Genomic DNA, 243,793 nt, shown 5'->3' with positions numbered 1-243,793 from the left:
TGGTTAATTGGAGATAAGAGTATCAGACTTTTTTCCCTGGGCTGGTTTTGAACTGTGATCTTCAGATCTCAGCTTCCTGAGTAGCTAGGATTACAGGTGTGAGTTACCAGTACCTTGCAGGATCACCTGTTATTGGATTCTGGGGTCTGACCTTAGCTTCTGAACAGGGATGATCAGACCATCCTGCCATTCTGACACCCTTTCCACACCATCCTGAGGAGAGGCCTCTGTGCTATCTGTACCTGTGGTGACCATTTACAGTTAGAACAGAGGTTGATTTTTAAAATATCTTGGGTCTTGGCTGTAGCTTAGTGGTAGAGCATATGCTAAGTATACATAAGGCCTTGGATGAAATCCTCATCATCAATACTAAACCCCCAAACACCTATATACACACACACATGCACACCCTTCACCTCAATGAAGGTCATACCCCAAAATGTGCAATTCTGGACTCCAAACAGAGAGCAACTATGGGCAGAAATTGCAGGGCAGGGCTTTCTTTAAAGTTCTCTCTTCTCCTTCCAAGTCAGCTCCTCAGCACAGATTCATTTTCTGTGAGTCCTTTCCCCAGAGAGCTCATCAATGGAGGTGTGAAGGTGTGATGTGTGTGGGGACTGATGCATGAACACACACACATGCACACACACACACACACGTGAAAGAAAGTCCAGAGCTGGTTTCTCTCTCCCTTTGAGAGTACCCATATCTCTTTGAGTGTGCTCCTGACTGCCTTCTTGTCTGTCTACTTGCCTGCTTGCTTACTCACTCCGTAAAGCTCTGCCAAGTTTTCTTACCATAAAAAAGAGAAAGTCCAGAGCTGATAATTGTACTAATTCTCAAATAATATTGAGGCCTAAATGCTGTCTTTCTATTAAGACTACATGTGGTGGCCACACCTGGCATTGGTTTTGAACTGGCAAATCTCCCACATTCAGATACCAGACAAGCACCTTGGCTTTGTCAGTTTCTGGCGAGGGTGACTAGCAGGATATCACTGCCCTAATCATCCTTGGATGATCAGATAGAATTTGGGTCTTTGGACTTTGAAATCTCAGGACTAAATCCCAGATTCCACACTCAACCTTTAATGTTCTCCCTTTTGCCCATCCTGACAGGAAAAGTCCTAGGAGAGAGACCGTGGAGCCCTGGGCAGTGTCGGCTCATCTTTGTCCTTACAGAGATGGTGATCAAGATGTTTAGTCACATAGACTTAATTGCCTTGGCCTCTGTGTGTGTGCAACTGTATGAACACAAGTAATTTATGGACATAGTTTGCTATTTGCATATGAAATAGGCTGTTTGTTCTTCACCAGGGAAGAAAATATCTCCTTTGGGTCACAATTAGCCTGTCTGGCAATTAGTCACAATTAGTCACAATGCTGGCAGTTAATTGTGCACACAAAGTTGTTTAGACCAAGTAAAACTGAATTTCCTGAGCAATATATTCAAAGCTGTGGCTTTCTATTGTGATACGGTTTCAAGTTTCTCACTCTTCAAAGAAATGATTTAAGTATCTCTGTTGACTGAAAGCTTATTGTTGGGCAGTGTATAGAACTAAGTGCACATCAAAAGTTATGGTGCAATGGGTCAATGAAAGGGCTTTGATTGTTAGCTAAACATGATTAAAGATTGAGGTTAAACTGTATAGCAGGTAAACAATATTACCCTAACAACAAGAAGCTTTGGAACAGAAGACAGGCCCCAGGCCAGAAGCTCCAGAAGGAAGCTGAGTGGCACAGGCAGAATTCTCAGATTCACTCTGTCAGCGTGGTGAGAAATACACTCAATGAGGAACAGAAAAAGAGTGACTTTCTAGCTTACAAGGGACTTGTGTGTGAGAGTCTATTGGCTGGTCAGTAGGTTTCCAGAAGTTAGAAGAACGTTCTGGAAGCATTGACGCTGGCCTGTCCATCAGCCGTGCAGCTTGCTGTGATGTTCAGGATTGGCAGGAGGCAGCTGTGGAAGCAGAGTGTCAGCCGGGTTTTAACGGTAAGCAGCTAGTGTCTGTTCTTGGACCACGCAGGTGCATTTCTGATTTGCATCCTTGGTATTTCTAATTTTGGGTGGGCAAAGGCCTAAAAATAAAATCAGAGTTACCCAGTGGTAAGTCTATAAAAACCAGGCTTACTTCCTAACTGTGTGGTATGTAAGCTTACATGTCTATATTGTGGGTAAAGACAGATTTGTAGCCTTTGGCTTTTCTGCACAGTGCTATCTAATTCACAATCACATGTAGAAATTCAAGCAGTATCTTTTTTTAAAGATCTTTAAGTCACTGTACAAAGGGTTTTTAGTTCAACATGTTAGTTTGTGGGTACAGTGCATCTGGATCAATGTCACCCCTTTCTTCATTCTCCTCCATTTCTCCCAATCCCACCATCCCCTCCCAATCCCACCATCCCCATTTTTGCACATATACATTGACTATTATGACTGTATTTGTCTCCCTTCCCCCTCCATTTGCCTGGCCCCTCCACTTGATTTCACCCTCCATCCCAACACATGTTCCTAAATGCCTCATGGCATTCAGTTTGTTAAATGGTAAGTTAGCTGTTCAAAGGAGTTGTACCACTGGATTCTTTTCTTGCATTATCTTTTGGAAAGATGCTTTCCTGAGGCTAAAAACACATTAATTATAGTCTGGCCAATATATTCTTTCAGATCTGTAAAGGATTGTTGGAAATTGGAAGTAGTTAAGGCAGAGTCTAGGCTGAAAAGTTTTTAGGGTCTTTGAACCTCTCATCCCTCATTCTGTATGTTGGGAAACAAGGTCATGGTTGGTTGAGAGGCAAGGCTATGCCTTTGGAGCCACCATTAAGAATGGAGTATGGGTCCAGGGCCACTTCAGCAGCCCTGTCTCCTACAAATGCAGAGAGAGAGCAGCACAACGTCTCCACTGCAAGTTAGAGATTTCGAGAGAAAATGGTCTTACTTTTTCACCCTAGCCCATAATTCCTTTTGAGCTTGACCAAAGATCTTGCTTTTGGTTTCAGAGAGGGGGGGGAGAGTGAGAGAGGGAGAGAGGGAGAGAGAGAGGGAGAGACAGAGACAGAGACAGAGAGACAGAGACAGAGACAGAGAGACAAAAACAGAAAGAGAGACAGAAACAGTGAGAGAGACAGAGAGAGAATGCTCCGTAATTTCTGAGCACTCCACCTCCTGCCTCCCTCATTTCTCCAAGCCCTGAGATGCTGATGTGTCCTCTTTAGGGAACATCTTCCAGCCAAGCCCTTGGTTCCTTTGCCAGCAACAATTCTTCATCCTTGAAGGCCAGGTGCAACTTCTGCCTCCTCTGAGAAGCTTCTTCTGCGACTTCAGAGGGAAGCAAGAGCTTCCTTCCTCGTACCCTCAGCACTTAGTCTGGCTTTGATGGAAGGAACCCTGCTGTTGCACACCTGCAGTGAAATGATATTTGTCTACAATTTCTTTCTCTCTAGCGCATCTGTTCTAGAGGGTAGGAATATATCTTCTCCATTTAAAACATTTTATTTTATTTTTTAGTAGTACTGGGGTTTGAACTCAGGATTGGAATTGTTTGTCTTAGTAGCTCAGTTGGCACTCTACTGCTTGAGCCATAACACCAGTCTGGGTTTTTGCTGACTGTTTGGAGATAGAGTCTTATGGACAGTTCTGCTAGAGCTGGCTTTTAACTTCAATCTTCCAGGGTTTAGCCACCTGAGTAGCTAGTGTTACAGGCATGAGCCACCAGTGTGTGGCTGACATTTAATTTCTAATTGACAGACAATTATATATATTTGCTGAGGTGAACATGATGTTCAGTATATGTGGATATTAAGGAAGGAGCAAATCAGTCTAATTTAGTGTGTTAATCCCATCATACACTCATCAGTTCTTTGCAACAATCTTTCTTCCTATGCAGCTTTCCTTTAACATAAAATACACATTAATATATATGCTTGTGGAATAAATGTCGTGAACTAAACTTTTCACATATCTGAAATTTTCCTTGCTTTTCATTACAGGGTGTAAAATAGCAATTGTAATTCTGAGGTATAATTAATAAATTAGATTCTTCTAATTTAAGCTACCTTTCAAGAATCAAGTTTTTGGAGGTTTCATTTATGTGTTTTGAATGCTAGTTCTAGTCACTCCACTGAGGCATGACAATAAAAGAATTACCTTGATAATGTTGCAGTATATTAAATTAATATTCATTTTCTAGTTAGTGCACTGACATATTATTGTTAAATAATAACTTGGTGACCTGAAATAAACGGGTTCTAAAGCTGCTCATAAAAACTACAATCCTGAGCTTACTGAAGTTTGATCTGGAACCATTACTACAATAATGCTATATTTTAATTATGTTACAGTAGTATAATAATTGGCTTTATCCACAAGTATTTATGCCAGTAACAGCCTAATTTACCATAAGCTCTATGAGTTTAAAAAAGGCAAGACATTCCTTTTTTGCCTTGTAAAACCAACCCAAATGTTTTTCAAGAAAAAAACAAAAAACACAAATGAAAGAATCCTGTATATATTTATTCACTTATTTACAAAATACAGTCCAGATCTGATGATTGCCTTCTTTCTGCATAGTCCTAGGTTACAATTAGAATGGGCCTGGTCTTCAGGCTTGATGATTCTCTCTTTCTTTTCCTTGCCTAATAGAGAGTTTATTCATTTGTCTTGGTTCCCTAACTTGAAACTGAAACACATTTTTGTTGAATTCAAGAAATAGGAACAACTTGAAAAATACACGATGTTCCTTTTGATTGTTAACTTCATCCGTTGGAGTCCAGATGGTTAATGCTGCTTGTGTTTATGCTGGAGAAGGTGGCTTGCTCCCAGGGGTCTATAAACAGTCCTTCTTATTTGGGGAGAGGCTGTGGGGGAGCAGAGCACCTCCCCCAGGCGGCACACCTCTTTCCCTGTGGACAGACACTGCGGGGGGCCAGCCCTTGTTTCCAGGAGGGTGTGCAGGGAGTCCACGACACAAAAGGCCTTTGCTCTCCGATGTCTTTTGAAAGCTGAAAGGCTGTCTGTTTTGTTATTCTCTGGCAGAATGGGTAAATCTGTTCCAGTATTCTCTGTTACTCAGGCCCAGACTTGTTTGGGCTGAGGAGTAAGCTATTTCCTCGGGGCTGCGGAAGACAAATGACTTTCAGGATTTAATTGGGAAGTGGGTAGGGGATGAACAAGTGGGTATCTTGACCCTGAACAAGTGAATGCCCAAAGCTCCTCACATTATAGTTGTGCAAAAGATAGACTATGGAGACTGTCTCTCAATGCAATATCAACCCGCTCCACAGCGATCCTGACCTGTGGTACTCACCAACACCTTCACACCCTGAGTCCTTTAAACAGGCCACCCATTAACGTGCCTGAGGGGGGGCCTGGGCCATGTCAGGATCCACCAAGTCTCACTTCAAGTTCAGAAATTCGAACTCTAAGTTAGAATTTGGATGATGGAAAGTGGGGAAAAGGGAGGTTGTGGTAATGGGGATCCCCTCCAACAGGTTTTGGGTTGGTTTGGGTGAAAAGTTTACACCTACTGAACAGTAAAGAGAGACTTTTATTTGTCTGGGAAGACAGACAGAGAAGGCAGTGAATAAATGAGATTAAGAGCGGCTTGAAAACCCCAGTGAAAACAGACAGGATTCCAAAGCTTGTTGGGCAGGAAATTGGCCCTTCTCTGTGTAAGTGTTTCTCTTGGTGATGGAGGGGGAGGGCGGCTCTGCTCAACAAAGGAGGGCATCGGCAGGCATCTGTAGGAGGAGATGAGCCAGTCTGCAGTCTCTTCTCTTCAGGTACCCACTTCACTGAAGAGCTCTTAATTCAGGAAGGAAGCTCAGCACTGCCTTAGCAGCTGTGGCCCTTTATCTGGAGAAAGGAGAGCAGAGTAAGAAAGGGCAAGATGAAAACTGCAGTTCAAGGTGCAGAGTTTCTCACCTATGGTCCTCCCAGCCAATCACAGAGCACATGATGAGTGAAGAGTCCTCCCAGCCAATCACAGAGCACATGATGAGTGAAGAGTCCTCCCAGCCAATCACAGAGCACATGAGGAGTGAAGAGTCCTCCCAGCCAATCATAGAACACATCAGGAATGAAGAGCCAATCACAGAGAACTTTCAGATGGGACAGGGAGCATCTTGGAGTGTTGCCAGAGGTCGTGTACCTTGTGGTTTAAAAGGAAAAAGCTAGAAGGCAAAGAGGGAGGTAGAAATGAGCAAGACAACCACTTCCCTCAGTGTCTATAATTTAAATGTGATGTCAGCTCAGCAGGGTAGTTATTATGCTGCAAATGTATGTGTGTGTGAGACAGATTGAGTTCCCCAAAGCATAGCAGAACTGAGGATCTATTGGCTGAATTCTGTTTCACAATTATGGATGCATATTGATCTGTGCTAATATATTTGGCTCTTATTTGGGTGTGCTTTGTAATGAATCACTTGGTTAATTTACCCATTGACTCTTTCCCATAGAGGTGAGAAGGTGGGGTGTCACACTCTAATTTCTCACCCCTGTGTCATCACCAGAAAATATGTCTATAACAAAAGACATGTTATTACTGGAAATTCAGTGCAGCCAATCAACCTGGATCCTTGCATGTGGATGAGAAGAATTCAGTGAAAGTGATAGAGAAAAGTTTTATTAGGAAAGTCATATGGCAGAGAAAGCGATCGTGCAGCATAATAGGTGAAGATGGCACGCTAGTTCATCTTCAGTCATCTTCTGAGTTCAGACACAAGCATGAAGGTTCAGTAGAGGAACAGCTAGGGGTAGGGAACAAAACTATGCACACTTAAGAGTCCTGATTACAGATTTTTTTTTTTTGAGAGAAGATCTTACTACATATCCCAGGGTGGTTTAACTCAAAGTCCTCCTGCTTCTGTTTCCTGAGTAATGGGCTCACGGTTGTATGGCACCACACTTGACATTGTTTGCCCTCTTTCGGCCTTCTGTCTCTGAGTGTTCACATGTTTCAAAGGCCAGTAGGAGAAGTCAACTTAAGATAACTGGTTTCCAGACTGTTTGCCAATGTCTCTGAGCACAAGGAAGCTGCATGGTGAAGCTTATAGACTAATATTTCACAGAGCTAACCACCATTTATTTGGATTTATTTACTTCTTTGTGTTAGTGAAAGGCAAACCCTCTCATGCTAGGACATCTTACTAAGTCATTGCAAGCTGAGACTAATTACTGATCAAGGCACCAGGCGTGACTTTGTGTGAATTGTCTTTAGGAGACTGAACAGTTCAAGAAAGAACATATTCAACTTCACATGCTTTTAAAAATAGCTTTTGAAACTTTTATTTAAAAAATGCTCATCATTCTTTTTTTGTATACATAAAATTGCTTTGGAAGATATTTTCCTCTGTGACAGTTAAGTAAAAAATAGAATAATTATTGTTCTGTTTTAGGGACCTATCTCTTTCTTCCTACATTACAATATATATATTTCTTCATCTGGAATCTCATAAAATCAGGTCATGGATTGTATGGAATGTATTGGATGGGAGAATCTTATTTAAGTTTCTTCTTTGGAAGCCTGTAGGTATTTTTTTCCCCATCTTGAATCTTCCACTTCTCTACTTCTTTTATTTATTTTCTGGCCACTGAGCCTTTGCTGCATGTTTTGTTTTGGGTTGACCTCTGTGGTCTGAAGCTGTTACAGACATTTGCTACAAACTCAGAGATATCACTTGAGAACAATGTTGTATGTCTCCCGGCCAGGAAGGTAGAAAACAGTTCAAAACAACAAGGCATCTTTCAGGTTTTAGTGACATTTGGAAATGAACTTCCATTTTCTTCTGTCTGACTTTATGGTGTGTGACTTAGTGTCAAGACCTTTTTAGAAAAATGGCAAGAATATTGGTAGAGTTTAGACTTTGTGTCAAGACCTTTTTAGAAAAATGGCAAGAATATTGGTATTTTTTTAAAAAAACCAAAACCTCGACCTCTTCCTCACCTAAACTGTCTCTCAGGTAGTTCTTCAAGTTCAGAGAACTAATTGTAAATTGAATAAGAATAGCAATGGTCTTTCTTTCTCTTCCTCCTTCCCTTTCCTTTGTCCCTTCTCCCTCTCCCTCTCCTTTCCTTCTTCCTCTCCTCTCCTCTCCTCTCCTCTCCTTCCTTCCTTCCTTCCTTCCTTCCTTCCTTCCTCCCTCTCTTTCTTTCTCTTTTGTTTTCTTCTTTCTTGCTTTCTTTCTTTCTTTCTGTCTTTCTTTCTTTCTTTCTTTCTTTCCCTTTCTTTTTTTCCTTCTTTCCTTCTTTCCCCTCCCTTCCCTTTCTCTACTTTCCCCTCCTCTTTCCAGGTTGTGCTCTGTGAATATTCACATTACGGTTTTTACATCAGCAGTACTGTTATGTGTTGCACATATGGCTATACTGTGTCATATCAGTGGCTCTTGATGGCATGTGATTTTATCCCTCAATGTTGGCAGTCTGGAGACACTTTCTGCTCTCATAGCTCACTGGTGGGGAGCTGTGGGCATCTATAAAGTAGATACCAAATGCTGTTGCCACGCCCAGGATGAGCCCTGCCCTCTAACATCAGTTGTGCTAGAATGAGAAGCTGAATGTCTACCTGTATTCAATGCATTTCTTCTTATTCGCCTGTGCTCTGCCCCTCTGTATCCAGAATATCCAAGAGCTCAGTGCATGAGTGCTGTTCCCAGTCCCTGGGAATGCTACTCCCATCCCCGGACTGCCTCCACTCTCTGTACAGCTGTCACGGAGGGGTTTTCCAGCACTGCACAGAGTTCAGCATCTGTCTCTCCTGATTTGAAACTCACCAGTGATTCTCTGGGGACTCCAGAGAATATTCATGATTTCTAATGTGTTCCTGCCCCAATCTTTTATAATCAGATTTTGTTCCCATTTCCCACAGTGATTTCCTAGTCTTTTCTTTCAGAGTGTCTTCTGCTATTTTCCCAGGCCTCTCACCTTTGTGCACAGATGTGCAGAAGTCCTGGAAGCATGGCCAACACTCTTCCAACTGTAGGCTTAAACCCCCTCTGCTGAAGGCTTTCTCTGTCTCCTTTGTGCCAGTCCTGGTCTCAAGGCCTGGGTGTTTTCCTTTAGTTTTTTTTGTTTTTGTTTTTGTTTTTGTTCAAAGCTAACCACTCTCACTTGAACTATAGCTCCACTTCCAGCTTTTTGCTGGTGAACTGGAGATAAGAGTCTCATGGACTTTCCTGCTTGGGCTGGTTTTAAAAACCAGTCCTCAGATCTCAGCCTGTGTGTTCTATTGGCACCTAGCTTGAAAGCTCTCCTCTTAGTCCTATTGCCACCTCTCTCCAATCATGGATGAGATGGGAGGTCCTCTCTTTCACTCCTTCTCTGAAGAGGAGGACTGGGGGCCAATATGTCTGATCCTCCTATGGCAACTTTTATGCCATCCTGTTGTTTTTACAGCTGTAAGCTTTTTTTTTTTTTAATGTTAGTGGGTTGTAGTTACCACAAACTCTGGCATATATTTAGGGTTCAATAAAAGTTTGTTTGTTAAGTATGTAACTGTAAATTATGATTTGAATGTGTTAGAATGTAAAATGTGTTAATTAGCTTGATTTTGGTAATAATTTTACTATATATAAAAACATTTTATACCATAAATAAATAGATAAAATTTCTTATTAATTATACCCCAGTGTTAATAGTTAATATTTTATTTATTTATTTACTTATTTTTTTATGCCAGTCCTGGGGCCTTGAACACAGAGCCTAGGTGTTGCTCTGAGCTTTTTGCTCAAGGCTAGCCTGGGCTGTGTTTGATCCTGATCCTCAGATCTCAGCCTTCTAAGTAGCTAGGATTTCAGGCATGAGCCAGTGGTGCTAAGCTTCTTTGTTAAACGAAAGTCACATCCTTTTGAGCACCTTATTGTCACCAAGAAGTAAACAGTCCTTATATTAATGGTTTGTAGCCATGGAGTCTGCACCAGTCAGCTGACGTCTCAGTCCTACACTTACCATCTTGTGGAGAGAAATTAACATCTATTTTCTTTCAAATTCCAAGAATCTAATCTCAGCATTTTAAACTATAATTATCATGGTATGCATGAAATCTTCCAAGGATCTAATGTGGGAAAGGGATGGAACGTGGGTGGCTTCAGAGTGGCGCACAGGATCAGTAAAAGAATGAAAGAGAGGAGACCAAGAGAGAGGGGACCGGTTTCTACCAATAGCTTCATGCACTTCCAGGAACTTGATGAAGATAAAAATCAAAGGCTAGATCATGAATGGCTCTATAGGTCAGGTTGGTGAATTTTAACTTTACTTATGAGCAGTGGCAAACCTTTGAAGGTATGCATCTCTTACTTTCCATAAATGATACAAATCCCAAAAATATAAACAAAGGTTCCTCATTCTCACGGGGGCAGAAGTCTAGAGGGAGATGATGGTGAGCTGCTAGGAACTCAAAAATAGCTATAAGAATCTAAATTTTGCCAGGTGCCTGTGGCTCACACCTGTAATCCTAGCTACTCAGGAGGCTGAGATCTGAGGATGGCGGTTCAAAGCCAGCCCGGGCAAGAAAATCATGAGACTATTATCTCCAATTAACCACTAGAAAAACTGGAAGTAGTGCTGTGGCTCAAGTGGTAGAGCACTAGCCTTGAGCTGAAGAGTTGAGGGACAGCGCACAGGCCCAGATTTCAAGCCCTACAACCAACAAAAACAAAACAAAACAAAACAACCTAGGTTTCTTTCTAGCTTTCTGTGTCCCCATTCTTAGTATTTAGTCTTTATTCTCTTTAATATAAGGTATTTGAGAAGGAGATGGATGGGGGAAAATGTTAGTTAGAAGAAGAGATATAGAGGGGCCTTCTCCCTGTAGGGTTTGTTGATGAGCATTAAAGGCAGTGTGCTTAAAGAAGCCGATTAGAACATAAATACAAATTGAAGGAAAAGCTGTTGAATAAACTGTGGTACCTCCATATTGAATATTTTATAGCGATTACTTAGGTTGAAGAAATCTGTATTAAAGTAGAAAGCAGCAGGATGCATTGTTAGGGGAGAGATACATAAGCAGATTTTATGATGTGATATAAATACAGATGTGTGCATGTGTTTGCAGATGTTTGTATGAACACAGAGCATGGAAAGATGTGTTTCAAACTGCCAACAATGGTTTCTGAACACATTTCATTACGTCCAACCACTGGTGGTGAAGAAGTGAGCAGTGACATTCAGCAATTAACTCCAAGACCAGATATAAAGCGGTAGACAAACAAGAAAGATAGGAGACAAGAGAGAAGGATATTACTTTAATGATGGAGCAAAGAAATGTTACCAAAACAATTATTACTGTGTATCAGTGAAATGCTTAGAGGTGCATAGAAGCAAGTCAGTGAAGATTTAGAACACATGTTAACACTAGCAATTTCTGGATGGCAGATGATTTTTATGTCTTGTTGCTTCTCTGTATTAGGCAATTTCAAAACAACAAGCATACCTTATTTCCATAAGAAACACAGTGGTATTTCTAAAAATAGAAGATTGTACATAAAAACTGATAGCATTAAGCTGTCTATTACCCAAATCCCTGAGGCAGGGGAAAAAACTCCACAATTGTATGAAATGTTTACAAAATGAATCTCTTTGAGAACAAGAGTTGCAATATGACATTTTAATTCCTTTCTTGTAGCAAAGACTGAAGGAAGAGAAGGAAGCCAAGCGGGCTCACCTGGATGGGAGGCATGACTACCTGCTGGCCATTGTAGCTTCCTGTGTGGACCTGGACAAAGCGGAAGTGGAAGATGCCATTCTTGAGGGGAATCAGGTGTGCTGCACTGGACTTCTTACTGACTTGATTGTGGAGGACACAAGCAGTCTATGGATGCCGTCTTTCAGTGGGATGTTGGGTGGTGCCGTAGAGGAAAAATGCTTGCTTTGAAGTGAACAAAGCTCATAACAGAGAGGGCAGAATGGATGTGGGGGCTTTCCACATCTCTGGGTTGAATAATGGTTCTTGCCATCATTGTCTGAGTCCCATGATTCTAACAGCAATCCTGTGTCTTGACAGCTGATGAAGCTGAGTTTTTATGTCTGTTTGGAACTTGTGGTTGAGGAGAAAAAGCTCCTCTCAAGCTGCTAACTACTACTGAGTAAATATGTATGTATGTATGTATGTATGTATGTATGTATGTATGTACGTACGTACATATGTATGTATTCATTCACTGATCCTATTTATCAGTCCACTAGACACTTAACCTCATGACAGGTGACTACTAAAGGGATTGTAGGTATCCATAGGTAGCCATATGTGTTCTCATAGTTGCTGCCTTTGAATAGCAATCATGTCAATGTGGTTTTTAACTGGGTTTCTGACTTGAGGTTAACTGAAAGTCATTTGTGTTTAAATCTAGGAAATTAGCAAAAATGAAAAAAACAGTTCTGTTTTCCCCCCAGTTTGCATATGTTGAAAATATTTCTATGGTTAATTAAATTGCTTCTTTGAATTAACTTTTCACTATAGGGAGACATTTTTCACTATAGGGAGACCCTTTTTTGTGGGGTGCATGGGATTTTGTACTCCTGTTTGAAGAAGACCCATGACAATAATGGTCCTTTTTTTTTTTTTTAAAAGGCCATCCATGTTGATTTAAATGCAGATTTTAATTCAAACAAAGTGATTATTTTGCCTTTGCCTTTTTCCAGATTGAAAGAATAGACCAACTTTTTGCTGTTGGGGGCCTCCAGCACCTCATGTTTTACTATCAAGATGTGGAGGTAGCAGAAACAGGTATTGGAATATGAGGAGGGGTTTGGAGGTGTGGCTCAGTTGGTAGAGCGCTAGTCAGTGAAAGCAGCAGGTACTGAGTCTTGGACCTAAGGAAAAAAAGAAATTAACTATAATGAGACATATCCCAGGAATGTCAGACTAATTGGTGAGTGACATGAAGAGGTAGGAGAGGTAAAACCACTGGGCAACTAGCCGGGTTTCTTACAGCTTGAGGGGCCCTGTGTGTGGTGGACATGGCTGAGCGAAGAGGCTGTTTTCACCTAGGAGAGAGGGAGGAGAGTGGGGTAGCACCTCTGTGTTCCCACTTGATGTCATTTGCCCTCTGTCTGGCGGTGCTAGCACTGGGGGAATAAGAATTTTACTTTCAGACTTCCTTCTCTCCTACATTAGTTCATTCTACGTGATTCTGTTCTAAAACTTCTAGTAGGCATCTGTTTTGCTGTTTAACACAGAAATGCTTGCCATAAGCAGAAAACCATTTTTTTCCCCACTGAACTCTCATTTTGTTTATTTTCTGCTGATTCTGATTTAAATATGTGGTATGAAATGACAGATTTAGTTGTTTTTCACTTAGGAAAATTTGCAAATCTTTTTTGTGGATTCAAATGGCATGTCCTGTTATATTTTAAGTAGATTTATATATATATGTATATATATATATATATTATATATTTTTGAGACAGGGTCTTGCTACATAACTAAGGACGGTGAGGAATTTATCATCTCCTGTCCTGTTCACCCCCTCTCCACCTCCTGGGATTAAAGGCATTACTACTATGCCTGACTCTTATCTGGGATTATAAGCATTACTACTATGCCTGGTTGGTTAATATAATTTTTATGGCCAAACAGGGGCATACTAAGTATACATTTATTCAAATATTATACATATCCTTTTATGACCCTGTTCAAAAAGATGGAAAATAGTTACTGACCTTGGCATATAATACAAATACACATTTTTAACAGCTAAAGAAATGATGCATATGCATCCTAAGTCATCTCCAGTTATCAGTGTTACATTTTGTGCCCAGAAAGTTCATTACATTTTGATTGAAAAATGAAAAGACATATGTTTTGATTTTTCCCTCAGATTGCAAAACATGAACTCACAGGGAACATGATTTTCTGTGAACCCGGTTAAGTCTTCTGTCCTGTGCAAATTTCACATGCAATAAGAAGGTTTCACAGGACATAAACACAGAAGCTAAAACATGCTCAGAGAGAGAAGAGAGAGGAGGGGAGAGGGAGGGAGAGAGATGGAGAGAGGGAGGGAGAGAAATGGAGAGAGGGAGAGGGAGAGAGAGAGAGCAGGGCGCACATGGAGAAGTGAGGAGGGCAGGGCAGCATGGAGAAGTGAGAGGCCTTGCTGGTTGTAAGAGGTGGCTTTTGACCTTGGCTTTCCTAAGGTCTGTGCAGCCTAGGATAGCACACTTTCTCATGGTGGTTGTGAGTTTTACTTATTATTTTTATTTGAAAATGCTAAAAACAGAGAGATTATAGTTACATAAGTCAGGCAAAGAGTACATCTCCTTTTGGACAATGTCAGGGACAATGTGAAGGGAAGAGGTGACATTGTCTAAAAGAGTGTGGGTTTTAATAATATAGACAGGGTACCTAGCAGAGATCCTGGAATACAGCATCTGTTTTCTCACTGTCCCCTGGAACAACAAGTTTAAAATGAACCTATGATCTGTGTGTGATCTGGAATCAGGCAGATTGTTTTTGAGGTCCTTTAGGGATCAGGCTAGAGATTACGCAAGTGGCGGATATGTCTGGAAAAACTTGGGCAAGCTGGTAATGATGACATTTTAACAAGGCAGCTTCATTCTGAGAGGTGACTGGTGGATAGAAAAACAAAATTTACGATCTTGACATTCTTTTGCATTTGCAGGTCAGCTTGGACCTGCGGCAGGGGTTGGTCTTGTTTCTGGAAAGATGAGGAAACCTAAGGTGTTCGTGACTGAGGGGAAAGATGCTGCTCTTACTGGGATGTGTGTGTTCTTCATCAGGTCTGACCCTTCCAAAGCCATCACAGCCGAGAACATCCACCGGGTAGGGGACAATTGTCTACTTTGAATCACCCCAATTTACATAAACTTCACATAAAGAATCCTTCATCATGGATGCCGTGGTGTTTGGTATGGGAGTCCAAAACTTCTTTCAAAGCACTGGAAAAAAGTAGGATTTTTGTTGTTGTTGTTGTTGTTGGTTGCAGGGCTTGAACTCAGGGCTCTGTCCCTGAGCTCTTTTGCTCAAAAACTTGTAGTTTTTGTGGTATTAATTGGAGGTAGGACTCTCATGGAGACTTCTCTGTCTGGATGGCTTTGAACTGTGATCCTCAGATCTTAGCCTCCTGAGTAGCTAGGATTATAGGCATAAGCCACCAGTGACTGGTGAAAAAAAAAGTAGTGTTGGTTGGGTGTTGGTGGTTCGTTCCTGTAATCCTAGCTACTCAGGATCATGGTTCAAAGCCAACCTGGGCACAAAAGTCTGTGAGACTCCTATCTCCAATAAACTGCTCAGGAAACAGGAAGTGGCACTGTGGCTCAAGTGGTAGAGCGCTAGCCCTGAGCTGAAGAGCTGAGGGACAGCGCCCAGGCCGAGTTCAAGCCCCATGACCGACAAAAAAAAAAAAAGTAATTTTGAAAGCATTTAAAACAAACCATTAATAAGATATATCCTTTAAATCTTTTGATAAAGAGGGTCCTAAATATCACATGATTTAGTATATTATCAAATTGAGCTAAAATTATTTCTATGGGAACAGTGAAAGTTTGCCTTTTGAAAAATATTTCCCATATATCATTTTCCCGAATGACAAGTTTCATGCACTTACAATAAGATTTCAAATAGTGGACCTCTAACTTTATTTTGTATACAAAATGCACAGTTCAAGCATCCCCTGTCCCCTAATGAGTGCATTCTTAGAGCAAATACACTAGACAGCCCCTTCGGTGATATGTGTTCTGTTTTATTTATTTCATCCTTTTATTTTGATGATTATAGTTTAGGATGGTATAAAGCTTATTTTCTCAACCAGTGTATGACAATAATTTGTTGGGTAAGTTCACTGGATATTTGATTTAATAACAACATTTGGAAATGACTATATGACTAAGTTGTCACTGAGGGTAGTTTTTACTCATAACATTCTCCCAATTGTCTCCCAGGAGGTGAGCTTCAATGTGTTAGATACAGCAGATGGTGGCCTGCTAAACACTGTGAGACGCTTGCTCTCTGATGTCTTCATTCCTGCACTCAGGGCCTCAAGCCATGGCTGGGGTGAGCTAGAGAGTCTTCAAGATGCATCAAGCATTCAACAGGACTTCCTGAGCTCTCTGGAAGGTTTTGTGGGCATCCTGTCAGGTGCACAGGAGAGTTTGAAAGAGAAGGTAAGAAAGGATGAGTAGTTCCTGTAAAATGACCAGATTGTCAATGAGTTAATATCTGAGTGGGTGATATTTCTTATACATGGTCTTCATTCCACCATGCTGGAAAATCTTCAACAATGTTGTAGGCAATGTTCTTGGCTCCCAGGATGTGATGGTTTACAATGATTAATGATTTCAGGGGCTCCATAGAAATGTTGGCAGTGCTGTTGGATTTTATGCATCAGAAGTTTGGCAGTGAAGACAGAAGTATGAAATACTGTGACACTGATGAATGAGTTTGGATTCAGAGTGGCATGTGCGTGAACACGTGTGTGTGTGTGTGTGTGTGTGTGTGTGTGTGTGTGTGTGTGTGTGTGTGTGTGTACATGAGATAGGAAGTGGGTAGAAAATAGAGTGGAGTGCTAGAAGAAGGAAAAAAGAACTGTTATGTCTGGAAAGGACAGGTTGGCTCCAGAGGTGCAGCCAATCCCTTTAAGAGTAAGCATGTTGAATGTGAGAATTATCTTCTGGATGGTGTGGGCTCACTGAGCACATCAATGCTTATGTGTGTGTCTGGAGGTGGTGAGGGAGAGAGAGAGGAGATGAGCCAACACCTGGAAGGTGAAAGGCCAGGTTAGGCATAGGTAGGGGAGGGGAGTGAATGGGGGGGGGTTTCTAGGGTAACCATGGCAATATAGCTGTTCCCTTCCTTTTTAGACAATGCTGATCCAATTAGAGTATCGAGAAGAGATAGTCTGCTTACCAAAACCTGAATAATAGGGGCAGGACAACTACAGCTAATGGTGCACTGTATTTATAGTTAACTGTACCATGAAAAACAAAATGGCATGTTGGACCAGATGAAACTGTTGACATTCCATCCCCCAAAGTAGTGGTAAGGCTTGCAAATGGTTCCACTTCATATAGTGGTAGGAGTATTCAAAAAGCTGGATGGTCTCCTCTTCTGCACCCCGTAGGAAGAGTCATTCTCTCTGGGCCAGAGGTGTCTGTGGGCTTCAGATCAGCTCCTGATGGCATGGTGTCATGTGGGAGTGCTGGAAAACCCTTCTAGCTGGAAGGCTGGGGGTAGGGCCAGCACCTACATGGGAATGGGTCCTGCACAAGAATGCAACACTGAGCAAGGGGGTTAGTCCCAGTGTCTAAGTTCCATCAGTGTGCACAGGACAGATGTACAGCCTGGCACTGAAGGTATGCAGAAGCAGCACATCTGGGCAGGAGTGGGCTTGGGAGTCAGGAGTTGGAACCATTAGAAGTCAGGACAGTTGGGGCTAAATACAAAGGCTTATGAAAGAAATGGGAAGCATTAAGGAAGACTTCCAATTAGGCATTCCTTGTGACAGACCCTGAGGGTGAGACCACTGTGGCTACCTTCCCATTTTCTATTCTGGTTTTCCAGAAGTAGGACCTGAGCTTCATGAAGTGACTCCATGGAGTTTGACACTGATAAATCACTGTAGTCTTTCCTGCTGATTCTGAACATGTTGAGATTCACATCCAAGCTGGACTGGGCCCTGAGCTGCATTCAGAGCCACATAAGTTGTCAGGATCACTTTTTCCCATAGGAAGATTGTTGAAATCAAAGAGAAGTCCATCTTGTGATTTGGTGTATTATATGTTTAAAAACATGATAGGTTTCTTTGTGAAGTCACAGTCTACCTTCCTACCCCATGCAAACCAATGTGCTTGTGAACTGTAAGAACACAGGGGTCTTTTTCTCTCACAGGTCTAAGAAAGAATAAGTTACAGATTGAGAACTATGTGCTTCCACCATGCTGTCCATCCCATTTGCTTTGGTTTTTATAGCTTGTTGAATAATTTCCAAGTTCTTACTAATTTCCTGGTCTTGTTGTCTTGTTATATCTTCTCTCTGCCCCTCTTTCTCTCCCTTTCTCTCTCTCTCTTTCTTTTTCTTTCCTTCTTTCTCTCTCTCATTCTCTTTAATTCTAGGCCCCAAATTTGACTTGAGAATTAGTCTTTTGTAGTACTATCTATTGGGCCTTGTGCTTCAAATAATCTTTGCAGAGGGAAAAGATAGCATAGAGCAGAGGATATCTGTGGACCTAAGCATTGATCAGAAATTGTGTGCTTTTAATAACAAAAAGCATCATATTAATATTATTCAGTCTTCACTTTAGGTGAACCTTCAAAAGTGTGATATATTTGAACTGAAAGCCCTGAAGGGACCTATGGACTACTTGGCTCTAGCGAGCAACCCGGAGACTTTGGAAAAAGTAGAGGGCTGTATGAAAGTGTGGATCAAGCAGACAGAGCAGGTAATTTCTGGAAACTTATTTCAGATATGACATTATAGAACCAGTCAGAGGAGGACATCTATTATGATGATCCCACTGACGACAATCTGACTGAGTGTACTTAAAAAGAAGAGAGGTTCAATATGGCTTTTGCCTGTGGTGAAGAAGGGTGAGAGGTTGGGAGGGACGAGGGCTGCATTGATCAAGATGCACTGTATTCATATATAGCTTGTTGAATGACAACACCTTTGTACAATTACTTAAAGATGAAGATACAATTAAAAAATAAATAAAAAAAGAAGTCTGAGAATCCCGAGATGAAATCAGATGGATTTACATACTTGAAAAACTGGAAGACTACACTTTGCACAACTTTTTGGAGAAATTCCCAGTCAAAACAGGAAGAGTTTTCTAATTCATTGTGTCGTCCAAATGAGAACTTGATCTTTAAACCTTTTGGAAAAGTCTTTTTTTTTAAAATTAATTAATTAATTAATTTTTTAAATTGTGAGAATACTGTACAGAGGGGTTACAATTACATGGGCAAGATAATGAGTACATTTCTTATCAAGCATTGTTGCCTCCTCCTTTGTTTCCCCTTCCCATCCCTTCCCATACTCCTCCCCTCCCTCCACCCGATCCTCCTCCCCCCCACCAAAGTTGTAAAGTTCGTTTTTCGACATAACGACTTGTACTTCTCATTGTTGCAATGGGTCCAACTGTATCCCTAGTTAAATGATTTGTTTTTTCCCTTCTCCTCCACAAATTATACCAACATCAAAATACAGTGAAAGCAGTTATACCGTGGGGGAGGGACATACAAAGCAACATAGAAATAATCTTATAAATATGTTAGAAACAAAGAAAAAAAAACAAAAAACATTTGAATACTTATCTTGGGGTTCATTTCCCTAACATCCGGAAAAGTCTTAAAGGAAGCTGATGTAAGGTTTTAGGTGAGAATAGACCACGCAGAGAGGAATAAAAAGATTGACAGGAAAGTTTATTGGGGTACGCTCCTGGGCAAACTCCCTGGTTGGGATCAGAGAGGTTGAGCTGAGTTTGGTTGTAGCAGAGCTTTTATAGGCGGGGTACAAGCAGAGCTTGTAGTGAGCGGGGACTTGTAGCACATAGCTTGTTTTGCCCATTTGATCGGTTTCAGGCCAGTGCACTTGAAGAATGGTTGACTCAGATGTTGTTTTTGATAGGACGTGGTCCTTCTGGCAGCAGCCTGTTTTCCCCCGTGACCTGATATTTTTCCCTGCTGCCTACTTCCTCCAGCGGTTTGACACTGACATTATAGAAAGAAGAAGGATCATTAAAATTAACCTGTTCAGTTATGGGATTTTCCAAGGTGTATTGCTCTAAAGTGATATAGCAAAATGAAAGGTGATGAAGGTTCCTGAATCCAGGCCTTCTAGAACCTCTGTCAAATGCATTTAATAAGCAGGGTTTAGTTAGTACAAGTGAATTCATCTTTTATTGAAGTTGTACAAATGGGTGCATGTAGACATGGAAAGAAGTCATCATTTGAAGCATGCAACTAACTCAATTTAAAAAACAAGTGTTGTGATTTTGGTAGTGTGATTTATCTCTATGGACTTTTTCACTCATGTCTAACTTTCTTTTTTTTTTTTTTTTTTTCTGGTCATGGGGCCTGAACTCTGGGCTTGGGCCCTGTCCCTGAGCTCTTCAGCTCAAGGCTAGCATTCTACCACTTGAGTCACAGTGCCACTTCTGGCTTTTTTCTGTTTATGTGGTGCTGAGGAATCGAACCCAGGGCCTCGAGCATGCAAGGCAAGCGCTCTAGCACTGAGCCACCTTCCCAGCCTCATGTCTTTCATTCCTCCCTCATGCAATTCTTCATGTTCTTCTTGTGCATTTGTAGGTCCTTGCAGAAAACAACCAGCTGCGGAAGGAAGCTGATGATGTTGGACCCCGGGCAGAGTTAGAGCACTGGAAAAAAAGACTTTCCAAATTCCACTACCTTTTGGATCAGCTGAAAGGTCCAGATGTGAAGGCTGTGCTGGCTGTGCTGGCTGCGGCCAAGTCGAAACTTCTCAAGGTTCTCGGCCATTTTATGCCTTATAACAGGAGAGGGAGACTTCTACGTCCATAATTGCATGGAGTAATTAGGGAGAGTATTGTTATATCAGTGTGAAAGGTCTTTCCAGATTGGGTAATATTGCCCTTATGTAAATTTGAATACTATGGAAATAATCTGTAGATTTTGGGGGCTTGTACATATGTGTTTGTGTATTATAGAGGCCATTATGTATAATTAAGCTACAATTATAATAAAATGACACCCACATGCACACACACATATAATGAATTCAGACCAGTGAGGTATAATAAAAATGAAAACGTAACTGTTATTTTTTTTGGTCCTGCTGTATTAGTTTATATGGTAAAACAAATTATTGCAAAACTTAACAACTGAAAACAGCAAATCTGTTTCCTTGTGTGTGTGTGTGGGCAAGCGAGTGATTCTCAACCTTTGGGTTCAGTTTTGTGCAGCTTGCACAAAACAAATGTAAAGTCTGATGTAAAGGACTTGCAGTGGCCCTTAGTTGGTCTTATGTTGGAGATTTTCTGTGAGGGGCAACATTAAGACTGCTTTCTTATATTGTGCTTAGACTTGGAGAGAGACGGATATTCGAATCACTGATGCAGCCAACGAGGCAAAAGACAATGTCAAGTATTTGTATACACTTGAAAAATGTTGTGATCCCTTGTACAACAGTGATCCTGTGAGTTTGTTTCTCCTCCTTTAGTCTACCAACAACCCTTTCCACACCAGCTAACTTAAATGCTGAGCTTTGGTTCCTAGATATTACCGTTGTGGGAAAAGTTTTAGAAAAATTTCATTTCAAGACCTTACATTCATCTATATTATGTCTGTCTCATCTATCTATCTATCCATCTATCCATCTATCCATCTCTCTCTCTCTCTCTCTCTCTCTCTCTCTCTCTCTCTCTAATATCTATCAACTATTGAAGCTTTAAAATGTCTTATATTAAAATTTTATTGCATATTAATTATATTTTTGTATTAAATGTTTTAGTTGACATTCTAGATTACACTTTATAATACTAGTTGGCATTTAAAAATTATCTTCTAATTCATAAAAAAGTGTCTGTTATTCTTTATCACAAAACCAATAGTTAACTTAACCTCCTTGTCATTATCAGCAAGTTCATGCTTCTTGTATGGAAATAGAACTTGATTATATATATGTATATATATATATATATACACACATATATGCAAACATATATACACATAAAATAATAAAAGTAAACTTTTTGTTAAATATATTCATATCAGGTATTAAGTACCTAGAATTAAGCTTCACTTAGGCTAAGAAGATGGAGTGATAAGGTTTTATAATTAGAATTTTGCTGAACTTGGTACTTTTTTCCTGAAAACTTTTGTGGTGCCTTCCAGATATCCATGATTGATGCTATTCCTATACTTATAAATGCTATTAAAATGATCTACAGTATCTCTCACTACTATAACACCTCTGAGAAGATCACATCTCTGTTTGTAAAGGTAAGCATGGAGTGGAGACTTAATGGATGGCCACATATTTGTCTGTCAACAGTCAATTAAAAATGACCATATCTTATGGATTGGGAAGGTGGCTCAGTGGTAGAGCGCTTGCCTTGCATGCCTGAGGCCCTGAGTTTGATTCCTCAGCACCACATAAGCAAAAAGAAAAAAGCCGGAAGGGGCGCTGTGGCTCAAGTGGTAGAGCGCTAGCCTTGAGCTGAAGAGCTGAGGGATAGCGCCCAGGCCCAGAGTTTAGGCCCCACGACCGGACCCCCCTCCCCAAAAAAATTACCATATCTTGGCCTAATCCAATGTCTATATATGTGGGTATGTGTATATATATATCATATATATCAGTATATATGACATATAATTACATATATTACATGTCATATATGTAATATATATTTATATATACATATATAATACACACACACATACACACATATATGGTGGTCATACTGGGTTTGAATTCATGGTCTCACACTTGTTAAACAAGCCCGCTATCATTTAAGCTACCGTACTAGCTTGCATCTTATAAATTAAGAAGAACTTAGTCCATCAGTAAAGATAGAATTAAATTTATGTGAGAAGTGAATTCTGGCACATAAAGCATTATTTCCCAAAGTAATTACTATAATAAATATTTTGTTATTTGTATCATAAAAGCAAAATAAGATTCTTTTGGGTATTTCTTGCCTTGTGTGATTTAGCATATCATTTTTTTCTTCTAGTGGACAAAATTTAATTAAGGAAAACTATATTTAATTGGCTCTCTCCTGTTTCATATTTTATATGCCACTGTTCCACATTTATCTGATGCCACAGTTGTTTACTTGGTGGTATGAGGAGAGTCATAAAAGCCACTTACAATGTTTCAGTAATCTATAAAGTGATCAGAATGGTTCTGCCCAAACCATAATGATGCTTAAACCTTACGTCCGAACGCGGAAGTGTCTATGGTGAGGTCTTTAGAACAGCCTCTAAGAAATCAGTGACTTCCCTTCATATTCAGGGCACACATGTTCATTTTTTTTAAGTTAATTTTTTTTGTAAGGGTGATGTCAGGGGTTACAGTTACATAATAAGGTAATGAATACATTTCTTGGACAGTCTCAATGCTATTTTAAAATAGAAGAACTTGTGACTTACCCATGCTTTACGTTCTCAGTGTGAGGCAGGAAGAGAGACTCTATTCCCTGGGAAGAGAGACTCAGGCCTGGGAGCCCCCGAAGTCCTCCTTGTGCTCTAGCGCAGGGAGCGGGGCAGGATTCTTTCTTTGCATCTTTGTACTTGACAGCTGTATGCTAGTGTCAGAGGGGTCAGCCTTTGGCTAAGAAAGCCCAAAGTCTGTCTACATTGTTGATCTAGATTGTGTGCATATTGTTTGCAAAGACTTCATTTTTAGAAAAAAAAAAATGGTCAGACTCCCCTTCTCCCCAGTCATTTGAATCAGAAGTTTCGTTCCAGTGGAAGATCCTGTTCAACTGTGCTCTCCCTCGTAATCCTGAACACCCACCCCCGTGTCACCCCACGCACCCCGTGAGGACATTGAGCTTGCATTTGTTTTATGAAAAGAGCAATCAAGAAGCTCTAAGTAGGATTTTTGTTTTGTTTTTTCAAGTTTGGAGGGTGGAATAGACTCTCGGTGTTTTCATGTGTTAGCTTTATTCACCCCTCTGGGATCATCTTGTGACATTTCACTGCACGCCATGGCTCCATGCTGTATCAGGTGGCCTGTACTTTGCATGGTGCTCGTCAACTGTATGCAGGTGTTAGAGCAGGTCAGCTGAGCGGATCAGGCAAACTCTCATTAGGGAAGCGAGTCCTCTGGCTGGCTAAAACTTCATTCTGCATAAACAAGGTGGCTCCACGGTTGGTTTTCCGGAGTGCTTCCAATCCTGATTTCAAAGGATTTACACAGTATTAAAGGGTTAGTGCTAGATCACAGTTGAGAGGGGAAAATAAACCCAAAGCTCAATCTCTGAGTAGTAGAGTTGGTGACTCAACTTTGATTTATAAGCCCCAGCTGTTATATGTACCTAACACTATTTTATTGGAAAATTTCAGGTGACAAATCAGATGATATCTGCATGCAAAGCCTATATCACCAACAGCGGAACCGCCTCCATCTGGAACCAGCCGCAGGATGTCCTGATGGAAAAAATATTATCTGCCATTAAACTTAAGCAGGTAATAGTTAGATTAGTAACATATTGAGATGTTTGTTATTTTTGAGGCCTTCTTATTGAGCAATTATATCATTGGTTGCTAAAAAAGAAGAATAAGTCATTACTGTGAAGAAAATGGAATGGTAAAAACTTCTCAGAAATGTATTTCACTTATTCTACTTTTGTTGGGACCCTCCTGTACCACACCAAGTTCTGGAGACACAGGATGACTAAGGGGAGATGGGTTTCTTCGAGCATCTTAGAGACCAATGGGGAGATAGACCCAGAGTGATGACCTTACAGCCTGTTTTGAGTAGTACCATTAGTAATACAGTGTCTAAAAGCTCAGAAGATGAGAAAAGATGTCATTTCGGGTGGGTAGATAAACATGAAGGCACAAAACTGAAGAGTTAGTTATCTTCGTCCTCACTTTGTATTTGTCTGCACTTTAGGAAATGCAGTGATTTTAGTAGCTTTAAGTTCCTTTCTGTTCTTGGTTGTGTGAGTTGAACCTAGGACGGTAAATATGCTAAGTCCTCTCTACCCAGCCATACTCCCAACATGGTATGTTTCCTTTCTCATTCTTGGCTTTTAATTTGTAGGAATATCAAAACTGCTTTCACCAGACAAAACAGAAGCTTAAACAAAATCCAAGTGAAAAGCAATTTGAATTTAGTGAGATGTATATTTTTGGAAAATTTGAAACTTTTCACCGACGTCTATCCAAGATAATGGACATCTTTAAAACCTTCAAGACATACTCTGTCCTTCAAGAGTCTAAAATCGAAGGGCTGGATGACTTGATAATTAAATTCCAGGTATTATGTGCTACTCTTGTCCATAACTAAACTGTAATATTTTATGTAAACTGGCATTTAGGATGATTCAAATAATCAGTCTACAATACAAAAGACAATCTCCTGGTCCTTTAGTAATAAGGAAATTATATTTACATAATAGTCTTAATATGTTATTTTCAGATATGTGGTTATAACAATAACGTACCAATAGTTTAAAATTAAATGCCACTAGGACAAGGCATTCTCATTATTAGCACAAGGAACCTATATAAATAGAGCTTATATTTCATTTATTCACACAAGAACTGTTAATGAAGAACATGTGTCATGCATTATTTGATGCCTACTTTTGTGTGACATTCAATTATCTGTGTGTTTAGTAATTTTGACACATTCTAAAAATATGAAGTAACAGATTTTATTGTAACTCTGAAAATTTCAATTATTTTAAGTATTTTTCTCTTTTGTCCTGTGAGGGCATCTGTGGAATGAATCTCAGCTTTAAAAGTGGATTCAATGAGCTAAAACCATTTTGAAGACCTTTTATTTCCTGGTCCTGGAGCTTGAACTCAGGGCCTGGGTACTGTCCCTGAGCTTTTATGTGCTTAAGGTTAGCATTATACCACGTTGAGCCACAGCACCGCTTCCGGCCTTTTTGGAGTAGTTTATTGGAGCTAAGAGTCTCAGAAACTTTCCTGCTCAGGGTGGCTTCCAGCTGTGATCTTCAGATCCCAGCCTTCTTCTTGGTTAAAATTACAAGCAGGATCTGCTGGCGCCTGGCTCATTTTGAAGATTTTGAAAGGATAAGTTTATAAACTGTGTTGGAGTTCTTTTTTTTAATTTAATTTAATTTTATTTGTGAACATACTGTACAGAGGAGTTACAATTACATGGGCAGGATAATGCGTACATTTCTTACCAAGCATTGCAGCCTCCTCCTTTGTTTACCCTTTACATCCCTTCCCAGCCTCCCCCTTTCCCCCCATCCCAATCCTTCTCCTTCCCCCCCTTCCCCCCCCCCGCACCGACATTGTAAAGCTCGTTTTGGACATGACAACTTGTACTTCTCATTGTTACAACAGGTCCACCTGTATCCTTAAACAACTGGTTTTTCCCCATCTCCTCCACAAGTTATACTGACATCAAATATAGTGAAAGCAGGGGTTATACTGTGGGGGAGGGACATACAAAGCAACAAAGAGATAATCTTATAAATGCATTAGAAACACATGCATGAAAGAAAAAACATTAAAATTGTGTTAGAGTTCTTAATATGGGTATTATCAATTTATTCTTGTTTAGGGACAGTAAGATGAATGGTTAAAAGATTCTTTTTCTTCTTGAATTTGAAAAATTTCTTACAATTTTGCCACCACGCATTACCTTTTTTTTTTTTTTTTTTTTTTTTACTGTAACAGTTTAGGCCAATGTAAGGGATCTTTAATTCCTTGACTATATCAGGTTTTGTGAAAGAGTTGTATTTACATAAAGTTTGTAGTTGTCATTTACAAGGTGAAGAATCTGCTTCAAAAGTGTTTTTAGACAAACTGAATGGATTTTTTTTCATTTTAGAATCATGAATTATTTTCTATTTTTCATGAAAAAAAGACTTGGAGCACATTTCAAAACACATTTTTGAGCGAAAAGTTGAATTGTACATCTAAACGCAGATAAAAAGTCTCTTCTAAACTGTTAAAAAAATACTGGAAAGCTGCCTTAAAAATTTAAAGTAAAATAATGATTAAAATGGATATACCAAATGGAGATAAGATGTAGCTGGTTTCTGAAAGCATGATGTGAAGATTTCATGTGTCAGTGCTAGTGTAAGAAAGTCAAAATGGCACCAGGGGAGCGAATCTTACATTGTTAGCTGCACCACTCCCTCCTTCTTCTTCCCTTTCCTCCTCCTCCTCCTTCCTTTCCCCACCTCCTCCCTCTCTCCTCTCTCCTCTCCTTCCTCTTCCCCATCCGAACTTCGAACTTTCGGTCCACTCCTCACTCCAGTCTGGGAAGTTCTGCCTCTAGATTACCATGTTGGTTTCCCCCCTTCTTTGGCCTATAGAAAACTCGAATCAGAAAGTTACACAGTTGTGCAGTTTTGTCAATTGAAAAAATTGAACTGATGTTCCAGTAGAAGTGACTTTAGAAAGGAGATAGTGGAAGGAGGCTCACTCTTCTTTTTACAAATTCTATGCATCTGTTAACGGGGCAGATACCTGATTGTGTGAAAGGCGTAGTACCCGGCTAGGAACGATCATAGAGCATTTCAGTTCATTATTGAGAGCAAACCAAACGTATGAGAGTAATGTCTTCAAGGAGATGAATTGCCTAATTTTTGCCTCTCTCCTCAGTGTATATTTGTCAGGACAACAGGAAGCAACTAATTCTAGAGAGTTTTGAAGTGGTAGATTATGCTTTGACATTTCATTAAAACATTTGAGGCTTAGAAGGGAGTATCTCATTTGTAGATATTATGATGTAATTATTTTCTTCCTGTGTTGGTTGGTGTTCTTTTAAAGCCTTATTTATTTTCTGAGATGATTTAAACTCTTCGGCAAAAAGTATCTTAATCAGTTCTACTCAAGGATTCTTTTTAAATGATTTCAGATGCGAAAAACTTTTGAGGGAAAAAACCTCTCCTAATACACAGATGTGGCCCTTATTATACATATATCTATTTTCAAAAATGCAAAGTATTTCCAAATGATTTGGATCTAGTATGTGATATTATACTGCCAAGAACATAATAAGGCAGAACAAAGTAAGAACTGAAAAAATAAGACTATTTATTTATCTTTTTGTTGTTGTTGTTGGTCGTGGGGCTTGAACTCTGGGCTTGGGTACTGTTCCTCAGCTCTTCAGCTCAAGGCCAGCACTCTACCACTTGAGCCACAGTGCCACTTCCAGTTTTCTGGTGGTTTATTGGAAATAAGCATTTCATGGACTTTCCTGCCCCTACTGGCTTTGAACCGCAATCCTCAGATCTCAGCCTATTGACTAGCTAGGATTACAGGTGTGAGCCACTGGCACCTGGTTATTTATCATTTTTATTTGAATTTTTATTTTATTTTTTTCTTTTTGGTCAGTCGTGGGGCTTGAACTCTGGGCCTGGACACTGTCCCTGAGCTCTTCAGCTCAAGGCTAGCACTCTACCACTTGAGCCACAGCACCACTTGCAGCTTTTTCTGTTAATGTGATGCTGAGGAATCGAACCCAGGGCCTCAGGCATGCTAGGCAAGCACTCTACACTGAGCCACCTTCCCAGCAAATTTTTATCTTTAAGTAGTTGTACAAAGGAGTTTCCATTCAACAAAATAGCATATGAATACAATACATCTTGATCAATGTCACCTATTTCATTTTAAGCTATTTGGGGGGGGGATGATGATATATTTTCTGTGTTTAAAGGTCAAGAATATTGAGATAATACCTTATTTCTTTCACCTTTCAGGACATTGTTGCAACCATAAAGAGAAAGGAATATAATTTCTTAGACCAGCGGAAAATGGATTTTGATCAGGATTATGAAGACTTTTGCAAGCAGATTAGTGACCTTCATGTAGGTTGTATAATGAAATTCTTGCGGACAATGGCATGTTTATTTTCTTTTCCTCTGTGTAATTCTTTCTACTAATGACATTGTTCAGAAGGGGAGTCATCTTTATTGCAGAGGTGACGGACCACAACTTGGATGCATTTTCTTTTTTCTTTTAAAATTATTTTTAGGTAGTTGTACAATGGAGTTGCCATTCATCAAAACAGTTTATGAATACAATACATCTTGAACAGCGTCACCCCTTTTAATATTCTCACCCACCCTTCCCCTCCCTATTCCGTTCCTCACTCCTCTTAATTTTATAGGATATACATTAGATTCTTTACTACATCTTCTGCCTCTTCTCCTTCTTCCTGGTGTTTTATTTTGCTGAGCTTTGAGTTTTGCCTTTCAAAGGATTTACACTATTTGAGATCTTCCTTGAATCTACTGTATTTCAGATGAGCACTGGAGGGCTATTTATTTATTTATCTTGTTGATCAGGGGGCTTGAACTCTGGGCCTGGACACCGTCCCTGAGCTCTTTTGCTAAAGGCTAGTGTTCTCCCACTTTGAGTGACAGTGCCTCTTTTGGTGTTCTGGTAGTTAATTGGAGATAAGAGTCTCATGGACTTTCCTGTCAAGTCTGGCTTTGAACTGTGATCCTCAGATCTCAGCTTCCTGAGTAGCTAGGATTACAGGCCTGAGCCACCAGCACCTGGCTATTTATTCATTTATTTATTCATTTTTTTCATGAATTAAAAGGCCAGGGATACAGCTTGGGTAATAATAATAATCTGTAATTATAGATGTCTGTATGTGGTCTATGGTCTATTTTAGTTTTTTTTTTTTTTTTTTTGCTAGTCATGGGGCTTGAACTCTGGTCCTGGACACTGTTCCTCAGCTCTTCAGCTCAAGGCTAATGCTCTACCACTTGAGCTACAGCACCACTTCCAGCTTTTTCTGCTTATGTGGCGCTAAGGAATCAAACCCAGGGCCTCCTGCATGCAAAGCAAGTATTCTACCATTGAGCCACCTTCACAGCCCTTATTTTAGTTCTTAAGAGAGTTAAGTTTCCTCTTTTGTTGAAACAGTTTCTGTTTGTTACTTCAGAGTTATGATTCCAACCAGAGGTTAGCCTGAGCAGACTACCAGGCAGTCTGACATCTAGATTCCAGAGACAGGGCTGCAGCTTGGAAACCTTAGGAACAGGGGATATCAGGACATCTTTTGGTTCTGATGTTCCTTTGTTCCAAGCTCACTGTAGCCCAGCCATCCTGAGCACTGTGAGCACTATCAACTCCTGAGATCAGAGAACAGAATGAACCCCAGCTCCAGCTCCCTGGGGAAGGGTTTGGGCTGGCTGGCTCTAATGTGGTGCATAGTCTGGAACTGACCATCTGCGGGATCTTAAGGAAATGTTTGTTATTAAGATGGGGAACCAGAGAACTTGATTTTTAAGCATTAACTACATAAGATGGGAAGTCAAGTTGACAGATGTGTTACAAAATTAATATGCAGAAGTCTTTTCATCTCAGAGAGGTGCAAATAGACATCGTTCAATTATGAGAGGAAAACAGGCATTCTATTACTACTGTCTCTGAATTTTTTGTGTGTGTGAGCTAAATAAGTACATATCAAGTCAAACTGAGTTGTAAGTTATCTCTGGAGGAGTGAGTGCAAAGCAGAAGGAATTCTAACAAAGATAGATACTTCTATGTTCCAGGCACGTAAGTGGAGGTTCTTATTACTCTTCTTTTACAGAGCAGTAACGAGGCACAATGAGAAGTCACCTGCCCAAAGTCACAGAGATGACAGGTGGTAGAGTTAGGGGCAAACACAGGCTGTGTGGCTTGAGAACGTCAGATCTGGACCACCACATCCCGTTCCACATCTCACTGATGGCAAGAGGCAGTGATTACAGAAGTGAAGGACTTACATACTCGGAGCAGGCAGTGGGTTCTGATCTCAAGCTGTTGAACATGGACACACAGTTGTAGCTCCACACTCTGTGTTCTACAGTCCATTTGTCAAATCTCTGTCAGCGTTACCTTAGGGTCTTCAGCTCATGGGAGGCATTGGTGGCTTGTATGTGGAATGTTGTTAGATGGCGAGCTCCTTGAGAACAGGAATTGTATTTTCTTATTTCCTAATATGAAGGTGAAGGTTTTATGGTTAAGTATATTTACTATTCAATAGTGCTGTGTTAGGATTCCTGGCTGTGGGTTATGGATACAGAACGATGTGTGCCCTTGAAGTCACTTTGCCCTTGAAGCTCATCATCAGATAGGAAATGGTGACCTGACTGAGGTGGGAGCAGTTGTTATTTGTAGCTGCTCTCGCACTACTAGGGTGGAGACAAACAATGGGGGAAGAGAACTGTCACTCAAAAAGCTCACAGTCTTTACTATTTGGTCCTTCATAGAGACCCTGTTGTAGGGTAGCTTCCCTGTCCCCATTTATGGCTGGGCAGGTGGCAAGCCTCATGAAGTTTTCCAGACTCTTGAACAGTCATCCAGTCCCCTTTGCAAACACTGAGCATCACTTCATGGAGGCCAGCCTTCTCCAAAATTTGCTGAGCGCATAAAGACCTCTCAGCGTTCTCCTGATGTCAGATGCAGAGGTCCCAGGCCTGCATCCATGACTAGATCTGATGCTATACAGATGGAGCCTGCCACACTGGCACTTCTACCACTCCTTGGCTTTCAAGTGCCATTTATTTCCTGCTTCAAGCATTTCTTTTTCTGTCAAGCTCATTAATGTTTGATGTTGTAGTTTTCTCGCCATTAGATATGTTCCTACAGAATGAAGAGCTCTTTCTTTTTATTACGGAGTAGAAAATTTCCAGTGTTTCCAGGCTTGTTGGTGCAGACCTGTAATTCCTGCACTTGGAAAGATCACGAGTTCAAAGCCACGTGGGTACAAACACGTGTCTCCAAACAAACAAACAAACAACAAAGCAACAAAAACAAGTGAACAGCGAAAACTCAAACAAAAAAGAGAATCGGAAATGTTAACTTGTTGCTCACAACCCGGTTTTATTCTGCTTCAGAATGAGTTACAGAAGTTCATGGATGTTACATTTGAAAAGATTCAAAACACCAATCAAGCTCTAAGCATGTTGAAGAAATTTGAAAGGTAAAAAAATTGAAATATTTCCCCAAGTTCCATTTTTAATATGGACATAGTCTACCTTTCCTTATCATTGCTGTTATTAGAATTTTGTACTCAAATGGAAAGAAAAGTCTCATTCTTAAATTTTTTAAAAGACTAAGGAGGATTAATTCTACAGAGGATTAAGGATTTGCTTTATTTTTGCAAATGGAGAATACTCTTAGCTTTGAAGTACTTTGTGGCTACCTACACTAATATTGTCTAATGTTTAAATAAATTGAAAAAAATTCCCACATTCTAAGGACAGATTTTATTTTGATTCTTTTTTTTTTTTTTTTCTATTGGTCATGGCCTTGAACTCATGGCCTGGGTGCTATCCCTTAGCTTTTTTGTTCAAGGCTAGCACTCTACCATTTTGGGCCACTGAGGTGGTTAATTGGAGTCAAGAGTCTCATGGACTTTCCTGCCCAGACTGGCTTTGAACCAGGATCCTCAGATCTCAACCTCCTGAGGTTCTACGATTATAGGTGTGAGGCACCAGTGACTGGCTTATTGTGATTCTTTTAATAAACTGTACAACAGTCACCTTTTTTTTCATTAACATATGTTTAAAAGTAAATGCTAATGAATTAGATTAGTGAATATCATACCATTAACCCAGGCCTTTTTACTTTGCTGTGTTTAATCAGCTTGAATATTCCTAACCTTGGAATTGATGACAAATACCGACTGATCCTGGAAAATTACGGGGCTGACATTGATATGATTGCAAAACTGTATACAAAGCATAAATATGACCCTCCTCTGGCTCGAGACCAGCCTCCCATTGCTGGGAAAATCTTGTGGGCCCGCCAGCTCTTCCGCAGGATGGAGCGCCCCATGCAGCTGTTCCAGCAGCATCCGTCCGTGCTGAGGACAGCCCAGGCCAAACCCATCATCCGCATGTACAACAGGACAGCCAAGATCCTCCTGGAGTTTGAAGTCCTGTACCACAGGGCCTGGCTTCAACAGGTGAATGGATTTTCTGGAGGTGCCCTGGTCCAAATAATGGGAACCCATTTGACAGCAAAATTCCTGTGGAAAGCTGGATTTATGAGTAGTTTTGTAAATCACTTTGAATTTAAGTAATCTAAGAGTTGTATTTCTTGAAGAAAATAATGATTAGTGTTGAGAAGCAATCATACACCTGGTGACAAACCTAGTTTTACTTAATTAATAAACCTCTCAGTACACCAGGTAGCTCACAAGTATAATCCTAGATACCCACGAGGCTGAGATCTGAGGATTGCAGTTGGAAGCCAGCTCAGGAAGGAAAGTCTGTTAGACTCTCATCTCCAATAAACTACCAAAAAGAACCAGAAGCAGAGCTGTGGCTCAGGTGGCAGAGCACTAGCCTTGAGCAAAAGAAGCTCAGGAACAGCTCCCAGACCCTGAGTTCAAGCCCCAGGACTGGCACATACACACAAACAAAACAAAACAAAACAAAACAAAATAGTAATAACTCCTAAGTGAAAAAAAAAATCTTTCATTGTTCTGGATCAGGTAATTTATGTCTGGAATCCTAGCTACTCAGGAGGTTGAGATTTTAGGATTGTGGTTCAAAACCAGCCCAGGAAGGAAAGTTCATGAGATTCTAATCTCCAAAATAATTAGCAAAAATCCAGAAGTGGAGCTGTAGCTCAGGCAGTAGAGTGCCAGCCTTGTGCAAAAGTGCTAAGGGACAGTACCCAGGTCCTGAGTTCTGATGTGTGTGCACATGTGTGTCCCCTTTCCCCATCCCTGCATACACACACATGCCTTGCATTCTTCATTTCTCCACCTTATTTGTTAGAATTTCTTTTTAAAATTTAGTAAGATCTTGAGCAAGGCTCAGTAGTAGAGTGCTAAGCTAACAAGCATTAATTAGGCTCTGGGTTTGAGCTCCAGAACTGGAAAAATAAATCAGTAAGATCCTGAATGCATTACTGAACACCAGTACTCTGTTAAACAAAATCATTTTCTTTGACTGAAGTAGCGCTTAATCAAATTATACTCCCTGATAGCCATATTTCTTTGTAGACTGCAAGAAATGATGTCCTTGTAGTTGTATACATTGCATTTCTAGATAAGTGAAAGCAGTCTGAGAAACTTTTATTAGGAAAAAATAATTGAGTATGCATAAAGGTATTATGGAGATTAAATGGATCTTAGGAGGTCATTGCTATGGCTGTGTCCATTTACCTTTCATGTGAAGGGCACAGGAATGAATTTTGGTTTTATGAATTGTCTGTGCAACATCACTATCAAAAACCTGAAAGCTATTTTCTGATCAGGAATTTAGAAAAAGAGTGAGCAAGCCAAGTAATAATAATAATTATTATTATGTTTTGGTGTTGCTGATTGAACCTAGGGTGTTGAGCATACCGAGTAAAGGTTCTGCCATTTAGCTACATTCCTGGCTTCCTGATTTTTCAGAAATGTCTGAGCCGTACACTGTGTCTTTATAAAATATCCTGATAGTAACACTGTTGATTCCTCCCGACAGATTGAAGAAATTCATATCGGTCTCGAGGCTTCTTTATTGGTGAGGGCGCCAGGCACAGGGGAATTGTTTGTCAACTTTGATCCTCAGATACTAATCTTATTTCGAGAAACAGAGTGCATGTTACAGATGGGGCTGCCAATCTCACCGCTGGCCGCCTCCCTCTTCCACAGGCGGGACACATACAAAAAGAACTTCAGTAACATGAAGGTATAGCACTTTCATCTTTTTCTCTTTCCCGATTAACCCTGGAGTTCATTTGAAAAGTTAGTGGTATATTGTATCAGCAGATCGAACGTGCTCAGCATGACTGGAGTGGAAAGGGTGAGGGGCCGGGCCAGGGACCAGGCTGCCCAGCTGATCTCACAGGCCAAGGTTTGAAAGTTGGGATTTAATCTTAGATTTCAGTGGAATTTAGTTTAATTGGAGGATGTTGTGCTAGCGAAAGACACATGACCTTGATGATAATAAAAGCCATCCCTGCTGCTCGGTGGGAAGTGGGTTTTAGGGGGAGGGTGAGTGGGAGGCCAGGTGGGGGACTGTTACACTGGTCCAGGATGGAGATGATGGTGGCTTGAGGAGAAGGGCTGCAGAGTTATCCATAGACTCAGAGTTATGCCAACAGGCAGGTCAAGAGGAAACTCAAGGAGCATTGAAGTGGAGCCACCTTGTATTGTGAAGGTTGATTTCTGAATGATCCATGGTAAGTAGGGGTCTTAGCTGTAACCTCTACTTGAGAAAATGGCCCAGGCTTGAACTAGTTTATTTTGGAAGTCAAGTGGGAAGCGGTAATATTGCACAACCCAGTTGAGATGCTATCCATGCAGTTTGATACGTGACTCTGCAGGTCAGTGGACCAGTCAAAGTCTGTGGAATGCAGTGATATTCATTGTTCTGGATGAAAATTCTTAGGGAGTGAAAATAGAGAGAAGTAGAGGCTGTTGGATTAAGCACATGGTTGCTCTAACATCAGAAGTATGAAAAACTCTAATATGCAAATAAAATTAATTATTGGACTTTGAGGTGAGATAGGCAAGAAAAGTATCACAAAGACTGGCTACTAGTGACAAATGCCACTGCACCAAGATGAAATCGATGGTACAAAGATGAGATCGGACATAGAGTCCTGGTATTAGACATCATTTAAACTCATAGTTTAAATCATCTGATAAGGTCATGTACTTGCTTTACATTTTTAAAAAAGTGTGACATATTTAATTTAATTTAATTTTAATTTTAATTTTATTGTCAAGGTGGTGTACAGAGAGGTCACAGTTACACAAGTAAGGTAGTGAGTGCATTTCTTGTTGAACTTATTACCCCCTCCCTCATTTTTCTCCTTCTTTCTCTCCCCCTTCACCCAAGTACACTGTTGGTGGGAGTGTAAACTTGTTGAACCACTTTGGAAATAAGCATGGAGGTTCCTCAAAAGACTCCACATAGAGCTCCCCTATAACCCAGCATTCCCACTTCTGGGCATTTACCCAAATGATCACAAATAAGGCCACACTAAAGCTACCAGCACAACTAGGTTCATTGCTTTACATTTTAAATCATTTTCATGTTAATTAATTCTGTGTTGGATAGATAGAGCTGAATATGATAATGTTTTTTTTTGGTCCGGTCGTGGGGCCTGAACTCTGGGCCTGGGCGCTGTCCCTCAGCTCTTCAGCTCAAGGCTAGCGCCCTACCACTTGAGCCACAGCACCACTTCTGGCCTTTTTCTTTTTGCTTATGTGGTGCTGAGGAATCGAACCCAGGGCCTCAGGCATGCAAGGCAAGCGCTCTACCACTGAGCCAACTTCCCAGCCCCTGATAATGTTATTTTATAGATGAGAAAACTGTGGCTTTAAGAATTTAGTTTAGGTCTCATACGTAAGTGGCAGAATTAGAACCAGCCCCAGACTTGCAGTCTATTGTCTTCTTATTACTTCTGTTGTTAAAAAGCTAATATTGGCAACAGACATTCCTCAAATGTGGACTCAGAAAGCAGTAGTCATTGTGTTGTGTGAATTGTTTTTGCATGTTAGGAAAATTGCTTAGTTGATCCACATTTTTACAAAGAAAAGTTTTTTTCTTAAGAAATCATATTTATACAACTATAAAACCAGTAATGATAATTTTTTCCACAAAGCTGTTATTTTAGTTCTCTGTTGCAGGAGACACACAGCTGCCAAATGTAGTGGCTTTTTTAGAAAACTAGGTGTTTTGATTAGAAGAGCTGGGAAAGTCTTAAGTGATGCACTTAACAGAGATTGTGGCTTGGAACATCTTACAAGAACTTACAGTGTGAAGGCCTCTGGCTGGTAGAATTCTTCAGGTGACCACTCAGGACTGAAGGTTCAGTGAACAAGGAGGCCACATGACCTTAATGGCAGCCGGGCATGTCCCAAAGAGTCCATTCTGTTGTATCCTGTCGGGCTTCATGAGCCCACCCAGATTCACGGGAGGATACACCCAGACTCATAAAAGGAGCGAAGCAAGGAATGTTTCAAATCCATCACAGCTGCAAATAGCAATTTGATTAAGCAGATTTTTATCTGGCTGACATCTTGAAAGAGTTAAAGGCTCCTGCTCAACACAGGCAGATGTGGAGAGCAGATGTACTGGCATGTTTTGGGGGAAGGGCATTTAAATTCCCCCAGAGTAGCAGGGTTTCCAGGCTTCTATCATTATTATGCTAACGTAGCTGAGAGTTTGTTTTCTGTAGCTCTTCCTTGGGAGACTGTGGAAACTAGAGAGACCAGTGGGCTAGGTGATGGCGAGGAGTATGGATTTCAAAACCAATTTTATGTGGAGTCAAAACCATTTCCTTGGGTAAATTACTTTGCCTCTAAGTTTCCGTTTCTCATTTGTGAAAAAGGATGAATAAAAGCTACTGGGGTTAAAGGATTAAAGGTGAGAAGTAGAAAGACTGCTGGAGGCCGACTCCATGAACCCTCTCTCAGATAGAATAAATGATGGATTTTGAGGAACAGGTGAGCAGGGGCTAAAAGCTTTTGGAAATGTATATATAGCTATCAATAGATTCACCAAATTTAGACTTTTCTAAAGGGGCTTTTATGGAAATGGAAAGGGCATTATAGAAATTGTAGAAAAGTATTATATGAAGAAAGGATTATGGAGCTCATTTCTGAAACATTAGGCTCCACGAAAGTCTCAAAATCTTTCTTAAATCTTTATGGCAGCTCTCTCAGGATCACCAGTATTAATTGTGACTGTCCAAGAGGGGAGATAATTGTCTATAGTATTGTTCAGAATTCTCCATCGAGGGATTTTTTTTTTATTATGGAATGTCTTGGACTTAGTACTTCAAAGAAAATATTCTGAGAAACACTGATCTAGTATCAAAAGTAGTGCCACTAATTACGTTGTAAATATAGGTTTAAAAATATTTGTACTTTCCAAACCTATTAGTGTTCCTTCAAAGGTAGGCTAAAAGTACCATTAGGCTTATTTAAAAAATTGTAACCTGTGGATGAAATAGTGACATAATTCAACATCAGATAGCAGGGAAATTTCAAAGGAAAACCCAAATCACAACTTTCAGTGCTCCTTTCTGATACCAGCTGATGTATGAGTCAGACAAATATGCTGATTATCTCTGTGTCCTATCTGTTCTTTCAAGGACACTGAACAAAACAGATGGAATTCTTGTCCTTGTGGAATTTATGTAGATACTCCTGGGTGGGGTTATGGGTTAGTTATCCCAGAATTTCTTTCTCATACCTGTGAAGCAAGACTGATAGGAACAACTTAGAAGACAGGAATGATTTTAGCTCATGATCTTAGATGTTTCAGGCACTGGGGCTGGCTCCATTGCTTCTGGAGCTGTGGTGAGGTAGGAAGTATGTGGAGAGAGCGGCTGTTTCGCTCATGATGGTAAGGAGGCAGGAACACCAACGCCAGAGAAGCTCCAGTGAAAATACAGCTCCAGCAGCTGACTTCTTCTGATTCAGCTCTACCTCACCACCTGACAATCTAATGAAATTTTGAATCCATCAATGAATTAAACTATTGATTAATTTAGAGCCCTTGTAACCTAATCCAATCAAATTGATAGTCAAAATGAGCCATCATGGTTTTATGTCTTAAACTCATTATAAGTTGAAAATATTTTCAGTTTAAAAATACATTTTATAGTCCAACTTGCTGAACATCATGGTTGAGCCTATATTACCTAAAATGTGCCTAGAACACTTTCACTAGGATTCCCTTGGACAAAATAATCTAACACTAAATCTATTTTAAAATAAAGCATTGAAATTCATGTAGTTAATTGGATGGTTTATATGTAGACAGAGAATATATATAAAATATATATTTAATGTATACTTATATAAACATATTTATATACTTATGAAATATATATTTATTTATATATTATATGTAATTTATTATATATTTTATATTATAATATATAATATTATATATATATATCTCCAAAAACCACTGGCAATTTAGTTCATGCAGTGCATTGGTTGTTTTCCCTCTTGATTGCCTGGCTGTCTAGGATTATGGCTCATTTGTCCCTCCTAGCATCTGAAAAACAATATTACAACACCTATTACTAGCCAAGAAAAAGATCAAAATTTAAAAATTTGAAGTACAGGGCACTGGAGATTTAACTCAGAGGAAGAACACTTGTCTGGCAAATGTAAGGTCCTGAGTCCCCAGCTCTGCAAAAATAAAACAAAATGAAACAACAAAAATCTTCAGAGTTCAGGTTGCTACTGAATGCCGTCTACACAATTATAAATTGAACTGTTGTAAGTCAGGCACTGTTTGAGTAATGTAGAAAATTATGGAATTGTAACTTTGTTGTATAACTACTTAATAATAAAAAAAGGAAAAGGCAGTGAGCATTGAGAAAAGGCAAATGATGTTTAGTGTGTTGGAATAAAGCCATAGGTTCTATAGAAAAAAACAAGATAGGGCTGGGAGTGTATGAGTGAGCTTTGGTGATGATTTATAATCTCAAATTATCAGGATACACCTAGTTGAGAAAGTAGTCCAGATAATTCTTTGAAAGAAATGTAAAGGCTGTAAGGCTGAGGATCAGCAAGGAAGATAGGGCAGGAGCGGGTAGGAAAGGGGAAGAGTAGTCAGAGATGAGATCAGAGACATAATGACTCACCGCACAATGAGCAGGTCTTTGTAGAGCAGGGACCTCTTGGAGTATAAAGACCTGTAGCCCTGAATTAGATGTAACCATGTGACCATGGAAGCAGAAGAGTAACTTGAAAGTCCCCTCTTGGAGCTAATTGAATCTCGATGTGGGAGGAAGCAGGGAGACAGTAGGCCCTTCCAGTAGTGAGGGTGAGTCATTGGAGGTGGTGGTAGTGGGAGTGGATGTGCTGTGCAGATCTGATATCCTGATGTATTGTGCTTGGAAGAAGAATCAGGGATGATTCTGTCTAGGTTTTGTCCAGTGGCCTGGAAGGATGGAGCTGCTGTGAGCTGAATTAGATAAGGCTGTGGGGAGGAACAAGCTTTGAGTTTGGCATTGTTAAGATTGAAGGCATCTGTTAGAATCCAGTGGAGACACTCCGTTGGCTGTTACTATGTGTGAATCTGGAGCTCAAGGGTGAGAGTTACACTGGAGAGGTAAAATTCTTTGTTTTTGGCATATGGACAATATTTAATGTCATTTAAAGGCACTTGTTGAAATCAGCACTGTCTTCTGACTCTCCCTGTGCGGTTGGGTCTTGTATCAAGACCAGCAATGGGCACTGGTGACCCAGAAACCATTCATGGTAAGTGTGGAGATGCTCAGAGGAGCAAAAGGTATGTTGCTTCAGCCTAGAGAATTGAATGAAGCTAGCAACACACCAGCTAAGGTACTGATACTGACTTCCCATGGTTCAGAAAAATTCCTTCAAGACTTTTCTCCCCTTTCAGGCTGAGTAGGGACAGGCAAACTCTGATTCTTACGTTGTTCTTCCTCAGTCATCATTTATTGAATTAGGTATTTGTCATTATAGATAGGCTTGTTGTCATCTGTTCTTATTTTATATTACTTCTAGAGAGAGAGCCCCACAGTTTGTCTCTAAACAAAAACAATCTTTTATGTAAACAGGATACTAGTTGATATAAAAAAAATGAGAGATTAGTTGAATTTTAACCTCATTTTCTTGTAGATGATGCTGGCCGAGTACCAGCGAGTGAAGTCCAAAGTGCCTCCCACCCTTGAGCAGCTGATGGCGCCACACTTGGCTAAGGTGAACGAAGTTCTTCAGCCCGGCCTGGCTGCCCTGACCTGGGCATCACTGAATATTGAGACGTACTTAGAAAACTCTTTTGCAAAGATCAGTGAGTCTGTCTAGATGTTTTATTTCATGGTCTTTAAAGTCTGTGTCCTTCATATGTATTGCATCATTTCTTATTAATATGGTGATATAAACAATGAACTGAAAAAAATATGATTCTTCAGCTGTTCCATAAGGAATGATAGACACCAGCCATGCAAATTTAGTAATTTCCTGGAAACTATACATGTTCACCTTTTAATTTTATCCTGTGAGGATAACCACATATTTTCAGTTATTCTTAAAGTTGGACATTAGAATTTGAAGAATCTTTAGTTATTCAACTTCCTGTACTGATTGCATTTGAAATTTCTCCTTCCCCTATTCTTCCTCCTCCTCCTCCCCCCTTCTTCCCCTGCTTCCTCCTATTCTTCCTCCTCATTCTGTTCCTTAATCCTCCTCTTTTTTCCTCCTCTCTTTGTAGGATAGAGATCACACATCTTAGGCCGGGTCTCTACCACTAAGTTTTACTGCCAAGTCCTATTAGTGCATTTTGGGGCCCCTAAGATTGTGCTAGAGTGTTGAACATCAGGACATTGTAAATGGGAACATTGTAATCATTATTTTTCCTTAGTGAGCGACACATTACTTCTTAAAGCATGTGTGAGGAGGTGTGTCCCCTATTTGATTTTCTGGAATGTGTACAGATAAACTGCAAAGGATTCTGGACTCAGATGTCTGAGAATACGTTAAGTAGTTAGATGTTAGCTTTCCAGGGGATGTTTTTAGAGCCTTTCATATGCTAGCATGCTACGGGTCTTTAAAAGAGCTCTTGCATGAAACATTTCCATAGTTCCTTGGCTGCCTTCTAGAATATGTTAACCCCTGACAGACCTTCTTTTGGTAGGCAAGGGTATGGGTTCACAGTGGTTTGGGTATGCAGGGGTATAAGTACACAGGGGTATGGGTACACAGGGGTATGGGTACACAGGAGTATGGGTACACAGGGTATGGGTACACAGGGGTATGAGGTACCTAGGGGTTTGGGTACACAGACATATGGGTACACAGGGGTATGGGGTACATAGGGATATGGATACATAGAAGTATGGGGTACACAGCGGGTATAGGGTTTACAGTTTGGTACATGATACTGATAGATTTTTCCCCCTTAAAAACTTAAGCATTTCCATTCACCTTTTGAACTCGATGTCACTTATCTTCTTTTCATGACCAAGCTCTGCCTACTTTTTATAGCCAGGGAAAATCCTCTGCTGTTACCCTATTCTCTCCACTCTACCTCATGTGACCACCTTTTCCTGTGGCTTCCATTGTGTTTACAGCTGGGACCAGAGGCGCTGTGTTTCAGATGCTTTCTAATGGTTTAGTCAAATTTCATCTTTCTCCCCAAATTGACTACGAAAGAATTAACAATTAGGATGTTTCTCATACTTCTTTCTCAATGAGTCTGATGTAGTAGATACTCATATACTTGTGGATTAACAAACCCCAGTCTAACTCCTCAGTGTCCTCACCTGCTTTCTGCTTCCTGGATCATCTAGATTCCTCCTAAGATATCTCCTTTTTATTCTCATTTATTTTCTCTGTCTCTTTCTTTTCTCTTTCTGTCTAGCGATTATGTGTGGAAATAGGACCTAGATTATTTGAAACCTTAATTGTCAAGAGCTTATCAGTACGTGTATTACTGCACCGTTTGAATAACTTAGGGCTCAGAACTATAGCTATTTAATATCCCAGTTGCTGTTGGCTCGAGATATGCAAAGTGCTGGGTTGAGGGTGGGGGGTAGAGTGAGGTATTATATAGTTGGATACTCCTTCCCTTTGTTCTCCTTGATAGATTGGAATCTAGATTCAAATACAAACTGCAATGGGCTTTGGATCTGGCCAAAGTGTATCATTCCACTATTACTACACTCTGAAGGTGCAATAACACAAAATGTATTATTAGGCAACCATAGGACCATAGTGCTATACAAAATTGTAGAAGCAATCTTAAGCAGGACCCTGAATTAAAAGGTTGCAAAGCTAAGATCCAGAGATGCTAAATGTCACATCTTGTCATACAGATACAAATAGCCAAGATGAGTTCAGTCCAGTTCCCTTGATTTTGCAGCCCATATTCTTTCCAAAGTACATCTCTCCAGGAGATAAAATAAGAGAAAATTGGCTAAAAGTCTCTAAGGAGGCATTTATAAGGTTCATAAAAGCTTCATAGTAAGAGTTATCACAATCAAATTAGAACAGGCTACCAAGGCAGTCTCCAGGAATATTCTCCCTAGAGAGTTATTAGGATTAGAGTGCTAGCAATTTGGATGTTTTATTAGAATGTTAGCTGGTGAACAAGAAGATAGTTACTAAAGAAACCTCTTCTTAGCTCTTGTACTCTATTGTGTTTTTCTTTTTGCAATTTAAATAAAGGAACTAAAGTAGAACAAAAATTAAGTTTCTTCAGGAGACAAATTATGTTAAATTTCAAGAACAGTTGGATTTCTTATTGGATTAGGTGTGCCAACTTTTTACAGCTGGTTATTTGTATAATATACTGAAACAAGTATTAGTATGCTTCAAAGTGATAAAAAATTTTCTATAGGCCTAACTTTGGACATTCTATGCATAAATATTTTTTTTAAATGCTGCCTCAACAAGTTGAGACAAACTAAATGGCTTACAGTAATACAGTTATGGAATCTTATGGGGCAAAATCATGGTGTTGTCAGGGATAGTTTCCTTAATTTTTTTCCAGCTGCTCATTGGCCTAGTAGGTGGCTAGTGGCTACCCCATCTTCAGAGCAACCAGTGTTCTTCAAGTCCCTTTTCACCCTGCTTTCATGGTCATCTGGCTACTCCATCTCTAATCTCCAGTCTCCAATCTCCATCTCTAGAGTTCCTTAGCACATCTGCAAAGTCCCTTCTTCTTTATGGGGTGATACTCCCAGGGCATTAGGGAATGGAAGTTTTTGGGGGAACATTTGCACAATTGTTACAAACGTCCTTGAAAATGCTTTGAAGAATCTGTCAGGTGGAAATAGCAAACGAAGTTTAATGTTGCTTCTCCTTTAGTTGAGAATCCTATAACTAGTTTTGTGTCTTGAGTGGCATTCTTAGTAATTAGGAATAATTGAAACTTGAAGGCATTAGGAAGTAAAGATATTGATTTAATGAAGGGCTACAGCTCTGATACATAATGTGGTTACAACACTGGCTTTTGCTGCTATGGTATCAGCCTCTTATGTGAGTGTCCATTAGCCATCATCCCTACTTGTGATATAGAATTATTGTTGACTTTCTTCAGAGTTGGCCTTTCCATCCATGGAACTCAATGTTCAATATTACCTCAACAAATCTGAACAGGTTTGCCTTATGATGGTAGTAGAACAGAAAAATGAGAGGAAGTTCACCTGAATCGTATTTGTGGAATGTGCCCTATGGAATAGGCAGTGGGGTACATCTGAAGATGTGAGGATGGAAAGGTGAATTCCCAATGAAGATGACACGGGAGTATAGGAAGAGGGAAGGATGTTCAGGGTATAGTAGTGGTGCAGGATGAGGATTTGTTCTGTTCGTGATCCACACACAGCTTCCTTAGAAAAGAGACCTAGCTAGGCAGGTGTGAGAGCTGGGGAGAAGTGAAAGGAGGCACAGCATGACACAAATGAGTGTGCAACAGCTGTAGGGCCCAGAGACATAAGAAATCTGAGAAAGATGAGTCTTGATTTAAGTACTGTTATTGAATGATATGTATGTATAGGAAAATGTTTACTTAATTTCATTAATTCATTTTTCCCCCAAAGAGGACCTAGAGCTGCTGCTTGACCGGATCAATGATTTGATTGAGTTCCGTATCGCTGCTGTTCTGGAAGAGATGAGCAACACCCCTCTTTGTGAGCTTCCTGGAGAGCAGCCCCTCACCTGCGATGAGTTCCTCCAGATGACCAAGGTTATTAGACTACTGGTACTTTTTATTTTGTTACGATTATTATTTGCTTTTGTTTTTGTGTTGGTCCTGGGACTTGAGCTGATGCCCTGGGCACTGTCCCCCAGCTATTTTTTGCTCAAGGTTAGTGCTCTACCGCGCAAGCCACAGCTATTTGGTGATAATTTGGAGGTCAGAGTCTTATAGACTTTCTTGCCTGGGCTGGCTTTGAACTGTGATCTTCAGAATTCAGCCTCCCAAGTAGCTAGGATTACAGACATGAGCCACCAGGATCTGGCTAAATTATTTTTGCAGTTTGCTTTTCTATAAAGTGCATTTTTTGGAAGCGTACATTAGTTTTATCCCTTGTACTTTGATCACTCTATGGTAGATGTGATCCAAATGAAGAACCTTCTGATAATAATTTGAAAAAAGAGCTGCATCTCAACAGACACTTAGATGTGTAACAATCTCTTTCTTTTAGATCAATAGGAAAGGAACACCTTTCTAATTTATCCAGATTTCATAGAGTAGAGCTATTCAGCTGAGGGGCAGATGGTGAGCTGGGGTTAACTGATGCATAGTTGTTTTGAACAGTTCCTGGATAAGATTCTGTCTTTAAGTGTTTCTGTGGCACAGTTTTGGAGTCATCTCTGAGATCCTTGGGAAAGACTGAACCTAAAGCTTTGTTGCATTTAAATATATTCAAATAGAATCTCATATCAGAGCTCCATTTAACTTTCCTTTTCAGCCATTCTCATGCTTTCTTTCTCCCCAAAGAGCTAATGAACAGACAATCAAAGTGCAGAAATGCATGTGCAGTTTCTGCCCAGTGAAGCCCGTTAACAAAGCCCAAAGTTTTAATTGGGTCTGGCCTTGTAGACATATTCTGCTGAGCGTGAAAAATCTCATATATGCACAAGAAAAGTAGGTGCTCACTTCAAACTGCATCATATACCCAAGGAGTCTAGGCACAGGGAACTACCCTCAGCAAGGAAGTAGGGAGAAACTTTCCCAGTCTAAGCTTTCTTGCATAGCCAAGGGCCAAACTAAGAACCAAAATCCTTTTTAAGGATTTCAATTTCAGGCCTTCTGTCTTTCTGAATGGATGGTAAGCTTCAGTTCACTTTAACTTGTTAATAGTTGAAATGTTGGTCTACCTTTTGTTGGCTTCTCCTGACACCCCAGTAGGTATTTCTGCTTTTTTTTTTTTTGACTGATAGGTTGTAGGGCTTGAGCTTAGGGCCTGGGTGCTGTCCCTGGGCTCTTTTGCTCAAGGATAGTGCTCTACTACTTTGAGCTACAGCTGTACTTCTGTTTATATTCTTTTATCTTGATTAGTTAATTGGAGATAAGAGTCTCCCAGGACTTTTCTGCCTGTGCTAGCTTGAACCACTATCATCAGATCTCAGCCTTCTAAGTAGCTAGGATTACTAGCTTGAGCCATTGACACCTGGACTATTTTTCCTTATTTTTAATGTTGCCTGTCTGTCTAAGAAATCTCTTGGTTTCATTATTGAACAGAAATGCACTTTTCAAAAATTTCAAGGTAAGTTTTAGAATAAGGTAAAAACAAAAAAGTTAACGTTTTCCATTCCAAAATTAAAACAATGGCTCTGAAATTACTGGGTCCCTATTATGCACATTAGCATAAATGTTTGCAAAATATTCCCTTATAATGTTCCAACTCTTGTTTCTGTCATGATGTTCCCATTCTTGTCTCTAATTTTATTTATTTGGGTGTGTTTTCTTCTTTTTTTTTTTTTGGTCAGGTATTCTAAGTGTTTGTCAATTTTGTTAGTTTTTTTTTTTTTTTCAAAGAACCAACTCTTTGTTTTGTTGATTCTATGTTTTTTTTTTTGTCTCTAGTTCATTTATTTATGATTTAATTTTGATTATTTGTTTCCATGTACTGGTTTGGGGTTTGGCTTGTTCCCTCTTTTTCAAGGAGCTTGAGGTACATCATTAAATTGGTGATTTGAGAGCTCTCCTATTTGCTGATGTAGGCACTCAGAGCTATAAATTCTCCTCTTGAGTACTGCTTTTGTTGTGTTCTAGAGCAGCTGGTATTTTGTGTGCTCATTAAAAAAAATTTATAAACATTTGAATTTCCATTATGATCTCTTCAGTGACCCACTGGTCATTCAACAATGTGTTGTTCAGTCTCCATGAGTTCGAGAATTTTCTGTGGTGGCTTTTGGTGTTGAATTCAAATATTATTCTGCTGTGGTCTGACAGGATGCAGGGAATAATTTTAGTATTTCTGAATTTGCACAGATTTTCTTTGTGACCTAAAATGTGATCTATTTTGGAGAATATTCCATAAACTACTGGGAAGAATGTATTCTGATGCTGCTGGGGGAAATATTCTGTAGGTGTCTGTGAAATCTAGTTGGTTAATACAATTATTTTGGTCTGAGATTCCTTTGTTGAGTTTTCACCATGATGATCTAGCCAAAGGCAACAGTGATGTGTTGAAGTCACCAACAATCAATGTGTTTGCATCTATGTGTGTTTTTAGATTAAGTAGTATTAGTTTGATGAAGTTAGGTGCTCCAGCATTTGGTGTATAGATATTTAGAACAGTTATATCCTACTGTAGTAGAGATCCTTTTATTAGTATGTAATGTCCTTCTTCATTTCTACTCATTAATTTTCATTTGAAGTCTATTTTATCTGATATTAGTACTGCTACGTTGGCCTGTTTGTAGGGGTCATTGGCTTGAAAGACTGCATTCTAGCCTTTCAGTTTCAGAATTTTTTTTTTCTGGGGGAGTGGTTGGTTGTGGGACTTGAACTCTGGGCCTGGACACTGTCCCTGAGTGCTTCAGCTCAAGGCTAGTGCTCTACCATTTGAGTCACAGCACCACTTTTGGTTTTCTGGTGGTTTACTGGAGATAAGAGTCTCATGGACTCTCCTGCCCATGCTGGTTTTGAACTGTGATCCTCAGATCTCAGCCTCCTGAGTAGCTAGGATTACAAGCATGAGCCACAGGTGCCTGGTGAATTTTTTTTTTTTCTGGCAAACTATGTCTCTTGAAGACAGCGGATGGATGGGTCTTGATTTTTGATGCAAGTAGTCAATCTATGTTGTTTAATTGGAGAGCTAACTCCATTAATATTGACAGTTAGAACTGAGAGATGTTTGGTAGTTCCTGACATGTTACCCACCTTCTTATGTTTTGTGCCTCATCTTTTTTTTAAAACTATATTTATCTAGTTCTCTGATAAGGCACCTTTTCTCTGCACTATCATGTTTTTGTTGGTTTTCCATATGTAGGGCATTTTTTTTCAGTATCTTCTGTAGTGCTGGTTTAGTGGAGATAAATTGTTTCAGTTTTTCCTTGTTCTAGAAAATTTTTATTTGTCCCTTAGTTATGAATGAGAGCATTGCTGGGTGCAATATTCTCGGTTGGTAGTTGTTTGCTTTTAAGGCATAGCATAATTAATTCCAGGCTTTCTTTGCTATACTGGCCTCAGCTGAGAAATGTAGTTTTTCTGACTGGTTTTCCTTTATAAGTAATTAACCTTTTCTCTCTGACAGCTTTAAGGAACCTTTCATTAGTCTTCATTGATCCTATGTGGATTAATGTGTCCATGAGATGTTCTTTTCTGGTCTGGTGTGTTTGGAGTTCTAAAGGCTTCTTGTATCTGAAAGGGTCAACATTTTGGATGTTGGAAAGTTCTTTGCTAGAATTCTGTCAAACATGTTTCTTATACCTTTAGTTCTTCTCCTTTCTCAATACCTATCAGTCTTTTTTTTTCATTTTGAACACTTTGTAAAATGTGTCTTTTTTATTGTGAAAATACTGTACAGAGGGGCTACAATTACATGGGCAAGATAATGAGTACATTTCTTATCAAACATTGTAGCCTCCTCCTTTGTTTCCCCTACCCATCCCTTCCCATTCTCTCCCTGTCTCCCCCACCCCATCAGTCTTATAGTAGGTCTTTCGTCTGATTGATACTTGAAGTTCAAGCTAAAGAGCTTGTTTCCTGGATTTATTCTGGATAATTGTCTCCTCTTTCTCAATAATATCTAATCTGTCTTTGATTCCTGAGACTCTGTCTTCTACATTATCTATTTTTGCTGTCAAGACTTTCTACTTTGTTTTTTTATTTTCCTGACTTATAATTGATCAGTTTTGATGGCTTCTATCACTTTGTGGAAGCTTTCTTTTAGGTCTTGCATGGATTCCTTTACTGTTTTAACTTGTTTATCTGTGTCTTCTCTCATATCCTTTAGCTGAGGGACTATTTTTTCATTGGTCTCTCATTCCTTTATTTGGAATTTATTTAGCTTTCTGTTGACTCCATGAATTTTTTAGAATAATCTTTGGGGTTCCGGGAAGATGGTGGAGAACAAGCTGGAAGCTAAACAAGCTCTCGCATAGAAAGCAGTTTTAGTGCTCCAGTGAACAGTCCTAAGCCAGAGAATCACATCAAGTGTGCCATCACGGTACAGAGTTAGGCCAGAGAGGGGAAATCCAGGCAAGGAGACAAATTTGAGCACTTGTCAGCAGTTGCAGCGGTGGCAGCGGCCATAGCCACCATACCTGCAACACAGAGAGTCTGGGACAAAGGCTCCAGAGTGGATTCTACTCAACACCAGCAACAACTGACAAAGAGCAGACATCTTCATCCTGCGGTTCACAGACCAGAGACAACCCAGGAACCAAGACTCGGCGTGAGTAGAAGCCTGACGTCCTCACTCCTTCTCAGGGAGCAGAGGAGAGAAGGCCACCTCTCCCCTCCCCACTACCTGAAATCTCCATCTTTGATATTGACAAAGGCCTGGCTGAGCAGCTAGCTCCAACTCAGGCCTTGAAAGAAAACAAGAGTCATTTAGCAGGTCACAGGAACCTAGCCTGACCTGCTAGGCTCAGCTCCACCCAGGGGAAAGTCACCCAGTCCCGGCTGGGCAAGCTCCACCAGCCCCAGGAGTGGCTTTTTTCGCTGGGTAAACAGAGCCAGAGGCTGCCCCTCCCTACAGCAGCCTTGACAATCAATTGAAATTCAGTAAACAGAAACCATGAGAATGGCTCCAAGCTGGGCTCTGTGAGTGTCTCAGAAGCTAGCCCCTCAGGGAAAAGCTACTGTTTGCTGAAAGGCCTCAACTCTACCCAGAACCTAGCCTCATCAAAGTGTCTCCAAACTAGAGGAAACAGATATCTCCTTCTTTTGTGATACTCAAAGCAGATCTCCCTCCCATTGAATTAGCCTGGGAGGAGGATCACAAAATCCTGGGTAAAGCAGAGCATTTTTCTGCCTGCTCAAACAAACTGACTTAAGAAACCAACCAAGCCACAGGAAAATCAAACACCACAGCAGACCAGAGACTCCAACAAGAGACTGATTACCGACACAAGGGAGATACAGGATCTTCCGATCCCTCCCCCCCCCAAAAAAAAAATCAAAGAAGTCTTTTTTTGTACCTTTTATAAAATTTTTTTTCTAAAACATTTTTATTTAACTTTTTAAAAAAATTTGTTTTTATTAACTTTTTTTTCTTCCTCTTATAATTTTTATTTTAGGGGCATATGTGTGTGCTTTTTTTTTTCTTTAAAAATTTTTTTTGTTTAGCTCTACTGACTTTTGATCCTTTTTTTCTTTCCTTCTCATTCTTTTCACTTTTTCTTCTCTTTCGTTCTTCTTTGCATGACTTAATTGCCGTTCTGCTCATCCTCAGATATACCCATAGTCGATTATTAGACCTTATCCCCCATTGTGTACACACTTAATCTAGAAATTTATTACTCAATTCAAAACCTCTTAGACTTAAATTCCTTAATAGCAGAACTACCTCTTTATACCTATATAATATTTTAAGCATTTTTATTTTTAAGTTGTTCTTGTCTCCTTTCTATCCCTCTCCTTCTCTTATCCTATCCATCTTCTCTGAATATTATGTTTTTAATTTACATAATTTTTAAGTGTTTCACTTTTTAATTTTTGTTTTTCTATTTTTTCTTGTCTCATTTTCTTGTTTCTCTTTCTTCATTTTTTTCTCTCTCTACTATCATTCTATCCAACCTATTTCCTGCTTTGAGATTAGGACTTAGTTAACTCTCCCTCTGCCTTTCCACATCCCTCTATTCCTATTTTTACCCACATCTTTCCCTAAACCTAATAATTTCTGGTTTGCCAAATTCTTCTTTGCGGCTTGTAGCCCATTAATACATAGTTGTTTGATGTTGAATAGATATATCTGTTGAACTAGATTGTATCTGCAGACTTTTGACTGTGGAACTACAGACTTTGGTTGATGTTTGCCTTAAGGTAGTGTTCTAGCACAAAACTGGTGTTACTTTCATCCCAAATGGGCAGAGCAAGCCAGAAAAACACAAGAAAAATGGCAAGTCTGGGTATCTCAACTCCCACTCATGATAATCAGGGGACAGAACAGATAATGAATAATCCAGAGGAGAGTTCCCAAATAGCTCTACAAACACTACTGGCAAACATGGTAAATGAAAAGATTGAAAACCTGGAAAGGCGGCTGGGCCTCGCTCCGCCGCGGGGGACGCGGGCCCCACGCGCTCGTCCTCCCTCGCCGGCTGTCCGCGCCATGCCGCGCGGCCATGGACGTCCTGAAGCAGATGGTCAACTTCGGGCCGGGGTCCGCCAAGCTTCGGCGCTCGGTGTTGTTAGAGATACAGAAAGAATTATTAGACTACAAAGGAGTTGGCATTAGCGTCCTTGGGTGGTCTCTCTGAGCTCTTTCACTCAAGGCTAGGGTTCTACCACTTTGAGCCACAGCACCACTTCTGGTTTTCTGGTGGTTAATTGGAGGTTGTTGGGCTTGAACTCCAGGGCTGGGGCGCTGTTACTGAGCCTCTTTGTGCTCAAGAAATGAGCCACAGGTCATCAGATTTCGCTAAAATCATTAACAACACAGAGAATCTTGTGCGAGAATTGTTAGCCGTTCCCGACAACTACAAGGTGATCTTTGTGCAGGGAGGCGGGTCTGGCCAGTTCAGTGCTGTCCCCTTAAACCTGATCGGCCTGAAAGCCGGACGGTGTGCCGACTACATGGTGACCGGAGCCTGGTCGGCCAAGGCCGCTGAGGAGGCCAAGAAGTTTGGGACTGTGAATATCGTCCACCCCAAACTTGGGAGTTACAGGAAAATTCCCGACCCGACTACCTGGAACCTTAACCCCTACGCGTCCTATGTCTATTTCTGCGCCAACGAGACGGTGCACGGCGTGGAATTCGACTTCATCCCTGACGTCAAGGGGGCAGTGCTGGTCTGCGACATGTCTTCTAACTTCCTGTCCAAACCAGTGGATGTTTCCAAGTTTGGTGTGATTTTTGCTGGTGCTCAGAAGAACGTTGGCTCGGCCGGGGTCACGGTGGTGATCATCCGGGATGACCTGCTGGGGTTCTCCCTCAAAGAGTGCCCCTCGGTCCTGGAGTACAAAGTGCAGGCTGGTAACAGCTCACTGTACAACACGCCTCCATGCTTCAGATGCTGGAAGTGAAGATGTGGCTCAGTGGTAGCATGCCAGCCTTGAGTGAAAAAGTTAAACAAGAGCCTGAGGTTCTGAGTTCAAGCCCTAGTTCTGGCAGAAAAAAGGAAGAAAGGAAGGAAGGAGAAAAATCGTTTTCAAGGGACGGGGATCCTGGTGCTCATTTGCTCTGATGCTTCTCGCACCCAGACCGACAGAGTTCTGAGTGATACAGGCTGGTGCCTGCGTGAAGTCTTTTGAGCTCAGCAGGGTTTGACAATGGTTCGGTGAAACCTGTCTCACGGGCAGGTGAACAAAGTCCTGTCCCTCCTCTGCGCTGGACTGTAAGGCCCGCAGGAACCCAGAGCCCTGCCTGTGTCCTGCACACCGAGCAGGGGAAGCCCCTCTCTGAAGAGACGCTGTGGTGTTCTTTTTCTCTTCTGTTCGGTTTGGTGTCTGGAAAGCTGCAGTCAGCATCTATGTCATGGGTGTGGTCCTGGAGTGGATTAAGAACAACGGCGGGCGGCCGCCATGGAGAAGCTGAGTGCCATCAAATCTCAAATGATCTACGAGATCATCGACAACTCTCAAGGCTTCTATGTATGTCCAGTGGAGCCTCGAAGTAGAAGCAAGATGAATATTCCTTTTCGTATTGGCAACGCCAAAGGAGATGACGCATTGGAGAAGCGGTTTCTGGATAAAGCACTTGAACTCAACATGATCTCCTTGAAAGGGCACAGGTCAGTGGGTGGCATCCGGGCTTCTCTGTATAACGCTGTGACGGTTGAAGATGTCGAGAAGCTGGCCACCTTCATGAAAAACTTCTTGGAGATGCATCAGCTATGAATACGCGGAATCAGCCTTTGACCAACGTACAGCGTTTAGAGTAATTTGGGAATGGCTACAGCAACTCTACTGACGCGGTGGTTTGTTTTTCTCTGAATGAACGTACTTGTGATAGAGTCTCCTTTTCAAAGAATAACAGCAAAATAACCAGCTCATGGGACCACTAGCCAATGACTACCTTCATTCTAACTTGAACTGGACGCATTTCAGAAAAAAGCCTTCTTGTTGCTTTTTTAACCAATTCCAGGCTGTTCTGTCTTTGCTGGCACGTCTTTTTCTAGCTAGATCTAGTCTTTGAACTTGCCCAAGCTAAACTCTGCCAGGTGCAGTTAGCTGCAGTTTGAGTCACACAAACTCACCACATGAAGGGTGGGGTTCTCAAGGTGCTGAACATAGAGACAGCGGTGGGTCTCCCCAACTATTGTGGGGGGAGAGAGCATCCCAGCTATTGGTTGAAGTTGGTGTTGACCATTTGTGAGTGTTTTAGGGTTCCAGACAAAGGGAAAAGGGTCGATCTTTTTACTGTTACACTCATAAAGAGATAAAAATGATTTGCTACATAAATGTTGATAGGGTGAGATCTTTTTAAAATCCCAGTTTATATGTCTCAGCCTTTGTATTTCTTATAAAGCCATTCTCAATGATGAACGTAGAGGCTTCTGAGTTTGTTATAGCCCTTTACATCAACATCATAGCTTCTACTAACATCGGATGTGTATGCCCCTCCCCCCATCTTCTCAGCTGCTTCATAGACAGTCCACAAGTTACACCTTCTCCTTTCAGTAGGTGGAAGAAATGGGTTTGTTCCTTGTTTTCCAGTTTTGCCTTGACACTGAACTGTGTTGGACCGACTGGTTTCTATGTAGAGTTTGACAGTTTTGCCATTCTACAGTCTTTCCCCCGTTGTGTATCTGGTGTTGGTATTTCATGTTGACTATGTGAAGAACATTAAAAGTTCTAAATCATTGAAAAAAAAACCTGGAAAGGACTCTGTATGAGCATGATAGGGAGAGAGAGGAGGCAAACCAAAGGTCAATACAAGAATATCATGAGCATGAGGAAGCTACTCAAAGATTGATACAGGAATTGCATGAGCAGCTTGAGAATACTCAAAGAGAAATAAATGAATGGAGTGGATGTGAGGAAGCTAATCAAAGAGTAATACAGGAATTGAGAGAGTAGGATGAGAATACACAAAGATCACTAAAGGCATTTATGGAATCCATAAACAGAGAGCTGAAAGAAGTAAGGGAGAACACAAAGGGAATGCTGAATGGAACTCAACAGAAGGAATGGGAGTCCAAGGAAACCATAACCAATCAACTAAGTGATTTGAGAATAAACACTGAACACTAAATTAAGGAAGTAAAGAAGTTCATACAAGATCTAAAACAAAGCTCCAACAAAGAATTTGAAGTCATCAAAGCAGACCAACTAGAAGGAAAAGAAATAAAAAACAAAGCAGAAAGTCTTGATAGTAGGTTAGACCATGCAGAAGATTGAATTTCGGGGATTGAAGACAGCCTAGATATTATAGAGAAAGAACATACAACCATCCAAGACAAATCCAAGAAATATGATAGATCTATTCAACACTTGGAAGACACCATCGGAAGGCCTAATCTGAGGATAATGGGTGTAGAGGAGCATCTAGAGACAGAAGTTAATGGTCTAGGAAATTTGTTTAGCAGTATCCTAGCAGAGAACTTCCCAAACATGCAAAAAGATAGGCCTATTCAGATACAAGAAGCTTTTAGAACTCCAAATAGACCAGACCAGAACAGGACATCCCACCGTCACATTATAATCCACACAGAATCAATTCAGACTAAGGAAAAGATCCTTAAAGCTGTCAAGGAGAAAAAAATCAACCAACTATAAAGGGAAACCAATTAGAATCACCTCAGATTTCTCAGCAGAGACAATCAAAGCAAGAAGAGCCTGGAATGATGTATGCCATGCCCTAAAGACAAACAACTATCAACCAAGAATACTGTACAAAAGCTAGACTCTCCTTCATAACCGAAGGTCAAATAAAAATCTTCCATAGCAAAGAAAAATTGAAACAATATATCTCCACCAAACCAGCCCTACAAAAGATTCTTAAAGATGTCCTACACATAGAAAACCAACAAGACCACAATAAAGGCCAAGAAACCGCACCCAAACTGAGAATCCAAGAACCATAGGAAGAACCCAGTTGCCTCAGCCCCCAAGAAGGTAGATAAAATGGCAGGAACTCCCAAATACCTCTCAGTCCTATCTCTCAACATTAATGGAGTTACCTCTCCAATTAAGTGACATAGACTGTCTAGTTGGATTAAAAAGCAAGATCCTTCTATCTGCTGCCTTCAGGAGTCACATCTTGCCATAAAAACAAACACATTTTGAATGTGAAAGGCTGGAACAAAATCTACCAAGCAAACGGCCCCCATAAACAGGCAGGAGTTGCAACATAGACTTCAAATTAAAATTAGTTAGAAGAGATAAAGAAGGTTGCTACACACTAATTAAGCGATCTCTCCTTCAGGAGGATATTACAATTCTAAATATCTATTCGTCAAAAACGGAACACCCCAATTTATCGAAGAAACACTACTTTCTCTCAAATCTCATATAGATCCAAAGACATTAATTGTTGGGGACTTTAACACACCACTATCCCCACTAGATAGATCAACTCGGCAAAAACTTAACAGAGAAACCGTAGATCTAAACAACTGCATAGATCAACTAGATTTAACAGACATCTACAGAATATTTCACCCAGCAGCATCAGAATACATGTTTTTCTCAGCAGCACATGGAACATTTTCCAAAATAGACCACATTTTAGGCCGCAAAGCAAACTTGTCTAAATTCAGAAACATTGAAGTTACACCTTGCATTCTCTCAGACCACAAGGAAATAAAATTAGAACTCAACACCAAAAGCCACCAAAGAAAGTCGTGTAACACGTGGAGGCTGAACAACAAACTGCTGAGTCACAAGTGGGTCATGGAAGAGATTAGAAAGGAAATTCAAATGTTCATGATAGTCAACAAAAATGAACACACAGCCTTTTGCCATTTATTTGCTCTCTAGTATTTTTTTCCAGCTCCTCAATGCTCATGAGACTTCTCCAGACTTCATCTAAGAAATCACACCACCAAGGGACAGCTGCTGCTCACTGCCTTCTCTGGGAGGGGACCAAATTCCAGCCTTTTAACCCTATTGTCAATGCCCCTTCTCAGCAGGAAGTAGCCAGAGAGAATCTGTGCCCTATTTCATGATTATTAAAAGGCTGGAAGGTCCACTCCTGGATGGTGAGCAGACTCCACTCTCCTCACAGCAAAGTCTCCACCCAGTACCTGCGTTACCTAGGCAACTGGGACACCTGGAAGAGGTCACATCTGCATCCGCTGAAGTCATCTGAATTTGATGTGGCCACACCTTTCTCCACCCGTACCCTAGATAAGGCATAGCCCAGGCCCATCGCCCTCTCTCTGCTCTCTTTCTGCTCTTTTCTAGCTCTTTCCTCTCTCTTTCCTCTCTTTCCCAGCTCTCTCTCATTCCCAGGCCTTTCCCAGCCACGTGGGGTACCAACCTTGCCTGGTCCCAGCAGGTCTACTGAATAAACCTACCCCTTACCTGAAAAAAAAAAATGAACACACAAATTGCCAGCTCTTCTGGGACACAGCAATGGAAGTACTCAGAGGCAAGTTTATAGCTCTGAGTTCCTACATCAACAAATTGGAGAGATCTGAAGCCAACAATTTAATGAGACATCTGAGCCTCCTTGAAAAAGAACAGCAAGGTAAACCCCAATCAAGTAGATGGAAAGAAATAATTAAAAGTAAACCATAATTAAATGAATTAGAATCCAAAAAACCATAGAAAGAATCAACAAAACAAAGAGTTGGTTCTTCAAAAACATTAACAAAATTGACAGACCCTTAGCAAATCTTATCAGAAAAAGAAGAGAACACACCCAAATAAATAAACTCAGAGATGAGAATGAAAACATCACCACAGAAACAACCAAGATTCACAACATTATAAGGGAACACTTCTCAAACCTTTATACTAATAACTTTGAGAACTTGGCAGAAATGGGCCTTTTCCTAGCAAATATTGACATGCCAAAACTAAACCAAGATGAGTTAAAACATCTTAACAGGCCCATATCAAGCATTGAAATAGAAACAGCAATGAGAAACTTCCCATCTAAGAAAAGCCCAGGACCAGATGGTTTTACAGCGGAATTCTACAAGGCCTTCAAAGCAGAGCTCACACCAATACTCCTCCAACTCTTAAATGAAATTGAAAGAAAGTTTAATACCGAACTCATTTTATGAAGCCATCATAACCCTTATCCCAAAACAGGCAGGGACTCATCAAAGAAAGAGAACTACAGACCCATTTCTTTGATGAACATTGATGCAAAACTTCTCAACAAAATTTTGGCCAATCAACTTCAACAATTCATCCAAAAAATCATACACTATGATCAAACAGGATTCATTTCAGGGATGCAAAGCTGGTTCAATATATGCAAATCATTAATATAATTCATCACATGAACAGGAGCAAGGATATGAACCACATGGTTATCTCAATAGATACAGAAAAAGCATTTGACAAGATCCAACACCCCTTTATGATGAGGGTTCTGGAAAAATTAGGAATCCATGGAACATTCCTCAATACAATAAAGGCTGTATATGACAAACCTACAGCCAGCATTATACTTAATGGTAAAAAACTAAGCCATTTCCTCTTAACTCAGGAATGAGACAAGGATGTCCACTCTCTTCACTTCTCTTCAATCCAGTATTAGAATGCTTAGCTACAGCCATAAGACAAGATATAAACCTAAAGGGGATCCCAATAGGGAAGGAAAAGGAAAACTCACCCTCTTTGCAGATGATATGTTATTGTACTTAAAGAATCTCACAGACTCCACTCCCAAATTTCTCAAGTTGATTCAAAACTTTGGCAAAGTAGCAGGGTATAAAATTAACCCTCAAAAGTCAATGGCTTTTCTATATGCCAACAATGAGAAAAGTGTGGCTGAAATTAGGAAAGCAACTCCATTCATAATAGCCCCACAAAAAATAAAATACCCAGGGATTAACTTAACCAAAGAAGTGGACCTCTATGATGAAAACTTTAAAAACTTGAAAAAGGAAATCAAAAGAGAACTTAGAAAGTGGCAAAACCTCCCATGTTCCTGGATTGGGAAGATCAACATTGTGAAAATGGCAATACTTCTCAAGGCTATCTACAAATTCAGTGTGATACCTATCAATATTCCAACCTCAATCTTCAAGGAAATAGAAGAGGCAATCCAAAAATTCATGTGGAACATTAATAGAAGACCCCAAATAGCACAAACGATCCTTAACAGTAAGAACAGTGCTGGAGGAATGTCAATACCAACTTTCAAGCTCTACTACAAAGCCATAGTAATCAAAACAGCTTGGTACTGGCACAAGAACAGACCTCAGGACCAATGGAATAGAATTGAAAACCCAGAAATGAACCTACAGACCTATAGCCATCTAATTTTCAATAAGGGAGCTAAAAAAATAGAATGGAAGAAAGACAGCCTCTTCAGTAAATGATGCTGGCAAAATTGGTTAACTACTTGCAGAAAACTAAAGCTAGATCCTTATATATCACCCTGCACCAGAATCAATTGCAAATGCATCAAAGACCTTGGAGTCAGAGCAGACACTGAAAACATTACAGGATGGAACAGGAGAAACCCTAGGTCTCCTTGGCACAGGCTGAAATTTTCTTAATAGATACCCAGATTAACAAGAAATCAAAGAAAGGTTGGACAAATGGGATTGCATGAAATTGCAGAGCTTCTGTATGGCAAAGGACATAGCTAGCAAGATCAATAGAAAGTCCACGGATTGGGAGAAGATCTTCACTAGCCATACAACAGACAAGGGTCTCATATCTAAAATATACCTGGAACTCAAATAATTCAGTCCCCCAACAACAAATCTTCAAAGAAACAACTGCCCAATAAATAAGTGGGCTAATGGCCAATAGACACATGAAGAAATGGTCAACCTCCCTAGCCATAAAAGAAATGCAAATCAAAACAACATTGAGATACCACCTTACCCCAGTTAGAATGGCTATAATCAATAACTCTAATAACAACAGATGCTGGAGGGGATGTGGACAGAAGGGAACCTTACTGCATTGTTGGTGGGAGTGTAAACTTGTTCAACCACTTTGGAAAGCAGTATGGAGGTTCCTCAAAAGACTCCACATAGAGCTCCCCTATGATCCAGCAATCCCACTTTGGGGAATTTACCCAAATGATCACAAACAAGGCCACACTAAAGCTACCAGCACGACTGTGTTTATTGCAGCCTTATTTACCATAGCTAAGATATGGAACCCACCCAGATCCCCTCAGTAGATGAATACATCAAGAAAGTGGTATATACACACAATGGAATTTTATGCCTCCATCAGAAAGAATGACATTTCCCCATTTGTTAGGAAATGGAAAGACTTGGAAAAAATTCTATTAAGTGAAGTAATCCAGGCCCAAAGAATCTTCGGTCTCGTGGTTTCCCTTATTTGCAATAACTAGTATATGTCTGAGTCAAGCAGAAAAGGTCAGATAAGTTGATATTAGGGAAATGAACCCTAAGATATGTATTCAAATGTTTTTTTTCTTTCATGCGATTATTTCTAACACATTTATAAGATTATTTCTTTGTTGCTTTGTATGTCACCCCACCATGATATAGCCCCCTGTTTTCACTGTATTTGATGTCTATATAATCTGTGGAGGGGAAGGGAAAAAACAAAGTGTTTAAATAGGGATACAGGTGGACCCATTGCAACATTGAGATGTACAAGTTATGTTGAAAACGAACTTTACAACTTTGGTGGGATGAGGGGGAGGGGGATTCAGTTGGGGGTTGGGGGGAGGATGGGAAGGGATGGGAAGGGGAAACAAAGGAGGAGGCTACAATGCTTGATAAGAAATGTACTCATTATCTTGCCCATGTAATTGTAACCCCTCTGTACAGTATTTTCATAATAATAAAAAAAAAGAAAACGGATTATAAAAAAATGTTTGGTTAGTCTCATCACACTCACAAATTGACTTGTGAAGGCTTTCTATCTTTTCACTAAACATTTATCAGCAGTGTTTTTTAAAACATTTTGAAAAATATCATCTAGTTCTTATTATCTGTTGTATTGCCTGGTTATTTTCTGTTGGAGTTGAGCTTCCTTGACTTGGCATTTTTCTTGTGTTTCTATGGTTGTTTGTTTGGCCTATTTGGAATAAAAATGCACTCAAATCTGAAATCACAGCAGGACATAATATAAAGTCAAAAACAAACACAGCCCTACAATTGCATCAATTTTAAATCAGAGGTTTTAAATCATAGATATGTATTCCGCTATGGAAATATGCTTTCACTTTTGTTTAAGGAGGGTTATTATGGTGCAGAAAAGGAGGTTATATGTATTTGTAGCCAGTGAGAAAATCTATTGTAAGCATCAGGATAAACCAAACAAAACCAATGAGATAACAGGATGAGTGAACTAGACAGAATCAAATGGAAACAAATGTAATCAAACAAATAGACAAACAACAAGAGATCAAAGGAATAAGGACAAGAACAAAAAGAAAGACCAGAAAAAGGAACAAGAATAAAAATAAAATGAAAATAGAAAGAAAAATAAGCAATAAAGAAAGGAAAAAAAGAATATGAGAATACAAAAAAGAAAGGAGAAGGGAAAAGCTAAAAACTTTAAAATAAAAGTAAAAATAAAACAATAAAAAGTTGAATATAGCCGGCATGAACTATGCACACAACACGAATAACTGTAGATGGTATATCTAAGACTAAACAAAACAATAAATACCAAAAGCCAGACACAAGGAAATAAAACAAAACAAGAGCCAAAACAAGCAAACCAAGTTCTCCAGTTTGTTTGGAGGCACCTTGTGTCTACTGATGTCTGATATGCAGTATCTTAGTGGAGTCTCTTGTGTTAGTTGCTGAGATCTGCAACTGTATCTTGTAGCCAAGATCTGGTCTGCACCAGGGGATGGAGCTCCTTATTTCACAGGTAGAAGGGGTCTCTGATGTTTGGAGGTTGGATATGTACTACTTAAGTGCAGGGGACTGGGGCATAATTGTATTCTGAAACCTTCTTGAGATAGTGATATGGTTGTTACCTAGATGTCTACTCTCAGTACAACTGGGAAATAGCTAGGTTTTAAAGGCCTGTCTTAGCTCTCCACTAAAACTATGTGTGTAGCCTGGGGCTGGGCCACCACGTGGCTGCCCCACCAAGAAACTCCTCGCTGGTTTCTTCTTAAGCAAGCAGTTCATAATCTTCTTTTTTGGTGTCTATCTCTGTATAATTATAGCTTACCTCGTGGATGTGGAATGCTTAATCCGACCCTAAAACTCTGCTTCTTGGGAGAAGGCTTAGCTTGTTCCTGTTTTCTTTCAGCCATCTTCAGTTGAGAATGATTCATCTGCACTTTTGATTACCACTATGAGTGAATGCTTCCTCTTAAAATTTCAGAATTTATTTATCTGTTGTGCAATTTTTGCTGGAGCATCTATGCTGACCCCAGTGCCCATAAACAAATAAAGCTCTAGTTACCCGCAAAACAAGCAAAAAAGCCAATGGGTAAACATGTCAGGTAGTGATACGTTAATGGAGAAAAAATTAAGAGGGTAATAGAGACACAATGCCTGATATGGCATTGTGATTTTATGATGGTGGTCAAGGATGACTTCTGTGACTCCATTTGACTAGAGGAAGTGACAGAACAAGCCATGTGGCTCTCATTTTTTTTGGGGGGGAGGTCTGGTCTTAGGGCTTGAACTCTGGGTTTGGGCACTGTCCCTAAGCTTTGCTTAACTCTCTACCACTTGAGCACTTGAGCCACTGCTCCACTTTCCTCTAATTGTGATTAATTGAAGATAAATGTCTCACAGACTCTTCTGCTTAGGCTGGCTTCCAACTGTGATTCTCGTATATAAACCTGATGAGTAGCTAAGCTTAGTCATCAGCCACTGGTGCCTGCCTGGCTTCCATGTGATACCTTTGGGGAAGAGCATTCCAGATAGAGGAATGGAAATGTCCAGAAGTGTTTTAATTTGTTATCTGGAAGAAGGTCTTGATTTGAAGTTTATGCCCAGACAAAATCAAATGGAGAGGAAAACAGGGGGCTGGAAGTCATGAAGTCTGGAGAAAGCAGGAGAGGCTGTGAATCAGAACTTAAGATGTGCATGTGTGTTTGAGTGGCAGGAACAATACTCACTGGAACAGAAAGAAGAAATGTTCATGACAAAGGCTGATTTCTCTTCTGGGAAAAGGTACAGGGCTGGTGGTTTGGATGAAGACTACACATCATGGTTCCATTTGCTTTCTGCTATAGAAATCAAGGCTATCCATTGTGTGTTGGGAGAGGATGGCCGAAGACTGGATGTCACAGCTATTGCAGAGCTAAATAGAGGAAAGCATCTCAGGACTATGGTAGCATTAGAACCTTGGTTGAGTTTGGGTCATGAATTCTTGTTACCTTTATTGCCAACACCTGTGTGTGAAAATGGGCAGGGGATCACCTTGACTCTGTGGCATGAGGAATCACAAGCTGATGTTTGATGTGGGAGTTTGATGTTGAGATTCTCTAGTCTGAGTAACCAACAAAGTCTATTATTTCTTAGCTTTATTTTCCTTCTGGGTGTAAATAACTGATTCTGCGTATATCACTTGTCTCTCAGAATATACTTGCCTGTCTAACCAACTACAAAATCCATCACAGTGATCCAAATTATATTAGTTTATAGTTATTCAGTTTCCTTTTTGAGAACTGCAAAATCTCATCAGAGGGAAAGGAATATAGGCGAAGTTAACTAGGAGATGAGTATGGCTTGTCAGCAAAGATGGAGAGGAAAACGTGCTGGCTAAGCAGATTTGTGATATTGGAAGGAAACTTCATGGGCAGAGAAGCTGCTGATGGCTTTCTGAGCTTTTCCTTCCTTGCTAGAGAAGTGGGGTTTTGGTCCATCCACCCGGCTCCCATTGACTACTGGATGGTTGTTTTCCAGGATGCCTGGGGGACTAGCACAAAGGTCCAACTTCACTAAAACCTCACCTGGAGGTTGACTGTGGCATTTCTATGGTTCCTTCTGGGTTCTGAAGAGCTAGATTAGATAAGCAAATATAACACCAGCCTCATCTTGGTTGTTGTTTTTTTGTTGTTGTTGTTTGATTTTTGTTTAGGACCTTTGTGTAAATGGTGCTCAGATACTGCATTTTAAAAGCTCTTTAGTGGAAGAGGCTGTCAATGAGCTAATAAACATGTTGCTGGATGTGGAGGTTCCAGCTAAAGAAGAAAGTGATAAAGCATGCAATCTGAGTAAGGTCGACTCAAAGAACGAAACTTCAGGTGAGACCCAAGGTAATAAAGGTCTTGTTTTTCTAGGGCATTTACTAAAAATATAAAATGTAATTTTCTAATAGTAATCACTTTTACACCTCTATAAACACTGGCTATTTTTTTGTTGTTGTTGTTGTTTTTGTTGGTCATGGGGCTTGACCTCTGGGCCTGGGCGCTGTCCCTCAGCTCTTCAGCTTGAGGCTAGCGCTCTACCATTTGAGCCACAGCGCTACTTCCGGTTTTCTGGTGGTTAATTGGAGATCAGAGTCTCACGGATTTTCCTCCCCTGGCTGGCTTTGAACTGAGATCCTCAGATGTCAGCCTCCTGGAGTAGCTAGGATTGCAGATGTGAGCCACTGGCGGCCGGCAACACTGGCCAATTTTATAATGATATGTATGAATCTGAAATTATGATTATGAGTTTATGTAATGAAGCTAAATGGTTATTTCCTTTTTTTTGGTGTTAGAATCTGCATTCATGTGCTGTACATTGTCCCTCTTTCATATTTGGCTCTCTGTTTGGTTTGTGTAGGTGTTGATGTTTTATTTACCTTATCTGTAAGTAAGATGGATTTTGGATTGAAGTTTTCTGTGAAGTATATGTAGATTAGGATAGACAGGTGAGAATACTGAGAAGTAGCAGAGAATTTATTCTTTCAAGGTGTGAGGGATGTTAACAGGAGACAAAGTTCTAGGCCCCAGGCTGCTGGGGCTCAGTGTAGCTTTTAACTGATAGCTTCTACGTCTTGCCTTGGTTATTTTTTCCTATTGAGGAGAGGCCTCCAACAATCCATCTGGTGTTCAGACTTCCTTTTCTTTCTTTAATGGCTTCACTTTCTAAGAAGCGTGACATTAAACTCATCTATAATTTATCTTAATTTTCTTTATCATGACACAAATCTATCTTTCTCTCTATTTCCCTGTCTATGTCTCTCACCTACTAACAGTGAAAAGAGAAGACGGAAATTCTGATGCCTTGGCCTCCTGCCTGAATGCTGGGACTGGCCCCTTGTCTTTAGCAACAGTCACAAGAAAGAAGAAACAAACTGAGGTGTTAGAGGAAGAAGCCTGTGAGCTGCTTTCTCATTTCAACCATCAAAACATGGATGCGCTTCTGAAAGTTACGAGGAATACGCTAGAGGCTATTCGCAAGCGCATTCAAGCGTCCCACTCAGTTAACTTCAGGGGTAAGGACTGATTAGGTGTAGTGTGTGTGTGTGTGTGTGTGTGTGTGTGTGTGTGTGTGTGTACCCATTCCTGTTAAATTTTCATAATTAAAAATCTACTATTGCCTCCTTGTTAAGGTTAAACATGCACTTTAGTCACCACAATTCTATACAGTGGATGCTCTCATTGCTCACATTAAAACCCAGAAAACGAACATGGTTTAGTTAACATGTTTACAGTTGAGGCAGAGGTAGGAAGATTGTGAGGTTGAGACCAGTCTGGAGCAAGTTAAGGAGATTATATCTTACAAAATAACAACAAAGCTCTCCCCAATCCCCCCCCCCATTAAAAAATAGAATAACAATAGAAACAAAAAGGCTGAACCCATGGTTCAGTTGGTAAGAGTGCTCGTGTAGCAGGCAAGATCCCCTGGCTTTAATCCTCAGTAAAATCGTGCAAACACACACACACACACACACACACACACACACACACACACACACTACAAACTCTACATCATTTTTAATCTTCTGTAGTGAGATAGAAATGTCTGAAACAATTACCTTAATTCATAAAAATGCTTTAAAAAGAAGATACACAGCTGGGCTCTGGTGGCTCACACCTATAATCCTAGTGACTCTGGAGGCTGAGCTCTGAGGATTGTGGTTCAAAGCTAGCTTGGGCAGGACAATCCATGAGATGCTTATCTCCAATTAACCACCTGAAAATCAGTGTGGTACTGTGGCTCAAGTGGTAGAGTGCTTGCCTTGAACTGAAGAGTTCATGGACAGGGCCCAGGCCCAGAGTTCAAGAATGACCAAAAAAAAGTTACACAACTTGGGGAGGGAGTGACTCATGTGGTAGAGTGACTGCCTACTGAGGTCCTGAGTTCAAACTCCAGTACCACCAAAAAGACGCATAGAAGATTGTGTCATTGCCCGATTACTAAGTTAGTAACCTGTCCCATTAAGTGGTGACAGTCATATCACTGTCACATTTTTCTTTTTTTAAAATTTTTATTGTGAAAATACTGTACAGAGGGGTTACAATTATGGGCAAGATAATGAGTACATTTCTTATCAAGCATTGTAGCTTCCTCCTTTGTTTCTCCTCCCCATCCCTTCCCATCCATCCTCCCTTCCCCCCTAATCCCCCCCCCACCACCAAAGTTGTAAAGTTCATTTTCAACATAACGACTTGTACTTCTCATTGTTGCAATGGGTCCACCTGTATCCCTATTTAATGATTTGTTTTTCCCCTTCCCCTCCACAAATTATACCAACATCAAATACAGTGAAAAAAGGGGTTATACTGTGGGGGGAGGGACATAATAAAGCAACAAAGAAATAATCTTATAAATGTGTTAGAAACAATCGCATGAAAGAAAAACACGTTTGAATACATTTTTCAAAGTAGCATCTACTGTGCTATTTGGGTGATATTTCAGCTGTCTTCTTCAGTCCTAATGTTCCATGCTTTCCAGCGGGGTGCAGAAATAATTGTGACACTTCCCAAGTATGCTTCAAAGCTCATGAAATATAGGCACATATTGAAGTTAAAATTTACATTAAAAAATAGTAAAAAAAACTAATTAATTAAAACTGAAAACTAAGAGGATAGAAAGTCTTAGTTATTTTGAATACTGTCATTTAAGGAAGTATCTTTATAAGGTTTAGTTAGAAGTAGATAAACAAACCTAAGAATTTTGGAAGGACATTCTGCTTGGTGGCATGAGTTTTTAAATGGGCCTTTATTAATTGTAAGAGGATCTGTACTGTGTACTTGCATACACGGTTCCCTGATCCAGTCCACCCTCTCTATCAGCATCCTTTTTTTCCCTTTTGGAAACAATGTCAGCAGGGCTCACTCTTTTGTTCTTACAGGTGTGTGCAACGTAGTCTGACCATATTCCTCCTCTTTGATGGCCCTCCTCAGCACTGCCAGTACCTATCCTCAAAAGAACCTATTTCACGTTCCTGTCACTCAGTTTTTTTTTTTTCAGTGTATATTAATTGTACAAAAGAATTTCACCATGGTATTTCACAGTGCACATATTTAAATGATTAGCCTCCTCTTTTACCTCCTTTTTCCCCATTCCCCTGTAGCACCCCTTAATTAACAGCATTCAGTGAGTTTCCTTACACCACCTTCATACATAAGATGTAATTGGATATTACACACCGCCATCATTCTCTTTTCCTTTCCCCCTTTCTCCTCTTCACAGAGTCCCATAATTACAACCGTATTCTGTGTGCACATATGTATGTATTTATCTATGTATTTGTCTATCTTTTAGATATAGATTCCAAATATGAGAGAAAACATTATCTCAAGGTTTTAAATTTTCATTTTACTTGAGACTAGAAGATGGTTCTTTTCATAGACACAGGGGAATTAATACAACTTACCAAATTTCATGCTAAGCATCAAATCACAGGTGCTTCCTAACTTTATATATTATTGGCATTTTTAACTATATAAGGTTATTTCCAGTGATGTTGGTATATTGGTATATTCACACATTTGTATGCATGTATCTTTATTATATACTTATATATCTATCTCCAGATTCAAAAGCCCTCTTGCTATATTTGGTGTTACATTGTAGGGTTGCTTTCTAGAGTGTATACCAACAAACTGTCTCCAGAGCATGACATGATCTTCACTGAACTGTGTTATGTTGAGTAAGACTAGAGCCTTCAATTGTTTTCATTCATTCATTCACTCAATAATATTATGATAGTGTTCAATAAATATTTACCTGATTACATACCTATTATGTGTTGCACTAGACACTTGATTTACATATATTTTGGTTAGAAATGAAGTAATTTCATTTTGAGTTACAAATCTGAATTCTCTCTGATTTCATATTAACTTAGACAGTCATAGTGCATGCAAGATGAAGCCGAATCATCTCCCCATTTTCCGGGCCAGCATCACCCTGGCCATCCCCAATGTGTCCATTGTCCCCACCCTGGAGGACATACAGCAGACACTGAACAAGGCTGTGGAGTGCATCACCAGCGTCCCCAAGGGGGTCAGACAGTGGAGCAGCGAGCTGCTGTCCCAGGTGCGGCTTGGATGGAAACCTTCTGTTTGGAAGCTGTTTCTCGTATGGATAGAGGGAGGCTGAAAATTATCTTTTATGTTGTAGAAAAAGGTGAATGAAAGAAAAATAGCTGCTTTGCGTAATCACGAAGACAGTGATTCTGAGACGGATGTGGGAGAAAATGAAGCTCAAGGTAAATGTTCTTTTAGTTTCTTTTATTTATTTATTTTATTGAAAAAACAGCAACAAAAAACCCTCTTGTTTTCATTTCTTGGAGTTCATTCTGATAAATATTATTTTATATGATCATAGTTTTCTTTTAAATAATGATGTCAAATCAACATTTATAGAGCTTAACTGTATTCCTCTATTTTCTGGTGCAATTCTCAAATCAAGTGGGATTGGAATAATAAGTAAAGAGCCACGTAAGCTGGCCAAGTGTGAAGGTGTGCATAGTTTGAGTTTTCTGCCACCATCACATCTGCATTTATTTTGTCCATCACAGCAGATGCAGCAGCGATTTGGGTCCAATCTGAAGATGAGACTGGGGGGGCTGGGTGGCTCACGCCTGTCATCCTAGCTGCTCAGGAGGCTGAGATCTAAGGATCACAGCTGCTTGTATCACTAGCTACTTAGGAGGCTGAGGTCTGAGGATCAAGTTAGAAGCCAGACAGGGCAGGAAAGACCATGAGATTTTTATCTCCAAGTGACCACCAATAATCCAGAAATGGAGCTGTGACATAAATGTTTAGAGAATCAGCCTTGAGTGAAAAAATTAAGGGACAACACCTAGGCCCTGAGTTTAAGTCCCAGGACCAGCAAAGATACTAGGACAGCCAGAAGGATTTCTATTTCATGGTTGAAAGAGCACAAGGTCATCACTGTGATGAGTGTTTCTTGACATGGAAGAGAGTCTTGACCCACCCCTGAGTGAAAGCCAGTACCTGTGGGGTCTCCCAGCACACCTGAGACTCTGTACATCTGTGTTTCTAGAGCCCCAGGAGAAGGTCTGGGCTGCTAATGCTTCCTCTGGACTGCTTTCTCCAGGATGTCTCTTTCTAATACTACTGCCTCAAGTAGCTTGAAGTTGTATTGTGTTGATGATTGTGAACTTTTATTTTGGCATATGACTTGAGTGATTTTTTCCCCTTTCCTTTTTCTGCCTTCTTCCTCTCCTCCCCTCTCTTTCCCTTTCTCTTTTCCTTTAGCTTTCACCTGTCTCTCTGTCTGTCTCTGTCTATCTCTTTTAGTGAATTTCTCCATCAGGGAAGCTAAAGATAATTTTCGTTGCAACTTTTCTGGAGAGCTTGCAGGTAGATTAATGGATGACAATCCCAAGGAACCCCCTGTCCCCCTCACTCCCAGAGGAGCCCCAAGCCCAGCCTGGCCTCCCTGGGATGGCTGGGGTGCTGGTCTTCATGGCTACAGAGGAGGCAAGACAGCTGGTCTTCAAGGCTGCTGTGGCCATCTAAGGCTAGAGGAGGTTACAGCACACAAACCCTCTGCTGATATGGAGATCTAGCGTGGTTCCGCTGAACAACCACTTCGTGGTTTATTGTAAGCTTTGCTTAATCCATCAATGTTGACGCTGTTCATTTTCCTGCCATTTTTATATGCTTTTATAGAGGAGAATATTTCCTGCATCCTTACTTTGCCATAGCCGAAATCTAATCTTTGCAAAATAACTTTCCATATACTGTTGATGTAAACTTCTTTTCTCTCTCTTTTGCTTAGATACCATTGAGATAGCATCTATAAATTTACCCATTCCAGTGCAAACCAAGAACTATTATAAGAATGTTTCTGACAACAAAGAGATTGTAAAATTAGTCTCTGTGCTTAGCACCGTCATCCACTCCACCAAAAAGGTAGGTGAAGATTCCTTTGGACAGGCACTTCCCTTCCCAGCAGGTGCTTGAGTGAACTTGTTCTGCCTGCAGCCCTCGCTTTCCCTGGTGCTTATAGCGAGCATGCCAGGCATCTTGTGTGTACTCAGCAAACACTTATGCACTGAGCCTCTCCATGGTAGAAGGCAACGGACAGAGGCATTATTCCATTTCCTACTGCAGTCTGTTTAATGTCTTAGATCTTCTCTTAATATAGATGAATCTAACTTTAAAAAATATGTTAAGTTTTAACCCACAAGTCAGACTGATTTTACAATTCTCCTGCAAAAAGTCAGATAGAACATGGCTTGCAGTCCATTGTTTATGTCTGTGTGGTCAGACAACTCAAATGGAAACATATTTTTCCTTGTGAAAGTCAGAGGGGAAAATATTATTACTGTGAAAACAAGCACTAGATATGGATGTAAATTCAGGTTAGTTTTTCTTCCAACATGGTTTTTGTTTTGCCTCAGTTTTTCTCTTTTGGTTTAGGCAAACTTGTTCTTGTAGTCAGAAAGACTTAAAATGCTGAAATCACTTTTTAATTACAAGGCTATGTTCACATTGCATTAAAGCTTGCCAACTCTAATTGTTTCTTAGTTTTGCGTGAATAGTTGTTGCTCAGCAAATACATAATTTCTGTTGCCTAGTTTTTCCAAAGGAAGCTAGATTTGTTTGAACGCACTCTGAATATCTACATATTCTATAACAGTGTGAAGAAATTGTATTTATTTTTAATGTGTTCCTGAGGGAACTGATGTCTTCGCCTTTATGTACATTTAATTTCCTTTTCTTACTATATGGAAGATGCTTGTATTTCACTTTGGCCTAAGGACAATGTTTATGAAATTTTGTAAATAATGACCCAGTCTCTTCCTTCTAGGCTCTAGAATGAATGATAGAATTAAGAAGAGTATCTTTAAATAAGTATCCATATATATTTTCAAGTACCTCAGTAATCATACAAAATACAAACAAAAATAAATCAGTGGTAAGATCTATTAATTCCTTTGAACATAGCCAGCTACTATTAGGGAGACCCAGTATGAAGGGAAGAAGTTGGACTAAATATACCGTGGCAATATAGGTAAGTACAGCTGTTAGTGAGGGGTTTTTCAGTGCTGTGCAGAGTTCAGCATCTGTCTTTCCTGACTTGAGACTCATCAGTGATTCTCTGGGGATTCCAGAGACTGTTCACAATTTCTAATGTGTTGCTGTCTCAATCTTTTATAATCAGACTTTGTTCCCATTTCCTGCTGTGATTTCCTAGTCCTTTCTTTCAGAGTGTCTTCTGCTGTTTTCCTAGGCCTCAAATCCTGGAAGCATGGCCAACATTCTTCTAACTGTAGGCTTAAACCCCTCTGCTGAAGGCTTTCTCTCTCTCTCTTGTGCCAGTACTGGGCTTGATCACAGGGTCTAGGTGCTTTCCCTTAGTATTTTTTTTTCCCTGTTGTTCAAAGCTAAGCCTCTATCACTTGAGCCACTGCTCCACTTCCAGCTTTTTGCTGGTTAATTGGAGATGAGTCTTTCAGATTGGTCTGCCTAGGCTGACACTGGAACTTGAGTCTCGGATTTCAGCCTTCTGAGTATCTAGCGGTTATAGGCATGAGCCAGCTAGTGCCCAGCCAGGATTTATACATTTTTATATGATTCCATGCAATGTCCCAATGGAGTTTGATTCTGGCTATGTTTGGCTGGCCCTTCCCCTCCAGATCCAAGCTCAACCCTTCTCCCTCTGTATAGGAGTCCCTAGATAACACACCACCAGGTTCCAACCGCAGTTTCCCGTGTGTTCAGCCAGTGAGAAAGCATGTGAGTGAAAAAGAGAAAAACACCTCAGTAGTGTTGATTGATGACATTTTATGGCACAATCTTGAGCTGTGCTTTTTGACCTGGGTCCAGCTCTGATCAAAAGGGCCTTGTCCACAAGGATGTTTAGGACTTTTTCTTCTAGTTTCTAAAAACTGTTCACTTCCTTTTTGGTGAGGGATAGGACTGTGACATGGATCCTGCCCCTGAGTTACTGTCCACACCATTGTATATAACCCAATTCGACATCATTCCCAACTCATGCTTAACCATGTCCAATAACGAACCATCTAAAGAACTCCAGGTCAACAACCAGCAGTGGGAAAAGGCTTCCTCGTATCATAATGTCATTTCGGATTTTTCTTTTTCTCCACAAATCTAATGTTATTTGGACTGTAGGAAGTTATTACATCCATGGATCACTTCAAATGCTATAATCACATCTGGCAAAAGGAGAAAGAAGAAGCCATCAGGACGTTTATCATGCAAAACCCTTTGCTTTCTGAATTTGAGTCCCAGATTCTTTATTTCCAAAACCTAGAGCAGGAAATTAATGCTGAGCCAGAGCGCATCTGCGTGGGTGCCATTGCTTTGTATACAGGTTGGTTTGTTGTCTTTTAGACAGTTATATAAATTCGGTGGCATGGTTGTGTCTCTTCCTAGATCAGTATTCCAGAGGGTACTAGCTGTCTTAAAGATTGACTCTTCTTTTATGAGCCTCAAGCTTTAAGACCAATTTGTAGAGTTGTTTTTATTCCCTTCTGTATAATTATTTATTCTGCACTATTTTGGAAACTTTGCTGTCAAACCTTGAAAATAAGGGCTCCAGAGAAAGGGGGATGAATCTGTTGTATTTACAATTAAGATTTACTCTTGGATTATTAGGTAACAACAAATATTTGAGGCTTAACTCTGAGGATTTTGAAATGTAGTTTTAAGCACTTTTAAAATAAATTTTAATTGTATAAAGTAGCTTCAGAAAATGAATTAGTATATAATGATTAGAAAAAGGTTCTTTTTTTCTAGTTTATATTTTATGATTTAGAGGAGTATAAGTGGAAATGCATTTACTTTGAGAGAACAGCACCATTGTCTTTTCATACTGATTCAAGTTTTCTAATGGAACCTGATTTTCACAGCTGACTTGAAATTTGCCCTCACTGCTGAGATAAGAAGTTGGATGATGGTTGTCGGTCGCCACTGTAACCAAAAGTACAGGAGTGAGATGGAAACCATATTTGCACTTGTTGAGGAGTTCAGTAAGAAACTGAATCGTCCAATCAAAGACCTAGATGATATACGGATTGCAATGGCTGCACTGAAAGAGATCAGGGAGCAGCAAATCCATGTTGACTTTCAAGTGGGGCCCATTGAGGTAAACCAGCACCTGCTGTTCATTATAGAGACAGTTCTGTACATTGGATGCCCTTGGCTGACATACTGACCAGATCTGTGCTGGAATTAGGACTGGATACTAAAGTTAAGAACAATAAATCCAATAATAACGATGCTTAGTCTTCACAGGCTGCCTTTCAGGGCCGGGTTCTCTTCCTTTCTAGGTTAGTTCAGGTCCCTAAGAAGAAGGCCTCAGGGGCTAGGAAGGTGGCTCAGTGGTAGAGTGCTTGCCTTGCATGCATGAGGCCCTGGGTTCGATTTCTCAGTACCACATAAGCAAAAAGAAAAAGGCCGGAAGTGGCGCTGTGGCTCAAGTGGTAGAGCGCTAGCCTTGAGCTGAAGAGCTTAGGGATAGCACTCAGGCCGAGTTCAGGGACCACGACCGGACCCAAAAAAAAAAAAAAAAAAAAGAAGAAGAAGGTCTCAGGACACATGAATTATTAAGGGCTGCTCACAAGGGGGTGATCAGGATGAGACTGGGAGGAGAAAGTGAAGTGAGGATGTGTTCTCAGCTGCAGACTGACTTCACCTTGATGCTGTGGGGGTTCCACAGCAGGACGTGTGCCACACAGGTGGTCCCACCTCCAGGCAGAGGAGACTCCCCTTTGTACCCCTAGCGCAGGAGTACAGTGCTGTCACGGTAAGAAGGGTCCATTCAGATGGAGACAGGTTTCCCAGGGAAAAACCAGTGGGGGAAGGGATCCCTCACTGGTAAACAGGACCTGGAAGGGCTGCTAAGATTCTTAATGCCCCTTCATGTCCCAACTCATCCTGTCTTCACTGCACCTCGCTTCCCACACAGGAATCAGGATACAATTTGGGGGCACAGGTATAAGTAGCTTCTATTTCTGTCATGTCTTATAATTTGGAAAATGTATCTAACGTTGCATTTTCTCAGGCACTCCCAAAGATCCCAGAAAACAGCTAGAGAGTTGTTCCATTTTGTAGAGGAAGAAACCAGAGCTGAATGGTTTCTTTACCCATTCAAGCTCTTGTAGTCAGGAAGTAGAAGGAGAGGTCAGGGTGACTTTGCTAGGATGGCAGCTTATTTCATCCTCAGGCCCAGCCCACACCGCCTGTGGATATATGTGTTTGACTTGCAGAAATTAAGTTTTCCCTCTTTTGTGCAGGAATCATATGCTCTACTTAACAAATATGGACTTCTGGTAGTAAAGGAAGAGATGGACAAAGTTGATGCTCTGCGTTATGCCTGGGAGAAGCTGCTTGCCCGGGCCAGTGAAGTCCAGAACGAATTAGTCTCCCTGCAGCCCACTTTCAGGAAGGAGTTGATTAGCACGGTGGAGGTCTTTCTACAGGACTGTCAACAGTTTTATGTGAACTATGACTTGGTATGACTCTGGCTTTCTCCATGTGTGTTTCCAGGGAAATGTGAACAGAAAACACTGTTTAGAATGCTGTGTCAAATTCCTGGGGAAATCTGTAGGCATGGACATTTTATTTTCACTCAGCAACTAGCTCATTCTGAATAATTTCAGGCCAATGTGAGCATGCTGTTCATACTGTATCACTGGTCTCTTACTGAAGTTGTTTAGTATCTTTTCAAATATGTGCAGCTAAGTATTATTCAAATATAAATAGTTTTGCTTTCTCCCATACCATTCCTTAGTTGTGCAAAGGATACATTGTCTGATATGTGTCAAGCAGTGTCCTTCATGCCCAAGAAAATGATGAGCAAAACAGATGACACTGGGCTCCCATTTGAACCATTTATAGGGGCTTTAGTGCAGTCTTCCAATGGAAGTGTGTTATATAATGAGCTTGGTTTCCAGCCAATTATAATATGCTAATTACAATAATGGAGGACAGGGCTCTTATGTCCATTGGTCACTCAGTCCAGTATCTTCAGCTTCTTGAAACAGGTTTTAAAACTATTACAAACATATCAAATCACAAAAGGAATAAAGCTAGAAGAGTCAGTCTGTATAATCACTTAATGGATGAAGGAATACAGAAACCATATATTTATGTTGTCATAATATAAGAAAACCGTGTTGAGATTGTGGTTAATTTTATAAATAGGTTTTATACTGGTGAAATCTATGAACTAATGGTGTTAATATTTTTCTTCAATATTATCAATATGTACTTTCTCCAGAAAAAAGACATCCACATACTATATCTGGTATATTCTGGTATCACCAAAGAGGTAGATAATCAGTATTTTAAATATTCAAGATTTCTTAAGTTATGGGGGCTGTAGTATTAATTTGACTTTATTAGACTGGAAGCATATGGCTAAGCAAATCAGTTTCTCAGTCCCTTCTGATTTTGTTTGTGGCATATTAATGCTAACTTTGATACATAAATCCTGTAAGTTACTGAAAATTTTTTTTTTTTTGTTGGTCATGGGGCTTGAACTCTGGGCCTGGGCACTGTCCCTTAGCAATTCAGCTCAAGGCAACCACAGCGCCACTTCCAGTTTTCTAGTGGTTTATTAGAGATAAGAGTCTCACGGGCTTTCCTGCCTGGGCTGGCTTTGAACCGCAATCCTCAGATCTCAGCCTTCTGAGTAGCTAGGATTACAGGCGTGAGCCACCAGCCCCTGGCTAAGTTACTGAAATTTATTCTTCATTTTGTTTTAAGTTTATTTAAATCTGTTTCAGAATGGCCCAATGGTTGGCAGCTTGAAACCTCAGGAAGCCAGTGATAGACTAACCATGTTTCAGGTAACTGTTTTTGTTCCTAAACAATGTAGATCTCTATTGTGTTTTCAACACCCCTGATTTAGCAAACAGACATAAAAGAATTTTGTAAGATAGCAGATACACTTTCATTGTAAAAATTATGATTCAGTGTAGTTATCATTAGAAGTAGTGTCTATGAATTACTTATACTTATTTCTTATTTAAATGTGATGGGAGTTCATGCTTACTTGTTTATTTGTGGGTCTTTTCTTTTTCTTCCATGTGTATTTATATATTAATTGCTCTGGTGTGTTTTTTATTAGAATCAGTTTGATAACATCTATCGCAAATACATCACCTACAGTGGAGGAGAAGAACTTTTTGGTCTGCCAGTTACTCAGTACCCTCAGCTTCTTGAGATAAAAAAACAGCTAAGTCTTCTACAGAAAATATACAGTTTGTACAACAGTGTCATAGAAACTGTCAATAGTTACCAAGATATTCTATGGTCAGAAGTGAATATTGAAAAAATCAACAACGAACTCTTAGAATTCCAGAACAGGTGAGAAGCCCAATGTTTAGCACATCCAGTGTTAGGGGATTTTTCTCCATGCTTTATCTTTGATAGGCTGCCAAGTTCTCTTTTTATCCCGGATTTTAGGCATGTCTTTGGAAAGCACTTGTCTGGAGAGCACGTCTTGCCACATGGTTGTTAGTTGACCTCACTCTGTATTTTATTTAACATGTCATTTAAACTGGGCCAATCTTGTCAGGCCTTTTGATTTGTGTCTCACCTATCAAACATTTGAAGTTTATGTTAGACAATGTCACAGAGTAAAAGTCAGAACCCTATGGTTAAGAAAAATACCGAAACACTTTCGACCTTATGATTTTCCAACATTGTCTGATAACCTGGATCTAGGGAAAATGAGACATTGTGTGTTTATTAACTGACAGTGTGCCACACAGTGTGCTTTGTCTTGGTAAGGTCTCAAAATGTGTATGTAGAGTTGAAATAAATGAAAAGGCATCTCTGGTCCTTTACAATAATGCTCCTAGGGCTGGAAACACGAAGCAAGTGGTGGAATAACTGCCTACTAAGTATCTTAGTACTGCCAAAACAAAATGAAATAAGACAACACCTTTTCCTAGGTAATTGTTATGAAGGACTGACTGAGCACATCTCTCCTGATTTGGAGGAACAATATCCTGTGACATATACAGTAAATCATATTAACAGATAGTCTCTATCTCATAAGATTTCAAAATGAGACCAGTGTTTGAAAAGACTGTTCTTGACAGAATGCCAGCTTACAATCGTAGGCCTGAGATGCCTGGACAGTCTTAGACCCCAGATACCCGGGCTCCTATCTGGCTGTCCTTTGTGGGTTCCTCTTCACAGGTGTCGGAAGCTGCCCCGGGCACTGAAGGACTGGCAGGCTTTCCTGGACCTGAAGAAGACCATCGATGACTTCAGCGAGTGCTGCCCTCTGCTGGAGTATATGGCCAGTAAGGCCATGATGGAGAGGCACTGGGAGAGAATCACGGCCCTCACTGGCCACCATCTAGATGTGGGGAGTGAAACCTTTAAATTAAGAAATATCATGGAGGCACCTCTTCTGAAATACAAAGAAGAAATCGAGGTAGAGTTGATGGAGTGTGATGTGGTGGGCGATGGGATGGTGACAGGAGATGGATTTTTATAGCATCCCTTTATTAGGGAGCAAACCATGCTTGGCAATCGAAGACTTTCTGTGGCAGTCATTCGTTCTTCAGCTGGTTTATCGAATGCTTGCTGTGGATAAATTCTCTTCTGGGAACAAAACAGATACATTTATGTGCTCACACATCATTGAATGATGAGTATAATTAATCATTGTAAATGAAAGTATAGTTTTGAGCTTGTAGCAGAGAACATTGAAGAAAAAGAATGCTGTGATAAAAGATTTTGTCTTATCTGGGGATGATTCAGGCGGAGACAGTTGGGGGTGCATGAGTAGGAAAGCTGGGGTGCATCTACAAGTCTGGCTAGGTTAGGGGAATATGGCTGCGGGGCACGGGGACAATGATTGACTTTGAGATGGCAGAGAACATTTCAGATGGAGAGCGTGCCATGTGTGAGGCATAGCATGTGTGCTGGAGTATGAAGGAGGGGAGGTGGGGGAGGCCGGGGAAGTGTAGTGCACTTAGTACGTATTACCAGTTTTGGTCTTGAGAGCAAAGACTAGCCATAAGCAAAGACACATTTAGGTTTGCGTTTGTAAAGATCACACTGGTAGGGATGTATGAGAAGAAGTGGGCGAGTACAAGAGGAGGATAATGAGACACCACAGGGCATCATCATGAGCAGTCTGAGAGATAATGGTTTGTTGGAAGAGGGGCGGGAATGAATGAATGAATGAAGATGAGGGGAAAAAGAGATCCAAGGAATGTTCAGGAGGTGAAAGGAGGCAGACTTTCTTGATGGAAGGAATGTGGAAAGCACAGGCAGGGGCTGAGAATGAAGCGTGAATTTCTTGGTGAGAAGTTGGAAGGCTGATTATACATTTTACAGACACCGGTGGTAGTGTCTGGGTCTCAGGGGGGATGGCAAGTTTCCCAGATTGTGGTCTTGATTTTGGGTAGGTGCTGAGCATTTTCCAGGTCTAAACATCCAAGAAGGGGCAATAGCTGAATGGAAGTGGATCTCGTCAGAATCCACTAGGATAAACTCACTCAGAAAGGGAACGAGGTGTGAGGAGCGAGGAGGCAAAGAAAGGGCTGGACTGATGGTCTGGGGAAAGAGGAAGCTCTGGAGGAGACTGAGAGTGACAAGGGATGGGAAGAAATCATCAGGTGTCTCCTGCTTTCTCTCTCTCATGCAGCATTCATTGACTAGAGGTAACAGGAGCAGTGACTTTTTGAGTAATTGAAGTTCAAGATTGAGAAGGTGGTTGTATCTTTTCTGTCCTCTTTTTGACGTAGTTGGGTGGAGACTTGTATACACAAATGCTCTGGGGAGTCATGTATATGTCCATGTATACACACACACACACACACACACACACACACACACACACACACACACACACACACACACACACTCATTGTACCTGGCAGCTGAAGTGTATGGAGCAAATAGTGAATACGGGATCTCTATCCAACTTAGACTCTTACTACCACTTTCATGGGGTACAATGAGAGCTTGCATGTTGACAGGACATCTGCATCAGCGCAGTGAAGGAAAGAGACATTGAACAGAAGCTGAAGCAAGTGGTCAGTGAATGGGACAACAAAACGTTCACGTTTGGCAGCTTTAAAACCCGTGGAGAACTGCTCCTGCGAGGGGACAGTACCGCGGAAGTCATCGCCAGCATGGAGGACAGCCTGATGCTGCTGGGCTCTCTCTTGAGCAACAGGTAAGCGAGCCGCGTGTCCCTTTTTCCTTACGTTTGAGAACCTTAGGAAACATTTCGAGGGAAGTGACTACAAATTCATTGCAGTGCTCCCTTCATCCTACTTGCTCAGAGTTGGCAGCCTTTGGCACAGCACGCTTCACCCTGGTTCTGTTTCACCATCCTCTCATTGGGGATGGGATGTGTCCTTGAGACCGTGGGAGCAGTCGCATTGCATGTAATCAGCCACTTGGATCTCACTGAACGTTGCAGCTTTGCTGCTGACCAGCCTTGCCATGGCCAGCAGCACAACTCCACGTTCCAGTGGGAGCAACGTTCTGCATTCCAGAATATTCCATTCCACTTGGGAAACCTTCTTGTCAGTTCTTTGTTGTGTCCACATTTCAGTGAGATGGCACATTGAACAGAGCTTTGAATGTAATTCCTACAGAGATGGATCGAGTCTCTCACATCTATCTGGCCATTTGATGGTAGTGTCAGCTAACCTGCTACATTTTGGACATGGAAATTATATTCATTAACTTGCACTTAAGCAATGGGATTCCCTCTGCTCTTTCCAAAAGTAGTTGCTGTTCATTAAAATTTCAAATATAGTAATTGTGTAACATGTGAATAACATTGAGATATCAATTCTGCCTTTAATCTACTTCATTCCTTTTAATATGCTTGCCCTTCCTCCCTCCCTCCCTCCCCCTTTCCTTCCTTCTCCTTCCTTCTTTCTTTTTCCTTTGTGACAGTATCACTGAGCCACACATTTAACTCTGTTTGACCTGGTTATTATTTTTTTTTCTTGGGTCCAGTCATGGGGCCTGAACTCTGGGCCTGGGCGCTGTCCCTCAGCTCTTCAGCTCAAGGCTAGCGCTCCACCACTTGAGCCACAGCGCAACTTCCGGCTTTTTTTCTTTTTGCTTATGTAGTGCTGAGGAATCGAACCCAGGGCCTCATGCATGCAAGGCAAGTGCTCTACCACTGAGCCACCTTTCCAGCCCCTGCCCTGGTTATTTTTGAAATGAAGTCTTACTTTCTGTCTGGGTGTGGACCATACTTGTCATCCACCTAATTTATGTTTCCTATTGTAACTGGGATTCCAGGCATGTGTCACCACATCCAGCTTACTCCACTGAGAAAAATGAACAATGGCAACACAAACTGCAGAAATGTGTGGAATATTAATGCAATTACATTAAGAAGACAGAAATTAAAAATTTTGTTCCTATGACTAATATTTGAGAAGACTTTGAGTAGATTTCCTATTCTATAGGGCTTGAGAGATCAGTAAAGGGGTAAGAAAGATGGGAGTCCGCTGCTGTGAGGCTGTGTTGTAGGTCTTTTGTATGGCTAGAGTCCAAAGAGATGCTGCTACATAGCGTTCAACACTACATTGCAGATGCTTGGTTCATTTTTGCTGCACACCACCCAACTTCAGCTCAAGACACTCCACCTTCAACAGATCTAAGCTCTTTACTTTCCTCACTTAAATTAATCATATACACTGTTGATTTGTCTTCCGGGCACCATTTGTTCCTTGGGAGGCGTGTGCTCACAAAATTGAGAGCAGAGGAACACTCATCAGGCCATACACTGATTTAAGCAGCACTGATGATAATGTCATACTAACTGATTGCTTCTCATCCACTGAGCCTGTATAATGTGCATGTAGGAATTGAACATTTTTGTCTTTTAAATCTCTACTGAGATTGAAAAAAAATGATGATTTCATGCTTGGTCAAAGTTACATGCAATACATCTACTAAACAAGGCAAGGTTTGCTGTACAATTATTTTGGAATAAAATTGTTCTTTAGCAACAGAAGCACTGCCTACAAAATTACTCCTAAAAGATAGACGTTTGTAACCTTCTGTTGTAAAAGAAGTCTCAAGGTAGGTGGTTCAAGTTTAAAGATGGGTTCCACTTTATGGTCAGGGGCCTAAGCTTTGACTCATTCTTCCGACCTCATTCTCTACATCACCACTTTTATCCAATACGGTTGCTCATACCTCAGGCTTGTCCACCTCACACACACCAGGTTCGCCTAGGGAACTTTTAGACATCTCCGTGCCTGGGTGGCCAGGGGAGCATCATTTGATTTGGATGCTTCCCAAATGGACAGTGAAAGGCTAGGAACTAATGGTGTGCAGCTCAGGCCTATGACTGCACATGGTAACACAGGGGGCGTGGAAATGCTGTATTTTAGTTGGGTCGCTAGGAGCCTACCGAGAAATGAGGCTTTGTATTAATCAAAAGCGAAAAATGACATTGGGAGGCCTCTAGAAGCTCTGACTCAAAGATCCAAAAGGGAAGACAGATTAACGATAGGAGAGGCAGCAAAGTGGTCATTGGAGTGTACACATGTACGTGCATAAGGTTTTACACAGGCACATAGAGACATAAATGGGTTGGACACAGGTAACTGGAAGTTAGAAAGAGATCCAGAAGAGGCTAACGAAGTTCTGGTGTTATTATCATAGTAGAAACTGGCATTTGTTGTCTAATTCCCATCAGTGACCCTCTAATTGCTTTATATATATATATATATATATATATATATATTTTTTTTTTTTTTTTTGGGTCCGGTCGTGGGGCCTGAACTCTGGGCCTGGGCGCTGTCCCTCAGCTCTTCAGCTCAAGGCGGCTAGCACTCTACCACTTGAGCCACAGCGCCACTTCCGGCTTTTTTCTTTTTGCTTATGTGGTGCTGAGGAATCGAACCCAGGGCCTCAAGCATGCAAGGCAAGCGCTCTACCACTGAGCCACCTTCTCAGCCCCTAATTGCTTTATATTTTATGGAAAACTAGAGACTTCATGAAATAGACAAGAAAGGCTTTAGAGAGAGTATGATTTTCTTGGCCAGAGCTTCCAGGGCTGGGTTGAATTGAATCTCATGCCTGATTTGTTCTTTAGATTAGGAGTCTTTTACTATTCTCTGTGATCTAGTTCAAAATAAAAATTATCTAGACTAAGAGAACCTGGTAAATGGTGATAAAATGTATCACTTGGTAACTAACATTCCTTCAAAAGAGAGCAACATAATTGAAGTTGTAAGAAACAGATTAAAAATAATACCTATCATCATCATCATCATCATCATCATTATCATCATCATTATCATCATCATCATCATTTTGTTAATACTGGAGTTGAATTTTTGTTAATACTGGAGTTGAATTCAGGTCCTTGCACTTAATAGATGGACACTACCACCTGACCCACTCTTTAAGCCCCCCCCTTTAAACCTTATTTGTGTATTTGTTTTGGATAGAGTCTTGTTTTCTGTCTTGGGGTGGGTGTTGGAATAGGATCTTCTTGTCTGCTTCTCTCAGTGGGTGGGATTACATGTATGTGTTTCCCCCACCTGACACTAAAAAAAAAAATCAAGTTAAAAAAAGAATTTTAAATTTGCTAACAGCACTAATACAACCAATACAGCATACTGAACACATTTTTTAAATTTTAGGTACAATATGCCGTTCAAAGCTCAGATTCAGAAATGGGTGCAGTACCTTTCCAACGCCACAGACATCATTGAGAACTGGATGACTGTACAAAACTTGTGGATTTATCTAGAAGCTGTCTTTGTGGGAGGAGACATTGCCAAGCAGCTGCCCAAGGTCTGGGATTTTGTTTATGATTTCATCAGATTCTCCAAATAGAAAAAAAAATCTAGGAACATCGCCTCTTTAAGAAAGCGGTAGCATTTTAATCTATTGAGCCTCTCCCCTCATCATTTTATTTTTGAAGCTCGTTCTTTTAATATTCAAAGGAATTGTGGGAAGGAAAAGGTGACTATCAGAGAGTAAGACTGCTATAAAACTGCAATGTTTGCTGAAGAATCCAGAGCTTAAAGAAACAAAAGGATGAATTCCTGTGTAATTGATATGCTTCGGCAGATAATTTGAAGGTAGAATTGGGAACAGTGTGGAATTATGGCATAGTTATCTTGACAATGGTTGGATAATTTCTTCTTTTATTACTGACATTTTAAAATAATGTATGCTCAGTTATATCTGTACTGTAAAATTAAGGGGTGGAGGAAAGCTGCAGGAAAATGTTCTAACACAAAGGCCTTTTTCTCAAGAAACTGGCTATATTTTTCTCATCAAATTGTAATTATCTTGTTAGGTATACATGGGCATATTTTGAGATTTTAAAGAGATTTTAAACACATCTCAAGAACTCTTATTCAATTACTACAAGTTGTTTGTTAAATTGTAACATTTGAGCAATCTCTTTGAGTTAGGGGGCATGATTACGCTGCATGAATGTTCTCTTACTTTAGTCCTCATAGCTTTCCCTTTGGTTAGTTTGAAGTTTGACTGAAGTAGGCAGATCTCTTAATCATTTGTAAACCAGACTCATTTTTTGGCCAGCAGTATTCACACAGTAATTTTTTTTAGTATTTATTCATTTTTGCTTGTATATTTGCACATGCTTTTCTTCTTGGGAGAAGAAGATTGGGCTTAATGGAAACTTCCACATGGACTATTTAAGGATCAAAGTGGAGCTTCTTGCTCTCATATCTGGTTATATATACATATATATAAAATATATATACTTTGTAATACAAATAAAATTTTAAATAAAATGTGTTATTCATATCCTTTCAAAATAATATGTAAATTTTCTACTTTTCTAGAAAAAATAATTTTTTGCAATATTAGTTATTTCTATAATTTATTTTATGCCAATGTTATTATTAATATTTTTTTGCCAATCAGCAACAATATTGTGGTCAGGGTAAAAACTTTGAAAATAGAAAATTCACCCCATTTAGAGATACTCCCTGAAACCAATGGGAAATGTCATTTCCTCCTGAGTTATCCTTATTATATCTGTTTCCTGTTTTTACTTAACACAACGGCAGTGACAGGGTTGAGCTAGAGATTGTCACTTACAAGGGGATGATATGCTACAGAAGACCCAAGAAGGATAGAGCATGTGGTCATCATGCATCTATAGCATGGAAATCTGGCTTGGTTAGGCCTCTGGTCTCAGCTAGTGATTTAAGAGTGCTTTGCTCTCAAGAGGGCAGAGAGGTGCAGATGTGCTGTTACTTTGTTTTCTCTTAGGAAGCCAAGCGCTTTTCCAATATAGACAAATCTTGGGTGAAGATTATGACTCGGGCACATGAGATGCCAACTGTGGTTCAGTGTTGTGTCGGAGATGAAACCATGGGACAGCTATTACCACACTTGTTGGAGCAACTGGAGATATGCCAGAAATCCCTTACTGGGTACGTTCACTTGAAGGTCTGGGGTCCTGGAGACAACAGGGGAAGCAGGGAGAATTGTTAGCATTTGTCCAATTTGTTTTGTTTACTAAGGTTTACTTCCTGTGTAAAGGGCTTGAAGAGATAAAATTGAGCCTTCTAAGCCTTATATTCTCACTGAATGCTTAACTATATTTGTACTCTTATAAGGAAGTGGTCCAAAATACATTTTTTAAAGAAAAATAGACTCTGAAGTATTAGTGATTTTGATCAGCTTACCATATTAAGTCAAATAATATAGTGAAGGTCATGTGGCAAAAAGTTTGTTTTTAATGTTTCACACTGTGCCATTTTTTAAAACCATGATGTTTACTTAGCATGGCCAACTGTGTTGTAGGGACCATTGGAGATTCATGCTCCTAGGTTCCAGATGGAGGACCGATGGGCAGGAATCACTGGGGAGGGTGCGGGTTCAGTCACCACTGAAAACCTTGCTGAGGGATCATCCATAGCCTGTCCACAGCAAGGATAGCTGCACATCCCTTAATTCCTCATCCCTCATCTGCTGCCATAGACAGACAGACAGACAGACAGACACACACACACACAAACACATGCATGCCTGCATGCACATAGACATACACCTCCATCTTTCTATTGCTTTATTCTTCTTACTATGCACATATCTTACTATATCACTTGACATTTTTGCACTGTTCCATAACTCTTCAGAGACAGTCTACTGTAAAATTGTCTTCTTCTTCTTCCTCCTCCTCCTCCTCCTCCTCCTCCTCTTCCTCCTCCTCCTCCTCTTCTTGCTCTTCCTTCTTTTTTGTCTTTTGATTCTGTTACCAGAGGTTTCATGTAAGTCCAGTGTAAACACTTGACTTGTCTCATTTACATAAAAAATATACTGTCCCATGCTATTGAAAACCAGCATAGACGGGCAGCATTTTCATGCTGCTCAATCATAATTCATGTGGAAGTTAAGTGCAAACATGTCCATGGTTTCCTTTTCTTATCATAGAGATGGTATTCCTACGTGTCTCCTCCCAGCCTGGTCTGCCTGGATAAAAACACTCCGCACTTCCTAGGACTCAGAGCAGACTGTTTCAAGGAGGATAAGAAATAAGGAATAAAACTTCACAGGGAAGTTATTAAGAATAAAAATCAAAGTTATACAAGATTGCGATTTTTAAAGAAATAAAACTAAGAAAAGAAAAACCTATGACCAAATTAAACTTTGTAGCACAAAAGTAAGAGTAAGAAAACAAGAGGTAGAAGAGAATACTCCTTGGTCGGTCTCTGCTTTTTAATCCCGTCTCCTCTCTGTTTTGAGGACAGCCTGCATTTTTTTTTTTTTTTTTACAAAATAAATAGATGCACCTGCCACAGGGGCTAGTGATGATGGTTCTTGTGCCTCATGGCTGAGAGTTAGAGGATTATTTACAGCTCCCCACGACCCCTGCCAAGGTTCATTCACCATCATGAGAGCAGACATGGCCATTTCTTCTACAAATTCCTCACTTAGTATGAGTTTTCCCTTAAGTCTCCTTTTTTTCCTTTGCCTTCTTTTTTGGGAAAAAGCCCTCTTTTTTTTTCTTGAAGAATTTAGCTTTTGCCCCAGCCTGTGCAGGCTGCTCAGCCACACGAGGCCAGAATTCAATTCTAGAACCTCGCCCATCCTCGCATGTGTGTGGAGAAGTTCCCATCAAGCTCTGGTTTCTGATGCACTGAGTCCCTTAGGAAAAAGCATGTTCCTAGGACGAGAATTCTGCTATGATATTGGGATGATTAGTAATACTAATAACAAGAAAACATAGAAATGTGAGACACCCCCCAAATTTAAAACCACCAGTAAAATTTCAGAAAGCTATGATAATGACAATCACCGTAAGGCTGGGTGTCATGGTGCACCTGTAGTTTCAGCCCCTTGGCAGGCTGAGGCAGGAGAATTGCTTTGTCTTGACAAGAGGATGACAGCCTGTTCCAAAACATGAGAGCAAAGCAAACCAAAAGAGAACAATAAAGTTTAGGAAACAAAACAGAATGTAAAGACAACACAAAGAAGGTTTAAATTAAAATTCAAACAATGAAAAAAATCCCTCACACCTAAAAAAATATGGCCATGAAAATGAGGACAAAATATAGCATAAAGTGAAGATGGAGAGGTATAAATAGGAAAATCATTGCAGCCTGAGGGACTGCTTTAGCATCAAGCAAATGTACACTAGTCCACTGGAAGCAGCTCAGTGGCAGGTATGTGCTCTGCCTTGTGGTAGCTCCTGGGAGTTAGGGACCCTTATGAGGTTCATCCATCTCTGGATTCCACTTCTGTTCCTATGATGTGCTTATTCAATTTTCTTTTAAGATGTTTGCGATATTATGTGGGTTTTTGCTATACAAAGATCACACCAAACACTCTGTGTCTATTTTATTGTGTTCTCTACAAAAGAAATACAAGATGTTTTATATGTTAGGTTTGACAAAATTCCTGATGAACCAAAGGCATCAAATCATGTGGGAAAATCAGATTGTTGCACAATTTCTCCTTTCATCCAGGTTTATTAATTTTGAGAAAGGTCAGCTTTGTGTTATTTATAAACATGTATTCTTTTCTTCCCTGTTTAGGTATTTGGAGAAAAAACGAGTTTGCTTTCCTCGGTTCTTCTTTGTCTCAGATCCTGCTCTTCTGGAGATTTTGGGGCAGGCTTCGGACTCCCACACAATCCAGGCTCATTTGCTGAATGTATTTGACAACATTAAAACTGTCAAGTTTCACGACAAGGTCTGCCCCATTCGAATTGCTGGCTACCATCTTGAAGCTACTCCAATGCTCTATTTATAAACGATTACTTCGTTGTCCTTACTGCTGGGCTCCTGACTAAAACAAACTTTGGGGGCTAACTTTACCTTCAGAACCATATGGTCTCTTATCATCCAAGGTGTACATTTGAATGTCAATAATAGTTTGAATGGCATCAAGATTGCATGGTGTGTGGCATCCATGAATTTATAAGCCAGTTAACTACTTAGAAAGTTAATAAGACAAATCAACTGCTTACAATGTTGCACCTGAAACAGAATTTCTGTAGGGATTAATTGCTTTTGTCATGCTTTTGGCATGCTTTCTTAAATCTCCTTCATTATTTTATTTTATTTTGATTCATACTACTACTGTATTTTTAATACCATGGGATTGTATGGGATGGAAAGGAAGTCATTCAACTGGGAGAATAATCTTACAGCTGGATTTTGTTTGCTCTATTCTTCCACCCAAATCCTTAGCAAAGTGACCCATCTCTTCTAGCATTGTATTCAGTTACTTAGTACCTCATATAAACCCTTAGTAACATCAATTTATCCATGATTGCATGTAATTTAGTTTATAGAGTAACTACTACATGTCAGATGTTGTGTTTGTTAATGGGAATACACAGGCACAGGGACTCGTGGTCTGGTGGAAGAGACAGTGAGGTAAACAAATGGAGTGTCTGGAGTGCAGGTAGCGCAGTGGCAGACCTACTGCATTCTAAGCAGTTAAGAACTAGTCTTTAAAAGCCAGACGCTGGTGGCTCACATCTGTAATCCTAGCTACTCAAGAAGGCTGAGATCTGAGGATCATGGTTCAAAGCCAGCAGGAAAGTCTATGAGACTCTTATCTCCAATTAACCGCTCAGAAAACCAGAAGTGGTGCAGTGGCTCTAGTGATGGAGAGCTAGCCATGAGCTGAAGAGGTGAGGGACAGCATTCAGGCCCAGAGTTCAAGCCCCATGATTGACCAAAAAAAAAAAAAAAAAAAAAAAAAGAACTAGTCATTGTGGTTGAATGTGAAAGAATGTGCAAGAATGAAGCTTGTCCTGATGTTTTAAGAAAGAATGGATCATACTCAACACTGAAGTCATTTTTATGCAGTGTGACATTGAAATTTGGCAGTTAAATCACTAACAATTTTGGATGTGAATAATTATGATGCTGCTTAAATTCAGCACAAGTCAGATAGGGAGACCTATCAGGAAACCTTCACTTGATGATGGGGTGACAGGCTTTTGTCTTTCCTTTACTTACCATATGATTACAAGAACCAGGTAGGAGAAGGGGGAGATCTTGGTTTTGTGAGTCTTGAACCTTACAAAATTATAGAGATGAACATTGTTAAAAAAACATGGAAAGTATCTATGTTGGTGAGAAGCCCTGAAACTTAAGATCCATCAGCTTCTTGCTAAGCACTTCTGTCTAGAACTGAGGAAGACATTATTAGCACAGTACTAAGTTTGAGCCCCAAAGAAAAAGATTCCTTTTCATCAAATAGCAGAAACAAATGTTCATATTTATTTAATAAGTTGTGTTATTTTTGTTGAATTTCTGCAAACAGTGTGAGGCTGGTAGGAGAGCAGGGCATGTGTGATTTTTAAAGACCAGATGGGAGCAAGAAATGTATTCTCAGCACTGCATGAAAGAGAACCAGTAGAACCTGAGTCTTGTTACTTGAAATACTATGCCCTTCTCCTCATGCCTTTCTGCGTAGAGACTGAATGCAATGGCCAGGCAGGGAGTGTATTTGATGAGAAAACATTGGCTGTGAGATCAGGCTCTAATTTGGCACAGAGCTGGAATTACTATGTAATTGCTTTGTCCTCCTCAACTGGATTGACCAGGTTGTTTTAATGTCAACTGGCTAATTCTGTGTTGGATATAGGCTCATTTCAATTTTTTTTTGGGGGGGCCGGTGCTGGGCTTGAACTCTGGGCCTGGGTGATAGCTCTACCGCAGTGCCACTTCTGGCTTTTTTGAGTAGTTTATAAAAGTCTCATGGAGTTTCCTGTCCAGGCTGGCTTCGAACCACAATCCTCAGATCTCATCCTCCTGAGTAGCTAGGATTATAGGCATAAGCCACCGGTATCCAGCTACCATTTCTATTTAAAAAATTTTTCTTTATCCATTTATTATTTATCTTTTAGAGAACAGATTTTCTCCCTTAGGCTATGGATTGTTTGTGACTCCATTATAGATTTCATGGCTAACTTTTGATGTTTTGAAAATCACTTTGCATCAAGTTTTGCCTTTTATTTTATGATCGGTACTTTAACTTTCCTTAAAAAGTTCTGAATACATAGTGAAAGCAGGGGTTAAACTGTGGGGGAGGGACATACAAAGCAACAAAGAGATAATCTTATAAATGTGTTAGAAACACATGCATGAAAGAAAAAAACATTAAAATACATATCTAAGGGTTCAACCTGTTGCAACAATGAGAAGTACAAGTTGTCATGTCCAAAACGAGCTTTACAATGTCGGTGCGGGGAGGGGGGAAAGGGGGGTGAAGGAGAAGGATTGGGATGGGGGGAGGGGGGAGGCTGGGAAGGGATGTGAAGGGTAAACAAAGGAGGAGGCTGCAATGCTTGGTAAGAAATGTACGCATTATCCTGCCCATGTAATTGTAACTCCTCTGTACAGTATGTTCACAAATAAAATAAAATAAAATTAAAAAAAAGTTCTGAATACAGATTTTTTTTCCCTCCCATCTTCTGACACAGATCTATGACCGAATCTTGTCAGTTTCCTCACGAGAGGGCGAGACGATAGACTTGGAAAAACCTGTCATGGCCGAGGGCAATGTGGAAGTGTGGCTCAATACGCTCTTGGAGGAGTCCCAGGCTTCATTGCACCGAGTGATTCGTCAGGCAGCTGCAAATATTCAAGAAATGGGTTTCCAGTTGATTGAATTTCTCTCTTCTTTCCCTGCTCAGGTCAGTGTTTTGAAATTGGAAAGTATTTTCTATAAAATAGTCATCTTAAATCGCAGATATCACCTCTGGTGAACTTCATGGTGGCCTAATTTAACTCTGGACTAATTTTACAATTGTCATAATTTATTAAATATGGATAAACTTAAAAGACTTTAATTAGAATTATTTGGATAAACACACACATATATTACATATAGGCTTAACTATTCATTTGGGTTGTCCTGACCTTGACCTATTTTTTCCAACTTAAGACAGGGAACAAACTGGGCGCTGGTGGCTCATACTAGCTACTCTGGAGGCTGAGATCTGAGGATCGATCTCAGCTCAAAGCCAACCTGGGCAGGAAAGTCTGTGAGACTCTTATCTCCAATAAACTACTCAGAAAAAGCTCTGTGGTTCAAGTGGTAGAACACTAACATTGAGAAAAAGAATCTTGGGCCCTGATATCAAGCCCCAGAACCGGTACCAAACCCCTCCCCACCCAAACACACACACACACACACACCCAAACACACACACACACACACACACACACACACACACAAACTAACAGGGAACAGTGTTTTCTTAGTCTTTTTGATCAGTAAAGATATTGTAAATATTTTTTTTTTTTTGGATTTTTTTTTTTTTTGTCAGTCCTGAGGCTTGAACTCTGGGCCTGGGCGCTGTCCCTCAGCTCTTCAGCTCAAGGCTAGCACTCTCCCACTTGAACCACAGTGCCACTTCCAGCTTTTTCTGTTTATGTGGTGCTGAGGAATTGAACCCAGGGCCTCATGCATGTGAGGCAAGTACTCTACCACTGAGCTACCTTCCCAGTCCCATGAATATCTTTTATGTATAAGCATTGTGGTAGTTTGGGAAAAGTCAGTTTAAGACATACTTTTTACCTGCAAATAACTTTTAAAATCTATTCTAGAGAGAAATGTGAGTTAAAGATAGCTGATTTAAAATTATAAGATAAAACTTACAGTGACATCATAGGGCTTTTTATATTTAATTGCCAGGTAAGTAATACAAATAGAGTTTCCATGGGTTTTAAAATGAGGATTAAAATGATGTACTCGTCACTACATTTACATAATAATTATAATTCTTCATTATGCTATAATGTCTACCTTACTATGCAATACGTAAATATGCCATATATACCTTATTAAACTTTCCATAAGGTTGGATTATTGGGAATTCAAATGATATGGACCCGAGATTCAGAAGAAGCCCTTAGAAGTGCCAAGTTTGATAAAAAAATCATGCAGAAAACCAATCAATCTTTCTTGGAACTACTAAATACACTGATTGACATCACCACAAAGGACCTGAGCTCCATGGAGCGAGTGAAATATGAGACTTTGATTACTATTCATGTGCACCAAAGGGATATCTTTGATGAGTTGGTAAGTCCTTGATAAATGCACTGGCATATACAAAAAAGAAATAAACAACCCACACTAGACACTGTCCATGTTTACTCACTGGAATTAGGTTGACTGAATTCAAGGAAAAGGTTAAATTCAGGCAGAGGCATCTTTCTGATCTGAGCTTGTTTTCCAGGCTTTCTTTTCAACTTTAAATCAAATGATCTATACTGTGTTACTGAAGCACAGTAGGTTAGGCTGCACTTACAAGTTCTCTGTGTGATAATCTGAAATGCTAAAATGTCACGTGGCAGCCTGAGATGTTTCCATTTGTCTTGTGCTTTTAGTTATTGGTGGAAAATCACTAATTTCTTACTATATTCCTGCTGTATGCTAACTAGTATTGCTAGTAGAGCTTGTTAAGTTTTCTTTTAGGGATTTCTATAAATCCCATCCTATAGGTCTTTCTACAGATTATGTCACTGATTATAAAGTAGGCTTTCTTAATATAGCTTGTGACCTTCAGGTCTTGTGCAGGATTTCTTCCTTGAAGGAGACAGTGTGGTAGAAGGGAGGGCTGGGAAGTTACAGAAGTGTGAAATGTGAAAAGAAATGAAATTTGCCTTCTGCTGTGAAATACAACATTAGATAAGAGGCTAGACCTCTTACTTTCATAATAATTTTCTGGATTGTGTCTCAACCCCATTATGTAAAAAAGATTATGAAAGATTGGTGCTGATGGAATGGAAGTAAAAAGACAGCACATTCAAGCTCCTTTGTGCTAATCTCCTCTCTTAATAGTTAAGCACACAGTTTGCCTCTCAGAAATAAAGGGCTCAGGGTAATTTCAGATTTCTTATTTGTCAAGAAAAATGGTTAGAATGGCTTAAAATTTTGGTTTAAAAATGTAGACAAAGGCATTGCTTGAGCAATAATGCACTGCCATTTAGACATTCAAAGTCTTGGTGTGCTACAAGTTCATAGGAAAAAATAATTAAAAGATTAAAAAACAATTCAGTAGTGAGCATTGTCATAATCTTAATAGTTTTTTTTCCTAATGACATTGTCTAGTTCTTTTTTATGTCCTAACATGCTTTCTACAGACTGTATTTTGTGGACTATGTATTTGTGGGATTGTATTTTAAATGTTCTGATTTTGGGCATTAAGGGGTGTACTGTAAAAAAACAAAAAACAAAAAACAAGTCTTACCCTTAACGTAGGCCATTTAAATTGGTGGGGCACAATTAATTCTGCTGGGTTTTCCTTTACCAATGTCTTCTGAACTTTCTTTGTTGATCAATGACTGAATAGGCTAGATGATGATAATTGATGTGTCTGACTTATTGGGTAGTCTTTTACTTCCATTAAAAATTAAATATTTATTCAAAGAGGTTACAATTCCATAAGTCAGGCTATGAGTATAATACATGTTGATCAATGTCACACCTTCCATTCTTCTCTCCCATTCCTCCCACCCCCCATACCTATGCTCAAGTTACAGAGTTCAATTTTTACATAATATACATCGAATATAATGACTGTACTTTATGATCTGCATAAATAAATGTTAATGCCTATGGAATAAATGATTCCCATCTCAATTTTAACCTATACCTTTTGCATTTCAGTGTCATCTGCATGTCAAGAGCCCTACAGACTTTGAGTGGTTGAAACAGTGCAGGTTTTACTTTAATGAAGACTCTGACAAGATGAACATCCACATCACAGATGTGGCTTTCATATACCAGAATGAATTTTTAGGCTGCACTGACAGGCTTGTCATAACTCCACTCACAGACAGGTGATGGAAAGATTCTGTGATTTCAAACCTTCTTCTCACCTCTCATCCAAGAGTTTTATTCTCTTAGGTTGTGTGGAGGGAAGGCATTAGCTTCATGTCTCTGTAGGGCTTGGAAACTCTTTCCTAACAAAGCGTTTGCAAGTCCTTGTTTCTGGTTCCCACCTGTCTTCACATAGGATTTATGCTGGTGTTCGTAATAGACCTGGCCCCCTCCGCCTCAGTTTTACAGAGGCAAAGTGTAAATGCCTCTGTGGATGTTCAACAGGCAAGAAAGGCAGCTAATGGCGGTATGTCACTAGGTGTAGATCACAGTGGGCCTTGAAGGCTTCATTAGTTACTGCACTCCTTCCCAAAGAGACAGGTAGAAATGGGGTAACAGTGCAGGTGAGAGCATGCTTCTCAGTGGCTGGCACACAGGAAGTTCACTTCTGCTCCTTGCCTGTCATTTACCAGAGCCCCATCGTACCTCCCTGGACTCCACCATGTCTATAGCATGAACTGGGCAGCCCCCTAGGTCCCTTCCAGGATTAGAAGTCAGTACTTCACTTAGTCTAATTTGACCTTTGTGATGTCAGCCACATTATATGTTCTCTGTTAAGAAATCCACTAAATACTTATTATAACTGTTTGGCTTGATTTAATCATTCTGCATTGTATGCATATAGCGAAGTATGGTTGTACTCTTTGAAGGCACACACTTAATGATTTGTCAATAATATTAGTTTAAAACTGTGAAGAGCTCCCAAGCAGGAATTGCCTTTGAGATAGAGGACAATTACCCCAGCTCCTTCCTTCTAAAGCACCACCATGTCCTTCCCTTCCTTTCCTTCCTGAAGGCCAGTCCTGGGGCTTGAACTCAGGGCCAGAGTGCTCTCCCTGACCTTTTTTTCATCAATACTAGATGCTGTAACATTGAGCCACAGCTCTACTTCTGGTTCTTTCAGTAGTTTATTGGAGATAGGAGTCTCACAGATTTTCCTGCCTGGGTTGGCCTCAAACAGTGATTCTTAGATCTCAGCCTCCTGAGTAGTTCGGATTACAGTGATTGTCTTTTAACTAATTTCCCTGTCCATTATTGCCCTCCACAGTGTAGGCTCCGGTCATGCACCGGAACGTGAGTCTTACCTTGTCAGTTCTTATCCCCAGCCCTCAATTGAGGTTCCACCTCATACAAAGCAGAAGCTAGCATCTTTATAGACTAGCAGGCCTGGTGTGAGCTGGCCCCTGTACATTCTTTTCCTTTTCTCTTTCAGTTCCAGACACCTGCTCCTTAGCTATTCCTTAAACAGGTGTAGCACACACGCTGCCTCAAAGGCCTTGGACTTGTCCTCTCTTGTCCTGAGCCATTTCTTTAGTATGTGATTGCATCACTTCCTCCTTTCCTTCCGTTCTCCGCATGAATGTCACTCTGGAAGAGTTTTGGGCTCTCGCCCCCCGCCCCCCCACATTGGTGGCGGTACAGTTGCCCTGCTCAACTTCTTTTTCCATTTTTATCCATTTAAAATAAGCATTTCCTTTCATAAACGCCTGGAAGTGTGGTCTTCATTCAGTCTATTCACTACAACAGTTCTGTTAGATATTAAGTGAACTGGAAGAACTGGAAGAAGTGGTTATTTCCAAATTTGTTACTTTATGGTGAAAATTTAAATATAACAGAAATTAGAAAGTGAGAGAGAGGGAGAAAAAAAGGTCTGTTTTTCAAAATGATTGAGTAGTTAATTTTCTGTCCTCCTGTAATTTTTCATGACATATTTAAGTCAAAATTCATTCCAATTTTCACGGGTCATAGTATATAACTTCTTCTTTTTCTTTTCTTACTAAAACTTTGAAAATTTTGAAAGCAAAACTAGCGAGCATTCGTAAGTGGAAGTGACTCTAAAGTTTATTTTGATCCAATGCATGCTTGTTTGTTTTTCTTAATTGTGTGAAAGGTGAGACATTGGAATTCATTGGAAACAAAAAGAGAACTCCTCCGTATTCTGTAAAAATCCAGTGCTGGGGCACTCACAGGTGTGTTGCCAGCCTCTTGCTGTCAGTCAGCCTTGGAGAATGAGGACAGAGGGTCGTTAGCTCCTCACCATGTGGGTGGAGCTGTCTCACCTCAGATGATCTGGCTGCCATCCTAACGTGGTAAAACCATGGTGCCTTTCTCCCAAACTCGGCCATCCTTCCTTTTACTTTTGGGCACATGCAGAGAGCACTGGAGTTATCTTTACTAGAGCTGTCACTTAAGACCAAGGGCAGAGGAAATTCAAGGCTGTTGGAAGTGTTTGTTGGAAGCGTTGGACGTTTGGACAGGACTAACAATGTGTGTCTTCTCTGACCACTCGGCTCCGCCCTAGCAGCTGTGTAGTCTTAGGGAGGCAATGACCTCTCTCATTTTCTTCTTTTGGAATCAATAGAGACTAGAGTTCGCGTATAAGAGTCCTTCTGTGTTGGTGGGGATAGGTTCCGAGACAGTTGGAGGATGCTCTCTGATTGGCTGTTATTATATTGATGCCGTCTGGTATTGATTCTGTCTTTAGCAGACAGAATGTATAATAGGTATTTTTTTCCCTATGCGGATGAACTTAGGCTATTTACTTAATAAATTAGGCATAGTGAGAGATGAACAATTATTTAAGATGAAAATGATAAAAAATATATTGCACGAAGTTATATGAGTATCTTTTTATCTCTCAAAATGTCTACTTGATATGTTTGGACTATAGTTAACTTCAGATAACAAGAATGGCAGAAAATGATAATTCAGATAGGGGCCCGGGACAGTGAAGATGTTAATCATGATTTTTACTATGAAAGAACACACATTCTTTTTTTTTTCTTTTTTTTGGGGGGGTCCGGTCGTGGGGCCTGAACTCTGGGACTGGGCGCTGTCCCTCAGCTCTTCAGCTCAAGGCTAGCACTCTACCACTTGAGCCACAGCGCCACTTTTGGCTTTTTTCTACTTATGTGGTGCTGAGGCATCAAATCCAGCGCCTCATGCATGCAAGGCAAGCGCTCTACCACTGAGCCACCTTCCCAGCTCAGAACACACATTCTTTACTAACCTTTTTGTGTGGGATGCTCAGGGTGTCTCACAAATGCATGAAGAGAGAAGCTTTGATAGTCCTACTTGCCCATGCAGGTTTTTCGGTGGCTCTTCTCTCCACTCAGTGCAGAGAAACTAAGCCATGGATCTCCCAGCCTGCTCACCCATTTTTCATGTATATAGGATGATTTAGCTCTTTAATTTATTTGCAAACCCAATATAAAGATACAAACCCAGGTATAAAGAGGATTTTCAGGACAGCAGCCAGTGACCAGAGGTGGTAGAGATGCATATTCTGCCCTGAGTGGCTAGAAGTGTCCCAGGGCCCAGGGGCACTGAGAGGGCTTGGCTTACAACCATGGGATGGGTTAAATCTCAGTTTTGCTGTCATTCCAAGAAAAGCCCACTTCAGGGAGCCTCTCTCCTCATCTGTGAATGGAAAAAGTAGAGTACTTTCCTTTCAGGAGTCTTTGGGGATTTAATGAGATGCAATACACCACTTGGGCTGTTAGTATTACAGATGCTGCTCTGAAAAGGATGGCAAAAATACCAAGGGAGAAGTGAGATCTTTGCTTGAAAGGCAAAATCAGAGCATGAGCAGGTGGCCTCCTGATTTATACACAGACTGTCTCCTCTGGATCCAGCCCCATGTGCTATCAGGGCTGAGCCATCCTTTGCTTTTTTGGGGAACCCTTTTTTTAAATAACAGAGACCCTAGAAGATGTGTAGTCAGTGTGCTCACCATTCACTGCCCACTTACACTGGAAAATTACTTTCTTTCCTGTAAGATCCCTTCCAAATCCAATACATGCTTTATAGGATGACCATTACTGGCAACACTTTTGAGTTGTCTCCTTTGAGACAGCACCAGGTGGTGCTGGTAATCAAGTAATTTACCAGGATATTTTCAAGATTAAAAAGTCTTTTCCTTTCCAGTTACAAACTTGCATTTGTTAACCTCGTAAAGTAAGACATGGAAGTATGAATACAACTAATAGATGCTCACAAAGATTCAAGATGTGATCGCTCAGCAATGTATCACTTAAATGAAGTATATCAAATTATTTGCTCTTTTTGTGTGTGGTGTTGGGGTTTGAACCAGCACTCTAGTACTAATCTATCTCCCTAGCTTTTAGTTTTTGAATAGTCTCACTAGGTAGCTCAGGGTGCCCTTGAACTTGATATGTAGTCCAGGCTGGTCTTGATGATGAGCTCCTCCAGCATTGGCCTGGGAAGCGCTGGGATTATGCACATGTATCACCAGGCCTGGCTTGTTTTTAAAAACAAACATTTGAGGTTTACAACATGATGCAATGGGGATATATATATATATATATATATATATATATATATATATATATATAGTTACTATCACTATATATATATATCGTGATAGTAAAACGGTTATTACTGTTAAGCAAATTAACATATCCAACAGATTACATCATTATGATTTTAGGCAGCATGTGTAGCTGCATTCTACTCACTTCAGTCTGATCTTTCTCACAATACAGTTTATTGACTGTAGTCTTCACGGTTATATTATGCCTGTATACCTATCCATCTAATAGGAGTGATACTGTATCCTTGGATCGGCATCCCCATGTTTCCTCACCCTCCTCTGTCTTTGGCAACCACGTCTTATTCTGTGTCTTCAGTCTTTCCCCTTACTCCTGATGCCCCTTGTAGGTGACATCATGTAGTACTTGTCTTTCTGTGTCTGGTTTGTATTCCTGTGTGGCAAATGGTAGGATTTTCTTTTTCTTTTTTAAAGGCCAATTAATACTCCAATGTATAAATCTACTGTACTTTAAACATCCATTTCTCAACTGACAATTGGGTAATTTCTTGGCTGCTGGGAACAATGTCTCAATGAACATGACAGTTCCAGGGCTTGATGAAACCTCTGGGTTTGCACCTGGAGAGGAGCTTGCTGGGATGTATCACTTTTTTTTTTCTCTCCTGCTGCTGTCTTTTAAAAAACATTATTAATTTTCTTAATTGCTATTATAGAGGGATTACAGTTGCATGAGTCTGATAATGAGTACATTTCCTTTCATATAGTGTCTGTCCTCTGTTCCCTCATTCTCTCCCAGTCCCTTCCTCCCATCTCTACCCACGAGTTGTATGGTTCACGTTTGTCAGTGTCGGGTGAGCTTCACTGCTGTGCCTTTTCACCTTTTTTCCCTCAAGTTTGTACCCTCCCCCAACCCTTCCCGACACATACACTTGAATACACCATATATAAGGCAAAGAAGTCAGAGCCATCAAAAATTAACAACTAAAAAATAAATAGGAAAAAGAGAGGTTTCTTAGCTAGTTCTATTTTTCATTTCCTTAGGCAACTCCATACTGTTTCCATAACACCTGCACCTAGCTGCATTTACCAACAGTGTGTAAAGGTTCCTCTTTCTCCACTTCTTGTCTTGCTGGTAGCAGCCATCTTGAAGGCTGGGAGTGATATTACACAGTGGTTTTCATCTACATTTTCCTGATGATTAGTGAGATCGGGTGAATACTATTTTTAGATATGGATAGATTTCTAAGGAAAAGTTGCCAAAAATTTTGGCATTTTTTTTTTCATTCATGAAGACTCTTAATATTTACTACAAATATCATTAACTTAAAGTTATACTTAAAAATCAGCAAAGAATCTGTGTAGCTTTCCAAGAGTTTTCAGAATTCTTTTATTAGCAACCATCTTTTCCTGCACTGTATCTTGACATTTGTAAGGATCAGTTTGTGTAAGGGTGTGGTTTTGGAAATGTTCTGTAGGGACAGTGGCCCAGATTCCCTGTCTTTTAATGGTGGGTGTGTTCATTTTGCTGTGACGTCTTGGAAGGTCTTCTGCATGCTGGCACGAAATTCCAGCAAGGCTCTCCTCCTGTCCAGGTGCTACATTACGCTGGCCCAAGCGCTGGGGATGAGCATGGGAGGCGCCCCCGCCGGGCCTGCAGGGACAGGCAAGACGGAAACCACCAAGGACATGGGGCGGTGTCTTGGGAAATATGTTGTGGTTTTCAACTGTTCAGACCAGATGGATTTCCGAGGACTTGGACGCATATTTAAAGGTGAGAGTTATATATTTTATTCAGTGAGAAACTTCAGCTGAGGTGTAATGTCTCATTAAGATCATACCTTATTATTACAAGTTAGTGGTATAGATCAATATTAAAGCACACGTTTAGCTTGAGTGAGTTCCTATGTTCAATCTCCAGTGTCAAGAAAACCAAACCAAACCACACCACACCACAATAGACCAAACCAAACCACAAAGAAGGAAAAGGAAAAAAATATATTTCTATTCAATGTATAGCTAAATTTCGGTTTTATATATATATATATATATATATATATATATATATATATATATATATGTAAAATCTTTGTAATACTTACTAGAAAATCTTAACTCTTACCAGTGTTGTTTGAACCAAATGTTAAGACCACTTACCCTTTGTATCTTTTGCTTTATTAATGCGGGCTGAGTGTCTACAGATGCATTGTCAGATTGTGAGCTCTTCTGGGTCACTTTTTGCACGATCTGTTTACCTTCAATTTTGAACGAACTCGTTGTAGGCTTTAAAAACAAGCCAGGCCTTTTCCTTGGCTTTCCAAAATTATTCACTAATTATGTTTTTAATTTAATTTCCTTTCTAAGGGTTGGCGCAGTCTGGTTCCTGGGGCTGCTTCGATGAATTTAACCGGATCGATCTGCCGGTTCTCTCAGTCGCAGCCCAGCAAATTTCTATTATTCTCACATGTAAAAAGGAGCACAGAAAATCTTTTATTTTTACTGATGGAGACAATGTGACGATGAACCCTGAATTTGGACTTTTTCTGACTATGGTAAGGAAACATTAGAAGAGCTACTCATGTTCAGCCTTCGGTCACAATCTTCCCTTCTCTCTGTGGTCATATGTCAATCTACGTTTCATGAATAGAAATTGAAATTGTAATTCTCACTCCTGTTCAAAAGCCTTTGGTGCTAAACAAAGCTCATTAATCACTCATGACTTCGTCTGTCCAGGTAAACGTGAGATATGTAAATGAGTTTTCTGGTTGTTATTCTAGATTTGTCATGTGTACATAATGAATCTTTTAATATCATGCCAGTTGTGTCCTTGGTGCCCCAAGAATATATCATTCATCCTTGGATTTCTTTCCTCTGTAGAATCCTGGCTACGCAGGGCGACAGGAACTCCCAGAAAACTTGAAGATCAACTTCCGCTCGGTGGCCATGATGGTTCCTGACCGTCAGATTATCATCAGGGTGAAGTTGGCCAGTTGTGGCTTCATTGACAACATTGTTCTAGCCAGGAAGTTTTTCACACTCTACAAGCTGTGTGAAGAACAACTTTCGAAGCAGGTGTGTTGTTCTGAAGGGTTCTGTGGGCTGAAGCAGGTTTCCGCTGTCTGTTGAGTGGAGTGTTTGAAAAATCCCGGACTGCAGTTTTTATTATAAAATTGATTTTATCCGCATGGATTTTTTTTTCTGGTGCTGTGGTTTGAACTCAGGTCTTGGGCACCATCCCTTCTACCTCTTGAGCCACAGCTCTACTTCTGGCTTTTTTGGTGCTTAATTGGAAATAAGAGTCTTACAGATTTTCCTGCCTGGGCTGACTTTGAACCAAGATCCTTAGATCTTAGCCTCCTGAAAAGCTAGGATTATACATATGAGCTGCTGGTACCGAGAATCATTCTCACTTTTATTCTTCCAAAGAGAATTTCTCCATTTCTCAGATTCTTCTCATTCATGGAGAAAGACAAAGAAAACTACCATCTCACTTCACCCATTCCTCTGGTTACTTTTGAGATTGTGTCTTGCTTTTTTCCCCTGGCTGGTCTCGACTGGGATTCTCTTATTTTGCTTCTTCTTATAGCTTGGCTGTCAGTCATATACCACCACACTCAGGTTTCCCTGGTGAGATTGAGGGTCTCAGGAACTCTTTTGCCTGGGTTGGCCTCCCAGATTTCCACATAACTGGGGATCAATATACCTAATTATTGGTCCAGATAGAGTTTTATTAACTTTGGTTGTGTGCTGGCCTGGAATTATGACTTCCTCCCACCTACCCCCCCCCCTGCCCTGCCCCATCCCCACCAATGTCTGCTTTCCAAGAAGCTAGAATTCCAGATGTGAACTACTGGCACCTGGGTGTATATGACTAGTGAAGAGTAAGTTCAAGGGGATGTCTATACTCCAAGAAGGAATTTATCCCTTTCTCCATCTACATTTTTTTGTTCTGATTTTTGAGTTTAAGCTAGTGGTAGTACGTGGGAGGATTCTTTTGGGTATTGTTAATTTTCTCTCAAATATGTAATACAGAAATCTTTGGACACACATTATGTGTGAACTTGTTTTGAAAGGAAACCAGTGCTCATTCATTATCGCAGGTGTTTTCTCTTGATTCATATGGTTCCTGTGAGTAGTCTAGCATTGAAGATGAACCCAGTGTCCCTTCCCTTCTTCAGGTCCATTATGACTTTGGTCTGCGAAACATTCTGTCGGTCCTGCGGACATTGGGGGCTGCAAAACGAGCCAACCCCATGGACACGGAGTCCACAATTGTCATGCGTGTGCTGCGCGACATGAATCTTTCCAAACTAGTAAGACTCACAGATGGAAGTGTTCCACCTGCTTACTGATCAGTTCCACTAATTAAGCACAAATGAGATTTAGAAATATTTATTTAAAATGTTCATCTTAAGTGCTAATTATCAAGACAAAGTGCTAGAGAGTATAGATATAAATGACACATTTTCAAGAAGTTCTCTCTAGCCTAAAATATGCCTATTCCAAAGAAATTATACACTTTTAAGAAGTTCTATCTAGCTTAAGGTATATCTATTCCAAAAGAATTGAAAAAGATTTTAAAAAATCTAAGCAAAGGTTCCAAACACTGTAAATTATTTTTGTGTTGGAGAACTAAAATTATTGCCCTCTTTATGGTCTGTAGAACCTAGTAGGAAGTTGTATTAAATTTTGCAAATGTACAGTGATGTCACCCTCTTATAGTAAACTCTAATAGTCAATGTTCTGTAGCAGGGAATGTTATACAGGATGATAGAATGATAATTTTTTTATTTAAAGATAAAAGCACAAACCGCGTTTGAATGCCTTAATTCCCTATCATCCCAAGGAATTTATTTTAGTTTAAATTAGGAATTGTAGGCTGCTATATTCCCTAGATTTGCTTTTGTGGAAAAGTTGTCATGGAGATAGTATTTTCTTTTCTTCTTTACTTTTCTCACTTTTGTTTATTTATTTACTTATTTCAATTTTTAAGAAAGAGGAGGATAATGCTGCTCCAGTATGACGTAGGTTGTGTATTATTTGCGGATATCTATGTTAATATAAGCTCTATGATGGTGGTGGTGGTGGTAGTGGTGGTTGTGGTGGGCTTTTCCACTTCAGTTGTCTATCCCCATGTTTGTGGTAGAATCGCTGTTTGGATTGCTCTATGTTCTTTTTTCAGACCGATGAGGATGAGCCCTTGTTTTTGAGTCTGATTGAGGATCTCTTCCCAAATATTGTCCTGGACAAGGCCGGTTACCCTGAACTGGAAGCAGCAATTGTCAGACAGGTAAAATGTTTCAGCCTTTACCACATGGTGTTTCTGCTGTCTGAGTGGGTCTGGCCACACCTTCAACCATGGCATGTCAGTATAGTCCGGAGGCTACAGCCCTACACACCATCCACAGAGCTCCTCCTACCAGATTACCCCCCTAATACAACCTCCTATCACGTGAGTCACGTGCTAGTAGCTTCCTCACCTGTGGACACTATTCCTCACCAGATTTGGAGGTAAAATGTGATTTGTCAGTTGGGACCCTATGGGGCTCAAATGATTTCCTTGCTCAAGGTCGACTTGGTTTTGCCTGTGGCTCTAGCATTTGCCATTTGATTGGTCTTTTGACCAAAGCATCTATCACTGCAGTTTCTATAGTGATATTTTTTTGTTGCTTTCTCAACTGTCACTCTTTTCTTTTGGGCACTTGGGATTTCTTAGACTCTGGAGTGGCATTGCACTGCCTTATTATGAGGAGTCTGCACTTCCCCGGATATACAGCGCAGGAGAACTTTTAAATTGTCTTCTCATGAATGAAAATAAGTCATGTATTGGCTCACCTATGATGAAACATTCAGAAAAGTATTACTTTATAGGTGATCAGTTCATGTTTATCAGATGCATTTTAATTCCTTGAAAATATTCTCAGTAAAAAGCAAATGTGGTAGTTTTTAATATATATTTTGCTTAGAATTGATATATTAAAGTCTGAGTTGCAGAACCAAGAAGGAGTGATAATTATTTCTCCAAATGGTTTGCTCAGCATTTGGTCAAATTAATTATAACACTCCCTAATAAACTAAGTCTTAACTAATTTATATGGTGATAATCTGACTTTTTGTAGTGCATGACAAATCTGTAAATACCTAATACAGTGAGCAGAAATAAATTGTCATTTACTTTGGATTCAAGTGTCTTGTGAAGATTCAGTGCATAGACAATGGAGCTGAACATTTCATTCAACCCAACTTTTTGATTATAAACTGAAACATCTTTGGTAAATTAGTCATCCTGTGCCTCAGTTCCTCATCATCTATACAATGGAAATGAGAATATTAAGACTGCCAATCTTCTCCTCTGTCTCTGTCTCTGTCTCTGTCTCTGTCTCTGTCTGTCTGTCTGTCTGTCTGTCTGTCTGTCTCTCTCTCTCTCTGTCTCTCTCTCTCTTTCTCTCTGCTGGTCCTAGGGCTTGAATTTAGGGCTAGGGCACTGTGCCTGTGCTTTTTTTGCTTAAGGTTACAGCTCTACCTCTTGAAACACAGTTCCACTTTTGGCTTTTTGTCGTCAATTGGAAATAAGAGTCTCATGGACTTTCCTGACCAAGCTTGTTTTAACCATGATTTTCAGATCTTAGCCTCTTGAGTAGCTAGGATTATAGTGGGTGCTTGGTTCCTCATTTTATTATTTTTCTTTTCTTTTCTTTCTTTCTTTTTGGCCAGTCCTGGGGCTTGAAGTCAGGATCTGTCCCTGAGCCTCTCTGTGCTCAAGGCTAGCCTTCTACCACTTGAGCCACAGCACCACTTCTGTCCTTTTTGTTTATGTGGTACTGAGGAATCAAACCCAGAGCTTCATGCATGCTAGGCAAGTACTTTACCACTGAGCCACATTCCCAGCTCATCATTTTATTCTTAAAAATTAAAAAAATTGTTTTCATTTGCTGAACTTTCAAAGGTTGTACAAGGGATTACAATTGAACATTTCCATGTAAGTGTCCAGTGCATGTTGATCACCCCTTCTATCGTTCTCCCTTATCCTGTCTATCATTTCATTTTGAACATTAATTAGAATAGTGTTCAACGTGATATAACTTCCACACTCTGTTATTTGATTGGTTAAATCTACAAAGATGCTGGGTGCTGGTGACTCATGCCTGTAATCCTAGCTAGTGAAGGGGCTAAGATCTGAGGATTGTAGTTTGAAGCCAGTCCAGGCAGAAAAGTCCATGAGACTCTTATCTCCAATAAGCCACCAGAAAATGGGAGTGGCACTGTGGCTTTAGATGGTGGAGTGCTTGCCTTGCGTGAAGAAGCTCAGGAATGGCACCCAGTCCCTGAGTTCAAGCCCCACAACTGACAAAAAAAAGAAAAGAAAAAAAAATTTACACAAATATAGTCAATATTGAAACTATAAAGACTGATTGAAATTTTTTTCAAATTTCAACTGACCCAAGATGCTATGCAGTTTTCTATTTACAAGATTACATTTTAATAAAATAGTCAAAATGCATTTTTGTTATTTGACTATTTTTAAGTTGCTCCTCATATGCACATTCAATAAAATATGAATATGTATGTATTCAATTCCCAAAGAGAAATGCAGACATTCCTTACTAGCTTGAGATAATACTTTGAGGATGCTGAGCTTTTGTGTCTATTGCAATTTTTCGTCTTGCAGATCTTTATTTTGGTAGAATGGATGCCATACCTTTTTTTTTATTAGACTCACTTTGCAGCTTTCAGCCTGGTGGCTGTAGATCCAGTGACATTGTGATCCATCCCTGCCATCTCTCCTCTGAATGCTTTTATTTGGCCACACTGGAATTCTTTTTTTTAAATTTTTATTTATTTTTTTATTGTGAAAATACTGTACAGAGGTGTTACAATTACATGGGCAAGATAATGAGTACATTTCTTATCAAGCATTGAAGCCTCCTCCTTTGTTTCCCCTTCCCATCCTTTCCCATCCTTCCCCCCCACACCCCCCACCCAATCCTCCCCGCCCCCCCCACCAATGTTGTAAAGTTCGTTTTCCACATATTTGTTGCAACAGGTCCACCTGTATCCTTATTTAAAAGACTTGTTTTTACTCTTCCCCTCCACAAATTATACCGACATCGAATACAGTGAAAGCAGGGGTTATACTGTGGGGGAGGGACATACAAAGTAATAAAGAAATAATCTTATAAATGCATTAGAAATAATCGCATGAAAGAAAAAAAAACATTTCTCAGGGTTCATTTCCCTAACATCACCTTATCTGTCCTTTTCTGCTTGACTCAGACATATACTAGATATTGCAAATAAGGGAAACCATGGATCCTATGTTTCTTTGGGCTTGGCTTACTTCACTTAATATAATTTTTTCCAAGCCTTTCTATTTCCTAACAAATGGGGCAATGTCATTCTTTCTGATGGAGGCATAGAATCCCGCTGTGTATATATACCACATTTTCTTGATCCATTCATCTACTGAGGGGCATCTGGGTTGGTTCCATATCTTAGCTATAGTAAATAATGCTGCAATAAACATAGTTGTACTGATAGCTTTAGTGTGGTCTTGTTTGTAAACATTTAGGTAAATGCCCAAAAGTGGGATTGCTGGGTCATAGGGGAGCTCTATGTGGAGTCTTTTGAGGAACCTCCATATTACTTTCCAAAGTGGTTGAACAAGTTTACACTCCCACCAACAATGCAGTAAAGTTCCCTTCTGTCCACATTCCCTCCAGCATCTGTTGTTATTAGAGTTCTTGATTTTTGCCATTCTAACTGGGGTGAGGTGGTATGTTAATGTTGTTTTGATTTGCATTTCTTTTATGTCTAGGGAGGTTGAGCATTTCTTCATGTGTCTATTGGCCATCCTTCTTTCCTCTTCAGAGAAGTTTCTCTTTAAGTCTTTAGCCCACTTATGTATTGGGCAGTTGTTTCTTTGAGTATTTGTTGTTGGGGGATTTAATTTTTTGAGTTCCAAGTATATTTTAGATATGAGACCTTTGTCTGTTGTATGGCTAGTGAAGATCTTCTCCCAATCCGTGGGCTTTCTATTGATCTTGCTAGCTACCACATTGGAACTCTAAACCCATTTAACATTCTTCTTTCCTTGCTGCTTTCCCCCACCCTATGTCTGTGCATTTCTAAGCACATTGGTAACTCTCAATCCTTGTGGATGTCTTCCAGTGTGGGTATTTTGTTATGTTTCAGGTTGAAGAAGCTGGCTTGATTAACCACCCTCCCTGGAAACTGAAGGTCATCCAGCTGTTTGAAACTCAGAGGGTGAGGCATGGGATGATGGCGCTGGGGCCTAGTGGAGCAGGGAAGACCACTTGTATCCACACCTTGATGAAGGCAATGACAGGTATGGGACAGCTGTGACAAGGATGGACAGCCATCATAGGTATGGGACAGACACATTCATTGCCCTGGGGACACACCAAAATGGTTATTACCCATATGAGTGCCCAGGAGGGGCACAAAGGGAAACAAAATTTATGACTACATTTTTGTAGGAAGAAATGTTGCTTCACTGATTGTTTAAATACATTTAAGGGATGGCATATAAAATAATGGGCCAGAGGGAAAAAGATTACAATTACTGTGCTGTAGGTTTCACGTGTTATGTCATTTAATTTTTGTGTTCATCCTGAGAGATGACTATTGCTTTCCCTGTTTGGTACAAATAAAAAAAAAATGCCCACAGTCACACAGATGGCAAGTGATGGCACTCAGAGTTAAGGGCTCCTTAACAAAAACCCAGATTTTCCCCAATTTACCAGTTCCTCATTAATACAAAATAAAATACTACCTCCTAATGTTGAAAACAATTTAAATTCCATGTCTTAAACTTTGTGAAAAATCAGCTGAATCATAAATTAATCCTCAAAGTAGAGTTAGATATTTTTCTGATGATGTTAAATAAATGAATTTTATTTCCAGACACTGATAAGCTTTATATCTAAGTTGATTGCCCAAGTCAACTCAGGATAATTGCCATGTTTGTGCTATCTCTGTATTCTCTAATCCACGTTGACCATTGGTGACTTTTCCTAAATACATGGTCATCATGTAGCCATGGTAGAGCAGAGTTCAGAACTTCACAGGAGTTTGGAATGTTGGAATAAAATAAACCTCTCCCTAGGGAAGAGATGCTGGCTGGGTTTTCCAACCAATATCTGGTGCCTTGTGGTTGGTGCACTGTTGAAGGTTATATAAGATGGCCAGTTTTGTTGTAGGGATGTGTGCAAGTGGGTTTCATCTCGATTCCTTCAGTTATTGGGACAATGTGAATTCTGTATAATAGGACTCTATCAGAATGGTCTCAGATGGAGATGGACTCTGCTCTTTATTTGCACCTACATTCAAACCAAGAATTCATACTTGCAGAATTTGTAACATAGTTTACGTGTAAGTTATTAAGATTTCGATATACTTTGAAGTGATTTTATGTTTTTTTTCTATCAAACTAGGATAAACATTTTCTAGATATTTTCTAGTGGTCAGGGGGTTTGAACTCACAGCCTTGTGCTTGCTAGACCGATGTTCTACAGCTATACCAGGTCTCCAGCAATTTTTGCACTAGTTATTTTTAAGATAGGACATTTATCCAATAGACCACAGACAAGGCCAAACTAAAGCTACCAGCACAACCATGTTCACTGCAGCATTGTTTACCTTAGCCAAGATATGGAATCAACCCAGAGGCCTCTCAGTGAATGACCAGATCAAGAAAAGGTGGGCTATATACACAATGGAATTCTACTCTTCCATCAGAAACAATGATATTGTACCATCTGTAAAGAAGTGGGAAGACAGAAAAAACTATATGAAGTGAAGTAAGCCTGACCCAAAGAAAGATAGGTTGCATGATTTCCCTCATTTGTGGTAGCTAGAATAAGCCTATAAAAATATACATGCCTATAAAGTAACTACACTGAATGATTAAAATATAAATACACACTGAGACATGATAAGTTATATAGGTCTTTAGATATTCACATATTGAGGCCAAAGGAGAATATGCTTGGAGTGGATCACAAAGACTCAATGGCTATGTGTATATGGTCATATAAAATAATATTCTATGAAATTAACTCCAAAAAAGGAAACAAGAGGTTTCTTTTAGTTGCTGTTGTTGCTGTTTTTATTTTCTTTTCCTTTTGTCTTCTTTGTGAGTTTGTGTGTCTTTGGGATGGTAAGGGGAGCACAGAAAAGGTGGGACAAAGGGTGAACAAATATAGCCGTGGTACTCACTAGACACTGTGGGAAATGAACTGTATATCTTGTGGGTAGGAGCAGGAGGGAAAAACTGTATATCAACTCTACAATAGCAATAAAATACTTTAAAAAAGAACTTGGCTTTTATTCTATAGATCATGGGATGCTTGAGCTGGGGAGTGACATGGTCATGCCTGTGTTTAGAAGACCAGCTAGTACCCAGGAGAGCCTAGAGTAGGGGCAGAAGGTGCAATCTCAGGTCCTCAGAAGCAAAGAAAAGGTTCCTCTGCTACAGTAGGGTTCATGAAGGTGACGTGATCAGGACTGAGCCAAGAAATACTTTTGGAGAGAGTGAAGAAGTGCTTAGTTTAACCAACATTGTGAAAGTTAAGCACTTTTCCCCCTGAGTGTGCTTATAAAAAATTTATAAAAAGGTGTTATGCTATATTAAATGAGCATGATGGAAATCTAGCTACCATCACAATGAAATAAGTTTTGATAGTTTCTCTTGTGTGTGTAACATATCAAGTTCAGTTGTCACCTATGAAACTGTCACACATTTTAAGATTTTGCTGACCTTTTGCAAAGTGTGAGCCAACTGAAAAAAAATAGTGTCACTAGAGTGTCATGGCTTGCTTGCAAAAGCTTAACTGTGGCTAAGTTGCACTTCAGCACTGTAAAATAAAGCAAATAATTATCTTGATTGCTTTTGTGGTTTCTGAAATTTGGACATATAGTTCAGTTTTCTAAATGCTGTTTCAGTTAGGCTTTTCCAGAGAATCACATTCCGTGGGACACACACACACACACACACACACACACACACACACACACACACACACACGCACGCACACACACACACACGCACACACACACACGCACATGCACATGCACACACACACGCACACACACACGCACACACACACACGCACACACACACACATACACACACACACACACACACACACACACACACACACCCCACTACAGATTTCTAATGAATAAATTGGCCCACATGAAAATGAAAGTCACAAAGTCCAGGGCTCCCTGCCATCTGTATGCTGGAGATCAAAGAATTGTAGTTATGTAAATGAAGTCCAGAGAACCCCTCGAGCTGGTGGTATACATCTTAAAGGCTGGGAAAAATGTTATGACATCTCTCAGATCCAATAGACCCTTCGGGTGACTCCCTCCCTTCTGTGCCTTTGTTTTATTGGTGTTGTCAACAGATTGGATATTAACCATCTGTGATACTTGCTTTACTGAGTTCAGAGGTTAAAGTACTGATCTAATCCAGAAACACTTTTACAGAAATACTCATGAAACAGTGCTTAATGTGGAAACCATGTGGTCAGTGAAGATGGCATAGAAAAATAATAATCACAGAGGGTTTTAACGTAACATCTTTCTAATGTGTATGTTCATGTGTGCTTGTGTTTGTTGATCTTTTATACAACTATGTATTTCAGTATCTGTTTTCTGAGTTTGTATTTTAAAATATTATTTGTCACTCTTCTGCTCATTACCTGTAGGGCAGGTACATGCAGGATCTCAGATCATTTAATCGTGGTATCAAATTCATTTCTTGAGGGTGGCTACAAAATAAAGTGCTTGACCTGCACCAAGTGCATTTAGTTTACCTTTTTCAAGATAAGCAAAAGAAGGTCTGAGTTGCTCAAAGCCGACAGTGGACAGGATGAGTCATTGTCTAGCTGATATTTTACAGGATGAGTCATTGTCTAGCTGATATTTTAGGAACAAGATTTAATCTGGTATCAGAAATCAAAGATTCTTTGGGCTGTAACATCTAAAGAAGGCCCAGACTTTGACAGTATCTTCACAATTTCAGCATGGCATCTTTTTCAAAAATCTTATAATCACATGCATTCTTCTTTTATAGAAGACAGAGAAGTGCTATAGTCAATAAAGTATAATGAGTCTAATTAGGATAACTTGGAATGTAATATGACATATATTTCCAGTATAACGTTGCATGTTTTATATTTTGATCATTTGTTGACAGCACACCACAAATGTTCCTTTGTATTGGTTTATTCTGCATCTGAGATCTTTAAATGTGGATTTATCTGGTACAGATTGTGGAAAACCACACCGGGAGATGAGGATGAACCCCAAAGCCATTACTGCTCCACAGATGTTTGGTCGGCTGGATGTGGCCACAAGTGATTGGACTGATGGAATATTTTCTACCCTTTGGAGGAAAACATTGAAAGCCAAAAAAGGTAGAATATGAACTACAAGTATCATTCATTTTTAACACGAGCTTCTAAATAACATATTGGGTGGCTGGAGAGAATTCGCAAAGCAATAGTCTTCTTCATATCATATGGTTGCCAAGACAAAGTATATCACTGTGATACTGGTAAATGTTGAAATAATGACATTATTGATTAGTGTCTTTAAGGCTCCTTTTAAAAGTATTCTTTTAAAAATATATTTTGATATAAGAAAATAGGTGGAAAATTTTCTTAAGGAAAATTGATAGCATTGAATTTTTATCACAAGTATTTTCACTGAATATTTTTCAAGTGCTAAATTTTATTTAAGTGTAGCCTATTTTTTTAAACAATTTCCATATAAGATTTCAGGAGAAAAAGATCTTTGAGTAAAAAGTTTCATTTATCAAAACTGAAATCTACAATGAACCAGCAAATTATTCTGTATGGATGGACATGTATCAGGTTCTTTAAGCAAACATATTAAGATCTAGTGTGTTAGTTGGCGTTGTCTCTCACTGATATGTTCTCAAACAGCTCACATGGAAGGGGTGCCATCAGCTCTCCTCTCATTGTGTTTTCTCACTCTGAGTGAGCAGAGCAAAGCCAAGGTGAGCACAGTGGCAAGGGAAGGAGAGGCCTCGCACACTTCCTGGACTCACCTGTGGGTGGGTAGCCACGTCCTGCTGGTAACTGGTTAAAATAGCATCCGTGAGGTTCTCATTTAAGGAAGGAAGTGGATTGACTGAACATCAATTGTCAACGTGAAAGAAAAATGCCTCATTTTTGAAGTTGTCTCCTAAGCAGTTGTTTTACTAGAAAGAAATCAAATTTTGTTCCTGATTTGATCCAGAAATCCAGTGAATGGAAATCCAAATGGATTTTTTTTTCCCTTTTTCCCTAAAAAGGTGGCAGATGCTTTTTCTTTCAAAGGGACTTGTGGTTGGATCATCATTTCACTTCCATTTCTGGTTGAGTGAGCTTGGTTAGGATTCTCAAAGCATTGTACTGGAAATAGAATATTTACCGTAGTTTCATAGCAAAGAAAAATTGGGTGTGGTGCTGGTGGATGAGAGAAGAAGCTGGTAGTTAGGAAGAAAAAGATTATTATGAAGTCAAATTCCTACATCTACTGTCATAGCCTTGTGCATTCTGCTGTGTTTGCCATTTTCTCTACCTTCATTTATGTGCTTAAGTAACTCCTCTCAGGTTTTGTCCCTTGTCTCCTGAAATCATACTACGACGGACTTTCTAGATTTCTGGTTTGTCAAACACAGACTGCCAATTCTTGGCTAGTCTTGCTCTCAGTACCTCTGTCAGAGTTGATCACTCCCTTTCCAGAACCTTCCTCACTTGGCTCTAGAGATTCTTTATCTTGCTTGTTCCTCTCCGACCTCCATGTATTGAGAGATCTGGATGAGAGAGAAGTCAACCACAAAGAATTTATGAGAAATTTGGATGTTTCATTGCCTTGGGCCTCCTGTATTTATGCATTTTATTTAGAAGAAATTGACTGAGTCTCATAGCTTTAGATGTTTTATCTAAACTGCAGCCTTCCATAGTTTAATCTCCAGCCCTGATCTCTTCCTGGAACCCCCAACCCAACAACCCTCCTGGGACTTCTGAGACATTATCAAGTGCAAGCAGAATTGATTCCACAGCTCTGTCTCCCTTGGCCCATCCACCTTGTGCATTACAAACCTACATACATGCACCTCACCTGCCCTCATATTGCTAGTTAGATTCAACTTCTGTTCCTGGAACATAGTCACTTGCCTTAGTTCCTTTGGGCTGTTACAGCACAATCGTGTTATACCATAGAGCAGAGAGACTATAGACAATAGACACTTATTTCTCCCAGTTCTGAAGGCTACACATCTGATAGTAGGGTGCCAGAAAGGCTGTGTTCTGAGAAGAGCCTTCTTCCTGGTAGGCAGACTACTAGCTTCATATCCTCACATAGATGAGGGGTAAGGAATCTCTTTCTTGTAAAAGAGAACTGTTCTTTTTCTTTTTAAATGTTCTCTTTTTAATTTTTAATTTTTTTGTTTTCTAAAGTTGGAATAGAATATGCATACAAGTACATGTATAATATTATATATGTATATATGCATTAAATGTAAATATGTTTTATACAATATTATATAGTGCAAACACACACACACACACACACACACACACACACACATATATACACACACATATACTTTCTGGATCAGTTTAGGATGTCATTAAGTCTAACTTGAACCTATAGTTCAGAATGCATGTGCCTCATTTTATTTGTTTATTTATTTATTTATTTTGGTGTGTGCCTTTCCTGGGGCTTGAATTCAGACCCTCTGACTGCTGTCCCTGAGTTGTTGAGCCACAATTCCACTTCTGGACCTTATGGTGGCTCACTGGAGATAAAAGTCTTCAGAAATTTTCTTCAGGGCTTCAAACTTTGATACTTAGATCTCAGTTCCTGAGTAGCTAGGATTACAGGTGTGAACCACCAGCATCTAGTGCGTGTGCCTCTTTTAATTACTGCTAGACCCTAACTCATATGGAACAAAAGGGTCCTGGATCACTGGCCTTTTCAACAAGAAGTCTTACCATTTTGTCAGAGAACTTCAAAGCCCATTAAAAATTACCAGCCTTAGTCTTACAGATCCTTGCTTCGTCCTCAAATCCTGAGAACTTTACCTACATTCTTCTTAGTCATTCCGATGAAAGAGCACTGTTCTTATTCTTGAAGGCTCCTCTACCACTTATCTCCCAAAATCCTGATTCCATCACCTTGGAATTAGAATTTCCACATATAAACTCCAAAGGGCAAAACATTTCAATACATTGCATGACTCCAAGCTTGTTTTTGTCTCTGGGTCTTTGCACTCTTTATTTCCAGGCTGGAACATCCTACTTCTGTATCTTTCCATCACTTTGTTCTCTGTGTGAAATTTTTTACGGATCCTCTTCCAATAATGCTTGATACCTGCAACCTACTTGATCTGTGTCATCTGTCTCTCTGCCTATTTGTTTTGCTCTTTATCTCTTACAGCACAGGTTCTCTAAAGGCAGAGGATTACTTTGTTTACTATAGTAGTTCCAGATTCTAGAACAATACAGACATACAGAAGCTGCTGAATGAATGTTTGTCCAGTGAACAAATGACTTTTTTGAGTTGACTGTGGCTCTTATACAAGTTCTATATGAAGACCTTCAGAAGTCCCATATGTGGAAGCAATTATTTAGATCAACCTTTTCCTGAAAGCCAGTAAAAACTACATTCAGTTCTAGCACTTCTTCAAACCCAATAGCTATGCCCATATGCATAACTGTTTATGTTTGTTTCCCCCTTTGGTGTCTCAGGGGAGCATATCTGGATAGTTCTCGATGGTCCAGTGGATGCCATCTGGATTGAGAATCTGAATTCTGTTTTGGATGATAATAAAACGCTAACCCTTGCCAATGGGGATCGGATTCCCATGGCCCCAAACTGCAAGATCGTTTTTGAACCTCACAACATTGACAATGCTTCTCCTGCTACCGTCTCCAGAAATGGAATGGTTTTCATGAGCTCTTCTGTCCTTGACTGGAGTCCCATTCTTGAGGTAGACAGAACCCTTTTCTTGTGTGATTATGAAAAGAAAAAAAAAACAAAGCATATCTTTTCACAGTCTTTGAGTGTGTGCCCCAGAGTTATCTGTGTCAGGCAGTGCAATGGCTTTTTTTTTTTTGCTAATCTTTATGGAAGACCCTTGGATGCAATGGGACATTCAGACTTGGATTGCACCTTGCAGCTCTCTGTTCCTCTTCTGATCATGTTAACACTGTAATTTCCAGTAACTGCCTGGCCCACGTGAGACTCAATAATCCTGCCAAAGTATGTCTGAGGACTGAATAAGTAAAATTGAATTTGATCACTTTGGGGATTCATGGTAGTTTTAAAAGGTATTTGTTCACATAAAGTTTGGGACTAGCCATCCTAAGATAATAACATGAAGTTGATTTGTTAAAATTGTATATAAGGAACTTTTATGAGCTTCAGTAGTCATAATATTAGCTTTAAATTTGCACTTGGATATAATATTTGAGACAATATCTCCAATTCATGATCAAGTATGTATTATTACTACCAATATATTAAAGCATTTTAGATTAAAAAGGAATGCCTTGTATGCTAACATATTTTTACTAAATCAATACTATAATGTAACAGGATTTTTGGTCATAGTTGATTAGATTTATTATCTTTTTATACATTCATATTTTGAAAATATTTTGCTTGCAAGTTTCCCAGTTTAATTAAGGTAGATGTTCATTTTATTTTTCCATCACATTTTATTCTCTTATTTCATTGTGGATATATCCTAACTTTTATTAATGCCTCGCCAGAAGTCATACAACTATGAGTTGCAAAAAGGTCTAGGTTGGGAAACATAAGAAGTAGTTTAGGGGAGGATCAATCCTATAGGAAAATGATACTGACATAATTCAATCTATCACTACAAACTTTTCTAAAGATTTAATATTTCAAAACTAAATTATCCCTCCACTAAAGAAAATAAAGACCCTAGCTTTCTGAAGTAATCATCAACCACAGTCTTTAGAAATATAGATGATTTGGTCACATCCTGATTCTCTTAAACTAGAATTTCTGGGAAGACCCAGGAGTCCTCTCATGGAGATACACCACAACAGACTTTTCATACAGCTGTGCTTGGTAATTATAGATACAATAAACTCCAGGTGGAATGGATTTACGTGAGTCTTCCAAAGGATTTCAGTTTCACAAAGATTTGTGCGAAATAGTTTTACATTAGTAGGGAATACATAAGAGTTTTTTCTTTATTATGTAAACTTTGATTACCTTCTGTCTGGATTGAAGCTGAATGGGACCTTTTATATAAGTGCAATGTATATCTGATAAAAGTTTATCTGCCTTTAAATAATGCAGTTTCCTTTGGACATGAATAGACAGAAGCAAAGCTCACCAAGAGACAGATTGGAAATGGTAGACAGGGCAAGGCAGCTCTGAGAGAGTTATTAGAAAGGCAGACTCGTTGAGATAGAGGTGGGAGATGAGAGTGGTATTCCGTTGGCTGTAGGAGGCCAAGAAGGCAGGTGAATGTCCCTTTTTTCAGTCCTGTTCACTCTAAGCTATTAGTATATTTTGTTGAAGTAGAATAGGGCAAATTCGTGAATTAAATAATAATTCAGAGTTAACATTTGAGGATCCCTATTGAGTGGAGGGATGAGTTAATCTCTTGCCAAGAGAATTTGCCTCACTTTAGGAAATGGATATGTTAAATAACATTTTGTTATGAAGTCCAAGTATTTTCTTTTTTTTTTTGCCATGTACTTCCTTAACAAAGTGTTTCCCAAATGACCAAATTCTTTATTTTCCTGAGTACTCTGATTTTTTTTCTATGATGTCTGTTGATTAAATTAGAAAAATGAAAAGAAACTCCGGATTGTGGTCGTTTTTTGTATCCCATTTAAAGGAGTTGGGTGTGGCTTTCATCTCCTTCAGTTACTGCTATCTGGTTGTCTACTCCTTTTCTTCTAGTATGTTTTAATGAAGAGTTGTAGACTTGTTCAGCATTTGGCTTCATAACCTCAGTCTATGTGTTGCGTAGCCAACTGTACTTAGAGATGTGGAGGTCAGAATCCTTGGGTTTGTTTTCTGGCCTGTTTACCTTCAGCAGTGGTGGGATGCTGATGGGTTACTGAACCTATTTGGACCTCAGTTTCCTCATCTGTAAAAAATAAATAATAATAATAATAATAGTAATAGTTCTATTTCATATAATTGCTTTCAAGAGTTAAATGAAATAATATGTCAATGCATCTATATAGCCAGGCCTTCTGTATCTTAAGTGCAGCATCACCATTTCTTATTATTATTTAATGACAACTGATAGTTTTAAAAATACGTTTTTTACTCAAATGGTCATTTTCCTGTTAATAGGTTTAATTAATGCACTTGTCTGTGACCTCATAGGGTTTTCTTAAGAAACGTCCTCCTCAAGAGGCTGAAATTCTGCGCCAGCTGTACACCGAGTCTTTCCCGGACCTGTATCACTTCAGTATTCAGAACCTAGAATACAAGATGGAGCTTCTGGAGGCCTTCATCGTCACCCAGAGCATCAACATGCTTCAGGGCCTCATCCCTGCAAAGGTCAACACTTTGCTCTGAGAAATCCCTTCCCACTGAGTTACACTCTGAGTTACACTATATTGATAGGTATATGTGTATCTATGATTTTTTTTTTTTTTGCTTTCACAAAGCAATGTGGGAATTAATTGCTGGTTAACAAAATCACCTAGTTTATCTAAAAAACCCAACCCAACCCATCAGCTGTATTCAATTCTCTGCTCTGTCTGGGCTGGGGGAAAGCTACCTTTCCTTTCTTTTCCTTTCCTTCCCTTGGGCCCAGTTTTGGTTATAGAGCAGAAGTAATTAACAGAGGAGTGTGTTGTGTCCTCAGGAGCAGGGCGGCGAGGTGGGGCCCGAGCACCTGGGCAGGCTGTTCGTCTTCGCGCTGATGTGGAGCCTGGGCGCGGCGCTGGAGCTGGAGGGCCGCGGGCGGCTGGAGCTCTGGCTGCGCGCCCGGGAGGCGCGTGCGCTGCCCCTGCCGCCCTCGCGCGGCCCCGGGGACTCCATGTTCGACTACTACGTGACCCCCGAAGGTGAGCGGCCTACCTTGGCAACGTGTCCAACAAATCCTACAAAAGACTTTGCAAACTATTTTAAAGTGGGAAAGACAATGCCTGGCGCAAACTTAAACTGGAAATGTCCGCGTGCCACGAAAGGTCATGGTTCTTTTGAGAAAAGATGTACTTGGCCTTCCAATGCATGCTCTCCTCCTTTTCTGAATGCTGAATATATATGTGCACACACACACACACACACACACACACACACACACACACACACATGTTGTATGCTAAACATTTGGTTGGTGAGGTAAGGTAAGTGGGAAAAAAGATCTAATTAGATCCATTTCAGCTATCCAATTCAATGCAAGTGGCAGTGTATGTGAAGATTACAGTCCGAAGTATATTTCTTACCAAATATGGTGTCTGTGTCTGTGTATCTATCTATCTATCTATTTCTTTACCTCTTTTTAATTTTTTTCTGTATCTCTTTATATGCTTTTGAGTACTTCTGTGTGCATACCCAAACATAAAGCAATATATGTATATATGATGTACTGCATACGTACAGTTATGTAGTATTTATGTGCATGCATATCTCTGTCTCCCACAATCTCTATTATCTCTCTGTCTGTGTCTCTATCTCTGTCTCTACAATATGTCTTATCCTAGAAGCTTTCACTTAATAAAACGCTTATGAGATCTGACAATAAAAATGTCCACTGATTTTTAGGCACATGCTACTCCCACTCAGTTCTGTTATTTTTATGCACATTATGTCTATCTCTATATCTATTTATCATCTATGTCTATCTCTGTATCGATCTATCTATCTATCTATCTATAAACTATCTCAACTATCTATCTACCTATCTACTTCTAAATATTTCTGGTTAACTGTCGCTTTGGAATAACACCTTGAGAAACATTGACCAAGCTAACTCATGTATAAATCCATCAACATGCCATTAATGTCTCCAGTTTTGATGATTTTTATCATATGGGGAGTATTCTCATGAGCTATAAAAGTCATCAGCTCATTACAAGGAATTGTGAACTACTGAGCAGAAACAGTGCATGATCTTTGCTCTCCAGGGAACTGGCTGCACTGGAGCGCATGCACCCCAGAATATGTGTACCCTGCCCAGGCCTCTCCTGAATACAGCTCCATCCTGGTGCCCAATGTGGACAATGTGAGGACTGACTTTCTAATCAACACCATTGCTAAGCAAGGCAAGGTATGGCCTGTTCCTCTTATTTAAAGAAAGAATATTTGGAAAAGCTGCTTGAAAATAGACAATATTCTTCATTCTTCATTTACTTTAGAATAATTTCTATTACTGATTGGAATATATGAAAAAAAGTGACTTGATGAGTATATTCCTTTTGTCATTTCCAGGGACAATATCAATGTTCAATAAGCCTGATTCATAATGATTACTCATGTAATAGTTGAAAGGTTATCGTTTGACTTACTCCTTAAAATTAAATAAAAAAATGATCTAGTTTGCTAGGATTACCAAGACCAGTATGGGCACCTAAAGCAAAGCCTCACTAGCTGAAGAATTCTTTTTCTCACAGTTCTGGAGGCTGAAAGTCCAGCCTGAAGATGTTTTCAGGGTTGGCTTCTTCAGTGGCCCTGTTTTGTGGCTTGTAAATGAAACCTCTCTGTGTCTTCCTGTGGCTTTCTTCTGTTTGTATGCATCTCTGGTGTTTCCTCTTTCTGTAAGGACCCCAGTTATGCTGGGGTCCACATTTTACCAGTCTGCTGTTCAGGAGACCTCTCTTCAAATGCAGTCACTTTTGGGGATTCCTGGTTTTCAATCTTCTACATATGAAGTACTGAGTGTGCCATACTGTGTAACCCACAGCATTCGTTTTGTTTCATTTTGTTCTCAATTGTTTTATTTTAGGCTGTACTGTTGATTGGGGAACAGGGAACAGCCAAAACGGTCATAATTAAAGGATTTATGTCAAAATATGATCCTGAAAGTCACATGATCAAGAGTCTCAACTTTTCTTCTGCCACTACCCCGTTGATGTTCCAGGTACTACCTCCTCAGTATTGTGTATTGAACCGAAATTAAGCATTAAACTTTGGAGTCTGAGACCTCTGTTTTTCTACTTGTGTCCACTGAGCTTCATTTGAGCTTTAGCAGCCATGAGATAACCCATAGATTGTCTTTCTTTATCTCTATTTTTCAATGCAGCAGATCTCTTTTTAGTTTAATTGTCTACTCTTAAATTATGGAGATCACAAGAGTTTATATAATGTGCTATAGACCAAGATTCTATTGAAAAGCTTTGGGTAGGAACGCTTATGAACATGCAGATATCCAAAACTGGAAGAAATGTCATTTGGGCCATAATATGCTTTTTTATGGATATAACTATTTTTCTAGCCTTTAGATTAGGGTCTTTGTGTTATTTTTGATGACTTTTTCCTCCCTTTTTGGTGCAGATAATAAGGCTTGAACTCAGGGCCTGAGTGCTCTCTCTTAGCTTTTTGGTTTAAGTCACACCTCCACTTCCAGCTTTTTGCTAGTTAACTGGAGATAAATGTCTCAGGGACTTTTCTATCCAGCCTGGCTTCAAACTGATTTTCAGACCTCAGCTTTCTTAGTAACTAGGATTACAGGTATGAGCCATCAACTCATGGCTGATGACTCTATTAAAGTGAAGGATGTAGATATATATATAAAGTAATGCCTTGCACATCTCTTCCTATTTCTTCATGTCCTGGTCCTTCTCTACATAATCTACTGCTCTGTGATTCTACTCCTGGTTTACTACCGTGGAAGAATCCTGAGCTACTCTTGGTTTAAGTCTAATTTTCTTCTACACTAGATTTTTTTCCCTCTTCCAATCTCTTATTTCCTGAGTTACTCATTTCCCTTTTTGCTCCTGATTTAACATTTCACTGTAGTTCCTATGATGAATTAGATCCATTACACAAAGGTAATAGAATCTTAGAATCTTAGCTGAGAAAAATATATCATATGATGTCATATCATATATCATATCATATCACATCATATCATATATCATAGTGATAGCAAAAGAAATCCAACCCTTTGCATTGCTTTCATCAGTAATACTTCCGGCCTTACCAGGTTTGTAGTGACTGATTCTTTTTCTCCAGGTCCCAAATCGTGCCAAACTTTACTGAAACTGAGGAGGAAATTCTAAATGTTAATTTATGCCTCCATCATTTGCAAAGTCTCTTATTTTTATTAGATTATTAATAAATTATCAAAATATGCCCCATAAAGCACACCTAGAAGGGAAATATTTAGGAAAATCCAAACTCATAAAAATACTGCCTTTGATGGACTTTGCTCTTCTTATTGAAATGAAAATATCAGCAGAGTGGAAGTTGTTGAGAGAGGCTAAATCATGACTTTTTATCACTTAATTGAATTGATGACAGCAGAGTGCCAATAAACTAAGACCATTGATTACATTTCTAAACAAGGTTGTCAGCTTCATTAAACATCTCTGTTGGAGTTGGACTCTTCAATATTGTCTTGCCTTCTATCAAACAAATCCCATTTATACAATGTCTTGTGGGAAAGTCTGGATAAAAGGTCAATGTTAAATTGTAGAGACTCAGCATTGGTATTTTTGTGCTTGGGGAATTGCACATTAAATTATCCTACACTGGCAAGATGCTTACGTTATCATAATTTATTTGTACTGGTGATATAGGAATTCAGAAACCTTATAATAAATTTCTGGAAGTAACACAATAGTGAAGTACAACAATTAGAAGAACAAGAAAGCAGGTTTTGGACACATAACAAAAACACCTATTTTTTTTTTTTTTTTTGGTTGGTCGTGGGGCCTGAACTCTGGGCTTGGGTGCTGTCCCTCAGCTCTTCAGCTCAAGGCTAGTGCTCTACCACTTAAGCCACAATACCCACTTCCAGCTTTTTCTGCTTATGTGGTGCTGAGGAATCCAACCTAGGGCCTCATGCATACAAGGCGAGCACTCTACCACTGAGCCACCTTCCCAGCCCACACCTATTATTTTTTTAGAGTCCCCTTTTCTGACTCACAACTTCTTTAGGCAGTTCCCTCCCTTCCTTTGGGGTTAAAAGATATGTATCACTGCTTTTTCTCAGTCCAGAAACATCTAAGGATCACCTACTCAGTTTATTGATTGAATCTGCTTAACTGTTGAGCACCAAGGCTTTCTATTAAGCAAGACTCATTAATTTTAGAAAGCTTTCAATTAGCCAAACTGCCAGAATTAACTTTCTCACTATAATTTTCAGCCATGCATACTGGACAGGGTGGAAGGAGCAGAGCCTTTGTCTCTGTTTCCTAATTATCTGGAGACCAACCGAAATGAAACTGTAGAGGAGGAAGAAGATACTGCCTGTCCCTTCTTCTCCATCATGGCATCTACCCAGCCCTCCCTGCTGCCATGGCTTAACAGGCTGTTCCACCAGGCTTCCCTTGTTCTTAACCAGGTGTTGGTTTTACATCGTTCATTGGTGGAGTGATATGTCTCTGTTTGCCTAGGGTAGTCACTGTCTTACTTCCACTGTATTAAGTAACTGGTTTATAATAGCTTCTACTAGTATCCAAAGGGTCTAGTTTGACCAAAAATTCTATCACTGTGCAAAGGGAAAAGAAGAAAGTGAAAGTTAGTCAAGAGAAAGGAAGTTCTTTGTCTTTTCTCTCCTTCCCACTCTTCTCCCTTTTCTCCCTAACTTCTTTTCTCTGGCTTTAGTTATTTTTCATAAAGGGTCTTGCATTTTTGCCTAGAGCTAACCTAGGACTTTGATCCTCCTACCTATGCACCTGTGTAACTGGAGAAAACAGGTGTAACTCATCACACTTGGCTTCATTTGTTGAGATAGGAGTCTTGGTAGTTTTTTTTTTGGGGGTCCAGTTGTGGGGCCTGAACTCTGGACCTGGGTGCTGTCCCTCAGCTCTTCAGCTCAAGGCTAGTGCTCTACCACTTGAGCTACAGCGCAACTTCCGGCTTTTTTCTTTTTGCTTATATCGTGCTGAGGAATCAAACCCAGGGCCTCAGGCATGCAAGGCAAGCGCTCTACCACTGAGCCACCTTCCCATCCCGAGTCTTGGTAGTTTTTTTTTTTTTAACCTGGCTTGGCTTAGAACCATAATTCTCTCCATCTCTTCCTCCAAGTACTACCTAGGATTATAGACCAGAATCTACATGCCGGGCTGCTTAAGAGAATTTCTTTTTCACTTGAATGAACAGTTTTAGTAAATTAAGCCATTCACAATTATGAATTTAACTGTCAGCAACTTTTGTGTGTGTGTTAAAATTTTTTCTCCAAATTTTATCTATTTGTCCTTAAGTAGTTGTGAAAAGAGTTGTTATCTAACAAAACAGTTCATGAATATAATATATCTTGATCAATGTTACCCCTTTCAACATTCTCACTCATCCCTTGTAATACACACTTTCCCTCACTTTTCTTAATTTTGTAGGATATATTGAATTCTTGACTTCATTCACCCCACCTTTTCCTCTTCATTTGTCTACCCTTCTCCCGTTGGCCCTGCCCCCCCCTTCAAGTACCTGCTTCCTGCAGTTTATTATGTTGAACTTTGACTTTGCCTTTCTAAGGAATTACATTATTTGAGATCTCCTTTGAATCTACCACATTGCAGTTAATACATTTGTGTACACTTGCATACCACCCAACATATTTACTTATAAGCTTATAAGTTCAATCTAGTTTCTATGTATGAGTGAAAACACTCATCCTTTATTTCTCAGGCCTGACTAACTTCCTTTAACATAATTTTTTAAAAGATCCTTCCATTTCTTCACAAATGATACCATATTATTCTTTCTAGTAGATGAATATAATTCCATTTCATTTATATACCACATTTTCTTGATCCATTTGTCTATTAAGGGACATCTGGGCTGATTCCATATCATAACTATGATAAATAGTGCTGCAATAAACATGTTTGTGCTGGTGGCTTTACTGTATCCTGGTTTGTAATCTTTTGGGTAAATGCTCAGGAGTGGAATTGCTGGATCATAGGGTAGTTCTATGTTTAATTTTTTGAGGAACCTCCATACTGCTTTCCAGAGGGGTTGAACAAGTTTACATTTACCAGTGGTGTGTTAGCATTCACTTTTGGCCTCATCCTTGCCAGCATCTGTTATTATTTGTTTCCTGGATAAAAGACAGCCTACAGAATGGGAGAAGATTTTTATCAGCTATACATCAGACAATGGAGTAACATCCAGAATATACAGAGAACTTAAAGAATTAAATCCCCCCAAATCCAACAAGCCTATTAATAAGTGGGCTAATTAGCTAACAAGAGTCTTCTCAGAAGAAGTAAAAATGACCAATAAGCACATGAAGAAATGTACCACATCTCAAGCCACAAAGGAAATGCAAATCAAAGCAACACTGAAATTCCATCTCACCCCATTATCAAGACCATGTTTATTTTTAGTGAAAGATTTTTTAGGTGATGATTATTTAGGCACTAGATTTTAGTAAAGGGACCAAGCTCTTTATTTTTTATCTTTTGGCAAATAGAACATATATAGACCTAAAATCAAGTACATTTTATATTTTGGTTTAGTTGTATGCAGTTTTGATTAAAAAAATGACTTAGGTGCTTAAACACAGAGACACATAGAAATAAACTTTTACATTTTTATCATGTATGCATTCTTTTGTCATAGACCCATCTATAACATATACATATATATGCATATATATGGCATACATATATTTATATACACACTTAATCCTGAATTATTATTCAGAAATGTTAAGTAGCAAACGACGTCCAAAATTGATAAGTGAAAAAAGTAGCTTAACATATTTTTATTCTGGATTTAAATTCAGTCAAACTTGTTGTGTAGACCATGCACGTTAGAAAATTTTGTATCGTGGCCTATTCACAGAGCCAGTTGGAAGCTAGACAAAGCCAAGAAATGGGCAACGAACAATCTCTTCAATTATAGGAGACCCTGCCAGTACAGCTTCCAATGCTAGCTTTTCCTTTTATTATTATATGAGACTCTGCCAATACCCCTTCCAATGCAAGCGTCTTCTCTCCTCAATTATATAAGATTCTGTCAGTACCCTGTCCAATGCAAGTTGGCCATTATTTTAGGGGGAGTTTAATGTTTACATTATATCAGTTTTTATGAATTGAATTGTCTATTAAGAAATTAACTCAGGAAATTGAAGTGCTTCTGAATTTATAGTTTCGAGCTTAGAGCAAAGATGAGAGTTTTCCTTCTCTCATAAACATACTTAGTTTTCTTACTACTTCATTTTTACTTCTTAATAAGTCAGTCACATAATTGGAGTTAGTATTTATATTCCATTTCTGTACACACAGACAATAAGACCAGAATCTTATTTAGAGCTATAACATGCATAAGGTGATGTCATACTATGATTTTTTACTTTCAGAGTAAAGCTATTGCTTATCTCTAAAAGTATAGATTTCCCTTTGTCCAGTTCTCGGTCAGAGATTTCAGTTTTTAAAAAATCAATAGGTAGGTTGAAGGAAATGACATTATGGAAAATCTTTCATCTTGGTCAGTATGTCATAAATTGTGTTTAGCTAATGCTAATCCTGAGAGCCTGTTATTTTTGGCTTAGAGATGAATTCACTAGGAATATGTAAATAAGATTTCAATAATGAATATTTAGCCAGAGACAAGCATCATTTCTTAGTGTATTCTGTGTGAACTACAGAGACATTAGAGACCAGACATTGAGGGACCAGAACCAAGAGATTGAGCAGGACTATTTAGGGATTAATGGCTGGCATCACAGAGTTCCTTGAAGGTAGTCATTGGAGTCCCGTAAAGGATTAACAGGGCTACACGGTGCTTTAGAGAGTTCTCTTTAGCTGCAGAGTGGAAAATAGGATGGGAGAAAGATGGCTGTAACTGGAGAGACCCAAGAGTAGACAGTTGCATTGGTTTCTCAATGGGAGGTTGGGCTTGACCATAATATAGAAGTGAGTGTGGAACTGAACAGAGATGCACCAGCATGGTGTCTAAAGAGTGAATTGATGGGACTTGTGGTCAGCTGATTAGATATTGTTGGAGGAGAAGTGTCAGGGAGAGAAGGAGAGAGGAAAGTCAAAGATGACACTGGTTTCTTGTATTTATTTACTCATGTATCACATATTTACTGACAAATATATAGTACTAGACACTCTCATGGCACTGAGGATGCAAAGAGAAGGAAGATACACAGGGTGCCTGCATTCCAGACATCTCGAGAGGAAAGAGATAATAATTAGAGAAATGAATAGACCTACTTGGTTTTCTTAACTGCATGACGGTTCACACTACACTGTCAGGAGATGAGGTAGGAACACAGAAGAAAGCTTGTGAAGAATATGTGGAAGGGTCATTAGACAGTTTTATTAGTTAACTTTTGTCACGATAGCCAAAGTAACATTAAAAATTATTTGACTTACATCTCTAGAGTTTCTAGTCCAACACTGGGTGATTTCATTGCTTTGGGCCCTTCTCAGTAGAACATGGTAAAATAAATGACTCACATTATGGATCAGAAAGAAGACCAAGACTGAGAGACTGGAGTCCTCCCATCTTCTTCATGGCTTCCACAAAGACCATATGTAAAGGTCCACAGCACCTGCAGTACCATTGCTGTGGGAACCAAGCCTTTAACATGGGAACTTATATATTAACCACCCACTGATTTATTTGAGAAGATTGAGAATTCTAGAGAATTCTAGATAGTCCTGCAGCATAGATATTTTATATAACATATAAAGAAGTATGCAAGATTGACGGGTGACAGGGTTTTCTATCACCTACCAACTGGAGATGCTATAATGTTAACCTTTGTGAGAAAGACAAATAAATGATCAAGTGTATATCATTGTTTTGAGAGGAGAATTTATATTAAAAAGCAATGTAGACAATACAGTATCATGAACTTAGCAATGTTAGCTGTAAAAATGTTTGGTTAGGCAGTTAGTTAATTGGTGTCAATATCTGAGGTTATCCACCAGTGGGAAGGGAAGATGGCAAACTTTGTGAAGAATACTTAGAGGGTATTTGGATATGTTGATTTTTATGATGCTATCTATGGGTTATCCAAGTTTGAAGTCCAGTAAGAGACAGCAATCTAAGTGGACAATTTTTCTAAATGTCCCAATAGAAGATATAGCTATTGTATTTCAGGCCTTCAGGCAGGTCCTACCAAACCTGAAAATTCATTAGGCAATTGTAAATAGACAGCAATTCCACAACCAGAAGAAAGTTTCAACTTCCAAGCTTAAAAGCAGCTTTACCTTCTCCTTCTTTGTGTGTGTGTGTGTGTAAGAGGGGGGGGGAGGGGGAGGGGGAGAGGGGGAGGAGGTGGAGAATTTAGCACTTTATAACACAGAAAGCTTCCTAGTCATTTCCTGCCTTTTCCAAGAGATTAGGTCCATAACAAAAGGAAATAAAGTATAGGTATAACTCTAAATGTATTATTCTAATTATCCCACCTGTGGCTTTTTATCTCTTTGAGAGCCCCACGAGACATAAAATCTTCACATGCCAAAGAATTCTCATTAATAGACACAGGAATGTCTATTAATGGGAAGGACCTGGGTTTGCTACAGGGGTTGTCAGGAGATTATTAATTGGTTTATGCATTTAAATTCATTGAAAAGCAGAGCTAAATTTAATCTAGAACATTAAACAGTGTGTTTTTATGTCAGAGGAATATGAAATTCTTTTTGCTGTTATAGTATTTCATGGGAGGGTTGTTTTGTAATTGAATGAGCGGTGCAACATTTACATATCTTTCCATTGAAATGATGAAAAAATTCACATCACTTGTTATTACTCATTAAAATGGCGATGGAAACTTACAGTTTACAATTACTGCAAAGATTTCCAAGGACATGTATATTGCTTTTTTGTTACGTCTTGGTGGATTTTATAGTTGGATCTTGATTTAAAAAATCATTTTTAACTGGTTTACCCTTTATCATGAAATAAAACTTTCGGATAGGAGGACAATTCATTTGATCTCTGCAAACCTTTACTTTTCTCCTGTATTTACATGTCATCTCCAACATGATTTGAAATGATGTATGAGTTCATTGCTACCATTGTAGGAATGGCGTGAGGGCTTTAGGATTTTGAGCTTGAAGAGGCTAAGGACTTGAAGCCCTCTGTGTTTTCTCCTCTGTGCTAGACTCTCACCACATACATTGTAAATGATTAACTGACTTCCACATCACATCATCATACCATGGAAGGAGTCTGAGATCCTTCCCCATCCATCTTCCCTACTCCTTTAAAGTCTCTCCAGTCAGTTTTAATGTTCTTTTCTTCATTGACAAGAAGGCTTTTAAGAGAACACAATGAGTCTCTTCTTCTACCACGTAAATTTCATACTGTAGGAATGATGGCAGAGACATGAGTGGGCTTTGTTCTTTTCCCATGCTGACCTGGAGACTGAGAAGTCATTTGGTGTGATTGCATCTTCCTGGATTGGGTGAGGTTACAGGTATCAGTTGGCTTCCTTCTCCGAGGCGCATACTCCTTGGTCTATGCAGCTCAAGAAACAGATTTAAAAAGCTTCTTAGGCAGTAGCCCTTTTCAGCTTTATCTTTGATTTCTAGGATAAGGTTTTCATGACTGGGGTCTTCCAGTACTGGGGGTTTATGGTGTCATCTGTATGGACACCATAAGACAAAATTAAATCCCGTGAAAGGACAGAAGAATTTGATCACATTCAGATTTTACATTGATCAGAACTTCATTTACTCCTAAAGTGAAACAGATTTTCAAAGGCTGTAAACATTATAAAAAATAGTTTAGGTGCTTTAGGAAGTGTTTGACATGGCTGGCTTTATCTGAATAATTCTTGTCAATTCAAGATTTCTAAATTTTTGTTTCTGTGAGTGTTTTGGCTTTTGTTTTGCTTGCTTTTTTAGTAATTGACCATGATGTAAGAGAGCTTTCTCAGTCTATTATGTTGACTTCTTATTTAACAGAGGACAATAGAGAGCTATGTGGATAAACGGATGGGTACAACTTATGGTCCTCCGGCAGGAAAGAAGATGACTATATTTATTGATGATGTGAATATGCCAATAATCAATGAATGGGGAGATCAGGTACATTGATCCTATTATGCACTTCATTTCTTTAATCGAGCATGGATTTTTTTGATGAGTAAACACTTTGCACATTTATAGCCTATAATTCTTGAATTCCAATGTTCATCCATCCTTTGGAGCATTCAAAGAGTATAGGGCTATGCAGGGCATTTTAACTTTGCACGTTGTCTTCCTTAGGTTACTAATGAGATAGTACGACAGCTGATAGAACAAAATGGATTCTATAACCTAGAGAAGCCTGGGGAGTTTACCAGCATGGTGGACATCCAGTTCGTGGCTGCCATGATCCATCCTGGGGGTGGACGCAATGACATACCCCAAAGACTCAAGAGGCACTTCTCCATAGTTAACTGCACTTTGCCTTCGGACGCCTCCATGGATAAGATCTTTGGTAAAATGGATGGGGCATGGGGAATGGAAGAATACCTGGTCATGTTCCCAGGAGAAAACCTCCTCTCAGAGGGAGGAGTTGTACCAAGGAGTGGCCATTTAACACAGCAGTTTGTGAATACAACGTATCTTGATTTAACTTAAGTGACTATCAGCAGTTTATGTCAGGAAGAAGACGAAGGTTGAAATGGATTTGGGGATGAGATGGTTTCCTCATAGTATGTCCAGATACAATTCTTTTATGTTAAAGCTAGATGTTGCTGCTTTTTTAGGCAACTCATGTAAGAGTTCTGTCCAAGGGAATGGTGGTTCCCAGAGCAGGGAACTGCCCCCATCTGGTTATCAGAATTGACAGAATTTTAATTGGCTATTGGCCAATCATTTACTTTAAGGATCATCAGCCTAATATATAACCAGATATATTTAACTCAACAAAGAAAATGTCTTTATGATTGATTTTGGAATGATTTTCTTCATGGAAAAAAATAGAAATTTGTGAACAACTCCCTATGAGATATCAACTTATACTCTCTGAAACTGCTATTGAGAAAAAACTCATGAAGGCTACTCTAATTAATTTCTGGCAGATGCAAATGTCATCTTAGTCCCCTCAGGCTAGGAGAGCGTGGCAGTAATCTGCCTCCAGTCACAGCAGTGGCAAGATTTGGAAACCAAATGACAACTGAACTATCTAAACTCAAGAAATGTAAAGAGGATAAGAAAGAATGACTATGGTGGCTTTTAATTAGTCTTTAAGGCTTGGGAATTTTTGTACATAACTATATGCAGATTTTTAATAATGCACAGAAAAGAAACAGCAGAATGGAAAATTCTTTTTATAAATATGTTCTCATATTTTTGTAAATCAGCTTTATAAATGTATCATCGCTGCTCATTTAATGATATTAAATGAATGTAGGTAGAGTTTTTAGTAATAGCGGCTCCCTTTTGTCTTATCCTCTCTCTCTCCTTCCTTCTCCCTACGTCTTCCTTATAGTGCTGGGGTTAGAATCCTGGGCCTTGTGCATGCTAGGCAAGAGCTCTGTCAGTGGATCATAAATTCACTCTTTCAGTAGCAGCTATTCAACATTTAGTTGAATAGCTAACTTAAATGAATGCTAACTTAAATAAATTTAATTCACTGATTACTTAAATTAATTCAATTTTCTTTCTTATGTGGCTGTTATAATGTATAATTGCATTTGTTCAAATTCTGCATTGTAGTGCTTTTCAGTTTAACTGAATTTCTTTGATTGATGAGTCAAAATGTTATGATCTACTCCCTTTGCAGGAGTGATTGGAGTTGGCCATTACTGTACCCAGCGGGGTTTCTCAGAGGAAGTGAGAGATGCTGTCATGAAATTGGTACCGCTGACCCGTTGCCTGTGGCAGAAGACCAAGGTTAAGATGCTCCCCACACCTGCCAAGTTCCACTACGTGTTCAACCTTCGAGATCTTTCCAGGATCTGGCAGGGAATGCTGAACACCACTTCAGAGGTCATCAAAGAACCAGATGTAAGCGATATTTCGTAGAGAAAAATGAAGTAACAGTGCCATTTATCCTACGACCTAGATTTTTTTCTTTTTACTAGTTTTGACTTTTATGTGAATTGCAAAAAGCATTTTAGGGCTCTTCAGCATGCATATACATTTCTTCATTGGTCATCAGCTATCATGAATGAGGGGAAAAGTAAATATGTATGAAAACTTAAGTTCCAATTATTCTAGGCATATATTTAAGGAAATAATATACACAATTATTTATAATGTCTAAAAATAAAAAACCCAATTCATTTTCGTTTATATTTTCGTATACTGTGATATTATTAGTCTTCATATTTTAAGTTTGAATTTTTAAACTAAACATGTAATTATGTCTGTAAATAAACAGTCAGAATGAAAGAAACCATTTCTTGTTAACCATCCATGATCTGGTTCATATAACTAGATACACTCAAATAATTTTCCATGCTATTAAAAATATAAAAGAAGCAGCAGAGTTGAAAATTCATTTAATAAAAAAATGAGCATTTGTCTGTGTACTGAACAGGGTGCTCTCAGTGTTATAAGAATTCCACTAGACGTAAGAGTGCTGTGCTAAAAATCCAGTCTGCCTTTGTCCCCCTGCAAAGCATGGTGGTTGGCTAAAGCCCATTTGGCCTCTTTTCCAGCCTCTCTTGAGCTGAGGTGGGAGGTGACCAGAGGGGTAGGGGGGACTTCTCCCATCATTTAGAACAGTGAATTATTAACAAAAGGTCATTAAGCAATAAAATGTCATCAAGCACATCAAATGTTGACCTTTGAAAAACTCTTCAGCTCTGCTCCAGATGTTCATAAATAGATAACTTGCTAACTTTTGAAGAGTAGACATTAATGGGGAAAAGTCATAGTTCTATAACAGAGAATTGAGAGACAGCTTAGTATCAGTGGATATTTTTAAGCTGAGGTTTTCTTCAATACTATTAATGAATTCACAGAATTGTAGAATGTGATTCTTAAATATTATCCAGTATCTGGATAACCAATTTCTCCTTTTTGATGTGTATTTCAAATCAGCGTAAACAATCCCAGCAATTGGAATCACAATAAACTTCTGTCTTAATGGAACCGTTGAGCATATTGCACTGTACTTTGCTATTCTGGCCTCCCAACAGCATTTAATCATTAGTTATATAGTATTCTAAGCTACAATCATTAATCAAGGTAAAGAATTTCCACTAGTCTTTGGGAACAAATAATGAAGAAGACAAGCTTTTTTTTTTTTCCTATAGTGCCAAAGGTATAGCACAATTTTATCAATATACAGTGAACTTTGGGCCGTGTTTCACCCAGACAGGGTGATTTCTCTGTTCAGATAATTTTGCTTTGTCCACTATAAAAGTATGTATCAAAAAAGACTCACTTAGCATAATCTCTAAACCTTTCTGAGTATATTAGTTTGCTGGTTGGAGTGACTTATTGTTTTGTGTAAGTATTTTGCTTAAATTTAGAGAACTGCAAAAGAATAAATTCTATTTTCCCATTAGTATAATTGAATGAGACTAACTTAAAGTAAAAATTATATTTATATATAGAAATTATATATGGTCATATATGGCATATATTATATATAGAAATCATATTTATATTTAAGTAATTAATTGTACAGATAAGTTCAATTTACAAGTGCCAGGCATCTTGATCAATATTAATCTTAACTTTTAAAAGTATTGCATCTTAAGTATAGATCCTCTATAAAATCTCAGGTTAATTTTCCTATCATTCCCAAATACTTATTTTATCACATTATCAACAGGAACTGTTACAGCTTTGGAAACATGAATGCAAGCGTGTGATCGTTGACCGTTTTACAGTGTCTGCTGATGTGGCCTGGTTTGATAAGGCTTTGGCTAACTTGGTAGAGGAGGAGTTTGGTGAAGAGAAAAAACTCGTGGTGGATTGTGGAATTGATTCTTACTTTGTGGATTTCTTGAGGGACGCACCTGAAGCTACAGGTAAACTATTGAAGCAGAGTTTGAAATTCTCTCAACAGTGTTCCTACGGGAGATTCCTAAGGGGAAGACAGAAGTTTCCTGAAGTTGAGTTTATGCCTAACCAACTATTGAAACAAGCCTGAGACAAAATAGGTTACCAATAAATGTAGCGTGAGTAGATAAATGAGTGATCATGGAGTTCAAAGATGAATAATGTGCTTATTATTCTAAATAAAGTAGGAAGGCAAGATAGAGTAGAAGAAAGTACCTAAGGATGTATAATCTATCAGAGGTATGTTTGAGGAAGGAATCAGTACACATTAGCTAGATACCACCAAACATTATACATTCTCATGTATAAAAATAGAAAGGTGAATATGTGCATCATGGGTCCTGTGGGGGAATAAATATTATAAATATATAAAAATATATAAAATATATAAAAATATTATCTGTGGAGTCCCGTGGCTATCTGTGGACTACTACAGTTATAAGCAACTAAAAGATATCAAAATAAGAATGTTTATTAGGGTCATCAGAATGTTGAAAATAAAAAGAAAATCCTTCAAATTGTAAGAAGCCACACAATATAATTACAAAGAGCCAGATAACATGAAGGCAAACTTCTGTGCTTATGGTTCCATGAAAAATTGTGATTTATGACTTTTCTAATGAAAAGAGGTAGTGTTCTGATTACTTACCTTCAGAAATAACTGGGCCTGGAGAATTATTATTCTTTCATTTAATAGCTTCTTCCAAAGCGGTAACTGAATCTTAAAGTTAATTTGCATAATTTAAAAGGCATATTAAAGTGCCTACTATTTACATCTTCAAAATGGTTGCAAGTGGTCAGGCAATCTCTGATTAATTTGGGTAACAATATGTATGACTTGTGAAAATTATCTGAGTGCCAGGCTTGGTGGGACACACATGTACTCCTAGCATTCAGGATGCTGAGGCAGGAGGATCAAGTTTGAAGCCATATTGGACTACAGAATAGGACCTTGTCTCATAAAACGAACAAACACAAACAAAACATTTTGGACTGACAGTTGCAAAGTGATGTTTTGTTGGCTGTGTAATCAGAAAGAAGTGAATAAATGTATTTTATCTTAAGTCAAATACATAACAAAATCTCATAAGGACACAAAATAATTAGAATTTATCTGTTGCATTTATCTATTATACTTCCTTGTATTTTATTTTCTCTAATTTAGAAGGAGAATTAATAGGTTGTGATTTTCAAGGAATAAAGCCTAACTTTAGGGGACAGGACAGATTTCAGAGTGGAACATATAATCTTCTGTGACTTTAAACCATTTTGCTTTTCCAAGCTTGAATTGAGTATGGATGAACACGTTGTGAGTATTGAAGCTTGATGAGGGAGAGCTTTGCAAATAAGCCAGAATCCCTGTTTTGTCATAAAGAGGTTGATTATATTGACTAGGTCACTTAAGATAACTACATACTATAAGAATTGGAAAATCTACTTACTCTTCTGTTACCCAGTGAATTTTTAAGTTATTTTTTGGTATATTAAATTACAGTATCACTTTTTCCAATTGTAAGTACAACTGACAGTTAATTTATATAGCACTATTGGCATTAATCTTTATAGTTCATGTTGAAAAAGTATTAAGTCTGTGTATCATGAGCTTTAGACATTTAAACAGTCTTTTGATTTTAATTCACTTTTCCAGTAACATAATGCACTGTTTATTTAAGAAACTATTTTTTCTTAACCTTTCCCTTTCATTTCCTAAAATTTACTTCTGTTTTCACAATTAACTTAGAATTTCTTAATCATAATACTATTCTGGGAAAGTATAATGACCTTTTCCTTTATAATCTTATTTAAAAGTCATGTGATGCTTGACCTTCCTTGTGATTTTAACATTAACTCTGCCTGTACTTTTGACTTTCATTTCAACCATTAAACTCATATCTCTGGGAGAAACTTTGGTCAATTGTGGGTTGTGACTAAATTCAGTGAACACAGTATCATGTGAAATTGGCTTCTTCTAGACCAGAAAGAACTAGGCTTACATAGAATCATAAAAATCCTAATGCTTTTACCACTTCCTTCTTTTTTTCCCCTAAAAGTACATAATATAACATTGTATTGGAAATTGATGTTATGCAGCATTGAATTACGGCGACACAAATGTTGAAGTTAGTGGTGAAGTCCAGGAATGTGAAGAAGCTAAGTAGATTCTTCTTCCTTACCAAAGGAGAAACACCCGAGGAGACAGATGCTGAAATGCCCAAAATTTACGAACCAATTGAATCCTTTGATCACCTGAGAGAGCGTCTGAACATGTTCCTGCAACTGTACAATGAGAGTGTCCGCGGCGCTGGCATGGATATGGTATTCTTCGCCGACGCCATGATCCACTTAGTGAAGGTACAGTGGCTTTGCCCAGAAACGTGTCAAAGTGTGATTGACGCTTGCTATCATACCACATACCCCTCCTGCTTTCTTTTCATCCCCTGGAAACACATGAATTTTAAAGCAAATGCAAGGCTATATTCCAGTTTCATTTCCACACCGAATGTGTCAGGTCACACCTTATAAGTTTAAAATAAGAGCACGTGCACTTCCAGTGTGTGATGTGCTAATTTCATTCAATGTTCTATACTGCTTCCAGCTCCGTGTTTTCACTGCATGGGATAAATGTGGTTGATATTCGAGTTCAAAACCTAGGAGAAGGCTGCCATGTTTGAAAAAGTCATGTAATGAATATCACTATAAAAGGAGTGCATAGTCTTGAAGACATTGAGCTAAGTGAAAGAAGCCAGCCAGGCAAATGCTGTAGGATCCAATTCACGCTGGGTACATAGAGGATTCAAATGACCAAGTCATCAAGCCGAGTGCAGATGTCTAGGGGCGGGGTGGAGGGGGAAACTAACTAGGAATTGGTGGTGAATGGGTGAATTTGTAGTCTCAGTTCTCCAAGATGAAAAAAAACCACTATCTAATAGTATTAAACCATACACTTCATAGTGTTTATGATAGTAAATTTGGTTATGGGTATTTTACAATAATTGAAAATGATCATTTAAAACCAGGGCAGAAACACTTTGAGCAGATGAAAATTTGATTGAAATGATGTCTACTGGGAAAGTTCTCTCCTAGTTTCATTACAGTATCTGCTTTTTAGGATAATTGGCCATCAATGTTGGAAGTAAAATATATTCATTTACTTAATAACTAATGTGACTTAGATATGCGGTTAGATATGTCATGCGAAGTCCACTGTTGATATTCTTCCTTTGTTGACCACGGTTGTTTTTTTTCAGATTACATCCTTTCAGTTAGAAAGGAGGCAGTTTGAGGTTAACTTCCTTTACATGAAGAATCATCTCATAAATATGTGTTTCCTTTGGAAATCTTAGATCCTCTTATTGGATCTTAGAACTGGAAGGGTTTGAGAGCTTCCATGTGAAAATGGGGTTGCCTACCTGCTTTTGTTCTTTCTAGGAAAGAGGGCAAGGAAAATATGTATGTAAGGCTGCATTGAGTCTGGTAGAAAGAGGAAGATAGAGGGGCTGCTTTGGGGTTGGACCCTGACAACTGAGACATTGATCTATACTGAATCACAGTCTTTCCAAGCCAAACAACAAATAGCAGTTTTGTAGTCAGTTAGAAGTTCAGTGTTTCATGAAGAGTAGATTTTCAGCCATATTTGATAATTAAAGGGAAGGTTAAAAGCATTCAAAATGAGTAATTCTAATGGTGAATTCATGAAGAAGAAGAGTCTGTTTTTGAATGAAAAGGGCATTTCAATGCAAAACTTAAAGCATACCTCAAAGTCCTTTTTCTTTATCTTCTCAGAAACAGAGCCAGTCACATCATGGACTGTGTACTGACCTTTCTCATTTGCAGTCCCTGGGCTCCTAAATATGTCCCACAGTTCCCACCCTGACTTGTGCCTGCACGCTGTGCTGTATTTCAGAAATTTCCCCATTCCTTCCACCAGCGTATGGCTGAAATCTGATTTTGAGATGCCCATTGTTTCCACAGTGGCCTCACTCTTACATTGAATACAGAGGGAAGATGGGTTATTTACAGGTGGAAAGCTGACTACTCTTTCTGTTTCCCTGCTATAGATTTCTCGAGTGATCCGGATGCCCCGGGGAAACGCCCTCCTGGTTGGGGTGGGCGGGTCAGGGAAGCAGAGCCTGACCAGGTTGGCTTCCTTCATCGCTGGCTACGCTTCTTTCCAGGTCACTCTGACAAGGTAAAAAGCAAGCAAGCTTATACTTTCACCTAAAATGGATTTTGAAAGATGGTTCCCAGAGGTCACCTGAAGTTAAGCATGTATTTTTCTTATCGTCATTAAGAGCCAGTGGTTTCTTCCTTCTGGAACGTTGATATAGTTTCTCCTTTCAACCTTCTCCACAGAGTATGAATATTTCACATGAATAACCTGCTTTTGAGACATTTCTCCCTGGTTGTTGTTCTGCTATATGCAACAGGAACTTCACATGCACTCTTTTTTTTTTTTGTTGCATTTTAGAAGATATTTGCTCTTCGTGAGTGATAATGCAGATTTCAAAGCTAATACAGGAGAAAAATAGGGGAAACATTTTTGCATTGATTTACTCATCCAGACACTTCAAAATATTTATTGTATGCAGACTCTGTTCCCAGCGCTGGCTAGGGGAACAGGCTATAATAGTCAGCTTTTTATATCTGAGATAATGAATATAAAAAGAGGAAAGCTTTAGTTCACCTCCCAGTTTCAAAGGCTTCAGCCTGTGTCTGGATAGCTCAATAGTTCTGGACATCTGGTGAGGCTGAACGTCAGAGTGAGGGATGGGTCATGAGCAAAGATGCTCACCTTGTGGCAACTGGTAAGAGAAAAAAGACAGAGATTGAATGCCAGGGTCCCAATATCAGCTTCCAGGAAACACCCCTTCTCCCAATGCCTTAACTGCCTCCCACTAGGCCCGCCACCCCCCCCCCCCCTTTTTTGTCAGTAGAGCTTGAGTTCAGGGCCTGGGCTCTGTCTCTGAGCAATTTGCTTAAGGCTAGCACTCTACCACTGTGACCCACAGTGCCACTTCCAGTTTTCTGGTGGTTAATTGGAGATCAGAGTTTCATGATCCTCAGATCGCAGCCTCTTGAGTAGTTCAGATTACAGACATGAGCCCCAGTGCCTGGCTCTTGAGGGAGAATTAACTGAAAGATTTTTGCTTTATTCAAGTACCAGGACACACAGAAATACCATTTGTAGTTTGTGGATTGAACCTGCACAAAACAAGAATTGGACTCAGATTTTTGTTCCCTTATTTGGATAAGAGCTTAATTGTTTCCAAAGCACTTTTACATGAATGAGCTAATTTGGTGTTCTGAAGAATTTGCGGGGGGGGGGGGGGGTTGGAGATCAGGAAGGGATAGTCCACCATGCAGTTGAACTTCAGAGAGGCTATGTATTGCTTGATGTCTGAGACAGAGCCAAAACCTGGTTGCAAGATTTTGCCAGTAAAACTAGTTTCTAGTCTAGTGCCGCTTCTAGTGCATTGTACACACCCCACAGCAGCTCCTGCAGTGATGAGCTGGTTTTCCTGCCTGCCATACTGGAAATAATCCATTGCCAATGAAAGGAGAAGCAAGGCCTTCACACAACCTTCAAGGGACTGCCAGCCTCCTTTAGTCTCTGCACGCTGTGGGACCCAGGCTGGAATGCAGGCACCTCACACTTGGAAGCATTCTGGTCACTGTTTGAGGCTGTTGCCCCTTAAGACAGGGGGAACTGGCTAAAAATGTTCTTCCTGTCAGTGGGAGCCGAACAAAGTATTTTTTCTTTGTGTTTTTGCTTCAGAGTTGAGCTATATTTTTTAAGTGCTTTTGTGGTTAGGTGCTGGTGGCTCATGTCTGTAATCTTAGATACTCAGGAGAGTGAGATCTGAGGGTCAAGTTTTGAAGTCAGCCTGTGCAGGAAAGTCCCTGAGACTCTTATCTGCAATTAAAAGCATCAAGATCCAAATGCCAGAAATGGAACGGTAGCCGTGAACACAAAGACTCAGGGATAGCTACCCCCTTGTACTGCCCGCCTCCCAAAAGGAGTAAATTGTGTCTGTGTTCTAGTCATTGGATCTAGATCTATCTTCTATTTTTCTCGAAAAATAGGAGTCTTCTAGAAACATTGATACATAACTGTGGTATTTGTAAATAGAGTTTAGTTTATAGATTTAAATAAAAGACAGGATATAGAACAATATAGTACCTTTAGTAGCTTTAGAAAATCAGACAGCTCTTTGTGTTCTGGATTTTCAGGGTTTTTTTTTTGTCAGTTGTGGGGCTTGAATTTTTAAGAAAGTTTCTTTCTTTCTTTTTTTTTCTAAGTTTTTAATGACACAAGAGAAATAACAATTTAATAAACGTGAGTCTCTAGAACTGTAATATTTTCATTTATACTTCTGGTAGTTACAGACTACTGTTTTGATACTTCTCTAACATTTCTTGATTATAGGTTAACTTCTATCTAGAGATCACTTTGAGGAGTGAAAGCAGATTTTTTTTTTACTTTTTTATTGTGAGAATACCGTACAGAGGAGTTACAATTACATGGGCAAGATAATGAGTACATTTCTTATCAAGCATCGTTGCCTCCTCGCTGTTTCCCCTTCCCATCCCTTCCCATCCTCCTCCACTTCCCCCACCCATACCTCCCCCCACCCTCCACCAAAGTTGTTAAGTTCGTTTTTCGACATAACAACTTGTAAATCTCATTGTTGCAATGGGTCCACCTGTATCCCTAGTTAAACAATTTGTTTTTTTTTTCCCTTCCCCTCCACAAATTATACCAACATCAAATACAGTGAAAGTATGGGTTATACTTTGGGGGAGGGACATACAAAGTGAAAGCAGATTTGTGGTGGGATTTATTTCATGTTTCCAGCTACAGCTGTATTCTGCTACAGTATACTGATGTCTCAGAAAATTTTTATGTGGAATTCAGAGTTCCATGTACAAGAATAATGTTAGGGATCATTTATAACAGGGCATCTCTTCTCTTCATAGAATGAAAGCTTGAGTTTACTTTTGTTTCATTTCTCAGAGATGCTTTCAATAATACCAGTTACAGATGAGTGCTTCATAAATCTTCTAATGATCATTTCTAACAAATATCATTGTCAGCACATTTTCAAAATGAGAAATGGCTTTTACATTCAAATGATGTTTGCTTATGATAAGAAATTATATTTTGTTCAGGCTGACTTTTAAAAAATTGTCAATAAGGAGTTGTACAAAGGAGTTTCTATTCAACCAAGCAGGCTATGAATACAGCGCGTCTTGAACATCACTTTCATGATGCTCCCTCATCCCTCCCATCCCACCCTTCCCTCAATTTTCTCAATTCTTTTTAATTGTAAAGGTAATGTACAGAGGGGTTTCAGTTACATAAGTAACTCAATTTTCTCCTACTTTCCCTCCCTCCAACCCTCAATTTTGTTGATTTTTATATGCATTGAGTATACATTGAATTTTATGACTGCATTTTCTCCTTTCCTCCCTTCAATGATCTACTTCCCCCACCCCCCGAACTTGCCCAATAAAGCATAAAATATTGTTATGTTTGCTTCCCAAGATATTCTATCTGATGCCATAATGACAGTGATCCTCTAGGTCCTACAACACACCCAATCTGATGGAAGACCTGAAGGTTTTGTACCGGACAGCTGGTCAGCAAGGAAGAGGAATCACCTTCATTTTCACAGACAATGAGATTAAAGATGAGTCGTTTTTGGAATATATGAATAATGTCCTGTCATCAGGTGAGGTAGGAGCCCACTTGTTCATGTGTTGGTTTTTATGCTTTCATAATTTATTTATTATCATTGTTCATGTAGTTGCACAGATGGGTTTCAGGTCAACATGTCAATGCATGAGTATACTGCATCTGGACCAGTGTCACCCCTTCCATCATTCTTCTCCTTTCTTATGTGGCCCACCCATCACCTCCAGGGACCAGGTATATTGAGTATAGGACCAGTATATATTGAGTATTAGGACTCGATTCACCCAGCCTCTCTCTCTCCATCTGTTATTGTTCTTTTTGATTAAGTAAACAATGCCTTTTGGTAGGGGAGTTTTGAAGAATAAAAATTCACTGGAAAATCTAGAGCTAAGCATTTAAAACACAAAGAATTATTGCTCAAGATGACAAATGGAAAAAAAAGAGAGGTTAGAAAGAAAGCTAATGAGATAGCATACCATTTTGCCATCTTCAAGGGCCATGAATGCGATAAATGATAGGATTATCTATGTATTTTTAAATGTGGTACATTGCATCCTGAAAACTTACAGTTTATTATTTATATAAGTATACAAATAGAGAAAAGGCATTGTACCTATTAAGTGTTAGGTTTTAATTTGTTTCATATGTGTGAATTTCTGTATTTCTTTTGAAGGTCTCCAACCTCTTTGCCCGTGATGAAATTGATGAAATTAACAGTGATCTGACATCAGTCATGAAAAAAGAATATCCTAGACGCCCTCCCACCAATGAAAATTTGTATGAGTATTTCATGAGTCGCGTGCGACAGAATCTACATATTGTGCTCTGCTTTTCACCAGTGGGGGAGAAATTTAGAAATCGAGCTTTGAAGTTCCCTGCCCTTATTTCAGGATGTACGATCGACTGGTTCAGCCAGTGGCCGAAGGATGCCTTAGTTGCTGGTTAGTGTGGTAGAAATATCTGGTTCACTGTGTTGATTTATTCATTCACATTCTGTCTCCGCATGGCGAGGAGCCAGCTCTCTTCATCTGCTGTTCAAAGAATTTATTTTTTTTTCCTACAAGATGTTGCTCTTTTTAACTTGGCAGCTAATTTTTCCCAGAGTGTGATTGTCAGAGAGTGAGATCTTCACTTTGTACCCCCTGAGTTAATGTTGAGGGTTTGAGTATTTCAATGATATTTGCATGCTTTGGCTCAGTTGCATCCCCAGCAGTTTCTGGGTGCCACAGGAAGGCACTGAGGTGAAGCTCACCGTTCTTTTTAAGTGTGCTTGCCAGCCCCAGCATGGTTAAAACCAGGTGTTCCTCGGGCACTCTTGTCTAGTTGCTGCGGTGCTGTAAATCAAGAAGAACCTTATCCAGAACTCCTCTGATGGCTTTTGTCCTTGGCAAAAGTGTTTCTCTGATGCAAGTCTTGCTGTCTCTTCTGTTGAATCACCCACCCCACGAAAGCTTCGTGTTTTGTTTACTCTGTAATGAAGTTGGAGCATTTAAGTAGTGCAGGAGCTATCAGAGCTTGTAGGGGTATTTTTAATTTTCAAATTTTGGTGGGACCATCGGTGGCTATTTTAAAGGCTGTAGGCAGTCAAATTTCAACCCTGAACGATGGTTTCAGAACCACTGGGGAGCCTGATCTGGTAGTTTTCATATCTTTTGTTAATGGTTATGTATTTTTAAGCTGAAGAGACTTATTTTCCAGTAAGGCTTGATAGGTATTCCTACTAGATAAATCAGGAAAGGGAGGAGGGAGGAAGGAAGGAGCTATGGACCCTCATCTTCTCATTTCCACCAGTCTGGCCATCTCAACCTCGGCCGCTCAAGTTCTGTGGTATCCTGTGTTAAGATGATGGTGGTATATCTGTCTACTGCCTTTAGGGATAGAGAAACTGGAGATGGGTAGGTCAGAGGTGGAAAGAAATCAGTACTGGGGTAGGATCAATACTATAGTTAGGATCTAGGTCAGTTTATCTTTATCTATCTACCTACCTATCTATTCATTTATTTATCTACCTATCAGTGTATTGTCTGTCTAGATATCTATTAGCTATCAACATATGTAGATATATGTGTAAATGATTGGTATCTAGCACTTTACTGTTTTTGTTTAATAAACTTACTTTTGGGGAAGAACAAATGTTGTTGGCACAGTGCTGTTGACAATATGTTTTCCCAATATGTGACTCTTAAACCCAGAAGGTTTTAACATGTCTCCAGTGCAAACGCACAGCACAGTTTTCTCTTTGTCTTAGAAGCTTGCAAACAGACCCATGATTTAAATTTTTTAAGACCCCTTAAAATTTAAATGAAACTAGAAGTATGAGTTAAAAATTTCTTGAGGTGGGAAATGCATTTAGAGCACCAACAATAGTATTTCAGAGCTGTGTTATTAAGGTTTACTAGAAAGTAGGATAATCCATGTGTAGGTATTTTGTGAAATGCAATGGAAGGTCTAATTAATAGTAAAATTAGCAATACCAGGTGATAAATACTGTAATATACCTTGATTAAGATGATTCACTTTGAAACAGAGCTCTTTGTATTTAATATCTATTTCACTCATCCTTTCTAAATTATTGATCATTCTTTTTGTTAATTTCTCATAGCCCTGACCTTTTCTTTTAAATCTCATTTCACTGACCCAGTCCGAGCTTTCGCAGAGCCACGGACAATTTCTCTTCTGTACTCGCAGTAACTAGGGAGTGGCTTGATCTTCATGCATGAATCTATTTTTCATTTATTGAAAACATATTTCTTGCACTTGGCATTTATTGAGTCACCATACTGGAGGGCAAGAAGATGTGTTTCTCATCTCTAGATTCTTTCCCAAGGAGAGGGCATCTACAACTCTTGACTGGTACACCCCATTAATTCTTATTTTCAATTTGGTCTGTTGGCTGGCTCAGAATATATGTATTCACTTGCCTATATGATTCTTCTTCAGGGATCTCTCACAGAGTCCTTAAATTTAAAGTATCTGGAACTAAACTGGTATTGTCTCTAGGATGCCACCATTGTCCATCAAACTAGACGACCCTTTTCTTTCCTTTAAACATTTATTCTTCCTTCAACTCTAAAATCTAATCTGCTTTGAAGTCATGGCAATTACATATCCTAAATATTGGCAGAATCTCTTTCTTTTTACTGAAGTCCTATGCCAAGCCATCATGGTTGTACCATGAGAAAACCCAAGTAGCTTTGTAGTGAACTCTCTCCCTTTTTTCACCTGCCTTTCAGTCTTTTACATTCCTAACAGAATAATGGTAAAGATACCAACCCAATCACATTGTTTTGTGCTTAAATCTTTCCAGGTCCTTATATTTCCAGGTCCTATTTATACACACACACATACACACATCTTCATACATGATTTCTGCTGACATACATAAAAATGGTTTCAATAATTTAAAAAAGAATTTTTTGGCCATGACAATTTTAACTAGAGTGTACACTCCATGGGGTTGGGATCAAGGTTCATATTTTGCTTTCATGCTGTGGCACTTATCCCAGGGATGGATCTGTAGTGGGCATAACATGTGAATACATATGGATATAGAGCCATTGATGGGTTCTTATGTTATGGCTTTCTCTTCTCTAAGGGATTTCAATTTGCCATGTCTGCAGATGTGCACAATTCATGTTGGTGGATGCCACCCCTTCTTCCATCATCTCCCTTCCTTCTCTCCCAACCCCGCCATCCCCTCCTCTTACTTGGCTTCACTTTTCACCCATGTACATTGAATACTCTCACTGTATTCACCCACCACTCCCTTCTCCATTTTTCTGTAGTACCTCCCCATGAGTTCCACCCCCTCAGAGCAAACACGTTTCAGCTTCCTGGCATTCATTGTGTTCAACTGTAGGTTAATTGTTCCAAAGAGTGGCTCCACTGGAGTCTTATAACAGGAAGTGCACCCTCAGAACTGCTCCACTCTTAGGCATTGTGGGAAAGGTAAACCCTCTAACAGAAGAGTTTTATCCAAATATATCTAAAGGATTCTGAAATTAGAACTGACCATGGGCCACTGCTGTGCTTAAGAACAAGGATGAGATGGGCATTAAAATATTTAGTAGTACAGCAATGTATGGATGCACATTTGCACATGCCAAATGCAGTTGCAGATTAGGGGAAGTAAGGGACTGCAGGGTCTGAGTAAAAAAAAAAAACAAGCCCAAAAAACAAATGGGATTGTTTAACAAGAGTGCCAGGTGCACACTGAGGTCCAATTTACTTATATCACATTTGTCCTTATGTAAATCGTATCACAGCCTGGCTTCCGCCCAGAAGCTGCAGCTGTGTGGAGGAGATTACTCTGCAGTAATGGCGAGAGGCTTAAAATCTGCCATAGTTTTATATGTGAAGGAAAAAATCAAATTGTTGCTGTTTCATGTCTGGGGTCAAATGTGCTGACATAGATCTACCTAACTGGGGCTACAAGCACAGAATTCAGTTCCAGGAACGTTGAAGTCTTTAACAAATATCCAGGTGACCTTGAAAATGGCGATTCTTGCCCCAGTTTCAGGTTCTGTTGTCTTTATTCTTCCTAGTGTCCGAACACTTCCTCTCTTCCTATGAGATTGACTGCAGCTTGGAAACTAAGAAGGAGGTTGTGCAGTGTATGGGCTCCTTTCAGGATGGCGTGGCTGAGAAGTGTGTCGATTATTTCCAGAGATTCCGACGTTCTACCCACGTGACGCCCAAATCATACCTCTCTTTTATTCAGGGCTATAAGTTCATCTATGCAGAAAAGCACGTGGAAGTGCAAACCCTGGCAGATAGGTAAGTGTGAAGTTCAAGTCAGAGTTACTTTAAAGCAGTCAGCCTGAACTGCCCATCATGGACATTTTGCCATGACTAGAGACATGGTTGTTGGTCATAACTGATGTAGTGTTTGGGGAATATGATTGGCATCTAAACGTGCCCAGGAAGGTTGTTAAACAACCTCACTGTGCTGGAAAGATCCCCCCCCCCCCGCAACCAGGAAAGAATTGCCCGGCCCCCAATTTCAATAGTACTCACTGTAAGAAATCCCCTTCTAAGCTATGCCTGTGGATTGTACGTATGACCCCACTGCTCAGAGGGTGAAGGTCAGGAAGACCATGACTTGACATTTAGTGAAATCCTTGTCTCAACTGAGAATCCATACACACAGTGGTGTACATAACTGTAATTCTCGTATGGGAGGAATAGGTAGGAAGATTGAAGTCTGAGGCTAGTTCTGGGTAGGTAAATAATAACTATGGCAAAAGTAAGTGCTGGAGATGTGGCTCAAGTGGGAGATTTCCTGCTGAGCAATTGTGGAGTTCTGAGTTCAAACTCCATTACTGCCAAAATAGGAGAGTAACAGATAGATAGAGAGATAGATAGATAGATAGATAGATAGATAGATAGATAGAGAGAGAGAGAGATAGAGAGAGAGAGACAGAGAGAGAGAGAAACAGAGACAGACAGACAGAGAGACAGAGAGACAGAGAGACAGAGAGACAGAGACAGAGAGAGACAGAGAGAGACAGAGAGAGAGAGAGAGAGAGAGACAGACAGACAGATATAAAATCTTTCTGAGCCTGTTTGAAGGAGTGTTCTGTGGTACTTAGGGAATTTATTGTTGCCCCATAGAATAAACTGCTGCCTAGTCTCATATGCCCTGACACCTTGATGATATCAAATGATATAACCCTCAGAATACTTAACAAGCAAAGGAATGAAGAGCTCACATATTCCCTCCTTCCTCCTCTCCTCCTACCCCTCTAAGTGACCAGGTTAGAAGCAGCCTGGGTGGCTGCTGTGTTCCTTGCAGAATCAATATTTTGCCTCCCCAAAGTGTGTCCCACAGTTTACTGTCTGCTCTGTTAGTTTTCTTCAACATTCAGATTTTTCTGCCTGAATATATCCAGAATCAGATAGGGCTGTCTTGTCAAGATTACCTGAGTGGGTGTTTGGACTAACCGAACCTGAAACCTTCCATCCCTAAACTCACCATGTCAGGCTCACACAGGGACCTCGTTCCCCCTGGGAGCTGTTATGATATTTAATTTGTTTCTTTCTTCCTAGTATTTCTTTTTCTTTTCTTTTCTTGTGAAAATACTGTACAGAGGGGTTAGAATTACATGGGCAAGATAATGAGTACATTTCTTATCAAGCATTGTAGCCTCCTCCTTTGTTTCCCCTTCCCATCCCTTCCCAGCCTCCCCCCAATCCCCCCCCCCCACCAAAGTTGTAAAGTTCGTTTTCTGCATAGCGACTTGTACATCTCATTGTTGCAATGGGTCCACCTGTATCCCTATTTAAACGATTTGTTTTTTCCCTTCCCCTCCACAAATTATACCAACCTCAAATACAGTGAAAGCAGGGGTTATACCATGGGGGAGAGACATATAAAGCAACAAAGAAATAATCTTATAAATGTGGTAGAAACAATCACCTGAAAGAAAAAAAACATTTGAATACATATCTTAGGGTTCATTTCCCTAACATCAACTTATCTGACCTTTTCTGCTTGACTCAGACATATATTAGTTATTGCAAATAAGGGAAACCATGGGGCCTATGCTTCTTTGGGCCTGGCTTACTTCACTTAATATAATTTTTTCCAAGTCTTTCCATTTCCTAACAAATGGGGCAATGTCATTCTTTCTGATGGAGGCATAGAATTCCATTGTATATATATACCACATTTTCTTGATCCATTCATCTACTGAGGGGATCTGGGTTGGTTCCATATCTTAGCTATAGTAAATAAGGCTGCAATAAACATAGTTATGCTGGTAGCTTTAGTGTGGTCTTGTTTGTAAACATTTGGGTAAATGTCCAAAAGTGGGATTGCTGGGTCATAGGGGAGCTCTATGTGGAGTCTTTTGAGAAACCTCCATACTGCTTTCCAAAGTGGTTGAACAAGTTTACACTCCCACCAACAATGCAGTAAGGTTCCCTTTTGTCCACATCCCCTCCAGCATCTGTTATTTTTAGAGTTCTTGATTATAGAGATTCTAACTGGGGTGAGGTGGTATCTCAATGTTGTTTTGATTTGCATTTTTCTTTTATGGTTAGAGACTTTGAGCATTTCTTCATGTGTCTATTGGCCATCCTTCTTTCTTCTTCAGAGAAGTTTCTCTTTAAGTCTTTAGCCCACTTATTTATTGGGCAGTTGTTTCTTTGAAGATTTGTTGTTGGGGGATTTAATATTTTGAGTTCCAGGTATATTTTAGATATGAGACCCTTGTCTGTTGTATGACTACTGAAGATTTTCTCCCAATTCGTAGGCTTTCTATTGATCTTGCTAGCTATGTCCTTTGCCATGCAGAAGCTCTCCAATTTCACGCAATCCCATTTGTCCAACCTTTCTTAGAGTTCTTGTTTTTCTGGGTCTCAATTCAGAAAATTTCGGCCTGTGCCAAGGAGTCCTAGGGTTTTTCCTATTCCATCCTGTAATGTTTTCAGGGTGTCTGCTTTGACTCTGAGGTCTTTGATCCATTTGGAGTTGATTCTGGTGCAGGGTGATATAAGGATCTAGCTTTAGTTTTCTACAAGTAGCTAACCAATTTTGCCAGCACCATTTACTGAAGAGGCTGTCTTTCTTCCATTCTATTTTTTTTAGCTCCCTTATCGAAAATTAGATGGCTATAGGTCTGTAGGTTCATTTCTGGGTTTTCAATTCTGTTGTATTGGTCCTGAGGTCTGTTTTTTGTGCTAGTACCAAGCTGTTTTGATTATTATGGCTTTGTAGTAGAGCTTGAAATTTGGTATTGATATTCCGCTAGCACTGTTCTTTCTGTTGAGGATCATTTTAGCTATTTGGGGTCTTTTATTGTTCCATATGAATTTTTGGATTGCCTCTTCTATTTCCTTGAAGAATGAGGATGGAACATTGATAGGTATCACATTGAATTTGTAGATAGCCTTGGGAAGTATTGCCTTTTTCACAATGTTGATCTTTCCAATCTAGGAGCATGGGAGTTTTTGCCACTTTCTAAGTTCTGTTTTGATTTCCTTTTTCAAGCTTTTAAAGTTTTCATCACTTCTTTGGTTAATTCCTAGGTATTTTATTTTTTTTGTGGGGCTGTTATGAATGGAGCTGCTTTCCTAATTTCAGCCACACTTTTCTCATTGTTGGCATACAGAAAAGCCATTGACTTTTGAGGGTTAATTTTATACCTTGCTACTTTGCCAAAGTTTTGAATCAGCTTGAGTAATTTGGGAGTGGAGTCTGTGGGATTCTTTAAATACAAGATCATGTCATCTGCAAAGAGGGAGAGTTTTATTTCTTCTTTCCCTATTTGGATCCCCTTTATGTTCGCATCTTGTCTTATTGCTGTAGCTAAGCATTCTAATACTAGATGGAAGAGCAGTGGAGAGAGTGGACATCCTTGTCTTCTTCCTAGTATTTCTTCTTTTCACTTTATAGTACGCTTTGAAACATACAAGTTTACATTCTTTCCCCTTCCTCCATGAGAAGGCTGCAAGCATTTGAAGCCGATTGTCCTTGGACTCAATGTCCTGAGCCCATTGTCTACACGATATAGATTCAGATCTACTGTTGTTTCTCATGTCATGAGCACCTTTTATTGAGCTTGCTCTTCCTACACATACTTTATGAAGGGATGAGGATGTTGCTGGTCTGGAACTAAAAGCTGGGCTTATATCCTTTCTGCAGAGCCCTCTTGGGTTTGCTATTTGTATGCATATTCATTACTCAACTGCAGTTCTTCCTATATACATGAGAGAACATGGTCACATCGCACACATGTTGACATTGCCTGCTTGCTTTTCAACTCTAGAATGAATACTGGGTTGGAAAAACTGAAAGAAGCTTCGGACTCCGTTGCAGCCCTGAGCAAAGAACTGGAAGTTAAAGAAAAGGAGCTGCAAGTGGCCAATGACAAAGCTGACACAGTGCGTCTATGTTTCCACACCTGTCTCATCCCTCTAGAGCTCCTGGTTCACAAACATCACTACATTGTAACCATGGAATCACAGATTTTTTCCCCATTAGAGTAAAAGACAGTAGATTTTATGTGCAGACGATTAGGTCACTGGACAATATGGGTGAAACAGGACAGGGATGCTTTTCTTCTGGGGCTGTGGCAATGTTTGATTTGATTTATTTCTGTTTTTATACTGAACTAGGTCTTAAAAGAAGTCACAATGAAAGCGCAGGCTGCGGAAAAGGTGAAGGCCGAGGTCCAGAAGGTGAAAGACAAGGCCCAGGCCATTGTGGACAGTATCTCCACAGACAAAGCTATTGCTGAAGAGAAGCTGGAAGCCGCAAAGCCAGCGTTAGAGGAAGCGGAAGCAGCATTGCAGGTGAATCCATGCAAAGGAACAGATACTGCTTTTGAGGCCGGGGAGGAGAACTTCAGGCAAAAATGTGATCAGTAACAGCAAGGAAATGTTCTAAGGGTCACACCAAACCTCTCATCACTGGAATGGTTCCAAGTACTACTCTCTGGGCAGAGACTTTGTTCACTCTTCATAGATTTCTCACAAGGAAGCTAGCATCTCATTCTCCTGATTAATGAAGTGGACAGTGTCAGACATTGGTGGCCCAGGCACGTCATGTTGGGGTAGTCATGTCAATTTTCTGAAATAACATTTCCTCACTCATCAAGAGAACTTTAAAGTAGGTGACCTGGAAGGTGGGACAATCTCTGAATTTGTCTGTGTTTTATCTCAAGAATGACTCACCTAATATAGTTCACTAGCTAGGTTTCCAATGCATTTAGCCATTGTAATTACGTAGCAATCGCAGGAATGGTGACATTAAAAAGAAGTTTGCCTTCTGAAAAATATAATGTGTTTAGTGAATTTGGGCTGACCGTACAGGTCTGGTCTGGCGTTGAAGATTCAATTTAAGATTTTTTTTAAAATCTCAGTTTAGGATTATTTTTACTTCTGACTGACTCATCTGCCCCTTTTGCAGTTGGTGCTTGGCTGAGAAGTAGTTAGAGAAGGGAATTCTGCCATCACTCTGCCTCACACTCAAGTTATTTCACCTCAGTTGGCCATGCAACATTACTTGGACATCATTTTGTATTTTCTCGCTTACCACCCCTTAGGCATGCTGCTTGAAGTGTTTGTAAACCTTTCTGATCAAAATGAAGTCTTTAGGCTTTTTAAAAATTGATTTTTTAATAAGTTTTTTTTATTGTGAAAATACCGTACAGAGGGGTTACAATTACACAAGCAAAGTAATGAGTACATTTCTTATCAAGCATTGTTGCCTCCTCCTTTGTTTTTCTCCTACCACCCCTGCCCTCCCATCTCCACGACTACACCCCCTGCTCCCGCCCCCACCCTGTCCCCCCACCCACCCCTTCACCAAAGTTTTAAAGTTCCTGTTTTGACATAGCATCTTGTACATCTCATTGTTGCAATGGGTCCACCTGTATCCCTATTTAAACAATTTTTTTCCCTTCCCCTCCCCAAATTATACCAACATCAAATACAGTGAAAACAGGGGTTATACTGTAGGGGAGGGACATACAAAGCAACAAAACAATCACCTTATAAATAAGTTAGGAACAATAGCAAGAAAGAAAAAAAACCACTTGTGTCCTTATCTTGGGGTTCATTTCGCCTAACATCATCTTATCTGACCTTTTCTGCTTGTCTCAGACATATACTAGTTATTGTAAATAAGGGAAACCATGGGACCTATGTTTCTTTGGGCCTGACTTACTTCACTTAATATAATTTTTTTTCCATGATAGCCAATATAAAGCATCATAATGTTTTCTATGAACATCCTATCATGTTTTATCATGAGTGGAGGGATGTACTCTCGGGCAGGGTTTGCCTAGCCTGGACTAGACCCTGAACTCAATCTGTTGCAGCTGTACCACTACCACCATCACCATCACCACCACCACCATCTCCACACCACCATCATCACCAAAATATACGCATTCTTGCTCTTTTGAGATAGTGAAGAAAGTGCCTTCACTTTTTTCTGACTTTCATACGTATCTCCTCTTTGATTTTCCCTTTCTTCATGCACTAGCTAGGCTCCCGTCCCTCATCCTGGATGTCCTCCAGGGCCTTTGGTTTCTCAGGTTTGTGGGTGTTACAACTTTTCTCCTCCCACCTTTGAATGCACAGAGCGTAGTTGATCCTCAGTGAGAATCACCTTTCAGACCTTTGCTGAATCCTTAGTCCCTGATGGAATCAGAATTAGACCACAGGGCCTCTCAGGTCTTGCTGAAAAGGCTGGTATCTCCTTATGGTTGGAAAGAGTTGACATCTCTTTTGCTATTACACAGTGTTTTCCTGTGTCGCCTTTCAGGGCAGTTTACCACTAAGATATCTGGCATCACCTACTTATTGGTGCAGAAATGTACATAGAAATAAGGTGTATGCTAGCCAGCTTTGTATCACTATACCAAAGTACACAAGACAGTCAGCTTATTAAAAGAACGGAATTTCTTTGGCCCACAGTTTTGGAGGTTCTACTTCACAATCACTTACCTCTGTTGCTTTGGGTCTGTTACACTGCAGTTCAGCATGGCAGAAGCAAAATAAGAGGAAACAAAAAATGTTGTTCTGTCCCCTTCAATTGCATAACCCCTGTGGTTTAATGGCATCCTATAGGCCTACCTGCTAAAGATCCACTCACTTCTCCAAACACTGCTGTGGGGAGCAAACCTTTAACACTTGGGGCTTTGACATCCTAGGAGGATGTGTTAGAGAGATACTTTTTTAAACAACCAAAAAAAATTGGTTCTGTCTCAATCTTTATTGCTTCTCTGTGATCTTTTAAAATCTTGTAGTAGGTGACTACCATTTTATACTAAGTTCTCTAATAGTATGGCATCAAGCTACTTTAATTTGTACAATAAACGGAGGTAACAGCGAAGAATATGTCCCTCCTCATCTAAAGGATTGATCTGAAAGTAATAATTATCTTCAGCTGTTACCTAGCTGTGCTAGAGTATGGAGAAGAGCATAAAATAGTCACATTACTTTGCCTGCGGATAAAAGGGGAATTCAATCCTTACACAAAACAGATTGAACTTCATATCCCACACCCTGAGTATGCAATATTGCATACTCAGGGTGTGGGATATGAAGTTCAATAAGCCCAAATCTGTCTGAAAATTCGACCTACTAAAGTGAAAGCAAAATTAAGCCTGCCCAGCTCTTACGTCTTATATAATTTGAATCCTATTTCTCCAAAACATGCCATTCTACTTATTTTCTATCTTTCATGGCTCCTATCTCAAACAGAAGTCTGCCATTTCAGTTCTTTTCCACAAATTCTCAACGTCTACCCATCTAGCTTTCACAAATGTTAATATGTTGAAATAAATTTTTTCATGGTACATAGTTACATTCACAAATCATCAAGTCTGGTATGTGTGTTCCTTCTCAGTCTTCTGAGAAAACTCATTAGCTTTGAAGAGAAGGTCATTGGTTATTTTCTGTTGACAGGAGGGATGCAAATGCAAACAAGACAGAAGGTTTGCCAGACCCAGCAGTATATAATCAATGCTGTTTGTCCTACAGATAATGCTGTTATATTTAATATTACATTGTTATATTTATTAATTTTCAATACTTATTTCATGAAGTGTTTGAGAGAGACCAATTATTCTCAACCTAAATGAGTCTGAGTGTTAAGTAATTTACGCCATAAGAATAGCTGCGCATAATGGAACTTTTTTGAGAGCTTTGTGAAATTCACATTGCCCAAGTTCCTTCATTTAAAGGTCAGTTCCCAGAGAAGAAACTTCTAATTATTCAATCTGTCAGCCCTGCGGCTACCCTCTGGTGTCAGTCCACTGTGACAAGTCTGAGTTGCTTAATAGAGAGGCAGATTCTTGACCTACATAACTAAGGTGTAAACACACACACACACACACACACACACACACACACACACACACACACTCAAAACCCATTGCAAGTGCAGAATTTTGCTAGTTGCAAATCCACTTTATCATTTTTTATTTTCAGTGTGTACTTTTTATTTTGGACACAAAGTAAGTTTCTACAGTTCTACCCTCTATCTGTGCACCAACATTTCTGTCCATCGACTGTCAGATTGAGTTGTAAAAAGTGTGAATGTTTTGGGACATGCACTACTACGGGATGTCTCTGCATCTAACTTAAAAATATTATGTGTCCAGTAATAAAATGGTGGTGTAAGACATAAAAGGCTGGGTTGCCAGTGCTTTCTTGCCCTAGATTGCATGACCCCTCCTCTCACTCTGCAGACCATCAAGCCTTCGGACATTGCCACCGTCCGCACGCTGGGTAGACCGCCGCACCTCATCATGCGGATCATGGACTGCGTGCTGCTGCTGTTTCAAAGGAAGGTCAATGCTGTGAAAATTGACCTGGACAAGAGCTGTACCATACCTTCCTGGCAAGAATCTCTAAAGCTGATGACTGCAGGGAACTTTTTGCAGAATTTACAGGTTGGTAGCTCACTAATGATGGAATAAAAAGAGGCTCAGCTGAATTGTCGAGTCCTTGGGTAGAATTTGTTTCGAAGAGGGAGTTTGAACACATATATTTTTTCAGTTAGTTTTTCTAATACAAGAGATTATAACATATAATATACATACTCATATAATATATCACATGTAATACAATATATATCATGTAGTATATATATACTATATATACTATATACTATATATATACTATATACTATATATACTATAATATATAATATATATTAGAGATTTTCCTCCAGACTTTAGGTGTATTAAGGCATTATTGGTAATATGCAAACATCAAAAAAATTTGAAGAAACCTATATATGTGTATATGCATGCCTATGATGCATACATATTGACAAATAGCTATCCTCCAGTACTTTCAGGGGACTGGTTCAAGGACTCTGTGAGAACAGAAAAGACCCTTATGTAAAATAATATAGTATTTTCATTGAACCTGTGCTTTGACCTAGATGCTTTGAATCACCCTTGCCCTCTCCTAGGTAATCATAAATGCTACTACAGTATAAATGCTGTGTATATAGCTTCTATGCTGCATTTTTCAAGGAATCATGATAAGAAATAGTTCTGTATAAGTTCAATGCAGGTGCAAATATTTTCTATCATTGAGCCACCACTGGCTGCATTGGTAGATGCAGACAATCCATTTGGAGACAGGCTGCCATGCAGTTGACCTACACCCCAGTGGGGATAAGGTGTCCTACACCTTCCCCATTCCCTTCTTTTAGCTATTCTGGTGGGTTTATAGCAGTGCCCTATTAATTTCCATTTCCTTGTGAAAGCTGGAAGTCTTTTTCTAGGTTTATGAGCCTTTTGGGAATTCTTCTGTTCAGTTTCTGATTAAGTCTTTTGTCTTAACATTGTTAATTCTTTTGTAGAGTATCACAGGTATCTTCTGTTACTTCCTGGCTTAGTTGTTCACTTTATTAATGCCAAGTTAATTTCTTTTAAGCTGAGACCAGGACTTGAACTCAGGATCTGATGCTTTTGCTCCCTGGCTATCATTCTACCACCTGAGCCACACCTTCAACCCCAAAGTTGTTCATTTTAATTATCAGTATTTTTTTAGGCATGCCTTATGATCTTGGCTCACTCCTGAGGAACAGTAATTCTCCCATAGTTTTTTTCTTAGAAGTTTTATTGTTTTATTTTTCACATTTTGAGACAATGAATCAGATGTACCCAAGCCATTTCCATTTTTAAACTGTAATTTTAGCACAATCTTGACTTTAGTTTTCAATTCATCATGTTTGTAAGATTCTTATGCCTATAGTGTTATGCCTATAATATCTCGCTGCTACACCAGTAAGCAGCTGAGGAAACTAGTAATTGTCTTTTAACAGTATCTTGACAAAATGGCCCAGATTCCTGCCTTCTGTACCTGGTGGCCAGCTTACTGCTCTTGCAAACTTTTTTGCTATTTTTTGTTTTGTTACATCCTCTTCTACTCTACTACATATTTTTTTTTCTGGCTTCACTATTTGCCCACTATTTGTCAAGCTCTAAGAGATGTGTATTAGGCAAGTTGGGAGTGAGCGTGCATTCTTATGGTATGTTATGTGAAGTGTTACTTCACTAAATTATTTACGTGCTTACTTGGTTTCTACTTGACAAATGTATAACCATCCCCACTTAGACAAGAAAACACCACTCTTATAAAGGTCTCATTTCTTTGTTGGGCCAGTCTTTTCTTTGTGATAAAGGAGGACATTCTCAGTCCATTTCTGTTGCTATTTTAAAATTGTATCCCTCCAGAAGATAATAATTCTCTCATATTCTTGATAGCTCAATGATTAAAAATTAATTTACCATCCTCAAGGTCTAATGTCCAAGTTATTATCTTCACATTTCATGGGAACTTAATAGAGCTTCTGTCTGAATGTATTAAGTGTTTAGTTTCTGATAAATGCTCAATCTATATGTCCTTAGGCTGAATGTATCTCTGCGGATTTGTTTTTCCTTGTTGGTATTAGGGGCTTGTGATTCACCTATTTAGGATTAATGACAAGGAAATTTTAAATTCGAATAACCACATTAGTGTTAACCACCTAAATAATTTTCTTTTTTTCTGGATCCCAATATGTTTATGTAGGGCTGGCACCTCTCATCCACAGTAAACACCTAACAGACTTCTGCAGTCAGGCCTGGCTGCTTTCTCACCTTGACAATTTTTGCCTAATACCTTGTGATGGTAATAACATGCTATGCTGAACCCAATAGATTCATTGCATGGAGAGCATCATATATGAGTTTTTCTTGATGCAAAGCAGTGTTTCTGATTAATTTTTCTCTTTTCCTCCACAGCAATTTCCCAAAGACACCATCAATGAGGAAGTAATAGAGTTTTTGAATCCTTACTTTGAAATGGCAGACTACAACATTGAAACTGCAAAACGTGTATGTGGGAATGTAGCGGGACTTTGTTCCTGGACCAAAGCCATGGCGTCCTTCTTTTCTATAAACAAAGAGGTGCTGCCTCTGAAGGTACTCCTTGGAGGGGAGAACTGTGTGAACCACGCCTGGGCGGGGACTGCAGCTCAACTGGTCTTTGCTCACTAGCTCAAGACTCTTCCTCCTCCCTGTTCTTGTGCTTAGATCTGCAGGATGTCCTATTCTCCTCTGTAGTCCTGTTCCAACCAAACCTGTGTGAACCCTTATGGATGGTCTGATTCTCTTCGGACACTGAGTCCATTGTGGGTTGCTGGTCATTTTTCTCTAGCTCTAAGAACCACAAATTGCAGGGTGCCAGTGGCTTCCATCTGTCATCCTAGCTACTCAGAAGGCTGAGATCTGAGGATCGATCATGGTTCAAAACCAGCTGGAGCAGGAAAGTCCCTGAGACTCTTATCTCCAATAAAGCCAGAAAACCAGAAGTGGCATTGTGCTCAAGTGGTAGAAAACCAGAAGTGGCATTGTGCTCAAGTGGTAGAGCGCTCACTTTGCGCACGACTGACCAAAAAAAAAAAAAAAAAAAAGACCACAAATAACAGCCCAAAAAAAAAATCTCCAAAAATGTTCAAAAATTTGAGTCAGTGAATTGTATGAGTGAGCAGGGTTGAGACAAGGACACTGGAGGTCAGGAGATGCTTAGCATCTTCCTGGATTAAGGAAAACACGACCCTGTCTTTCTTCCTTTGCTACTCAGAAAGGATCTCTTCCCTTTGTTATTTAATGTGACTTACAGATTATGACTATGCTTCAATTTAAGTAGTCATTGTAAGCTTCATTTTTACATTTATCCCATCTAAATGATACTAAGTCTTTGGAAGCGATAGGTGCAGACAAGGTGCACTTTTTGAAAATGAAAGACTGTGGTCTCAAAAACCCTATGTAGGGCTTGGCTGATTGATTTTACTTTTGGATAAGTTTGGTCTTTTCCAACCACCAAGTAAAATCTACTTGTGCTTACCTGTAAACTCTCCACAAAACTTCATCATCATAAGAAAAATAACCAAGGGCAGCAGAAAGATAGGTATAGAATGATAATTTCAGTTATAATTTCTAATTATTACCATATCAGTGCTACCTATTCTGGGTCTGGAATCCTTGGACATCTTAAAAGAGCAGACTGGGAGAGCAAATAATTGGTGTCCTGTTGTCTGACATTATGCATGCTGGGTTCATTGAAGACTTTGGCCTAGTTAAAGAAGTAGATGATCTGCTATTGACCAAACCTTTATCAGCATGTCAAAATGAAAAGTACAGAACATCTTTTGTACATTTTTTTGAGTGGATAAGCATACATACATAGTGTCTTAAAAGGAATTACAGTTTAATTTTTGGTGTGTAGTTTGTCTTTCATTGTAGTTATTTTAAGAATAGTGGACATTCTGAGTGGGGTTACATATGTTTCTCTTCCCCTGTGTTCAGTACCTTTCATATTTCAGCCTCCTCCCAGTCTCAGGATGATATAGGCAATACAGTAGAGGGCAAAGGGAACTGTATAATTGCTCCTGGATGCTGTGCTTCTCCTTTTGAGAGGTCAGCCCTCGAAGTGCCTTCCTGTAATCTCATGAGCATCTAGAATATTGAACCACTCATCTTATCAGAAACATCTTATGGCCCTCAGTTAAATAAGTGCTGCGGTGCAGATTTTATACGTTCATTTCCCCAGGCAGGGGTGAAAGATGAAGGGAGAATAGGTCATCAAAAGGTGATTCTAATGAATATATTGAGCTATATAGACACAGGCCTCTGCCTTATCGTATCCTTGGAGGGGCTTCTCTTGCAAACTCTAGCTTCCTAAGTGAGGAGAGATCAAGGACAGTCCCTAAACTCTGAATGAAATCCCTTTAATATCAACACAGAGCCACTGAAGGGCTGCTCTCTTTCATCCTGGTATCTCTGTACATGGGCCAAGTGACTTTGATTAAGGAATACATTTAAATCAATATTAATTATAGAGTCTAGATCTGATTCAGTTTTATTGTAATGAGATATCTCTTTGAAAAATTGTATGAAAATATCAGTTCATACAAATAGAATTCATTTTAAATGAATAGAGTCTTAAGTATTGAACATGGATAATAATAGTATCTATTTTGTACTAAATTCTTGTTACATGTTAGCTCCTATACTGTTTTTTTTAACATAGTATATCCTTTAGTTCTTACAAAAAAATCTGAGGAGTGGGCTGGGAAGGTGGCTCAGTGGTAGAGCGATTGCCTTGCATGCCTGAGGCCCTGGGTTCGATTCCTCAGCACCACATAAGCAAAAAGTGCTGGAAGTGGCACTGTGGTTCAAGTGGTAGAGCGCTAGCCTTGAGCTGAAGAGCTGAGGGACAGCACCCAGGTCCAGAGTTCAGGCCCCACGACCGGACCCCCCCCCCAAAAAAAAACACAAAAAAATCTGAGGAGGAAGTTTTTCATTGTTTTAATGGGTACATTATTATTTAAACAAGCTGCACAGTATTTAAGCAAGTTGCATTGTTTAAGCAAGTTGCACAGAATTCTAGAGATTCTAAACTGGGCATCTGTGTTTGAATTATGTTGGTTAGCTTCATTAAAAACAGTTATGACTTTTTTTCCAAATAAAGCAGTAGGAAACACTGACAATATGATAGCTTATCATGAGTGGGTTACTTTAGTAAGATTTTTGATACACAGTATCTTTGTTAGTTTTCAATAGTCATGTCAAAGTAACTAAGAAAGAACAACCTTAGGGAAACAGTTTTAAAGACAGTGCCATTTCCAGTGGTTCTGTGATTGTATTTTCATGGTACGGAAGATCAGACCCAGGGTCTACACATGCTAGACAAATACTGTCCTACTGAGTATAGCTTCAGATGATCAGCTTACAAGTTTAGACTCTCTGATATGTGTATTGGTATTTAATGCATATTGTGGATTGAGAATAGTTTAGTACAACTATCAAACCAAATAGTTGGCATGACGGCACCCTGTAAGATGTTAGGTGTTTGCCCTTGGCATGTGTGTGGTTCACTTTATGTTCCTATCCATCATCTTGAGAGCATGGTACTGCATTTTGCACGTCACCAGAAAAGTTTGCTGACAGGTATATCCTGCCGATGAACTTGTGTACCAAGTCACCTTAAGATTTGGTCTTAAGGGTTTGTAAAGATCCTAGGAATGAAGCAAAGGACCAGGGAACACATGCAAGTGTTCTGTATTCCCAGACTTGAGACTGCAGGGTGTTTGGGCATTTCCTGACTTTGGCTGTCTGTGCATCCCGTGCAGGCCAACTTGGTGGTGCAGGAGAATCGCTACGTTCTGGCCATGCAGGATCTGCAGAAGGCACAGGCAGAGCTGGATGAGAAGCAAGCAGAGCTCGACGTGGTGCAGGCAGAGTATGAACAGGCCATGACTGAAAAGCAGGTAACCATGCCAGGGGAGGGACTGTCACCCACCCACGTGGCTGATGGAAGCCTGCGTCCGTCGTCTACTTTCTCTCTTCAAGGGCTTGGCTGGTAGCAGGGATTCACTGTGTAGATACAAAATACCTACACCCACTCTTCGTCCTTAACTGACTGTAGACTGTTACTCACAGACATAAGTTTTCTTTGTGCTTCAAATCATGTCTCATCACTTTATTTCATTTAACTTTTGAAATTGTCTTGGAAAGTAGACAGGGTGGATACTTTTATTTTACAGAAAGGAGCTTAAGGTCTACAGAGGTTCAGAGTAAGGGCTCTAGTCATAGTTTGGCCGATGATATAATCTGGCCTGGATCTTGGCTTTCTGAGGCTTACTTCAGGACTCTTACTTAATGAATATAACTAACTACAAGGCTATATATCCCAAGGACAGTGACTATGAACAGCTTTCTCTACCTATGTATATTCTGGAATTTTGCAGTTTTTAGAGTCCAGGTTTATGTGTTATCTACCTAGTGGCTCTTTATTTTACTCATACCAATTCAAGATCTATTGAGACCTCCTTCCTTCTGGTAGTCAAGACAGATTAAATATAGAGCTAATATAGCTAAAGCTTCAGTGTCCCTTACCTGAATAGGTACCCATGAGGGCTTGGGTTACCTGGGGCTGTGCCTCATTGTACAAGGAGAGGAAATCAGGTGAAGATCAACAGAGTTTCTTTTTTTTTTTTTTTTTGGGTCCAGTCGTGGGGCCTGAACTCTGGGCCTGGGCACTGTCCCTCAGCTCTTCAGCTCAAGGCTAGCGCTCTACCCCTTGAGCCACAGCGCCACTTCTGGCTTTTTTCTTTTTGCTTATGTGGTGCTGAGGAATCGAACCCAGGGCCTCAGGCATGCAAGGCAAGCGCTCTACCACTGAGCCACCTTCCCAGCCCCAACAGAGTTTCTTTTAAGTTTGGCATACAGAATAAAAAATGCCCAAAGAGATCAGAGATAAAAGACACCAAGTTTCTAAGTCATGATTTTTCCCTATTCTAAATATATACTCCCCTTTGTATTTTATTTATAGAAAAATTTAATGACTTTTTTTGCTTAAAGTGATCCCTTTCCCAAGTAATGTAAGTTCCTAGCACTGTAACATCTGCATTTTCTCCTGTTAAATTCTATATTTGGTAAATAGGATCCAGATCTACTGTTTCCTTCACAATTGTTTATAAAAATTGCCTCTGTCCCTTCTCAGCCTTTGTGTAGCTAGGTTGACATTCCTGCTTGTAATTCTTCAGCTTCAGTTCATGCACAATGCATGACGTTTTCTCTTAAAAGGTGGAGATGGGAGGGAGGGACTCGGAGAGAGTGAGGGAATGGAAGACACTGTATAAAAAGCAATGTGCTCATTACTGACTCATGTAATCATAATCCCTCTATAAATTGCCTCTATCATCACAATAAAGTAAATTAACTAAAAGATGTCTGCTGAAAGCAATGCAAGAGTTTTTTTTTTTTTTAAACCTTTAGGGAAATAACTTAACAGCACCTATATAAGTTTGTGTACTTATTCACCATAGAATTCATTTATATGAGGAACAAATTAATATTGCAATTTGAAAGAACAACTCAAAAACTGTAAAAAAGGACCATTCATTTCTAGCATTTGAATCCTTGCTTGTAGCAGGAAGGACTACTGCACACAGTAAAAATATTGTGCTTGCTCATGTTTTTTTTGTTGTTAACTGTTAGCATTTTGTATTAAATCATTTAGTAAATGCTTTTGATTTTGAGTATCTGTAATTAATTAAATCATAGGAACACTGCTGTGAAAACTATAACTTTGATTTAAAACTTGTGTTTTAATAATGGCAAGTTCCTAATTTAAAGGAAAAACCTCTGGCCAGGAACCTGCTGTCACCAATGTGTGAAGCTTTAGTCACTTTTGCTGCTCTTCCCTCTCCCTCGGGCTTATGAGGCATCTAGAAAGGGTCCAGTCTCGAATTCATCATGGTGCAGGCTTGCATGGTGACACAGGCGAGAACATGGCCGGGAGTCTTTACAAGGTCACCAAGACTTGGCTTAGGCTCCAGCTTTTGTTGGCCTCCTAAACATGGAGTCACCTTACTGAATAGTTAAGAGAGAATAGATGTAGGGGCTGGGACCCATAACCAGACTCCGGGGAATGCTTGTCCCTCCTGTGTCCTCAGACTCTCTCTGTCTCTGTCTCTCTGTCTCTCTGTCTCTGTCTCTGTCTCTGTCTGTCTGTCTGTCTGTCTGTCTGTCTGTCTGTCTGTCTGTCTGTCTGTCTGTCTGTCTCTCTCCTTCTCTCTCTCTCTCTCTCTCTCTCCCTGTCTCCTTCCCCATATCATAAGACCCCAAAGGATCAAGGATCCAGAAAACAAAAGCCAGGAAAGGGTGGATAGAAGAATAGGATAGGATAGAGATTTTAGGGAAAGCAAGTCAATTGAAAGTCTCTATTTAGTGAAAACAAGTGATTCTAATAATGATGTGGAATCAAACATTGCAGAGCTGCTCTGGGGAGGAGCGGATTCATGTGGGTTTTAGGGATGTGGGCTGTGCCTCTCAGTTGGACGTTTTCTGCATTGACTGTGGGGGAAAGAATAGTGAGGAAACTAGGACAAACTGGATCAAATAGCTCAGTTTCAAAAGCAAGTTCTTGTGTTATTGTTGCAGAATCAGTCTGTGTTCATTATAGACAATGTATTTAGGTAACCCTGAAGAGGAATCCTAATAATATTTTATTCTTTATTATCCTATAGCTGAACATATGTCCCTATTTATATATATTTTAAGCCTATTTACAAACATAACAGTCATATCCACTACATACATTTTTTTTTGGTGCTAGTCTTGGGTATTATCTCTGAGCATTTTACTCAAGGCTAACATTCTACCACTTGAACCACAACTCCACTTTTGACCTTTTGCTGTAATGTTATTTGCAGGTAAGAGTCTCACAGATTTTTCCCCAGCTGACTTCAAAATGTGATGTTTAGATTTCAGTCTCCTGAGCAGCTAGGATTACAAGCATGAGTCAGTAGCACCCAGCAACATGCTACAAAGTGAATATATTATAAAGCAAGTTTTTAACTTAGAAAAATATCATGTTCTACTTTGTCACTGGATGCATCTGATGGTGCTCCAGCTGGTGAAGTTGCCAAACTGCCATTACCATTTCAGTGTGGCAGAGGCCTGGCCCTTGGTTACCAAGCTTGTGATTTTGTCAAAGAAAAAAAGAGTTTTAAGACACATTGAAGCCAAGAAAATGACATACTGTAGTAAAGCAAAGCTGCACAATTCAAAGGTGGTGTAGAGCCCTCTGCTAGTAGGTGCAACAAGTGCTCTGACATCAGGGGTATGCTGAAACAGGTAGGATGGGGTTTGTCTCAGATTCACCTTAGGATAAGTGCTTCTCTTTATTCTAACACCTGGCACAGTCTGTCATTCTTGCTGCTACACTGTTTTATCCTTTGGGCACAGAGATGTCAAGGCTGGCCTTGTTAAACTCAGGTCATTGATATTTGGGCATCCTTCCCAGCAAAGGATGAACTCTGCCATGCGTTCCCCTCAGAGGCTTGTCCATCCTTGAGCTAAGCATTTTTTGTGCCAAGAGAGTTATTTTCCCCCATGTTCTCCCTAACCCCAAGGTAAGTTTCTTTCTTGAAGATATCCTTGCTCCGTTCTCAGAGTATACCAATTATTTGGGAGAGAGGACAAGGCCAGAGGGGGAGAGCTGCTCCTTTTCCTTTTTCTCTTTTTAATAAATGTTAGAGCTTATGGGAGAATGTAAGGCTTAAAGCAAAGGGAATAGTGCTTCTGTGCTTTTAACCAAGCTATTCATTAATGCAGCGTCGGTCTCTGAATTCCTGGTGGCTGTTTCTCTGATCTATCCTGCCTCACTTTCTTGGTTATAAAACATTTAGATGATAATTTTTAAGGGCCTCAGAGTATTCATATTGATATAATAATTTAAATAAGCATGCTAAAGACAAGAAGCAAAACAAGTTAAGCTCTTGGTACTATGATATAAATATACCTGTACACTCAATAAAATTATACAGGTGTTTGTGGTAATTATAAATGAACATCCAGTATTCATATAGTTCAAGGTTTGTCCATACTCATTTTATTTGGTGAGCATAAATCTTTACATAGAATTATTAGTTGTCTCCTAAATATAGAGAAACAGAGACATTTGTGTTAAAGAACTAAGGCCCTGGGCTAGAATATATCTTAGTCACAGAGTGATAGGTACACCCCAGTCTCTGGGGTCCATCGCTAGTATACAAAAATTAGAAAACAAAACAAAGCATGGTTGACCTTTGTTCAGGAGCCTCAGATCTGAAGACCGTCTTAACGTTTGACCTGAGTAAAAGGAGGGGTAGAGTTAGATGATACAACGAAGAAACCAGGGCTTCACAGGAGAGGTATATCTGAATGTTCCAGAAGGATATCCATTTCTTTACTTTGTGCTCTATGATACTCGCATGCATGCTAGTTTTCCTTTCTTTTTAATCGTTCACTCTTCTTTAATGTTTCATTTTTCTTCCATGGAAGTATACAAGTTTCTGTTGTCCGTGAGTTGTGAGTCTGGGGGAGAGTCTGACCTGGAGCGCCATGGCTCGAATTCCAAGGCAGGTCCCCACGTTCTGTGGGCAGGGCAGAGATGGCAGTGGGCAGCACAGGCCCAGGAAGATGGCGTCCTCTGCTTCTGGTGGAGTGTCTGGCTTCAGGAAGGAAGTTCCTATAGAGCGTGAAGTGTTTTTGAGGAAGGTGGGAGGTTGTATTTTCTCAGTAAGACATTTCTTTCGGTGCTGCTTTTCTCTAGACCCTGCTGGAGGATGCGGAGCGGTGCAGGCACAAGATGCAGAGCGCTTCCACGCTCATCAGGGGCTTGGCCGGAGAAAAGGCACGGTGGACAGAGCAAAGCAAGGAGTTCGCTGCACAAACCAAGCGACTCGTAGGTCTGTAAAATTCCCTTACGAACGGGCTATTATAGTCACTTGATAGAGGCTTAGCAAGCTTAAGCTTTCGTCAAACAACACTGCATTACTTCAAACGCACGTGTGTATGTGCAAACACACCTCCCATGTGTGCATGCGCAGCCGGTTCAGAGGTTTGGATGATGTTATCCATGGGCTGATGACCTTTACAGTTATTATGATCAGGTCACTTTTGAATTCTACTGAGTACACGGAAATGTTACTTGATACTGAATGAAGGCTCTGTCTTCTGAGCTGCTGTGTATCAGTCTCTCACTTGCAACAAAACTCAAAATCATTCCATGTTTGGTTACTTGCTAGGCCACTTGGGCCCTGCTTAACCACGATCTGCATATTTATCCAGTGGCAACAGCAGGTGCTTACGATTTGATTGGAGGAATTTAAAATTATAATATGTAGTATGCAGTGACAAGGATGATTGTGCCATATTTCACCGGTTTCTTTTTTTGTGTGTTTTAGGGGATGTATTGTTGGCTACAGCTTTTCTGTCTTATTCTGGCCCATTTAATCAAGAATTTCGACACCTGCTGTTAAATGATTGGAAGAAAGAAATGAAAGCTCGGAAAATTCCATTCGGAAAGGATCTAAATCTGAATGAGATGCTGATTGATGCCCCCACTATCAGTGAATGGAGCCTCCAAGGTCTGCCCAACGATGATCTGTCTGTCCAGAATGGAATTATTGTCACAAAGGCATCTCGTTATCCTTTGCTAATTGATCCGCAGACTCAAGGCAAGATCTGGATTAAGAATAAAGAAAGCCAGAATGAACTGCAGGTGATTTGTGTTTGAGTATGCTACTGCTCAAATTTTATCTCCTTAGATTACTGAGAATCCAAGAATAAAGAAATGTTTAAAGCTATGCATACAGTTGAACGATCCCAGGAAGAGCAGAAGCAGATTCGCTTTAAGCCCAATAACAAAAATCTCTTTTTTAACCATCTCATCACTTGCCTTTGTGTTCATCTTCATGAAGGCCATCTTTCAGTACCCTCAGACTCTCTTTGATAAATCCAGAAAGGTAGAACTGTGGCATGTTATGTGTGCAGCACTCACAAGGACAGTTCCTGATTATTACTATTTGTCACTAAGTTTGTTGTGAGGAAAAAAGAATCACATAGTGTTTCCTGGCATATCTGGCAAAGGAAACAATGGAAATGGGGTAAACTTTCTGCGCCATTTCACCCAGTAGATTTCCAAATTAAGGTGTGCTTGCCTCCTGTTGTTAGAGGCCTTTAGCCTTGTATGGAGACCTGTCTGTGGAGAGTAACCTGTGACCTTGTTTTTAGATCACGTCTCTAAATCACAAGTACTTCAGAAACCACCTGGAAGACAGTCTTTCTCTTGGAAGGCCTTTGCTTATTGAAGACATTGGGGAGGAGCTGGATCCAGCTCTGGATAATGTTTTGGAGAAGAACTTTATTAAAGCTGGATCTACCTTTAAGGTAGGTTAAACTCAGATAAAAACATGCAGAGTCAGGGCTGGGAAGATGGCTCAATGGTAGAGTGCTTGCCTTGTATGCATGAGGCCCTGAGTTTGATTCCTCAGCACCACATAAGCAGAAAAAAGCCAGAAGTGGTGCTGTGGCTCAAGTGGTAGAGTGCGAGCCTTGAGCTAAAGAGCTGAGGGACAGCACCCAGGCCCAAAGTTCAAGCCCCATGACTGGCAAAAAAAACCCAAAAACAAAAAACCATGCAGAGTCAACATGGAGACCCCATCAATATGGGATTGTCTTGCTAGGTAGCAATGCAAATTAGAGTCGATAGTGAATGGAAAATTTCTTTGATGTACTTCCTGATCGAAAATATTAAAAAACCAATCTTTTTTTGTATATCTAATTTATTTTTATAATCAAGGCTTCTTTGCTTCTTTCCATCCTAATGGCTTGAAGCCAAGTTAATGACAGTGTGTGTGTGTGTGTGTGTGTGTGTGTGTGTGTGTGTGTGTGTGTGTGTGTGTGTGTGTGTGTGTGTATGAGAGAGAGAGATGGAGCTTGAACTTGGGGCCTGAATGCTGTCCCTGTGCTTTTTTTGCTCAACACTAATGCTTTACTACTTGAGCCACAGCTCCACTTCTGGTATTTTGGTAGTTTATTGGAGATAAAACTCTTATTGACTTACCTGGCTTCACATCATGGTCCTAGATCTCAACTTCCTGAATAGGATTACAGATGTGAGTATACAAATCATATCCAGTCACAAAACTGGATAAAACAGTACTCAAAATATACAAAAAAGGAAACAGCAAAGTATACCCTTTTCATTATTTTTAATTTTCTTTTAAAATAAAAGGTGAAGGTTGGTGACAAGGAAGTAGATGTTATGGATGGCTTCAAACTCTACCTCACAACCAAACTGCCCAATCCAGCCTACACCCCAGAAATAAGTGCACGAACCTCCATTATTGACTTCACTGTCACCATGAAAGGCCTGGAAGACCAGCTGCTGGGGAGAGTCATTCTCACAGAGAAACAGGTGGGTGAGGTGTGGCCGGTGACACTGCCTTTCTATTGCATTGTGTCTTTCACTGATGAATGTAAGTTGTCACAAGGCTTCTCCTCTCTTATTCCTACGAATCCCAAATCAGTTGTTTTTAATCTAAAAGAAATTATTCACCAATTATGCACCCATGGTTTTCCTATATGTCCCATTTATCACATTGATCATTGGTTGCTTTCTCCATATCGATGATGTATCTATGAGACTATCATTATTTTGGTCTCCAGTTGCTTACTTTTCATGAAAAGTTTGTTCTAGTTGGACTTCTCTTTAGCTGTTGACTTTCAGTTTTCTCATACACATGTAAGTTTTCATTTCTTTGATTCCTTCTATGCTTTTAGAATAAGAGATGTAAACTTTCTGTGCCAACAACAACTGACATTATATGTTCTGGAGAGTGCTTTATGTGTGACGGAATAGATGATGTGAAGTTTTGGAACTTCTGATTGTAGACTTTGGTCAGGTACCCTCTAACTTCCAGTAAAAAGTGGCCAAGAATTATATATATATATATATTTCTTATAAGCCTTTTCTCAAGTCAGTGTTTCCTTTAGGATGCATGTGAAGCTTAAGCTCTGAAATATCGAGACTATTAATGAGACCACCATGGCCAAAGTGTGGGAACTCTTGAAAATACTACTGACTTTCTCCAGAATTTCATAGCAGTGAGCATAGTTTCCTTCATGGCCCCTTCCATGCTGACCTGAGGATTTATTAGGTCAAAACCACTGGCAACACCTTTGAGTCTTCACTTCCCACCATCTCTTCTTTCTGTGTGTCGTATCCAGCCTGCTCTTCTAGCTCTATATGTGTTACTCTCTTTCTCATTCTCTTCTGTTCTCTGGCCTTCTTTTCCTTTTTCTCCAAATTTTCTCTTTATTTTTAACTTACTGCATGTGACTCATAGATTCATAAAGTTGATAGTAGCCTTAGGAACCTTAATCCAGCTTCAGAAATGTATGTGTCTTGGCTGACCTCAGCGTGTCAGGAGCCAATGTTGTAGCTCCAATCACAGATTAAACATTGAGCTAATAACAACCTTCCATCTTTGAGTCCTCTGTTGGATCCCAATAGAGTTAGTTTGAGAAATTGAGCACTGTCATGCAATGACTTCCAGAAAGATTGAGGTTGTTGCTCAGCAGCCTGTGTTGCTGAGAACGTGGGAGTCGCAGGGGTGTTCCTGTAGCATCTGTCACGTGTGAGGGGTCTGCTTTTGCCGACAGCGTTGGCTTTGGGGTGGTCAGGAGCCCCAGTGCAGTCTGCACGATGCGCTGTCTCTTAGTTCTATTACTATATTCAGTTGAGATGCATGTGGTTTCCTTGAAAAAAGTCATTCACTTTTGTGATGTTAGAACAAAACAACACAAAACCTGATCACAGCACTGAGCTGTACTTGTTGGCAGTGGGGGCAGCAAGGGGCGGCAAAGCTTCCTCGAGAAAATGTCGCTCAGTCTCACAGAGCCAATATGGATCCACAGCTAGACTTGTTTTTTCTTTTTGGGGAAAATCAAGTACCTTCAGAAAAATGACTTCTTTACTTTTGTCCATACTGATGGTAACCGATTCTTTCAGCTGGGTACCAGTGTCTCACACCCCTCCTCCTGACTATTCAGGAGGCTGCATTCTGGCCATCTTGGTTCTAGGCCAGCCCAGGCAAAGTCCTCAAATCTCCATCTTCAATAAGGGAACAAAATGCCAGACTAGACTCATGGCTCAAGTGAGAGAGCACCAGATATAAGCAAGCAAAGCGAGTGGGAACATGAGACCCTGAGTTTAAGCCCAGTTGCTGCACAAAACAAAACAGAACAAAAACTTCTTCTAAGGAGTATGGCCAGCACCAGTAGACAAGTGTTCTGTATACATAGCAGAAGGCAATCTCACCCTAATGCTCATGGTGATGCAACATGTATCTCTTTATTTTCTAAAATAAAGCCTTATGATGTCGACATGAGTTGTTGGACTTACTTTTTTAAGTCGGCTACTTCCTCTAGGAAGCCTTTTCTTTTTTGTCTGCTCTTCTCATCATTTTCTGGAACCTGCTCCTGCTGCTGAATGGCTGAATAGCCTTGGTGGTGCATGGTGGATAATTGGATGTGAGCTGATCTCTGGTGCTCTGGGTGATTTCCTATAATCTAATGACCTCATGGAGAATGGCCTATTTCTATGCCTTATAGATGCAGAGAAAAATACATTTTAAGCCCAAGTACTCTTTTGATGTCATTGACAGTGCAGTATCTCTGGCAGCCATCACTTCCTAGATAACTATAAATGGAAACTTTTGTTGAGTCTAGGTGATTCAGGAAGTTGGGAAGTCCCCACAGTTAGGAATCAGCATTGGAGAGCACTGAGGAGGTGTGGGCGTGGATGGAAGACAGCTTCACTGCAGTGGAGTCCTGCTTCTAGGACAGTGAACCTTCCTGCAGAAAGAAGTTTTGACCCAGGAAAGGTGATTTCATGAATTACCTGCTGTCTGATGTCTGGGAATAGAGGTGCAGGGGGAGGCATTATTAGCAGACATAACCTGGTGCTCATGTGTGCTCACTCATATACTGGACATATGTTCAAGTCCCCCCTCGTCCCAAGGGAACAAAACAAATGCAAGGAAACAGAGTTGATATATTCATTGCTTGTCTGCTTTTGTGGCACTGAGCAAAGAATCTAAGGCCTCATACTTGTTACCAAATGCTTTGCCACTTAAGTTATGCCCTTACTTTCCATTTTTTAAAATAACTTTTTGAGAGTCAATGTCTCATTAATTTCGCTATTGCTGGTTGCAAACTGGTGACCTTCCTGCATCCATCTGCATCTGTGCCACCATGTCTGCCTAGAAAACAGGATTTTAAAATGATTTCATTTAAAAATGATTTTGAAAGTGATTTCACAGTTTTCTTTGTGCATCAATATTTATTTATTTATTATTATTTTTAAAGCTGCATTCTCTTTTTGGTGACTTCTATTTATCTCTTTTATTCTAATGGTTTTATTAATTTTTTTGTATCTGTGGTACTAAGGAATCAAACTCAGGGCTTCGTGCATGCTGGGCAAGCACTCTGCCACTAGGCCATACTCCCATTCTACATTCATTTATTTTTCTCAGTCTTAGGGATTAAACTCATAGCCAGCATGGAAGAGATCTATAAAATTTTTTCAGCAAGGATAAAGCCTTTTTGATAAAGAAATAGGCTTGTGTAATGTAAAAATATAGTAGACATTGGTATCATAAGCTTACTGGTGATAGAAAAAATACTTTCTGTAATCCCATTAAATTTTCCATGTTAATTACCTGTGTAAAGGACAAAAGAGAAATTACCTTTGCTAATGAAACCTTGTGACACTTTGAAAACTGAAAACTGAATAGTTCCTTCCATGGACTGATTTCAGAAAATTTGGTCCTAGCTCAGATTTATGTACACAAATAATTTTAGCTTTCCTTTGTGTCTTGGTTAGGGCACTTTTATGAGCATTTTATAACAAATATATTTATGAGTTAAAAAACTTTCTGAAAAAAAACAAAAAAAACTTTCTGTACTTTATTCACCTGATACATTGTTTCAACAAAAGTTATCATAATCACAACTTCATAAAATTTTTCAGTTTGCATATATTATGTAGTACACTTAGCACAAATGTTTACCTCTATCTGAATATCTATCTGTATATCTATCTCTATCTATCATCTATCTTTGCTAAAAGATCATCTATTTGATGAACAAATGCATTTTTCCCTATTACCTTAATTTAAAAAGGACTATGTTTTTATGTATTGGTGGAGCTAAAGTGGTAATTTAACAGAAATATGTTTATATCAGCCATATAAATGAAAACACCTATCAAATCATATTCCAAAGTAGATCTTAAGTCTTTTCATTTTGAATAAAAACAATAATTGTTCTATTTCTCTCACACATAATAGTTCTTTTTCCCATAACCACAGTCATACTCTTATGTTCATTTATTGCCTTCTATTTCATACACAGATTGTTTATGCAATTCCAAACTGCACTTTAAGTTGTATTAACTATGTTTAGTTTATTTGAATAGACTTCAAACTTGGGGTGGTAGAATTCTTAGTGTTTCTTTAATTGTTTGGGAATGTGGGAAGTTACCTTAATTGGCTAATTTATCCAATTAGCGTTGGTAACACTGATAATTATTTTGAACACAACCATCACTGTACTGCTTTGTCTGTTCAGTTACTATTAAGCAATAGTTGCTTGATGTTTACTTTATTGCATATATTACTGCCATTTTTATTAGTAATGGCTTTCAAAAGCAACACGGAAGCATGCTTTTAGCTAAAACCCCAGGCTTCTCAAGTAGAGATGAAATGTAGAGTGTAACAGATTTATAAAATACGTTGAGAACTTTGGACCTTTCCAAGTAACTAAAGAAGATCCTCTGGATGACTGGGAAAGTGAAAAATGATCACAGAGGAGGAACAGGAGGTCCGCAGGGAGACCAATGATAGCCAGGGAAGAATTAAAGCCTCAATGAGGGCTGTGGTGCTAGCTGGGAAAAATGGACAGAAGATAAAAGGTAACTGTGAGGGCAGAATTGAGATGAAGTGGTGCTGATTGTGGCTGTGTCCCCTGGCGACACAGAATCTTCAGCATTCCAAGCTGAAGATCTGAAACTTCCCTTTCTCCTCTCTTCTAAGGGACTTCATTACATAATTGCACAATAGTATGTGAAATTATTTGTCTTGTATCAAGTTTAAGTGTACATTCATTTTTTTCAATTTTAAATGATCCTTAAGTAGTTGTGCAAAACGGTTGCCATGTAACGCAGCAGTTTATGAATGTGATACATCTTGATCAATGCTGTGTATTTTTATTGGCTGTAGTGTGAAGTTTTAATACATGGGTACAGATCTGATCAAAGTAAGTGATACAGCTATCACCTCCAACACTTATCATTTCTTTGTATTGGGGATATTAAAAGCCTCTTGACTATTATTTTGTAATTAGTTATTGTCAGCTGTAGTTATACTATTGTGAAGAAATGATGTGTCTTATCTAATTAGACGTACGTACAATTCCTCTCTCCATCCCTTCTCAAGCTCCTTACCATTTCCAGCCATGAAAATCATTATTTTTCTCTTATGAAGGTATTTATTATTTTTAGCTTCCACAGATAAGTGAGAATATATATTTCGTGTTTCACTTAACATAATGTCTTCTAGGTTCTTCCATGTTGCTGCAAATGACAGGATTTTACTTACTCTTATAGCCGAATGATATTGCTTTTTATGTGTGTGTGTGTGTGTGTGTGTGTGTGTGTGGTATGGTATGGTGTGTTGTATGTGTGTATGTGTGTGTGTATGTATATGTGTGTGTCTAACACTGATAATGATTCCTTATCTTGGCTATTCCAAATCATACTGCAGTAAGTACAATAGTGTAGATGTTTCTTAAGTATTGATTTCCTTTCCTATGGATGCATACCTAGTAGTGGAACTTACTTTGTGACAACTGCCAAGTTGATTGTTCAGATGTCTTACTTTCCCAGTGAGCATTATTGTGCTTCTGACATTCTGCTGGAAATGAATCAGGAAGAGATGGAAGGTAAGAGACACATTGTGAGCAACCATCTTAAGTCTCTGGCTTAGCTGTGTCGCTGGCGATGTCCTCACCATCATTGTGTTAGCTATTTCTATGTCGGTTTGGCAAATGAGAGACCTGAGGCCTGTGGAGTTATAGATGGTGCATGTATTGATTCAAACCTGTGCCTTCTGCTGTCAAGATGTCTCCTTCTCCTCCCTTCTCATCACCTCCTTTCCCTCCCTTCCTTACCTTCTTTCCCTTCCTTTTCCTGCCTTCCTTTCCCTTTCCCTTTTCCTCTCCTCCCCTGGCATTCAGAAGTCAAGAACTTTACAGTGTTCACCTGTAGGAACTCAGAATGAAGATTATGATTTTTTTGAAAAAAATTTAAAACATGATGACTTTATTTTCTAGTGCAACTCTAATGGGAGGACTTTGACGGTAACTGTTATACAAAGGAATTTTATAGCAACCATAAAATGTCACATGTTTATTCTAATTTCCCCCTTTCTTGAAATGTGAAATTCTCATTTAGTGAATAAATGAATTCGAATAACCACCAAGGAGGCTTTCAAATGTAGCCAGATGGAAGCAATAGTACAGGTTTTTCTGGAGTTGCCACAGCTCAATAAAGAACTGATGGAAGTTTGGAAATGTTTTTTTTCTTAAAGATAAAATTTGTCTTTTCTAAAATAACCCTGGACCTAGCTCCTGGGTTTTAGATCATGAGATAAACATTTGGTAGGGTCTTATCTACCACAGCTATACAATCAGGCATTAACTATGCAGAACAGAAAGCAGAGACCATGCGGGTTTTACCATTATAAGCTTTATTTTTAACTCCATGTTTCTCAGTGAAAGAACTTGCATAATGATTAACAATGACAGTTTTGGCTAGGTCTAGCTCCTCTTTTCTCTATTTATATGAATTATATGATTCACCATGGCTTAGATGTCTAGTTCTCTCAAAGAAGAGTGGAATAAGAAGCCCTCCTGGGCCATATCCTGAATGCTCAGAGTGTTTTCCTTTCTGAAGTTGTTCTAGGAATTTGAATGTGGCACTTTATGTCCAGAGAACTTTGCACTCCTTGGACACAAAGTGAGTCACACTCCAAATTCCAGAAGTACTTTCTTGTGACTTTGTTCTTCAGGCATCTGCATTTAACCCTAGACCCAAAGTTATATGGAATTATTCATTATTTTTTAAATTATTAATGTGGTTTGGTCCATTGTGAGTGTGCAATATATTTACAAAACTTTTCAAAAGAAATCCTGAATCTATCTTCCTTTCAAAAAGGTAAATTTAAAGTCGGGTACCATTGGCTTACATCTATAATCCTAGCTTCTCAGGAGGATCACAGTTTTTAAGTCAGCTCTGGGCAGGAAAGTTTGAGAGATTCTTCTCTCCAATTAACCACCACAAAGCTGGAAGTAAAGTGTAAGTCAAGTGGTAGAGGGTTAGCCTTGAACAAAAACGCTCAGGAACAGGGGCTGGGAAGATGGCTCAGTGGTAGAGTGCTTGCCTTGCATGCATGAAGCCCTGGGTTCGATTCCTCAGCACCACATAAGCAAAAAGAAAAAAGCTGGAAGTGGTGCTGTGGCTCAAGTGGTAGAGCGCTAGCCTTGAGCTGAAGAGCTGAAGGACAGCGCCCAGGCCCAGAGTTCAGCCCCCATGACAGGCAAAAAAAAAAGAAAGAAAAAGAAAAAACGCTCAGGAACAGCATCTAAGCCTGGACGGAGTTCAAGACCCAGGACTGGCTCACATACACAAACAATTTAACTTTACTGTTTTACTATTTTCCATTTCTTTTTAATTCTTTTTTTTAGCTTTGATGTTATAATCTCTCATATAACTCTCATGTAGAATTTACTTTGGTTCCAGCAAAGTATTATCTCTGTTGTCGGGGAGGGGCATGATGGGGCAGGGGCATGATGGGGGGATAGCTCTTTTGTCACATTCAATGTCACTTGCATTTCCTTCTTTGTTCCTCTCCATGATGCCAAGGGAAAGAAAGAACCAGAGAGGAGAATGAAAGTCCCAAACTCCACTCTTCTAGCTAACTAGAACAGTTCTTTTTAGAAAACATGCCAAAGCTTTACTTCTTTTGGAGAAAGGGGAAAGTTTTTTCAGGCCAATATTTTTCAGTTATAACCCCTGCTTTCACTATATTTGATGTCAGTATAACTTGTGGAGGAGATGGGGAAAAACCAGTTGTTTAAGGTTACAGGTGGACCTGTTGCAACAATAAGAAGTACAAGTTGTCATGTCCAAAACGAGATTTACAACGTCGGTGTGGGGGGCAGGGGGGAAGGGGGGGGGAAGGAGAAGGATTGGGATTGGTGGGGAGGGGGGAGGCTGGGAAGGGATGTGAAGGGTAAACAAAGGAGGAGGCTGCAATGCTTGGTAAGAAATGTACGCATTATCCTGCCCATGTAATTGTAACTCCTCTGTACAGTATGTTCACAAATAAAATAAAATAAAATTAAAAAAAATCAAAATTTAATTATGTTAGTTTCCTTTTTTTTTTTTTTTTTTTGCCTGTCCTGGGGCTTGAACTCAGGGCCTGGGCACTGTCCATGAGCCTCTTTGTGCTCAAGGTTAGTGCTCTTCCACTTGAGCCACAGTGCCACTTCTGGTTTTCTAGTGGTTTATTGGAGATAAGAGTCTCATGGACTTTTCTGCCCGGGTTGGCTTTGAACCGTGATCCTCAGATCTCAGCCTCCTAAGTAGCTAGGATTACAGATGCGAACCACCAAAGCCCAGTGATTTTAGTATCTTGTCGAACCAAGGTGTTATTATATAGACAAGTCTGGCCTTGAGCTCTTGATACTTCTGCCTTGACTACTGAGTCCTAGGATCACAGGCATGAGCCACCATGCTCAGCTTTTTAGAAAATGTGTTTTTTTATTGTAAAAATAGTATACAGAGGGTTACAGTTACATGAGTAAGGTAATGAGTACATTTCTTATTGAGCATTGATTGTTACCTCCTCCTTTGTTTTTTCCCTACTATCCATTCCCTCACTACCTCCCAGCTGCCCCCTACCCCCCCCCAAGTTGTAAAGTTCATTTTCAACATAGTGTCTTATACATCCCATTGTTACCATGCTCTGCTTTTAAAAGTTTCACTGTCAAGGTATCTATAATATCAGCTTAGAATACCTACTTAGCTATGGAGAATTACTTCTCATAGACCTGGATACTATTTCACCCAGCACACTTGAAATAATCACATCCAAACAATGGCAAACTCTTTTAAGAAAGAATATAAACTGAATAAATATATAGAATCTAAGGTTTGTGTATTTGTCTTCAAATAAATTTTACCTTTAAAGAATGACATGGTTGGAAGTGGCACTATGGCTCAAGCGGTAGAGTGCTCTCCTTGAGCTGTCAAGAGCTGAGGGACAGCGCTTAGGCCCAGAGTTCAAGCCCCATGACTGACGAAACAAAACAAAAAAAGAATGACATGGTGCTTCACACAAGATTATGAGACTCTAAATCAAAAACTAGCTAGGCATGGTTACACATGCCTGCAGTCCCAACTATTTGGAAATGTGTAGGAAGATTGTGAAATGAGTCCAGCCAGAGCAAAGGTACAATGAAGACCAACATGGAAAACAAACTAAAAGCAAAAGGACCATGTGTGGAGCTGAGGCATTAGTTAAGCAAGAAAGGCCTCAAGTTAAATTTCCAGTACTGATATATACACGCACACATGTGCGTGTGCATGCACACATACACACACATTTTTACTTTTGCGGCAAGATTATATTTGCCTTGGTAAATGTAGTCACAAAAATACAAGTATTTGGCCTGGGAAGATGGCTCAGTGGTAGAGCACTTGCCTTGCATGCCTGAGGCCCTGGGTTCGATTCCTCAGCACCACATAAGCAAAAAGAAAAAAGCCGGAAGTGGCGCTGTGGCTCAAGTGGTAGAGCGCTAGCCTTGAGCTGAAGAGCTGAGGGACAGCGCCCAGGCCCAGAGTTCAGGCCCCATGACCGGACCCCCCCCACCAAAAAAAAAATACAAGTATTTGACCTAGGAAATAAATGAATGACAATAGTATACTGACAATATTTTTAAACAAGCTTCTAGAGACACCTCATTCTATCTATTCTTCCTTTTATCAATTTTCTTCCTTTTTTGTTGATGTTTATGAGTCTTGCTGTCAGCTATGATAAATATAGTAAAATACAGATACTCAAGAGCAGCTGACTGGGTTCATTACAGAATGTTCCTTCCCCCAAATAGTTAATTTATGAAGGAAATGTATTTATGCAAATTAACAGGAATTGGAGAAAGAGCGAACTCACCTTATGGAAGATGTAACTGCAAACAAAAGAAGGATGAAGGAACTTGAAGACAATTTGCTTTACCGCCTGACAAGTACCCAGGGGTCCCTGGTGGAAGATGAGAGTCTCATCATTGTGTTGAGCAACACCAAGAAGACAGCCGAGGAGGTGACACAGAAGCTGGAAATTTCTGCTGAGACGGAAATTCAAATTAACTCAGCCCGAGAGGAGTACAGGCCTGGTGAGTCTAGTAATGAGGGACAAATGCCACTGGAAATTGGAGCAAGAAAGGAAATGAGAATTAGAGAAATTGAATGAAGTCAGGAAATGATACAAAGGACTTTGCAAAATGGGGCGGCCAATTAGAGTTCATGGCATTGCTTTTGAGAAGTTCTGTAATTTGGAGGTGGAAAAAAAACAACCGAACTATGTAATGGTATAAGCCCTCTAGATGCAGTTCACGGTAGTCAGGAAATCTTTCAAAGTTTTTATGCACTGAAGAATAAGAAAAAAAAGTGAGATTAAAAAAAGTCTTGACTGGAGATGGGTGGCATTGTAGAAATTAGTGTGGTACTGTAGTCTGTTCACTAGTTCTTTAGCACTTGAAAACTATGCCAGTATTTTGTTCACAGACTTTGTGCTAGGAAGGCGGTTCCCTGGTGTTGATTCTCATTTGCAAACATATATTCACTGGCAGCTGAATTAATCCCTCATTAGATATTCAATCGGCCATCAGTTAGTAATTTATCACATCTCCTAGGAAAACAGGTGAAACTGTCTCATCAGGAGCCGTACCTTTGGGATTGCTTATTTTGCAAACTTGAAATAAGTATTAAGTACAGATTCTTCACAAGCTTCAGAATGAGGATCTAAACGCTGGCCATATCTATTCCTGGGCGACAGTGTAAAAACCTCTGAAATTCCTTGGCTGTCTTGGCTGCCTATGCTAAAATATAGTAAGATACATTGACAAAGGTGTCCAGTGGTTCTGAAATGAGAGGTACCATTTGCTTAAGACATAAAGTTTGTCCATAAACATAGCATAGATGAATAAATAAATGAGCATTGCTTTCTGTCCTTTTCCTGGTAGGCCCATGGAGAAGACAAAGTAACAGAACACATTTTAATGTAGAGTCTAGGCTGCTGTGTCTGCAGGTCTCATTTATTTTCCACTCACGCAGTCCGTGCAACCTTGGTCTCTGTCTTTCAGTTGCTACTCGAGGCAGCATCCTCTACTTCCTCATCACGGAGATGCGCTTGGTTAATGAAATGTATCAGACTTCGCTCCGTCAGTTTCTGGGCTTGTTTGACCTTTCCTTAGCCAGGTACGTCTGCATTCAGGGAGCCTGGCTGAATTCTTTATCCACGGATTAGAATGATGACCTTACATTTATGATTTCCTTCTCCTTTGTTAGGAAGTCTTTTTTTAAACCTTTTCCAAAGCTCAGATTAATGTAATTACCAGTGTGTTAACAAATCATTCTGATTCATCACTTTATGCTCAGAGAAAATTATACCAACTCTTCATCTGCTGATTTGAATCCTTTGGTTTCAAGTGTTTCTGCTAACCAGGAAAATTCCCAACACATTGTTGTGAGTGATCATGCCCTGTGGGTAAAATTGATTTAGACAATGTTGAGGATTCCGTTATGTGATTCCATGTTGAGAGAATACTTGTTATCTTCGATTTAGGAGGCTTACACTTGATGCATAAAAACAAAAACGGGCCCTCTAAAATTACTTATTCTCTTTTAAAGACACTGCTTTTAGAGACAACTGAAAAGGGCAGTGGGCTGCACCTGATTTCAGTGTTTTCTCCCTCAGGGCTGGCAGGAGCCCAATTACAAGCAAGAGGATCGCTAATATCATCGAGCACATGACGTTCGAAGTGTACAAGTATGCTGCTCGCGGCTTGTATGAGGAGCACAAATTCCTGTTCACTTTGTTGCTTACCCTAAAGATTGACATGCAGAGAAACCGAGTCAGGCACGAAGAGTTTCTTCCTCTTATTAAAGGTCAGTAGAATGCATTGTACACAGAAGCAAGTGTCAAAATCATTCCGAAGGCCCTTGGCTCTATTGGAAAATTATATTTTGCTCATAGTGGCTTCCTGGCATTTCCTTTAAGATGTGATTATGTGGCATTTTTTATTTGCTCACTTGTTGAGTGAATAATGGACACTTCCTGAAGACCTACTATGTCCCAGAGTATTGACATAGGCATGCCAATGATCAAAACACCTTGTCAGAGTGCACATGGGTTCCGGGAAGATACATCACGTAGTGAACGATAAGTTAATTATGTAGCACGGGAGACAATAGTGTATATGGAAAACAACAGCAGGAAATGGGAGAGGGAACATAGGTATGAGGAAAGATGGGAGAAGTTTGAAGCTTTTAATGGAGTCCTCAATGTTATCTCTTCAAGGCTTTCTTTAGAGGTGGGTAGGTGGTTGAGACTTGAAAGAGATGACCCTCATAGGCAAATTCAATTGTTTTTTTTTTTTTGTGCTGTTTTATCACATATGTAGATCTATGTACCCACAGCTGTATTCAAGGTACAGGATGGGCTCACCACCACCAAATCTCTGCTAAGCTACCTCTATAAAGCCACTGCCCATCAGAGGGACATTTAGAAGAAGAACATTGAAGGTAGGGAACAGACAGTGTTCAGGTGTCTTAGTGGTAGTTAGTATGGTAAGAAGGAGCTCTAGGAAAATGATCAGTATCACTAGAGCACAGAGGATGAGCGGGTTGTACAGATCGTCCCACTGATTATAACTCTTCACTTATCCAAGTGTTGATTCCAGGTAGATCCCTTGGATCATTAGAACAATACAAACAAATGGAAATCTGTGAGACAAAGACTTGTAAACATGCTGTGGAATGTTTGCTCATAACAAATTACCCACACTAAAACTTACTTGTTCCCAGTTCTGGAGGCCAGGGCACAGAAAGATCATCTGGGGTGTGGATGGCTGACTTTTCATGGCATTCTCTCATGGTAGGAGGCAGAGCAGAGCAGAGAAGCAGGTCTTGTTCTTGCCTCCAGTGGGAGCACGGATCACTAACTGTGGAGGAGGAGCCTTGATGATCTCATCTGACCTTCACACCCACTGGCTCCGCCTCCTGAGGCCAGCAGAGTTGGAGATAAGGTTTCACTGTATAAATTTTGGGGTGAGGGGGATACAAACACTTAGACCATAGCATCCTCTGAATAGTATTTTAAGTTTTTAAAGTAATTTTTAAAGCCCTTGAAAGGATCATCTACACCAAATGACTAAAAAAACTACAGCATAATTAATCTCATGTGTCCTGTAGAATTTTTTTCATGAATTATTATATATTATAATATTATATTATGCTATTTATAATATTGCATATTATAAATCATATAATATTATAAATAACATGTCATAATGCACAGAAGTGTGTCCAGCCTATGCCCGCATCAGACTAACCAGAACAGAGCGCTGAAGACGAGGTGGCAGTGGCTAGGTGCTGAGCCCGTGGTCTGTGTTGGGATGTACGTGAAGTATGTGAATTCTTAGCATTATGACTGCATATATTTGCCAGTCTTGTTCTGTAGAGGTGAAAATGGAAGCCTGAAAAGATTGAAAGATGTGCGAGGACTGTTTATCAAGAAAGTGACCAAAGCGAATGTTTTAGCTGTTATTCCTCTGACTCATAAATCTCATATTTGCCACAGCCTACCAAACTGTATGATTTGCAATATGTCAACCACATGTGGACATTGTGTGTACTTTTCTTTCCATGAGAAAATGCATGCCATGCCTGAATTAAGAAGGTCAAGAATAACTTCCCATTGGGAAATCTCCACTGGCTGGATGACTCGTCACTGGTTCCAGAAATTGGCAATGTGTTAAAAATTCTTTGGAGAGGGGAAGGCAGCTCCTCCAGCTGTGCGTTTGTCTCACGGGCTGTATCTCCACATACCCAGTAGTTATCACTCCTATGTCTGGCTTTAGGAAAGCTGGAAAATAAAGCATAGATGTAAATGAGCAGCAATGGTTCAAGGGTTGGATACAAAAAATTGGGAGACGGAAAAATGGAGAGGGGGGGAGAGAGAGAGAGGAGAGGGAAAGAGAAAGAGAAAGAGGTAGAGAAGGAGGGAGAGGAAGAGGGAGAGAGGAAGAGAGAAAGAGGCGGAAGTGGAGGCACATAGAGAGGAAAGAGAATCCACAAACCAAACTCTGACCTGTGATAGCAAGTTGACTGGAAAGCTACCGTTAGGAAAATGCAAGTTCATATGTTGGTCTTGCTACTTTCTTGAGAAGTAGCTTTGAGCAGGCCATTTTATATTTTCAAATTTCGGTTTTTCAATCGATAAAAAATAGTAAAATTTATGTCACAGTCAAAATACATGTGAAGGTGACTGTGAAAAGCACTGTACTTGCGTGTGACTCCTCTTCCACGCTGGGTGAGCAGTTGTGATTATGAGAAGTGAGAACTTCGCGTCTGCTTACCCCACGAGGACAAGGCCTGCATCGACGAGATTAATGCACCTAGAAGCAAATGGGACACGAGGGCCCACACATCAAACTGCTGGTGTCTCTATCGCAGACTTCCTGATTCCCAGAATGGTTGTGTAGAAGCAGCATATGGTGTTCTATTACAGTACCCAAAGGGTCTAAGGAAGGTATTCTGCTACTGGTTCTATTCACCAGTCAGATGACAATGGATCTGTTTAGGTGACTTTTTACAATTTCTGTAGCTTTTTGTCCTTTATGATTTTTCCTCTCTTTATGATTATGTGGTATAGGCCTATTTTAAAAATTCATTTTATTTTATTTTTGCCAGTCCTGGGGCTTGAACTCTGGGCCTGGACACTTTAACTGAGCTCCTTTTGCTCGAGGTTAACACTCTAACACTTGAACCACAGCATCACTTTCAAGTGTGTGGTATAACTGACATTAATATTTCATTACAAAAATATGCCATTTTTGTGCTTACCCTTACTTTCCCCAAAACTTACATACAAGACACAAGATGCAGAAATCAAAAGCAGTGACAAAGGAGGGGGAAAAACCTCCAAAAGCAAAATAACAAAATAGTGTGACAAAGGGTGAACAAATGTAGTGTAGTGATACTCACTGGACACCATGTTGAAAATATGCTCTACAACTTGTGAGGGAAGGAGGTTGGGAGGGAAAAACTGGGAGAAGATGAAAGAGGAAGTGAAACTGTTCAAAAAGAAGTGTATTCATTTCCTGACTGGTAACTGTAAGCCTTTCTGCATCACCTTTACAATAAAATTAACTAAATAAAAACAATATGACAATTTTACAAAGCACCAAGATCTTAACTTTTTGGGGGCCAAAGCAAGAGTTTATGAAACGAGGAGAATGAATATCATTCTGTCATCTTGTGCATTTACTGTGAATGATTCCTTTCTTAGGTATTTATGCATCAAGGGCTTGCTTGCTCTGGTGACTTGTTATTCCAAGAATAGGTCTTTCACTCAAGTAACAATCATTGCTTTTACCCCATTGTGCAGCTTTGGAGCCCTCCTCCAAACACAGAACAATGCTTTGTCCAGCAAAGAACTATCTTTCTTTTCCAAAAACAGCCTTTCCCATAATCTACTGGAGAGTACCTTAATTCTTTTCAGTTTGATGGAAAATAGGCAGTTGCCATGGGAATTAGTGCCATATTTATTCACCACAATGCTATTGTCATTAGGTCTTTAACTGCTCCCTGGAGTTAAAACAATCTGCTTTCACTTTATGAGCTCATATTTCCATTTAAATAGCTTGAAGGCTACATTTACCTCGTTATAAATATACTAAGATGGATTTGGCAAAAGACAACAATTTAGTGGTGCTCACAGTGCATGGATAAGGCAGAGATTGGCTCAATAAACAATTTGAGTATTATTATTTGTCTATAACCTACTTTGTTCCATGAAGGATTTCTAAAGATGGCCAAATGAATTGGTTATCTTTATAAGAAAAATGCATAGAGCTTATTTTTCCTGTAGTATTTTGCTGGATTTTATCTATTAAATAATACAACTTATCCCATAGATAATTTCCCAGCTCTCTGATTTAACTATAATTGCTTACCTATTGAGTTTTTCTGAAGTAGCAACAATACTATTTTTAATGTGTCATTTATTACTTTGGGTGCTGGGACAGCGATGTGGGTTTTGAAGACTCAGAACCATGGACAGCTGTCCCTGCCATATGGGAATTTTTGTTATGGATCAGTTGAGGGAATGTGTATGATGTGGTTTAGATCCTTTGGACTGTGCTCAACAAGGGTGATAAGACTAAATACATATGTTTCTAGAACAGAATCCTTTGGGCATGCAGAGAGCTACTGAAATAGGTGGGGGAAATTCTCTATAATTAGCTGTGTGTGTGTTGGGTTCTTAATACTGGGTTAATTAATTTTGAGCTATTAATAAATTGACTATTCTTAATACAGATGATAGCTGCTCATTTAGTGACCCCTGCCTTCAATCCCGTGTATTTCCCACACTGATGTCATGTCACCCAGGCTTCGCTATTCCTATTTTATAGATTTGGAAATGGAAGATCAGATGACATATCTAGACTATGGTCAATTAGAACTAGGGTAGCATCTGACATCTGTCTAATTAAGAAGCTGAATTGCTGATTATTTAAATATGGTTTTGTGACATAGTCTATACATTTATTACATGTTAACAATACTGCTCACTCTGATTTATATTCCTGTGCTTAAGAAATGTCAAGCTAGTAAAATAATTACCATGAAAATGAACAAAAATTTTTTTACTATGGAGGATGGAAGCCGGAGTCAAGTAGAGAGCCTGCCTCAAAAACACAGGTCTGCGAGTCCAACCTCCAGAACCAATTAGATTGTTTTATAGTAAAAGAAGAAAAGAATGGATAACTTCCTGTGTTTAATTTTAAAGGTGGTGCCTCATTGGATCTTAAAGCCTGTCCTCCCAAACCATCCAAATGGATCCTGGATATGACTTGGCTGAATTTGGTGGAACTTAGCAAGCTCAGGCAGTTTTCAGACATCCTTGATCAGGTAGCTTATTCTGTGACTACAGTACATTTAAGTGAATGTCATGAAGAGCTTATTGGCTTGCCATTAGCTACCATGTTTGTGCAGGAAAGAGGCCCATTAATGTTGTCACTCTTGATGGCATTGCATGCGCTTGCCCTTCCTGCGGTTTATCCACACTCCGAAGCAGCAGCTGCACTCACTGCAGACTGGTCCTTCGGGAGGAAATGGAGCCAGAAGTTTAGCTGGTACTTCCTTGAGCTGCATACTCAGCGTCACCAATGGAAGGTCCACAGAAAGAAAAGCCCATTGATTGAATTAGATTGAACAGTTGCATATATTTAAACGACTTCTCCTTTCTAAGGATTAAATAAAATGAAATATGAACATTATCCACCTAAATACTCAATTGCCTTTCCTTCCTTTTGTCTTGGTCCCTCTTACTCTTCTTTTGCTCCTCCCATCACATTGTTTTGCCTCTGCACCCAGGAATGGACCCCAGGCAGGCACTGGACCTCTTACCTTTACACATTAGCATCCTTTGATTCCTGGTGGTTTGTATGTGCTGGATTCATGGAAGTTGGGTATACAGAATTGGATTGGGAATAGCCAGAAAGCAGGTTCTTGATCATCAGGTGACCCTAGAAAAGTAATTTTGGCCACAAGAGGGCATCCTTGACCACAAGCTGAAGTTTTATTTTATGGTCCCCTCCCCCCACCACCAGTAAATGTCCCATGGTTGATTTTCAGCTTTCTCAGTTTTAGGTTCGCCAGATGTATAAGTGCTGTTATGTTTTGATTTTTTAATATTGGCTGAGATTAAAAAAATATTACCATGTATTTAGGGTATAACCCATTCTTTGTGGTTAAATAAATTATTTAGGAGATATTAGTGTCCTCCAATTCATTCTTCCCTGGAGTGGTCCTGGTGACCTCTCTCAGACCCCTGTCTGTGTAAGAAGAAGTCACTGACTTCTGGACATTGTATTTTAAGCCTGAACCATGCCACAGTATGTTATAGTCTTGTATGATTAAAAGAGATTAGTTTTATTCTTACGTGATGATTCTATAAATATTGACCTGGCTAGACAAAGAGGCACCTCTGAGGCCTTCATCAAAGGGAATATACCAGAGAGCATAAAATTTTATTTAATCTGTAGATGCTGTTTGTTTATTCTGTGTTTGTGATACGCCTGTTGCTGTGACTCTTGTCTCCCTTTGATTTCTAAGCTCTAGAGGAGAACTACACCATGTCCTTTTACTCTTTACCAAACTCCTAAAGGTAGCAGACAGCCGAGCATCTATTTGATGATGAATATAAAATGGAATATCTCAAATTACTCTGTCATAATGGAGTATTGACCCAAATCCTGCTTATTCAATAACAGCTGTGTATTAAATGTCTTCCTTTGTGTCCAGACTGGCTCAGGGAAATTAGGAAACATGAATGAATAAGGCATGTTTTTATAGAACAAATCAGACTTCTTTGAAATAATGCAATTGAGCTTCCATTGATTTTTTTATTAATCCTTGCAGATTTGTTATGAGAAAGGATACAAGAAAGCAAACACCCCAGGCAGGACCCTTCCTATTGCAAAAGCTGGCTGTAAACGGCCAGTAATACAGACTTACATTAGAGCAAATCACATATGACTTCCTACTACCAGATTTGTGCACTAGGATATAAATTTAAAAATAGCACACATGTCTGGAGAGGTTAAAAGGTTTCATGAAAACTATTCATCAGTACTACTGAAAGATTTTTCAGCGTGATGTGACATGTTACCTACCTTATGCTATTTTCAGATATCAAGAAATGAGAAAATGTGGAAAATTTGGTTCGATAAGGAAAACCCTGAGGAAGAACCGCTTCCTAACGCCTATGATAAATCTCTTGACTGTTTCAGACGACTTCTCCTTATTAGGTCCTGGTGTCCAGATAGAACCATTGCCCAGGTAAAAAGTTCATATTAAAAGAAACATAGGAGAATGTTTCAAAGGAGTATTTTTCTTTAAAATTTCGAGAACTGTTTGGCATGTTATTTTACCAATGAGAATTTCCTTGTAGACTTTTCTGTAGTTTTCTAGCAATACAAATGTGAACAATGGAGAAATAAACCACACATAAAATACTGAGGTATACATTTGGCCTAAGTGATTTATTAACCTCTTTTGGTCCAAGTTGTCAGACAAAAGAACTGGAGAAAACCATGATTCTTAGCCTGGCGTATAAACACAACACCCAGATAATGAGGTATTCTTGTGTATAATTTTATACTAACCCAAAAGTGATGTGGCTGCACCGTTTTGTGTAGTAAATCATAAGCAGGGGAAGACAAAATCCTTAGGAGGGGGCGGTTCAGAGGGGAGCACCCTCTCTTACTCCTGTGGTCATTTCTTTAGAAACTGTCACCGCTCGGGATGTAAAAAAGCACATTGTCCTAAAATGGTTTCAGTTTTCCATGTTTAAATGTGGAACCTGCCTCTCAAAGATTGTTTTCCAAGATCTTTAATCCGTTTTCCCAGCACCGAAGGGATTTTGGATTTGGTTTCATGATTAAAACGTGAACTCTAACATTCAGCACAGGTGGACTCCTTACAGGTTTCTGTAGCGAAGCCCCAGGGTACAGTCTTCTGCAGTCTGTAATAGAACGCAGCATGCTCCCCCTTCATTCTCTCGAGCAAGCCGTGAGAACATACCCACCTCCAGCTCCACCCAGGGCCTGTGGAATCATAGAAATAACCAGATCCAGTGATTTGTTGAGAAAAGAAAAATGAGTTTTGCCACTCAGGGCACTGAGATCTCTACTCCTTTCAGTTTTTCTTTTTCAAGTTCATTACTTTTATTCTGCCCAAATGGATTGTGAAAGGCTTACCTTTTTTTGTTCTCCTTCAGGGTAATATAGAAGGGAAAGTTTGGCTGTAATAGTCTTTCTCCTTTCCTTTCTTCCCTCCCCTCTTTCCATCCCTTCTTCCCTCCCTGCTGCCTCCCTCTCTCTTTTATTTTGTCACTTTCTCCTTTTTCTTTTCTAGAAATCTCTGGGATTGGATGTGGGGATGTAAATCAACAAAGCTCCTTTGTAACTTTCTTATTATCTTGATCCTGTCATTCTCAGACTGTCCATAGCCATGGCTCTTAAATGATCATCCTTCTTGTGTGCCCTGGTTCATCCTGTGTATTTTAAAAGAAATGGAAGAAACTTGATATTTTTTTAGCTCTACAAGTCCAGCAGTGGCTACAGCCCTTAGAATAACACCCAAGTGCTAAACAAGGTCTAGAGGCTCATCTAGAGATAGGCTCTGTCCTCTGAAGGTTCTATTCTCACTTTGGAATCCTTTCGTGCTTTGCTAGCAGACAAATTCATGAGAAACATAATGGAGGATCTCTGACATGGACACACTCAGTCCCCATTCTCCCAATTCAGCTATAGGCTGTGCGTTGCTGCGTCTCTGCAGCTTGGCTTAGTGTCAGCATCCACGTCAGGAAACAGTTATCTGTCTGGTGGTAGGCGGGCTAGGGGTCACAGGGCGTCTCACCCCACACAGTCGGTGTCCTGAAGAATCTGCGGTGCAGGTGAAAAGGCTCTTAGACTATTTCTTTCTCTTTCTCAAAGTTTTATTCTGTTTAATTAGGACCAGATGGGTTTTAGAATTGAGGAAAGAATTACCTCTATAAGAGGTAGCTTTTTGTTAAAAAAACATCAACAAGCTGTCACTCATTCATTTAATATAGATTATTTACAGTCATTCAAGAGAAAGTTAAATTTTAAGTAACAGAAAAATTCTTCTTTGGCATACTTTTTAAAAATTTTATTTATTTATTTTACTGTTTTTTAAAGGTGGTATACAGAGGGGTTACAGTTTCATAAGTCATGTAATGAGTACATTTCTTTTTGGACAATGTCACCCCTTCCCTCTCTCTCTCTCTCTCTCTCTCTCTCTCTCTCTCTCTCTCTCTCTCTCTCTCTCTCTCTCTCTCTCTCTCTCTCTCTCTCTCTCCCAATTTTTCCCTCCCATTTGCACCCACACATTGCATAGTTCATTTTCAACATAGTGTCCAGTGAGTACTATTGCTGCATTTGTTTACCATTATTCCCTCCATTTCTGTGTCCTCCTCTTACCCTCCCAAAGACAGATAAACAAAAAGACAAAAAGAAAACAACAATGAAAAAAACCCAGTGTTTCCATTTTCTGGGGCTCATTTTGGTAAATATTATTTTATTTGATCTGAGCCACCTAAGCACTGCGCCTTTGTGTTCCTCTCCTGAGAGTATCTTCCTTTAGTCTCACTGTGTTTGAGAAGTGTTGCAGAAGCCTGGCTGGCCCATACCAGTTCATACTGGCTCAGGCGTCATCCTGGATGTTCTGTGGTTGTCGGGAGGTAATTTGCTCTTTCCTGCTCCACAATTCCTGCATGTGTGTCCACTTCATGCTTCTTATCATTGTGACTTGCCTAGCTGACTTTGTGGCCTAGATAGAGCTACTGAGTCCAAATAATAGCTCAAGCTCTTTTCATAAATAGGTCTCCTCTGGTATACTTTTACAGGGTTAATCAACATTATACTTCAATGTCACCTTTGTAACATAAAACTTGAAAGAAACCTTTTACCCTCTCATCTGAGTAATAAACTCAGATAACTCCCTGTTGGAGGGAGTATCCACATAGCAGGGGGAGTCAGGAAGCAGGACAACTTGATATTCAATAGTGTAGACTCAGCTGCCACCCAGTTCCCATCTCTTACCAGGACAGCAGGTGTTGGTAAGCTAGGTGATTCCTCATGGTCACTGCTCCTCCAGTCTCACCTGTAAAAAGGAAGACTAGGAGAGAGGAACATACCAAATGTGTGTGTGCGAGCTCAGAGTCCTGGATTGTAACAAACATTTTGAGGTTGGAGAACAAGATATTCAATAGGAGGACGGGATGTGATATAGTGGCCACATCCAACTCTGGATGATGCTTTTAAGTCAAAGGTAACAATTTAACAAGCCTTCCTCCCCTTGAGCTCAGGTCCATCCGAAGTAGCTCTTGTTCAAGGGATTTTAGCTCTCCCTAAAGCTACTTTTTATTCTTCTTTAGGAAATGATTGGGGAGTCTCTTTGTGGCCTTTTAGAATGTTGTGTTTAGTGAAATCCCTGTTTGTTTTGGGAGAATGATTCATCTAAAGAGAGAATCTGGATTTTTTTAACCCTCTGGGAGAAGACATGGGAATTGAAGGAAAATATTTGGGAGCATCCAGCATGTCTCAGGGAGAGAGCAGTGAATCAGCATCATCCTGAAAATACTGCTCCTTGAAATATACCTCTTTCCCTTGCCTGAAAAAGGACTGTATTGTTAGTAGAGATGATTTTAATGGTGGTTAATAGAGTTGATGAAGTAATTAATCCTATGGACAAGGGTTTCATTTAGATGACAAAATTAACAGTGAAAGAGTTGAACAAAAAAAAATGTAAGTGATGATGACAATGAGAAGAAAGATTAGGGGTTAAAAATTAAAAATCATTCAGCAGTTTGGGTTCTGAACCTTTAGGTCTATGATTTCTCTTGACAAGTCGTATGTCCCCCCATCTATAAAATGAACATATAAACAGACAGCAAACAAAACAAGGAAAAGAAGTGTCTATCCTATTTTCCTGGCAGAGTTATGATATTGCAAGGGACATCTTAGAAACACTTGGCGAGCACATTGCCTTACATGCCGGAAGGAACTGGAACTCATTTTGCTGACTTCTGGACTGTTCTTGGCAGGCCCGCAAGTACATCATGGATTCCATGGGCGAAAAGTATGCAGAGGGCGTGATCCTGGACTTGGAAAAGACTTGGGAGGAATCTGACCCACGGACGCCACTCATCTGTCTCTTGTCCATGGGCTCGGACCCCACAGATTCCATCATTGCTTTGGGGAAGAGATTAAAAATAGAAACCCGTTATGTGTCCATGGGCCAGGGCCAGGAGGTCCACGCTCGAAAGCTCTTGCAGCAAACCATGGCAAATGTAAGGCTAAATATCGAGTTTCACAAACACTTCGAGATTATGATGTACACGTGATAGATGGTTTTATTAAAAATATTCCATAGGTTAGGTAATGGGGAAATCATTATTACATGACTTAAAGTCTGCCTGAGTTGCTTTATACAAAAGATCTTCTTGGCACACACAAAATATACTTTTTTTTTTTTGCAAAAGATGTGACTTATTATTTGTTTCTTAGAGTGATCAGATTTCCATGTAAAAAGTCTTCCATATTCTAGAGGTCTATTCTTGGTTCCCAGTATTCTGAGAATGCAGGAGGAAGAGAAGATAGGTAGCAGGTATCTAAATTCAATTGATAAAGCCTCTTCACACGCAGCGTTCTTCAGTCTAGACCCCATCCGTTCTGTCCTCTGTAGAAATTCAACTTTCCATCTTCCATTAGAGAAAGCAGGGACATGTTAGGGGTGGCACTTTCAATTGTCTTAGCTTTTTCCCTCACTTCCAGAGAAACCTGCTGCTGTTGGTTCTTGAGCGTCTTGGGGAATTATGGATATATATCAGGTTACATCTCAGCTTTCCCTGTATTCCTCTCATCCTCATTCTCTTTATGCATAGGAGTCATGACTTAAAATCGTCCCTTTTATTGTAGTTTAGTGAATTTTAGAATGGAAGCTGATCTACCTGGATGTTTTCAGCCAGTCACCATTCCTTGGTATTTCCGTTGTCTCCTCTTACATTTTTACTTTGGTTACTACTATAATTGGCATGGTTGTATACCATGAGACAATTACAAAGAATGAAATCAGCAACAAACCCCGATAGCAGCTCAATTAAACATTGCTGTAGCCTTCAATTTGACCCAGATTAAATCAAAGCGACTAGTGATTCTGTACAACATTTCAATTACTTAATTTTGAAAGAAAGTCATCATTGGAATAACTGGGTGCAGCACAAAATAATTTAATTCCATTTCTTGTTGTTGGCTTAGGGAGGATGGGCACTTTTGCAGAACTGCCATCTGGGACTTGACTTCCTGGATGAGCTCATGGACACAATCACAGAGACAGAGTCTGTGCACAGCGCGTTCCGCCTGTGGATGACCACCGAGGGGCATAAGCAGTTCCCCATCACACTTCTTCAGATGTCCATTAAATTTGCCAATGAGCCTCCACAGGGCCTCCGGGCAGGACTGAAAAGAACGTATGGTGGTGAGTCTGGGGATGCTGTGGAGTCCAGACAAGTTTTTGCACATAAATTAATTAGTGAAGTGGAATTAATGAGTCGAACTCTTCTTAGCTGCTGGGGGCAGTGAGCATCTTCTCCCAGGCGTGGGGAGTGGATGCAGGCACGATTCATGAATCCGGCCATCATCCCATGCCTTCTGAGGTTATCTTTTCCTGATATTATCCTTTTGGAGTCTGGGCTGTTCACCAGCTAGACAGTGGCCTTCTTAAGTGAACATGAAAAAAATGGACAGTTTTATGGCCTGTCTGCTTCATAATGAAATAAATACCGGAGCCTTGCCAATAGGAGAGTGAGCTGCAATCACTTCCAACTTCACTTACATTAGAGCTACATGTGAGAACATCAGCCAAATTCAAAAGGAGGTGGGAGCAAGCAAACTGGGCAAATAACCTCTGGACCCGGGCATGTGCTTTGGTCTTGGCTTTTTCTGTGTTGCATAAATGTCATATCTGGGCCTCATGAAAAGAACGTGGAGCTTGGAGTAAGATATATCGATTTTGTTCTTTCCTGCTGACAGCCTGCTTGCATGCCTGGTGCTCCTCCCTGAGATCACCCATATGTAAAGCAGGAACAGTAAAATCCATCAAGAAGTGGAAGACATTATAACTAAAGCAATGTACTTGACAATAATAAAGTAATTTTTACATTTCAATTTAAAAATATGCCAGGAGATTTTTTTGAGGGGCTCTAATTAGAATCAATTCTCACCAGTGTAATATGGTAGTGTTAGGATAAGACAAATGGGAGGATACTGATAAAGAATTAAGTACATAAATAAATGCATAATAGTAATTATTTGGGACATGTACTTAGATTGCATTTAGTTCTCATATACCTTATTTAATTACTGTTGAATTAATAGTCGGCTTCAATTATGTCTCAGATAATGATTTAGTAATTATTACTAATAGCTATAATAATAATAATGACATTTATCTTAAGTGTCATTTTTACTCATCCCTGTTTTATACTCATGTCAGCACATTAGGAACTCCTCCACAAAGCATCTGGTTGTACCTTTAGTTGTACAGGGATTTCAATTCAACAGGTGAGTTTATGAATACATTGTATCTCAATCGAAGTCACCTCTTCCACCCTTTTTTACCATCTGTCCCAACCTCACCCATTCCCTTAAGTTCCTAGTTTTATTTTTCACCTATGTACATTGACTACTAGGACTTGATTCATCCACCCTTCCTCTCTGCATTAGTCTGCAGGTCAAGGACCTTCCCATTTCTGATAAATAAAAATGTTTTGTCAGAAAAACATGTTTCTTTCTCAGAGAGAAATGGTCTATGGATATACAAAGCTTAAATTATAATTATTATGTAAACTAAACGGAATAAAAATGTCAAATTCAGGGTCCTTTGATACCAGAAATTTGCAAAAGTAATTGCTTATAAAGGAAGTAGAAAGTGATAGCATCTGGGGGATAATAAGTCTATTCATCTGATTGACCACCTAGGGGTGAGCCAGGACCTGCTGGACGTGAGCCCTGGGGCCCAGTGGAGGCCCATGCTGTACGCAGTGGCCTTCCTGCACTCCACGGTCCAGGAGAGGCGCAAGTTTGGCCCCCTGGGGTGGAATATCCCCTATGAGTTTAACCAGGCGGACTTCAATGCCACCGTGCAGTTCATCCAGAACCACTTGGACGACATGGATCTCAAAAAGGTGCCGCTGTGTGTGCTGCCTAGGGACGCTGGGGACTGGGGTGTGGGTGGACACGCTTTCAAGACCACTTTGGAGTGAGTCATGCAAGGCTGTGCTGTGCTCAAGGGTCTTTAAGTCACAGAGATAAGTGTCTAGACACTTGTCTCTTGATTCAAGGAAAAAAAATAGACAAGCTTCCATGATCACTTTATTTCTTAAACCTAAGTTGACATCCTATGAAAGACAACTTGAAAGGATTTTTAAAAAATAGGGCTGAAGCATGGAATGGAGAGAAATTGTTTTTAAAATCTTAAAACTAATACCAGGTGCTGGTGGTTTATTCTATTTTTTTTTTTTTTTTGGTTGGTGGGTTTTGAACTCTGGGCTTGGGCGCTGACTTGAGCTCTTCAGCTCCAGGCGAGCACTCTACCACTTGAGCCACGGCACTACTTGTGGTTTTCTGGTGGCTAATTGGAGATAAGAATTTCATGGACTTTTCTGCCCAGGCTGGCTTTGAACCTCAATCCTCAGATCTCAGCCTCCTGAGTAAGTAGCTAGGATTACAGGTGTGAGCCACTGGCACCCAGTTTAGTGATTTATTCTTATAATCCTAGCAACTCAGGAGGTTGAGATCTGAGGATTGCAGTTTGAAGCCAGCCTGGGTAGAAAGAATCTGTGAGAATCTTATGTCCAATTAACCACATAATGCCAGAAGTGGAGCTGTAACATAAGTGGTAGAGTACCTACCTTGTGCAAAGGAGCTCAGGGACAGTGCCTTGGTTCAAGCCCCAGTGCTAGCACAAAAAAGGAAATTCTTAAAACCAAAACCACGAGTCTAGATTGTGATTAAGGAGTACGTGCTCTTCAAAGAACTGAGTATTTTCAAACAGCCAACTTTAAAATATTAATATTAAGGAATTAAAAATGTGAATGCATTTAAGAAAGTCTCATTTTAAATAGTGAACATGAGTACTTTGAGTAGCTCTTCATTTTGTTTGGTTTAATTTGTGTCCACATTCTTCATATCACTGATGAAGAAATCAGGCTGACTGGAAGACCTGGGACAGTGTGTACATGATGTTCCAAGGCAGGGAAACCAAAGGTGAGATGGTCCCCTGCTCCCATGTCACTGTCCTCTAAACCTTCCCAGGGCGTCTCCTGGACCACCGTCCGCTACATGATAGGAGAAATCCAGTACGGAGGGAGAGTCACTGACGACTATGACAAGAGATTGCTGAACACATTTGCCAAGGTTTGGTTCAGTGAAAACATGTTTGGGCCAGATTTCAGCTTTTACCAAGGATACAGCATTCCAAAATGCAGCACAGTGGAAAACTATCTTCAGTACATCAAGGTTTGTGACATGTCAAGAATGTTTCACCTTTGTGAGATTTATTTACACAGTATGTACAGCACTGAAGATGAATTTCTAATGGGGATATATATATACATATATATATATATATACATTTGCTGTAACTGGATTTTTTTATATTTCCATGTTTACTTCATGATCGAATCGCTCACCTTTCTCTCTCTCTCTCTCTCTCTCTCTCTCTCTCTCTCTCTCTCTCTCTCTCTCTCTCTCTCTCTCCTCTCTCTCTCTCTGTTGTATGAATTCTTTCCATGTTTACCTTCTCTTTTGATGCCTCAGTGAAGAATTTTCTTTGGGGAGATGGTGTGGACCAGATATAGGAAACTATAGAAGTCATCAGTGCTCTGCCTGGGACACCTCAGGCACCACTGCTAGAAGGCGAGTGGCAGCTTCTAGACTCAACCTGCTCTATTTTTTCTTCTCCCAACCCATTTGTCTGATCCTGGGATGGCCATTGCTAACCTATCAGATATGATGTCCAGGAACTTGCTTTGTATAAGTGTTTCTTTCAAGACAGAACTTCTTAATGTTGGCGGTATTGACAGTCAGGGCCAGATGTTTCTTAGCTGTAAGGAACTGTCTTTTGTATTGTAGGGTGTTTAGAAGCCTCAACAAGACACCACTATCATTGCTGTAGCCCGTTATAAGTCCCAAAATGTTTATAGCTATTGCTAAAAAGCCCCAGAGGAGTAAGATTGCCCCTGGTCGAGGACCATTGCTGGAAGAAAGAATAAGGTAGATTTAAACAGAAGATGTGGGAATATGTTGTAAAAAACAAACAAAAAACCTACAAAAATAACCCTTGATTTTCAAAGTAACTTCATTTTCTGTCTCTATATCTTAAAGTTATTGGACTGTGATTTAGCAGTCTCTTTGGCCTCTAAGATTTATCTCAGAGTAAACAAATGGAATCCCAACAGCCCTGAAGGGCTAAATTTATTAGTTTATTTATAGTTTTTGATGTATAAATATAATGATTTTATCATATATTACCACCTTTACACTTTTATTAATTCAGATCAACAAATATATTTGTCTCACTCTATTGTATGTATCTTTAAATCATTATAAGAGAATAGAAAAAGCACTTGAGAAGGTATAAATTTATGCATGCCTGTACACATATTTTTAATATACACCCCCATTTCACAATGAAATTCAGGCAGTTCATAAAAAAGCTATCATATAAAAGGAGTGAAAGGAGAGAGAAGAAGGGAAAGTATGATTAAGACAGTAACTGAATTAAGGCTAAGATATTTCATATATAGCAATATATATAAGTAGCTGAGGAAGTTTATGACTTTCTCTCACCCTCTTTCACTGTTTTTCTTGGTTTCCCTCGCAGTATTTCTCTTTTTCTACTTTCCTTCTTGGGAGAGCACAACTCCCAACCTGTGGTCTTATTTAGGCCTCTCATTTCTTGGTTATATAAAAACATAATATCTATGAAGTTTGCATTTACTTAAACTAGCTCAGAATAGACTATCAGAAAACAAAATACCAATTACCTGTTCCTTTTCTATCTCATGTATTATCCACAAGAGGAATCTCTCTGCATTTGATCAGTGTAGAGGCCTGAGTGAACCATATGTGTATTTTATGCATCTTAATGGTAACATTTTTCCAGGCTTAGTGGAGCTGAGCTCAGGACCTTACACTTGCTAGGCAGAGGCTCCACTCCTTGTGCCATGATTCCAGTCCTTTTACTGTAGGTATTTTTTGAAATAGGTTCTTGTGTTTATGCTTAGAAAGCCTGAATGACAGCCCTTCTAGTTCTCTTCCTCTGAGCTGGGATGATAGTAATGTAACACCATCCTCAGCTGTTATTGGCTGAGATGGGGGGGGTCTCATGAAAGTTCTGACTGGCCTCAAGCTCTCATCCTTCTCCTATCTGCCTCTGAATAGCTGGGACTGTAGGCATGAGCTACCTCACAGAGCTCCTAACTTTTAAGTTTTGATTTTTTTGGAGAAATCTTTAATGTTTGCAGCTTGACAGAAGTTAAGATAGATGTGGATGCTTTTCCTAGTGAGATAATATTTATCTCCTGAGATTGTATCATTTTTACTGGTGTCTGTGTTCACAGTTTTTGTTTATCTGTAATATTTGGTGTCCAGAGCTTGCCGGCCTATGACAGCCCTGAGGTGTTTGGCCTGCATCCAAATGCTGACATTACCTACCAGAGCAAACTGGCCAAAGACGTGCTAGACGCCATCCTGAGCATTCAACCCAAGGACAGTGCTGGCGGTGGGGACGAGACCAGAGAGGCGGTGGTGGCTCGTCTGGCTGATGACATGCTGGAGAAGCTGCCTGCAGACTACAGCCCGTTCGAAGTGAGTGGGTAGGATCCCGGCTGACCTCGGTCACCGTGGAGGTGTCCGCCTGTGGGGTAGTAAGGAAGGAGGAAGGAGGCAAAACCTAATTTTCTGAAATTAAGCAAATGAGCCCAAACTTGCGGTTGAACTAGAAAGAGAAAATTGTAACCCCCGGTGTCATTGTTTCAAAACATCGGCCGCTGAGAAACATGACCAGGATGTCCACACCTGCTACCCGATGACAGCGCGTGGTGTGGACGATGATCTCTTTGCTCACACTCCTCCCTGAAGTGCTTCATATGCTCATTTGGCCATAGGAAAGCAGTGCATTCTTGAGTCAACTGTGGTGTGTGTGTGTGTGTGTGTGTGTGTGTGTGTGTGTGTGTGTGTGTGCATGCATCCACACAAGCTCATGTGTAGTTTAACACACATCTTAAAATTCAAGCTTTCTTCATCCCAAGGATTCTACACCCATCTGAGTACCCTCTGGTAGTTCTTTATCCAATTTGTTTTTAAATATTGGTTATTTTGGTACGTAAGTAGTTCCTAAGTAGGTTTTATAATTATGAAAGTTAATATTGTAGACATTGTCAGTATTTTGAGCAGATTTACACCAATAATATTGTTTGGGGAAAAACAAAAACCACAGCAAGTTTTGATGAGTCACAAAGCAGGTATCTTGTTTTGTCTACAGTCTTTAGAGACCACCTAGATGAATCACATGATCCTCAGGACTCACACCTGCTATAGGATTGTGTGTGTGTGTGTGTGTGTGTGTGTGTGTGTGTGTGTGTGTGTGTGTGTGTGTGTGTGTGTGTGTATGTTGACCTTTTCTACCTAATTTTCAAAAGAATGCTGGAGCATTTTGTCTTTGGTATCCTAATCCATAAGCAGGGAATTTTGCTGCTAGTACTGCAGATTGAACTCAAGGACCTGTGGGTAAGGAAATAACTTCTCTGGAGGCATCTCTGATCACTTGCATGGAAAAATCAATATGGCCATCAGCTTTCATAAGCTCTCTTCATTATGGGATCATGAGAGAGGTCATTTACATCTATTAGAGTTGAAATATTTATGAAGCAATTAAATGTCTAAATATCAAATGATAATTACATAAGCAAGCATGGCAAGTAGATTTAGAAGAGACTCTTCTTTGCTGATTTTGTTAGGGCCATCTTAGGAGAAAGCAACTCAGCCTGCAACAAAGCTATACAGCAGGTCCTCAATGGCTTTTTATAGAGTTGAAATGCATGATGGGTAGAGGGGTAGGTGGATGACTGCTTTGATAGGAAAAAAAGCTTTTAAAATAGCAGTTCATTTTTTATTTTGGCAGTACTGGAGTTTGAACTCAGGGCTTTGTGCTTCTTAAGCCAGGGCTCTTACTACTGAGCAGCATCATGAACCCTGACTTTTTGCTGGTAATTTCTTTTAGGCAGAATTTTGTTTCCTACTAGGTAAAATGCTTGGGCACACCACCTATGTGAGACTGTCTGGTAGTTAGAATAGCAGATGTGTGCCATCGCATCTAGCTCTTCAGTGAGAAGAGTCTCACAGACTTCTTTCTGCCTGGGCTGGCCTTTGAACAACAATCCCAGAAATCTCAGTCTTCCAATAACAAGGATGATAGGCATGAGCCACTGGGGCCTGGCTGGAAATCTGAGTTTTTGAGACAGCTAACAGGATGGTTGAGTGAATGTACATGTTTTCTGTATGTATCTGCATGCGTTCAAAAGTACTTAGACCGCTAGTAATTGAATATTTCCTAGTAAGTACATTTGCTATTTAGTTAGCATTGTGCATTTTAGTTTCTTCCTTAAACTAATGACTATGTGTTGTTTTCCACATGGTATGAAAATTTAGGCTGATGGTAGACCAGATATTTATTTATACTGTTTAAAAAAGAAGCTCATGACTGATGAGACTGTAAAATTGGAGCCTGTTCAGAAGAAGCTCTTAGGACCCCTCCAGAACACCGTTAGTTACTGTCTGATTTTTTTTTTTGTTTGTTTGTTTTTGGGTCCGGTCGTAGGGCCTGAACTCTGGGCCTGGGCGCTGTCCCTCACCTCTTCAGCTCAAGGCTAGCGCTCTACCACTTGAGCCACAGCGCCACTTCCGGCTTTTTTCTTTTTGCGTATGTGGTGCTGAGGAATCGAACCCAGGGCCTCTGGCATGCAAGGCAAGTGCTCTACCACTGAGCCACCTTCCCAGCCCTACTGTCTGATTTTTAATGCATGTGTTGAACATTTTCGTGGCAGGTGAAAGAGAGGCTGCAGAAGATGGGCCCCTTCCAGCCAATGAGCATTTTCCTCCGGCAGGAGATAGACAGAATGCAGAGGGTCCTCAGCCTCGTCCACAGCACCCTGACGGAGCTAAAACTCGCCATTGACGGCACTATTATCATGAGTGAAAATCTGCGCGATGCACTGGATTGCATGTTTGATGCCAGAATCCCTGCGCGATGGAGAAAAGTAAGTGTGACCCAACTCTTATTTGTGCAAACACTCATTGTCACTAGGAGTTCTAAGTTGGAAGCAGAGGGTGTTTAAGAATAGTTTACTTAAGTCATTTCTTTTGCTTAGTGACTAATGCTTTTAGAGGCATGGTCATTGATATTGTAGATAGACAGTGAGACAAAAAATTATAACTGTGCATCAGGTACTCTACTAATCAATTTCTACACATGATTTACTTCAATTTTGCATTATACTGCCCTTGCTTTTCAGGTAAGGGGTTTGGGGAAGGTTGTATCTTTTCCAGATCACATCTATAAGACGTGAAAGAAGCAGAATTTAAGCCTAGACTCTTAGACTCCAAAGTCCATGATGTAAAATTCTATAGAGGACACTATGTCTAGATGCATGTGAATTCTACATTAAAATAATTTTTATTATACAAGTCTATTATACCAGGGCTGGGAAGGTGGCTCAGTGGTAGAGTGCTTGCCTTGCATGCATGAGGCCCTTGGTTCGATTCCTAGCACCACATAAAGCAGAAAAAGCCAGAAGTGGCACTGTGGCTCAGGACAGTGCCCAGGTCCAGAGTTCAGACCCCACAACCGAAGGGAAAAAAAAAGAATATTACACCAAAAGCTATGTAGAAACTAGAAAGCAGTGTACCTGATATGTCTACTAATATTGTGCACAGTGTGTCTACATTGCTAAGGTTGGAAAAAGTAGGCATTGTTGTCGTCTTCAACTCTGTTCTGACTTACTTTCTTTCCTTCTGATCCCGGTAGTCATCTGAGGGTTGATTCCTCATTTATTCATACAGAGAACCTTGAAGCTTTAGTAAAATTTTATAATTGTTGATTTGCAGATGCCAAGCCATGCTGCTACTATTAACACTAAGGACATCCATGCTAGTTCTATCTTAATGAAAGTTCCACAAATGAAATTAGGCAGAACAATACAGGGAGGGAATACACATACTTAGTATGTGGTATAGGGACCTAGATTTCCATTTCTGCTCCTTAATGAGAGGAAATAAAAGTGCATACTAAAGCAACAAGCTTTCAGCCAAATAACTTGTTTACCTCATTAAAAATAACTAGGGAACAGCTTATATGGTTATTGTCCACAGGGTATATTAAAGTTTTATGGTTGTCTCTGGTTATAGTTATAGTCCACAGGAAAAAAATATATACACACATATATGTATACATATATATACATATTCACATCACATTTTATATATATATATATATATATGTGTGTGTGTGTGTGTGTGTGTGTATGTGTGTGTGTGTGTGTGTGTGTGTGTGTGTATGTGTGTGTTTGTGTTGATCCTGGGGCTTTTTGCTCAAAGCTAGCACTCTACTACCTGAGCTATAGCTCTACTCTAGCTTTTTGGTGGTTAATTAGAGATAAGGCTCTCATGGTCTTTCTTGCCCCTGTTGACTTTGATCCCTGATTCTTAGAGCTCAGCCTCCTGAATAGCTAGTATTACAGGGACACCTCTGCCTAGCTACAGCAGATTATTTAAAAATCTTAGTGATTTATCTAGGTGATTCCATGAATGCATTTATATAAATTAAACTCCTGTTTAATCTCTAATCTATTGAAATTATAACCTGGTAGATGATGGAGACCTAGAACCTTTAATAAATTATTTTGATTATTTGATAGAAGGATTGATGAATGATAGAAGGATTGGTATGTGGAGGATGGTTTTATGAGCAAAAGATTTCTTAACAGCTCTGTGAGGACCAGATTGGGGATAGATACAGAGATGAAATTGGGGCGAATCAGCTCCTGTACAGGTTATTTGGATAAATAAGAAGATGAGACTTGTTGGGATTAGAACTATTAGTGATGTTTTTTTTTTTTTTTTCTCCAGTACTGGAGATTGTATCCAGGGCTTGGGCTCTGTCCCTTAGCTTTTTTTCTCAAGACTGAAGCTCTACACTTGAGCCACAGCTCCTCTTCTAGCTCTTGGTAGTTAGCTGGAAACAAGCATCTCATGGACATTTTTTGCCTTGGCTGTTTTCAAATCATAATCCTCAGATCTCAACCTTCAGTGTAGCTAAGATTACAGGCATGAGCCAGCCTGGCTTCTGGCTTGTCATATTTTTATAACATTAATATAAAGAATAAATAGTGTGAAAATTTCTCATGTCAAAACCCAAAGGAGACTTGTGATTTAGGAATGTTTTCATTGCAAAAATGAGATTGGTACTTTATCTTCAAAACAATTTTTTTTATAGAAAATGCAGTTAGTCAATTTCCATGGAAGAATTAATTCTACAGTAATGAACTGTTTTTGTGTATGCATTTCAGGCATCATGGGTGTCCAGCACACTGGGTTTCTGGTTTACTGAACTTCTAGAAAGAAATTGCCAGTTTACCGCCTGGGTTTTCAATGGCCGACCCCACTGCTTTTGGATGACAGGCTTTTTTAACCCCCAAGGGTTCTTAACTGCAATGAGACAGGTAATTGCGCTGATGTGCTCCTTGTGCTACTGTAATTTTCCTCTACAAGCTTTTCTTCTTCCTTTGTAGTTTTAGAGACTATAAGAAGACAGAATGGCTACTCCTGGTGCTTACAGTTACATTGTCAGCAAAGTAAATTCAGCCATTTATTCTCAGGCTGCTAGCTTACATTTCAAAGTGGTTTTTTTTTTTTATTGTGAAAATACTGTACAGAGGGGTTACAATTACATGGGCAAGATAGTGAGTACATTTCTTATCAAGGATTGTAGCCTCCTCCTTTGTTTACCCTTCCCATCCCTTCCCATCCTCCCACCCCCAATCCTCCCCCCCCCAAGTTGTAAAGTTCGTTTTTGACATGACAACTTGTACATCTCATTGTTGCAATGGGTCCACCTCTATCCTTATTTAAACGACTTGTTTTTCCCCTTCCCCTCCACAAATTATACCGACATCAAATACAGTGAAAGCAGGGGTTATACTGCGGGGGAGCAACATACAAAGCAACAAAGAAATAATCTTACAATTGCGTTAGAAACAAATGCTTCAAAGTGTTTTTTGTTATTTATTTTGCATTTGTTTTAATTTCATATTTTTTAAAAGCACAAATAGTGTTATTAGAATAACACAAATAGTTAATGAGGGTAGTTTTTATGAGAGAATCGTTATTTGTTGGCATTCTTCCTCCTTTGAATGAGGGTAATGTGGAGCTAAGCTTTCGCTATTGTTATCTTTTATAATTAAAAGAAACCTCTAATTGTGTCCTCATCCTTTTGCTTCCTTAAACAGGAAGTAACTCGTGCCAACAAAGGCTGGGCCCTGGACAACATGGTGTTGTGCAACGAAGTCACCAAGTGGATGAAGGAGGACATCTCTGCTCCACCGGCCGCGGGCGTCTACGTCTATGGATTATATCTTGAAGGTGCTGGCTGGGACAAGAGGAACATGAAACTCATTGAATCAAAGCCCAAAGTTCTCTTTGAGTTGATGCCTGTCATAAGGATTTATGCAGAAAACAACAGTAAGTTGTCTTGTCCATTCAGTGAGGGTTGGTATTAGGAGTTTGCTAACATTGTAAACCCAAGATTCCATTGTAGTGGTTGTTATGTAAACAGGGATTTTACAGTTTGATCACCTAGCTTTATATTCACGCCCATGTTTGATGACTATTTTGTTGACCTCTAGTCACTTTTTTTTTTTTGTCAGTCATGGGGCTTGAATTCTGGGCCTGGGCGCTGTCCCTCAGCTCTTCAGCTCAAGGGAAGTGCTCTACCACTTGAACCACAGTGCCACTTCCAGTTTTCGAGTGGTTTATTGGAGATAAGAGTCTCACTGACTATCCTGCTCAGGCTGGCTTTAAACCGCAATCCTCAGATCTCAGCTTCCTGAGTAGCTAGTCACTTTTTTGAGTGAGTATTTTGTTGACCTTTAGTCACCCATTTGCATAGGCAATGCTTCTAAAAAGTTCTTGTGTATCTAATAAAACAAAAAATGTATGTTTAGATACTGGTGAAATATTCATGAGGTCCAGTTGCCTCTGAATATGAAGAGATGATATGAAGATGAATGGTGGTACGAAGATGTGGAGAAATAGGCATGCCTGCAAAGGGCTTACTAGGAGATAGTGGCTATACCAGCTTGGGGGTTTGAGTCAGGTTGTGAAATCAAGATTGAAATCAGGGATGTTTGCCTTAATCTTATAGCTAAGAATAAAATAATGGGTTCCTCTTTCAGCCTATGAATAGAAGACCACTTCTATGAAGCTCTTTCGATTAGATTAAAATATTTAAACTATTTTCCATAATTGGCCTTACGTTTCCTGGAAGTTTCTGCTATTTCTACTCAGCTACTTCTTCCTCAACAACCAGAGTATTAGGTACTGCCATTCATTTTGGAAGTGTAAACCTTAACTTTAGAGTAGGTCATGATAGTGGATATAAGGATGTACAGATTTAACAATAGAAGCACAGAGATTTTTTTTTTTCAACAAGTAAAGTCATTCTTTTTAGAGGATGGTAATCCAGGTTTGGAAACTAAAATCAGGGGAAAATAGTTTATTAACTGTAAACATTTTTTAAGCAAGCATTTGCTGACTACTTAATATATACCATCCACGAGCTTTACTGCTGGGATACAAAGATAATTATTAATCAAATCCTTCCCCTAGGGAGGCTTAGTCTAGTGAGCAAAACCAATAAGTAGACAAATAATTAAAATATAATTGGATACATGTTATGATAGAGACATGTTCAAGTGGCTTTAGGGACCCTAGATGGAAGACATAACTATTCCTGGGAGGGTAGAGGAGATCACTCTTGAGGTACAGATGGGAATGTGTGTGATTAAGATTTAAGTAAAGATTTTACTCGGTGCTTTTTCTGGTCATTCAGTGACTATTTATGTGGCGCTGACCATCTGCCAGGTTTTGATTGAGAGCTGGGCGGGACACTGCAAATATAATAGGCAGACCCTCCATTCTCATGGAGCTCAGTCATAAAACAGAGGGAAGACAGCCATGCAAGAAGACACTCTTGTCAGATCCTTCTGCTTTTGCATTTGTGAATTTGTCTACATGCTCAAGTTTCCTTGTGATCCTCATATTAATACTCACAGACATTCATAGACTTTCATAGAAAGGCAAGACTTTCAAGCTGCCCAAAACATGTTTCCAACTTGGCTAAACTCAGTGATGCTCTCTCTACCTTTTCCCTTTACTTCTTATGCTGTGAAAGAGTGTCCTTTTCTGATTGCACTGATGTGTTTTCATTTATTCATTCATTTCTTTTTGCATTTTTTCTATTTAAGATGAGTTCCCCCAGTATAGTGCTTAGGGCACAGGGAAGCTATGGAGAAAATGTGTATGTTGTCTGAACTTACTTCACGTATGAGTTACAGTGGTAATTGCCGCAAACTCAATATTAATCAATCAACAATGCATATTCAAATGTGTTGTTAAATACAAACACATCAAACAAAGTTTTGTATTGAATGGTTGATGACTATGGTTCAGTGGTCTTACAAGAAGAGACTTGCAGGAAGCTAACCTTGTATTCTCCATCAGTATTTGTTGATTCATGTTCATGGTTATTTCATGGGACAACCTACTGTGAATAATGAGGACGGTCTCTAAATGAACACCCTGATTTCACATAGTTCTTGTTTTACAATGGAAGATGAGTGACTTGCGTCTAGTTAAACACATGCCTGCATACGATAATGTCGGAGTTCATTGAGGAGAATAATTGAACTGAATCCAAGTGATAGAATAGGATTGTGCAATATCCAGAAGCACAGGGAGAATGTGGGAGCTTCAGGCAGCAATGGTGTGCAGTGTTTGAGGACGAGAAAGTGAGTAAATGTCGGTGAGAAGAGGATGAAAGGCAAGGGTAGAGAAGTGAAAGAGTGAGTACATTCAGGGCACGATCAGCAAGGGCTTCAGTATGGTGTGTGTGACTGGCAGGGACCATGGATGGACAGGATCAGCAAGGGCTTCAGTATGGTGTGTGTGACTGGCAGGGACCATGGATGGTGAAGGAGAGTGCATTCCACTATGAAGGATGTGGTCAAAATCAGGGTTTTGTAGTTCCAGAGAGTGTCCTGACCGCATGGTGATGGAAGGTCAGTTCCTAGACTAGACAGTCCAGAGGACTTTCTGAGAGACAGAGAGCCCGGAAAGGATTATTGGAGCAATTGGACAAATGATAAAGAACTGAGGCAACGAAGAAAAGGTGGAGTGGAAGTGGATAGGAATGTGGTGACAATGAGCAGTGGCTGGGACATAGAGAAGACTTGGTGTCCTCTATTAGATTAGAGAGAGGGAGAGAGTTGGAAATGGCTTAAAGAATTTGGGCTTCTCATCTACATCAAGTGTGAATGGGCTATGACCTTGAGTGGAAGACCCCACCGCATCAGGAGGTACTTTGTTTGCCATCTTAAGAGCAGCTTTTCCTACCACTAGTTTTTCATGTGAGGGATCTACCCAGAAGTAGAGCTCTGTCAGAGTTGAACTAAAAGTCTGGCCTCTGCTGTGTCAGCCCTCATTGTGTTTAATTCTGCTCCACCATTCTGGGGGAAACATGACCCATGTTCCAATTATAGAAGAATGAGATGGATGTACTTATTATGGCTGGTGATTTGCTAGGGCTTGTATTCATGTCATCTTGTAGAGTTTGGGAGGAGGATGGGGACCTTGAACTGCATCATCGATTTGTTGGGTCCTAGAAAGCTCACATTTCCACAGTCTACTCCTAGGCTCTAGTTTAATGCCTACCCTTGGGGCCGGGGGGAGTTTGAACTTGTTCTTCAATCCATTGGTGCAAATCCAGTTCTCTTTGGCTGGAGAACACTAGTGAAGGAGAATGCCTTTCAGGGGGACACCAGTCCCCACCTGCTTGTGAACAGCCATGTGGAGGTGCCCCTATTAAATCCAGGAGAGTTGCTTTGTAGACTCTGATAAAAAACTATAACAAAACAAGATAGAAAAAAACCCTCACTTTTCTTTTTGATTTGTGGTGTGTACCAAGCCTTTCTTTAGACCCTCAGAGTGACAGTTCCTCCCCCCACCTCCCCCGCTAGTGCTGGTAATCCAACCCAGGGTCTTCATCTTGCTAGGGAAGTACTCTGTTTCTGAGCTGTAACACTATAGCTTCAACCTTGTTTTCTCCTATAATGACCTGGAAAGGTTATTGTGCTTCTTCATATTTTACCTTTATTGCTGAAGAAGATTGCAGTTCTCAGGAAGCTTATTAACTATAAGCCTCTTGCTTAGAGATGGGATGTCAGACTTAACTTTATGCGACTCTTGATTCAGGCCTCTTCTGCTGTGCTGGCTCATCCCCAAAGTCCAGATGTGGGATTTAGAAGACAAGCTCAGTTTAGGCAATTTGGATGTCAGTGATATTTAATGAGCAAGAAAACTTCCACATGAAGGAGTTTCTTCAAGCAGAAGATGGAGATGGGACAGTGGTTGGAAGAGAGAGCTAACATTTACTGAGAACACTTTGTGGGTAGATTCTGCACCCTGTCTATGTGATCTGTTTAATTTATTAGAGACACCTGACCAGGAGAGATCATGCTGAGGAGATTGTAGGAGAGCACCAGTCTACAGGATGGAGGAGTCTGTAAAGGGAGATCTCAGTCGCTGTCCACTGCTCAGTGCATGGGGTGGCTTAATAACTTTTTTTTTTAGCTGAATCTGAATGAATGAATGGATATTTAAACCTAGACAAATATACTGACTGTGGCTAGGTAAGTTAAATCTAGGCAAATATACTGACTGTGGCTAAGTAAGTTTTAGTTCTTAGGTTGGTGTCAAGTCCTTAGGGTAGTAGTTTTATAGAAATTGTAGTCAAATGTTCTTTAAGCCAAAAGTCTTCAGTCTTTTAGACATTTTGCTTTATGATGTGGCCTGTAGTCAACATATCATGAAAATGTTTCTTCTCAAATGAAAGAAAAACCTTTCTCCCATCAAGTTAGGTGTTACTTTTATTTGTTTGTGACAGAACTTTAGAAATCCAAGGTAACTTGACATCGGACATCTCAGCATGGGAGTAACACAATAATAATTTCATAATACAGGTGATCCTTTATTATTTAAGAACAGATTATTATCACACAGTGCTACCCATCCTTCTGAGCATTAGTCAGAGATGATACTCATTAGCACTGGGGAAATGAGGAAATAAAATAAGCAAAGGAAAAGGGAACCAATTTGAAGGTATTAAAAAAAAAAGAACAGCTTTGGTTATTTATTCTTTGCTGGTTTTAGTAAGAGATGGTGGAGACTTGTCTTGCTAAACTGTTTCATTGTTAAATAAATGTTTGCTTAGTGATAGGAAATTAACATTCCTGTTACTATTTTCATGCTATGCATTTAATTTTCACTTAATTTTGATAGCAGAATAGGGCTCTAATTGAGACGAATAGGTGCAGCATCATTAGTGACCAAAAGACAGCCCAAGTACTACATTTAAAAACTAGAGGAAGTGGTGCTGTAGCTCAAGTGGTAGAGCGCTCACCTTGAGCTGAAGAGCTGAGGGACAGCGCCCAGGCCCAGAGTTCAAGCCCCACGACCGACAAAAAAAAAAAAAAGAAAAAAAAGAAAAAAAAAACTAGAATTCTTAGAGTTAATAGCTTTTACATGAATACGAAGAGTGATTTCTCACTTCATGCCAATTCATTAATGAAATGTACATATAGGAGTGGTTAATTTCAAAAACAGATATCTAAATACTTCTTTTAGCTCAAAAACAGAGTGATCCACTACTAATTTTAAAAATTCTCATTTCTCACAAGGACATCATAGCAAAATACTCAAATTTTACTAAGTTCATTGAGATGAACATCATTAACACAAACTCAAGATCCTCTGTTTTCAAAGGAAGCTGAAAAGAGTCAAATACAGGAAAGATTAATCTTTTTACAGAATGAATGTATGGATGGGGTAATGTTTCTAAATGAACTTCAGGGAAACAGCTGGAAAGAGCCGCTGGGAAAACATTGATGGGAGAGTTTGGGAGGATGGGGTGAAACCTGAGGATCTCTGGTCACCAACTCGAGTGCAGGAGGGGTCTCGGGGCCTCTGGAGCTCATAGGTTATTTTGTGCTAGGGAGACATGTTCCTCAGAATGCCCTCTGACTCCAATCCACGACTGTGCCATCATGGGGAGGGGGAGGGGAGGGGAGAGACACAAAAGGTGACTGGACGGACACCGTCCCCTCTTCTGAGCTCCACCGCAGTCAGTCCACTCCCAGCATAAAAGTCTGAATCTCTGACAAGGTCATGGGGAACAGAAATCTGAGGAATCTGTTTCAGGAGAATGTAAATCATCTATATGTGCAGGTGGAAGGAGAAGAAAATGAGCACATAACCTATCTTAGGTATCTACTACATCCCAGACATGCTATTGTTACATTATACTGAACATTCACACACACTAACTCATTGACACATTGCAGTCACTCTAAACTGTGTCATCTCCATTTTGAAGGTGGGGAAATTAAAGTTGGGAGACGTTTGTGAATGAGTCCCGGTTACTGCTCAGGGAAGCTGTCATTGTAAGCACATTTACCTGTGGTGGGTGCATGCAGACCTCCGGGGAGTTCTGTAGTTAGTGCTCAGTGGCAGACCCTGTAATGAGGGAGCTCTCTTGGATAATCTGGGATGAAGCAGAAACTCAGCTGACCTTACAAGGGGGAGTGCTCTCTGACAGCCCGGCTGTAGATTTCCCAGGCACCGGTGACAGAAGCCGTGGGGGGTAGTGAAGCCCTCTGAGGGTGGGGCTTGCACTCTAGGCCCCCTGTCTCCCACTGCAGGCTCAGGGTTCTTATTCTCTATTCACCAATAAAAACTGTGAGCCAGAGCCAGAGATCACAGGGTTGCTTTTCTGGTTATTTGACCCTAGTATTTGCCAAGTGGCTTTGATAGAATCTCAAATATGCCACTGGTTGAACTCAGATACTTTATTTTCATTTTTTCCTGCAAAGATATAGAGGTGTCCATGCATAGCACATTTCCAGTATTGTAGAACTTGAGAGAGCACAATGGGCTTTGAGTCTGTCTGGACCAGGGTTGATTCACTCTACATTATAATATAGTATCATATCACATTACATTATCATATATATTATGTCATCTATAAGATATAAATATATCATGTTGCCTATCATATAATGATTCACTCTACATTATAATATAGTATCATATCACATTACATTATCATATATATTATGTCATCTATAAGATATAAATATATCATGTTGCCTATCATATATTATATATAAGTATATAATATATATAACATATAATATATAATGTTGTGTTTCAATTTTCCAATCAGTAAAGTGACTTAGTAATAGTAACCATCACAGAGCTGTTGAGAGAATAGAAATGACAACTTTGAGCATGTAGCAGATGCATCATAAATAATTGTATGATATTAATACTTTAAATAACTTTTTTGTGATTTGTGAGGCTTGAACTCAGGGCCTGAGCTCTATCCCTGAGCTGTGTTTTGCTTAAGGCTAATACTTTACCACTTTTGACTCACCCCCACTTCTGGTGGGCTTCCTGCCCTGGCTGGCTTCGAACTGTGATCCTCAGATCTTGGACTTCTGAGTAGCTAAGATTACAGTTGTGAGCCACCAGTGCCCAGCAAATCACATGAGTATTTAAGATAAAAAATGACATTTATAAGAGTGTATAAGGCATTAGTAGCAAGGAGGTCAAATAAAGGAAAGATTTGGTTACCATATAGAGATTGTAACATGGTTACTGTGGATATTGGAAAGAATGTACCTAATGTGTATGTGTGGCTAAAAATGTAGAATAGACAGGGAAGCTGCATAGCTAGACAATAAAATCCTCCCAGGTATTTTATTATGTTTTTTTAAACCTAAATTGTAGAGTTCACTCAAAAGGTTTTATAACTTCTTTTCTTTGTTCCTCTTTCTGGAGTCCTAAGCCTTTAAACATATGTAGCTGATTTGTCCTACCTACTAGCTCGCTTATTTTTGCCTATTGATATTTTCGGTTTGGAAAACGATTGTGTAGCACTATTCCTGGCTTCTACCCCCCTATATACCGAGTCAGGCCTACAGTTGTTAACAATTGAGTAGCACTATATCTGGCCTCTACCCCCTATACACAAGTCAGGCCCACAGTTGGTATAGCCCAAAATATCCCCAGATGTTGGCCAGCATTCCCTGAGAGTAGAGCTACCTCTGATTAAGAATCACTACTTTAGAATACTCATTGATATTGAAACTTCTATCTCCTATTGTAGTCAAATGTTAACTTCTCCCAATCGAAGTAATTGCATTTATTGTGGGTTAAAAATGTGACATAGCAGAACTTAAGTTCTGTTGGGTCAAATAGTGATATGCTTTGCTTTTGTAATTTGACATGAAAGATATGCTTTTGATATGCTTTGCTTTTGTAATTTGATATGAAAGATAGTTAAATTATTGAACATATTAGTTTTTGGCAATGTGTTCACTCATTCCTCTATATTAAGATTGTTTCTGGGTTTCAGTGCCTAGTTTTATTACACTCATTCACCAAAGCGAAGTCTTCATCTTACTTCTATATATAATTATATATATATAATTATAATTATAATTATATATATAATTATATAATTATATATATACAATATATATAAATATATATATAAATATATATAAATATAATATATATAAATATATATATAATTATATAATTATATATATATAATTATATAATTATATAATTTCAATTCATTAGTATACCAAGATTATTTAAAAATTAATATTATATTGGCTTCCTCACAGAATGATGCAAGGTTATATGCACACATAACTATCTGTCCTTATAAATTCTGTAATCTGGAAGAGACAGTAAAAGACTACACTGCCTCAAGAGGTGGAAGTCAGGAAAAACTATTGTGAACAAAGTCATTTTCACAAGAAGCTAACAAAGCTTAAGTTCTCAGGCTACTCCAAGTTAGACTCCTTTCAGAGACAACTGAGTATTTGCATATGTTTCCTCATTTTCTTAGGGAGATTCTCCATGATGGTGCAAGTTTAATGCCCCACAGACTCACATCTGTGACCATCAGCTTGTCAAGTGTGGAGAGAAAGACTGTGGTGAGGCTGAGTATCAGAGAGGACAGACTGACACAGGTTGTCTTTCATGGTGTCTGTGGTTTGGAAACCACTGCAACTCTGCCATTTCTGAATAGGAGAATGGAGCCTTGGGGAACTCCACTAATGCTTTCCCTAGTTGCATTTCTCTCTGCATCCTACACATTTTGGCTTTCTACTCCAAAGGGAACTCAGAACATGGGGTTTGCACCACAAGACGTGTGATTTAAGGGGGAGATGTGGTCTGTGGCACAGAAGGTTGAAGATGAGATTTTTAAATGATGATAATAATAATGATGATGATGGTGATGTTACTGACAGAGTAATGCTGGATGTGTGATTACAAGTGGCAGGCTACTTGTGCCAAAGGTCAGGAGTAGTGGTAAAAGATAGAGAGAATAGGTGAAGGGGAAATCAAAGAGAACGAGCAGAAGGGAATGTTGAATGACTGGTAGAAAAAAGAGGAATCGTGGGAAGAGGAGGTGATTATCAAGATCATAAGGCAAGTGGTCAGTTGGCTCAGTCTAAGCATAGGTGGGTGTATTTTCTTTTTTTTTTTAAATTTAATTTAATTTTATTTGTGAACATACTGTACAGAGGAGTTACAATTACATGGGCAGGATAATGCGTACATTTCTTACGAAGCATTGCAGCCTCCTCCTTTGTTTACCCTTCACATCCCTTCCCAGCCTCCCCCCTTCCCCCCAATCCCAATCCCAATCCTTCTCCTTCTTCCCCCCCCCCCCCCGCACCGACGTTGTAAAGCTCGTTTTGGACATGACAACTTATACTTCTCATTGTTGCAACAGGTCCACCTGTATCCTTAAACAACTGGTTTTTCCCCATCTCCTCCACAAGTTATACTGACATCAAATATAGTGAAAGCAGGGGTTATACTGTGGGGGAGGGACATACAAAGCAACAAAGAGATAATCTTATAAATGCGTTAGAAACACATGCATAAAAGAAAAAAACATTAAAATACATATCTAAGGGTTCATTTTCCTGACATCACATTATCTGACCTTTTCCACTTGACTCATACATCTACTAGATATTACAAATAAGGGTAACCATGGGACCTATGTTTCTTTGGGCCTGGCTTACTTCACTTAATATAATTTTTTCCAAGTTTTTCCATGGTGGGTGTATTTTCATAGGTAGTGTGACAGTGTCAACCCCAGTGTAGGAACTGTGTGACCTCTGGAAGTTCCTTCACCTTACCAAACCCATTTTCCTTTGAAATGACCTTTGGAAGGGGTGCCTAGCTTGGCTTGGCACCATCTCTGAGATGCGTGTTAGAAATGTATCTAGCTCTTTGCTGAGATGCTTACTAGAAATTTATGTCGATCTTTTCTCTCACAAATTCTTTTGTAGCCTTAAGAGATCCTCGGTTTTATTCCTGCCCCATCTACAAGAAGCCAGTTCGCACGGATTTGAACTACATCGCCGCTGTGGACCTGAGGACAGCTCAGGCCCCAGAGCACTGGGTGCTCCGGGGAGTGGCCCTTCTCTGTGATGTCAAGTAACGTGGGCCTGTGCCCTGAGGTTCTTTGGAAAACACAAGCTCCCTGTCCGGCTGCCTGTATGTCTCTAGGAGTGCTGGGTAGCAGAGGAACGTGTGTACTCTCCCAGTCCAATGCTCACAGTTTACCTGTTCATTACTGGTGGCCCACCTCTGTGTTTCTCAAAAAACGATTATCTTAAGTGATTTAAATGGAACGTTTACAACTTCCTAAGGAAGTATGGCTCTCCAGCTTCTCATAGTGCATGTTCTTATTTCCCTCTGAAGACTGACTTGGTTAAACAGACAGTCTTTTCCTTGAAGGGATTCTTCATTCATGCTGGTCTGTGGCTGCTGAGTTCTCTCGGGAAACTGTGTCAGCTTGTGTTGGTTTTGCTTCCACTGACTTTTGCATTTAGGTCACATTACAAGAGCATTGCTTTCAGGCCCTTCTAGAAGACATTCAGATCTTTTGAAAAGCACAAACAGGGTGAAGAATAGGTTAAGAACATAAAAAGACAACTCGTGAACCTGTAGAATAAACATTCAGAATAATGTTCAATCCCACTTTTCCTTAATAATGAGATACAAATTTATGTCCATAGCAATAATGAAGGCTAATAAACTCATATAGTGTAATGCTTCTAAAATGAATACACATACAAATTGTTAGGGCAATGTGATTGGTCCATTTTTTAAGAGTAAAGTAGATGCACAGACTTTCTTGTACTTTCATTCTTATTTTATCTACATCATTGTAGAAGACTGGATACAAGTGTTACATAAAGTTATATTTAATAGCAGAAACAATGGGAGTCCTAAAACTAATAATAATTGCTCAATAACAAAGCCATGCTAATGGGAATTAGGAGGTATTAGGCAAATAAGTAACATGACACTGAAGATTTCCTTATCTGGAAATGACAAGGTGATAGTTTATGAAATATTGGGTTACAATGTGATTGCAACTATATAATGAATTTGTGGGTGACCATGTAAGCAAAAATTAATAACATGGGAAAATGGTAAGAGGTATTATAGTATGGGGAGGAGTGTAGCTGTCTTGAAAAATTTAGTGATTGGAAGAAAATATTTAGAAAGTGTGTAGGGATTATTTCATAAGGGCTTTTATTAACTAATAAAAAAGACCTAAGGAACTTTTCACCTGCTTTTAAGTTCTGATTATAAGTTATGTACTTTTATACAATCTATTTAGTAGTAAATTAGGACAGTATTAAGTTAGAATTGTGGTTTACGCATGTTTGATTAGCTCAAGGTCTGTTTAGCTATTCCTGTAATAAAGGATTTTGTTTGAGATGGTACTAACAGGGGGAAGACAGTTGCTGGCCCTTCTCCATGGCTTCAGTCTAATTGATAGCATTTTATGCTAACTGTGGTGAGAGTTCATCTTGAGAAGTTTATGAGATGCTTAATGCTGCCCATTTACTCATGAGAATTGTGATATGGCAACAGTTTTCTTTTGAACAACAAATAATGAACATGTGAATGTGATGCAAATTAATAAAGAATTGTTAGCAAATTCCTGTAACTGCATTCTTATTTATTAGAAAGGAAGAAAATTGCCCTTACGCATCTAGAGAAAAAAAGACTTTCCAAAATGTATTTTTATCAAATGTGAATGGACAATTCATCTAACTGTGGTGCTCACCTGTTAATATGTGCACGGAGGTCTCGGCAAATCAAAGTAGAAAAGAATACCATGGGAACAACTGGAAATTTCAAGGAATGAATTCAACAAGGAATGCTTCCTCATGAGGCCTGCTTAGCATTTTCTGCTCCACTCCAGCAGCTTCTGCTGAGGGGCACTGAGCCTTCTCCTTAATCAGATAGGCAAAGAGAGACAGATGGGTTAAATTTGCTGGGTGACAGAGAGTGCCTGACTACTTTGTGTGTGAGAAAATCGACTGCAACCATTGCTGAGTGATAGAGGAGCTGTTTTTTTTTTTTATTACATCGTTCTCAGTACTCATTTATTGAAGCTTTATCTCCCATCTCCTGCCTGTCAGGCATTCTGCTGCACTGGTGGTATAATGGTGAAAGCTGTGGTGTCGTGGTGACTGATCTTACAGAATTTATCTCAGAGGCATAGATGCAGAAAACAAGCAATCATTCAGGTATGTCATTACATGGAATTCTCCGTTTCAGAGCATACAACATGGCAGACATAAGATGTAAAGAAAATGGTATTAGATTTCTTCATTATAGCCATTCTAGCTGGAAGGGATGTGGCCAAAGGGAGTGCTAATGCACTGTTGGTGGGAGTGTAGACTTGTTTAGCCACTCTGGAAAGCAGTATGGAGGTTCCTCCAAAGACTACATAGAGCTTCCCTATTACCCAGCAATCCCACTATGACCAAGAAATTCCACTTCCGGGCATTTATCCAAATGACCACAAACAAGGCCACACTAAAGTTACCAGCACAACTATGTTTATTGCAGTATTGTTTACCATAGCTAAGATATGGAACCAACCCAGATGATGCTCAGTGGATGAATGGATCAAGAATATATATCTATACACAATGGAATTCTATGCTTCCATCAGAAAGAATGACAGTGTTCCATTTGTAAGGAAATGGAAGGACTTGGAAAAATTATATTAAATGAAGTAAGCCAGGCCCAAAGAAACCTTAAATCTCATAGTTTCCCTTATTTGTAATAATTAGTATACGTCTAGGACAATCTTAGCAGATGAGAAGAAAAGCTCAATAGCCATGTACAAATGACCACATAAGATATATAAAAAAGGAAAATGGTATTAAAACTGTGAGGTAAGCACCATGAAGGAAAATGCCAGAGTCCATGAGTACGAATAATAGGATGACAGTGTTCCCTGTGAGTCACAGATGAGCAGGCATGTTGCCATTTATCTTTATTTTTATTCCGTAGTTCTGGAGATTGAGCCTAGTGTCTCTGCCATCTAAGAATTGATGTACCAATAGTCACACCCCCAGGAACCATGTACTTTAACTAAGGACACAGAATGTGTCACAGAATGTGATCTGGGGCTACTGCTGCATAGCCCTGTCTATCTTTTCTCTCATTCTCTCTTTCCTTTCTGTCTCCCATAGCTGTTCCTTTTCTGTGCAAAAAGGTCCCTTCTGGAACTGAGACAAAGGGAAAGATTAGCTTCATAAAGAACTACCCTATTATGCCCTGTGTGTGGCCACTTCATTGATGCCTCTGTCGTCTCTGAGCTTGTTCTCAGGGGTCTTTGGCAAACATTGAATCAACTCAGCGAGACCGTGTGACCTCCAGGGGACTGTGAGGAACCCTGGCCCAGGTGTCTGTGAGCAGCAGCTCTACCCTGGATGCTGTGTGCCTGCAGAGGTCTAATTGGATTCGGCCTCAAGAAAGACAGTTCTGAACGGATGATACAAATGTCATTTAGATCTGAAGGAGAAAGAGAAATAATTAATAGCCACAGTCTTGAGGTCTCCTTCCTATTCCCTAGAGGGGGTCTGAAGGAAGAGTAACAGGTCAGCCTGGGCTGCAGCAGAGCGATTCGGAGGTCTTTTTGTTTTTTTGTTTTTTGGTCAGTTGTGAGGCTTGAACTCAGAGCCCGGGTGCTGTCCTTGAGCAATTTTTGCTCAAGGCTAGCACTCTACCATTTTGAGCCACAGATCCACTTACAGTTTTCTGATGGTTGATTGGAGATAACAGTCTCAAGGACTTTCCTGCAATCCTCAGATCACAGCCTCCTGAGTAAGTTAAGATTACAGGCAAGAGCCAGAAGTCTTTGTCGATGACATATCATATCTTGTTAGGTGAGGAAATGCAGTTTCTAAGGATTGAAATGAGGAGTGTTAAATGCTGTTTGCAATGGGAAAATTACACAGTAGAGAACTCATAAGGAGATATGATGAGACAACCACTGATTTTATAGTTAAGTGGCTTCTCAGAATTTACCCTCTAGTAAACATTCAATACCAATAATGTCATTATCAATATTTTTTTTGCTTGAAGTTTCAGTATTATATAAGTGTGAAAGGAGAATATAGTTTCTGAAAGTTCACTAAAAACTTTGGCAATGATAACAATAATAAACAGATATGTATGAACATTTTTCTCTTTAGACAACACCCCCACACACAAATCTTCAATACACTGTATAGCCTTAATGAGCTCTGTAATTGTTTATGCAGCTTTGATCTTTTTTGTGTGTGTGTGCCAGTGATGGGAGAGATTTTAAAGGTTACGTTGTATATCTAATTACTGTTGATCAGTAATATCTGCCAGTGCATTGGTATACTTCCTCTTAAGTGTAGAGAAATGATGCACTTATAGGCACAATATGGTCTTCCAGACTGAGTGAATGCCTTGCAAAACCAATAAACAAACTAGAGGGTTTTGAAAACTTGGGGGAGTCTGATAGCATTCTTGAAATGAATGCATTTTGGCCCACTGACCAGCCTCTACTGTACCCAGCAGGTGATTATTACTTGCCTATAAATAACTCCAATGAAGGAGACTTCAAGGTCAGTTTGACAACCAGAAATGTGATTCAAGGTCAGTTTGACAACCAGAAATGTGATTTGGTGTAGGGGAAAAAAACCCACAAACATGTTTTTAGTTATCTTCAGAGACTTACTCTGTTCTGTACTTAAAATCAACTCCATTAATGAAATATTACAACGTATAACTTGTTTAATCTATACCACAGAGGAGTTTTGGTTCCTATCTTTAGCCTGGAAAATCATAGATCTGGGCAGCTAAGTGAACAGAATCCTACTCACATTGCTTGGGAAGTAAAAATACAGAGACAAGGCAAGACACAGGGCTGAAGAGAGTGTCCTGAGTGGCAGGTTGTAGCAGGTAAGAAGCTGCAGATCACTTTTCCTCAGACACCATTTGGCTTTTCTTATTAATCATTGCCCTACCTGATCTCAAATGAATCTTAAAAATAATGACTTCTACTGGGTGCTGATGTCTCACGCTGGTCATCCCAGCGACTTGGGAGATAGAGATTGAGAAGGTAGGCTGTGAAACCTCCACATGCTGGTGGAGGGCCTGTAATCCTGGCTACTCAGGAGGCTGAGACTAAGGATCTAGGTTTGAGGCCAGCCCAGGCAGGAAAGGCTGGGAGACTCTTATCTGCAATAAACTACTCAAAAATGTTGGAAGTGGCACTGTGGCTCAGGTGATAGAGTATAGCCTTGAGCAAAGAAAGCTCAGGGCAGCACCCGGGCCCTGAGTTTAAGCCCCAGGATGGGCAGGCAGGCAGGCAGGCATGCACACACACAAACAGAGTTCAAGAAACTTCCTGAGTGTAGAAAAGGCTGGGCCTGATGATGCGTAGCTGTCATCGCAGGTGTGACAAGAAGCATAAATGTGGGGATTATATTCTGAGCCCTACCCTGTGCAAAAAATTGAGAATCTACCTACGAAAAACCAGAGCAAGAAGGGTTAGAACCCTTCAGGCAAGAGCCTGCCTAGCAAGCATGAAGTCCTAAGCTTAAACTCAAATACTTCTATTAACTGAAAGACTTCCTTATCCCCCATGTTATGAAATTTTAAGATGCCAACAGTATGATGGCCTAATGCAATGTCTTAAAGGATTTCATTTCCTAAAAGTTCTATCAGCAACTCCTTCCCAGACACATCCAGAAAGCCAGTACGCATCTGGCTAATGAGTATGCCTTCCACACTCTCTTTGTGCCTTCTCTGATTTAGGACTCCATTTAGTTTTTCCAGAGCTCTGGATTTATAGGCACGCTTCATTGTTTCCAAGTTTTAGTTTATGTTGGGTGGGTTTAGAGCCAAGATTGGGAGCCTTGTCCTCTCTTTAATTTGCATGCCAAATGGTGTTTTTCATTGGGCAATACATTATTTGCTCCTTGCTGTGCGTCTTGTGAGTACAGCCAAGACGTATGCGCAGCATGATGCTTTGCCCTGCTCCAGTAATGTTTATGATTACCATAATACCTTTCTTCATTTAGTTCTTCACTTAGGCTAATACGCACAGCATTCACACCAAGTGCAGTGCAAAACTGATTTACTTCGAAAGCCAATTAACTTTTCTTCAATACTTTGTGCAAGAGTCCGTTTTAATAAGGCCACATAGACTATTCATTCCTACGAGTTGAGAAGGGAGAAAGATTAAAAGTGATGAAAGACACCAAAGAGACTGCCTGAAAAGCCACAGATAGGAGTGATGGATGAAGGATTATGAATCACAACCTGTGCTTGTGGCTGATATGAGTGCCCCTCCTCAGCAGAGAGCAGTTTTATCTTCCTTCACTCTTGACCTTCCTTCTCTTGCTCACTGCAATCAGCTGTGATGCATCCTTCATAATTTATTCATGCAAGTATTTAAAGCAAAGTCCAGGACACCTGTCGCAAAGGAGCTTATAAAACATGTTAATATTTGATCATTTAAAAATGTTTGCCTATATTAATGGAACTTTTTGCCACTCTAACCACCAGTGAAAATGGTTTGAGTTTTTCAGGAACATCACCAGTTGTTTCACTTGCATTTCATATGCACTGATGCATTATTCCTCTGCACTGATACTAAAGTTATCAAAGTGGAACACAATGAGAGGCTTTGAAAAATATGATCCGGGTGAACTGAATTGAATTCTTGAGAAAAAAATACTTTGGTTATCTTAGAAATCAGACATTTGAGCATTAACTAAAAAAATCAGTAAAGTGGGCTGGGAAGGTGGCTCAGTGGTAGAGCGCTTGCCTTGCATGCATGAGGCCCTGGGTTTGATTCCTCAGCATCACATAAGCAAAAAGAAAAAGCTACAAGTGGCCCTGTGGCTCAAGTGGTAGAGCACTAGCCTTGAGCTGAAGAGCTGAAGACAGCACCTGGGCCAAGAGTTCAGGCCCCACGACCAGACCCCCCCCCAAAAAAAAAATCAGTAAAGTATCTATCTGTCTTTGGTTTATTCTTGTTTGCTTTTTCTAACCAACTTTTGTCATACTAAAAGTCTTGCCAATAGTCTTTTGCAGAAACAAAGCAGAATTCATGATTGAACTGATTATTAGTACCTATAAGATAAGAACTTCACTTCACTGATGAACTTGACCTCAGTGTGGAGTGGTGATATATGTCACCATTACTTATATTGATCTATATCCATCTATCTCTCTATAATCTATCTCCTAATATTATTCTAAAGAAGAATGTAATATGTTATTTTACAGGAAAATGCATGGAACTGGAGATGATCATTTTGAGCAAGTTAGGCCAAGCTCAAAATGACAAATATCTCATGTTTTGGTTGTATATGTAATATACCTATAATGAGGGTGATAATAATAAGACATACATGTAAAAGTGGGACTCTCTGGGGAGGATCAGAAAGAGGATACAGAAGATGGGGGTACAGAAGATCAGAGTATGTGATGTATATGTCACATATATGCACACATGTGTACACATAGATATGTGTATGTATTTATAATCATGTATCTGTATTTATATACACAGACACATACATATCGGTACCAATCCACCTCGAGATATATGAATATAGCACAAACAAACTCACAAAACACTGTTGGAAAAGGGGGAGTAGGAGAGAGGGCAGTTCACAGAATATAACAGAGTGTGTGTACTTGTTCAAACTATACTATATGAATCTATAAAACTATCGACCTCCCTGAACTATCATTGCAAGCTACTTAAATAGTTAAGAAAAGTTCTTAGCTATAACTGTACATTAGAATCATTGAAGAACTTAAAACAAATCCTTGTCCTTCCACAGTCTGATTCAAGCCAAGTACCTCGGACGGGACCAGCATGTCCTGTGAAGCCAGACAGGTTTGGGAGCCACTATCTTAAAGTACAGGCTAGTTGTGTTGTTCAAAACATCATCAGTAGAAAAGATATACAAAAAAGTCGTTATGTCGAAAACAAACTTTACAACTTTGGTGCGGGGGTGGGGGGGAGGATAGTGGGGGGGTGGGGGGAGGATGGGATGGGAAGGATAAACAAAGGAGGAGGCTACAATGCTTGATAAGAAATGTACTCATTATCTTGGCCATGTAATTGTAACCCCTCTGTACAGTATTTTCACAATAAAAAAAAAAGAAAAGATGTACAAAAAGTATAAGGAAAACCTAAAGGAATTATATAACTAGAGAGATGAGGTGGTAAAAATATATGTTTTAGAAAGTAACATTAGAATGCTTCTCATAATACAGTCACCTCTATGTATTATCCTGTTGCCAAATTTGTATTACCTAATATTTCTCCTGAATTCTGTTGCTTTTTGGAAGAACTAAACTGACAGTGTCTATTCAACTACTATGCAAACTACCTGAGTGCTTATTTTTTTTAATAAGAAATGAAGCATATCCTATCAGATCAGTGTTTGGAATTTAACATGTACTCACATCATGTGGGGATCTTATTATAAATTCAGATTCCTGATTCACATGACCTTAATTTTCAATTCAGTGGTAGGACCTGCGACTGAATTTCTAGAAAGATTCCAGATGCTATTAGTGCTTCTGTAATGGCACTGTGTGTGTGTGTGTGTGTGTGTGTGTGTGTGTGTGTGTGTGTGTGTGTGTGTGTGTAATTTTGAGGTACTTATCGTGTAATTTTCTCTCTCTCTCTCTCTCTCTCTCTCTCTCTCTCATTGGGGCCTTGTGCTTGATTGGCTGCCTTGCTTTGCTGGTGCTTTACTACTTGAAGTATGCCTCCAGGTTGGCATTTTCCTGGTTGAGTGGAGATATATTCTCATGAACTGTTCTGCCTGGACTGTCTTTAAACCGTGTTTTCCCAGATCTTGTCTTCCTGAGTAGCTCAGATCACAGGTATGCGTCACCAGTGCCTGGAGTTCCTGTATCCTCAGTAATATTCCTTTTTTCAATATTACTTGCCTTGGGATTATTATAGTTACTCCAGATTTCTTTTGCTGATATATTGCTTCTTTTTCTTTCCTATCTATCTATCCCATCAATGGTTTTGTATTGAAAGTGAGTTTGTTAGGTAGTTTGGCCTTGCTTTTTATACACTAGGGCAGACTCTACCTCTGAAGGGGGTATGTAGACCATTTACATGTCATGTGATCATCACCAGACAAGGGGTGAGGCATGAGAGGGCCCTGGTTTCCATTCAGATCACGTCCTTGACAGCCACACAGATAAAGAATTTCAGTGTGACTGATGAGGAGAGCCTCCCAGGTAGAAGCTTGGGGAAGGATATATTTGAGTGTAATAGGTTAAAGGCAAAAAGAACCAGGAGAGGAAAATCACCTCCTGTTAGAATTGAGTGAGTAGGAGACAAACTCAACAATCGCAGTTCTTTGGTGGGGTGGGTTCTATGCTCCCAGCTCTGTGCTGGGGAGAGCACACGATCAAGTTGAAATTGGGCAAACTACAATCATGAGACAGTGGCTTCAGGTGGCTAAGATGGGTGCTATTTATTATTCTAAATACGGTTCATTATTCTAAGACATGGAGATGTAATTTAGGATTATCCTAACCTTTTCTTACATCACGTGGTTTTCTGTTTCTTTAACCCTTCAAGGAACACTGCAGCTTCTTTTTTTTTTTTTTTTTTTTGTCGGTCGTGGGGCTTGAACTCCGGGCCTGGGTGCTGTCCCTCAGCTCTTCAGCTCAAGGCCAGTGCTCTACCACTTGAGCTACAGCACCACTTCCGGCTTTCTGGTGGTTTATTGGAGATAGTGAAAGACCCCCGACTTCGGGTGTCCCCCAAATCAGGACCTCCCTGCCCCAAGCACCAGTCAGATGACACCAGATGCAAAAGCAAGAGGGTTTTATTTGGGCATGCCCAGGTTCCCAGGTGCACGTGACCTCGAGATCCGCAAGGTTCGGGTCAGTGGCTGGGAACTACACTGCAGCTTCTTAACATCCCAAAGGGAAAAGCTATGCACACCTTTCTCTCCCTCCCTCCCTCCCTCCCTCCCTCCCTCCCTCCCTCCCTCCCTCCCTCCCTCCCTTCACTCCCTTCCCTCCCTCCTCTCTCTCTCCCTTCCTTCCTTCCTTTCCTTCCTTCCTCCCTTCCTTCCTTCCTTCCTTCCTTCCTTCCTTCCTTCCTTCCTTCCTTCCTTCCTTCCTTCCTTCCTTCCTTCCTTCCTTCCTTCCTTCCCCTATCTTTTTCTCTGTTCTTTTACATAACAAAGGTTGACTTCTTGCTTGCCAGACAGATGCCCTACTGTTGAATCATGCTTCTACCTCTTTTTGTGCTGGCTGTTTTTGAGATAGAGTCTTGCTTTCTGACTGGACCTGTGCTTGAACTGCAATCCATTTTATGGTTCCTACTTCAGACTGGGATGATAGTGCTTGATGTCATGCCCAGTTTCTTCCTTTGAGATTACATTTCAGAGATGTTTCTACCTGAGCTGCCCTGGTCCTGTGATCTAACTGTGGCTAAGTGATGTTAGCCACCTACGTAGCTAGGGTGACAGGAACCCCAAGAGACAGCTGTGCATAGCTATTTATTGAGAAGAGGTCTTGTTGAACTGGTTTTGAACCAAAAATTTTCCTGATTTCAGCCTATCAAGTAGCTGGAGTTACAGATGTGAACCATCAGTGCCTGTCCTGTCTTTCTACTTTTTGTAATTTAGAATCTTAAAGTAAGTGATACTAGTGGAGCATGTTGCTCTTTTTTCAATTTACTTTCTGGTTTCAATGTTTGTGTCTGTTCTTTTTGATATTTATTAACTTTACCTGTCTCCTTTATCAATTGTACTTCATGTATGTGTGATATGATATATGATATATAAGAATATATGTATACACACATACACATAGTCTACCATTTAGTTAGCTGCTTTCTATTCTCTCTCTGTTTTCATAACACAGAAAGTTGTATGCTAAGCCTAACTTAGATGCTGTAGGAGTAACGTAAGAGTATGACAACTCAAGTAGAATATCTACACTGCTAAAATAACAGCAAGTTTGTACCTTAAAGTCCATCACATTCCACTAAGTTACTATCTGGAGGATCAAGCCACTGGAATGAACTAGAGTTTCTATTGAAGAAAGACACGTCACTTTGAGGATGACCAGGAAAAAAACCCAAATGGTCCACTTATTTCAGCATCATTCAGATGGCCTCTCTTTGTAGCCTAGCAAATTTCAAGGCCTGCAAAAAGAATCTCAAATTCCATATATTCACTATCTCTTGGGTGAGTACATAAGAGGATTCATGCAATGTAAAGTGATTTTCCAACATTCCTTACATTCACAGATTTCTCCACTGAGACCAGAAGTGAAGATCAATGGTTCTTGTAGCAGCACAACCTCTCCACATATTAACACCAGTAGCCTTGTCCTCCATTATGAAATCCTGCCCATTTAATAACTTCTCAGGTTCTCGTGTATATATGGGGCATACTGAAAGTATGGGTTTGTTCATAATTTCAAAATCACCTGGAATTATTGAGGAACATTTCATACTCCTTAATGGTTTGCCTTAATGAAAATTCTAATGTTCCAATGCAATGGTTAAGATGAGAGGAATTTCTGAAGGATTTTCAACATTTCTCCCATATAATTCTGTGGAGTGTGAGATAGTAAGTGTTTATTAGTAGATAGAAGCTATAGAGCTTTTCTACATCTCCAATGAAGGGTTCATGCCATGAATTTGCTCATAAATAGCTCAAGTTGGAGGAGTATCTGAAGATTTTCCCCCACTCCTTACATACATAGGGCTGCACTTCTGTGTGTGTGCTTGCATGTCCAATTTGGCTTGAGAGACTGGGAAGTCTTTCCCATTGTGCTTACACTTAATAGGATTTTGTCTTGGTGTGAATACAAATATGTTAATATGAGAAATATTGGAAGAACTTTCTGCAGACATCACCACCAAATGGTCATTAGCAGGTTGTACTTACTACGAGCTTTCCTACACTCTTCATATTTATAGCTTTGCCTCCATTGTGAGGGGTGAGGTATTCACAGAGGTATAAGAAGTTGGGGACATACAAGGTCACTCTCACATTAATGAAGATAGGAGAAAAAAACCAGGGAACATTTTCCCATACTTGTCACATTTACAGGTCTCTCTCCACTATGAATTCCTCCAGGTGTGAGGATGAATCCTGGAAGACTTTCCCACACTTGTTATATTACACTTACAGGTTCTGTCTCTCTACTGTGAGGTCACATGTGTACATGAAGGTGCGTGGAGGGAGGACAGAAGGCTTTCCTACCCAAACCCACAGACAGGGTCTCCACTGTGAGTTCTCACATGCCCATAAAAGTAGGAGGAGGAAGCATGGAAGACTTTCCCACACTTGTCCTATGGACAGAGTCTTTCTCCATGGTGAATGCTCAGATGTCTGTGTAGGTAGGATGAGGAGGCTTGAAGATGTTCTTACATGTCATCCATTTACTGAGATTCTCTCCACAGTGAATTCTCACATGTCTGTGGACATGGAAGAAGAACACGATTTCCCCACATTCATCACATTTACAATGAGTTCTCACATGTCTCTCTCCACGAGTTCTCACCTATCTATCAAGGTAGGAGGATGAAACTTGGAAGGTTTTTTTTTTCATACTACCTTACCTTTACAGAGTCTCTCTCCAGTGTGAGTTCTCTCATGTCCATAAAGGAAGGAGACTTTCCCACACTCAACACAGCTACAAAGTCTCTCTGAAATGTGAATTCTCATATGTCTATGAAAATCAGAGGGGAAACATGGAAGATTTTCCATTCTTGACAAATTCTTGAGTTTTTCTTTCCTGGTTATAGAGGTATGAGATGCTTTATTATAGTTTAAAGAGGGTATTTTTTGAGTCTCATCAATTTATCAAGACAGTTCACTTTTATTAATTGTATCTCAATTTAAATTCTATCATAATCTTTTCTCAACATGCTTTTGTCTTTCTGGTTTTATCCTAACAATTCCATTTCAATCTTGTCAAAACCGTTTTTTTCTCCCAATCACATAAAAAACTCCTTTTCCTCTTACAAAAGTCCTCTTAATTTTAATGTCTTCATATTTCCTCACGGTCTTCCATATTCTGTTATTTTTATATCTCACCATAAATTTTAACACAAGCCTTTTCTTTTTAACATGATTTTGACCTTCTAGTTTACCTTTATTTGCTTATTTCCATTTGTAAACAAACCTTTGTTTTTAAGACCAAAATATAAAACCTTTAATTAAATATAAATTGTTATTTCTAATTTTTTAAAATCTTTTAATTTCTTTTTAACCTAATTTTTTATTGATTTTTTAAATCTTGCCACCTGTCCACACATAGCTGCATATTTAGACTTGATTGTCTACATTTTCTCCCAAAGATGTTTGCCACTTACTGTCTTTTCTTAATTATTTACCAAAGAACCACAAAATATTACAGTAATCCCCATACAAGCTTCAATTTCAAAGAGCACAATTTCTATTTTCCCTTCATTTCCTATGGAAGACTGATGAGTATTTTTCTTTTGCAATTTAGAAACTTAGGTAGTGAGGTTAGCATATCCTGGTCACTCAACCCTTTCATTGTCTCTCCATCTCATTTTGCTCTTTTAATTAGCATTTATTAGTGGTACAAAGGCGTTTCATCCTGAGGTTTCTGAAGGCACATACAGTGTACGCCAACTAAACCCAATCACTCTGTCATTGTCCCTTATTTTTCCTCCCTCTTTCTAGGAAGAACATCATAAAGTTTCATTATACTACTTTCATACATGTGTCATAATCCCCTTTCTTACTGCCATTCACCTTCTAACAGAATATTTTATATTCTTTACGTTTAAGGACTATGTTACACATGTAAGATAGAAAACGTTGTATGTGACTTTCTCTATCTGGCTTATTTTATGTAGCATCATGTTCTCTAAAGCCACTCATTTTTCTGCTTCTGACATAACTTCATACTTGGCAATGTATACACACCAAATTTTCTTTGTATACTTGTCAATTGATAGACACCTGACTTGTAAGATATATATTTCTTCATGTATATGTTTATTACCTTACTTCTGAAAACTGTTCATCTATTTATTAATTGGATTACTTAATTCTTTGGTGTTAGTCTTTTTATGAGATGAATAACTTGCAAGGACTTTTTTCTCTTAAAAATTTCTTTCAAGAATTTTTTTTGCCTTTGTTCTTATGGGAATTGAAGAGTTACAGAATGTTCAATTCCAGCTAGGGCTAGCTGCAATACAAAACTTCCAAAGACTTTGAACAGGAAAAGCATCTTAGTACAAGCAAAAATAAGGCAGAAGGGATAATAAAGAAACCTCAACCCTTTATATGTTATCCCTGTACTTACTGTTTAGGATACAAAAAGTACATTGATCTACTTTTCTGTAAAATACATTATGTAATCATTTGCTATGTCCTGATTCTTTAGCTAGCACATAGTGGGTGAGGAAAAACAGGAGATCTGCTCCCCAAAAATCTCACAATCTCAGGGGTTCCTAGTGTAACCTTCTTCATGGTAGTCAGTCATTTACTGTCAGCTGTATGGTCCTCCTTAGAAACATTTCTGTATATTTCTATCTCTATCTTTATGTCTATCTCTATCTGTCTATTATTTATCTACCTACCTATCTATCTCGATCTGCATATCAATCATCTATCCATCTGTTGGTCTGTCTATCATCTATCTATCTATCTATCTATCTATCTATCTATCTATCTATCTATCTATCTATCTATCTATCTATCTATCTATCTGTCTGTCTGTCTGTCTGTCTGTCTGTGTCTGTCTGTCTGTCTGTCTGTCTGTCTGTCTGTCTGTCTGTCTGTCTGTCTGTCTGTCTGTCTGTCTGTCTGTCTCTACCTACCTACCTACCTACTAACATCTATCTAAATCTATTATCTATCTCCTGGTACTTTTTGTGGAGTTGGTAAAGGGATCAACTGGTTGCTTGAATATAGATTAATGAAATGACCTTTCCTTTATAGAACAATTGCAAGTGTCCAATAAATCCAGGATACAAGTAGAACCCTTGCCCTCTGTGTTTGTCCATCTTTTATAGACAAATGTACTGACAATGTATTAGAAAAGGTAAAAATCTACTTTCTGTCCATGAAAAGGGTTATAAGAACTCTGCAATTTTCTGTCTCTACATAACCTTGGGGCTGCTGATCTAATTTCTCACAATGTACTTTTAGGGATGATAGGTATTCTCTGAACTCTATCAATATCTTTTTTCCCTCAGACCTCCATCCATTCTAAATCACAGCCATAGCTCCACCACCTTGTGTTTATTACAGACAGTAATACTTCTGTTACCTGAGTATAGTGGTCCCCACCTACTCTCCCATCAATGGGAGAAGGAATATAAATAGGAGGAGGATGATCCAGGTTGGCTCCAGCAAAATGTAAGGCCCTAGCTCAAAAAATAATCAGAGAAAAGAGGTTTGGTGGTTTGACTTAGTTAGTAGAACACTTGCTCTGGAATGTGCGTAGCCATGAGTTTAAGCTGAAGCTCTAAAAATATTAAGAGTAATAATGTTAAATTAGATATTATAGTGACCATCATATCTCATTTATATTCCAGAAAATCCACATGTGGTATAAATTATCCCCATTTTACATATGAGAAAATTGACCCTCAAAGCAATTAATTAAATCAAGCCAAATTTACAGAAAAAGTAAACAATGGAGAGTGCGAGGGTGCAGAAATTATGTTTACTACTCTACATGTCCAAGATTCATTTCCAGCTCCCCAGTGTTAATGTTAACTGGTGTTTATTGGCTTATTTAGCTTGGAGACAAACATTTGCAGTTGCTCCTTGACCCTCTGGTTAACTCAAGGTCAGAGAACTCTGGTGGCTTATTTTTTACTGCAGTATTGTGGTCTGAACTCAGGGACTCATACTTGCTCCACTGGTGTTCTGCCACCTGAACTGTACCTCCAGCTTGACTCTTTGCTGTTTATTTTCGAGAGGGAGGTTTGTGGACATTTTAAAGACAGCCTCTCTTTAATCTGTGATTCTCTGGATACCATCCCTGACTAGTTAGGATTATAGGCACTAACCATTGGTGCCTGGCTGACTTTTTATTCAAATAAGATTACAAGAGTCCTTTAAGAAAGTATTATGATTCCATTCTCTGTGAACTGGGCTCCAAAGTCTGGCATATGTTATAAATTTTGTTGAAAAATGACTTTGTTGTTTTTAAATAACTAGCTTTTCCTTGTTAAAAGGCAATGAGTGACAAGTTCCAAGCATTTTAAATGTCAGACCTGAAATCCAAAATCATGAATTTTTAAGTAAATTCTTTTTTAATACTTTTTTATTGTAAAAATACTGTACAGAGGGGTTACATGAGCAAGATAATGAGTACATCTCCTATCAGCATTGTAACCTCCTCCTTTATTTTTCCCCTACCATCCCTTCCCTCCCACCCACAACTACTCTCCCCCTCCCCTCCCTGCTCTCCCCCCCCAAGTGGTAAAGTTCATTTTTCAACATAGTGTCTTGTATATCTCATTGTTACAATGAGACAACCTGTAACCATATTTAAGCATTTTGTTTTTTCCCTTCCCCTCCCCAAATCAGAGAACTATATATACAAGATGCAGGGCACTGACATCAAATATAGTGAAAACAGATGGTCTACCATGGGGAAGGAACATACAAAGCAACAAAAAAGTCACATGGTACCTTATAAATACATTAGAAACAATAGCAAGCAAGAAAAAACCACTTGTGTCCCTATCTTGGGGTTCATTTCGCTTAACATCATCTTACATATGTACATAGCTTTTGACCTTTTCTGCTTGTCTCAGACATATACTAGTTATTTCAAATAAGGGAAACCATGGGACCTATGTTTCTTTGGGCCTTGCTTACTTCACTTAATATAATTTTTCCAATTCTTTCCATTTCCTAACAAGTGGGGCAATGTCATTCCTTTTGATGGAGGCATAGAATTCCATTGTATGTATATGTCTCTCTTGGGCTGGGAAGGTGGCTCAGTGGTAGAGTGCTTGCCTTGTATATGTCTCTCTCTCTATATATATATATGTATATGTGTATATATATATATATATTACATATATATTACATTTTCTTGATCCATTCATCTACTGAGGGTCATCTGGATTGGTTCCAAATCTTAGCTATGGTAAATAATGCTACAATAAACAGAGTTGTGCTGGTAGCTTTAGTATTGTCTTGTTTGTGATCATTTGGGTAAATGCCCAAATGATTGCTGGGTCATAGGGGAGCTCTATGTGGAGTCTTTTCAGGAACCTCCATACTGCTTTCCAAAGTGGTTGAACCAATTTACACTCTCACCAACAATGTAGTAGGGTTCCCTTCTGTCCATATCCCCTCTAGCATCTGTTGTTATTAGAATTCTTAATTGTTTCTTTGAGGATTTGTTGTTGGGGGACTTGATTTTTTGAGTTCCAAGTATATTTTAGATATGAGACCCTTGTCTGTTGTATGGCTAGTGAAGATCTTCTCCCAATCCATGGGCTTTGTATTGATCTTGCTAGCTATATCCTTTGCCAGGGAGAAGCTCTGCAGCTTCATGCAATCCCATTTGAAAAATGACACTTTCAAGTGACACATTGCGGCAATTCTGTGTCCTAATGCTACGAGTCCTCCATGAGGATTGTATTTATGGTTCATTTGTTTCATCTATTTGTTTAGAGGTTTGGCAGAACCCATTTTATGAATTCTGTCTCTCTGGCAGTATGCAGTCCTTAACAAGATGATTTATTCCCTCTTTTGTCTTTTAGCTTAGTTGTGTGGGAAGAGCCTCAGAATCAGCTTAAGCCACTGATTGACTCAATTCTACAATTCAGCTCTCTGGCTAGTTAGAATTTCATGTTTCATGAGTAAATATATGTATGGCCTAGAGACCATTTTGATAGTTTTGGTGTTTTGTGAGTTTTTTTTTTTAACATACCTTCAGCTGGGGATGAGTAGGTAGGACATTTTTATCTTTATTGACTTCTTAGAAAAGTAATTTTTAACATAAATTCAATTTTCTAGGTAATTATGTATGCGTATGATTTTATTTTTAAAATCTGTCATCTCCTAGAAAGTTCCCACTGGTCACAATAGCTTATTTTTCATTCAGCATTTTTATCAAATATACTTATTAAGCCTCGTAGACAAGTAAGCCTGTGATTCATTGATGCACTGGGAGTCCCTCCAAAAAGGGGACCCTATGTATTTATCTTTGTCTAATATGTGACCACACTTACTAAATGCCACACATTATGATAAAGCCTGTGTATATGAACTCATTTATAATTCTTACAACTATATTGTATTGGTACTTTGGTATGTCCAAGGTCATGTTGATACTAAATGAAAGTCTCTGTTTAACTATTATGAGTTTAGGGTTTGATTCCTCAGCACCACATAAGCAAAAAGAAAAAAGCCGGAAGTGGCGCTGTGGCTCAAGTGGTAGAGCGCTAGCCTTGAGCTGAAGAGGTGAGGGACAGCACCCAGGCCCAGAGTTCAAGCCCCACGACCGGACCAAAAAAACAAAAAACAAAAAACAAACAAACAAAAAAACGATTATGAGTTTAAAAATATCACGAGTCTGGTTTTCATAGTTTCTGGTAGGTGGAGGCTGGGCTCAAGCCATATTAAAACAAGTCACTTATGCTGGTGCACATCTTGAATGCTAGCTCCCTGGAGGCTAAAGCAGGAGCTTTTGAAGTTTTGAGGTATTTGTGGAGAAAGCCTAGGCCATGAGGGATAAAACTGTCTTCCCCTTGGGAAGACAAGGCATGCCTAAGTTGAAATATGGAAGACTGGCCACATTGTTTTCCTCACTGGAGTCTTATGGACAGTGACTCAGACTGCCCTAGGAGCAAGAAGTTTTTACTTAACTGTAGCAATAACCTCAGTCTCCCTCTGCAGGCCATCACAAATACCACTGAGACTCAGGAGCCAACACATATCATCCTTCTTTGCCTTATTTCTGTCTTCTGAATAAATTAACAGATTCAGAAGTTGTACAAAAAGAATTGTTTTAAAATTTTCATTTTATTGTCAAGATGCTGTACAGAGGGGTTACAGTTGCACGAGTAAGGGAATGAGTACATTTCCTCTTGAGCACTGTTACCCCCTGCTTTGTTGTTCTCCCACTATCCCTTTCCTCCCCCACATCCCCCACTCCTCCCCCACCCCAAGCTGTAAAGTTCATTTCCAGCACAGTGTCTTGTGTGTATTATTGTTGCAATGGCTCAACCTGTGTCCTTGTTTCAGCTTTGTTATTCCCTTTCCCTTGCCCCAAATTAGATAAATGTATATACAGGGTACAGGGTACCAAAATCAAGTACTTTGAAAATTAAAAACAAAAACAAAAACCAAAAACAAACTGCTTTGTTTCAATTTCTTACAGATAAATATGTTTGGAGAATTAGGCTCCTGTTTTACTGCACATGACTTTGCTAACATTCCATCTCAAAACCCACCCAGTCACAGGTCGTGTGTAATAACTGCTCCTCAAGAAACAGCAAGGGGCTCAGGAGCAATTGAAGAGAGGAAAAGGCTTCCTCCAAAAAACCCATACTGACACATGGATATATGATGTGTGGATGAAAAATGACCAAAAGCATGAGATCTGAAGTTAGCCAGAATCTGAAAGAGAGCTGGGATAGGGAGAAGGCCCCACAAACATGGGGGACCTGTTTGGCTGGGGACAGGACCATGGACAGAGCACAGTCAGCTGTACCTGTGAAATAGTCACTCCCTGAAAGCTGATCAGCCCTCTGCATTTCAGTGACATTTGCACACAGGCACCTTTGTGCTCAGTTTCCTTATGGAAAGAGGATGTACCGCTCTAAGTTGTTTTTCTAAGCAGGAATGATGGTCCCTCTTCATTTATGTATTTCCCTTCATTACTTATTTAAGTTATTTATGCTTTTGCTCATCTGTGTTCTGCCCTAGATTGCAATGTTATTCAAGTTAATTTTCATAAATAAATTATTCCAACAATGGATTAAGTATGAACTAGTTGACATAATTGCGCATCCATTTTGGTAAATACAGAATGTGATGTTAAGTATTTTATGCTAACATAAGCTCTTGGTTTCTCTGATCATGAAGAGTTTCAGAATAATAATAACCTGCATCCTCTTCAACATCTCAAGGTTCCTTTAAATGACATGAACTTCAAGAGAGGCTGATTGAAGGAAAAGAAAAAGTATTCTTAGCTGTAATCCTGCATAGGATGCGACAGTGTAGAAAACACATTCATGTCTTCCTTTCTTAATGAATACCATTTTCATTTCTATGAGTAGTTCATTTTTTTCTGCCTTAATTTTTCAGGCAAGTCACAAATCAGTAAGATTGAATATAACCGGTTAAAGAATTTCAATGAGTGAAAATTTGTAACTCTTCCCATCACATAATTCAAAATAATTTTGGGCTCAAAGATCATCCCAAAGCTGAAAGGATCTATTTCAAAGATGTGTTGCATGGAGAAGATTTCTGATCATTGTCTTTTCTTCTTCATCTTCATCTTTTATTTCCTGTCTAATTTCTCTCTTGCTCTTCCCCACTCCTCCCCTAAAGATTCAAACATACAACATTGTCAGTTCCTGAAATTCTCCAGAAGACAGTGCTTTTTCCTCTAATTCATCCCACAACCCCCTTGGCAGCTTTCCTGGCCTTGCTCCCACAAGATCCTTGTGTGTCAAGCAGCTACAAAGGTGTGGCTGGCAGGACCGAACTTGGTTATGGTATAATATAAACTGAAGAAGTGGGCTGAGCATTCTCCTGGACAGTTTTGCAAGTATTCTCTTTCCAGTAAAAGAAAGAAAGTTGCTATAGGCTACCCGTGAGAGACCTGCTGGGCTTTTTACTGCTTGTGGGGCTTATCTTTCAAGATCAGGGCAGCCATCAAGGGCTGGGACGCATAGAGGTACAACATATCTCCATCTCAGAGCTGTAGTGGATTATGACAGTGTAGAAGGAGTCTTCATAGCTTCCTCTCCCCCTCCCTCTCTTCCTTCCTTCTTTTCTTCCTCCCTCCCTCTGTCCCTCCCTCTGTCCCTCCCTCTGTCCCTCCCTTCCTCTCTCCCTCCCTTCCTTCCTTCCTCCCTTCCTCCCTCCCTTCCTTCCTTCCTTCCTTCCTTCCTTCCTTCCTTCCTTCCTTCCTTTCTTTCTTTCTTTCTTCCTTCCTTCCTTCCATCTTTCCTTCATTCTCAGCTGTTTTCTGTCTATCTTTCTTTCCTTCATTTTTGTTTTAGCTGACTTTATTTTTGGCAGCCTCCCCCAAGTACAAGAAGCCAATGATCACAAGCCATTCTTCCCAGCTCTGCAGAGCACTGATGTGGCAGCATTTGGATTACTAGGATGTTTTGGTTTATATCCACATCTTTATCCTTATTTAACTTAAAATAGACATATTAATAAAATTTTGATCAATTCTAACAGGCTGGGCGAAAGTATTTTAAGACAGAAGGCCAATGGGATTCTTAGGAAAGTATCTTGTGAGGCAATCTGTACTCTTATCTTCTTGACCTTGAGCTAATGGTGTTGCTTTCCTCATCTAAGAAGGAAGGACAGCATTGTGGTTTACAGGGTTATCTTAAAGACTCTAAGAGACTATTTAGCATTCATTAACAATCTGGCACTGTGCTAAGACTGATGACTCCACCAAACTGCTCTCACAAGCCACTGTATCCAAACTCAATTATGGGAAACAACTTAGCATAGCTTATTCATATTAATGAAATATTCCCAGCATTTGTTTGGATACTGTTTATGGCTACTCAAAAGCCGTTTCCATGAATATCAAGAATTAATGGTGAACAAATAACTTGACGAGACTGTCAGTGCCTGGCTCACTGTAGAAATTTCTTAAATGGAAGTTATGATAAAATGTAGTCAAGACCCCTGGAACAGGTTGTGAAAAATGTATCATCTGATCAGCAATACATGTTTTGGCCGTACTCCCTGTAGAAGTATTAGTTTTAGAACTTTGAATAGTTATGTGTAAGATTACAAATGAACTGTAAAGTTCATGTGAAGGGTCTTACTTTGTTTTTATTTTTACTTTTAGGGTGCATATTATTGAACCCAGGGACCTGTGCATACTGGGCAAGCAATGCACCACTCAACACTCAACCATATTTCACTATTTTTTTTGCCTATTTTTGACAGTCTGTGAGTTTGTCTCTGTTTTTTTTTTAAGTAAGTTTTTTTATGGTGAAAATACCATACAGAGGGGTTACAATTACATGAGCAAGGTAATAAGTACATTTCTTATCAAGCATTGTTGCCTCCTCCTTTGTTTTTCTCCTACTATCCCTGCCCTCCCATCTCATGACTATACACCCCGCTCCACCCTCCGTCCTCCCTACCCCCCCTTCACCAAAGTTTTAAAGTTCCTTTTTTGACATAGCATCTTGTACATCTCATTGTTACAATGGGTCCACCTGTATCCCTATTTAAACAATTTGTTTTTTCCCTTCCCCTCCCCAAATTATATCAACATCAAATTCAGTGAAAACAGGCATTATCTCATGGTGGAGGGACATGCAAAGCAAAAAAACAATCACCTTATAAATATGTTAGGAACAATCCCAAGAAAGAAAAACCACTTGTGTCCTTATCTTGGGGTTCATTTCCTCTAACATCATCTTATCTGACCTTTTCTGCTTGTCTCAGACATATACTAGTTATTGCAAATAAGGGAAACCATGGGACCTATGTTTCTGTTACATCTGCCTCTCGATCACGAAAAGTACAGACAGCCCAAGAAGTATGAATTTCAATGCTTGAGAAACAGGCCTGGGCGTGAATGTCAGGATCCCGTGTATGCTAGGCAAGTGTTGTGCATGGAGTTACATCTCCAGGCCCTCCGGTAGTTTTTGGTGACTGGTCGGCGGTCTCCAAGGTCTCAAGGCTTTCATACTCTTCGCTGGAATGGAATCAATAGGACTTCGATTGTTGTCTTATTAAATTAATTACACACCAATCAGCATTTTCAAGGCTGGGTCTGTAGAATGACATGAATGATTCCATGGTCATGTTACATGAAATTGGCACTAGTTAGCTGGTGTCTCTCTTCCTTGCTGGCTGGGAAACAGGAATCTGTCTTGCTGTGAGTAGACATGCCCGGATGAGCTCAGGGCCATGCGGAGGCAGTCTCTGACCTACACGAAAACAAAGCAAGAAAGAACCTGAAGGAAAACACAGCTCATATTCCTACAGCTACAATAAAGTCTCCTGTGACCTGAGAGAGTTTAGAAGCAGGTCTGAGGCTAGTGGAGCCTAGACATTACAATCCCTACAAGTACCTTGATGCTTATGTTTGTGAGACCTGGAAACTGGGACACCAGCTAAGACTTGCCTGGACTCCCAAGGCACAAGACATGTAGATATTATCTACAGAAACCACACACAGTGAATAAGTGAGCTTATAAGCTGCTAAATGTGTTTATGTATTATCATGTCGGTTGTGGGGCTTGAACTCAGGGCCTAGGCAGTGTCCCTGAGCTTTTTTACTCAACCACTAGTGCTCTACCACTTTGAGCCACAGCGCCACTCTTAGTTTTCTGGTGGTTCATTGGCGATAAGAGTCTCACAGACTTTCTTGCCTCCACTGTCTTTGAACTGCAGTCCTCAGATCTCAGCCTCCTGAGTAGCTAGGATCACAGGTGTGAGCCATTGGCATCTGACACACACACACACACACACACACACACACACACACACACACATGCATGTATACACACATATGTATTTAACCAAATTTGTCTCCTGATCATATGCTGCACCCTCAGAATTTTGTAGTACAATAAACAGAGATAAAAAATGATCTTAATTCATAGCATAATGTAAATGGTTGTACCTTGACAAGGTACAAATAATAAGTCCCCATTGAAGGGCCAAGAATCCGGTTTCAACTGTGCAAGCACTGGCCTGGGACTTAATTCTGAGGTTCAGACCCATGTCTTAAATTCTGTGACATTTTCATTCTTGGACCCTTCTATGTATCCAACTTCAAAATGAAACATCTGATCCAGCTAAATTTTGCATTCGGGTGTAGGTCTACATTCTCTCATAGGCTCAGAAGCACAGCTTTAAGAGTTATAGTTAAGGGTTAAATAAACCACTTGTTTACTTCGGGCTTCCTGATGTGGCTCAGTGCCAGGCTAGGATTAAAAAGGTCTTACTTCGTGAGTGTGGAGAACACATTAGCATCACAGTGGAAACCAGCTGATTCATTTACATAACATTTTTAAACTCTCATCTGTTTTGTTAAGCTGGGGGAATCTATCAGCAGGAAGAAGACAATTTAGATGCAGCCTGTTAAGTATAAATAGATTTTCTCATTCACTACTGTATTAAAGACATTTTATTTTATTTTCTAAGCTAAAACGTTTTCAGTATTTGGCCTTTATACCTCACATACTCATATAACCGATCAGCCAACCAAACAGATCAGAAGAAAGAAGGAAAGAAACAAGGGAAGAAAGGAAGGAATGGAAGAAAGAAAGAAGGAAAGGAAATTAATCTACATAGGCCACACCAAGAAATTAAAAGTAAATCTAGTTAAGTTTACCATTTTTTAAAAACCATGTGCCATAGAGAACCTCTATTGCTTTGTGCACATTACATATTTGTGTAAAAGACCCTTTCCAGTAGGTGTCAGCACAGTCAGCTTAACAATAATCTCAAGGAGCTGCTTATGCTTTATACCAATTTTGGATAAGTTATAAGAACACTTCTTTTTAAAGAGCAAGATGCTAATAAAAGGTGGAAGAAGCAAACTTCCTGATCCAAAAATATCCTTTGCATCCCCTTCTTTTCCACAGCATGAAACAAAATGTCGATTCTAAAATACTCAATAGAAAGCAATACAGCCTCAGAGCTTCAAATAACACTAAAACAGTGATTGAGTATAGTTGAATAGTAAAAGCAAAAGGCATTATATGTTTGCAGATTCTAAAACATATGTAAGACATATGTATAAATCTCAACAAAATACATATGTAGTATATTTATGTATAATATACAACTACATAGTAATAAAGATAAAATGTACTTTATTATCACAGTTGCACTGTGAAGGGAGAATAAGATAGAAAAAAATCAGCTTTGGAAAAAGATCTCAGCCTAGAACAAATCATGTTAAGTGAGGCAGGCCAAGCTTAGAGAGACATACAGTGCATGTCTTCTCTCGTATGCTGAAGCTAGATCTAAAATACGCTAGTACATAATGGATTATACAGGCCTCTGTATTCACACACAGTAAGACCAAAAGAAGCCACTCTTAGGAGAGGAACAGAAAGGCGCAATGCTGATGTGCATCTGATCATGGAAGTAATATTAAATGAAATGAACTCCAGGAAATAGAAACAATAAGTATTTTTTTCTGTTGCTATTTTTGTTTTCTTTTCTTTTTGTCTTGTTTGTCATTTATATGTCTTTGGGGGTGTAAGGACAAAGGGTGAACAAATGCAGCAGCAATACTCACTACACACTACATTGAAAATGAACTATATAGCTTGTGTGTGGGGGAGATGGAAGGGAAAAATTGGGAGAGAGAAAAGGAAGGGGTGGCATTAGCTATCAAGAAATGTACCTGTGCGGGGGGAGGCTGCAAAGGGTTGGGAAGGGGAAACAAAGGAGGAGGCTACAATGCTTGATAAGAAATGTACTCATTATCTTGCCCATCTAGTTGTAACCCCTCTGTACAGTATTTTCACAATAAAAAATAAATTAAAAAAAGAAATGTACCTGTTACCACTTGACATGTAACTATAACTCCTCTGTACATCACCTTTATAATAACAAAAAAGGAAAAAAGAAAAAAAGTTGGCAGATGTAGATAAACAGTATCAAACTTGTACTCTAAGTTCCAACTCCTGTTATTCCAACTCATTATTGCAACTCATTCGAGGCAATGCTGCAGATCAGCAGATCCAATAAACCTCAGATGCCTGACTCGTACTGAAACAAATTCTAACTATTTACCGAGTTGAACAATTTCTTGCTTCTTCTGTCCTATAACTAATTTTTGCCTCAAAACTCCACAAATACCACTTGCCTAACTCCTCCCTTCTGAGATGTCATACAACTTCCCTGAGTGTTGTGTTCCTCTTTCTTGCAGCAAGTAATAGAAGTAACTGCTCATGGCTGTCTTGGAACTATAGCATCAACCTGTCAACATTCTTGTGCAAACATCATTCACATCAAGAGATGCTGCTGCCTGTGTTCCAAAGACCTTTTCTGTGCTCGCTCCTCTTTATAACCTGTGATGACTCCATATTCTGACTACTACAATCATGGGTTGTTTTGCTCATTTAAAACGTATCGCAAAAATAAAAACAAACACATGCATGTTTTTGTATGCTTCTTTTGTTCAATAGTAGGTTTGCCAAATGCTTTGATTTGCATGTATAGCTGTAGTTCATTTATTCTTCCTGATGCATGGTTTGTCTCTGTATGAACCACTATTTACCTAGCCATCATCATCAACTGCTGAGGTTGTTTCCAGACTAGTACTATTACAAAGCATGCACTGTGAACATTTGTGGGCATATCTTTTGGTATGTATATGCATGTGGTACTTGAGTTGTATGCTAAGGCCTGGAATGAGAGGTTCTGTATTTGTTCAGCTTTATTGTTAGAGCAAAACATTTTTCAAGGCATTTATATATTAGTATTTTGACAAGCATTATATGAAGCCATAAATCTTCTTTCTCTCATCATGTTAAGTTAAAATTTCTTACTTTTGGGGCCCATCTAGGACAATTAGATTAGGGTCTTTGTGGGTGGAGATTGGACTTCTAGTTCTTCCATGATTCCTAGTTTATCTCAGATGTGCAGACTGGGCTCATAATCACTAATTTAAAGAGGTTCTGGGACCAGAAGCACTGTGCAACAAAGGAGATTTGTACCTGATAAGGTAATTTAAACACTCAAAAAGGCTTCAATCCATAGCTTCAATCCAATCAATCTCCCAATCATGTGGAGAATCATTTCATATAGTAGTATCTTTTGTGTGTGTGTGACATGCCTCTTTGGTCTGTCTCTTGTAGTTTATATTCCAAATGATTTGTAGGAAAACTCTGAGGTTTAGTTTGTCGATTTATCCCATAGCTTATGTGATCATTGGTGGGGCAATGACTTTGGGCCTGTTCTGCTAGAGTCTTATTACAGATTACTTCCTTTTCTTCCTCCTGCATTCTTCAACTCAATCCTAGCACTATTTTTTCCCTGCTAGATTTGTCTCCATCTCTCCTCTTTTACCTACAAGAGCCTAACAAATGGTCTTCTGGGTACCAACATTGCTCCCAACCAAACTAATTTTCCTTATAGCAGCTGGAGTTATCTTTCTAAATGGAAACTGGCTCCATCTTGGTCCCTGCTGCATTTAGAAGACTTTAGTAGCTTCCTGTAATCCTCAGGAGAGATGAGAAATCCTTTACCTACCTTGTAAAACCATTTCTTCCTTCTACCTGATGTTCTTCTCCATCTCATCTCTCCACATCTGCTCCTTGGTACTCTTCTTTGTGATTTGTAGTGATAACTCTATTTCTGGCAGTCAGGCCAGCTCTTGCTCTGATTCTGTTGCTGTTTGGTTTTGTTTGAAAGATTTACTTCTTCCTTTCACACTCTTTGATCTTGCTAATTCCTATTTACTCTGAGATTTTTGGGATACTTCCCACTTCTCCTCTACCCAGCCAGTTAGACCCCTGAATTCTAAGAGTTTCTTCACCTGTTTTGAGTTGTGAATTAAAAATACAGGAATGTATTTGTCAAGCTTACTATTTTCTCCCTAGTATCTAGCATTGTATAAAATGATTCACAATTTACATTAATGAGGACTAATATCTTTTGTGTAAACTTCACTGTAGAAGAAAAATGTGGGCATTCCTTGACTGAGAGGTCATATTTTAATATGACGCCTTCTCAGATATCAGTATTTCCTGAGTCCTGTTATTTATTAAGGTCCCCTCCTTGTGCTTTCTTTTCTAACACTCCAGCAGCTAGAGAAGCTGTTGGACAAATGAACACATCAAGGTGTTTTTGCATTGTCTGGAAGGAGCAGGACTAGAGACAAAAAATTCTCTACTTTCATGATTTCACATAATCGATGTAGAAGTCCCACTGGACTGCAGAGTCCTGGATGGGCTTTATGTCTTTTTATTGTGAGGATTTGGAGGCTCATGGGTTTCTCTGAGAAATGTCATTCCATTACATGATGATATACCCCAAATGCGACTGGATCTGCTCTCTGATGGTGACATTATGGACTGCTTTGTGTATAAGTCATGCGTGGAGGCAAGCACACGTGTCACATGATTGCAGTTTCCCGTAAATTGCTAAAATCCAGTCTTAAACTTTTAGAGGCATATGCCTCCAAGAAAACATCAAATATTTTTGCTTTTCATTCACTTATTGATTCCCTCTAATTGCTCCCATGAGTGTCTACACAGTTTTCCCAGATCGAAACTTCCCAAAGGATTTCCTATAGAAACAAGTCCTGCAAGGCACTCACCTCAATAGAGCTCTTCCGAGTTCAGTAAGTTTGAAAGCTGTGTGTTCCAGCTGCCCGCTAGCACACCGCAAATCTAATGGTGTGGGCATGGGATGTGTGTGCAGATAACCACTTAAGTCAGCGTTGTCTGTACATATTTAACCACAGGACCTTTTGAAAACTTATTAATTTTAATTTCTGTTCTGGTGCTCCCCTGCCTCTCACCTGATCCTTACATTCATTAGCAATCATAAAAAGGAATGATAGGTAGCATTAACTTCTATATTACTGTGTCTACGTGCTTTCTAGGCAATGGTTCTCTAGTCTCCACACCAATCTTTACATTGGGGAAGATGTCATCACGTGCATTGTACGTTGTCCTCTGACGCATGGAGAGGTTGGAGGTATTCAAATTATGATCTGAATAAAGGGCGTTACTTTTTTATGTTTTTTATTGTGAAACTACTGTACAGAGGGGTTACAGTTACATGAGCAAGGTAATGAGTACATTTCTTATCAAGCATTGTTGCCTCCTCCTTTTTTTCTCCCTACCATCCTTCCCTCCCACCTCCTCAACTACACTCCCCCCCCCAAATTGTGAAGGTACCATGTGATTTTTTTTGTTGCTTTGTATGTCCCTCCTCCATGGTATAACCCCTGTTTTTACTGTATTTGATGTTGGTATAATTTGGAGAGGGGAAGGGAAAAAACAAATATTTAACTAGGGATACAGGTGGACCCATTGCAACTATGAGATGTACAAGACGCTATGTCGAAAAACAAACTTCATAATTTGGGTGTTACTTTTAAGAATCCATGCTCACGCCGTTCTTGATGGCTTCTCTGTGTTCTTTCTCCACATCCTCTCAGTCGTGGTCCTGTCCAGGGTGTAGCGAATGGTTCACTTTTATAAACAGTTCATGTGACTGAACCTTCTAGAGTTCTGTCTTTGATAAACAAAACAACTCTCATCTCACCTATGTCACTCCTAACAAGGTTATTACCTAAGTTGGCTGAAACCCTGCCCCTGCCCCTTGACTACCCTCTCCCAAGACTGGATGCAGTCTAGTCAAGGAAACAGCAGGGATTGCATTGTGTCCCGGAGCCAGCACTTGGTAGGTTATCTTCAAATAATCTTCCAGAACACAGCTTGAAAAACATGCTATAGTCATGGGTCACAAAACAAACACAGACATCACAAAACAGACTGCCAGAGGATGATAAACATTTGAATATAAATTAAAAGAAGCTCTGCAGACACAGCATAACAAAAAGCCCAATTAACAAAACCAACCATATGCTACCGCCTGAATGGTTGGACACCGTGGAAAACACACACGCCGTAAATGCAAAGGATTCTCAGATGAAACAGCTTCATCAGAGAAACTGGAGCCAGTGCCAGGCCTGCGATGCTGCAGTGATAAAAGAGATTCTCCAGGGAGTCAGTTTCAATGTCCTCCAATAAAATCGCTATTAAAGGTATTCACACCCTGAAGCACTGAGCAAATAGCTGTAGAGACCAAAGCAGAGCAATGAGCTTTGGGTCTATTTTATTATTTTCTTCCACAGTGAATTACCACAGACCTTGATTTATTCGGTAACAGTTTTAAAAAGTGTGGTAGGCTGTGGGTGCAGAGCAAGAACTTTAGAAACAGAAAGACTGGGATTTAAACCTGGTTGTGCCATATGCCCGCGGCCTCTGCCTTGGAATAGTGAGTGTCAGGTACAGCTTATGAAAGTAGGAGTGGCCCTCCCTTGCTCATACTTTTATCAGGCAATGGAGCAGCGGCCACAGAATAAACACTCCACAAACAAAAGCTGCCACTAACTAATTTTAATAATTGAAGCGTACGTCAGGAAGTAAACTGGAATCTGTATTTTGAGTTGATCTTTTTTTCCCTCTCTAACTATAGAGAACTGGAGAGTTTTGTCTTTGGTATATGATTGTAACAACAGGGACAATAACAAGCCATAAGACATTCCTTTGTTCACCTGCTTATGTGTTCATTTATTCACCCACCTGTCCATTCACTTAGTAAACTGTCACCATGAAAGCTTCCTGCCCTTGATGTTGAAAATAGATAATGGGTTGATGTACAACATACACCTTTAAGATGCCCTTAGACTGGTGGAGAAGGCACCTAGAAAGTGGAACCATTAATAAGTATTGCAAGGACTTGAAATAAATGCCAGTTCTGAATATTTCGCGAGGGTTACACTTTGTTTTGTCTGGGCTACTCAATGGAGAGTTATTTGTACTGGATTTTAAGGGTTGACCATGATTATAAAAGTTAGGATTTGGTCTTGTATTATCTGCTCATTCCATTTACTGGACTGTGGTTCTCTGGGATTATTTTACCTCCGTGCAATAGGTAAGGATTTAAAAAATTTTTTAAACCCATGTTTTCCTCCTTTAGGCTCCCAGCCCTAGAGAGAATTTTACAGATTAGACTTTTTAACATATAGATATCTAAGAGAAAATATAGATGTGTTTTATGGTCTTGAGAATGAATTTCCCTGCTCCTTTCTTGATGTGAGCTTCAGGGAACTAATTTAATTTCTTTGAGCTTCACATTTTCATCTGTAGAATCAGAAATTATATATAACTTTATTAAGAATGGGCAGCCTGCAGTTTTAATAAGGCAAGCTTCAAGATATTGGGGATGGAGGTTATAAGATAGTTCTCAAAGAACTGTGACTCTAATAGGCAACATGGAAAACCTACTTTTTATCAAAAGACTAAAGCAGGATTTGGTACTTCTCTTGGGATGTATTTCAGAATTATATAATGGTAGTGATGAGGCTTTTTTGACTTTTCCATACTCCTATTTATTAAGAGATATGCAATCCTTTTAAACTTATTGCTAGAATGAACCATAATTTCTGATGGCAAGCAGTTAGATCACCAGCATGCTAGAACAGAAGAAAATAAAGTTACAGAACAATCCTGAGTTAAGGAAAGAATGAGTCCATTACTATAAAGCAGCTAGTCACAGAGGTATAGAAAAAATGAGTCTTTAGATCAAAGGCTCTGGGACAAGCAGCAGAATTGGCTATTTCTGTATAATATTTACAATGAAGACATAAAAAATGCCAAGCCCGAGTGTTATGGTTCATGGTATATTTCAACTTGCTTGTGTTGAGAGATGCCCAGATATCTGGTAAACATTATTTCAGGTATATCTCTAAGGACAATTTTAGAAAGGATTACCAATTGAATTAATTGGTAGATTGAGCAAAGGACATTTACTCTTACCAAGGTGGCTGGGGATCTTTCATTCTGCTAATAGCCTGACTAGAGGAAAAGACAAAAGGCAAAAATTCCCTCTTTGTGAGCTAGAACATCCATGTCATCCCTAAGGAAACCTAGGGCCTTGTTTTCATGGACCCTGGCTTTGGATGGAGAGACACATTTGGATCACCTTGTTCTCAGCCATTTGGCTTGTGGTAACATCATCTGTTTTCCTGGATCTGCAGCTTGTAGACAGTAGATCTAGGTTACTAAAATCACACAAGTCTCTGACTTACAATACATTTTCCCATATAGTTGTATACATCTGATTAGTTC

The 243,793-nt window shown here is 39.6% G+C and overlaps 2 protein-coding genes across 2 annotated transcripts; both read left to right on the top strand.

Moving 5' to 3' along the window:
- Window positions 1-1,935: 1,935 nt before the first annotated feature.
- On the top strand, window positions 1,936-213,345 carry Dnah5 (dynein axonemal heavy chain 5). Its single transcript, XM_070042196.1, has 79 exons — window positions 1,936-1,992; window positions 11,615-11,749; window positions 12,631-12,715; window positions 14,610-14,770; window positions 15,889-16,110; window positions 18,246-18,383; window positions 20,251-20,427; window positions 21,002-21,115; window positions 21,814-21,921; window positions 23,992-24,114; window positions 24,695-24,910; window positions 28,344-28,451; window positions 31,479-31,564; window positions 32,230-32,551; window positions 34,065-34,271; window positions 40,202-40,373; window positions 44,122-44,267; window positions 62,814-62,979; window positions 63,918-64,157; window positions 67,020-67,210; window positions 67,295-67,382; window positions 68,924-69,057; window positions 71,284-71,485; window positions 72,024-72,259; window positions 73,410-73,628; window positions 74,904-74,966; window positions 75,248-75,486; window positions 76,327-76,567; window positions 78,123-78,322; window positions 81,774-81,927; window positions 83,386-83,549; window positions 86,157-86,313; window positions 89,063-89,275; window positions 90,445-90,669; window positions 92,260-92,432; window positions 98,356-98,534; window positions 99,125-99,312; window positions 99,638-99,832; window positions 100,939-101,073; window positions 101,943-102,050; window positions 105,953-106,106; window positions 110,059-110,205; window positions 113,551-113,792; window positions 116,186-116,362; window positions 116,673-116,874; window positions 117,937-118,079; window positions 118,755-118,889; window positions 127,849-127,971; window positions 128,152-128,365; window positions 129,656-129,879; window positions 131,660-131,858; window positions 134,069-134,241; window positions 135,948-136,078; window positions 139,474-139,627; window positions 140,259-140,526; window positions 144,130-144,361; window positions 148,357-148,471; window positions 148,706-148,882; window positions 152,791-152,994; window positions 155,344-155,523; window positions 158,736-158,873; window positions 163,706-163,841; window positions 164,340-164,656; window positions 165,169-165,324; window positions 166,172-166,354; window positions 176,211-176,454; window positions 177,424-177,538; window positions 178,038-178,228; window positions 183,135-183,256; window positions 185,039-185,188; window positions 188,979-189,224; window positions 190,192-190,411; window positions 191,914-192,119; window positions 193,249-193,452; window positions 195,589-195,804; window positions 198,042-198,254; window positions 200,562-200,714; window positions 201,501-201,732; window positions 211,710-213,345. Exons 1-79 carry the CDS (start codon window positions 1,936-1,938, stop codon window positions 211,859-211,861), a joined length of 13,875 nt encoding a protein of 4,624 aa, XP_069898297.1. The 3' UTR covers window positions 211,862-213,345.
- On the top strand, window positions 50,825-52,954 carry LOC138841490 (phosphoserine aminotransferase-like). Its single transcript, XM_070042197.1, is given in 4 exon segments — window positions 50,825-50,938; window positions 51,078-51,721; window positions 52,167-52,213; window positions 52,216-52,954. Coding segments are annotated over 4 exon segments (1,128 nt in total). The 3' UTR covers window positions 52,539-52,954.
- Window positions 213,346-243,793: the final 30,448 nt, after the last annotated feature.

Source organism: Dipodomys merriami, unplaced genomic scaffold, assembly GCF_024711535.1.
Source record: "Dipodomys merriami isolate MVZ:Mamm:240054 unplaced genomic scaffold, mDipMer1.0.p SCAF_32, whole genome shotgun sequence".
NCBI classification, from domain to species: domain Eukaryota; kingdom Metazoa; phylum Chordata; class Mammalia; order Rodentia; family Heteromyidae; genus Dipodomys; species Dipodomys merriami.
Note: the sequence above shows the minus strand (reverse complement) of the source record. Positions and strands in the feature narration are given on the sequence as shown.

Excerpts from the sequence above, each read along its gene's own strand:
- Dnah5 (XM_070042196.1), top strand. The coding sequence starts at position 1,936 with ATGTTCAGGATTGGCAGGAGGCAGCTGTGGAAGCAGAGTGTCAGCCGG. Across the intron at positions 18,384-20,250 it reads GGATCAAGCAGACAGAGCAG|GTCCTTGCAGAAAACAACCA; the intron begins GTAATTTCTGGA and ends GTGCATTTGTAG. Across the intron at positions 129,880-131,659 it reads AGGTCATCAAAGAACCAGAT|GAACTGTTACAGCTTTGGAA; the intron begins GTAAGCGATATT and ends CATTATCAACAG.